This window comes from Homo sapiens, chromosome 12 (assembly GCF_000001405.40).
Source record: "Homo sapiens chromosome 12, GRCh38.p14 Primary Assembly".
Lineage (NCBI taxonomy): Eukaryota > Metazoa > Chordata > Mammalia > Primates > Hominidae > Homo > Homo sapiens.
In genome coordinates this window covers 75,216,912-75,433,297 of record NC_000012.12, presented here as the reverse complement: position 1 = coordinate 75,433,297, position 216,386 = coordinate 75,216,912, and the positions used below count along the sequence as shown (strand labels likewise).

The 216,386-nt window shown below is 35.0% G+C and overlaps 3 protein-coding genes, 3 long non-coding RNA genes and 2 pseudogenes across 49 annotated transcripts, besides 8 other annotated features; 3 read left to right on the top strand and 5 right to left on the bottom strand.

The window, feature by feature from the left end:
* Positions 1 to 609: 609 nt before the first annotated feature.
* On the bottom strand, positions 610 to 42,209 carry GLIPR1L2 (GLIPR1 like 2). Of its 9 annotated transcripts, none has more exons than NR_072995.2 (7): positions 41,948 to 42,209; positions 30,152 to 30,281; positions 22,619 to 22,864; positions 19,597 to 19,700; positions 10,309 to 10,394; positions 2,557 to 2,583; positions 610 to 2,474 (listed from the first exon to the last, which is right to left on the bottom strand). NR_072995.2 is itself a non-coding variant. In XM_024448850.2 (7 exons), exons 2-7 carry the CDS (start codon positions 30,101 to 30,103, stop codon positions 2,137 to 2,139), a joined length of 804 nt encoding a protein of 267 aa, XP_024304618.1. In that variant the 5' UTR covers positions 30,104 to 30,281; positions 32,824 to 32,990; the 3' UTR covers positions 610 to 2,136. The 9 variants fall into 9 exon arrangements, 8 of the variants coding, with proteins under 8 accessions (XP_024304618.1, NP_001257325.1, XP_011536251.1 ...); XM_024448850.2 differs by lacking the exon at positions 41,948 to 42,209 and adding an exon at positions 32,824 to 32,990 and having other exon boundaries at positions 30,101 to 30,281; NM_001270396.2 differs by lacking the exon at positions 30,152 to 30,281.
* Positions 42,148 to 42,277: an enhancer, noted in NCBI's record as "active region_6668". NCBI's record gives its function as "activates an Ori minimal core promoter by ATAC-STARR-seq in GM12878 lymphoblastoid cells {active_cell/tissue: GM12878}" and the evidence as "EXISTENCE:reporter gene assay evidence [ECO:0000049][PMID:35858748]".
* Positions 42,148 to 42,407: a biological region, named in NCBI's record as "ReSE screen-validated silencer GRCh37_chr12:75784671-75784843".
* Positions 42,235 to 42,407: a silencer, noted in NCBI's record as "fragment chr12:75784671-75784843 (GRCh37/hg19 assembly coordinates)". NCBI's record gives its function as "represses an EF-1alpha promoter that drives an FKBP-Casp9 reporter gene in an ReSE screen in K562 erythroleukemia cells {active_cell/tissue: K562}" and the evidence as "EXISTENCE:reporter gene assay evidence [ECO:0000049][PMID:32094911]".
* CAPS2 (calcyphosine 2) lies at positions 42,397 to 157,319 on the top strand. 33 transcript variants are annotated; one of them, XM_047429724.1, is made up of 24 exons: positions 42,397 to 42,460; positions 42,917 to 42,976; positions 61,816 to 62,219; positions 87,621 to 87,809; positions 92,180 to 92,234; positions 98,117 to 98,258; positions 98,564 to 103,466; positions 106,771 to 106,880; positions 108,010 to 108,059; positions 110,076 to 110,121; positions 110,211 to 110,324; positions 111,722 to 111,898; positions 116,864 to 116,986; positions 120,383 to 120,450; positions 128,422 to 128,541; positions 133,387 to 133,461; positions 134,332 to 134,427; positions 134,518 to 134,611; positions 139,931 to 140,049; positions 141,478 to 141,554; positions 143,523 to 143,677; positions 148,218 to 148,337; positions 150,951 to 151,047; positions 154,233 to 157,319. In XM_047429724.1, the coding sequence occupies exons 7-24, from the start codon at positions 103,439 to 103,441 to the stop codon at positions 154,406 to 154,408; spliced, it is 1,845 nt and encodes a 614-aa protein (XP_047285680.1). In that variant the 5' UTR covers positions 42,397 to 42,460; positions 42,917 to 42,976; positions 61,816 to 62,219; positions 87,621 to 87,809; positions 92,180 to 92,234; positions 98,117 to 98,258; positions 98,564 to 103,438; the 3' UTR covers positions 154,409 to 157,319. The 33 variants fall into 33 exon arrangements, 25 of the variants coding, with proteins under 25 accessions (XP_047285680.1, XP_047285682.1, XP_047285681.1 ...); XM_047429726.1 differs by lacking the exons at positions 42,917 to 42,976; positions 61,816 to 62,219; positions 87,621 to 87,809; XM_047429725.1 differs by lacking the exons at positions 87,621 to 87,809; positions 92,180 to 92,234 and having other exon boundaries at positions 42,397 to 42,976.
* Positions 56,243 to 56,814: an enhancer, noted in NCBI's record as "OCT4-NANOG hESC enhancer chr12:75770264-75770835 (GRCh37/hg19 assembly coordinates)". NCBI's record gives its function as "activates a minimal SCP1, AML or CMV promoter by ChIP-STARR-seq in naive H9 embryonic stem cells {active_cell/tissue: H9 hESC(naive)}" and the evidence as "EXISTENCE:reporter gene assay evidence [ECO:0000049][PMID:30033119]".
* On the bottom strand, positions 62,738 to 98,628 carry GLIPR1L1 (GLIPR1 like 1). Of its 3 annotated transcripts, NM_001304964.2 has the most exons (6): positions 98,396 to 98,628; positions 89,360 to 89,605; positions 85,576 to 85,676; positions 70,108 to 70,196; positions 63,312 to 63,338; positions 62,738 to 63,213 (listed from the first exon to the last, which is right to left on the bottom strand). In NM_001304964.2, the coding sequence occupies exons 1-6, from the start codon at positions 98,567 to 98,569 to the stop codon at positions 63,122 to 63,124; spliced, it is 729 nt and encodes a 242-aa protein (NP_001291893.1). In that variant the 5' UTR covers positions 98,570 to 98,628; the 3' UTR covers positions 62,738 to 63,121. The 3 variants fall into 3 exon arrangements, with proteins under 3 accessions (NP_001291893.1, NP_689992.1, XP_011536436.3); NM_152779.4 differs by lacking the exon at positions 63,312 to 63,338; XM_011538134.4 differs by lacking the exons at positions 62,738 to 63,213; positions 63,312 to 63,338 and adding an exon at positions 63,626 to 63,821.
* Positions 71,829 to 73,415, top strand: LOC124902968 (uncharacterized). The gene is made up of 2 exons (XR_007063372.1): positions 71,829 to 72,173; positions 72,279 to 73,415. It is a non-coding gene; the product is annotated as an uncharacterized LOC124902968 (long non-coding RNA).
* Positions 91,082 to 91,581: an enhancer, noted in NCBI's record as "H3K27ac hESC enhancer chr12:75735497-75735996 (GRCh37/hg19 assembly coordinates)". NCBI's record gives its function as "activates a minimal SCP1, AML or CMV promoter by ChIP-STARR-seq in naive H9 embryonic stem cells {active_cell/tissue: H9 hESC(naive)}" and the evidence as "EXISTENCE:reporter gene assay evidence [ECO:0000049][PMID:30033119]".
* Positions 91,582 to 92,083: an enhancer, noted in NCBI's record as "H3K27ac hESC enhancer chr12:75734995-75735496 (GRCh37/hg19 assembly coordinates)". NCBI's record gives its function as "activates a minimal SCP1, AML or CMV promoter by ChIP-STARR-seq in naive H9 embryonic stem cells {active_cell/tissue: H9 hESC(naive)}" and the evidence as "EXISTENCE:reporter gene assay evidence [ECO:0000049][PMID:30033119]".
* Positions 98,782 to 98,891: a silencer, noted in NCBI's record as "silent region_4661". NCBI's record gives its function as "represses an Ori minimal core promoter by ATAC-STARR-seq in GM12878 lymphoblastoid cells {active_cell/tissue: GM12878}" and the evidence as "EXISTENCE:reporter gene assay evidence [ECO:0000049][PMID:35858748]".
* Positions 103,018 to 103,067: an enhancer, noted in NCBI's record as "active region_6667". NCBI's record gives its function as "activates an Ori minimal core promoter by ATAC-STARR-seq in GM12878 lymphoblastoid cells {active_cell/tissue: GM12878}" and the evidence as "EXISTENCE:reporter gene assay evidence [ECO:0000049][PMID:35858748]".
* Positions 126,739 to 127,933, bottom strand: LOC100419702 (necdin, MAGE family member pseudogene; annotated as a pseudogene).
* On the bottom strand, positions 135,013 to 175,108 carry CAPS2-AS1 (CAPS2 antisense RNA 1). Of its 2 annotated transcripts, XR_001749212.2 has the most exons (5): positions 174,860 to 175,108; positions 174,662 to 174,735; positions 172,624 to 172,723; positions 138,130 to 138,255; positions 135,013 to 135,098 (listed from the first exon to the last, which is right to left on the bottom strand). It is a non-coding gene; the product is annotated as a CAPS2 antisense RNA 1 (long non-coding RNA). The 2 variants fall into 2 exon arrangements; XR_001749213.2 differs by lacking the exon at positions 172,624 to 172,723.
* CCNG2P1 (cyclin G2 pseudogene 1) lies at positions 174,688 to 175,563 on the top strand (annotated as a pseudogene).
* Positions 181,433 to 198,558, bottom strand: LOC100130268 (uncharacterized). The gene is made up of 2 exons (NR_149000.1): positions 198,181 to 198,558; positions 181,433 to 182,805 (listed from the first exon to the last, which is right to left on the bottom strand). It is a non-coding gene; the product is annotated as an uncharacterized LOC100130268 (long non-coding RNA).
* Between the last annotated feature and the right edge of the window lie 17,828 nt (positions 198,559 to 216,386).

The following is a 216,386-nucleotide window of genomic DNA, read 5'->3' as shown; positions in this document are numbered from 1 at the left end:
CAGCCTGTCAACGTGATAGAAAGAAAAACCTATCTTCTGAGGAGAAATTGAAGCTGGCTGCAGAAACTTGCATAAGTAATGAGGAGATGAATGTTAATCTCCAAGACAATGGGGAAAATGTCTCCAGTCTGTGTCAAGAGTTTTCACCAGAGCCCCTCCCATCACAGGCCTGGAGGCCTAGGAGAAAATGGTTTCCTGGGCCAGGCCCAGGTTCTGTTAGGCATACAGATACATAACAAGTTAGTCATGTGTGGGAATTAATAAATGAAGAAATTGTACTTGTAAATGCATCAAATGTTCACAAATCCAAGGTCAGTTTTCTTATTTTAAAAATAGAAGCAATGCCAGCTCCACAGGAATGGTTTTGAATATCAAATACTTACATGAAAGGACTTTGGAAGCTATGAAATACAACACAAATGTACAATAATAATAATAAATAACGTCACTGTAGAGAACTAGCCCTTTTCTCTACCTAAGGCTTTTTCTCAGGGGACTGGTGGAACAGAGGCTGACTTCATAGATAGAAAAATATCTAATTTCTACAAACAGGAGCTCTTTGAAAAAAAAAACAAAGCAAAGGAAACAAACCAAACAGAAACATTCAAATCCAAGAGGATAGCTCAGGGCTTTTTAATATAATTCTCATCTTGCCCTACTTCGAACAGGTTTTTAACAGAATATTGATACAACTAAAGAACAACAGAGTAAATACACATAGCATTTATACCATTTGAGGTATTTGGCTATGCTAGGTTTTTTTTTTTTTCTTTCCCTCAGTGGAACCACACATTGAGAAATATAGCTTTAGAACACAATATTCTATCAAAACCAGAAAACAGAGATTGTTTTATTTGAAAACATCAGATATGCAGTGATTCTTTCAATGTCATTTCTTTCACTTAAACCTTCAGGTTTATTAAGCCTCTGATTCTCAATTAGAATAAGTTCCCTAAGTCCCTGTCATAAATAGAATTATATCAACCTTTCACATCTCAGTCACATTGAGTTCTAATAAGTGTGCAACAATAAGACAGCTGAGTATGGAATGGCAATTGGAAAAATATTATACATTGCTTTTTGCCTATTTTAAAATTGAGTAATAAAAGGTATTTATTATTTTGCCATATAAGGTGCTGAGTTCAGGAATATTTTCATGGGAATCAAGTTTTTCCCTCAGGTGTTTGCTTAGTGTACTTCACAACTACTATTGATTCCTTTACAAAGTTGATCCATGAATATTCATTGATGGAAGAGGTCTTAGTGGTCATCTAGTGCTATCCATTTATTTTATAGATAAAGAAATCTCCTATGCTAGGTATTTTTATTTAGTTCATTTATTAGTATTACTAGTGGTAAGCAGTTATCTTATTAATCTGTTAACTTTTACTATACCTATTGAATAACAAGTTAATAGTTTTTAAAAAATTTATTTATTTTATCATATAAATTTGGAAGCACCCAGATTCCTCTACCACAACTAATTAAAATTATGGCATTTATTAGCCCTTGGTGGCAGAAAATTACAGCAAGTCTTTAATGAAATATTGAACATTAATTATAAATAATAAGTTTGCATCCTAGCAGGATGTACAGGTACCACTTAAACTATTCCAAAAACCACAAAGACAAATAATAATATTAGATACCTTAATATCACATGAAAATACCACTACCACCAATAAAAACTATGACAGTAACAGTAAAAACAAAAAAATACAAATTTTATTCAATGGTTGTTATGAACTTGGAATGATCTTAAGCACCTTACTATTTAAAACACAGAGATGGAAACATGTTTAGAAAATGAAAATTCCCTACTTTATTAGAATAACATGGTGAAATCTTAAGATTAATTAGACTGGTCAAATGTTTTTCAGTGTTTTTCCTGTCATGTCTTTATCTGTTCTTAGTGTCAAAGAGCCCACCTTACATGTTTTTTGTTTCTTTGTTTTACAAATTTAAATTGATTGAATAAGTATAGGAGAGAAGGGAATAAAAAACATTCCAATGGTGGTTTGCATATTTTCTTTCTTGTTAAAACTCAGTGTTTTACTTTTTTTTTTTTTCTGTCTTTTTTTGTATTACACTTTTGGTTTATATTGGTGATACATCTTTTTCCTCCTCTTTCTACTCTTATTTTTCCTCTTCCTCCATCTTTTCTTTTTGTGTTTCCTCCTCCTCCTCCTCTCTCTCTTCTTTTTCCTCCTCCATTTCCATTATTTCCATTTCCATTTCCTCTTTCTCTTTCTTCTCTTCCTCTTTTTCCTCCTCTTCATTCCCTGCTTCAGATTCCTCAGGGGTAAATATCATTTGTTGTTCCAACAAGATATTTGGAAACTGAGACTGTACTATCAAAACAGTTATGACACACAGGATAAAACATAATATTCTCAATAATAAAATGAATGTGCACAGTGGATCACACACAACTGGCCGGGGCATTTCCCATTTTGGATACCAAAATCGGTAATCTGTAAACAAAGAAGCAATTGAAAGCTGGATTTCATATAAAGCAGTTCAATTGTTCAAGAAATAAAGGACAACAATACATACATGTGGCTTGGTCACGATCTGCATTACCTAGAAAGAAAAAGAAAGTCCACAAAAATTACATAAAATTTCTTCTTTGTCTAAAAAATAAGATAATCTCCCAATAATAGTGTCACTTTCTCCTAGTTCTCAGGCATTATCTTTGATGTCCTCCCTCCAACCAGTGGCCAATTTTAAAGTACAATATATTCTCTTTTAGTGAAATCAGCCTGGTCTGCTACAGAAAGTATGGAAATATATGCGTAAAGAGATATGCATTCTAGTGCTAATTCTGGCTTTATGTCATTGACCTTACATACATTTCTCCACTTCTGCCTTTAAAATATTGTTCCAGCTCCAACATTCTAGGATTCTACAATATCTATTTTCATCTCCCTTTGCCCCCACAGATAACTCCTAATTAATCTTAGAAATCTATTCACTTTCCTCATTTAATTCTTATTTTCAGAAGCTTTCAGTTGCTCTTAATTTCCCAGAAGGTAAAGTTAGCTCTATAGCCTGGCATTCAATATTTTTAGTTAACTAGTCCAATGAGATAATACTAGTTTTTAGGAAATAAATTCCCTTTCTTCTGCTCATTTGGGCTGAGAGATGTATCAGTCCATTTTCATACTGCTATAAAGAACTACCTGAGACTGGGTAATTTACAAAGAAAAGAGGTTTTGCCTGTAGTCTCAGCTACTTGGGAGGCTGAGGCAGGATAATCACTTGAACCCTGGAGGCGGAGGTTGCAGTGAGCCAAGATGGTGCCATTACACTCCAGCCTGGCGACAGAGCAAGACTCTGTCTCAAAAAAAAAAAAAAAAGAAAGAAAAGAAAAGAAAAGAAAAGGTTTAATTGACTCATAGTTCTGCATAGCTGGGCAGGCCTCAGGAAATTTAAAATCATGGTGGAAGGTGAAGGGGAAACAAGGCACATCTTACATGGTGGCAGGAGGGAGAGTGAGGGGAGAACTGCCGAACACTTTTAAACCACCAGATCTTATGAGAATTCATTCATTATCATGAGAACAGCATGGGGGAAACTGTCCCCATGATCCAATCACCTCCCACCAGGTCCCTCCCTCAGCACTTGGAGATTACCATTTGAGATGAGATTTGAGTGGGAACACAGAGCCAAACCATATCATTCTGCCACAGCCCCTTCCAAATCTCATGTCCTTCTCACATTTCAAAACACAATCAGGCCTTTCCAAGGGTCCCCAAAGTCTAAACTCATTCCAGCATTCACCCAAAAGTCCAAGTTCAAAGTCTCATCTGAGACAAGACAAGTCCCTTCCATCTATAAGCTTGTAAAATCAAAAGCAAGTTAGTTACTTCTAAGATACAATGAAGGTACAGGCATTGGGTAAATGCTCCCATTCCAAATGGGAGAAATTGGCCAAAACAAAGGGGCTACAGGCCCCATGCAAGTTCAAAACCCAACAGGACAGTCATTACATCTTAAAGCTCCAAAATAATCTCCTTTGGCTCCATGTCTTACATCCAGGGCTGATGCAAGGGGTAGGCTCCCAAGGACTTGGGAAGCTCTGCCCCTGTGGCTCTGAAGGGTTCAGGCCCTGTGGCTGCTTTCACAGGCTGGCATTGAGTACCTGTGGCTTTTCCAGGCACATAGTGCAAGTTGTCATTCTGGGATCTGGAGGATGGTGGCCCTCTTCTCACAGCTCTATTATGCAGTGCCCCAGTAGGGACTCTGTGTGGTGGCCCCCACTCCACATTTCCCCTCTGCATTGCCCTAGTAGAGGTTCTCCATGAGGGCTCCACCCCTGCAGCAAACTTGTGCCTGGACATCCAGGTGTTTCCAAACATCCTCTGAAATCTACGTGAAGGCTCCCAAAGCTCAACTCTTGTCATCTATGCACCTGCAAGCCTAACACCACATGGATGCTGCCAAGGTGCTACCAAGGCTTGGGGCTTGCACCCTTTAAAGCAATGGCCTGAGCTGTACCTTGGCCCCTTTGAGCCACAGCTTAAGCTGGAATGGCTGGGAGGCAGGGAACCATGTCCCAAGGCTACACAGAGCAGCGGGGACTGGGCCTGGCCCATGAAACAATTTTTCCCTCCTAGGCCTCTGGGCCTGTGATGGGAGGGGCTGCCATGAAGATCTCTGAAATATCCTGGAGACGTTTTCCCCATTGTCTTGGTGATTAACATTTGGCTCCTTGTTACTTATGCAAATTTCTGCAGCCAGCTTGAATTTCTCCCCAGAAAAAAAAATATATATATATTTTTTCTACCACATGGTCAGGTTGCAAATTTTCCAAACTTTTATGCTCTGCTTCCCTTTTAAACGTAGGTTTTAATTTCAGATCATCTCTTTGAGAATACATAAGACTGTATGCTTTTACAAACAGCCAGGTCACATCTTGAGTGCTTTTCTGCTTAGAAATTTCTCCTGCCAGATACCCTAAATCATCTGTCTCAAGCTCAAAGTTCCACAGATTTCTAGGGCATGGGTAAAAATGCCACCAGCCTGTTTGCTAAAGCATAGCAAGAATGACCTTTATTCCAGTTCCCAACAAGTTTCCCATCTCCATCTGAGACCACCTCAGCCTGGATTTCATTGTCCATATCACTATCAGCATTTTGGTCAAAACTATTCAACAAGACTCTAGAAAGTTCCAAACTTTCCCACATCTTCCTGTCTTCTTCTGAGCCCTCCAAATGGTTCCAACCTCTGCCTGTTACCCAGTTCCAAAGTTGCTTCCACATTTTCAGGTATCTTTTCAGCAATGCCTCACTATAACTGGTACCAATTTCATGTATTAGTTGATTTTCACACTGCTAAAAAGAACTACCTGAGACTGGATAATTTACAAAGAAAGGAGGTTTAATTGACTCACAGTTCTGCATGGCTGGAGAGGCCTCAGGAAACTTCCAGTCATGACAGAGGGTGAAGGGGAAGCAAGGCACATCTTACATGGTGGCAGGAGAGGCAGGGGGCAACTGCCAAACACTTTAAACCATCAGATCTCATGAGAACTCACTATCATGAGAACAGCATGAGAGAAACTGCCCCCCTGATCTAATTACCTCCCACCAGGTCCCTCCCTCAACATGTGGGGATTACAATTCAAGATGATATTTGGGTGGGGACACAGAGCTAAACAATATGATGGTCAGATAACCAATCCTGAATTCCACTAGGAAGCATAGTAGGAGGATAAATGAGTTCTCACGTAGAGAACCCAATAGCAACAAAGAACTTTGTCTTGCAGTAATATTACTCTTAGGGGAAAATTTAGAACTCATTGTTAAGGCACCTTGGAGATGAACTGACCTTCCTTTGGATCTTTGCCGTTATTTTAGCCTTTTGCGCTTGGTCTTACTTTATATTTTATGTAATGATTTCTATATTAGATTTTCTTTTAAAAAGTCTTTTGTCATATAGTTTGTATTTTCTCATTTGGTATTTGTGTGTCTATTGATACCTTAGTATGAGCAGTTATGTAATAGTATGTTTATTCTTTGCATCTTTCTTCACTTCTCATCATTAATTTTCATTGATTATATGTTTCATTAAATAGTTACATACATTTAAACTTACTTACACCTCTATTGTTTGTCAGCTTTAAATATTCTATTTAGTATCTTTGGCCCTTAGCTATAAATGATGAGGAAACAAGCTATTTTTTCTATCTCTCTCTTCTCCTCCCAAGTTTTATTAATTGTATCATTTGTATGTTTCCAATATTTCTTGTATTTTTTTTTGTGACTATAACTCTCAGATTGTTTGAGTTTTAGTCTATCCATTAAGATTCAGGGCTCACAGAGAGTTCTTTCACTCAAGTTTTTTCATTCATCTCTTCTTTTTGGTGAATGTCATCCTTTAGTTTATTGAAGAAGTGCTCATGAGAACTATACACCAAATGTAACTGCATGCTCCCAAAACATCTGTCTATTTCATTACACTTGAATAATAGGTTTTGCTGTATATAAATTCTTGGTTGACACTTCTTATATTAAGGGTATATAGGCATCATTCCACCATCTCTTAGCATTTACTGTTATGGTAGAGAAGTTTGAAGCCAGACTGAATTTTCCCCCTTTACGTGGGAACATCAATTGCCAAAGCAGCATTACTACCACGTGAGTGTGAAGTCAATTTTGTATTGTAGAGCTGAAACCAGGAAGTACAGTTCTGTGAATTATTTTCTCTGTATAGCTTCAGGTAAGAGTTTGCCAATGACAGGAATGCAAATGAAATAGGAAAGATATAAGAAAAGCAACCACCAGGGTGATAGTAGGCCAGGTAAGATGGATCAATGTGAGTTTCACAGTGGCTTCTTAGTATAATACAATGGAGAACTATCTGCTTTGTAGCCACTTCTCTGCCTTACTGTGGCCACTTCCCTGACCTTCACTCCCTTAGTGTTTACAGTATTCAGATAAACTGTATTTCCTATGTTAAATACTTTATTGCTAAAATACTTAGAGTGACTATTTTTCTAATTCAACCCAGACTGTTAAACTTCTTAATAACTGATCTTACATTTTTGCTTGGATGCTTTAAGATTCTTTCTTTTCCACTGAAGTCCAGTAATTTACTAGTCTATGTCTACTGTGTTGACTATTTTGTGTCACTTTTTCCTGGCACATAGTGTGCACTTTCAATGTTTAAGATTCAAGTAATTTTATTTCTGTAAAATTTGTTTTATTACTTATTTAAGTATCTATATATTTCTCTCTAGTTGTATTTTCTGTTCTATTGTTTTGGTTCTGTTCTTGAGGCCCTACAATTATTCACATGTTGAAACTGAGTCCATAGTTATAGTTTTATCTGTGTATATATACACATTTATATATATGTTTATTAAAATTCTTAATTTCCAACACTTAAAATTCCAATTCACCACCATAAGATTCATGCTTACTTTTTTCCTTTACATATTTGTATTCCATTTCTGACAGTGAGAAAACTAGCCCCCATTATACTTTTAATTTATTTTTTTGATCAATCCCCCAGTATGCTTCCGATCTCCCATCATTGTCTCTAGCCCCTAGCACGCATAGGTGCCCTCCTCACTCTGCTTAGACACTGAGATTTAGCAAATAAAAATAAGTGATGTCAGGTTACATTTGAATCTCAGAAAGCAATAAATATTGTTTTAGTATAAGTTTGTCCAATGTAATATTTGGAATATGTTTATGCTGAAAAATTGTCTTGTATTAATTGGCCAACTTAGGGGCTGGCCCTGTGCTGGGACACCCTCCCACCGTGCTCAGACTTTGAAACCCAGCTCTGGGCTTCTGCATGTGTGGATTCCTTCCTTACCCCACTTGGGCCCTGACTTCACCCATGTCAAGTCATCTTCCCCACATTAAAACTTTCCTCACCTAATTTGCACTCAGACACCTCATGTGTGATTGCCCCTAAGTATGGATGCCCCCTTTACTGGCTTAGGTTCTGAAATCTCTTCTCAGCCCACTCCAACATGGACTCTTCTCCTTATTCTTCTTGGCCTCCAACAACCACTGCAGGACCATCCCCCCAGGGATGCCTTCCTCACTGGCTCAGACTCTCCCTTCCATCCCATGTTGATGCTCTCCTCACCTTGCCTGGGCACAGATGCTACATACTGAGTCATCCCTGCATGGACATCTTTTTATTCTGCTCTGGCTCTGATACCCCAAACCTCATGTATGGACAGTTACTTCATTCCATGAGGTCTCTGACTTCCCACACATGGCCACATCTCTATGTGGACAGCATCCTCACCTTGCTTAGGTTTCCTTTCCGTGCCCACTGCATCTCGTGTGGATCCTTTGTTATGCTGTTTAGGCTCTAACATATCACCTTTGGATGCCCCTCTGTGTAGATGACTACATTCCCCTGACCTGTCCAATGACTTTAGCATTGAATTTCTCAGAAAAAGAAAGACAAGGAAGAGAGGAAGAGCAAGAGTTTGCATCTTGATTCAAGTGAAGCAAGAGCAGAAATGTTAGGGTGGATTCATCCCTGTAATGGTGTTATAGTAAAACTGTCCACTAGTTTTTGTTTCTGTTTTTTCTTCAGCACAAAAACATAATATATTTGGGAGGCTGAGGTAGGAGAATCACTTGAGGCCAGGAGTTTGAGACCAGCCTGGGCAACACAACAAGATCCTGTCTCTGCAAAAAATAAAAAAAAAAATTAGCTGGGCATGGTGGCACCTGTCCGTAGTATTAGCTACTTGGGAGGCTGAGGCAGGAGGATCACCTGAGCCCAGGAATTCGACGTTACAGTGAGCTATGATCATGCCACTGCATTCCAGCCTGTGTGACAGAGCAAGACCCTGTCTCTTTTCCAGAATCTACAAAGAACTTAAACAAATCTACAAGAGAAAAACAAACAACCCCATCGAAAAGTGGGCAAAGGACATGAACAGACACTTCTCAAAAGAAGACATTTATGCATCCAACAAACAAGAAAAAAAGTTCATCATCACTGGTCATTAGAGAAATGCAAATCAAAACCACAATGAGATACCATCTCATGCCAGTTAGAACAGTGATCATTAAAAAGTCAGGAACCAACAGATGCTGGAGAGGATGTGGAGAAATAGGAACACTTTTACACTGTAGGTGGGAGTGTAAACTAGTTCAACCATTGTGGAAGACAGTGTGGGGATTCCTCAAGGATCTTGAACCAAAAATACTATTTGGCCCAGTAATCCCATTACTGGGTACATACCCAAAGAATTATAAATCATTCTACCATAAAGACACCTGCAAACATATGTTTATTGCAGCACTGTTCACAATAGCAAATACTTGGAACCAACCCAAATGCCCATCAATGATAGACTGGATAAAGAAAGTGTGGCACATATACACCATGGAATACTATGCAGCCATAAAAAAGGATGAGTTCATTTCCTTTTCAGGGACATGGATGAAGCTGCAAACCATCATTCTCAGCAAACTATCACAAGAACAGAAAACCAAACACTGCATGTTCTCACTCATAAGTGGGAGTTGAACAATGAGAACACATGGACACAGGGAGAAGAACATCACACACTGGGGCCTGTCAGGGGGTCAGGGCTAGGGGAGGAATAGCTTAGGAGAAATATCTAATGTAGATGATGGGTTCATGGGTGCAGCAAACCACCATGGCATGTATATACCTATGTAACAAACCTGCACGTTCTGCACAGGTACCCCAGAACTTAAAGTATAATAATTAAAAAACAACATAATATGCTATTTACTTATTATCCAAATTTATCTCCTACCATATTCCTCTAAGCATTGTATATTTTAGCTACAGTTATACTTTTGGAGTATATTCTCTCATGTTTGGAAAAACTAAAAGAAAAATGTAATCAAACATATTTTCTACTTTTTACTTTTGAAATATTTGGAGATTTCAGCTTTTTGGAGGAAAAACTAAAAGAAAAGGGTATTAAATATATGCTACTTCATAAATATTTTGGAATATACTATCCTTTAAAGCAGTTATTATCAAACAGGCTGCTGTTTGGGCATAAACTGTGAAGCTTTTTAAGGGTATAACTGTTAGTTCTCATTCTTTCTTTCTGACACTCTGGTATGTCCTCAGGGGAAGGAATAGGGTTAAGATAGAACAGAAAAAGCTCTGCAGTTTAGAAAAATCTAAAGATGATACTGTGTCAACCATCCTTTGATAACATAATAGTAGCATTCTGATCAAAGGAATAATATTAACATGACCATAAAAAACTAGTGTTCAATCGCTTATTTTTCTTGTCCAATCCATTATGCATTTTTTTCATGTTTATTTTCTTTATCTTACTGCATAGAAAATCTGTGCATTTGTCACGTCTGCCACATCGAGTACAAAATATTCCTGGTTCATAAGGTCTTCTCGTCAGTGTTCCTCTACAAACAAAAAAGCAGAAAACATTTAGTTAGAATAAGCTTCCATTTTTACATGTAATTTAAATAATATAGTTACTAATTTTTAATCAGGTTAAAAAGGCGGGTTAAGAAACTGGACTTAAGGAAATACTTTAATTAGAGATTCAATGTTTCCCTTTTGTTCTCCCCTAGGAAACGGTCTTTTCTGAAACGAATTCCCATGCCCTAGAAACAAAGTATTATAATTAAATATAAGAATCGGTTTTAAAGCTTCTTTCATTTTAGTTTATAGCAAAATGTATCCTTTAAAAATGAATGATGTAGACCGGGCGCGGTGGCTCATGCCCGTAATCCCAGCACTTTGGGAGGCTGAGGCAGGCAGATCACAATGTCAGGAGATCGAGACCATCCTGGCTAACACGGTGAAACCCTGTCTCTACCAAAAATACAAAAAATTAGCCAGGTGCGGTGGCAGGTGCCTGTAGTCCCAGCTACTCGGGAGGCTGAGGCAGGAGAATGGCGTGAACCCAGGAGGCGGAGCTTGCAGTAAGCTGAGATGGGCCACTGCACTCCAGCCTGGGCAACAGAGTGAGACTCTGTCTCAAAAAAAAAAAAAAAAGAATGATGTAGGCTGGGTGGGGTAGCTTCCCCACCTGTAATGCTGGTGCTTTGGGAGGCCAAGGTGGGATAATCTCTTGAGACCAGGAGTTCGAGACCAGCCTGGGTAACATAGCAAGACCTCGTCTCTTCAAAAAGATATATTTTTTTAATTAGCCGGGCATGGTGCGTGCCTGTAGTCCCAGCTACTCGGGATACTGAGGAGGGAGGATCAGTTGAGTCCAGGAGTTTGAGGCTGCAGTGAGCTGACTGTGCCACTGCACTCTAGCCTGGGCAACAGAGCAAGGCTCTGTCTCTAAAATAAATAAAGAAATAAAGAAATAAAATTTAAAAATAAATGATATAGAATTTTTTATAATTAATTGCTTCCTGGTTGGCCCAAATACATAAAAAGTTTCATAGAAATGATATATTAAGTATCTGTAGAGTTTACAAAATTCTGAAATGCTTGTGTCCCAAAGACTCATCTGCATCAATTATTTTGGGGGTATATATAAAAACACATAAATTTATAAAGAAGCAAATAAATATAAATGGGAGTTTACAAAGTTGATTTAACCCATTGTACAGAGCTAAAGAGAGAAGAAATAATTACATCAATTGCCTACAGCTAAATGAGAAAAAAGGCCCTAAAGTACTTTTAAATTGGGAAATTTAAATAAATGATCTAGGATAAGAAAGGTAGAAAAAACAAGTAGGGAAAAGATACATTTGAGTGGGGGCAGCATCATTAATCCTGGTAATTTAATCAGTATTGCCTATTTACCTGGTATATAATTGGGAGCTATAAAAACAAACATTCATTATTTAAGTCCTTGGTTAGGCCTTCTAGAAGAATGGCCAAGCCTAAGAAATATATATTCAAAAACCTGAGTATCACATTTCTCAGATATATCTTATTTAATCAGAGAGTTTGGGTGATACCCAATAAGGCATCTGATACCCTTGAATTGTAAGCATTCAAGTCTATCAGGAACATCCAGAGGTTTGTGGTTATTTGTAGATCATATATCACTTCTTCAATTTCACTGTTCTATTATCCAACTATTTCAAGAAAGAAATGCATTTTGTTTAGAACCCAGCCAGAGCAGAAACTCAAGAGTTGATCTAGTCACCTTTAGCTACACCCTGGTCTATTTTTCCTGTCCCAACCCCTTTTCACCAAAACAGATGCCTCCAACACAAAAGCAGATGTATTGTCTCCTAAGGTCCCAAGGATGGGGGACCTCTGTCCTTATACCTAAGTAAAAAGCTACTCACTATAAAAACTGCCTTTGAGAACTAGAGCATAGTCCCATCACCCCAAGATCATAATGTCTGATATCTGTAGTGTGGAAAAACTGTGGGAAGGCAAATAAACAAATATAATAATGCATACATACATACATAAAACTGAAAATAAATAAATCCACACTGTGGTAGACTACAATGAGTCCCCTCTTTCAAAGATTTGAGTTTTATAATCATTATTTCTATTAGACAGCCAGAAATGTCAGGCTAATACCCTCCCCTATGTTAATCTTCCTCTAGTTCTGAGTTTCTAAGAAAGTGAACCTAAATTAACTTGAGTCTGAATCCACAACACAACTCCCAACTTCAATTGGAATTATTGGGCCAGATTAGGAGGAAATAATAGGTAACTATCTATAAGCAGCAAAGTCCACTGAAATTTCACAGCTGCCCTGGCAGTGCCTTAGAAAATTTGCATTTTCTAAGAAGCAGACCAGTGGTTCACCAAGACCAAGTCAAGACTCTTGAACATAGTCTTCTAGAACTTTTCTTAGCCTCTATCTGGCCATAGCCTCAGTACAATGCTACCTATAGAGCATGTGTCCAGATCCTAGATAAGGACATGTTACCTGGGCGGCCTAACAGAGAAGTGTACCCATTTCCAACCCCAAGTTCATTAGAAGGCCATTATTCAAACTTTGATATAGATACACAGTCTTTCAAAATGAGAGCACAATTCTGGTGGTTGTAGAAACTTTCTTTGCCTACACTAGACTCGTATCTGCCACCATCTTGTTCATCAAGGAGGTAATCCAGCCCATAGCTTGACAACCTAGCAATTACAATTTGTAGGCAGATTCTTCAAAGTTCTCCATCCAGACTCACATAGTCTGTACATTATTCACAGAACAAGAGCCAAAGCACATGAAACAGATGTCGATTTTTCCATCTCATACAGCCAGAACAACTAGACTACTTACAACTCGTTTCATTTTTCACTACTTCTTATGTATCACAACACTGACTTCTAGTTTGTTTCTGGAAGATCTATGGGTTTTCCAAGAAGACTTACTTTTTTCCAAGAAGAATCTATTCCAATAAGTTTAAGAGAAATACAGTGTAGGCAGCAGCAAGGAAGATAAACTATAATAGAGATCCCATCTGGCTGTCTTTCTGCAACATCTAATATATTTGTCTTTGCCAAAAATTCCATGACTACTTCCTGGGCCTATTCAAGGTCAACGAAAGTATGAACTCTGTTGTTTTTCTGTCTCAAATTATCCCTGTATGTGCAAAGCTATTTTATTTATATCACTTTCTGTAAAACTTTGTTGGCTGGGTCTCCTCCCTTCACTTAACATATCCTGCACCTAAAGGACTGTGGAACACAGTTAAACAGTTAAAACAGTTAAACAGTTAAAGCTCCTTTAAGGTTGATATTATTTAGCTGTGCCATCCTCTAATCCTCCTTGAGAGAGATATTTACCTTCAGATCATGCCTCCTTATTCACTGAAGACTTTGGCACCTGAAACATCATTTTTAGTCAATCGTTTTTCATTTTCTCAGAAGTTGGTACCTATTTGATCACAACATTCATATGGATAATTCATCCAATAACTTGGGTTTTCCATTACTAGATGTCTTTACTACCAAAATGCTTCCCAATTCTCCATAGTTGTCACTTTTATAGCTACATTCTGGATCCTGTTACCTCTTAAAACAGCTCCACCTCTGAACTCACAAAATCAGACATTTCACTCACTGGCTATAACCTCCTATCCTCCTTCCAGGGTGCTAACTTATTTACTCCTGCCACACTGCTTCATTAATTTCACTGAGGTGTCATGTCTATTTTCTCTCCTATTTTCTCCCTATCCATTCTATTGTCTCTTCTTTTATTCATTTAATTTTTAAAATTATACTTTAAATTCTCGGGTACATGTGCAGAACATGCAGGTTTGTTACATAGGTATACATGTGCCATGGTTGTTTGCTGCACCCATCAACCCACCATCTACATTAGGTATTTCTCCTAATGCTATCCCTCCCCTCGCACCCCACCCCGACAGGCCCCAGTGTGTGATGTTCCCCTCCCTGTGTCCATGTGTTCTCATTGTTCAACTCCCACTTATGAGTGAGAACATGTGGTGTTTGGTTTTCTGTTCTTGTGTTAGTTTGCTGAGAATGATGGTTTCCAGCTTCATCCATGTCCCTGCAAAGGACATGAATAAAAGAGGACACAAACAAATGGGAAAACATTCCAAACTCATGGATAGGGAGAAACAATATCATGAAAATGGCCATACTGCCCAAAGCAATTTATAGATTCAATGCTATCCCCATCAAGCTACTACTGACTTTCTTCACAGAACTGGAAAAAACTACTTTAAATTTCATATGGAACTAAAAAGAGCCCGAATAGCCAAGACAATCCTAAGCAAAAAGAACAAAGCTGGAGGCATCACGTTACCCGACTTCAAACTATTACTACAATGGGACAGAACAGAGGCCTCAGGAATAACGCCACATATCTACAACCATCTGATATTTGAAAAACCTGACATAAACAAGCAATGGGGAAAGGATTCTCTATTTAATAAATAATTTTTTCTATACTCAGATTCATACATGTGTTCCTTTATAGTTTCTGGACTTTAATGTTCTGATAGGTAAGTCCTTATACCTTCCAAATTGTAAGTAAATTCACTAATATAGCTTTCATGACTTCACTTTTTAATGTTTAAGTCTTTTATGTATTAGAAATTTAATCCTCTAAGATGAGTGAAAAACTCAGTTTTACTTTTATCCAGCCAGTAGGCTCTCCTAATTCCATTACTTAAATACTTTAACCAGTGATTTTAAACGCCAACTTTATCACAATCATTACATATGGATTTGGATCTACTTATTGACCCTCATCTATATAACACAATAAGCGGAAATATTTATAAATTACATTACATAAAATGTAATGTGCAATGTCTTTGGCACACTTACAACAAAATTATATTTAACTAAATGAAAGGTCTTGTAGTCAACTGCAGATCCAACATGCCTAAAAATAAAAGTTATTTTCCCTCCACTCTATATATTTTCCTAGGTCAGTTAATAACATTACCTATCAATGAAGCATAAATTCTTATGGTCATCCTTGTGTCCTTTCTAATATTTAAGTTTTAGAGTAATCGAATTAATATTGTTTTATTTTACTTTTTAAAATTGTACTTAAAATGTGTGAGTTTTTATCTTTGAAAATGAAAAATAAGGACTAGTAAATAATTATATGTAATATAGTTTCAGTTTTTTTCTGATACATTATAAAGTATTCTAATCTTTATACAGATATCTTTGTAGATTAGGAACATTTTCTTTTCTTTATTATTTCTCTTTCCTTGGCTCTTCTCTATTCTTTAGAAACACCAATTTGTAGATTTATATGCCATACATATTTCCTTTATTTTTTCATATATATTTTGACCTCTATTCTTCACCTTTGTGTTTCTGAGAAAAATTTTCAAGGTTGCTTTGACTTGTTATTTTCAGTATGCATGGCCAAGTCTGTTTTATTCTTCCATTCTGCATTAATTTTCTGTAACTATATTAACAAATTACCACAAATTCGGTGGCTAAAACAACATTAATTTATTCTCTCACTGTTCTGGAGGCCCAAAGTCCAAAATCAAGGTGTTGGCAGGGCTGTGTTCCCTTCAAAGGCTCTTAAGAATCTGTTCCTTGATTTTTCCAGCTTCTGGTGGCCTTAGCTCCTTGGCTTGTGGATGCATCACTGTAGCTGCTTCTGCTGTGGTCACACTGCCTCCTCTTCTGTGTGTCTTATGCTGAATCCTCCTCTCCATCTCTTACAAGTATACATGTGATTGCATTTAGCCCTCACCCAAATAATCTAGAATAAGCTCCTCTCAAGATCCTTATATTAACCACATCTTTGCCATATTAGGTAATATTCACACTTTTGCCATTTAAGTAATATTGACAGGTTCTGGAAATTAGGACCTAAACATAACGTTGGTAGGGGGGGCACCATTCATCCCACTATACCTTTTAATTTTCAATTTTGTTATTTTACATTCATTTCTACCCAGTATTTTATAATATTGTAATGGATTGATTTTTCTACCAACTATCCTTAAGAGAGATAATGTGATTGCCTATTTTAGGTACATAATCAAATAAGAATTGGACTGAGTTGACTGATAACTGTTCCAATCTAGATCCTTCAAGGTAGACTTGCCAATATTTGTATCAAAGGAAAAATGGTTAACAAATTTCAAGACAAAGAAGCTTGTGCAATAAGAGAGTAGCAAGAAAAAAAGGGTAATTTCAACAACTGGTAGCTTCATCTTATCACTGTAGTCATCTGAGACCCCTGTACTCACTATTCTTATTAAGGTCACCAAATACCTTCATCTCATCTAATGGAACTGTCAGTTCTCCTTCCTCAATTTCTCATTCTCTCAGCAGCGTCTCATAGAGTTAACCAGTTTGGGCTTCTTAGCTCATGTTCTTCACTTGACTTCCAAGTACCTTACCAGCAGGTTTTTGGTTTCCCTCATACCTCATTAACCTCTCTTCATTCTCCTTTACTAGCTCTTTTGCCTTAGTTTAAAATAGCGTAGTGCCCCAGGACTTAGTTCTTAAATTGTCTCCATATTCACTCTCCCACATGCTGATCTAATTCACTGTGACTTCCACTTCAGGGCCTTTATACCAGAAGCTTCGTCTACTTAGAAAACAACCACATACTTTCATATGGCTATCTGCTTCTCATGATTCATTCACATTTCCTACATTTATTTTTCTATCTAATATACCCAAATAGAAAACATATCTTTTGATCTTCTCTAAGTTAATGAAATCACCATCCACCCAGTTTTTTAGACTAAACACATAGGCATAGTGTTGCTTGATTATTTTATTCAATTTATCCCTAAACTCAAGCCAATCGGCTTGTATTATTAGCTCCACCTTCATAATATACCCAGAAACTGACCTTTCCTCACCATTTCCATTCTATGGTAGGCAGAATTCTAAGATGAATCACAAGATCCTCCACTCCTCAGGTACATGCCATGCATAATTCTCAGGAGAGTGAATATGATGAATTTTACTTCCATAATTATATTATAAGGCACCACTGACCTTAAAATATTGACATTATCTAGGTTGGCCTTGACTCATCCTATGGGTGTTTTAAAAGCAGAGAGTTTTCTTTAGCTGGTCACAGAAGAGGAGACAGAGATTTGAAACATGAAAATGCTCTGACATACCTTGGCTGACTTGAAGATGGTGGGGCCATGTGTCAAAGAAACATGGGCAGCTCCAGAAGAAGAGACAACACATGGCTCAGAGCCAGCAAGAAAACAAGGACAAGAGTCCCATCACCATACAGAGCTAAATTCTGCTCACAGCCTGAATGAGCTTGGAAGCAGGTACTTCGCCAATCCTCCAAGTGAATACTTAGTCAACATCTGGATTTTGGCCTTTGAGACCCTGGGAAGACAATCCTGCCACAATATGCCTGGGTTCATGACCTATAGAACTGTTTGATAATAAATGTTGCTGCTTTAAATCACTACATTTGTGGTAATTCATTATCCAACTTGATAAACAATCCACATGCTAAAACCCTAATCCAAAATATCAGTCTGTAGCCTGTACTACAGGCAACAGCCTCCTAATTGTACTTCCTCTTTACACTCGTTTCCTTATATTTCATTCTCTACCAACAGCCACAGTAATCTTTTTGTTAAGGTGTTCTTTTCAAAACAAAAATGAGATCATGTCACTCTGTGCTTAAGACCTTCCAATGGCTTTGTCATTACTTAGGATAAATTCCAAAATCTTTAACATAATGTATGTTATTATATTTGGTCTAGCTGTTATCTAACTCTCCACCTCAACTCCTACATCTAACCACAGTTATTCCTTTCTCTGACATGTTAAACTCATTCCAATCTCTGAGATTTTTATACATGTTCCTATCTGGAACATACTTCTACCTGGAACATCTGGTTTTCAGCTCAAATGACACCCTTCTTCTATGACTACCCTATCTGTCTTCTAGACCAGTCATTCTCTATTTACTAGTGTTGCTTTTTACAGTATATTTTATTGTCTAATTAAAATGTTATTTATCTATGTGTTCACTTACTAAAAAGTGTTTGTCTCCCTGCCAAGACTATAAACTCAATGTGGTGTCTTTTTGCGTCTTGTTAGCAGAAAAAACAGAGCCTGTACATACTTGCTGAGTGAATAAATGAGGATTTGTGCCCCAGAAAAACCTCTACCAACCCCCTCCTCCCCAGTGTACAATTCCATTTGAATCTGCAAGACCAATCAGTAGTAATTTTTAAAGTTTCTGCATGTAATAGGTATCCCAATGCTTCCAGTCTGTAGGAGTGAAAGGACACCTAAAATGTTTTGCAACTCTATATTCCAAACTTATTTTGCATGTCTATATTCAAAGTTAGCAAGACTTCTCATCAGGAAAGAGCTTTCTGAGTTTAATTTGATGCACAGCATAGTTCTTTTGTTTTTCTTAGCCAGGGGAATACAATCAGTAATCACTGCTTTTTAAATTTTTCTGTCTGGTTTAGTCCCAAAGCATTTTATTTGGCAGAAATTCCTTCTCAATCTTGGTAGGCAGTCAATTCTTACTGTTTATTTAAGATGTTAATTCAAACATTTTCTAACTTATTTGGAAGTTATAATAATATTATTTATAGTATTATATTGACCTGTAAGAAACTTGGAACTTTCCAAAAGAGCTCTCAAGAAATGGAAGCTATTTTGAGATGCAGTTATTTTCCACCATTTGAAGGCACCCAGGTATATGGTATAGTCATATATGAATAGCTTGACTAAAAGATGTTTGAAGTGCTTTTCAATCTCTGAGATGTTACAATTCCTTATACATATAAGACAGGTCCCAGTTAATAATGTAATCTCCAAGAGGTGGTCAATTAAAAGTGTTCTTCATGTTACAAAACTGACATATTCATGAAACAATTCTTACTAAATAAATTTCAACACATCTAATTTTCTTTCTACTTTTACTATAAATTTTAGAATAAACTATTTTGGAAAATAATTTGTCTTATGCTAATTAAGTGAAATATTGTGAAATAATACTAAAGTGAAGGTTACTCCAGGAAGTAATATTTGGCTAGTGTATAAGTACAATCAATATGTCCAATTTAAGACTTATTTCATTATAAAATTGATTGAAAATATTTCAATGTAAAGTATATTTATTTTATAGTTCAAAAACACTTATAAAAATATATTAAAAGTTAGAAAAACTCACCTTGAAATATTCTGATTTTTATATTCTTTTATTAATTTTAAGTAACTTACCCTGGCGCATAGTTGCATATGAAAATTGCTGCATGTATAATATGTCCAATTTTTGAACATGGAGTAACAGCACAACCAACTTTGTAAGAGTGGTCCCAAACAAGCTAAAATAAAATTTTCAAGAAAGACACAAAATTTAATTTTAAACATTGACTTTCATATTATAAACAATAATATATTCCATTCACATAGAACTTTTCACCAAGCAATTCAAGAAATATAAACTATTTTCATTTAGAGACATGTAGAGAGTTACCAAGGAGTTCGGGCAGCATTTTCAACACTATATTTAGATAAATACTTCAATAGGTTCTACCAATAACATATTCTTTTTTTTTTAATTTTATTTTATTATTATTATACTTTAAGTTTTAGGGTACATGTGCACAATGTGCAGGTTTGTTACATATGTATACATGTGCCATGTTGGTGTGCTGCACCCATTAACTCATCATTTAGCATTAGGTATATCTCCTAATGCTATCCCTCCCCCTTCCCCCCACCCCACAACAGGCCCCGGAGTGTGATGTTCCCCTTCCTGTGTCCATGTGTTCTTATTGTTCAATTCCCACCTATGAGTGAGAACATGCGGTGTTTGGTTTTTTGTCCTTGCGATAGTTTGCTGAGAATCATGGTTTCCAGTTTCATCCATGTCCCTACAAAGGACATGAACTCATCATTTTTTATGGCTGCATAGTATTCCATGGTGTATATGTGCCACATTTTCTTAATCCAGTCTATCGTTGTTGGACATTTGGGTTGGTTCCAAGTCTTTGCTATTGTGAATAGTGCCACAATAAACATACGTGTGCATGTGTCTTTATAGCTGCATGATTTATAATCCTTTGGGTATATACCCAGTAATGGGATGGCTGGGTCAAATGGTATTTCTAGTTCTAGATCCCTGAGGAATCGCCACACTGACTTCCACAAGGGTTGAACTAGTTTACAGTCCCACCAACAGTGTAAAAGTGTTCCTATTTCTCCACATCCTCTCCAGCACCTGTTGTTTCCTGACTTTTTAATGATCGCCATTCTAACTGGTGTGAGATGGTATCTCATTGTGGTTTTGATTTGCATTTCTCTGACGGCCAGTGATGATGAGCATTTTTTCATGTGTTTTTTGGCTGCATAAATGTCTTCTTTTGAGAAGTGTCTGTTCATATCCTTTGCCCACTTTTGGATGGGGTTGTTTGTTTTTTTCTTGTAAATTTGTTTGAGTTCATTGTAGATTCTGGATATTAGCCCTTTGTCAGATGTGTAGGTTGTGAAAATTTTCCCCCATTTTGTAGGTTGCCTGTTCACTCTGATGGTAGTTTCTTTTGCTGTGCAGAAGCTTTTTAGTTTAATTAGATCCCATTTGTCAATTTTAGCTTGTAAGAACTGTTTGAGAACACGGTTGATCCAGAATAATGCTTCAGAGCCAAAGGACGTCATGCCTGATGAATCAATTTTCAACCTCTGGTTGAATTGGAAAGTTCTAGGTTATTGGAAGAGAGGAAGATGAGAAAGAGGAGAAAAAGTTTTTAAAAGATGGAAGTTGTGGAAAAAAGGGAGAAAAAGAGAGACAATCCAATTATAGAAAAGTAAAAATGATACAAGAGTAGAGAAGTATTGAATGCTATTGGCATTTCTCCTTCTCTTTGTTAAGAAAATTCTATTGTAGGATAAAACAAAATCTGGCCTTTTCATTAAAAAATGAAATAAAAGAGCTGGTTCCTACAAAAGAGAAACAGATCTTGAATTGGAGTGAAAAAGATGGGAATAATCAAAGGCATTCCAGAAATTATCTGTAAAACTTTAATATTTCTAATACTTCCAAGTGAACCAAAAAGTACTGTTTTGTTTTGTTAACCTCTGTGCAAGAAAGAGGAACCATTCTTGTTTCATTCTTTTATCTCAAGCCTTAGTGGTTTTAAAAGTGTGATTCTTAAAGAAATAAAGAGACACATTAAAAAGGTGATACATTAAAAGAATAAAGAATAGAGTATCTGCAAGAGTTAAAGTGAAGTTAAGCATGTCAAATGCAGGAAACGAAAAGGTCTAGGAGACTAGAATTAAGGAGTAAAAACACAGAGTACTATGTTAGGGAGTAGATTTGGTTAGTTTATTGAGTATTAAAGTCATATTAAAGAGGCTAGGTTTGATAGGAGCAAGTCAATGGAGAATCACTGTAACTTTCTAGAAGAAAGAAATGATCAGAAAAAAAAAACTGATGAAAAAATTTTTGAAGTATGATTGGATGAAAGAGAAAGACATGAGTTCAACATGAACAAATTCCAAAGTATTAAGTTCTACATAAAACGTGACATCAGGGTCTATTGATTGAATAACTTTTAAGTAAATGTGGGAGTTCATGCAATAATTTCTTGATTCCTGAAACAAATATTTATTGCAGACCTAAATAACGTCGTGTTGTTATGTTGAGAATATATGGATGAAAAGGTAAGGTCCCTGCCCTCAGTGTAGTATCAGACATATAAATAAATTATTGTTAAACAATGTGATGTATAAAATAACAAAGGTTATGTACTTGAAATGAAAAGTGCTTCAATATTCCTGGAGTATAAAGTGTGAGGGTGGATTATTGAACCAGAGGCAGGGAAATAATACTATTAATTTGCATTTCAAATGTTTTAAACAATCAGCTATACAGTAGTATGTGTACTGATATGTCCAAAAGCATATTCTACATATGTTTATAGTCAATCATTTATAAAGTATTTTTATTTACTGGTTTCTTTCCTCCTTTTCCAGTGTACATTATTTTTAGGAAAGTGCCTTTCATCTTTGAACATGGAGATTAGGTTTACTATATTTAAAATAATGTTTTAATTGTATGGTTCATATAAAAGATGGGATGGTAGACATTTTGAAGACTAGGAAGATTGATTAAAATTGTGATCTTATTAAATGTGATAATTTTATTATTTGAGTTTATGTACAAATTTGAAACATAATAAAACCAGGCATAAATCAATTAAGAAGTGTTTGAATTAATAACAAAATAAAAATTACATACCTGAATATAATTAGAACAGTCTCCAGAGCAACTGCCATTTTCAAAATTGTACATTTTCTTCTCTGCATGCCAACTTCTGATAGCAATACTTGCAGTAAATTCATTTTCAGGGCCGACCCACATATTTTCACCAATACCATAAAATTTAGGATGGACCATTTGTACATCTTGTAAATAAATATTATGCGTAAACAAACATTTTTTTCCCCATGCTCTAGCAGTCCGTGATAAAGCTACATCCCAAGTCTGAAAAATATTCAAAAAGCAAAGAGAACAAAATAAGTTTTTTTTTGTAGTCTAAAATATTTTTTCTTGAGTTATCATTAGATTTAAAGGAAACAATTCTAACTTTGTACTTGTGCATCTTGGTTGAGAAATTTCTGCTGGGAAAAACTTCCATGGGATAATAAAAAATGAAATGACCATTTCCTGAGACAAAGGACTATGTATATATTTGTAATTAAAATATTAGAATGCTAGATGATGGAAATGATAATACTCTTACATGTAGTCTGTTCAGAAGTATGTAATACACTTACCTATAGTCTGCTCAGAGTATATATTTTTAAACTCATGCCTTTTTGTACACAGAAATACAACAATCTAAAATATTAAGAGGTATTTATTAAGTAATGATTATATGCAAAATATCATATTGTCAAGAATAAAATGCTAAGTCAGCATAAATTTTGTCCTCACATTGCTTTATTAGAATTATGTATATTTTTATATATCTGATTAGATATACATCTTATATATATTGGATTAGATATAAATCTTATATATATTGGATTAGATAAACATCATATATATCGGATTAGATATACATCTTATATATATATCGGATTAGATATACATCTTATATATATCAGATTAGATATACATCTTATATATATCAGATTAGATATACATCTTATATATATCGGATTAGATATACATCTTATATATATCGGATTAGATATACATCTTATATATATATCGGATTAGATATATACCTTATATATATATCAGATTACATATATATTATATATATAAGATCCTATATATATATATAAGATTAGAGAATAAGAGAAGACAGAGAATATATATATGTGTGTGTGTATATATATATATACACACACACCCAAAAAAAATCTTTTAACACATGGTAGTAGTTGGTGAGTGTTAACAAATAAGGCACATATAAAGTTTGTTGCAGAAATATGAGAAAATAGCATAAGATGCTGTTCCCTGGCTAGCTATCTGGAAATAACCAGAAATGTGTGCTTTTATCATCATTTAGAGACTCATTAAATTAACTGTTAGTGAAGGACAAGAACAAAAACCACACACTAGAAAAATCAACAAAATAGTGGTGAAACCAAAAATACTAAATACATATGTTACAGTGTATCAGAAAGTAAACATCTGAAAATCAATACTCATACTTCCTTAGAGCAGGAGTGTCCAACATTTTGGCTTCCCTGGTCCACATTGGAAGAAGAATTGTCTTAGGCCACACATAAAATACACTAACACTAAGAATAGCTGATGACCTAGTAAAAAAAAAATCGCAGAAGAATTCATAACCTTTTAAGAAAGTTTACAAATGTGTGTTGGGCTGCATTCAAAGTTGTCCTGGGCCTCATGCAGCCTGAAGGCCACAGATTGAACAAGCTTGCCTTAGAGTTTTCTTAGTGAATCCCATAGATTACACATATATACAACATAGAAAATAAACATATCAGACCTTTAGAATATCTCCCTACTACTTCCCTTCCCCTAAGGTAACCACTATTAAAAAAATTGCCTGTTTATACATCTCTCTATCTCTGTATCTACAAACATATACACACATTTAACTATAAGTTTGGCTGTTTTAAATGGGTATTTTGTGATTTTTTTCCCTTGCACTATTGTGATCATATCATATATAATATTATTGGCCTTTAACTTTCAGTTTGCATGTAGAGAAAGAGTTCCATATTAACATAACTAGATTTGCTTAATTTTTACATGGTCTGCATAGTATTCCGCAGCACGGATACCTATAATAAATGTAACCATTTCACCATTAATAGACCTTTAGATTGTTTCCTATTTGCAAACAATGTCCCATGGACTACACTTCAACCTGATTTATTATGCATATACTTCACATACCTCATTCTTACTACATAGCAGTCACTATTTTAAGTGTATTTTATGTATTATCTCACTGAATGTTCCAATAACCCTAGGAGGTATGCATTATTATTATTATTATTTCTGTTTTCCCAGAGGAAGTAACTAAAACACAAAGAGGTTAAGTAGTTTAAATGTATTAAATGTCTCATAGACAGTAAAATTGTGGAGCCTGGATTTAAACCCATGAAATCTAATTCCCAACTCTAAGTTTATAAGCATTTTACTTCTCATGACTATGTGCAAATAAATTGTAAGAGCTCCAAATTCTTTTATTCAACTATGAATAAAAATCATAATTGAAAAGAGAGGTTAAAGTTTCAAGAAGCAGTTAATGAGATATTTAATGAAATATGTCAAGACAAGGTTGATAAATGTGCTTTGAGAAGGCAAAAAATTTTTGTTAGCCATTACTCTTTGTTTAGCTAGAAAAGCTGAATCCATACTCTAATTTGTACTCTCTTATAGGTAACAGGAAGATTTTAAGATTTTATTTCAATATATTTCCCTGGAATATGTCTAGGTATGGGCCTTTTCTCATTAATTGGGCTTAGCATTTGGTGGACTCCATTAAAAAATAATTTTAAAAGGAAGGTATAATCATAAACTCTCATACATGTGTCAATGATTTTAAGTGATTAATTAATGAGGGAACTACTAAGATATTATAGCTTGTTCAAGAAAAATCCAAAGAATTCTCAAGGTTACATGCTGTCAAGAAGTGCTGAAATCCATTCACAAATAAATGCAAAAACTAGGTCTTATCCACAGGGAAATAGTCAATTACATTTCATCAGACACAATGAATTTGCATTTCTATGAGCAAAATTAGTTACATTACAATTACTTTTCTACAATTTAAAAATTGTAAATTGCCTAGCTCAAAGACAATTATAGAAAAGATAATTTCTATGTGTAAGATAAACAGTGCACAAAATATTGTATTTCACAATTTTCCCTGACATTTATCTTAATCTAAAAACTTATGTCTCTCCTCAGCTCTAGAAAATTTGCTTCTGTTATTTCTTAATTTTCTCCCCTTTATTTTGTTTTATAGTTCCACACCACTTGTAAGATTTAGGAACTTTGCATTTTATTCTCTCTGTCTTTTAATTTTCCCTTTGTGCTTTTACACATTCATTTATTTATTCATCCATTCAATACATGGGAATATCTCAATGAATAAGCTGAAGGATATAAAGTTGCAGATGAAAAATTTCATTATTGAAGAAAAAAATATTCATGACACTTGTTAACACAGTAATGAAGGCTTTAGAAGACTTGCAACAGGGGAGACATTTGAGGCTCAACTCCAAACACAGCAAGGATAAGTGGGGATTTATAGCCATGGAGTAGGATGAGGGGGTCAATGAATAAAAAATTATTATGAGGAGACATCAAGTTTGAGGGGGTTCTTGCTACATTGATCTAACAGGATTCTTGCTGAAGACAGGCCAGTGTAGTCAGGTCAGGCCAGGTAGAGCTCAAGGGGAGGGGATGAAGATTTTGATCAGATGATATTCAGAGTAATCAGATATTGAGTGTGGGAGACTCTCCTTAAACTGGGCTAGGTGGGACTTTTGTGAAAACTGGGTGATGCAGGCCATAGGACAGGGCCTAAATCCCAGGCCTAGCCAGAGAGGGCTCAGGAAAGTCTGACTAAAGTTTGGTTAAGTAGAGAGAGAGTCTTTGTCAGGCCCCTCTCGTATTTGCATCTCTCTCTCTCTTTCTCTCTCTCTCTCTTTTTTTTTTTTTTTTTGAGATAGGGACTTGCTCTGTTGCCCAGGCTAGAATGCAGTAGTGTGATTGTGGCTCAATGTAGCCTCAAACTCCCGGGCTCAACTGATCCTCCTTTGTTAGCCTCCCTAGTAGCTGGGATTACAGGTGTGCACCACCGCACCCAGCTAATTCTTTTATTTTTTGGTAGAGACAGGGTGTCACCATATTGCCAAAGCTGGTCACAAACTCCTGGGCTCAAGTGATCCTCCCACCTCAGCCTCCCAAAGTGTTGGGATTACAGGTATGAGCCACCATGCCCAACACCTCTCTTCTTATTTGACAATGCATTTCATGCAATTTAACCTATTAAATAAGTCTAATTAGTTTTAACTTTTTTAAAAAAACAAAGTAAAGGAAAAAATTCTTTGAGATAGTCTATGGTTCTGGGAAATTTCAAGTTCAGTTCAAAATTAAGGTTTCATTTAGAATTTGATCTTGGAAAAGCAATGTCATAAAAAATTTCGAAAGTTTTGAACAGTTGACTAAATAAGATCTTAGACAGCTATGAAACAATACTTAAGCAATCTATTTAACCAATATGACAAAAGATTTCAAAAGTAACTATGGGGGTAACATAATTTTTTTTTAAAAAAAGACCTTAGCTCTTTTAAAAGTGAGAATACTTGGTTTTCTTAAATAATCAGGAAAATAATAAAGTTGATATAAAGCACAGGAAATTATTTTAAGATACACAATCTTTTTATTCTAAGTCGATTACTTTAAAAGCAAAAAAAAAAAAAACTTTTGACAATTTCTTATTAAGAGCAGACCAGTAACCTAAGTAAATGTTGTCATTTTTACAGAGAAAAAATCAAATTCTAGTTTTGCATCAGTGTACTTTTAATTTTAAATGTCATTTAAGGTTTTCTAAAAAACCATTATAAATAAAACCATTTGGTCTTAGCCAGCTTTGACCATGCAACATAAATTTTTCTTTTCACAAGACTTTTCAAACTTTCTATATCCATATTTCTATATTTGTTGAAGGCCGAAAGAGTGAGGGACATGATCAACTCATATAACCACTAGAGGCTATATGAGTAAACTGCAAACTGTTCTCATGAAAGTGGGTTGCTGGCAAACTGGCAAACTGACAAACTGCGTCTGCTGCCCAGAAAGAATGCTGAGGGCAGTCATGACCCAGGCATAAGTGTTTTTTGTGATTAGGTACATCTGAAGCCTATTAGTAATAATTTGAACCTGTGATCAATTACTCAGCTGACCAATTGTTACCTCTTCCTCCCTGCTCATTCTACCCAATAAATACAAAGGGCTGTGGAAGCTCAGGGTGGCTGCCCTTGCTCACTAGAGGCAGGGAGCCCTCTTCTTCTTCCCCATGTTACCCTTCCTTCAAAACAGTTTCTTTTAAGTTTTCACTTCTGCGTTTGTCCTCTGTTCAGTCTTGTAATGACGGTCTCAAGCAGTAACAGTAGTAACTGTTGTAGTGATGGTCTCAAGCAGTAATCGTGGCAGTCTGCCACATATATTGTCCTAAATTTTCTTCTTTCTCATCTTGACCAGTCATTTTATTTTAAGACAAAATTACTTTCTCCTTCTCTTGACAAAAACATATCCTACATTCCTTGTAAACTTTTCATACAAAGTGTTTGTATACATTAGTGCCGTTGATTTCACAGAGAAAAACTAGGAAGTAAATTACTGTGAATTATTTGTCACATACCAGCATTCTATAGTAGACTAGCAAATTTTATGAATATACCATCTCACTAGCTTTTATAGGTATTTTCTGCTTCATAGTATTAAAAACTAAAAGTGTGTAAACTTAAACTTATGTTTAAAAATGTATGTTTTAGCAGTTTATCTTACTTAGAAATTATCAATGAATATCTATTAATTTAATCTAACATAACTTTAAGACTATAAGTTACTAAAAAGATTTTGGAAATTATTTTTAGTAAGACATAACACTAAACAAAGCTACCTAGCATCTCAAGTTATTTCCTTGTTAACTATTCTTATGGCACATGCATGTTAGGTAAATATAAAAGAATAACAACAGCAAAAAAACTAAAAAGGGTTAAATACACATTTGTTGTTTTATTGTTTCACTTGATACATATAAAGTAATAGATATCAAGAAATTCATTTTTACTACATCTTTATTTGTACATGTGTTCTTAGGCTGAATTTATAATTTTTATAATCTTAAATATCTAGTAGCTATCACAAGTTTATTTGACTTAGTAAACCCAAGTAGAATAAAAATATATGCTTGTATGATAATTAATTCTGATAATTCAGAAGACACAGCTGTGTTTTATTAAACCAACATTACTAAACCAGTCTTATTTGGCAAAGATTCACCCAAGTCAAGTGAATCTGAAAAGAATGTGGATTAGTTTGTATTTTTCTGAGAGTTTGAGGAATGTTTAATTTATATAAGACTTGTTGAGCTCTAAGGCAATTTTAGTAGACCTCCTTTAAGAGATTTTATAAATTAAATTTGTAATACGATCTCAAGGTAAGAAAATATCACATATACATAACACACATATGTATACACACACAGAGAGAGACATATATAGAGATCTTATAGTCCATTCTAAAATTTTAGCCACAAGTCAAGTGAAACACAATAATAGAAAACTCACTGATTTATATAAAATACTTGGAATTATGTTTTTAACAGAAGTAACAAGTTAAGGTGATCTACTCAATATGAGGGCTAATGCTTTTTACCATTATTTATGGAAAAGCCTTTAAGGCTTTCTTTGTCTTGATATGTAATCTCACAGACACTGTGAACTACTTTTTAGGTGAAAGACTGTGGGAAAATCAAATAGTTGTTTAGATATTTCCAAAGCCTATCTGGGTAGATCAAATATCTAGTCTCTTTCCAATTTGTTATTTTTCCTTTTTAGTCTCAGGTAGTTGCTTCTGAGGGTTCCTGAGTTTCTTGAAAGCCTCTAATGGGGGCAGGGGATCTAAAGTTCTAGTAACTGTAGAGGCTGGTGTGAACAGAAGGATGAAGGAGGTAGGGGGTTGAAGGTGGACATATCAAGGGAACTGAAGGGAAGATCAAAGGTGGTATAAGGAGGAAGGAGGAGCAAAGATGATGGGAAGGGAGGGGTCTTAGAGGAGCCAGTGTGCAGAGATTTGAAGTTTCCCAAAGAGGCCACTGATGTTCCAAATTATCCTTAGTTAAATTCACACCAACAAAAAAGGAAGCCGACATAGTTAGTGGAGTATAGAGTTACCAGGGGCTCAAAAACGGGACGGGGGTTAGTAAACTGAAAAGCTCCCAGGAGAGAAGCAGAATCAAATGGAGACCACAAGGAGACCTTATAAGAAGCCAAGACAAATGTCCAGCCTAGGACTCAGGAAGTGAATCTCCCCACAAAACAAAGAGCCAGGAAGAAAGACTTTCAGTCCAGGATTGATAAGTGAATCCCCATTTGAAAGAAAGAACAGGAAATAAATTTCAAGCCTAGAAGGGACCTTTCAGACAAAGAAATCTAAAACTGTAATCCAGCTTCAGAGAGTTTACAGAAGCTTAAAAATCAAAAAATCTATCCTCACCATCCTTCAACAGACTGTCATCTGGAGCACTGGCTCAGGAGTCAGACTCACCAATGGATCCCCAATCAATCATTCAGGAGTGAAGACAAAGTCTTCAAAGGGGTGCACTTGGAGTCCTGGGTGAGAGGTTTGGAAATCCAATGATGAATCTGCTACCATCGGAGTCACAGCAGTACCATAACTGTTAAAGGAAAAATTGTTCATGACACTTGTTAACAAAGTGGAGGACTTTATTTAGGGCTATTGTGGTAGGTGGCAAGACTATCATGTTAGAGGAGAGAGAATGGGCTCAATTCCAAATACAGCAAGGATAAGTGGGGATTTATACCCATGGAACAGAGTGAGGAAGTCAGTGCATGGAGAATTACTAAAAGGAGACATCAAGGGTAGGGGGATTCTTGCTAAACTGACTACAAAGATTCTTGCTGAAGGCAGGCCAGAGTGATTAGACATCAAGGGCAACAGATGCTGTCTAAACTGGGCTAGGTGTGATTTGCAATAACACTGGGCAATGTAGGCTTTAGGACAGGGCCCAAGGTCAAGGTCTATTCAAGAAGGCTCAGAGTCTTCGTCAAAATATACATAACACTGATTTTGGAAACTGAACAAATTTAAGTAATGAGTTGTACACAATGTGACTGAGGAAGAGTAAAGGAAAACATTATTAAGAGACTAGAGAATATTATTATTCTATTTACTGTCCAATGTATATTGATAAATAAAACAGGCCTACATTTTTTTCCCTTTTTCTCCTTGTTATGTTTATCACATTTGGAGATTTGTTATTCTAGATTTCTAAAATGAATTGAATCTTCCATTTTTTAAACACACAGAAACACTTTAATATCATTGGAAATTATCTGTTCTTTGAAGATTATTCAGAATTATCTTTATTGTTACCTAAGATGGAGGCCTATTTAAAGAACAGATCTTCAACATCTTGCTGCTGTCTTCTAAAGCATTGCTGTTACGGTTTTCTCTTTCTGTATTTACTTTGCAACTTACATTTTGCTAGAAAAACACTTGATTTCATCTAGATACCTAATATTATTAACATGGTTGGACATAATAAATATTGTCTTACACTTCTTGCAATCTCATCTCCATCTGTGGTTATAAATCTTTTTCTCACTTCTAAAATAATTTGTTTTCTCTTTTTATTCCCTGAGGCTTATCACGAATGTGTCTATTTTTTTTCCAGTTCTTGCAAATAAGAATGCTGTTTTATTAGAAAAAATTATTTTTCATTAATTTTACTTATACAGCTATTCTCTCATTCTTTGTTTCTTTTCTTTGAATTTTTTAGTTCATTTATTGTCAGTCAGTTTCTGTAAAATGACATTTACAGCTAATTGCCTTTTCCTTTATTTATGTCATGTGTTTTGATATTGTGCCCATATTTTGGGGAAATTTTGTTTTTTGTTCTTGATCTGAAGATAATTTGAAGAATGTTGCTTAATTCCTTAGTTAAGATTCTATCAACCAACATTTTTTGTTCTTTCTAGTTTTATTACATTCTAGTCAGAAATTTAGCGTGTAAAATTTCTACTTAAGTTTTTCTTTATGAGCATAAAACAGATGTTTTTCATGGATATTAGAATCCCTTATTGACAGGATTATTTGTTCGTTGCTATATATAATTTACTTGTCAAATCTATTTTATAAGACTTTAAAAGAAGTATAGAAAACATCCCACAATTATCTTGTTTTAAAAAATATTTCTTCGTATTTTTAGGAAATTTCACTTGATATATTTTCTATTTTGGCCAGTGCGAAGGCCTTTATTTTATCTTCATGGATTATACCTTTTTTTTTCCAATACATAGTATTTCTTTTTATCTTTAGTCTTCATTTCTATATTATTTTATAATATTGTTTCTCTTTTTTAACTTGGAAGTTTCATAAATATTTTTATTCATATTTTTATTTTCAATCATTTCAGGTATATATTTTTGCAAATTATTGATAAAGAAATTAAATTCACTCATATTTATGATAACATATTTAGTTTATTTTAAAATATTATTTTATGTTTACAGTTTTTTAAAAGTCATTTCCTATTTTTCCCTCCTTATATTACAGGCTTGATGAAGTTTCTTTGTATTGCTCACTTCTCTTTTGTAAATCTGGAAGTTCAAGTAACTTTTCCCATCTGCTAGCCACCAACATCAAATCATTATGATAATCTTTATGATTATCTTAACTATCTTTAACTTCAATTACCATGTTTAAAATTACATATGATTAAATAACAAAAATACACACACATATATATATATAAAATTATGCTCACTTCCATTTTGATGTTTTGTTTGCCCATTTCATGCCATCGTACACAAAGATCAGACTTCAGGAATGCTAGCCCTAATACACTAAATACTGTATTTTACTGAGGATATTGTTTTAAATTGTTGCCGTTACATTTTTTTGCTGTATATATTTTTTGTTTCATGAATGCTTTATCACTTATAATCTCCAGTGAAATTATCAACACGCATTAAAGAATATTTTGTTTTAAAAATAATTTTTTTGAACAGATATCTAATACTTTATAAAAACAAAATCACATAAAATCATTGAGAAGTCATGTTGTCTTGCTCTCCACCATCCTATTTCCCCAGGACTTCTATAAGTAACTAATTAATTCCGTGGATCTGTCCACTATTTTCTATTCAAATATACATTATTTTAAATTTTCGTATACAAAACGTATCATAATGTACCTTGCTTTTCCAAGATCCATGAGATATTGTGTTGTTAGTATAAAGAACGTTCAGGCCGGGCACGGTGGCTCACGCCTGTAATCCCAGCACTTTGGGAGGCCAAGGCGGGAGGATCACGAGGTCAGGAGATTGAGACCATCCTATAACGTGGTGAAAACCTATATCTACTAAAAAAAATACAAAAAAAAATTAGCCGGGCGTGGTGGCAGGTGCCTGTAGTCCCAGCTACTCGGGAGGCTGAGGCAGGAGAATGGCATGAACCCAGGAGGCAGAGGTTGCAGTGAGCCGAGATGGCGCCACTGCACTCCGGTCTGGGCAACAGAGCGAGACTCTGTCTCAAAAAATAAAAATAAAAAAATAAAAAACGTTCTCATTCTTTTTTTTCCCCACAGGTGTATGGTATTCTTTTATGTGGGTGAACCACACTTACTTTAGTTAACCCTCAGTGCTGGAGATTAGAGTATCTTTCCAATAATTTGTTAATATTAAATGATGGTACAGTGAATAACCGTTTAGGGATACCATTTCCTTCTTGTATAGTATGTCCTTAGGATAGATACCAGAAATGGGACCAGAGAGCCAAAGAGTAAATACATCTGTAATGTAGTAGGTATTGCCAGATTCTTCTCTACAAGGACTATATCATTTTGCTTTCACACCAGTAGTACATGGAGTAGGCATGGTCTTTGACTTTGACACAAAATCCAGAAGCAATTTTAAAAAACTGATTAGTCAGCTACACAAAAATGTTAAAAAGTCTGAATAGCAAAAAATACATATGTAGATTTAAAAAACTGACAAACTGGGAACATAATTACAACTCATACCAAAGACGAAGGGCTCATTTCCCAAATAAATAATGGGAGAAAAAAAGGCAAAAAAACTAATAGAAAAATAATCATTAAAGGATACTAACAGATCCTTATTCACATGAAAGGATACACAGCTTTGCTTATAATAAGAGAAATAAAAATCACAGATCATATTTTACCTATCAGGCTAGTAAAACTCCAAAGTTCAACAATAGTTTTGTTGTCTTGTCTGTGGGGAATTGTTGACTAGTTGGAATTTATATTGATGTATGGATGAAGCAATATTACCTTTTTCAAATGACTACCCAGATTGATCAACACCAATTTATTAAAAAGTCTATCTATAGCTCACAGATTTGAGATGCTACTTTTATCATATGCTAAACACTCATATATTTGGGTTATTTCTGAACTCTATATCTTTCAATGGTATATCTTTTAACATACTAATACTGTATTATTTTACTTAGTGAGGCTTTATTATATGCTATAAAATCTAATATGTTCAATAACCCTCATTTTTCAAAATATCCTGGCTATGCTTATTTATTTTTAAAACAACCTGAATGTCCATCAATAAAGGAATAGGTAAAAAAGGTAGTACATTTAAGGGATAAATAGCATAGCAAATAAAACTGAATTAACTAGATTTATATCAACAAATAAATCTCAAATGTATAGTTTTGAATGAAAAACCAAGTAACATGATAAATTCCACATAATGCCACTTATAGAAATATAAGACGGAAACCTCCAAACATTGTGTTTTTGGTCTAGATAATCACATATATATTCAAAACCTTAAAAAATGTATTAGAATGATTCATATCAAACTCATAAAGGTTATTTTCTCTGGGGATGGAGAAAGGGAACATAACTGAAGTGGCTGTTAGAAAATGTTAACATTGACTGCACTGTTCTTTCTTTTTTTAAAAAAGGAGGAAGATTTATTTGTAATATTAAATTAAAAATTGATATTACATATAAAACTACAGCCCATTATCTGGTACATGAGAGGAGTCTAAGTCTTGAGCCTTCTCCTAGTACTACCATGTCAGGTTAGAATTAGGAATCACTCAGCCCCAGAACAGCTCAGAAAAAGAAGGGAGGGATTCTGTGCTCCTAGCATCCAAGAATGTAAGAAAGTTGAAGCAACAAAGAGGACGAAGCTAAGACACAATCTTCTAATATTACAAACCCATAAAAATGGGAATAAAATGTTTAGTTTAAATCCTATGAAATTGCTTGCGTTTTCTAGGTCAAAAATGGTTGAAGAGCAATTCATATAATTCAATCTTTATATGATAAAAGTTTTTTTTTTTTTTTTTTTTTTTGAGATGGAGTCTCATTCTATCGCCCAGGCTGGAGTACAGTGGTGCGATCTCAGCTCACTGCAACCTCTGCTTCCCGGGTTCAAGCGATTCTCCTGCCTCAGCCTTCGGAGTAGCTAGGATTACAGGCGCCTGCCACAACGCTCGGCAATTTTTGTATTGTTAGTAGGGACAGGGTTTCACCATGTTGGCCAGGCTGGTCAGAACTCCTAACCTCAAGTGATCTGCCCGCCTTGGCCTCCCGAAGTGTTGGGATTACAGGCGTGAGCCACCGCTCCCGGCATTTTTTTTTTTTTTTTTTTAAATCCACAGCTGAGCTCAAAGGAAGGAAAGGTAATACTCAGGTGCCAGAAATGAAGAGAAAAGTTAAAAGTCCGAGTGGTGAACTCATGTGCCTAATCGGAGGAGAGGAAATATCAGATTAGATATAAATGCCAACAATATAGGAAGAAGATGTAGCCATAGAACCATCTAAGACAAGTTCTGGGACTGAAATATTTGCGGAAAAATCAGGATGCCGACTTCTTCCTAAATGAAGCAGACCACCAAACCCTTCCTAGAAGTCTGAGGAAGTGACAGAAAGTCAGATGGAAAAAAGTCATGTCATGTGAGAAATCAGTTCTAGATCTATCCTATGCCTACAAGTGGACACTATACTTACATTGCCTATATATGCTGAGAATACCCAAACAAATTTTAAATATCAAAACTTAACACATTATAAATATAAAAAATATAAATGTAAAACTGACTGTAACAGGGGAGTAAGGCAAAAGCTAATAAAAATTAGTCTGTAGCAATATTTATTTTTCCACTATTTGGACAATATGGGACTCTTTCACACACACACAATCTCTGCTGAAAATAAGCATAGGATAGAAAATTATAAACATGACAGAGGCTCAGTAGCTAAAACAAGAGAACTGGCACCCAAAGAAACTAAAATAATAAAGCACTAAAAATATTTTATGAAAATATAAAATAATTATGTTTAAAATGATTAAATGAGTGTAAAAATAGAAATCATAAGAGAAAACAGGACACTGGGGGAATATGAGCAAATTAAAAAAAAAGTCTAGAAATTTTAAAAAATCAATTGGCCAGTTAAATATATCATAAAAATCTGAAGAGAAAACTAGTGAATGAACAGCAGTTCTAAAGCAATGACTCTGAAGGAAAACAGAAAAAGAGATGGACTGTAGGGAGAAAATGGAGAGCTGTGGAGAAAAGGAATGAAAAAGTCAAACATACATCTAATAGGAGTTCAAGACAGGGAGACTAGAGAGCATGGGGAAGAGGCAACATTCTATGAAATAATACTGAAGAATTTTAGTCTTAACAATGGACATGGATACAGAGATTAAAAAGAAAAGTCCTGAACAAAATAAATAAAAATAAATGCATGCTTAGTACTAGTATGGGGTAAAACTACAGAACAGCAAATATAAAATATTTAAAGTAGCTGGAGAGAAAATATAAATCATCTTTAAAATAACAACCAAAAGACTAGTGGATCTCAAACTTTAGCACACTTCAGAATCATCTGGAGGACTTTAATTAAAATACAGAGTACTGGGTTTCAAAACCAGGATTTCTGATTCAGTAAGTCTGGGATAGGTCCTGAGAACTTTAATTTCTAACAAGTTCACAGGTGATTCTGTTGTTGCTGGTATAGGAACCATACTGTGGGAACCTCTGAGTTCAGCTAACAAAAGAAACCTCAAAAGCAACAGTGGGAGACAGAAGATAGTGCTGAGAGAGAACAATATCATTCAAGAGTGTGAAGTAAAGATTATTTTACATATAGAAATATTAAGTTTACTATTCACACTCCCTTGCTGAATGAGCTATTAAAAGACGTATTTTAGGCACAAGGAAACTGATTCCAGAAAGTGGTAGTGCAATACAAGAAGTAATAGTTGCTAGCATAAATAATTATAATGGGCCAGGTGCGAGCCTGGGCAACATGGCAAAACTCTGCCTCTACAAAAAATACAAAAATCAGCTGGGCGTGGTGGTGAGTACCTGTAGTCCCAGTACTTAGGAGGTTGAGATGGGAGGATCACTTGAGCCCCAGGGTTAAAGGCTGCAGTGAGCTGAGATCACATCACTGCACTCCAGCCTGGGCAAGAGAGTGAGATCCTGTCTCAAAAAATAATTTAAAAAATGAAATAATAATGCTAAGCAACACACTCTTAAGCAATGAATCAAAAAAGAAATCACAAAAGAAAATACCTTGGGAAAAAATGAAAATGAAAACACAACTATTTAAACTTATGGAATTTAGCAAAAAACAGAGCTAAGAGGAAAATGTATGAGTGTAAGAGCTTACATTTTTTTTAAAAAGATGAAAGACTCCAAATCAACAACCTAACTGTACACCATAGGTAAAAAGAAAAGGAAAATTGAACAAAACCCAAAGTTACCAGAGGAAGGAAATAATAAAGATTGAAGCAGAGATAAATAAAATAGAGAACAGAAAAACAACAGAGAAAATCAACAGAACTATGAGCTGGTTCTTCAAAAAGATCAGCAAAAATGATAAACATTTAGCAAGACTGAGTAAGAAATAAAGACAGAAGACTTATTCCTGGGAACATACAACCTACCAAAAGGTAGTAACGAAGAAACAGAAAATCTAAACAGACCTATAACTAATAAGAAGATTTAATAAAAATAATAAAATAATAATTTCATAAAATAATAATAATAAAAATCAGTAATACAAATCTCCCAACAAAGAAAAGCCCAGAACCAGATGGAGTCATTGGTGAATTCTAATAGGAGTTCAAGACATATATTTAAAGAAGAATTAACATCAATTCTCAAACTCTTCCCCAAAAATGAAGACAGGAGAATATTTATTAACTCATTCTATGAAGCCAGCATCACCCTGATACCAAAGCCAGAAAAAGATACTATAAGAAAACTATAGGTCAGTATCTTTTAGGAATATTAATATAAAAATCTTCAACAAAAACCTGAATTTAACAGCACATTAAAAACAGCTGAATTTAACAACACATTAAAAGAATTATACATGATAACCCAGTGGAATTTACTCCTTGGTGCAGGAATGGTTCGATATATAAAAATTAATCAATGTGATAGAATACATTAACAAAATGAAGAAATGTAGCCACATAGTCATCTTATATGTAGACAACCCTAAAGATTCCACACACAAAAAAACTGTTAGAACCAATAAATAAATTCAGAAAATTAGAGAAAAGTAGCAGGTTACAAAATCAACACACAAAAATTAGTTGCTTTTCAATATGTTAATAATAAACAATCTGAAAGGGAATTAGGTAAACCATTCCACCACAATAGCATCAAAAAGAATAAAATATTTAGGAATAAACTTAGCCAAAGAGGGAAAAACATATATACTGAAAATAAAATATTACTGAAAGAAATTAAGGTGGATATTAGAAAGTGAAAAGACATACTGTGTTAAAGTATTGGAATACTTTATATTGTTAAGATGCCTGTTCTACCCAAAATGTTACAAATCAAGGAAACCCATATCAAAATCCCAATAATGTTTTTTTTTTTTTTTTTTTTTGCAGAAATACAAAAATACATCTCAAAATTCGTAAAAAATCTGAAAGGACCCTGTATGGCCAAAATAATCTTGAAGAAGATGAAAAAAGTTGAAGAATGCACACTTCCTAATTTCTACTTACCAGTATTCTACAGTAATCATTGTGGAACTATTAATAGCATACAGACATATTAGACTAACAGAATGGAATAGAGGGCCCCAAAATAAATGCCAGCATATATGGTCAAACGATTTTTAACAAGGGTGGAAAGACCATTTTATGGGGAAAATAACAATCTTTCCAGCAAATGAAGTTAGGAAAACTGGATATCCACATGCAAAAGAATAAGCTGGACCCTTACCTTACACAATATACAAAACTTAACTCAAAGACCTAAAACTATAAAACCTTTAAAAAGCACAGGGGAAAAGCTTCATGATATTGAATTTGGCAATGACTTCTTGGATACGACAAAAAATACATACAATAACAACAAAAAATGATAAATTATACTTCATTGACGTTAAAAACTTTTGTTTATCAAAGGATATTATCAATAGAGTGCAAAGGCAACTTACAAAACGGGAGAAAATACTTTCAAATCATATATCTGAAAAAGATTAATATCCAGAATCTATAAAAATTCCTATAATTCAACAACAAAAAATCTAACAAGTTGGCCAAAAAATGTGCAAACGACTTGAATAGATAGTTCTTCAAAGAAGAGAAAATCTTGGTCAAGAAGCAAATAAAAAGATGCTCAATATCAGTAATCATTAGGGAAATGCAGATAAAAAATACAGTGAGGTATCACTTCATAACTGCTAGATGGTTATCATTAAGAAAAAAAGAGGAATAAGGAAAATAAAACAGAAAATAACAAGTGTTATCAAGGATGTGGAGAAATTGAACCCTTGAACATTCTTGGTGGGAATGTAAAATGGTGCAGCCACTATGGAAAACAGAATGGGGGTTCTTTGAAAAATTAAACAGAATTATCATATGATACAGCAATTCCAGTTCTGGGTATATACCCAAAAACAGCAAAATCAGGAACTGGAGCAGATAAATGTACACCCATGTCTATAGCAGTATTATTCACAACAGCCAAATAATGGAAGCAATCTAAATATCCACTGACCAATGAATGGATAAACAAAATGTGGTATATGCATACAGTAGAATATTATTCAGCTGTAAAAAGACAGGTAATTCTGACACATGCTACAACATGGGTGAACTTTATAGACATTATACCAAATGAAATAAGCTAGTAACAAAGACAAATATTATATGATTCCACTTATATTTGGTACCTTAAGAAGTCAAATTAATAGGAATAGAAAGTAGAATGGTGATAGAGGCCTGGGAGGAGGGGAGATGGAGAGTAAAGTAATTATTTGATGGGTATGGAGTCTCAGTTCAGGAAGACGAAAAAATTTTGGAGATAGGTGGTGGTAATGGGTGCACAACAATGCAAATGTACTTAATGCCACTGAACTATACACTTAAAAATGGTTAAAATGGTAAATGTTATGTCCTGTATATTGTAATACAATTTTTTAAAAACAACAATTTTTTTGGTATTTAAAAGCAAGGTAGAACAAAAGTACTACACGGCAATAGCATGAATAAGGATGGAAAGTATTCAGAATTTGTGTTCTAAGATCTTATTAATATTTGGGTGGAGTTTACAGGTATTAACTTTTGGAATTTATAAAAAGTACATACATTAAAATACTAAAAATAACCAATAAAAGAGTTTAAATAAGCTGAGTGATGTCCAAATCTGCTAAAGAAACATTTTAAATAGGCCATACTATTATGATAGACTATACTATTTACAGTTAATATTTATGTCCTAATAAAATACATGGGAAAAATATACATTAACTTCAAGAAAGAAGAAAAAGGTAAAAATTTAGGGTGGGACTTTAACCTATATATCAAATACTATTCCTTTAAAAATGTCTATATTTAAAAATATCGATTGTGGGTATACAGGTATATTATTTTATATACCTTATGTTTGAAATACTATATAATTTTTAGAGATGAGATAGAAAACCTATGAAAAGTTGTATTAGAAAGTATTATGTGTTTATTAATTTTCAGGAGTAAGGATAATCTTCAAATTGGGAAGAAACAGAATTAGTCACAAAAAATGGGAAATTAGTTGAAACTCCCAAATATCCCCAAACTCTATAATTGAATTCAAAAGAAAAAGAATTGGCTTAGAAAAAAGTATCTTCAGCAGATAGAACCAAATGCTAGCATAGTTCTATAAGACAGCATATAATCTGACATGGAAATGCTGACAATATAAAAGGTAAAGGAAATGACGAAGAAAGAACTCAAGTATGTCCTATCAAAATAGTATTTTAAAATCAACATTAAAACAAATGACCATTTTTGTAATTTATTCATTTAGCAAGTAATTGAACATGTCCAAATCAGTGAGGATGTGGTGAAAACAGAACAGCTGGTATTTGCTAAATTTGGCACTACCCTTTAGCATAGCAATTGCTATGTGTTAAATTAATAAAAAATATCATACCCTTAATTTATTTATCCCATTTCTGAAATTTGTGCTAAGAACTAATGCTGAAGGAAGAAAAGACATGTCTAGGAAAGTAGTCCTTGCAATATAATTTATAAGTTTGAAGCTTCTAATTCCCTAAGAGGACAGTTATTTATTTGCCGGATTTTCAGTCATTTTAATGACAGTCAGGAAAACTCAATAGCAACCAGGGAATAGTTGAGTTGTTAAATGACTATAGGGTGTAAAAGAGGGGGAAAGCAAGAACCGCATTGTAAGGTAAGGCAAAATCAGGGTCAAGACTAGGGTGAGGAAACTGAGACACTTCCTTAGGAGCCAAATTTGGAATGGGCACAAAAAAAAAAAATCAAGATAACAAACATTTTTAAAAGGCAAAGCTAATGTGACATCGATGATGGAAAAAGCTAAAAATAAAAATTTCAAATACAAACAGAATCTCATCTTGATTTGCACCACCCTGAGAGTGTCGCACTTGTTTTTCCCTAATCCAGACCCAAGGAACCTGTCTTTGTTAAATTTTTTAACATTTTCTTTACCCTTGATATTGATATTTTTGCACTGATTTTTAATTTTTAAAAACCCGTTGCATTAAAATATCATTTTCTTGAATTGGCGCCCCCTTAAAATCTGCACTTCAGGCCAGTGCCTCCATCACCTTAGTCCTGGCCCTGTGTAATATCATGGTAATAAGCATGTGTTAGAGTGTCCGCAGTTTTTCTCTGTGTAAACTTCACGTGTACTTTAAAAACCAAGCTAAAAGTGCGGTTCTCCGCGATCCTTCAGCCTCAGAGCAGTGGCCCCAACTACCCGAGATCCAGGGAGGCGTTGTGGCAACGGTAGTGGAAGGGTCGGCAAACCGCCTTCCGGCCTCACCATGAAGCGCAAGTTAGACCCTCGGGGAATGACGTCGCCCCGCAGCTCATTGTGGAGGTTCACGTACTCGTTGATAAAGTCTACGTCCTCCTCGTCTGGCAAAAATCTGGCGTTCAAACTAGAACCCAGTAGCAGTAGCCACAGCTCACAGAGCCGCAGCTTCAAAACGCCCCCTACTGCCAGGGGTAGGGACTGGGCCCTCCACTCCCGGGCGAAGGGCCTTGCGGCCTCCATGGTCCACCGGCCGCTGACAGGCCAGTGCGCACGCGCTGGCCGTCCCAGTGACCTGCCAATCTACGGAGGACGCAAGCAAGCCTTGTCCCGCCTCCCGGAAGGAGAAAGGGAGGAGGGAGGAGGGAAAAACAAAGGAGGGAGGAGGGGGTAAGGAGGAGGGAGGAGAGAAGAGGGAGGGGAGAGTGGGTAGGGGAGGGGGAGAGGAGGGGAAAGCTAGACCTGCAGAGTGAAGAAAGCTGGTAATAGATGTCTGACAAACTAAAGAAAGACTTGTGTTACGTGAGTAAGCCCTTTTCACTAAACTAATGTAGTGAAATGTTATCCCGAATTGATTTCTGACACTGAATGATATGTCGTTATTAATGAGTCATCAGTTTGTATGGTAAATGCCAATTGCTGAGTAACAGGTCTGAGGAACCTTCTAATTGTGCCAGGTGAAATGATTTTTCTGCGATACAGATACAAATTCAATTAAATTTTTTTTCCCCATTACCTGTTGAGTTGGAAATTTGGTGCAGGGCCTGCCTTTTATTTTCCTCAGGGACAGAATGGAATACAGAAATATTGCTAGTTCTTAAGGCCAAAGAAGTTCTTAAGGCCAACTTAATTGATGAGATTTTTTTCAGTTTTTAAATGAACCTTTGTGGGAAACCACAAAATAAATGGGAGTGAAGGGAGAGTAGGGATCACCAAACTCTTCAAAGGTTAAAACATTTCTACTTCTTCTCTCATCAGCACAATTCAGACAGCCCGGAATATCAAGATTCATCTTTTTCACTAATTGTGGCATTCACAGTAAGAACGAACTCTTTTGTTTTCTTTTTTTGTTCCAGACAAAATTGGCTAATATCTAGCTGATTTTGGTCTGATCTGTTTACCTCCAAACATTTTCCTCAAAAACAAAACAAAACAAAACCAACTTGCTTTGAAGACTTTAAATTCTAAGCATGGAAAAAAAGCAAGTATTAGTTTTGGAATACACGTTTGCATATTACATATTGTGCTTAATAGCATTAAGCAGATATGGAAAATTGACATTGGGAGAGAATTTTACTACAAAACATTGTAACAGGTTAGCCAAACATTTATAAAAAGAAAAGTGCTTTTAAAAATTGTCTGTGATGCACACAATTGAAAAACAATAGACCTATGTAAGATGGTTTCATTTATGCCCTTGAATACTTACTACTATGACTGCATAGTAGTAAGTTTTAAGTGATTGAGAAAGATCAGTAGACAAGACACAGATCCAGCTTTCAAGCAGCTTACAATTTAGTGAATTAGCAATCAGGCAGTATTTAAAACGTGATAAATACAAAGCCAAAATTCTATTGCTTGGTACTCTTGTGGAGGAGCAGGGAAGCCTTTCTGGAAATTGTATACAGAAAGTGAAACAGACAAGTCTAAGATAGCATTCTAAACAAAGGGAAAAGCATGTAATGTGCCTAAGGAGAGGAAGATCCTAAACGCTAGAAGTATTTTAGTATGGCTAGAACCTATTTAAGGGTGAAGGTGGCAAGTGCTGAAAGATGCAATTCTTTTATTATGGTGGTACTGTTGTTAGACTGCAAAAAATGCTAAAGAAAAAGTATAAATAGAATAATGCAATCTTAGATTTGGAAGAAATTTTAGCCACTATTGCTAGCCTCCTGTGTTAGGTATACTCTCCGGAACATCACTGACAGGTGATCATCACATCCTTTTCTTAAATAATTAGACCAACAGGGAAGCCCATTCCACTGCTAGACATCTCATTCAATAAATATTTCCTTGGTACTTCCTGTGTGTCACAGCCCAGCTAAAGGCTCAAATGCTGAACAAGCTAGACATGGAGTCTATCCACAGGGAGCTTTTAATTAAAGGTGACACAGATGAATCATCAAACAGTTACAATACAGAGTGGTGAATACTATTTTTAATCTATTTCACAAATATTTAATGTGTCAGGCACTATTTAAAATGCTTGGACAATATCAACTCACTCAAGTCACACAAATCTTAAGAAATAGTTATTATCCCTTTAACAGATGGAAAAACAACTGAGAAAAAGAGAAATCAAATTGCCTGAGGCCACCCAGCCAGGGAGTGGTAGAGCTACTTCTGTGTTTTTTTTGTTTTGTTTTGTTTTTTTTACCAATTCCTTTTCTAAAAATAGACTCTTTTTTAATAGCAGTTTTAGGTTCACAACAAAACTGAGAGGAAGGTACAGAGATTTCTCATGTAACTCCTGTCCCCACACATACATAAACTCCCTCATTATCAACATCCCACAACAGAGTAGTACATTTACAACTGATGAACCTACATTTATCCATTATTCCCACCCAGAGTTCATAGTGTATATTAGGGCTCATTCTTGGTGTTGCACATTTCATGGGTTGGTATAAATGTATAATGACATGTTTCCAGCATTTAGTACCATATAGAGTCGTTTTGCTGCCTAAAAATCCCTGGTGCTCAGACTATTCATCTCTCCCTGCCTCCTAACCCCGGCAACTACTAATTTTTTTTTACTGTCTTCATAGTTTTGCTTTTTCCAGAATGTCATATAGTTGGAGTCATACAGTATGTAGTCTTTTCAGATTGGCTTCTTTCACTTAGTAATATGTGTGTAAATTTCTTCCATGTCTTTTCGTGGCTTGATACCTAATTTCTTTTTAGCACTGAATAATTTTTCATTTTCTGGATGTACCAACATTTCTTTATTCCAGTAGCTACTGAAGGACATGTTGGCTGATTCTAGGTATTGGTGTATTATTCTATTCTCATGCCACTAATAAAGACAGACCCAAGACTGGGTAATTTATAAAGGAAAGAGGTTTGATGAACTCACAGTTCCACATGGCTGGGAGCCCTCGCAATCATAGTGGAAGACGAAGGAGGAGCAAAGGGACATCTTACATGGTGGCAGCCAAGAGACCATGTGCAGGGGAACTACTCTTTATAAAACCATCAGATCTCATGAGACATAATCATTACCATGAGAACAGCACGGGAAAAACCTGCCCCCATGATTCAGTTACCTCTCACCTAGTCTCTCCCATGACACGTGGGGATTATTACAATTCAGGGTAAGATTTGGGTGGGGACACAGAGCCAAACCATATCAATTTGCAAATGTGAATACAGTTGTTATAAACATCTTTGTGCAGGTTTCTGTGTAGACATAAGTTTTCAACTCCTTTGGATAAATACCATGAGCATGATTGCTGGATCATAACTATATGTTATAGTAAATGCTATTGTTTGGATATTTGTCCCTTTCAAAATTCATGTTGAAACTTAATCCCCAATGTAACAGTATTGAAAGGTGGAGCCTTTAAGAAGTGATTGGGTCTGTCCTCATGAATGTATTGATCCATTCGTAGATTAATGGGTTAATGGATTAGTTTAGCCCCTTTACCATGTGATACTCTGTGCTGCCTTGGGATTCTGCAGAGTCCCCAGTAGCAAGAAGGGCCACACCAGATATGGCCCCTTGACTTTGAAATTCTCAGCCTCCATAATTCTAAGAAGTCAATTCCTTTTCTTTATAACTTACTCAGTTTCAGGTATTTTCTTATGAGCAACATTAAACAGACTATGGCAGTAAGCATAATGTTCAGTTTTTTAAGAAACTGCTAAACTATGTTCCAAAGTGGCTGTGCCATTTTGCATTCCCACCAGCAGTGAATGAGAGCTCATGTTCCTCCACATCCTTGTCAGCATTTGGTGTTGCCAGTGTTCTGGATTTTGGCCATTCTAAAAGGTGTGTAGTGGTATTTCATTGGTATTTTAATGTGCGTTTTCCTGGTGACATATGATGCACCTTTTCATATGCTTATTTGAGTACTGTATGTCTTCTTTGGTGAGGTGTCCATTAAGGTTTTTGACCCATTTTTAAATTAAACTGTTTGTTTTTCGATTGTTGAGTTTAAAGAGTCTTTGCATATTGTGCGTAATAGTTTTTATTGCATATATCTTCTGTAAGTATTTTTCTCCCAGGCCATGGCTTGTTTTTTCATTCTCTTGAGAATGTCTTTTGCTGAGTAGAAATTTTTAGTTTTAATGGCACCCAGCTTATCGATTTGTTCTTTCATAAATCATACCTTTTGTGTTGTATCTAAAAGGTTATTGCCAAATTAAAGATCATCTAGATTTTCTCTTATATAACCTTCTGGGAGTTTATACTTTTGTATTTACATTTAGGTCTGTGATCCATTTTGATTAATTTTTGTGAAGGGTATAAAGTTTGTGCTTAGACTGGTTTTTTTTTCTTGTATATGGACGTTCAGTTGTTCCAGAACCATTTGTTGAAAAGACTACATTTCTCCATTATATTGCCTTTGCTCCTTTGTCAAAGATCAGTTGACTTTATTTATGCTGTTCTATTTCTCAGCTCTCTATTCTGTTCCATGGATTTATTTCTACTTTCACCAATACTATACCTTTTAAATTATTGTATTTTTGCTATTGTTTGAATATGTCCCCCTAAATTCATATGCTGGAAAATTAATCCCCAATACAACAGCATTGAGGGGTGGGATCTTTAAGAGGTGATTGGGTCATGAGAGCCCTGTCCTCATGAATTGTATTAATGCCATTATCACAGGATTGGTAAAATATTGAGGGAGTGAGTTCCTGATAAAAGAGTGAGTTCAGCTCCCTTCTTTTGCACATGTGCATGCACTCTCTTCCTCTGTGAACTCCTGCCATCAGATGACACAGCCAGCAGGCCCTCACCAGATGCAAGCTCCTCAACCTTGGACTTTCTAGCCTCCAGAACTGTAAGAAATTGATCTTTTTTTAAAATAAATTACCAAATATCAGATATTCTGTGATAGCAGCACAAAACAGACTGAGACACGTACCCTTATAGTAAGTCTTAATGTCACGTAGTGTTAGTCCTGCAACCTTGTTCTTCTCATCCAATGTATTGGCTGTTCAGGGTTTTTTTGCCTCTTCATATAAACTTTAGAATAATTTTGTCAGTCTCCACAAATTAACTTGCTGAAATTTTGATTGGGGTTACATTAAATCAATAGATCAAATTGGGAATTACTGATATCCTAACAAATTCCTTGTTCATTCTATTATGAACAAGGAATATTTATGAACAAGGAAATAGAATGAACAAATTCCTTCTTCATTCTATTTATGAACAAGGAATATTTCTTCATTTATTCAGTTCTTTGATTTATTTTATCATACTTTTGTAGTGTTCCTCATACAGATCTTGTAAATATTTTGTTAGATTTATGACTAAGTATTTGTTTGTGTGTGCTAAACGCTATTATGTTTCCAATTTTAAATTCTACTTGTTCATGGCTAGTATATAGGAAAGCAATTTAAAGTAACTGACTTTTCTATATTAACCTCGTATCCTGCAACCTTGCTAAAATCATTGATTAGTTTCAGGAGTTTGTTGATTCTTTGGATTTTGTACATAAATAATTATGTCATCGGCAAACAAAGACATTTTTATTTCTTCTCAATCTATAAACCTTTTATTTTCTTGTCTTATTGTATTAGCAAGGATTTCCAGTATGAAGTTGAAGAGCAGTGATGAGAGGGGCATCTGTGCCTTGTTCCTGATCTTAGTGAGAAAGCTTCCTGTTTCTCATCATTAAGTATGCAGTTAGCTATAGCTTTTTTTTGTAAATATTGATATCTTTATCAATATCTCAGGGAAGTTTCCTACTATTCCTAGTTTATTGAGAATTTTTATTATGAGTTCATACTGGATTTTGTCCAGTGCTCTTCCTGCATCTATGGATATAATCATATGATTTTTCTTCTTTAGCCTATTGATGTGATTTATTACATTAGTTGATTTGCAAATTGAACCAGGCTTGTATACCTATGTCTTAGTTCATTTTCTGATGCTTATAACAGAATACTTGAAACTGGGTAATTTATAAAGAAAAATAATTTATTTCTTACAGTTATGGAGGCTGAGAACATAAGGTTGAGGGGCTGCGTTTGGTGAAATACCTTCTTGCTGTTGAGAACTCTCTGCAAAGTCCTGAAGCAGTGCAGGGCATCATATGGCAAGAAGGTTGGGCATGCTAGCTCTGGTCCCTCTTCCCCTTTTTACTAAGCCCTTTAGTCTCACTCCTGTGATAACCCATTAATCCATTAACTTATTATCCTATTAATCCATTAATCTATGAATGTATTGGTTCATTCATGAGGGCAGAGCCCTCATAACCCAATAATCTTTTTAAAGCCCCACCTTTCAATACTGCCTCAATGGAAATTAAATTTTAACATGAATTTGGAGGGGAAAATATTTAGACCAGAGCAATCTGGAATAAATTCCACTCCATCATGTAATATAATTATTTTTATACGTTGTTGAATTCAATTTGCTTAGTATCTTGTTGGGGAATTTTGCATCTATGTTCATGAGAGACGTTGGTCTGTAGTATTTTTTTTCTTGTAATGTTTTTGCAGGATTTTGGTATTAGGGTAATGCTGGCCTCATAGAATGAGTTAAGAAGTATTCTGTTTGCTTTTATCTTCTGAAAGACATTATACAGAATCGATCACTTTTTTCTTTAAATTTTTGGTAGAATTCACCAGTGAATTTATCTGGGCCTGGTGCTTTCTGTTTTGGAAGGTTATTAGTTATCAATTAAATTTCTTAAATAGGAATAGGCCTCTTCAGATTGTCTATTTCTTCTTGCATGAGTTGTGAGAGATGTGTCTTTCAAGGAAGTGGCCCGTTCATCTAGATTATTAAGTTTGTGGGTGTGGAGTTGTTCACAGTGTTGCTCAGTTATCCTTTTAATGTTTATCAGATCTGTAGTGATGTTCCTTCCTTCATCTCTGATATTGATAATTTATGTCTTTTCCCTTTTCCTGTTAGCTTGGCTAGAAGCTTATCAATCTTATTTATGCCTTAAAAAACCAGCTTTTGATTTTATTAATTTTCTCTATTAATTTTGTTTTCAATTTTATTGATTTCTGTTCAAATTTTTATTATTTCTTCTGCTTACTTTGGGTTTAATTTGCTCTTTTTTTTCTAGTTTCTAACAGTGAAAGCATATGCGATTTTAGATCTTTCTTCTTTTCTAATATATTTATTCAATGCTACAAATTTACCTCTAAGCAATGCTTTGCTGCATCCCACAAATTTTGCCAAGTTGTTTTCATCTTCATTTATTTAAAAATATTTTCAAATTTCTTTTGAGATTTTTTCTTTGGACCATGTGTTATTTAGAAGTGTGCCATTTAATCTCTTATTTTGGAATTTTATGGTTATCATTCTGTTACTGATTTCTAGTTCAATTACTAGTGGTCTGAGAGCAGGCATTACATGATTTCTATTCTAAATTTGTTAAGGTGTGTTTTATGGTCCAGAATATAGTTTATTTTGGTAAATGTTTCATATGAGCTCGAGAATATATATTCTGCTATTGTCGAATAATGTATAGACGTCTTATTACATCCAGGTGATTGATGTTGTTGTTGAGTTTAACTATGTCCTTACTGATTTTCTGCCTGCTGAATCTATACATTTCAGATAGAGGTGTTTTGAAGTCTCCAACTATAATAGTAGATTCGTCTATTTCTTCTTGTCATTCTATCAGTTTTGTCTCATATATTTCTACACTCTCTTGTTAGGTGCATATACATTAAGGATTGTAATGTCTTCTTGGAGAATTAACCCCTTTATTATTATGTAATGCCTCTGTTTAATCCTGATAACTTTCCTTGTTTTGAAGTTGGCTGCAGCCAAAATTAATATAGCTATCTTGGTTTCTTTTGATTAGTGTTGTAAAGCTAGATTTTAAGCCCAGGTGACTAAGATAGGAGTATGGAAGGACACACAAAAGCATCTCATTTGGTTTCTGTAGAAAGAAGTGGGGTTTGCTGACAATGTTCTGCAAATATTCAATCTTTCGTATCTGTCAGTGAATCAGCTCCCATTATATACTTCATATAAAAAAATTTTAATGCATTATATTCTATGATATATATTTTCAAAAAATTTAAAGAGGCATGTAATACATGAGAATTATTTAATCATAGTTTCATGAAATACGTATTAAATCACAGGTTGTGTACATTTTCTAATAAGGTTTGAATGGTTGTAGATTTTTGAACTTTGAAATTTGGGGCAAAACAGTTTTAAGTTATTTTATATTGAAAGTGATGGAAATAATTTATCACATTCGGTTTCCTGAGGGCATTGGAATTGTTAGAGGGTATTGACAGAGTCATTTATTTCTTTACAAGGAATGTGGAAAATAAGGTTTCATTAAATTATTTAAATTCTGCTACTTATATACTTTTTGCATACCCATTTAATATTTCTGTTGTCATGTATAACAGATATAGCTTTAATTTTAAAAACAAGAGCAATTTTGGGATAAACTTTAAGCCTCTTGCTTATCTCAGATGATTTGTGAGTTTCCTTAAGTTCTCAGTTTCTGTACACTTGTACACTGCACTTGAAATTATTTTTTAAAATTCTTCTTCTTTTTTTTTTTGAGATGGAGTCTCACTCTGTCGCCCAGGCTGGAGTGCAGTGGCATGATCTTGGCTTACAGCAACCTCCGCTTCTTGGGTTCAAGTGATTCTCATGACTCAGCCTCCTGAGTAGCTGGGACTACAGGCATGCACCACCACACCCAGCTAATTTTTGTATTTTTAGTAGAGATGGGGTTTCACCATGTTGGCCAGGCTGGTCTTGAACTCCTGACCTCGGGTGATCTACCCACCTTGGCCTCCCAAAGTGCTGGAATTATAGGCGTGAGCCACCATGCCTGGTCTACACTTGAAATTTTAAGGAAATAATACTCTAATTCCATATGCTTTTTGATTTGGATAAAAGCTAGCAAATTTAAAAATGTATTTTTAATCTACATTTACTGAAAATGATCATGGGATAAGACTGAAGATACTAAAATGTATTATTTTGTTCTCTGTATAGATGTTATTAGAAACATTGTTTTTATTTTATTGACTCTTTCTCATTGTTTCTTTACATACTCGATTGATCTTTTCTATAATTCAAATTTAAGATTCAGATAATTGTGCATGAGAAGCATTAAAGGAGAAAAGCAAAATGATCCACACATAAAAGCCAACTTTGAAAGGTAGAAAGATAGACTTTACTTCGTTAAAATGTAAAATAGGGCAACTGAGAAATTTGCTAGATAAATGTCCAAGGATTAAAATCCCAGATGCACAGGGAGCCATTCAAATTTCATAAGAGGCTGGGTGTGGTGGCTCATGCCTGTAATCCCAGCACTTTGGGCAGCCGAGGTGGGCAGATCACGAGGTCAGGAGATCGAGACCATCCTGACCAACATGGTGAAACCCTGTCTCTACTAAAAATACAAAAATTAGCTGGGCATGGTGACACATGCCTGTAGTCCCAGCTACTCGGGAGGCTGAGGCAGGAGAATCGCTTGAACCTGGGAGGCGGAGGTTGCAGCGGGCCGAGATTGTGCCACTGCACTCCAGCCTGGTGACAGAGCGAGACTCTGTCTCAAAAAAAAAAAAAAAAAAACACTTAAGAAAATGAATAACAGCAGCACCATTAGAAAAATAGAGGAAGAAAATGAACAGGTAATATACCAAAAAAAAAAAAAAAAGTCTAAATAACAGTGTAGTTGAAATATTCATCCTGCATCTACTCTTTTCACATATAGGTATGATGGAGTGTATATAACTAGATTCCAGGAGGAATTTGGACCTCTGGAACTAAAGTATCGTTTGTCGCTGTATTAGTTTGTTTTCATGCTGCTGATAAAGACATACCTGAGATTTGGCAATTTACAAAAGAAAGAGGTTTAATTGGACTTAGTACGGTTCCGCATGGCTAGGGAAGTTCTCACAATCATGGCAGAGGGCTAAAGCCACTTCTTACATGGCGGCGACAAGAGAGAATGAGGAAGAAGCAAAAGCAGAAACCCTTGATAAACCCATCAGATCTCATGAGACTTATTCACTGTCATGAGAATAGCACAGGAAAGACTGGCCCCTGTGATTCAGTTACCTCCCCCTGGGTCCCTCCTACAACATGTGGGAATTCTGGGAGATACAATTCAAGTTGAGATTTGGGTGGTGACACAGCCAGACCATATCAGTCTCTAAAAGACTGAGCCATAAAATTGAGTATAAATCCGAGACTATTTATATTAAAATTTGACTCCTGAATGTACATTACTTCTGTATTCATTAGGTCAATATGAAGTATGGTCATATGTTTGAAACAACTTCCTGTAATCTTTTCATCAAAGGTGAAAATAAGATTCCTAGCCTTTCTTAATAACTCTCAAACAATATATTGGTAAATTTGAATGTAGTTTATGAAAATATGTTTAGCTTTACTGGTAGTTCAAGGAATAAAAATTAATAGCATCTACCTCATTATTGAGGGAATTATATAAGTTATTAGATGTAAGGCACTTAGTGCTTGGCATAGTAATACCTACTGTTAGGTATTACTATTATTAAATTTAAATACTCTTATTTTCACTCATTGAATTCACAAGAACTAAAAATAATTATTAACACTTAGCATGGTGCCAGATATTATGCATGCTTAATAAATGTTTTTTTATATTAGTTTTCATGAGAGCATGCTTAATAAATATTTATTGAGTTATTCTTATAATAATCAATGTAGTTTCCCTAGCTGCAAGAAGCAAACCCAGTGAATATAACTACAGGTGAGTTGCTGGTAGTTTTAGTCTGGAGGACATTGGCAAGTGATATGTTGCTTTCCTGAGAGAAAATGGGAGTTCCACTCGAAGTGATGATAATGGAATTTATTTATTTCCCCTGGTACAGTTAGTGATCACAGGTAAATTTAATTACAGTTCAAATTACCTAGTTTTAACTAAGCAAACCATCTCAAAATGATCACATATCCTGCAAAAATTGCTAAGAGGAAATTGCCGATTCAATATAGTTGTCAAGATACAAATGCAAGCAAATAATATAAAACCGTCAGAAGTGTTTCTTTTTATATTCCTGGCATAAACATCTCTTTAACACTTATTTTTAAATTTATTTTACCTCATCCTTTTTAGGTTCAATTGTTATGTATTTTGTAATATATTACTTTATTATAAAAATATACATAATACATTTAGTTAAATGTACATATAGTACCTTTTGATTTAATCGAAGGGTTACCACTTCCACATTTGTTAGAGAATGTCCTAGTCTGGGCATGTTTTCTTATGTTCTAGGAAACCTCTCAGTCTCAGGCAAACTAGGATTTTTGGTCACTCTACAATTTTTTTTTTTTTTTTTTTTTTTTACTGATAGGGATGCATCATAATAATAATAAACTACAGAGAATACTGTTTAAACTATCTCTTCACCATTTCTCCCAAGAGGTAGAAAACTGGCCCAACTATTATTGGCAAATCTGATTTCTTTGTTTCATATTTTGAAGTGATTCAGCAATTTCTGGGAACACACACTTACTTGAGTTTGACAACCCAAACTTGTCCTAGCAGGACGAGAGAATCTCCTGAAAAATGCACTACTTAAATCTTGAGTTAACTATTCTCAGTAGTTTGAAAAAGCTAAGCCTAGAGCAGTTTGTCTAGCAATTCCAAACTAAGTGAAATAGGAGGGTTACTTAAAGTCACTATCAACAGTCTATTCAGAGTAAAGGAACCTCAAGCAATGACAGGCTTCCCAAGATGTCCTGTCAAGAGGCTGTTGTTAAGATCACAAGAAATAAAAAAGACATGTCCTTGGCCCAGAATTTTCTCTTCTTGACAATAAGAGGAAAGCCCACTAATAAGATGGAGATGCTCTGCCTTTCTAGCCTCTGCTCATAGCTTTAGCATGGACCCAAAGTCCTGTGAATAAACTCCATTTTCTGAGAACTGTCACAACTTGAAAGTTCCTATAGCAGTGCTAATTTAACACTCTGACAAGTACCTCTTCATCAGGGAATATAATTCTGTAAAAAAATTTTAAATTTTAAATTTGAATCTGACTTAAAGAAAATCATATGCTCTTGAATGAATAAGTATAAAGGGGTAAAGGAGTAATTATATTAAAAATCAGAGGATGTTTTAATTATTAATGAAAATGTTTAATTAAAATACATGAAGATAACAAAATGATAAACAAAGCAATAGGTAGAAAAATATACTCTACATACATGTGAATTTACCTTTAGGTTATTTCATACCACAAGTTAAAAAGCAAGTAATTATGAATGAGAATTTTAACAATGCAATAGTTAAACAAATAGTGAAAGCTTACGTTACTAAAAATATAAGACTCTATATACATGATGTCAAATAGTAATGTGATGGTTAGTTTTGTGTGTCAATGTGGCTGGTCTACAGTGACCAGTTGTTTGGTTGTACTAGTCTAGATGTTGCTGTAAAGATATTTTTTTAGATGTGATTAAAATTTATAATCAGTTGACTTCAAGTAAATCAGATTATCCTTTTTGATGTGAGTGGACCTCATTCAACCAGTTGAAGGCCTTAAGTACAAAGACTGAGTTTTTCTTAAAAAGAAATCCTGCCTCCAGACTGCAACATAAACATTTTGCCTGAGTTTTCAACATTTGGACTAGAGATTGCAACAGCAACTCTCACTTAAATCTCCATCCTGACAGCTTGCCCTAAAAATTTCCACTTGTTAGCCCACAGGATCCTGTGAGCCAATTACTAAAAATCTCTTTCTGCCTCTCCCTCTCCCACTCCACCTCTTCCTCTTTCTCTCCTTCTCCCTCTCCCCCTTTCTCTCCGCTATTGGTTGTGTTTCTCTGGAGAACACTGACAGATGTAAGCAGACTTAAATATAAAACTACTTGGCTTCTTTATAAAAGATAGCACCAATCGGCCAGGCGCAGTGGCTCATGCCTATAATCACAGCACTTGGGGAGGCTGAGGCAGGTGGATTGCTTTGAGCTTAGGAGTTCAAGACCAGCCTGGGCAACGTGGCAAAACCCCATCTCTACAAAAAAATGCAAAAATTAGCCAGGCGTGGTGGCACGTGCCAGTGGTCCCAGCTACTCGGGAGGCTGAGGTGGGAGAATTGCTTGAGCCTGGTAGGTGGAGGTTGCAGTGAGCCAAAATTGCACCACTGCACTCCAGCCTGGGTGACAGAGTGAGACCCTGTCTCAAAAAGAAAAAAAAGTATCAATCACCCAGCTTTGTGGAAATTCCTAGATATCTGACAATATATACAAAACAATGTTCAGTTCTATTAAAAATACATTTAAAATGATTATATATATTACAGATATTTTATATATATATAGACACACACACACACGCATATATATATATATATATATCTGTGATGGTTAATATTAAGTATCAACTTGATTGGATTGGAGGATGCAAAGTATTGTTCCTGGGTGTGTTTGTGAGAGTGTTGCTAAAGGAGATTAACATTTGAGTCAGTGGACTGGGAGAGGCAGACCCACCCTCAATGTGGGTAGGTACCATCCAGTCAGCTGCCACTGTGGCTGGAATAAAGCAGGCAGGAGAAGGTGGAATGAGCCGACTTGTGAGTCTTTCAGCCTTCATCTTTCTCCTGTGCTGGGTGCTTCCTGCCCTCAAACATCAGACTCCCGCCTCTTCAGCTTTTGGAGTCTTGGATTTACACCAGTGGTTTACCAGGGGCTCTCGGGCCTCTGTTCACAGACTGATGGCTGCATTGTGGGCTTCCTGACTTTTGGGGTTTTGGGACTTGGGCTGAGCCACTGCTGGCTTCCTTGCTTCTTAACTTACAGATGGCCTATCGTGGGATTTCACCTTGTGATTGTGTGAGTAAATTATCCTTAATAAACCCCTTCCATATATGCACATATCCTAGTAGTTCTGTCCCTTTAGGGAACCCTGCCAAATACAGATTTTGGTACCAGGAGTGGTTTTAGAGGAACAGAATTTAAAGGATGGATTTCTTTAGTTGGTTTTGGGGTTTCTGGAGTTGGCTGCTTAATCTGATTAGACTCAAAAATGCTAAGGACTCTACTTCTAATAGGATGGAGAGCACTGATAGTTCTTGGCATGAACTGTTTAAAGAGTTATGCAAAATAAATGCATTGATACTCCTGATTCAATGCTCTTGAGAAACAAGGAGTTTAGTGACTGTATACGTAATACCTTCAACTATATGTGGAGAATCAAGGAATATAATAAAGTTGGTTGGTTGCTTCTAAATTCCCTGGACAAAATGATGAAAGAAAATGATGAGCTCAGGGATTCTAATTCCCAGCTCCAGAAGCCCATACTGAGCCTCAGATCGTCTAAGATTGCCCTGAGTGAGAGTCTTAACTCCTGAAGACAAAGGGCTAAATTGTGGAAAATCAGACAAAAGCTCTTATCATGCGAGTGGCTGACCTGCAATGAAAGGTGCACGCTCAGCCTCACCAGGTATCTATTGTTAAAATGAGGACATTGATTGGAAAAGAATGGGACCCTACAACTTGGAATGGGGATGTGTGGGAGGACCCTGATGAGGGATGAGGCTGGGGGCACTGAGCTCCTAAATTCTGATGAGCCTTTTTTGCCAGAGGTGGTAGCAATATCCCTTCTCGCATCCATACTGCCATCAGCCTTTCCACCTTTCAGGAGATTAACCCTGTACTGCCTGAGGCAGTTGCCAGGCAAGACAAAGCTGATTCTCCTCAGGACACATCCTCAACACTGCTGTTTGCTTCTAGACCTATAATTAGACTCAAGTCCCAGCAGGCCCCTAGAGGTAAGGTTCAGGGTGTGACCCATGAAGAAGTGCACTACACTCCAAAAGAATGGCTTGAGTTTTCTAATTTATGTAAGCAGAAATCTGGAGAACAGGTATGGGAATGGATATTAAGGGTGTGGGATAATGGTGGAAGAAACATAAAGTTGGATCGGGCTGAATTTATTGATATGGGCCCACTAAACAGGGATTCTTCATTTAATGTTGCAGCTTGGGGAGTTAAAAAAAGTTCTAATAGTTTATTTGCTTGGTTAGCTGAAACATGGATCAAACGATGGCCCACTGTGAGTGAGCTGGAAATGCCAGATGTCCCTTGGTTTAATGTAGACGAAGGGATCCAAAGGCTTAGAGAGATTGAAATGCTAGAGTGAATTCATCACTTTAGACTTACTCATTCCAACTGGGCGGATCCAGAAGACATACCCTTCACCAATACCTTGCAAAACAGATTTGTGAGGGGAGTACCTGCATCCTTGAAGTCTGCAATTGCTCCTCTCCGTATGCCAGATCTTACAGTGGGAACCACAGTCACTCAATTGGAAAACTTACATTCAATGGGAATAATTGGATCCCGAGGTGGCAGGGGCCAAGTAGTGGCACTCAACCGTCAAAGACAAGGTGGGCATAATTACCATAATGGACAGCACAGCCAAAGCAGCAATCAGAATAGTATGACTCATGTAGACCTCTAGCACTGGCTAATTAATTACGGTGTTTCTAGAAGTAAAATTGATAGGAAGCCTACAGCATTGTTACTTAATTTATATAGGCAGAAAACTTTCAGGTCGAGTGGACAAAAGACTAATTTGTATTATAAAAATAGCAAATCACAGACCCTCAATCAGTTTCCAGACTTGAACCACTTTCAGACGCAGAACTCCTTGAATAAAGAGGAGGCTGGATCCCCTTGAAGAAGGACCCCACTATACTACCAAAAATTTGTACTGTTCATCTTCTTCCCATCCTTCTCCAAGGAGAACTCTGGCTTTTTACCAGGGTAACTATGCACTGGGGAAAGGGGACTGATGAGACCTTGCAGGAACTACTGGATATTGGCTCTGAGCTGACATTGATTCCCGGGGATCCAAAACATCATTGTGGTCCTCCAGTTGAAGTAGGGGCTTATGGAGGTCAGGTAATTAATGGAATTTTAGCTCAGTTCTGACTCACAGTGGGGCCAGTGGGTCCCTGGATGAATCTTGTGGTCATTTTCCCAGTGCCAGAATGCGTAATAGGCATAGACATACTTAGCAGCTGGCAGAATCCCCACATTGGCTCCCTGACCAATAGGGTGAGGGCTATTGTGGTAGGAAAGGCCAAAAAGAAGCCATTAGAGATGCCTCTACCTAGAAAAATAGTAAATCAAAAACAATATTGCAGCCCTGGGGGGATTGCAGAGATTAGTGCCACCATGAAGGACTTAAAAGAAACAGGGATGGTGATTCCCACCACATCCCCATTCAGCTCTCTCATTTGGCCTGTGCAGAAGATAAATGGATCTTGGACAATGACAGTGAATTATCCTAGGCTTAACCAAGTGTTGACTCTAATTGCAGCTGCTGTACCATGTGTGGTTTCATAGCTCAAGCAAATTAACACATATCCTGGTACCTGGTATGCAGACATTAATTTGGCAAATGCCTTTTTCTTGATTCCTGTCCATAAGGCCCACCAGAAACAATTTGCCTTCAGTTGGCAAAGCAAGCAGTATACCTTCACTGTCCTACCTCAGGGATATATCAGCTCTCCAGCTTTATGTCATAATCTTGTTTGCAGAAATATCACTTTTCCCTTTCACAAGGTATCACACTGGCCCCTTACATTGATAACATAATGCTTATTGGACCCAATGAGTGAGAAAAAGCAAAGACACTGGACTCATTGGTGAGATATTTGCATGCGAGGGGATGGGAAATAAACCCCATTAAAATTCAGGGACCTTCTACTTCAGTGAAATTCCTAGAGGTCCAGTGCTATGGGGCCTGTGGAGATATTCCTTCTAAGGTGAAAGATAAGTTGTTGCATTTGGCCACTCCTACAACCAAGAAAAAGGCACAATGCTTAGAGGGCCTATTTGGATTTTGGAGACAACGCATTCCTCATTTGGGTGTGTTACTCTGGCCCATCTGTCGAGTAACTCGAAAGGCTGCCAGTTTTGAGTGTGGGTCTAGAATAGGAGAAGGCTCTGCAACAGGTCCAGGCTGCTGTGCAAGCTTCTCTGCCATTTGGGCCATATGACCCAGCAGATCCAATTATGCTTAAGGCGTCAGTGGCAGATAAGATGTTGTTAGGAGCCTTTGGCGGGCTCCCATAGGTGAATCACAGTAGAGACCCCTAGGATTTTGGAGCAAAGCCCTGCTATCTTCCGCAGATAACTACTTTCATTTTGAGAGAAAGCTCTTGGCCTGTAAGTGGGCTTTAGTAGAAACTGAACGTTTGACTGTGGGTCATCAAGTTAGCATGCAACCTGAAATGCCTATCATGAACTGGGTGCTTTCTGACCCATCTAGCCATAAAGTTGGGCATGCACAGAAGCATTTCATCATCAAATGGAAGTGGTATATACATGATGGGGCGCAAGCAGATCCTGAAGGCACAAGTTACATGAGGAAGTGGCTCAAATGACCATGGCCCCCACTCCTGCCATCCTGCCTTCTCTCCCCCAGCCTGCATCGATGGCCTCATGAGAAGTTCCCTATGATCAGTTGGCAGAGGAAAAGAAGACTAGGGCCTGGTTTACAGATGGTTTTGCATGATATACAGACACCACCCCAAAATGGACAGCTGTAGCACCATAGCCCCTTTCTTGGTATCCCTGAAGGATGCTGGTGAAGGGAAATCTCCCCAGTATGCAGAACTTTGAGCAATGCACCTGGCTGTACACTTTGCTTGGAAGGAGAAATGGCCAGATGTATGATAATATAGTGATTCATGGGCTGTAGCGAGTGGTTTGGGTAGATGGTCAGGGACTTGGAAGAAGCATGATTGGAAAATTGATGACAAAGAAATTTGGAGAAGAGGTATGTGGATGGACCTCTATGATTGGTCAAAAACTGAAGATATATGTATCTCATGTGAATGCTCACCAAAGGTTGACCTCAGGAGAGGAGGATTTTAATAATAAGTGAATAGGATGACTCATTCTGTGAACACCACTCAACCTTCTTCCCCAGACACCCCTGTCATCACCCAATGGGCTCATGAACAAAGTTGCCATCATGGCAGGGATGAAGGTTACACATGGGCTCAGCATCATGGACTTCCACTCACCAAGGCTGACCTGGCTACAGCCACTGCTGAGTGCCCAATGTGTCAGCAGCAGAGACCAACACTGAACCCTCGATATGGCACCATTCCTTGGAGTGGTTAGACAACTATTTGGTGGCAGGTTGATTACATTGGACTGCCTCCGTCATGGAAAGGGCAGTGATTTATCCTCATTGGAATAGACATGTACTCTGGATCTGGGTTTGCCTATCTGCAAACAAAATGCCTCTGCCAAGACTACCATCTGTGGACTTGCAGAATGTCTTATCCACCATAATTGTATTTTACACAACATTGCCTCTAACCAAGGCACTCACTTTGTGGCTAAAGAAGTGCAACAGTGGGCTCATGCTCATGGAATTCACTGGTCTTACCGTGTTCCCCATCATCCTGAAGCAGCTGGATTGATAGAGTGGTGGGATTGCCTTTTGAAGTCATAATTACGCCAATTAGGTGACAATACTTTACAGAGCTGGGGCAAAGTTCTTCAGAAGCTATGTATGCTCTGAATCAGCATCCAATATATGGCACAGTTTCTCTCATAGCCAGGATTCACGAGTCCAGGCATCAAAGGGTGGAAGTGGAAGTGGCACCACTCACCATCACCCCTAGTGATCCACTAGCAAAATTTTTGCTTCCTGTTCCCATGACATTACGTTCTGCTGGTCTACAGATCTTAGTTCCAGAGGGAGAAATGCTGCCACCAGGAGATACAAGAAGTATTCTATTAAACTGGAGGTTAGGATTGCCACCTGGTTACTCTGGGCTCCTCCTACCTCTAAGTCAACAGGCTAACAAGAGTTATAGTGTTGGCTGGGGTGATTGACTTAAACTATCAAGATGAAATCAGGTTGGGCGTGGTGGCTCACACCTGTAATTCCAGCACTTTGGGAAGCTGAGGCAGGTGGATCACCTGAGGTCAGGACTTTAAGACCAGCCTGGCCAACATGGTGAAACCCCATCTACTAAAAATACAAAAATTAGCTGGGTGCAGTGATGGGCACCTGTAATCCCAGCTACTCGGAAGGCTGAGGCAGGAGAATTACTTGAACCCAGCAGGCGGAGGTTGCAGTGAGCCAAGATCGTGCCACTGCACTCCAGCCTGGGCGACAGAGACTCCGTCTCAAAAAAGAAACAACAAACAAACAAACAAAAAAGATGAAATCAACCTACTACTCCTTAATGGAGGTAAGGAAGAGTATGTATGGAATACAGGAGACTCCATAGAGCGTTTCTTAGTTTTGCCATGCCTGTGATTAAGGTCAATGGGAAACTAACAACAGGTAGTCATAAATACAACCACGTGACCAGTTGCAGAAACGAGGACTGTAATTGTCATAAGTATTTTCTCCTTATTTTGTTAAGAATATGTTTGTGCATGTATACACTTGTACTAAGAAAGTATCTTCATTTTATTCCCTCTATTTTTCCTTTATCATGTGACATAAGATTTACTGACTTCATTTAGACATTTAAGTGTTCTTAACTTTATGTAATAACATTTAGGTTAATGATTAGAGCACTTCCGGTTGTACAAAGGATAGCTGTATTATATTAGACATAATTATAACCTTATTATTGTCTTTATTTGGAGATTATATATGATTTCAGGAGATGTGTATTTTTCAAGTAGACAAGGGGTGGACTTGTGATGGTTAATATTGTCAACTTTATTGAAGGATGCAAAGTATTGTTCCTGGGTGTGTCTGTGAGAGTATTGCCAAAGGAGAGCAGTGAACTGGGAAAAGCAGACCCACCTCAATGTGGGTGGGCAACATCCAATCGGCTGCCAGCTAGAATAAACCAGGCAGGAGAAGATGGAAGAGCCGACTTGCTGAATCTTCCAGCCTTCATCTTTCTCGTGTGCTGGATGCTTCCTGCCCTCAAACATCAGACTCCAGGTTCTTCGTCTTTTGGACTCTCGGATTTACATCAGTGGTTTACCAGGTGCTCTCAGGCCTTCAGCCACACACTGAAGGCTGAATTGTCGGCTTCCCGACTTTTGAGATTTTGAAACTTGGACTGAGCTACTGCTGGCTTCCTTGCTTCTCAACTTACAGATGGGACTTCACCTATAGATCATGTGAGTCAATTCTCCTTAATAAATTCTCATTTATACATGCATATAACCTAGTAGTTCTGTCCCTTTAGAGAGCCCTAATGCAATAGCTGAGGGAAGCTGGAGCTTGCCTTAGTTGAGAAGAAAAACATCCAGATAATTTACTCCACAGGAGTCAACAATTCAGCATTGATGATTTTGAAAACTGAATTTATTAAATATTATGTTTTTTTCCTTCAGAAAAAAGAAATGCCAGTACTGAATAATTATCTGGTTTGTAGAAATGTTGTTACCTATACTAATTTTATATGGCTTTTAAAAGATATGCTGTTAGCATCCTGTTATTTTCTGTGGGGCATATTTAAAAATAAATCTCCTAGAAGAGTGCAACTTTAATTTGCAGAACATATATTTACTTTTTAAAGGTTGAAAATTTAGTTAATTTAACTTTTTGAGTTTAATTCATTGATTTATTCCCCAACCATTGATTATGGCCATAATGTATAACATTACATGCTATCTGAAAAAACTTTCCTCAGTAACATTTTGTTTCTGAATGATGTTGATGGTATTCATAAAGGAAACTATTGGTATCTAAGGAAACTATTTGATATGTGAAAAGTCTTTAGTTCTCTAAATGTACTATAACTAAAATGATAATCCATTCTCATTAGAAAATTAAAGAGTGGAACACTTTTGATACACATATGGATTTGTAATTAAAAAATAATCTTAAGACTTTATTCTACTGCTATCCATTTTCCATACTACAGTACATTTTTTGAGTTAAAAACAAACATTAAATTTAGGTATCAGGCAAGAGTGTAGAAGATTCAGTAAAGAAGCAAAGTGATGATAAGTTATATTAAGCAATAAACTATTCCTTTATTTTAACATTTGAGAATTTCTTTTGTATATAAATGACATTAAAAGATTCTCAGAAGAAGAAAACCTAAGCTGAATGGATTAAAGGCTGTCTGCTGAGGTGCTCTCCCCGTTGGCTTCAGAAATGGATTTTCTGTCAAAAACAAAAACAAAACCAGAATAGTTAAGAGTTCAATTGATTTTCAACGGGAGGAAATAATTTAATTAATACTAAAATATTTTGATACATACGGTTAGGTATAATAAGTTGTGGAGTCCCTAAAGTAAAAATTAAAGTTAATATTATAAAATGTTATAAAACAAGAAAACATATTTCTTTGCTTTTATGGCTTTTAGAATAAGACAATCAACTAACAAAAATTAGTTTGACTTTTTAACAAGAAAATGAAACTTTCCTACTCAATCCTACAGTACTTAAAACTCTTTACGATGCTTCCTACCAACAGTGTTATGTCAACAAATATTTCTAAAACACCTCTGAGTGTTGAAGGCACAAAAGTCAAAACCAGAAAAAGCTATAAAGTAGTTAACTTTATTTTTCCCACTCTTTCATTCCCAATTCACGTCCCTGAAGAAACGTAATTTCTTCATGTTGAATTTTTTGTATGCAGAACTCATTAACAATCTCATTCATTTCTGTAATGGTCCTTACTCCAAATATTTCTCGATGTCTTTTCCACATCAAACTTTCCTCCCCAGTTTACCATTCTAATAGCATCCAGCACTTCATTAGGAAATAATCTACTTAAAAAAATAATTAATTAATTTTTTTGACCTTCTACTACGTATTCAGCATGATTCTAGCTTTGGATATAATGGTTACCAGCAAAAAATAAAATCCCTTTTATTGTGGAAAAATGAGGAGAGAAAAATCTATACTCAATTTTAAAATTAAATAAATAAATAAGATGAGTAAAAATGATAATGTCAGCGATGAATGCTACAAAATATAAACTGGGTTAAATGATAGAAAATTTGGAACTGAATTATAGTAATAGCTAAAATGTATTGAAAAATTACTTTTTGAGAGGCTCAAATAATTTTGTGTATTTAATCATATTTAATACGCTTAATCACCTCTTGAGTTAAACCATCTGACTCCAAGGTCTACATATATAACTGTTATGCTATATTGCGTATCTCTCAAATAAGAAGCCAACCAAGCTAAAATATATTTTCTGATAAAGATTGATCAACAAAAAAGAGAAAAAGTACAAGTCAAAAGTCATAGAACATAAATGAAACATAACTACACATGAAGTACATGCAAAAATATAAGAGAATTTCATTGAAATGTGGATAAAACAGAAAATTTGCTAAAGTCTTCCACAAACCCAAATATCCCATAATGATGAAAAAAATTAGTAATTAAAATTTACACATAACACACTCACACTAGAACAAAATAGCTTTATAGAGAATGTCTACTAAACATTAAAAAATTAATCAGAATCTTATACACACTGTAACCAAAATACTAAAGGCAAAATTATGTCCAAATGCCAACTTTTTAAAATGAGTCTAATACAAACTTGAAGTCAAAAATCAAGGAAAAATGCAGGAGGAAAATTATATGGCCAAGCACAATTCTAAAAATAAATGCAAAAATTTGTAAATAAAAAAAGTTAACAAGGATCTAGCCATCTCTTAAGGAAACCTCATGACCAAATTGGATTTATCACAAGAATGAAAGAATAACGTAATATTGTATTCCTGGGGCATCACTTAACTCCTGGTACCTTTCGAAATTTTACAGTGTAGCTGTGTTATATTAGAAACCCTTTGATACAGTTTGCAACATTAAGACACTAAAAGAAAAGAAGTAGCATTAGTTCAAGAGATGCAGGAAAAAATTGTTAAAGTTAACATGTATTCAAATTAAAAACTCAGCAAAATAATGAAAAATGCAGGAGGAAAATTATATGGCCAAGCACAATTCTAAAAATAAATGCAAAAAATTGTAAATAAAAAGTTAAAAAGAATCTAGCCATCTCTTAAGGAAACCTCATGACCAAATTGGATTTATCACGAGAATGAAAGAATAATGTAATATTGTATTACTGGGGCATCACTTAACTCCTGCTACCTTTTGAAATTTTACAGTGTAGCTGTGTTATATTAGAAACCGTTTGATACAGTTTACAATATTAAGACATTAAAAGGAAAGAAATAGCATTATTTCAAGAGATGCAGGAAAAAATTGTTAAAGTTAACATTTATTCAAATTAAAAACTCAGCAAAATAAGGAAAAGAGAAAACTTTTATAACCTGGCTATGAGGACCAATGAAAATAATCTAAAACAAACATACACAATGGTGAAACATTGTCTTTAAATTTAAGAATAATAGAAGGGTGTGTCTATTGTTACAGCTTATGCTCAACATTGCACTGGAGAAATGAATGAACTATCTGTTAATATTTGTGAAATAAATAATATAAAGATTAGAAGAAAGAACAAAACGCATTATTTTTAACGGAAGACATGATTTGTCATCATATAAAATCCAAGAAAATCAATAAACTGTCAGAAATAATAAGAGAGTTTGGTAAAAGTGTTAATAGACTAATATACAAAAGCATTTAAATTTTTTAAGGCAATAAAATCAATTATCAAATAAAATTCTAAAATATTTATAATAACTACAAATATATTACAAAAAAGAATATAATTTGATGTGCAAGACCTTCCTGTGGTACACGACGTGGAGATGGAAGGTGGTTATATTGATGACTCTGACCCTGTGTAGGCCTAGGCTAATGTGTGTATTCGTATTTCAATTTTTAACAAAAAGTTTAAACAGTAAAATAAAAATTGTAAGTGGAAACAAGCTTATAGACGGACATAAAGAAATAAAATACTTTGGTATAGTTATACAATATGTTTGTGTTTTAAGCTAAGTGTTACTACGAAAGAGTCAAAAAGTTCTTTTTTTTTTTTTTTTTTTTTTCCTCCTAGGAAGTTGTTGTTTAGGATCCTAATTCTAGTTTAGAGGTACATTCTAAAGGATCTTCTCCACTGCCATTTTCTAAAGCCAAGGAGAACCCCCCGCCTTTTGGGTACCCTATTTGGTTTCCACTTTGGAGGTGTATTCTAAAGTGTCTTCTCCATTACGTTTTCTCCCCAAATTAATCTCAGTTGGCTTGTCTGTGCATTTTTGTGAGAAACTTAAACTGTCATTTTTAGAGATAAATGAGAGACTTACCTCCTCAGCTCTGAAGAGAAAGGACATTTTGTTACTGCAAGCTGCAAGCTGCCCCTTGGGTGACTGGGGACTGAGTGGGAATGTCTGGGTGGTTAACCCCTTTTGACATGCAGTGGCCCTACAGGGAACCCTCAACAAAATTAGTTTTAAAAGACTCATTCAAGAAATGCATATAGAGCTGTTCACTTGGCATTTTTAGCCCTCTCAGAGGTGATAGACCTCTGAAGAGAGAAACTGAGACACATAAGAGCGTGGAAATGACTCATTGGTAAAACACTGCAGTCTCACCCAAAATCAGCACACATTGATCTGCAACACAAAAAAACCCTAGGCCACAGCTCCATTCCTCCTTTTAAGAAAAAAAAAAAAGTAGGCAACAATCTGAAGAAGAGGAAAGACAAGAATGATCCACTTTGAGGTGCCGTGTTAGTTTTAGGGTGCCTCTCTTTGCAAGTGTTTGTGCAAAATGAAAAAGTTTGAGGGCATGCCAGGTTTACTAGTACCCAAACTAGTTACATATTATGGTCTGTTTTGCACATTTTAAGCTAATAGGCAAATTACATCAAAGAAAAATTCATAGCCCAAAGGTCAATCTGCAACTCAAGAGTTCCTAAGTTCTCTACTTCTCTATTTTCTTTTCTGCCTGCTTTAAATCTGCTGTTACTTTTCTACTGAGACAAAACCCACTGTTTAGATCCAATCTTCTTCCTTTCTGTAAACCAGTGAGTTTGTATTAATATCTTATGGCTTAAGTTCTGAAATAAAAAATGGGATCTTTCTATGAGTGTGTATGTATGTGTTTATGTATTTTGTTATGGATTGTGGCCACAAGGTACCAAACTGGCTTAAAGTTAAGAGTAGTCATAAATTAAGTAAAATAATAAGCCCACATGCTTTTCAAGTTCACATGACTTAAATAAAATCTTTAATAAATAAACTGGCTTTAAAATTCTTTGTAAAGTAACATTAGAATTAGAATTGTAGCATTTTTCTTTGTTTATTGATCAAGTGGATTCATATTTATCCCTGGCAAATATTATAAGGTGTCAAAATTTTGCATAAGGGTTATAAAACTATAAAGCCAGCCCAAAACAGAATGATCTTTGCTTGTGTAATTTTTGCTAAATAAGACATTTGGTATTGTTGGTTTAATGAAAACAGCTACATACTGAATTATTGGTAAAATACTCATATAGTTAGCCTTAAGTTTATTTCTTGAGTAAACACCCACAATTCATAGGGTATAAAAATGGTTAACAGGGAAATAATTTTAAATGATGACTATCACAGTTTTTATAAATACTGTAGGTGAACTATTAAATAATGAGGTAAATGTAATAGAATAAATGTTTGTAAAAAACTTGTCTAAAGTTTGTTTGAATCTAAAGTTATATTTAACAATGTATATTCATTAACTCTCTGGGCAACATCCAACTTAAAAAATGATAGGAAAACATTTTTTTAAAAATGTATTCTTATTGAAAGGTAAATAATGTTTGTTTCATTCAAAGGTTATTTAAAAGTTATATGCAAAAGAAGGTAAAAGGAATTATGAATTATCTCTTGGCTACAGTAATCCTCTAAAGAGTATCAGGTTATAATTTTTTATGTTTTTAGTTAGTGCCCTAGTGGAATAGTTTCCTTTTTCTGTTCTAATGAATACTTTCCTTTTTCTGTTCTAACACACACATTCTTTTTTAATTGTCAAATTATTAATGTGATTTATTGCTCATGGTTTTACTTCTTCCAGGAAAACCAGAATCATGGCATTCTGAAGACAACAGATGATTTGACAAAACCTACAGATGTTCCTCATTTGGAATCCCATTGAGCCTGATCTGCTTTTCATTGCATATGCTCTGTTGCTAAAACTATACAAGCACCTTCCCTCTAGGCCCAGGGACTATTGTGCAAGAGGTGGTTGCATGAGATTACAAGGGCTGGTTTTGAGGGATATAATTAGTTCAGATCCTCTCAATGAAGGATGGGTACACAGATGCCTAAACAGCTGGTAAAACAGGGACTTTGCCTTCTGAGCTGTTATGTGGCACCTTTTAATCCATTCTAACCATAAATAATTTGCTGATTCCTGTAGAATTAAAAACAAATTATTACTGAAAGAATATAAAGATACCCATGACAAAGCCTCCTGGGTACTCCCAGTTATGAGATTTATGAAGATAATTATATATTAAAAATTTTTATCAGACACCTTGGGACACATTACTAAAGACAACAAAAAGAAATGTGGCACAACAAAAAGCTCTAAATTCCTTAGCTTAAAAGGTTTTAATAATGCTTATGTTCTGTGTAGCTAATTGCTATAAGTCTGTAACTAAAACCAAGATTACAGCAGCTCAATGTATAGAAGTTAAAGATAAGTTAATTTTGTATCTTCACCTTTGTGTTTTTGTTTGTTGGCTTTTATATTACTTAAAAAAATTTAACAGTTAATGAATGCCTGTCTATGTCCATTCCCATCTGGGCTGGAACATTTAAATTGGCTATAAGTTTTTGGATCTAGGTCCCTTGGCAATAGGGGTTCCACTGAGGGACAGGATGAACCTGGGGCAGGCAGCCATGCCACCCTGACAACACTATGCGATAAAGTAAATGTTTACTGGCCATTGATCTTGCCTATGGCAAATGTTGGCCAGAAGGGGGAGAATGTAAACCAAAACTAAAATTCTAAGCCCCCCAACCATCTGAATGGACCTCTACTTTTGGCAAGGTGCATTCCAAAGTTAACCTGAAAACTAGTTCAGGCCATGATGGGAAAGGGGAGGTCAGACATGTCTCATTATACCTTCCTCCCTTTTGTAATTCAGAAAAAGCTGACCAGCATTAACACCAATACAGATCTTAAGTCTAATAGAAGAGACTCTTTCAATCTGATAAGAAACATTTACAATCTAGTCTCTCAGAAGCCTGATATCTTGAGGTTTCATCTACTTAATAAACCCTTGGTCTCCACAACCCCTTATCTTAACCGAGGTATTCCTTTCTATTGATCGTAAGCCTTTAGACAATTACTTAACTCAACCAATTGCCAATCAGAACATCTTTGAATCTGCCTTTGACTTTTGACTTGCAAGCCCTACTTCCAGTTGTCTTGCCTTTCTGGACAGAACTAATGTACATCTTGCATGTATTGATTGATGTCTTAGTCTCCTTAAAATGTAAAAAACAAGTTGTAGGCTGACCACCTTGGACACATGTTCTCAGGGTCTCCTGAGGGCTGTCTCACAGGCCATTGGTCACTCATGTTTGCTCAGAATAAATCTCTTCAAATGTTTTACAGAGTTTGATATTTTGTTGACACATGGCTCCATTTTTTTTTCCTCTGGCCTCACTGCCCAAAATTTATACTTTTAGTCTTAAAAAGCATATTTATTTTGAGAACCAAAAAGCTGATCATGAAAGAGAAACATGTTAGTTTTAAATCATAATTACTTTGGACATTGACTGACAAATTACTTCTGAATGGGTCACTATTCTAATAACTAATAACAAGAGGTCAATGAAAGCGAGTAAAAATAAGAAGCATTTCAACCCATAGTTATTTTCAGTGCAGCAGCAAATTGAATCATGGTTGTACCTCATTCCTTTCTGCTCTTTAGCTTCAGAGGGGGAGTAATCAGTGAAGAAAGCAGGAATCATCTGAGTTTAAGTATTACAATTTATGACATGATTTATATCGTAAGATAACAACAGTCAAATCTTGTCCATAGTTTGTAAACTTGAGAAGCCAAATTTTAAAATTTAATAAATATATGGAAACTTTACTCTCTAAATGTAATTATATATATATATTTTTGCTTACTGCAGAGGTTCTTTACACATTTCTCTTCTTTTGAGCAGAGAGAGCAAGATTCTCCTCTTACGTAAGGAGGCATATTTGCAAAATTTCCTCTGTAAAAAAGAGAAACATTGATTAGCCAAATGGCTGTTAATTTCTCCAATTTTGTTCATGCATGTATGCAAGTTGTTTTAGTCATTTATTAAGTCATAAATGTTGAAAATGAAAAATAATAATGTCTCAATTTTATTTTCATTTCTTTTGTTAAAATAAGCTATTAAAACAATTCCTTACAGGATGAATCACGTGGAAGTTCTATTCTTGAATATTCTATAGAAGAATAATGAGATGTGAACCCAGTGTAATTATGCATGTGATAGTTGCAAAGTTTTTGTCATAGATAGTATGATTATTTCTTCATTTTGTACATGAAATAAGTAATATTTAAGTATGAACATAAACATGTGTTTTATGTTTTAATTTTAAAGTATAATATCATAGTCCTTATCTAGTTCTATTTGATGATGTACGACTTGACAGCTATTATGCCTGATTTTTAATAGTATAAGTCATAAATTTTTCAAAGCCTCTTTATCTTCTATCTGTGAAAGATTTAAAAATGTGTTACTTTAACTTAGAGTACACAAATAAAAACATAACAACATGAGTAGTATTCCATTAAAGAATATGCCACAATTTAGTTACATATTCTTCCATTGATGGGCATTTGGGTTGGTCAAGTTTTTGGTCACTACCAATAGGGTTGCTATGAATGTTGAAAGCATTCATACATACATCATTATAGGGACACAGATCTAACAGTGCATGAGAATACCATGGCCCTCACATTGTCCCCAGCATTTGGCATGGTCACTCTCTAGCCATTCTAATAATGGTGTAGTGGTATTTATTGTGACCTTAATTTGTATTTTTTAAATGATGAATGATGATGAGCATTTTAATGTGTGTATTTGTTACCTACATATCTTCTTTGTATTTAAAAAAAATTAAAATTGAGTTTTAAGTTTTCTTTATATTGAGTTGTGAGAGTTCTTCCTATATTCCAGGGTACATCCTTTATTTGATAATTGTTGCTGTTATTATTGTTGTTTACAGACTTTCTTCCAGGTGGCTTGTCTTTTCATTCTCTTAACAGTGTCTTTGAATAGTAGTTATTTTTAATTTTAATGACATTAAATTTATATATCATTGTTTTAATGTGGTAGTTTAAAAATCTTTGGCTATCTAAAGGTCGTAGAGGTTTTTGTTCATCTTTTCTTCTAAAGTTTTTATAGTTGTAGGTTTTACATTTAGGTCTATTGATATGGTTTGGCTCTGTGTCCCCACCCAAATCTCATCTTGAATTGTAATTCCCATGTGTTGAGGGAGGAACCTGTAAGCCCCAAGTTTAGGGAGGGAGGTGATTGGATTATGGGGGTGGTTTCCCTCATGCTGTTCTTATGATAGTGAGTGAGTTCTACTGAGATCTGATGGTTTCAAAAGTGTTTAGAAGTTCCTCCTTCTCTCTTATCTCTCCTGCTGCACTGTAAGGAAGGTTCTGGCTTCCCCTTCACCTTCTGTCATGATTGTAAGTTTCCTGAGGCCTCCCCAGTCACGTGGAACCATGAGTCAATTACATCTCTTTCCTCAGCTAAAACAGGCTGAGGTACAGCTTGGGCTGTTGCTTCAGAGGGTGCAAGCCCCAAGCCTTGGTGACTTCCATATGGTGTTGAGAGTGGCAGGAGGCAGCCAGATGCCTAGGCAGATAGGGTTGGGTTCCTGGTGAAACCCCACCTTCAAGCCAAAGACAGTTTAAAACCTGAAAGCCAAGCTACAAGTTAAATCTTTGTACTGGATTGAGAACTTGTTTTCTTGTTTGGTGCACTCTCCTCTGATTGATACCCACCCTTCACCTATTTTACATATACCTACCCTTTCCTAATTAGTTTTCTACACTGTTGTGGCCAGCTTTGAGTGGTGTCTTCACTTTAACTTTTTATTTATTTATTTTTTTTGGCATACCAACAGACCAATCAGCACACACTCTTCATTCTGAGTCCATAAAGAGCCCCAGTCCCAGCCACAAAGAGGTACTTTCCAGTCTTTGGGTAGGGGAACCATCCCCTTCCTGCCACATTTCTCTTTGTTGAGAGTTTCTCTTTTGCTTAATTAATTCTACTCCACTCACTTTCCAGTGTCTGCACACTGGAAATTCTTCCTGGTTGTGAGACAAGACCTCAGACTTATCTGAGCTAAGGGGAAGAAAGACTGCAACAGTGTTGGGCCTGTGGGTACACAGAAGTCAAGAATTGAAGATTGGAAACCTCCACCTAGATTTCAGAGGACATATGGAAATGCCTGGATATCTAGGCAGAAGTCTGCTACAGGGGCAGAGCCCTCATGGAGAACCTCTACTAGGGCAGTGTGGAAAGAAAAGGTGGGGTTGGAGACTCCACACAGAGTCCCCACTGGCACACTGCCTAGTGGAGCTGTGAGAACAGGGCCACCATTCTCCAGACCTCAGAATGGTAGATCAAATGACAACTTGCACCATGCACCAGGAAAAGCCACAAGCTCTCAATATCAGCCTGTGAAGGAGCTGCCTAAGGCCATGGGAACCCACCTCTCCCATCAGCATGCCCCCGATATGAGACATGGCGCCAAAGGAGATTATTTCAGAGATTTAAGATTTAATGACTGCCCCACTGGATTTTGGACTTGTGCAGGGCCTATAGCCCCTTTGTTTTGGCCAATTTCTCTCATTTGGAATGGGAGCATTTACCCAATGCCTGTATCCCCATTGTATCTAGGAAGGAACTAACTTGTTTTTGATTTTACAGGCTTATAGGCAGAAGGGACTTGCCTTTTCTCAGATGAGACTTTGGATTATGGACTTTGAGTTAATGCTGAAATCATTTAAAATTTTGGGGGACTGTTGCGTAGGCATGATTGGTTGGGAAATGTAAAAAGACAAGAGATTTGGATGGGCTGGGGCAGAATGATAGGGTTTGGCTCTGTGTCCCCACCCAAACCTTATCTCGAATTGTAATTCTTATGTGTTGAGGGAGGGAACTATAATCTCCACATGTTGAGAGAGGGAGGTGATTGGATCATGGGGGCAGTTTCCCCCATGCTGTTCTCATGATAGTGAGTGAGTTCTCATGAGATCTGATGGTTTTAAAGATGTTTTGAAGTTCCTCCTTTTCTTTCTCTTGCTGCACTGTGAAGAAGGTGCTTGTTTCCCCTTTGCCTTATGCCATCATTGTAAGTTTCTGAGGCCTCCCTAGCTATGTGGAACTGTAGTCAATTAAACCTATTTCCTTTATAAATGACCCAGTCTTGGGTATTTCTTTATAGCAGTGTGAAAATGAACAAATACATCAACGATCCATTTTGAGTTAATTTTTGTAGTTGTATAGATCCAGGTTACTTTATGGATAACTAATTGTTCCAGTATGATTTATTAATTTTTTTTCCACTGAAATACCTTTGTGCATTTCTGAAAAATTAGTTGAAAATAATGTGGTCAACAATGTGTGAGTCTATTTCTGATCTCTGTATTCTATTTCACTAATCTATTTGTCTAACTTTATGCAAATACCACAATGTTGGGAATATTTTACAGTTTTAATAACTTTTGAAAACCATATTATTAGCACTTGAAAACAATAGTATTAGTCCTTTAAATTTATTCTATTTCAAGTTGTTTTGGTTATTCAAAATTTTTGCACTTCCACATGAATTTTCTGATCAACTTGTCAATTTATACAATAAAATCCTGGTGGAATTTTTACTGGGATTGTCTTGAATTCATAGATCAATTCAGCAAAAAAAAAAAAAAAAAAAAAAAAAAAAAAGACAACAATGCTGAGTCTTCTAACTCATGAACAACTGAACAACATATATGTCGCTATTGTGTCTTTGTTAGTTTCTCTCATGATATTATGTAGTTTTCAGTACATGTCTCTTTCTTTTGCCAGATCTATTCCTAGATAATTTATATTTTTTGATGCTATTATAAATGATGTTATTTTCATTCAATTTCTGGTTAAGTGTTAGTATACAGACATGTAATTAATTTTTGTATACTAATTTTGTATCCTAAAAGATTGCTAAACTTATTTGTTTTAGATGAGTTTTGGTAGATTCCAGTGGATTTTCTATACAGTAGCAATCAGCACAGTGTGGCCCAGAGGCCAAATCTGTCCTATGGTCTGTTTTTCTATATTTTTATGTTCTATCTTTTTTATGCAGTCTTTAATAATATATTATATATTTATCTGTTTTATGCAGTCTGTACTAATATAATATATAATTATATGTAATATATATAATTATATATTATATATGTTTAAACCATATATAATATATTATATATTGTTATATATTATATATATTTAAACATATATAATATATTATATATTGTTATATATTATATATATTTAAACATATATAATATATTATATATATTTAAACCATATATATAATATATTATATATATGGTTTAAAAAAGCAAAACAAAAAGAAACACAAATATGTAACAAAATGTGTATGTGGCATGCAAAGTCTAACATATTTACTGTCTGGTATGTTACATACAATTTTTTTTTACTATTAGGCATAATGTTAGTGGTCAGTTTTTCATAGGTGTTCTTTGTTGGATTTGTGACATTCCCTTCTATTTTTAGCTTGTTAGGAGCCTTCATCAGGAATGAATGTTTGGCTTTTTCTGAATCTATTGAGATAATCATATAATTCTTATTTTCAGGTTGATTAACTGATTCATTTTAGAATGTAAAATGAGACCTGCATTCCTGGAATATACCCCTCTTAGATAAAGTGTATTATGCTTTTAAAATATTGTTGGATTCAATAGCTAAATTTTGTTTAGATTTTTTTGTACCTATGTTTGTGAGGGATATTGCTCTATACTTTTCTCTTTATTTCTCCTGTGTAATTTTTGTCTTTTGAACAATTCTCTCATTTCATCCAAGTGGTAAAATTTATTGGCATAAATGTTATTATTATTTTCTTATTTTACTTTTAATATTTGTAAAATCTGTAGTGTTATCACCTATGTTCTCATATTATTTTTATCTTTTTTTGATCAGTATGGTTTGCAGATGATAAATTTTATTAATAAAATGTTAATCTTTAGTTTTCATCGATGTTTTTAACTGTTTTTCTGTTTGTTATTTTATTTATGTATGCTTTTATTTTTGTTATTACTTTTTTTTTTTTACTTTAGATTTACTTTTGTCTTTTTTGTCCCCTAGTTTCTTAGGTGGAAGGCAAGGTCATTGACTGGAGACTGTTCTTTTTTTTCTATTGTGGGCCTTTGGTGCCATAAATTTTCTCATAATTACTGTTTTAATAGCATCCCGTATGTTCTTATTTTAATTTCATTCAGTTCAGCATACTTTCTAACTTCTTTTTTGAGTTATTCTTTGATTCATGAGTTATTTAGAAGTATGTTAGTATTCAAATATTGGACATTGGACATTGGACAATGGTTTTTCTGTTAATTTGTAATTTAATTTTGCTGTCATCAAACAACATACTTTGTATTATTTTAATACATTTAAATGTATCAAGATCTGTTTTATGACATAGCATGTGGTCTTTATTATTAAATATTTCATGTACACTTGAAGAAATATATATTCCTCTGTTTTGGGGTGGTATAGTCTACCATGTCCATCAGGTAAAGTTGCTTGAGAGTGTTCAACTCTATATCCCTACTTATTTTCTATCTACTTGTTTTTCCTTTTATCAAATGGGATAATTGAAATACCTAATGTTAATTATGGATTTATCTAATTCTCTTTACAGTAATATTGGATCTTATTTTACATAATTTTAATCTATGTTTTTAGCTGCTTAACATGTAGGACTCTTATGTTCTCTTGATTAATTAACCCAATTATCATTGTGAAGTGAAATTTATCTCTGATAATATTCTTTGCTCTGAAATCTACATTTTCTGATACTAATGTAAACAGTGCAGCATTTATTTATTTATTTAGCGATGGAGTCTCACACTGTTTCCCAGGCTGGAGTACAGTGGTGAAATTATAGTTCACTGCAGCTGCAAAATTCTAGGCTTTACTTATACTACCACCTCAGCCTCCTGAGTAACTGAACTACAGGCATGTGCCACCATGCCAAAGTAATTTTTTTTTTTAATTTTTCTATAGATGCAGTCTCACTCTGTTGCTAGGGCTGGTCTTGAATTTCTTGCCTCAAATGATTCTCCCACATCAGCCTCTTGAGTTGTTGGGATTACGTGTCTGCTGTTGTGCCTAGCACTGTAGCCTTCTTTGACTGATGTTAGCATGGTAAACTTTTTTCCATTCTTTTGCTTCTAGTCTATTTGTGTTTTTATATTCAAAGTGAAAAAAAGAATCCTAAAGTTTTTCATAGGCAGCATAAAGCTGGTTTTCAATTTCTTAGCCAATTGTGCAATTTCTGTTTTTTAGTTTGGGGCATTTATACCATTTAAATTTAACATTATTATTTATAGTTAGGTTTGATGCTATCATCTTATTCATTTTATTTGCTTCATCTGTTTTCTGTTTCCCTTTTCCTTTCTTTTTGCCTTTCTTTGGGTTAATTAAATATCTTTTAAAAATTCCATTTTACCTGCTTTGTTGGCTTATTTGCGATTACTCTTTGTTTTGCTTAATTTTAGCAGTTACTTTAGAATTTATAGTGTGCATCTTTTACTTATCACGATCAAGTTAGATTATCGCACTTCACATGGATTAGAAGAACTTCAAGGTGGTTCAATTTTACATATACAATATCACAATACATTTATTTTGATTAAATAATTATCTTTGAAAGAGAATTAAATAAGAAAACATCTTATATATTTATCCACAAACTTATCATCTCCAGTCATCTATAAACATATTTAATGTTTATTTTTAAAAGATTTTCTGTGTATAGAATTTTCAGTTGACAGTTTTATTTTGCTTTTGTTTTTAAAGATATTGCTTCTTTTGCATTATGTCCACTGAAAAATCTGCTGGCATCTCTTTTCTTTTTCTTTTTTTAAATTATATTTTTGTTTTTATTTTAAGTTCCAGGGTAAAAATGCAGCATGGGCAGGTTTGTGACATAGGTAAATGTGTGCCATTGTGGTTTGCTGCACAGATCAACTCATCACCCAGGTATTAAGCCCAGCATGCGTTAGCTATTTTTGCTGATGCTCTCCCTCTCCCCACCCTACCCCCAACAGGCCCCAGTGTGTGTTGTTACCCTTTGTGTGGCCAAGCGTTCCCATTGTTCAGCTCCCATTTGTAAATGAGAACATGTGGTGTTTGGTTTTTCTGTTCCTGCATTAGTTTGCTAAGAATAATAGCTTCTAGCTCCATCCATGTCCCTGCAAATGACATGATCTCATTCCTTTTTATGGCTGCATAGTATTCCATGTTGTATATGTACCACATTTTCTTTATCCAGTCTGTCATTGATGGGCATTTAGGTTGATTCCATGTCTTTGCTATTATAAATAGTGCTGCGCTGAACCTACTTGTGCATTTATCTTTGTAATAGAATAATTTATATTTTTTGGGTATATACCTAGCGATGGGATTGCTGGGTCAAATGGTATTTCTGGTTCTAGATCTTTGAGGAATTACCATAGTGTCTTCTACAATGGTTTGACTATTGTGGAGTGTACATTCCCACCAACAGTGTAAAAACGTTCCTATTTCTCCACAACCTCACCAGCATCTGTTGTTTCTGGACTTTTTAATAATTGCCATTCTGACTGGCATGAGATGGTATCTAACTGCGATTTTGATTTGCATTTCTCTAATGACCAATGATGTTGAGCTGTGTTTTATAGTTCGTTGGCTGCATAAATGTCTTATTTTGAGAAGTGTCTGTTCATGTCTTTTGCCCATTTTTGAATGATTTTTTGTTTTGTAAGTTTACTTAAGTTCCTTGTAGATTCTGGATATTAGACCTTTGTCAGATGGATAGATTGCTAAAATTTTCTCCCACTCTGTAGGTTGCTTGTTTACTCTGATGATAGTTTCTTTTGCTGTGTAGAAGTTCTTTAGTTTAATTGATCCCATTTATCCATTTTTGCTTTTGTTGCAATTGCTTTTGATGTTTTTGTCTTGAAACGTTTGCCCATGCCTATGTCCTGAATAGTATTGCCTAGATTTTCTTCTAGGGTTTTTATAGTTTTGGGTTTTATATTTAAGCCTTTAATCCATCTTGAGCTAATTTTTGTATAAGGTGTAAGGAAGTTGTGCAGTTTCAATTCTCTGCATATGGCTAGCCTGTTCTCCCAGCACCATCTATTAAATAGGGAGTCCTTTCCTCATTGCTTCTTTTTGTCAGGTTTGTTGAAGACTAGTTGATTATAGATGTGCGGTCTTATTTCTGAGTTCTCCATTCTGTTCCATTGGTCTGTGTGTCTGTTTTTGTACCAGTACCATGCTGTTTTGGTTACTGTAGCCTTGTAGTGTAGTTTGAAGTCAGGTAGTGTGATTCCTCCAGCTTTGTTCTTTTCTGCTTAGGATGTCTTGGCTACACAAACCCTTTTTTGGTTCCATATGAATTTTAAAATAGTTTTTTCTAATTCTGTGAAGAATGTCAATGAGTTTAATGGGAATAGCATTGAATCTGTAAATTACTTTGGGCAGTATGGCCATTTTCACGATATTGATTCTTACTATCCATGAACATGCAATGTTTTTTCATTTGTTTGTGCCTTCTCTGATTTCCTTGAGCAGTGGTTTGTAGTTCTCCTTGAAGAAGTCCTTCACTTTTTTTTTAGCTGTATTCCTAGGTATCTTATTCTCTTTCTAGCAATTGTGAATGGGAATTTATTCATGATTTGACTTTCTGCTTGTCTGTTGTTGGTGTACAGGAATGCTTGTGACTTTTTTTGTCTGCCAAAGTTGCTTATAAGCTTAAAAAGCTTTTGGGTTGAGATAATGGGGTTTTCTAGATATAGGATCATATCATCTGCAAACAAAGACAAAGACAATTTGACTTCCTCTTTTCCTATTTGAATACCCCCCCCCCTTTTTTTTCTCTTCCCTGATTGCTCTGGCCAGAACTTCCAATACTATGTTGAATAGAAGTGGTGAGAGAGGACATTTTTGTCTTATACTGGTTTTCAAGGGGAATGCATCCAGCTTTTGCCCATTCAGTATGACATTGGCCATGGGTTTCTCATAAATGGCTCTTATTTTTTGATGTATGCTCCTTCAATTCCTAGTTTATTGAGAGGAGTTTTTAACATAAAGGAATGATGAATTTTATTGAAGGCCTTTTGGCATCTATTGAGATAATCATATGGTTTTTGTCTTTAGTTCTGATGATATAATGAATTACATTCATTGATTTGCGTATGTTGAACCAGACTTGCATCCTGGGGATGAAGCCAACTTGATTGTGATGGATAAGCTTTTTGATGTGTTGCTGGATTTGGTTTGCCAGTATTTTATTGAGAATTTTTGCATTGATGTTCATCAGGGATATTGGCCTGAAGTTTTTTGTTGTTGTTTCTTTGCCAGGTTTTGGTATCAGGATGATGCTGGCCTCATAAAATGGTTAGGGAGGAGTCCCTCCTTTTCAGTTGTTTGGAATATTTTCAGAAGAAAGGGTATCAGCTCCTCTTTGTTCTTCTGGTAGAATTCAGCTGTAAATCTGTCTGGTCCTGTGCTGTTTTTGGTTGATAGGCTGTTCATTACTGCCTCAATTTCAGAACTTGTTATTGGTCTATTCAGGGATTCAACTTCTTCCTGGTTCAGTCTTGGGAGGGCATATGTTTACAGGAATTTATCAATTTCTTCTAGATTTTCCAAGTGATTTGCACAGAGGTGTTTATAGTATTCTCTGATGGTTGTTTGTATTTCTGTGGGGTCAGTGGTGATACCCCTTTATCATTTTTTATTGTGTCTATTTGATTCTTCTCTCTTCTTTATTATTCTATTTAGTTAGTAGTCTATCTGTTTTATTAATCTTTTCAAAAAGCCAGCTCCTGGATTCATTGATTTTTTTGAAGGGTTTTTCTTGTTTGTATCACCTTTAGTTTCACTCTGATCTTGGCTTTTTCTTGTCTTCTGCTAGCTTTGGGGTTTGTTTGCTCTTGGTTCTCTAGTTCCTTTAGTTATGATGTTAGGATGTCAATTTGGGATCTTTCTAGCTTTTTGATGTGAGCATTTAGCACTATAAATTTCCCTCTTAATACTGCTTTAGCTGCGTCCCAGAGATTCTAGTGTGTTATATCGTTGTTCTTATTAGTTTCTAAGGACTTCTTGATTTCTGCCTTAATTTAATTATTTACCCAGGAGTCATTCAAGAGCAGGTTGCTCAATTTCCATGTAGTTGTGTGGTTTTGAGTGTTTCTTAATATTGAGTTCTAATTTGATTGTATTTTGTTCTGAGAGACTGTTATGATTTCAGTTCTTTTGCATTTGCTGAGGAGTGATTTACTTCCAATTATGTGCAGTTTTAGAGTAAGTGCCTTGTGGCACTGAGAAGAATGTATATTCTGTTGTTTTGGGGTGGAGAGTTCTGCAGATAACTGTCAGGTCCACTTGATCCAGAGCTGAGTTCAACTTCAGGATATTTTTGTTAATATTCTGTCTCTGTCATCTGGCTAATATTGACAGTGGGGTGTTAAAATCTTCCACTATTATTGTGTGGGAGTCTAAGTCACTTTGTAGGTCTCTAAGAACTTGTTTTATGAATCTGGGTGCTCCTGTATTGGGTGCATATATATTTAGGACAGTTAGCTCTTCTTGTTGAATTGATTACTTTACCATTATGTAATGCCCTTCTTTGTCTTTTTTGATCTTTGTTGGTTTAAAGTTTGTTTTATCAGAAACTAGGATTTCAACCTCTGCTTTTTTCTGTTTTCCATTTGCTTGGTAAATTTTCCTCCATCCCTTTGAGTCTATGTATGTCTTTGCATGTGAGATGGGTCTCTTGAATGCAGCTCACTGATGGATGTTGGCTCTTTATCCAGCTTACCATTCTGTGCCTTTTATATGGGGCCTTTAGGCCATTTACATTTAACGTTAGTATAGTTATATGTGAATTTGATCCTGTCATCATGATGCTAGCTGGTTATTTTGCAGACTGATTTATATAGTTGCTTCATAGTGTTGTTGGTTTGTGTACTTCAGCATGTTTTTTGTAGTGACTGGTAACCATTTTTCCTTTCCATATTTAGTGCTTCCTTCAGGAGCTCTTGCAAGGCAGGCCTGGTGGTGATGAATTCCCTCAGCATTTGCTTGTCTGAAAAAAAATCTCATTTCTCCTTCGCTTATGATGTTGTTTGGCTGGATATGAAATTCTAGACTGAAAATTTTTTTCTTTAAGAATGTTAAATATTGGGCCAGCACGATGGCTCATGCCTGTAATCCCAGCACTTTGGGAGGCCAAGGAGGGTGGATCACCTGAGGTCAGGAGTTCGAGACCAGGCTGGCCAACATGGCAAAACCCCGTCTGTACTAAAAATACAAAAATTAGCTGGGTGTGGTGGGGAGCGCCTCTAATCCCAGCTACTCAGGAGGCTGAGGCAGGAGAATCACTTGAACCTGGGAGGTGGAGGTGGTAGTAAGTCAAGATCACACCAGTACACTCCACCTTGGGTGACAGAGTGGGACTCCATCTCAAAAAAAAAAAAAACAAAACAAAACAGAGTGTTAAATATTGTTCCCAATCTCTTCTGGTTTTTAGGATTTCTGCTGAGAGGTCTGCTGTTAGTCTGATGGGCTTCCCTTTGTAGGTGGCCTGGCCTTTCTCTCTGGCTGCCCTTAACATTGTCTCCTTCACTTTGACCTTGGAGAATCTGATGATTATGTGTCTTGGGGTTGATCTTCTCATGGAGTATCTTACGGGGGTTCTCTGGATTTCCTGAATTTGAATGTTGACCTTTCTTGCTAGGTTGAGGAAGTTCTCCTGGATGATATCCTGAAGTGTGTTTTCCAACTCAGTTCTTTCTCCCCATTTATTTCAGGTACCCCAATCAGTCATAGGTTCAATCTTACATAATCTCATAGTTCTCACAGGTTTTGTTTGTTCCTTTTTTCTCTAATCTTGTCTGCCTGCCTTATTTCAGCAAGATAGTCTTCAAGCTCTGATATCCTTTCTTCCACTTGGTCTGTTTGGATATTGATACTTGTGATTGCATTGTGAAGTTCTTGTGTTGTGTTTTACAGCTCCATCAGTTCATTTATGTTCCTCTCTAAACTGGTTATTCTGGTTAACAGCTCCTGTAATATTTTATCATGGTTCTTAGCTTCTTCGCAATGTGTTAGAATATACTCCTTTAGCTCAGTGAAGTTCATTATTATGCATCTTCTGAACCCTATTTTTGTCAATTCGTCCATCTCAGCCTCATCCCAGTTCTGTGCCCTTGCTGGAGATGTGTTGTGATCATTTGCAGCTGAAGAGACACTCTGGCTTTTTGAGTTTTCAGCATTTTTGCGTTGATTCTTTCTCATCTTCAAGGGTTTATCTACCTTTGATCTTTGAATCTGCTGACCTTTGGATGGGGTTTTTGTGGTCTTTTTTTATTGATGCTGTTGTTGCTTTCTGTTTGTTCTTTTAGCAGTAAGGCCCCTTTTCTGTAGGGCTGCTGTGGTTTCCTGGGGGCCTACTCCAGACCCTGTTCACCTGGGTCCCTCTGACACCTGGAAGTATCACCAGTGGAGGTGGCAGAACAGCAAAGATGGCAGCCTGATCTTTCCACTGGGCATTCTGTCCCAGAGGGGCATTGACCTGATGCCCGCCAGAATGCTCCTGTATGCAGTGCCTGGAGACCCCTGTTGGGAGATCTCACCCAGTCAGGGGAAATAGGATAAAGGACCCACTTAAATAAGCAGGAATTTCCCTTGTCCAGACTACCCAGACTCCTCAGAGCTTGCCATCAGAAAAGGATAAGATTGCAGTCCATGATACTGTGGCTGCCCCTCCTCCTAGGGGCTCCTCTCAGGGAAATCAGAGATCTGTCCATAAACCCCTGGCTGGGGGTGCTGAAAATCCCTCAGGTAGGCCCTGCCTGGCAAGAAGGAATGTGTCAGGGTCTCGCTTAAAGAAGCAGTCTGGCCACAAACTGTCACAGTGGCTGTGCTGTGCTGTGGGGAATTTCTCCTGGTCCAAACCAGTCAGTCTTGCTGGCACCAGCAGCAGGGGAAAATGGCCAACTGGAGCCACAGTGGTGGTGGGCACCCCTCCCTCCCGGGACCCGGTCTTCTTAGGCAGTCTCCAGCCTGCCCCGCTGGCCAGCAGGGAGTCCAATGTAAGGAAATCAATTTCCACTAAAAGTTGTATTGCAGCTGATACACTTTTTATCTTTTTGGATATTTTTTCCTCTATGGATTCTATCTTGGATAATTTTTTTCTTTTCTTTTTTTAAAGAGATAGGGTCTTGCTCTGTTTCTCAAGGCAATCATGGCTCACTGCAGTCTTGAACTCCTGAATCACTGTCTTGGATAATTTCTAATGTTATGATTTTGAATTCATTAATCTTTTTTTCTGGAATGTCTAATATTTCATTAATTTTAACTTCTAAAAAATCTCAGACATTGTAGTCCTCTGTTTTTAATATTTTTCATATCTTTGCTTAACATTTAAAAATATAGAGTACAGTTATAATAACCATTTTAATGTCTTTCTCTTTTAATTATAACATCTGTGTAAGTTCTGCATTCATTTCAACTTATTGATTCAGCTTCTTCTTATGTCTTATTTTTTTCCTTCTTTATATGGCTGGTAATATTTCATTAGATGCCAGACATTGTAAGTGTTAGGTGCTGGGTATTGTGTATTTCTGTAAACCTCCTTGAGTTTTTTTGCTGTTGTTGTTGTTAAAGTTATGTTGTTCTTTTCTTAAAATTCTGTGCTTTTATAATCATTTTCAATCATTTCTTATGTGGGATACAGTCAAATTACATGGGAACATTTTGATCCTTTCAGGTTTTACATTATGAATTGTTAGGTGGGTCTGGAGCAGTTTAGTTCTGCTCCCTGTGTGAGTGCCAAGAACTGTGTCCTCTTATTCTTTCAGATGCTTCTTAACCTGGCCTGAAGTTGTTTCCTCACGTGCATGTGTTAATCAATACTCTAGGAATATTATTTGCAGATTTCTAGGGTTCTCTCTGTGTGTAGTTCTCTTTTCTCTGGTACTCTTTTCCGTGAACTCTAGCTGTATTGGTATTCCTATACTTTTAGCTCCATTTCTTCAACCCAGGGAGCCAGCCAACCTCTGTCTTAGTAATTTCATATTCCATGACCTGAACACTCTCACTGAGACAGGAAGCTGGGGGAATTATAGGGCTAACTTTTTTTTGTTGTTATTTTTCAGAGATCACGGCCCTTTGTTGTATTATAGCCAGTGTCTTTAAAACCATTGCTTCATGTGCTTCATCTGTTTTGCTTTTTATGGCTTTTGTTTCAAGTGACAGGGTATATTGGTCCCTACCACTTGGCCAGGGGTGACATAACACTATTCTCGTATGCTTTCACAAGACCCATAAGAAATCTGTTACGTACATAATTTGTTTGGACCCCAAAACCTGACTTATTCAAAGCAGTATGATGCTTAACTGCTTTTTCATCAAATCTTGAGCCTTCATCCCCTATTATTATTCTCTTTCCATTTCAAATCTTGTGATTAGTCTCCTTAAGAGAAAAGATGATAATAAATGTGTCAGTAGTTTTATAATTTCTCTGAATCTATAAAAACTCTACTTTTCCCAAGCTATAAAAATTTGTATTTTTCATTCTTGTTTTTGCTTCCAAGTGAAAGGTCATGGAAGAAAATACAGAGAGATATATACACATTTCTGCCTCTCTCTAGTACTTTTGGCATATCTCAGCTCCTTTTCATCAGTTTTGCATATTTATTCTTTGTCTTTGTTTTTATCTTTTCTACTGCTTATTTTTAAATTGATGTTTGTTGAAGAGCTGGGTTATTAACTGTTTTTATAGTCTTCCTAGTATAGATTCACCAGGATTAGAGGACTAGAATTTCATTTTTGGAGTTTCCCTTTAAGCTTATGCTATATTTTCATTTAGATATGCAATTATCAGCAAGACAATTAAAGTTATGTTGTTCTTTTCTTAAAAGTATGTTCTTTTACAATCATTCTCAATCATTTTCTTATTCCACTTATTTTATATTATATTAGAGAAGCATCTGCCAGCCTTTTTGTGTTTCAGTATTTATATATTACTGTGGCAACATATTTTATATTATCTCTTTTTTTAAACCTATCAGTCTCCATCATTTTCTCTCTCAAGTTTAAATATCTTATAATAGGTATAATTTTTCTTTAAGTAAGGCAATATTCTGTCACCATCTTCTATTTTCACCTATCTCATTTGATTAGCATTGTAGAGGGAGTCATTACTTATCAAAAATACACTTGTGTCTAGTATAAGGTCCTCTTATTTGGCAACCATCATCAACATTAATTTCAATTAAAATATTTTTAAGAGAAAATAACTCACGCAGGTCCGTAGTTGCATACAAATATTGCAGTTGAAGCTCCCCCAAGGTTAGGACACATTGCAACTGCACAACCGACATAAAATGAATTGGCCCAAACTAACTATAAAGAAAAGGAATGTCAAGATAAAATATGGAAAACAATTCTATGCAAACAATGCATTTAGAGAATTGGTATAATCTTTGTCATGCTACAAAAAATAATGTACATAAATATTTATTAGTTACATATTTTTTCTAATGTTTATATTTATATTAAAATTCTTATATTGTCATGGCTGATTTTATGAGAGCTACCAAGCTAGTTTTTCCTTACTGGTAATTCTTATAAATCAAAAGGATAATATAATATATAACCAAATTCATAATATACAGCCAAAATAATTTCTTCTAGATTATTTATGAAATACATTTTAATTCTATCCCTGGGAATATCATACAAACAATATGAAAATCAGACTATAAATGAAAACAATAACTTACATTTATTTGTTTTTCTCAGAAAAATTTTACAAATTACATCTTAAATTTTGCAATCTTAACCATATTCTTACCTTTGTCAAGTCACAAGACATAGGTAGGAATGAAAAACATATTGAGTTGATTTTCAAAGATGCCTGCTGTAAGGATGGTGAATTTTTATTTTTATCTAGTTGCAAAGAATAGCAAAGTTATTCAAAAGGAAGAAGACTTCTATGGAAAACTAGTTATAGGAGATAGGTAAAGAGGTGAGGAACATTACTAGTTTTTGTGACAATGATAGAATAAAATTTTTTCATTTTCCAAATAAACAAAAAAGGGAAAAAAATACTGGTTTACTCCATTTGAAAAATAATTCAAGGAATTTAGACACAGAATAAATTTTAACAACACAAATTTCTGATCTCATTTATTTTACAACTTTATTAGCAAAATGTACTAAGCTATTTCGTAAATTGATGTATCAATTGTTTTCTATAGCCTTGTCCTAGCCAGAGTCAATAGTTTTGCAAAATATATTTTACCAGCAAAAAAAATATTTACCAGCAAAAGTGCAAGAAAAATCAAAGTGAACTGAGAACTTAAAAACGAGATTTGGGAGGCTGAGGCGGGCAGATTGCGAGGTCAGGAGTTCGAGGTCAGCCTGGCCAACATGGCAAAACCCCGTTTCTACTAAAAATACAAAAACTAGCTGAGCGTGGTGGCATGTGCCTGTAATCCTAGCTACTCAGGAGGCTGAGGCAGGAGAATTGCTTGAACTCAGGAAGTGGAGGTTGCAGTGAGTTGAGATCACGCCACTGTACTCCAGTCTGGGTTACAGGGCGAGACTCCGTCTCAAAAAAAAAAAAAGAGTTTTGCTTTCAGCCATCTTTGTGGTTTTGGTGAGTAAGTGACAGATCAATTCTGAGGTAGTTTCCCACTTAATGAAATGAGATAAGGTGAGATGATTAAAAGAGCATTTTTCCTTTTGAATGTTTTAAACAATTAACCAAAAATACAACTAAAATATATATATTTCCAAAAAATCATGTTTAACAATTTGGCTTATGAATAACTAACTACATCATTAAATTTTATCTAAATTGTGACTTTTTGGGGCTTTTGGAATCGTGAGAATAAATATTCACTATGTAGGTTTACGATGTATTGCTTTCATTAAAGAAACTAGATGTAATATTAATATGAACATTGGATGTAACTCTAATATGAATATCAGTAGGTGATAAGTGCAAGAAAATTTTCCCTTATTTTGTTTAGAACATTAAGCAAGATATAGTTGTTGATTTTATAAGAATATAACCATTCCTAATTACTTAACCTTGTGTGTAAACTAGCCAATAAAGAGTAAGCTCCCCTTTCTGATTTAGTAATACGAAGGGAGAAGGGGCATTTGAGAACCAGCTTTTTTTGTTTTGTTTGTTTTGTTTGTTTTTTTACTTTACAGCAAAAGAGAAGACAAAGGATATATAAAAGCTATGACTCAGCCTTGATATCATCTTAGGGATATTGCATCTTTTTGTTAGTCAGGACATCTGACACCTGATTCATTCTCTCAATTTTCCCTTAGTATCCAAACCATATACTTTACCAACATTTTTCCTGATGTCCTGGAGAGTGTCTAGACTTAGAACAACCTGTTGTTGAACGAAGAGTGAACATAAAGGGAACATGGAAGTTGCTATTATTTGTTCACTGCACCTCTGATAAGAACAAGTTGCTTTAAGACCCTATATATTAATTCAACTTATACAAATGGGTAAGTCTAGAGAAGAAGGTTAGCTCTTTATATTGCTTAAACAGGCTTTCCTAGGGGCTCAGTACCATGTCTAGGATTAAAGTATGGCCCAAAAGGTGAATTTTAGACACACTTACACTTCTATCTGAAATAATTTTAAAAATTGAGAAAATTATAGGAAGTAATGGTTTTCAAGACATTAGGCAACACAACATAATACCCCTGAGATTTGCAGAAAAAAAAAGATAGAAACTGTATAATTGTCCTGGTTTATTGCCTGGAGACAGTTTCTAGATTATGGCTCAGGAGAAGTTTGATACACTCTCATAGTTATGAGAGTCTGATTGAGAGTCTTGGGGAGACCATGGACACAGAAGTTTAGATGGCATAGTACTGAAGAGGTGAGAATTGTACAGTGACACACTAGGACAATGTGCAGAGGGTCCTCATCATCTATTCAGCAAAGTACTAATCAAAACATGTATGTGAAGAAACTAGTCTGACCCATTTACAAGAACTAGAGGAGATAATACCACGGTTTACACAAAGCCAGAAATTGGACCTATTCTCACTTTCCAAACTGGACAACTTCATAATTCTCAGGGTATTAGTTAGAGTGTGCAGAAGAATCTTGCCTCTGTAGTGAGAGATCATTATCAGCTCTGGACTAAACGCTACTTTTATTCTACCTAACATATTTTAAAAGCAGGAACAAAGAGGATCAAATAAATTGCAGGTAACTTAGCTGTACCCAAAAAGACAGCTCAAGAATATTTATAGTATACAGATGAACCCAGCACTCAACAAGGCAAAATGTACAAATTGCGAATATAATAAAATTTACCCAACATGATATGATGGAAGAAAATTCGATTCATAATGAAGAGAAAAATCAATCTATTGAAACTAACACAGAGCTAACATAGATACTAGAGCTAGCAGGGAAAATATTAATTATTGCAACTCTATCTCATATGCTTAAAAAGCTAGATGAAAGAGAAAACATATTAGGTATATTCATTGAAGATGTAAAAATATTAAATTTGTAGAGATACAAACTTTAAGGTGCAAGATTGAAAACAAACTGAATGGGATTAACAGGAGACTAAACATTACAGAAGGCTAGATTAGCAAACTTAAAGATGTAGCAATAAAATTACTTGAAATTAATCACAGAGAGAAGAAAACCAAGAAAAAAGACAAGAGCATCAGTTTATGTGGGAAGAACTTCAAGTGGCTTTCTACATGAGTAACTTGAAGAGAACTTCCCACTTCCAGGGAAGGGAAGAGAGAGAGTGAGAGAAAGAAGTATTTCCAGAAACAATGGCCAACATTCTTCTAAATTTGATTTAAGTTATAGACTTACAACTTCAAAAAGGCCAGTGAACTGCAGCACAAGAAACATACAGAAAACTTTGGTATATTATTATTAAATTGCTCAAGACCTATGATAAAGGAAAAAATGTAAAGGCAGCCAGAAAAATAAAGGCACTTTACATACAGAGAAATAAATTCTGGCAATTAAAATATGCACAAATAAGAACTAATCAATAAAGATGTCAAATATTTACCTGTGTATAATGGCCACAGACTCTGGAGCATGATAGACTATCAAAATCATAAAATTGGGTTTCATTATACCAAGCCGTAATGGCATGTCTTGGTGTGAATGACTTTATTCCACCTAACCAGATATTTTCTCCAACATATTCAAAAGCTGCATAGCATTTATATGATTTATCCAAACAGTCATTATGTTCAAATTTGCACTGGTTTGCCCATGCTTTAGCCATCTTTGCTAAACCTTTATCCCAAATCTGAAAGATAAAAATAATTTAAATTGAATTGTGCATAAGTATTTGCATTAAATTATTCTAATTATTGTAATCAACTAAGTTTTGCTTAAATTTATTATTTTAATAAGATGTAGTTTTTCTTTGGTATTTATTATGTGCATAGTTAGTGATTTCTTTTTAGTTCTACTTCAGAAATACTTATTTATACTCACTCTATGACAGTTCATTGTTATATTACCTGTACTTAGCAGATGGCCTGGTACATTAGAGTCACTAAACAAATAAATCGGAATGTGATTAAAATAAGCCAGAATTCAAAGTCTAGTAATTCAGAAGGTCATGTTAATTTATTACAATTAAAGGATGAATACTCATTGATAATTAAAAAGGGCAAAAAACTAGGAATAGAAAGAAAAAATCCCCTTAATTTGATAAAGATAATCTACAAACAAACAGACAAAAATCTTATCAAATGGTGAAATACTAAAACTTTCCCTCAAGATTAGGAATGAAACAAGATATCTGCCCTTGTTATTTCTATTCATTATTGTACAAGAAGTTAGGTAGTATAATAAAATACATGAGTTGTAAATACATAAGACAAAATATATAAAATGTATAAGGATTGGGATCTATCATTATTCACAGATTACATGACTGGATACATAAAAATTTAAATTAATACATAAACAATACTATAAAAATAAATGAAGTTATCAAAGTTGAAAGATACAAGGAAAATATGCAAAATCTATTATATATCTATATATTCTACAAATGAATAGCTGCAAAACATTCAATATGTATAAATAAATTTAATAAGTGATATACAAGATCTCTATGCTGAAAACTGCAAAAACGTAACTGAAAGAAGTTGTAAAAGACTTAAATAAATGGAGAGATATAAAATGTTCATGGACCAGAATATTCTGTATTGCAAAAGAATATTGATTATGACATATAATTTTATTTCTAATCAAACTCCAAGTAGCTTTTTTGGGGTGGAAATTGATTACAAAATTTATGTGGAAATGCAATGTTCCAAGTAAAGCTCAGACAATCTTTTAAATGTAGAATAAAACTGGAGACTTTCTCTACCAGATATCAATATTTATCATAAAGCTACATTAAGATATTGTCATATTGACACAAGGGTAGACAAATAGCTCAATGGAACAGAACAGAGTCCAGAAACAACTCATCACAAAAGCAACAGTCTTAATGTAGGTATAATTGCCAAGGTTATTTTTAAACATCTTTTTATTTTTAACTAATTATAAATTCACAAGAAGTTACAAAAATAATACACAGGGGTCCTGTGTAGACTTCACCTACTTTTCCCAATGGTAATGTTTTTTGTAACAATAGTATGATATCAAAATAAGAAATTGACATTGGTATTATCTACAGACCTTTTAAAGATTTCAACAGTTTTACATGCATTTATTTTTGTATATGTGTAGGTTTATGTGATTTTATCACATGTATAAATTGAAGTAATCACTCCCACAATATCTAGATACAGCACTGTTTCAACACCACAAGGATCCTTCATGCTAACCCATTAAGTCACAACCACTCACTACCCACACTATCTTTAACCCCTGGCGATCACCAATCTGTTCTTCAGTTCTGTAATTTTGTTATTTCAAGAATGTTGTATAAATAGGTGGCCAGGCGTGGTGACTCATGCCTGTAATCCCAGCACTTTGGGAGGCCAAGGCGGGTGGATCACCTGAGGTCAGGAGATCCAGCCTGGCCAACAGGGTGAAACCCCATCGCTACTAAAAATACAAAAATCAGCCAGGTGTGGGGGCGGTGCTTGTAATCCCAACTACTCAGGAGGATGAGGAGGAGAATTGCTTGAACCTAGGAGGCGGAGGTTGCAGTGAGCCAAGACCGTGCCATTGCCCTCCAGTCTGGGTGACAGAGACTCCATCTCAAAAAAAAAAAAAAAAAAAAAAAAGAGGCCGGGCGCGGTGGCTCACGCCTTTAATCCCAACACTTTGGGCGGCCGATGCGGGCGGATCACGAGATCAGGAGATCGTGACCGTCCTGGCTAACACGGTGAAACCGCGTCTCCACTAAAAATACAAAAAATTCTGCGGGCGTGGTGGCGGGCGCCTGTAGTCTCAGTTACTCCGGAGGCTGAGGCAGGAGAATGGCGTGAACCCGGGAGGCGGAGCTTGCAGTGAGCCGAGACAGCGCCACTGCATTCCAGCCTGGGCGACACAGCGAGACTCCGTTTCAAAGAAAAAAAGAAAAAGAAAAAAAGAATGTTATATAAATAGAATCCTACTCTATGTATCCATTTTGAGATTGGCTTCTCTTCACTCAGCATAATGCCTTTGAGAGCCATGGGGATGTTACATGTGTTGATAGTTTGTTCCATTTAGTGACCAAGTCATATTCCATGGTATAGATGTACCACAGTTTAACTTTCATCTATTGATGGAAATTTGGATGTTTACAAGTTTGAGCTATTACAAACATGTATAGAGTCACTAAACTCCTGTTTCTCAAGAGCATTGAATCGGGAGTATCCATAAATATTTGTGAGCAGGTTTTTATGTAGCAATGTTTTCCTTTTTCTAGGAAAAAAGAAAAAGGAAAAAGTGCCCAGAAGTGCAATTGCAAGTCTAAGTCATATGTAAGTGTATGTTTAGGTGTTCTTTTTTTTTTTGTAAGAAATTGCCAAACTATTTCCTAGAGTGGCTATACCATTTTGCATTCCCACCAGAAAAGTAAGACTGATCAATTTTCTCCATATCTTCACCAGTATTTGGTATTGTCATTATTTTTTATTTTTGCTTTCCTAATTGGTGTGTCGTGATATGTCCTTGTGGTTTTAATTTGCATTTCACTAATGGCTAATGATGTTTAGCATGTTTTCATGTGCTTATTTTCCATCTGTATATCTCTGTGGCTAAATGTCAGTCTTCTGTTCATTTTCTAATTGAATTTTTTTCTTTTTTTTTTTTACTGTTGAGTTTTGAGACTTCTTTCTCTAGATAGGAGTTCTTTCTTAAATATATGGTTTGAATATATTTTCTCCTAGTTTGTAGTTTGTCCTCTCATCTTCCTAACAGGGTACTTTAGAAAGTAGAAGTTTCTTATTTTGATGAGGTCAAATTTGTTGACTTTTTAAAAATAGTTTTCGGTCTTGATAAAAATCAAAATAATTCATTATATGAGGAAGTTTCATCTAGCCCTGTCCTGAGGATTTTCTCCTGTTTTTCTTCTAATAGTTTTATTTAAATTTATGATTCATTTTGGGTTAATTTTTGCTCTTTAGGTCAAAGTTTTTTCTTTTCTTATAGGCATTAAATGGTGTTTCAACACCATTTCTTGAATAGACTATCCTTGCTCCCCTGAATTACTTTTGCATCTTTGTCAAAAATCTACGCAGAGGAAAATACGTCGTTTTTTGAAAAAGACACTAGCACACACATGTTTATAGCAGCACAATTTGCAGTTCTAAAAATATGGAAACGGTCTAAATGCCCATCAACCAATAAGTTAATAAAGAAAATGTGGTATGTATATATATATTTATACATATATATTTTATATATATGTGTGTATAAAATATATACATATAATGGAATACGACTCAGCCATAAAAAGGAACAAAATAATGGCATTTGCAGCAACCTGGATGGAGTTGGAGACCATTATTCTAATTGAAGTAACTCAGGAATGGAAAATGAAACATTGTATGTTCTCACTTCTAAGTGGGAGCTAAGCTATGAGGACATAAGAATGATGGACTTTGGGGACTCATGGGGAAGAGTGGGAGTGGGGTGAGGGATAAAAGACTACACATTGGGCACTGCTTGGGCGATGGGTGCACCAAAATCTCAGAAATCACCAGTAAATAACTTTTCCGCTGGGAGAACTGGCTAGCCATATGCAGAAAATTGAAACTGGACCCCTTCCTTACACCTTATCCAAAAATTAGCTCAAGATGGATTAAAGACTTAAATGTAAAACCCAAAATCATAAAAACCCTAGAAGAAAAATCTAGGCAATACCATTCAGGACATAGGCACGGGCAAATATTTCATGATGAAAACATCAAAAGCAATTGCAACAAAAACAAAAATGGACAAATGGTATCTAATTAAAGAGCTTCTGTACGGCAAAAGAAAGTATCATCAGAGTGAACAGACAACCTACAGAATGGTAGAAAATTTTAGCAATCTATCCATCTGACCAAGGTCTAATATCCAGAGTCTATAAGGAGATTAAATAAATTTAAAGAACAACCCCATTAAAAAGTGGCCAAAGGACATGAACAGACACTTCTCAAAAGAAGACATACATATGGCCAAAAAAACAAATGAAAAAAAGCTCAACATCAGTTAGCATTAGAAAAATGCAATCAAAACCACAATTGGATACCATCTTAGGCCACTCAGAATGGCAATTATTAAAAAGTCCAGAAACAGGTGCTGGCAGTGTTGCGGGAAAAAAAGGAACATTTTTACATTGTTGGTGGGAGTGTAAATTAGTTTACCCATTGTGGAGGACAGTGTGGCAATTCCTCAAAGATCTAGAGTCAGAAATACCATTTGACCCAGCAATCCCATTACTGGGTATGTACCCAAAGGAATATAGATCATTCTATTATAAGCATACATGCACATGTATATTCACTGCACACTATTCACAATAGCAAAGACATAGAATCAACCCAAATGCCCATCAGTGATAGAATGGATAAAGAAAATATGTGCTACAGACACACCATGGAATACTATGCAGCCATAAAAAGGAATGAGATCAAGTCCTTTGCAGGGACATGGATGGAGCTGGAAGCTATTATCCTCAGCAAACTAATGCAGGAACAGAAAACCAAACACCACATGTTCTCACTTATAAGTGGGAGCTGAACAATGAGAACACATGGACACATGGGGGGATCAACACACATTGGGGCCTGTAGGCAGAAGGCGGTGGGAGGAGAGAGAGCTTCAGGAAGAATAGCTAATAGATGCTGGGCTTAATACGTGGGTGATTGGTTGATCTGTGCAGCAAACCACCATGGCATATGTTCACCTGTGTAACAAACCTGCACATCCTGCACATGTACCCCAGAACTTAAAAACTGAAAAAAAAAATAACTTTTCCATGCAACCAAACATCACCTGTTTCCCCAAAACTATTATTAAAAAAACCTACAGGAAAAAATGGAAAAAAAATGAAATAAAAGGAATTGATGCAGAGTTTTACCAAATGGTTTTCATGACTCTATTGAGATGATCATATAATTTTTCTCATTGAATCTATGAAGAGTGGCAGACTGTAAACAGCAATTAAATTCCCCCAATCCAAGTCAGATTTCTCACAGATTTTTCATTTTCTGGGGAGTTTTCTGTTAATGGTGTTTCCAGTTTTGTTCCTGATTATGTTGATTAATTTTCAAGTCCTAATTCAACTTTTTATTCCTGAGATAAATCCCATGATATAATATTCTTTATATGTGTTGCTGGATTCAATTGATTATAATTTTGTTGAAGATTTTTTGCATCTATATTGAGCTATAATTTTCTAACCTGTAATGTTTTTTCTGGTTTGGTGTCAGGGTAAAAGTTGACTCATAAAGTTCCAAAAGGTTTTCTCTTTCAGTTTCACAAAGAGATTTGTATAAGATTGGTGTTGCTTTTCTCTTAGAATTCACCTGAATTTTCTGTTAAGAATATTTTAAATTACGTATTTAATTTATGTAATGGCATAAGACTATTTAGATTGATGAAGATGCAGATGAATGATCTCATTCATACATTGGTTAAATATCCCTGTTAAAAGATTTATATTGGGTTCAAAGTCAATCTCTAACCCCGGATTCTTTCATTTGTACAAGACAAAGAAGACAATAGTCGAAAAATAATAATAGAAATCAAAGAAATAAAAAAATAAGCAATACTTTTATTAGGCAAAGTTCAAGGATTTAATGTTACTTTATAAGACACATAGTACGGAATGTAATATTTATGAGACTTTATGTGATAAATAACATGGCACGCATATATGAAATAAAAATTCCAATCTTGAGGTAGGTAGTTTCACTGACGTATACATATGTAAAAAAAATTGTACATTAAAACTAGTGCATTTTATGCACTTATTCACTAGTAATCATTCAATAAACAACATATCAAAATATTGTGTCAATTTTATAAAATGCTGATTTTCAAGACATTTGTCCATTTATTTTCTTTATGTTGTAAAATTTATTAGTATAAATTTGTTCAAAATATTCTCTATCTATCCATTTAATGTGTGGAGTTTTTTAAAAGTGATTTTCCATTCCTAAAATTGATTTTTGAGTTGTGTCTTTCTTCATTAATCTTTTTTTTACTACTGGTTTATCAATTTTATTAATATATAGTTTTAAACCAACTTTTGATATTATTGATTTTAGTCCTCATACTTTTACTTTCAATTTCATCAAATTATGATCATCTTTAGTTTTTTAAAAATTTTCTTGTGCTTAATTTAAACTTGTTTCCTACCTTCTTGAGTTGAAAGAATAGGTCTTGATTTTTAACCATTCTTCTTTCCTAAAATATTCATTTAAATCTATACGTATGCTTCCAAACACTTCTTTTGCTATATCCCACAAATTTTGATATGCTGTGTTTCCATTAACATTCAAATCTAAATTATAGTAATCTCTATTATTATTTATTCTTTAACTTATGGACCATTTAGATATGTGCTGCTTGATTTCACATTTTGGGAGATTTTGCACACTTTATTTCTGGTTTAAGACTTTTTTTTCAGAAGATATAGGACAAAATTTCAAATACTGTTAATTTATTGAGACTTGTTTTATGGTTCAGCATATTGTTTATATTGATGAATGTAATGAATACTTGATAAAAATTTGTATTTTGCAGTGTGGTATAAATTGTTTAATGTCAATTAGGTAAAATTGTTTGATGTTCAAATCTTTTTTATTTTTACTGATTTTTACCTACTTGTTCTCTTACTCACTAAGATTAAAATCTCTATGACTGTTTTGTCTCTTTCTCCCTTTACTTTTGCCAATTTTTGTGTATTAAAATATATTATTACATTTATTTGTATTGAAGATTGCTGTGTCTTTTGTTGAATTAGCCCTTTTATTTTCCTAAATGTCCCCTTTTATTTCTGGTAGTTCTCCTTGTCTTAAAATCTACTTCAGTAGCCATAAATATAGCTATTCTATCTTAATTTTAGAGTTTGCATAATGTATTTTTTCCATCTTTTTACTTTAATCTATTTGTGATATGTTTCTGTTACAAAAGCATTAATCCAATCTGATAATCTTTATTTTTAATTAAAGTATGTAGTAGTCATTTGCATTTAATGTAATTTTAACATGGTTAAGTTTTAGTCTACCATTTGCTATTTTTAAATGATTCCCTCTTTGTTCTTTTGTTCCTTGTTCCTGTTTTCCAAAAATTAATCAAGGACTTTAGTATTCTACTTACTGGATTTTTAGCTCTACTTCTTTGTATATTTTTAATGGTTATCCTAGATATTAAAATATGCATTCTTAACTTCTCACGGTCCATCCAGAAATATTATTGTGATTCTTAACAATATAAGGAACTTTCAGCAGAATAATTCTATTGACACTTCACTTCATTTTTTATGCATTGGTTATAATGTGTTTAGTTTCTACATTATTATAAACTCCACAATTCATTGTTATCATATTTTGCTTTAAATAGTCAATGAGTACAAAAGAAATATAAAGAACATTTATTATATTTAACCCCACATTTACTCTTTTTTATCATACATTTACAATAAAACTCTAAAGGCATCAACCATATTAATACTAATATTAGTATTTCTGAATTCCGTTGAAGATTTATTTCTAGTTAATTTATGCCTTGGACAACCCCAAGCTGGTAAACATTATATATTAAAATATCTTAACAATTCTGCATTAAAGAGATTAGTTTATTCTTGTTTCATTTCTGATACATATTTGAATCTTTCTCCATCAAAATATAATTTTCTTATACAGTAGACTAGTACAGTTTTGAACTTATTTTAATGCCTGAGTTGTGATTTTATAATTACTTTTGTTTTCCACTGGATAGAAAAGAAGAAAGCTGGAATAGATATGAGTTATACTGTATCTACATCTGCATAGCACATAAAATAGACTAATACTATCAACGTTTATGCTCATAGTGATGCATTTATAAACAAGAAAAAGTTACAATGCAAGGGAAATTTCCAATCATACAATTCATAGTCAAGTATTTAAAATTTTGTAAATTCTATGGATTATTTAATAATCCAATGCTTTTTATGCTTATTCTTCAATAGAGTACTGTATTTTTTTCAAATAATACTACACATGAAGTGTTGTTTTGATCTTGGATTCATATGATATAAAAATAAGTAAGAGAACAAGAGAATCTCCATTCCTGGGCTATTTCTTTGGTATCTTGTATCTTGGTTGTGGGGGGTGGAAATTGCTAGCTAAAAAATGGAAGAAAGAAAACAAAATAATCCTGTGTTCAGTACTTATAACTTTAGTGGTGCAACAAAGCAACTTCCAAACACTGCTCCAGCATCCCCACCTTCCCCGCAAGAGGCAAGGAACAGCTTCAAGTCTTCCTTTCTTGTTCACTCCTATGACTCTGGAGGAGACAGCCCAACCAAGGTGTGAATTTTTTTCTTTTTAACTGCATATATGTAAAGTCCGGATTGAATTAGTACAAGTTAAGTCCGTGAAATTTATCACCCAGATACCTCAGGATGAGTCAGGGATTTAAGAGCCCAGCCCTGGTTCTTTCTCACCATGTATTTCATGTCGGCCGCGGGAGGGTTGACTTTGCCACGCCATTCGTTGTGGGCTTCTATGCAGTTGTCTATAAAGTGTGGGTCAGTGATGGATGGGATTTTGGAAGATGTAGTGGCTACCAAACACAGACCCAAGATCCATAAACAACTGAATTTATTCTTCAGAGCCATGGAAGGATGTGGAGGATGCGGAGGATGCCCTGACTGCGCGGACCAGTAACGGCTGGGGCAACCCGATTTCCCCACGCCCCCGCACCACGCTCTCCCTTGGCTCCATCCTGCCGCACAGGCTCGAGCCCAGCGCGGCTGGATCAACTTGTCAGTGTCGCTGTGGGGAAGAACAGGCAGCAGGGTTCCCCTTCCACAAAGCTCTGAGCTACAGGGGAAAGCTCTGAGTCGCCCTCTGGTGGAGGGAATTTCAACCATCCAAACTGCTTTCTGTGGATCCAATCTGTAATCTGCAGAGCGCGTCTGGATTGTAATACAGATTGCAATATGCAAGCCACACAAGTTAGGTAAAGAACAAGTGCGGGATGCTGACAATGGGCCAGTCGAGTGCAAAGCACTATATATTCGTTTCTTAGACGCAGCTTCCGTGTATAGATTTTTATTGTTCTAAATAATCTAGAATCATATTGCCACTTCCCTCAGAGATTGGGAATAGAGTAAGAATAGGCAATTCTTATACAGTGACATACAGTGATCCTAAATTATCAACTTGTCAAACATTTAATAATTTCCTTCTGTTTTTTCGTCTGAAGAGACCGAATGCTTAGATAGATAACAATAGATGCTTGGAAAATGTAGCCAAGTAGTTCCTCTTGACAAAATCTTCCCTTTTTGATAGTTTGGAACAGAGCCACTGTATGGTGACTGGTAGACTCCAAGAGTTGCTTTAATTGATACACTGAGACTGGGATGGACAGAGTACATTTGATTGTCTATTTTACCTGCAATGCAATATAAATCAACGTCATTTGGCTTAATGTTTTAAATTCATTACATCAGTTATATTGATATTCTGTAATAAACCAGCATTTTTCCCCATGACATTAATTTTTTTTAGTATTTCTATGTTTCAAATAAATACCTTTACTTAGTAATTTGAAGTTGTTTACAATGCTGTTTAATTCAAGTGAACACGTACTTACATCTGCTGAATGATCCGCCATAGTCAACCTTGACACAAAAAACAAAAACCAAAACAAACTACTTTGATGCAGCTACTATCTTTTTAAAAATAAAAAGCAGAAAATTAGATTATAAGAAAACGAAAAATGCAAGGATCCTAATGGAAATTCTACTGGGCAATAGATAATATATTTCTAGTCTACTACCAGCTAATGGAGAATTGCTGTATATACTACTTTCATATCACATACATAGTCCAAACTGAGCTTCTGATATCCCACACCCAAAGACATGAACATATATACGTGTGTGTGTGTGTGTATATGTGTGTGTGTAGGTATACAGATAGATAAATCAATACAGTTATATACATCTACATGTGTCTATATATATATGTCTCTTCCTGGATATAAAGATATCTATAGGCATATACACACATACATATACACACATACATTTATATATGTAAAGTTCTCTCTATGTATAAATCTGTTTGTATACACATATATGTGTGTGTGTCTGCCTATAGACATATATACATCTACACAGAGAGAGATACAGATGTCTATAGGCATATATACATATACATATGTTTGTATACAAAGAGAAAGAGAACTTTTAAGGAATTGGCTCACATTACAGTGGGGGGCTACAATAAAAAATCTGAAGTCCTAGGTATGGCCCAAAAGACACTACATAATCTGACCATGGCTAGTTCTCTGGCATTCTCTCCTGGCTTATTCTGCATCAGCCACATCCATCAGCTTGATAAGGATGCTCTCTCCTCAGCATCTTTGCACTTGCTGTTACTTTTGCCTGCAGTGCTCTTTATAGAGTTCCCTTCAGTGAAGTCTTCCCTGATCATTCTATATCCCCTGTCTGTCAGTGCCTATCCATTTAACCTGTTTTATTTTTCTTCATTGCATTAATTACCTCCTGAATTTATGTTATTTATTTTTTTAACATCTGCCTTCTCTATCAGATTGTAGCCTTCACCACAACAGTAGCTTTGTTTTCTTCATTGCTACATCTCTAGCACCTTGAACAGGAACTGAATCTTTAGGCTCTCAATAAAAATTGGTCGAATAAATAAATGAGTTCTCTTTAACTTTCTAATAATGTTGTATACAACTGTAAGCTTCTTGAGAGCAGAAACTATATTTTAATTGTTATATATATGTATATATACATATGAGGGGCTCAATAAATATTTTTGACTTAATCACATAAAAGGAAATGCTGGGTAAGCTTATATATTTCACTTTTTCTAACACTGGGTATATTTGAAGATAGAAGGTGTTCAGTGGATGTTTGTCAAATACATAAGTGGCTGAATGAACAAATAAATACAAAGATAAAGTAAAATATTTTCAAGTAGTAGGTACTCAGTGAATGTTGGCTGCATTAATGAATGATCAAGTAAATGAAAATTTAAAGTTGAGCTTCAAATGCAAACTCTTTTGGAACTGCAAAACAGTAAAGGTTGATAGGGATAAGGTTAATAGGGATAAAGGTTAACAGATAGCTAATTTAGTTTCATTTAGTGTATAGAGAAATTAACTGCCTGTAACAACAACAGAAATTTCATAGAGTAATGAATTTAAAGATTGGCAAAAGTAGAGTATATATAGTCAAACATAATCCAAGATTATTGCTCTTCTAAGAGACGTTTTTAATAAAATGTCTGAATTGTATACATTATGTTTTTTAGATCATGTTCCCAATGGCTTAGACAGCTATATTCAGAAATACTAAAACAATTTAGGTGTAAAAAGTCTAATTGCCAGGAATCAACAAGTGCATGTCCTAATGTTATTTTCTTGAACATCTATTTCTGGAATGGCCAAGGTTAGTTGGTGCACCAGAATTTTTAAGTTCTTTTATAACTTTTTAAAAGTTAAATTTAGGCCGGGCGCGGTGGCTCACGCCTGTAATCCCAGCACTTTGGGAGGCCGAGGGGGGCGGATCACGAGGTCAGGAGATCGAGACCATCCCGGCTAAAACGGTGAAACCCTGTCTCTACTAAAAATACAAAAAATTAGCCGGGCGTAGTGGCGGGCGCCTGTAGTCCCAGCTACTTGGGAGGCTGAGGCAGGAGAATGGCGTGAACCCGGGAGGCGGAGCTTGCAGTGAGCCGAGATCCCGCCACTGCACTCCAGCCTGGGCGACAGAGCGAGACTCCGTCTCAAAAAAAAAAAAAAGTTAAATTTAGCTTTCTGTTTTATTTTTATGTGTGTTTTCTGCTATTTATTTTTGCTTTTCTTTCTATGTGGGGGTAATGGATAGATGAATTTTATGGAGTGCAGCAGAAAAATACAGAGTGATTACATTATACCTCATTTCCTTCACTATTTTTATACTTTAAAAATTTATTTGTATTTTTACTCCCAAATTTGCACCAGGAAATACTGGAAATATTCACGTTTTGATACATACATTCTGAGGGGAGCTAATTTTGAAAAGTTACTGCAGATTAGAAAAACATGATTATGAAAGAACTGGATTAACTTTCATAAACTCTTACTTCTAATTTGAATATCTGACTCTTGGCTGTGTAATTTAGGAAAGTTAGTGCATATTAGAGTGGAGTGGATCCTTGGAATTATCTCAAACCAGCTTTTTCCCTTTATAGATGAGGAGTTGATGCCAAGATATTGTGTACAGAGCATACATAAAAATATTTAGGCCGGGCATGGTGGCTCATGCCTGTAAATCACAGCACTCTGGGAGTCTGAGGCAGGGTATCACCTGAGGTCAGGAGTTCGAGACCAGCCTGCCCAACATGGTGAAACCCCCTCTATATAAAGATACAAAATATTAACCGGGCGTGGTGGTGGGCGCATGTAATCCCAACTACTTGGGAGGCTGGGGCAGGAGAATCGCTTGAACCTGGGAGGCAGAGGTTGCAGTGAGTCGAGATTGTGCCATTGCACTCCAGCCTGGGCAACAAGAAGGAAACTCCGTCTCAAAAAAAAAAAAAGGCAAAGAATAAAATGCAGGTTTCTTGATTTCTAGGCCTTTGCCCTTTCCACACATCATTTTAAATTTTAATTATATATACACACACAAATACACATACATATATATGCAATTATTCATGTAATCATCTATATGTACATAGTCACACAAATTTAAAGTAATATCCATGTCTAATATCTATGTATCTCTATATAATATATTACAGTCTTTAAAAAAAATAAGTGCAAGCTCCTTGAGAGCAGATATTGTAGCATATGCTTAAATTTCTTCTCCTCAAAACGTCATTCTGGGCTCTGTGCACAGACAGGTGCCTTATGAAATATGTTAAACAGAATTCAATTAGACAAAGAATTACACAACAACCGCCGTGGATCCGGGCCGGGCTTTGGCCCTTTCCCTGCTCAGGAGAAGCGCGGGTGAGTGAGTCCGCTCCGGCTCCTCGCCGGGGTTTAGGGGCGCCGCGGAGCCGGTTCCCTGGGAGGCTGCGGCGGCTGTAGCTGAGGTTTCACCCCTTTGGGTTTTCCAGCCAGCAAGTACTTCTGAGAGCGTGGCGGGGTCTCCGGCCACAAGCTCAGTTCCGGTCAGCCAGGCAGCGGAACTGAGGAGGCAGATTGGCGGGGGCGGGAGGTGGCGTAGAACGAACAAGGGACTTGGGCCGACGACCTTTTCGTCCCTGGAGGTCAGAGTGTAATCAGAAGCCCTGCGCTGCGGCGCCTGTTGCCGGGCAACCTGCAGACGCGGGCCTGGACTGTCTAGACTGTCCTGTCTAAAGCTTTCTGAATGCGGTTTTTGGAGGAATCGCGCTAGTTTATACCTTTTCCAACTCTTCTAACTCTGGACCTCTTCTTACCGAGCTTGTTAGGTGAAATCAGGCTGACTGTCTCTTGTGCCCCTCGCCTGTCCTGTCCAGGAATCCCAGTTAGGTAGGGGATGGGGAATTCCTTCTGCTACACTGCAGGTGCTCTGAATTATAATATAATTTGGGAGCAGGGGGAGTGATGGGGTGAAAGGAGATATTACCCTGTTTTGCTTGAAATTAGGAATGACCTAAGTTTCAATTCAGATATCTGGGTCTGTAGTCGTCTGGGATCAACATAGACTTGGTCCCTACCTTCATGTAGCTTAAATACTAAATTGTATTTACATCTCTTTCTTTTTTTCTTATTTATGGGCTGAATTAAATCAGTTTATTTTTTGCTTTTCATTTTTTTCTGATTTGATATAAGTAACATAATAGCCAGTAATATTACTACCGAGAGAAGTGATAATAATTGGAAGTGGAAATAGTCATCCTTAAAAAAAAATGAGGGAAATGGGAAGTGTGTTCAGTTATTTTTGGTAGCACTAAAGACATTAGCCAACAGTATTTATTATATGCTAGCAATATCATCTCATGACATGCAGCCATTTAAGTGGGGACAGAAGCCATTTAGAAGTGCTTTCCCTTCCTTTTGCTACTCCCTATCTCCAACATAGCCCAGCTGGATATTCAGTGCTTAATGACAAAGACAACCCTTGGCATAGGTTTCAAAGATTCACTCACAGCCAGTTGTTTGCTGATTCTTGTGCCACCAAGTTTAGGTTTCTAATTTTTTAGTCCCTACAGCTCATTCCCCTCGAATTCTTCTATTACCTTTACCAGTGAGGATGTAGTACTGAAAAGAGATCTGAAACCCACGTGTGAATTCGGGTCTGCAATAACTGGCAAACATTTAGCGAAGTACAGTTCACTTTTCTGGATCTCAGCTGGCTCGGTTTGAAGATCAGAAGGTTGAGCTGTTTTTGTCTTTGAAGCCCTGTCAAAATCTTAAAATTATCTACATAGGGTGTCAGTTGCCTGACTGCTCTAATTCCATAGATCCGAAAGTGTTCCATGTATGACGGCATTGCCCTTTGAATACTCTTACTATATCTAAGTTAACCACTTTTGTGTTTTGTCATTCCGAATTGACTGACTTCACTTATTTAACAAACATTTGTTAAGTTCCTACTACATTGTGGGCTTTCTAAATCCTGAGACATAGGGTGAGCAAATATGAGGCTTACAGTCTAGCATTAAAGACTAATAGCTATAATGCAATGCTTTAAACATCTTATCTAATTGAAGACAGAATTTGTATGTTGGCATTGTGATTATGTTACAGTTAGATGCAGAGAAAGGAATCTAAGAATATGTGTAAAATGTATACATGTATTTTGCTATACATTAATTTACTTATTAACAAAATATTTACTACCCATGCTTTGTTAAGGGTGGGAGACGCCAACCTTCTTGGTCTTGACTGTTTATTAGGGGAAAGAAAATCTAATGACAGTGAAGAGTGAAGACTGTCCTGACTGGGGAAGTACAGGAACTGGGAGGACCTGGACATTTGAGGATTTACATGTTGCCGCTTTTTAAATTTGCAAATAAATTATACTGATTTGAAATGACCTATAGTGATTTGAAATAGCTATAAATGTTACTAGGATATAAATAATTGAGAGACTGATGTGTGGAGAAAATCACTTTGCTGATTGTTCAGCGTCCTTATCTCAACTTGGGTTTGTTAGCCAGAAATCATCATCGCGAATACAATAATTTGTGTGATTAAACAACCAACCCAACCCTGGCCTCCAAAACAAAACAACAGCAACTTTTAAAAGTTGCTTCTTTGTGAAAAATAGCTCTGGAAAGAAAGCCATCTGTAGTGCTATAGGAGAATTTTTGAATCTAATGATTTGTATTTTTTTTTCAGAATATGTTTACTATTGGTTGATAAGTCTCCTTGACTTTAGAGTGGAGTTCCAAGCTTATGGCAAGGAATTTTTAGAGGAAGAAGCTCTAGGGATGGGGTGAAGAGAACCATGTAGATAAATTAGTAAGGAATTGGGATATCTTTCACTGGGCATGAAATAAAAGTATATTTTAATAATATATTTTATTAATTTTATAAATAAAGTATATTTTAATAATTTTAATAAATATACTTAATTTTAATAAATAAAGTATATTGTAATAATAATGATGGCTACCGTTTATTGAATGTTACATTATTCCACCAGGAAAATTACTAACATTAAATTCATTTTACATATTACATAGAAACATTGGTTCATAGAGATTAAGTTTTTACTCAAACTTAAATTATAAGAAAATGGCAAAAATCAGGATTACAATGTATGTCTGTCTAATTCCAAGCTGGCAGGATGCCATGCTATCTTTCCTTTAAAAAACAAAACAGAAATAATTTACTATTAAAATAAATCTAAGACTATAGAAAAAGTATGGATAAATATTTAAATGTAAAATTATCCTTGGTAATATAAAGGTGAAGTATAAAATATAAAAAATTTCAATGAAATATATTCATTTGATTTTTATTTTGTACATATTTGCAAGTTGATTACTTTCAATATCCTTTTGTTAGCATTTTTACCAATCACCACATTATTACTAATTGGACCATTTACTCCATTTTATTCTTTGTTCTAGATGAAGAATACTGCTTGTTAAAAATATTTTCATCAGCCTACTCTGGCAAAACCAAAACTCATAAAGGTTTGGGAAATGAGTAAAGGAAATAAATGTATATGTCATGGTGGTATTAGAGAAGAGGGAGATGCATTAGTTTTCTATTGTTGCTCTAAAAATTTATTTAAACTTAGTGGTTTAAAACAACATAAATTTATTATTTTATAGTTCTGGAGGTCAGAAGTACAACATTAGTCTTAAGGGGCTAAAATCGAGCTGTCAACAGGGCAGGTTCTTTCTGGAAGCGCCATAGGAAAATCCATTCCTTGCCTCTTCTGCCTTCAGGAGGCTGCTCATGACCTCTTCCTCCATCTTCAGAACCAGAATGCCTAGCATCTTCACCTCTCTCTGACCTATGCTTCCATCCTTACATCTTCTCTGTCTCACTCTGTTCTTCTTGCTTCCCTCTTACAAGGATTCTGGTGGTTACACTGAGCCCACCAAAGAATCCAGGATAATCTCCCCATCTTAAAATTCTTAATTCAAACACATCTGAAGTCCTTTTTGCCATGTAAGGTGGTATATTTACAGGGTCTGAGGATTAAGAGATGGCCTTCTTTGGGGGCCCATTATTCATACTAACACAGGTCATAATGTAATTGCCCTATAAAAAGTTGATATTGGTAAAAGCACTAGAAGTGATTAACCTTATGATTTCTTTCCAGGTAGACTTGTTAGGTAATTTGTATGACTTATTTAAAATTAGAGTAAGAATTACCATTTAACATTTACTCTACCTTTTTCAAAGTATACTGCATGATAAACACAGGAACTCAAATGGATTTAGAGGTTAAAGGAGTTGCTGCCACTTCTAGGAGCCAAATTCAGCCATTCTTTGGAAGAAAGAAGCCTCTACAAGTATGTGAGCTCTATATAATTTTCTTCTTTCAGGATGACTTATAAATAATTTTTTTACCTTTTCTTCATGTTTTATGACTACTTATATTCACAGATATTTAGGATCAACATTTCCTAGATTTGAAGAATGGAACCACCAAAATTGAAGATAATGATTACTTGAAAAATTGCCACTGCTTGAATTAGTTTTATTTTTTAAAATTAAACTTATTGTATTATTATTGTTATTTAAGAATATTTGTTTAAGGAAAATATAAAAAAAGAAAAATAGTAGAATGGAATTTTTACGGTTGCTACTAATATCACAAAAAAAGCACAAGTCAGATAACATTTCAGAAATAGGGTATAAGTGCTGATGGGTGAATTATTTTCTATTTTCATTAACTTGAAGTTTTCCTAAGACTCATATATATCTTCTATTTCATGGTGGCTAAGCTTGCTGTAATTTTTATGACTTGCAGTTTTTTTGGCAATAAGATTGAATGTTTACAAACACATACATGTTTGTTACTTTCTTTGTCAAACCCTTCACTGTCTTCCCATTACCTTAAAAACAAGGTCTAAGTTCCCTAACTTGTACTATAATGTAACAGCTTGGCCCTACCCCCCCTCACACTCTGGATTTTACCCCTTTCCAAATGCTAACTCTTATCTGGAGGCCTGTGCAGTACAAGTTGTTTCCTAGCTGAACCAATTTTCTTTCTTCTCTTTTCATCTAGCTAACTCCTCCTCATCTTTCAGAACTCCTGTTAAAGGTTGCCTTAAGAAAAAAACAAAACAAACAAACAAAAAAACAAACAAAAAAAAACAAGCTTCCTAAATTCCCTAGAGTAGGTTGGGCATACTGCTATGTAGTTGCTCTGTTATAGACTTTTTTTTCCCATTATTGTTTATTTGAGAGAAAGTCTTCTCCAGCAGAGTGCTATGTGGTTAGGGATTATCTGTCTTACTTGCCTTTTTATCTGTGTCTCAAGCACAGTAGGAAGGGGCTTAATAAGTATTTATTATATAGAATTTACTGAGAAAAATTATAATTAGCTTTATTGCATTGACTTATTGTGTATCTCTTAAAGTATAAAGGGTATATTCATATTTATACTGATTCAAAAAGTTTTTTTTTTAATTAAAGCAAAGGTGGACTTCTGAGTCATGGACAAACCAGAATTCTTGCCCACCAGTGTAAGTTACGTTTCTTCACATTTGGACTGTTTAATGGGCACATATATAACATACATTGACTAGTTAAAAAACAAAGCAAAATTATAAATGTAGCTATGATTGTGAACCACAGAAAAATCTATATGCATATGGATAGCCTGAAAATTACTATACCAAAATTAAAATAGCTGTTGTGATAAGATGGTAGAATTATAGGTAATACTTCTTTGGTTTTTTATTTTCCTTAATATGTTTTACATTTTCCTGAAAAAGTGAAAATATTTGTTTATTTGGAAAATTCAGCTATATGCATTCATTAAAGAGATGTGTAAATTTTTATCCTTGTATAATTCATTTAGTTGGCATCAATTTAAGGATAATTATGTCTGTGCTTTAATTTTGAGGAGTATGACAATTTTATGAATCTTAAAATTATTTTATTTTTGGTTTAGAGTATATTAATTTATGTTTTATGTTGCATGTTATTTTGACTTTTAAAATTTGGAATAATATAATTTTTATATTCTTTCAAGTATTTTAGATTACAGAGCTTTTTTAAAAATAGAAATTAAAAACTTAGTAATTTACTAAGCTGAACCACACAATATTGACATTTCTGAAGATCAAAATGAATAAACATCAACATTTATGTGGTTCTGTGTGATAGATTACCTGTATGCTCATCTTGACATAAAGAATAGAGTTAGGTGCAAGCACTAGATCCAAGATATCGAGTAAGTAACAATGGCTGTGTCAGTTGTGTGCAGAGAAAAGTTTAAGGACTGATTTTCTGAAGGTGTATTATAAGTTTATTGTAAATTTTACTTGTTTATTATAAAGAAATTTGAGCATATATTAAGTTGATTATAGCTTTTACTGATATAAAGGATGTGTAGCAATCAATTTACAAATATTAATCAAATACATAGTCTCTCTCTCGTAGATTCCATGTAGCCAATAGATTTTCACAGAATTGTCTCTTTGTTTTGTTGCTGAACTCTGTATCTCTAGCTAACCTATGGTTGCAACTGATGAACTAGTGTAGTTCCAACATGAATATTGGTTAATATTTTTATTTACTTTAAAAAGTGACATGAGTGATTTCTTGGCTGAGTCAAATAATAGTTTTCAATATAAAACCATGTTTCTTCAGTGTATTTTGGGGCTATTCACTGTGTGACAGGTATAGACATGATATAATTTTAGGTTGAATCTGCATTATTAACATTTTCTCCACCACTTGTTAAAGTTTCAGAAATGAACCAAATATTAAACCAAGTCCTATTTGTAGCATTTGCCAATTTCAGTGTAAATAATCCCATCAAGGCTGTTTCAGTGTGCCTATATGACATCACTAAGCACAGCATTGGAAAGAGATGCACACTATTACACTACCATAGAGACGGGATAAACATAGATACATAGATAATCTCTAGAGCACAGATAATAGTGAAGTACAGTGAAATCATCAGGAAGTGATGAATTTTGAGTATTTATTTATTTATTTGTTTATTTTGAGACAGAGTTTCACTCTTGTTGCCCAGACTGGAGTGCAATGGCGCAATCTCGGCTCACCACAACCTCTGCCTCCTAGGTTCAAGTGATTCTCCTGCCTTAGCCTCCCCAGTAGCTGGGATTACAGGCATGTGTCACCACGCCTGGCTTGTTTTGTATTTTTAGTAGAGACAGAGTTTCTCCATGTTGGTCAGGCTGGTCTCGATCTCCCGACCTCAGGTGATCTGCCTGCCTCGGCCTCCCAAAGTGCTGGGATTACAGGCATAAGCCACTGCGCCCGGCCAAGTATTTATTTAATATAATTTAATTTAATTATAAATTTATATGTATTTTTAATGATGGATGTGTTTAACAACCAGTTAAAAATTACTGAACATTTAACAAAAGCCTATCACAAGCCAGTAGAAGCCATGGCACTATTGGTTTCAGTGTACCTATTTATAAAACATGTAACATATAAGATTTGCATTTATTAAAGTTTCATGTTAAAAAGTTACGGGATACATAGATTATGTCTTTCAGGGTCCCACGACTTGATTTGGGAAGCCTTGTTGACTCTGATGATGAGGTAATTTTTATTTAGTATTTAATATAATAAACATTAAAACACAATATTACACATAGCATATAAGAAATATCATTAACTTTATTTTTTAGGACAATTTTTCATATATTCCACTTAGTACAGCAAACCTGCCAAATTCATCTTCTACTCTTGGCTGGGTCACACCATGTCAAACTCCATATACTCAGTATCATCTAAATAAATTGGTTAGTATTTATTTGCTTATCAATTTTCAGAATTTTATTCTAAAATATTTATTATGTTCAGTCTATGTTTTGCCAAGTTTAAATATTTTATGTATTTAAATACCAAACCATAAGGTTGGTGAAATAATTTTTACTTGTTTTACATTTTGTCGCACATGGAAATTGGTATTTTAAAATTTTTAAATGAAATTGGTAAAGTACACATATATCCTAATATGGAATTGAGGAATTTTAAAAATATGGCAAGCTCTTAGATCAGATCTTGCTGCTTAAGCAATGTAAGACTGGTCTCTTGGAAACTGATTCATGCTTTAGGCTGCTGGGATACTATGGAGTAAGTAGCTATGCTCATTCCAGATTGTCTCCTTGAGACATGTTTATGCTTCAAACATATCTAGTGTTTTGCTCACAATTTGAATATAGATTCTGACTAGTATAGGTGTAGGGCTTTTCTGTTTTTGTTAGTCTTTTCATACAGCTGACTCTATTCATGTTCTTAGTTTCATTTTGGAAAATTGCATAAATAATACCCTGAAGCTTTGCTTCATCCTTCTCCTGTGGGTTAGACATGACTATCCTCAACACTTTTCAAGGGTTGGACTGGCTTTATAAAAAGCTCGTTTTGGAGTGCCTGTCCCTCCCTAGGTCAATACAATATGCCCTTGTATTTGTATAGCACTTCTTTTAGGTTTCTCTTATCCACTGACTCTTATTATCTCTCACTCGCATGGAAATGTGGTAGGGAACCAAATAATATTTCGGTCACTGTAAAGATAGTGGGAAAACAGAATGAAGGTTTCTGTAAGCACGTACTTTACTGAGTGGCAGCAAAATGGTTCAAAATATTTTTTAAGTAAAACTTTTATTTCCTTAATGCAAATTCAAATGAGGACATTTGTTTATTTTTGGTTTAAGAGAAAAACAAATTTTATTTGCAAATATTTCCATGTTTGCAAATAGATAGAATATATTGATATTCTAGAAATGACAACCAATCCTTCTCAGTATTAATGATCTTCAATTGCTCTATCTATTATGAAAAAAATGATTTACAGTGAAGTTCTTCTGGGGCAGAAGAAAAGCTTTATCTAAAACTCCTAAGAAGAAAGATAAGTCATTTTTTCTCCTCTTAAATGGATCTTCAGCTAGGAAACAAGGTATAAGCTTACTGGTATTTAAGGTAAGTGCCCATTCCGAGCAGTTCTGTCTGCTCTGATTGGTCAGTGATGCTGTCTGTACCAGTTGAATGTCTTAAATACCATCTCTGCTTAGAACATTGACTATAATGGTCATTTTTAAGGAATGGATGCTAAGGTAAGAGGTAAACCTGTTAATGCCAATAAGGAAAATTAATACTTTTTTTTTCTGATAGCATGCTTTTTTCTTTTTACCTATAGGATCAGAACATAATACCTGAAAATTTGCCAGCACCAACAGACAAATGTAAACTAAAATATCAGCAATGTAAAACTGAAATTAAAGAGGGCTATAAGCAGTATAGTCAGAGAAATGCAGAAAATACAAAATCAAATGTTACACATAAACAGTCTCCAAGAAACAAGATAGATGAAAAGGTAATGTATGAGGCTTTAAAAAATTCTAATGACATTTAAAGAAAACTGCACATATTACAGAAATCTCTTTTTGTGTGACATATCTTGCTATTAGTCATAATAAGTATAATAGCTAACATTTATTTCTGCATATCAAGGACTGTTGTAAATATTTTACTTACATTGACTAGTTTGTTTTTCACAACAAATTTAAAGGGTTATTGTCATCATTTTCTGACAAAAAAGTTATAGCCATATAGTTTTGTCACCTTTTCTCTGTTAGAAGTTTTTCACGTACCTTGGGATTAGAAATAAGACAGTATTATGTATTTTGTTGACGTAGCTGTCTTGAACTCAGTTGGTCTGACAGTCTAAATTTTAAAATTGATAAGTGATTTGAGACTTTATGGTGATCCTGGTTTGTGCAAAAACTACCATCACTTCATTACTGTCTTTTGTCTCATTATGGGAAATGATTTTTTAACATCATGTGTTGCTGAAATTGTTATGTTTTTATGTAATATTAGGTATAAATTCACTATTAATGAATATAATAATAAATTAAACATAGTAATTGTAATGCTTTCATAATCATACAGAAAAAGTCAATCTTGATTTTTAGAAGGAATAATTTGAAAAACATGATACTAGTGGCCATAAAGAAGATAATTTTTAATTTTAATTTTAATAGAATTTTTAATTCAGTTAACTTTCTATAAGAGTAATGTGTTTCCAGGGACGTTTTAATGTTGTATTTGCTTAGCATTTTCCTGTAGGTAAATAATAATAAATTTATAAGTGGGTATGACATTTCAGCTATTTTTTAATCCATGTAGGAACTATCTAGAATTAAATAAATCACACAGTGATTAGCTGAAAGAGTAACAAAATTAATGGGATTATTTGATCTTTCTTATTTTGAAAACATTTTTCCAGACCCAAATATAAACACAGAAATATGATAATCTGGTGTCTATAATAGTAGGCAAAATAATTTCATAACCTTTTAGCATCTCACCATGTATTGTTTGCAGGATATACCAAATGATATTTAGATCACTGTACAGATGTTGGGAAAACGGAATGAAGGTTTCTGTAAGCACATGCCTTACTGAGTGGCAGCAAAATTGTTCAAAATATTTTTTAAGTAAAACTTTTATTTCCTTGAATGCAAATTCAAATGAGGACTTTTTTTACTTTTGGTTTAAGAGAAAAACAAATTTTATTTGCAGATATTTCCATAAAATTGGTAAGTATATAATAAGAATAAAGAGCTTTATAGAAGCCAATATACACATAAATTCTTCTGGAAAATATGCTATTTTGCCACTGATTTTTTAGAATCTATATTAAAGGTGTGAAATTATTAAGTTTAATATGTTTTTAGTGGTCTTATAGAAGAACTTCTAGTTAAAAAGCATTTCTGTAGATTCTCTGTATAATAATTTTGTACTTAAGGGGTTTGAGGAACTTACTTGATATCTTTTCAAATGTATACCATTATGAGAATCAAAACTGCTATATAAATGGCCTAGTAGTAAATTCTGTTACAATTACATGAATTAACACTAGTAATCTCTGGAAACAGAAGACATCCCTGATATCAGAAATATAAGCCCCTCTTTAAAGCAGAGATCAACATGTAAATTGATTCTCTTTACTGGTAAAGCAAAGCTAAAATTAGAAATATTTAGGATCCAGGGCAAGAACTAAAGGCTATCATTGCTAACTAATCAGTATGATACATGAGTCAACTGATAATCAGTTGAACTGCAAAATAGAAGTTTGACTCTACTTGATTCTTGTCTTCGTTCATTTTGTGTTGCTATAAAGAAATACCCGAGGCTGGGTAATGTATAAAGAAAGAAGGGTTTATTTGGCTTCATGAGTCTGTTGGCTAGAAAGTTGAAGATTAGGCACTTGCTAAGGGCTTCAGGTTGCTTTTACTTATGACGGAAGATCAAGGGAAGCCAGCATGTGCAGAGATCACATAGCAACATAGGAGGCAAGAGAGCATGCGAAGGTGCCAGGCTCTTTTGAACAACCAGCACTCTTGGGAAATAATAGAATGAAAACTCACTCGCCTCCAAGGGGACAACACTGATCTATTCACGAGAGATCGACCTCCATGACCCAAACACCACTCCAACATTGGGGATTAAATTTCAACATGAGGCTTAGAGGGGACAAACATCCAAACCATGGCAATTCTAATGGTAAATTTCCTTTGCTGTGTTTTCCTTCCACTTACTATAAAAGGTGATAAATCTCTTGTTGTCAGATTGTTTTGTTACCTAAAATGCAAACTTATGTGTACATATATATTTTTAAAATAATGAGACATCTTGAAATTAAACATGAAAATCATTAAACTGCAATTTTGTAGAAAATAATCTTTATTTCCTAATTGTACCTATCATTATTCATTTCAAATACCTCTTTTTTCACTCTAAAAAACTTTTAGTTTTAGAAATGATCAATATAATTTATTCATTTATTATTTATTCTTTCAACACATAGTTACTGAATGCTTAACTTTATGCAATACCCCTGTCCAGGCACTGGGGGTAAGTCAGTGAATAAAACAGACAAAAATTTCTGCCTCTAAAGAGCTTATATCCTAATGGAAGGAAATGGCAAGGAGAAAAAAAAAATCAATCAATGGAATGATTAATCAGTCAACCCAGCTTGTATGACACATGGTGAAAAGTGTGGTGTATAGAAGGGATCTAGGAAAGTCAGGGCTTTGGGTATGGGATAGCAGCTTGTATAGGATCACAGGGGAGACCTTTAGATAAGATAGCATTTTAGCATACACCTGAGGAGCAGGCTAGTCAAGAGAAACTCTGTGTCATGAAGTAGGAGTGTTTAAGAAATATTGAGGAGGACAGTGTGGTCAAAGGAGGGAGAGCAAGGGAGAGAAGGAAGGAGGTTGGTAAGAGAGTTAAAGGGAGTTTGGGAGGCAGATCAGGGACGCCACGCAAGCCAAGGGAGGACTTTGCCTTTTTCTGTGAGGCAGAAAGCTACTTCGTTCTTTTGAGGATGGGCTTTATTGAGAATAGGACAAAGATAAAAGCAGGAAGACCTTTGAGGAGACTGTCACAATAATCCAGGCAAAATTTGACGATGATAGCTTGGACCTAGGTGATGGTAGCTTCAGACTTGGAACTTCGTAGTGCCTCACAAAGTCATATTGTTGACAGATTCTGAAGGTAGGGCTAAGAAGATTTTTGAATGGATTGGTTATAGACTTGAGAGAAAGGGAAGACCGAGAATGACTCTACAAGGATGAATGTGCAGGACATTAAACCAGGCACAGAAAGACAAATACTCTATGTTTTCACTTATATGTGGACTCTAAAATAGTTGAACCCACAGAAGCAGAGAGTAAAATATTGGTTGCCAGGGACTCGGGGGGAGGGGTTGGGAAAATGGGGACTTGGTGAACAGATGTGAACTTTCAGTTATAAGATAAATAAGTTCTGAGGAACTACTGTATTTGTGGTGATTATAGTTAATCATACTGTACTGTATTTTTTTTCCTAGAAATTTGATAAGAAGGCAGATTTTAAATGTCTTAATGACACACACACACATATACGCAGACAAATACAAATGGTAACTATGTGTGGTGATGGATGTATTAATTAATTTGATTGTGATAATGATTACATAATCTATATGTATATCAAATCATCATACTGTACACATTGCATATTTACAATTTTTAATGTCAGTTAAATATTTTAACATAAAAAAACAATGGATCTAAGGCTTTTGGCCTAAGAGGGTTACCATTAACTGGAGGTAGGGGAAGACTGTAAGGAAGTCTGATTTTGGAAGGTTGAATTTGAAATATTAAGTGGAAATATCAGTTTTCCTTTTGTAAAAGGTTGAAAACAAGCTGACACAAAATAAAATTATTTCGAAAGTGTTTTCAACCTGAACAAAATACAATGCTTTGCTTATATTTAAATATATGCATTAAATTAATCTGCTTAATTTACCTATAAATGCTAAGCATCTTTTTGGTGCCTGTTTAAATAAATCGCTATTTAGAAAGAAGTATATTAGTGGGTAAATAAATAAAATGATAAAGTATCTTCATAAATTGATTTTTAAATACCTAAGCGAGATTCATTATTCATTTATTGAATAAATATTTATCGAGTGCTCACTTTGTGTTATCCTGTTCTGCCACCAGCGATACAGCAATAAAAATGACAGACAAGGTTCCTGCTTTCATGGAACTTACATTAGGAGAGGCAAGCAATAAATCCTAAATATATATAACAAAATTTTATATAGCAATCAAAGGTCATAAAGACAGAGAGGAGTATTAAGATAGAGTGTGACCTTTCAAGGAAGATCTAAAGTAAGAATAAGCCCTGGGGGGAAGAAATCTTATAATCTATTAAGTTTTTGAAAAGTTGCTATTTTATTGGAAACTTTTTTTTGTTTTGCTGGGGTAGCGTAAACGCATAGTCAAAGAACAATTTGGTATTTATCTCTTTAGCATCCCAAAGAATCTTTTACCTCAAAGGTTACACTCATCTTTTAGTATTTTATTTCTGAATTTAATTTTATAATGGAGTAGACATGCCCACATTTATTAATTTTTCAAAGATTCAAATTGGACAATAATAATTATAATAGCTGCTAACTTTTATTTAATGCTTACTATGTCAAGTAGTTTTTATAAAGTGTTGGACATGTATATCTCTTAATCCTTTTTGTTTCTGGGGAAGTAGTTCCTATTATTAATTCGCATTTTATCTATAAGTCACCTGAGGCACAGAGAGGTCACCTAGCGGGCAAGTGGAAGAGCTGGATTCAAATATAAGCAATCTGATTTTCAGAGCCTGTACTTTTAACTGTTGTACAAATAGTCACTGAGATATTCCGTAGTTATCTATTCCCATATTTTGTTAAAAACAAACATTCTAAATATGTGTATGATGCTTCATTTATTTCTTTCATGCATAGTGTGTGCAAGATGAAGAAGCCAACACAGATGACCTTACGACTCTGGATAGGAAAGCCATCTTACAGCAAGGTTATGCAGACAACTCTTGCGATAAACAACAGAGGGCAAGAAAATTGGATGCAGTAAGTTGTCAGCATTTTTACTTATTTGGTGAGCCATTAATCTTATTTGCTTTCTAAGATTTTAAAGACTGAATGGAATAAATAATTGCAACAGTTGAATTTGAACTCGGGTGAATATTCATTAATGGAAAATTGAGTCCTCATTTTTATAAATGATTGAATTGTATTTGGTATATATTCTGTAAAAAAATTGTCTGGAATCTTTAGGTGTTTGAAAAATTTAGTTTATACTGTTCAAAATGTGAGTTGGCTGCTATTTATGTTAGTGAGTTTATTTGGTGTCACCCCCTCCCCCAAAAAAGCAGCCTGGTTATTTTTTTGAAGTAATGAGCTCCTAACATTAGATAAATTCAGGCCAGTTAAGGAAATTCCAGAAATAAGTTATTTTTCTTTTTTAGGAAAAGAAACTCCAGATGCTCAATATTAACTTTAAATTATGTCTTTTACAGAATCAATTAGGTTGGCAAGTATGGTTTAGACCAGTTCTGGCACAAACAGATAATTAAAACATTTCTGTAATGTTCTGGGGTAAGGGACCAAGCTGCTTGGAGTTGGAGGTCACTGACCACCCCAGAAACCCAAGTGATTAATGTCTTAGGCATACTTATAACAGATTGTTGGAATGCCAGTGTGGTGGATCACAAGTTGGGAAAACTCTGGTTTCAATAGCATAAATAGTAACAAAGCAATATGGATTTAGTTAGTTACATTACTATTATCATTGAGTGGCAATTCAATATATATTTTATTTGGGTCACAATCATCCAGAATCAATTATGTTCTGAATTAACAGTAATATATAATCAATCTCTGGACTACGTGAACTGATTTTCTGTGGATGTCCCAAGTTGCAAATTTGTGAGTTCTTTTACTTAAACCACATGCACATTATTTTTTTGGTGCCTATTATTACTTGGATATTTATGTTTAATAGAATGAATATTATCAGGATTATCCTAAAAATTAAAAAAGCTACTTTATAAGGAAAATAGTGTTTCAATTCAGGCTTATTTTGATATATCCCTGAAGTTATATTTGAAATGGGTATTGCAATAATTAAGGCTCATTGGGTATTGTTCTTGATGTAATTCAAAGCAATCTGGATGTTAATGGATTTCTTTTCCTTACAACTACATTATTAGGAGCAATGTATCTAAATTCATTATCAAGTTTTATTTTATTTTGATAGTACTCATTTAACTGTCTCCTCCTTCCCCTAAGGAAACGTTTACATGAGTAAGCTTTCAGGGCATCTGAAATTAGCACCTATTTGTTTTAAAATGTAGGTGAAAACTTCTTTATTTAATTTTAAACTACTTAAGTGACAATAGAAGCAGTGAAACTACGGATTTTGTGTCCATCTCATCTAGCTCCTTTGTCATTTTGTAGTGTTGACAGATCCTTCCATCAGTGTCACTTCTGCTTGTAATCTGCTTTATGTTTACACAGATCTCTAAATCAGTGTGCCTACGGGTTCTAACCTTTCCTACAAAGTATAAACCACCACAAGCTTCAACACTGAAGATGGGCTTTCTGCATGGGCTCTATGGTGTTAATTAATCTCCCCTCTTTGGTTTCTGTCTGGGTTTTACATCTGTGTTCAGCCGATGTGGATCTTTTCTGTGTATAATTTTAATGTTTTAGTCAGTGTCCACTTTATGAATCACTCTTAGATATTAAAAAAATACCTTGCTTTACTTTGAGGTTGTGCTAATTTTTAAACATTTTAATTGCTGTTTTAAATTTATTACTAAATAAAAATCTTATAAAGCATCATGAGCTTAGAGAGTGACACAAGATGTATTAAATAACATAAGCTTTATATAGGACATATTAAATGTGTAAACTACACATTTTGAATTTCTACCAAACCAAAAAACTAGATTCAGTGTAGGCTAAATAATATTTAAATAATGTTAAATAACAGTGTTTAATAATAATTTAAACATTATCAATAAATGAAAGTGTTAAATAACCTACATTATGTAGCCTATAATATAGGCTAAATAAGAGTGTTATTTAACCTACGTTAAATTTAGTTTTAACATTCTTATTAAATTTTGGTTTAACATTATTATTAAAACTAAATTTAGGCTGGCCATGGTGGCTCATACCTATAGTCCCAGCACTTTGGGAGGCAGAGGCTGGTGGAGCACTTGAGACCAGGAGTTCGAGACCAGCCTGGCCAACATGGTAAAACCCCGTCTCTACTAAAAATACAAAAGTTAACCAGCCGTGGTGGCATACACCTGTAGTCCCAGTTACTCGGGAAGTTGAGGCATGAGAATCACTTGAATCTGGGAGGCGGAGGTTGCAGTGAGCTGTGGTAGTGCCACTGCACTCCAGCCTGGGCAACATAGCAAGAGCCTGTCTCAAAAAAAGCCAAAAAAACTAAATTTAGTGTAGGCTAAATAGCATTTAAATAATTGTGCCCAACTTTTCCGATTTTCTTACAAGTTTTTACTTTTTGTTTTTATGATATGTCTTTAGACATTCTTATTTGATATTTTGTCTCAATTTTAAATAAAGCACTTTTTCTAAGGTTACAAAGCCTCTATCTTAATTTCATTTATTGGAGTGATCAATGGGGATGACAGTAATTTACATTCTAAAAATAGAACAAGCTTTATTTTGACCTCTTAATTTTTTAACCTCTTTTATTTACCTTTCTAAAGATACATTTTAGTCATTATAGTTGCAGGATAATATAATTTGAATTAAATGATTACCAGTATTTCAGTTAGATATGACCTAAAAAATAGTAAAAATAGTTTAAGAGGAATTGGAAAAGTGAAAAATAGTATTAAGAAAGCTTAATCAAGCTAGTAATTGAGAAAAGTTTATTAAATATTATTGATGCATTATATGCAGAGAAAATATTATACTTTTGATGAGGAGAGTTTTTGTTTGTTTTTCCTTGTTTTGGATATTTTATGAAAGGTCAAACAATTCAAACTCAGTTTTGCCTTCTTTTGCTATGAATAGTGTTAGACGAAGCTTATTTTGTGTCAGTGTTGGTAGCCTTCTTGGAGCAGGTTAAGATGCCTTTTGCAGGACATCTCTTGAGGGGAGGAATAGAGTGGAAGGATGCCATAGTCTCTTTCTCCTTTAGTCTGCTCCATAAAATGCAAAGGCAGCTCATGAAAATTCTGATGATTTTTACTGAAATTTAAGTGTATTATTTCTTAGAAAATAAATGATATTTGTAGATTAAATGATTGAAATTTAAATTTAGTAATGATGGAAAGTAATCTATAATCTATAATAGTAATCTATTTCCATCTATATCTAAGACGGAAATCAGAGATATTTAATTTATGTTTTAGAACTTTTGTGTTAAGTATTGTATGGTTCTGCTTTATGGATGGTGAAGTTGTCTTTATTTAATCTTCCCAGGAAATTGTGGCTGCAGAGAAGAAGAAACAGATTGTTGCAGAGCAAGTGATGATAGACCACTTATCTAGGTGAGAATTAGCAACTGGTAATAGAAATCAATTCAGAAAGTTTTCATTAAATTTATTTTCATGCATGACATTCATATCCTTGGTCAATTAAAGGGTGGCTAACTCAGAGGTTCCCAAACTTTCTCTGTTTACTGCACCGTTAGTGTTTTAGTCATTTTTTTTCACAGCACTCTTAGACGAATAGAAATACCTAACAGTTCTATTTGTTAAATATTTTTCTCTAAACAACTTAATAAATATTTATTTCCTAACAACTAATGACCATTTAAAAAAATAATACACATAAATTGAAAGAAGATATCCTTACTTTATTCTTACTAAGGATCTGTATGCATCTTATGGGCACTGCACAGTGTCTCAAATCCTAGAATCATTTACAATGCTGCCACTTTCACTTTATATTCCATATTGATTTTCACCTGATATTTGCTTTTTATCATAGCAACTATAGAAAACTCAGCTCTGCAAAGATGTAACATCATTGAAGGAGTATAGTGTGCTGTCTTGTTGAAACTGTGAACTACCCTGAGGCTGAACTAGTAGTTTACTTGATGTGCAAGTGATGTCAAGTATCACTGAGTTTCCCTCAAAAATTAAAAATATCCCATAGTACCCCTGTGAGTTCACTGTGGTACCTCAGGGTTCCTTGGTGCAGTTCAAGAACTGTGAGACTGTTAAGAATTTTAAAACCCCTTAGAAAACTAAAGTTTTAACATATGCAGTGCTGAATTGCTTGATAATATGGAACTATGCTAGAATTTCTGAAGAGGTTGGAATAATCTACTTCAAGGAAAAAGTAAGACTTAGCTTTGAAAAAACTGTTTAGTTGTGTGGCAGAAAGAATGCATGACAGAAATAATGGTGGCTGTTTCTACATGCATGTTTTTCAGTAAATTCTTTGAAATAATTATACCTAGAGTCTCCCATGTCCCTCCTTCCATTGTCTCATGAACTTAGTGTTTTCACCTCCACCATCCATGCCTCCAACAACTTTTTTCCATGAGTAGTGACATCCATATTGCTAGACTAATGATTTCTCAGTTCTCGTTTACTTGACCCATCTGCAGCAGTTGTCTCATTTGAAACCTTATTTTCTTTGAGGCAGGTTTTTTTTTTTTTTTTTGTTTTTTTTTTTGTTTTTTTTTTTCCTGCATGGCTTCCTGCACGTGACACGTGACTGTTCTCCTACCTTTCTCCCCTTCTCAGAATCTCTCCTGGTTCTTCTTCATCTTCCCTACGTGGGTGTGCCCAACAGCTCAGTTATTGGACCTCTTTTGTGTTTGCTTTTTAAGTGATCTCATCCAGTATCATGCCTTTAAAAACCAGCTATATTCTGATGCTTCTCTAAGATTTCAATTTAACTTTCTCCAATCTGGGTGTCTGAAATTTTATTGCCCTCTCTTCCTCCATGACCAAATCTTTAATTTTCCTCCATAGTAACTCAATTCTTCATGTTACTAAGACCTAAAATCCTGGTGATATTTTGATCCCTTTCTTTCTCTCAAATACTATATCCAGCTTGTCAACAAACATGCTCAGTCCTGCTATCAACATAGATTTACTCCCTCTGCTGCCACCATCCTGTTCAAACTTATTTTGTGTGTCTCCTGGATTATTTCAGGGACTGCTTAACTGGCCTCATTGTTTCTGCATTTGCCTCTTACTGGTTTATTTTCAACCCGGCACCCCGTAGTTAATCCATTAAAAGGCAAGCCAGATAAAACCTTCCAGGAATTTCTCATTTTAATCATAGTGAAGCCTACGAGGCTCACGTATTAATTATGTGTCACCACAAAACTCAGTAGCTTAAAAGAACAGTAATTTTTGCTCATGTGTCTTTAGGTTAGCTATCAAGGCTTGCCATGGCTGGAAGGGCCTTACTTTTTATTTTGACCAGTTGTATATGAGCAAAAGCAATGGTCTTAGGTTTGATCTTAGGCTTTAAATGATCTCATGTGTTTCCATTTGCCCTTTAGTGCTTCTGCTACCTTTGAGAGAAGAACACTGCTTGGCTAGCCTGGTAGTCTCAAGAAAAAGGTCCTTCTACAAATGCCACTGAGCTACTTAGCTGAAACCATCCTAGATAAACAGATTTCCAACCAATCCGCATTTGCATGACTTAGTTCAGTTGAGATTAGCAGAGTCGTATAACTGTGTGTAACTGACCAAAGCAAGTCAAAAGCTCAAGGTCAAGGGGTGAGAAAGTGCATACCACCTTTAATGAGGCCATAGCAAGGAAATGGATCAGGATTACTAAAAAATTCAGGCCAATAACACAGTCTATCCAAGCCCACCATTGGACCTTGGACCTTGGACTTCTCTCCCTCTTACCTATTCTCCTCTAGCCATTTGACTTATCCCTGTTCTGGAACATACCAGGTTCCATTCCTGTCTTAGGTACTTTGCATTTATTTTCCCCTCTTCTTGGAATGCCTTTTCCCCAGAAATTTATATGTCTGCTTACTCATTTTAGCTCATATCTTTACTTAGAAGTCACCTTGGTGAGGCCTACTTTGGCCTTACCATAAATAAACCATAAATACATTTAAATAAATAAATTGACCATAAATAAATTTATGATGCCTTTCTCAAAACTTTGTATCTTCTTACCATTTCTTTTTTTCTTCCATAGGGGCATGTAATTCATGTTGTATTTTCTCTGTTTATCATGTTAATTATCTTTCAGCCTCTTCAGAATGTGAGCTTCATGAGGGCAGAGCACTTTGGAAGTTTTGCTCACTATTACACTCCCATTGCCTAGTCTAGTAGCTGTATAGTAAAACTTGTTGAATAGGTAAATGAATGAATGAACTGGAAAAGAGGACTTAAATGCAGTCAGCAGAATTTGGTTTTAGGTTTAGCTATGTGACTAATTTGCTGTTTGAGGTTTCATATTTTCCTTCTCTATGTCTTGATTTTTGCTTCTGCCAAATTAACATTAAGATTTCTTATAACTCTAACATTCTGTGTATGTATATTTAACACAGAACTGATAAATAAAGTGTGAGAATAGAATAGGTGCCACTTTTTTATAAATGCCAGCCTTTTTCATTTGGGGGTTTAAAAAATATCTTAATGCTCAATTTAAAAAGAAGATTTAGTTCCTAACTTGGCACACAAATGAACAGAATCTACAGTATATGGTAGAGATGACTAAAGCTTTTCCTGAATGTTCCAGCAATTGAAATAACTCAATAAATTCATAAGTTCTTCTATCTTTGAATTGTTGTTTCATTTTCATAGTTTTGAAGGTTCATGATACCCTTTAAAAAATGTCTACTCATTTATTCTTTTATCCAGTTAATCATCAAATTTATTCAGACTTAGGGTATTGTCAGGCAAGTAGGAAAAGCCAGAGAGGGCAAGATTGTTAAAAGGTGTGTACAGGATTATATTTTGATGAATCATGGAACCCAACCTGGTTAAGGAGGAAAGTAAGTGTTACTGGATGGTGCCGTGTAGTTCCAGGTTCTTGGTGTCCTGAACAAAGAACTGGACGAGACACACGCAGATAGCGAAGCAAAGCAGCAGAAGTGTATTAAGTGAAATATTACACTCTTGGAGTGGGGGAGCGGACTGAGCTCTGTGAGATGAAATCTACCTTAGTTTGGTACTTTGGGTCCTTTTATGTGTTTTTTTTGTTTTCTTCTCTTCCCAAGGATGCCTAATCTCTAGCCCGTGTCTGCCTTTTGATTGATAGATGCTGCTTAGTTAATTTGGCCCTTGTGTGCTTGTGTGTCATCTCCATCCCATAATTCTAAGTACATGCGTGATATGCAGTCCATATGCATGAACCTTAAGTAGCTAATTACCATATTGGGTCATTTTAAGCATACTTCTTTTTAATGAGCATGCCCATCTCTGAGGAGCTGCCCCTGACAGGTTTGGTCCAAACGTAGCTGGCCATGGGGGCTCCTTACCCCCTTTTTTTTTTTTTTTTTTTTTGAGACCGAGTCTCGCTCTGTCGCCCAGGCTGGAGTGTAGTGGTGTGATCTCGGCTCACTGCAAGCGCCTTACTCATTTTTTTTAATCTCACTTTTGTTTTGGCTGCTGAACCTCTGCTTCTTATCTCGCTTCTTGCTCAGTCACCCCTTCACCTTGTTTCTGCTCTCATGCTTTTACTCATTCTGTTCTTTATCCAACTTTTAATTCCTTTTGCTATTTTCCTGCCTCATTTCCCCTATTTTCCTGCCTCATAAGGATATGAGGATAACCTGTCATTCTTACCCTTAAAATAATATTAATAACAACAATAACAAATCAAAACTATTACCAGTGGAGGGTGTCCAGGTTCTTTGCACTTTGAACAAAGAATTGGACAAAACACAAAAGCAAAGCAAGGAAAGGATGACGCAACAAAAGCAGAGATTTATTAAAAATGAAAGTATACTCCACAGGGTGGGAGCAGCCCACGCAAGTGGCTCAAGGGCCTGATTGCAGAATTTTCTGGGGCTTAAATACCCTCTAGAGGTTTCCCATTGGTTACTTGGTGTACATGTAAATGTATGTAATGACAAATACATACATACATTTCTTTCTACTTTATCTATTTACATACTTTGTCTACTTTGTCTATGTAAATGAAGAAGTGGCCTGCAATCAGTCTAATTGGTTGTGGAAAGTGACCAATCAGAAGCTGAAGTGAAGTTACAAAGTTGCACCCTATGCAAACATCTGATTGGTCATGGAAAGTGACCAATCAGAGGCTGAAGGGAGTTACAAAGTTAGCCTTCTATGCAAATTTAGACTTGGCCCACAACCATCCTGATTGGTCTTGGGAGGGGACCAATCAGGTATTTTCAATTTTTCATCTGCCACACAGGAAAAGGGGGTGGTTGCAAAGGGAGTAGCCTCTGGTCCTGTTGTTACTTGGGTGTGGAAAGTTGGGATTTTCCTTTTGATTTAGTTCTAGGAAGTCAGTGTGAATGGACCTTAGGTTTCCTGCCTCCAGACCCTATTCTTCTGCCTTAAAAACACAATGACACCTATGTTCCTTATATTATTAATTGAATCTCATTTCACATTGTTCAGTTACTATAGATCTTTCTACTTGGTGACCTCAAATCCAGTTAGTTTTCTAGTTCTGTTGGTGTTTCTTGAATTTGTTCTTTCTACTTTGTCTATTTATTTACTTATTATTATATTTTGTTTGTGTTCTCTTGTATTTATGTATTTTATAGCTTTGGGGTACATGAGATAATTTAACAATATAATTTGTAAAGATCAAGTCAGTGTACTTGGAATATCCATAACCTTAAATATTTGTCTTTTCTGTATGTTAGAAACATTTGAATTATTATCTCCTAGCTACTTTAAAATGTACTATATATTATTGTAACTATAGTCACCCTACTGATCTATGGAACACTGGATCTTTTTTCCTTGATCAAACTGTGTGTTTACTGCCACCTTAGTGCAGACCCTTACTATCACTTTTCTAGCCCATTGCAATGCCACCTGATGGGTTATCATGCCTCTATATTTATTCCTATTCAGTAAAATATGCAGTAAAAGGGGAATTCGGAGGCAAAGCCTCAACTATTGAGTGCTTCTATAATACTTAGTAGATTATAGGTACTCTCCTAAACAATATGTATATGTTAACTAATTTATTTAATCTTCACAGCCTTTCTGTGTGGGAGACACCAATATTCTTTCTTTTATTAATGAGAAAACTTTGGCCCAGAGCCAAATGACCAGATAGGGCTACACAGCTAATTATCGCGGCAGGCAAGGATTGAATCCAGGCAGTCTAGTTGCAGAGTCTGTACTCTCCTCCATTACAATGTGTTCAGTCCTCAGGTGTGTCCTCACTGTGCTGTCTACTCCTGTGGCCGTACACATATTGTTCCTCTGCTTGTGGTACCCTTACTCCTTCTCCTCTGAGTGCTAACTTGTAGTCAATTTTTTTTTTGGATTATATCACAAGAATCTTTAATGTTTACTTTAACATTGACTCCTGGTGGGGTTGAAAATGTGTTTAGTAAAGTGTGCCAAGTGCCCACATTGAGGCCAGTTCCGTTCAAATCAGTTCACTCTGCGAGGATGTTTTCTGTGCCCAGCAAGGTCATGAAGAGAGGGGCCTTGACTTTTCTCTTGGTTAGGCCAGCTTTGCTGGTGAGTTCTTCCAAACTTTCCAGGAGCAGCCTACCCCAATACACATCATCAGTCCCATACGAAAGAATAAGATGGAAACTTTCTCAATATATTTCATCAGTTTAGCACGTCTCTGGGACAAAAATCCAAGAAAGGTAGCACGAAAGCGAAAGCGCCAACCAAACTTACTTATAAACAAACATGCGTATGTCCTAAACACTACACAGTAGTACCCAAATGACAACATTGCATTAAAAGTTATAAAAGCACTGTACTGTAAAGTTACACGTGAATACTGCACTGTAAATCCTGAATACTCTAGTGACCCACCCCCACCCTTCCACAGGCCTGGTGAGGGTCAGAAACCATTCACCGGCCTCCAGACCTTGCTAGTCCTCAGAGACACTGTTACAGGAGCAGTAGGCAGTGGGATTAGCCTCCCGCAGAGCTCTGGCCTCCTCCATAGCTTCCCAGTATCCGGAAGGCCTGCCTGGCCAGGAACTCCATGATTTGCATGTTCGTAATTTCGCGGCTGGCCCGGGAACACCAGCTGCTCCACGTAGGGGCCGGGCCGGTACTTCAGGTAATTCTGCTGGACGAACTCCTCGGTGATGAGCTTCCGCACGTTCCCGAATGTGGAAGGTGGAGTGCTTCTTCCAGGGCCGCAGCCCCAGGACGCGCAGCACGTTCTAGACGGCGCTGTCTCTGGCGCCGCGGCCCTTCAAGTAGAATGAGGCTCAGGATCATGAGCAGGAGGCCTGTCAGGACCCTGCTGTTGCTCAGAGCCACCCTGTCCATGCTCCTCGGGCTCCAGCGCTTTCACCAGCGCAGACTTCATGGTGTGGAGGTTGGACAGCCTCAGGTGCAGCCTGGTCAGCCTCTGCGGTGCATCCCGAACACCTGGGCGAGGATGAGGCTGGTGAGCCTGAATATGCCCCTCCATCACTAATTGTAGCTGCCGACGACATCCTTCACCATGTCTGGAAACCAGATGATCATCTTCTTCTGGTCCTTGACCCGCATGTACCACACGAGCTCGTCGTGCGCCTTCTGCAGCAGCTGTGCCGGGCCAGACTGGGCAGTGCTAGGGGCCTGGTGGGCGCCGCCCTTCTCCGCGGCCTGCTGCTGAGCCTTCCGGTCGCTCGGGGCCTGGGGCAGTGGTCGGGTCTGGAGGAGGGCTCTGCGGCTCTGCCAGGGTCGCGGACGGAGGAACGCCTACCGGAACCCTAGGGTTGCTATGCACCTCGGAGCTGGAGGCCTCGGCTGCAAAGTTGGGGTCGCTCAGATCCTTACTTTGTTCCAACCGGTCTGTGCCCTCTGACAAGAGCCTCTGCGTCCAGGAGCACTTTGAGTCTGCCCTCCCTCCGCCGACTCCTGGAGAGGAAGTCTTGTACTCTCACCTTTTAAGAATCAGTGCAAATATCTCCTCTTCTAGGATGCCTTTCATAAACTCTTCTCTCTGTCTTCTAGGAATTAAGGTATTCTCTTCTATGTTTGTTCATTGAATTTCTGTTGTGGCATTTATGGCTTTATATTTTTATTTTACTTTACCTGTGTTCTCTCCTACACACCTCCCACATGATCAGAAACCAGCACTGTGTCTGCTTGTTTAAAGAATAGTAAAATAAAAACATGGAGCTCTTAGCTCCCTCCGAAATTTCAGTTCCGTTTTGGATAATACTTCTGGAAAAAGAGATAGGAATATTTACTTTCTTATGGAAAATATTTTTTAATAAATTTATTTAATAAAAATATTCTGACAGTGTTGTAAATTTGCATTTGGTATATGAGCTTTTAGAACTGCTTATAAATATGTGAATTTTAAAGTAATGCATGATCATATTTAATTGTTGGACTTTTTATTTTCCTGTATAGGGCTGTCATCAGTGATCCAGAGCAAAATTTAGCCATTGAGCAAAAAGAAAGTGATCATATCCTTCCAGATTCAAAGATGACACCTCTTCGATTTAGAAAAAGAACACTACATGAAACAAAGTAAGAAGATTTTAATTACATAAAATGAGGATGCACTATGTTCTAAAAGTATTTTTAAAATGTACTTCTGTGTCTAGCTGGAGCTTTTGTGTTTGTTTCACTTTTTTCTATATAAAGAAAAGTGGAATTTTTTGAGTTCAGCTCCCAGTTCTGCTACTTCATGATATTAGGGGCAATACCTTATTTTACTCTCTTTGCCCTCCAGATTTTTTATTTGTAATTTAGGGGAAAAAAAGCCACAACCTTTGGAGATAATGGATGTGAAAATGTATCATATAGTTACCGAGAAATTTTACGTGTGCTATATATACTGGCTAAATCTCATTGGCATATTAAAACTTGGTGTTGACTATAAGATTTGTTTTGCATTTTACGTTGTAGCTTTTTCAACCTTAGAATTGGTATGATCTTTTACAATCCTCTGATGCTGTCCACTTAAATTCTTCAACAGTTTCACTGACATCTAACCTCGGCTTTAGTAGACATAAAAAAATCTACCAGTACCCACAGTAGCTTTTTTATATTTTCAGACTACTGTAATTCTTAGTACTTTCTTATCTTTTTTTAATCGTTTTGTCCCATTCTTATTTTCTGAAAGCCATTGCTTTTATCCATTTAAATATTTGGAAGCATTATGTGTTAGTTTCCTATTGCTGCTGTAACAATTACCATGAGCTTAGTATTCTAAAACACAGATTTATTGTTTAATTGTTCTGGAGTTCAGATGCCTAAAATCAAGGGATTGATAGGGCTACATTCCTTCTAGAGGTTTTAGTGGGGGTGAAGCTATTTTCTTGCCTTTTGCAGCTTCTAGAAGCTGCCTTCATTCCTTGGCTCATGGCCCCTTCCTCCATCTTCAAAGTCTTCAATAGCTGGTCTTATGCTGCATCACTCTGGCACTCTTTTTCTATAGATACATTTCTCTCTATGTTCCTCCAATAAGGACATGTGTGAGTGCGTTGAATCTACCCAGATAATCCCAATAATCTCTCCATTTTAATGTTCTTAATTTATCACATATGCCATGTCCCTTCTACCATATAATGTATTCCCATGTTCCAAGGATTAGGATGTAGACATGTTGGGCCAGAGGAGGTCGTCATTTATGTACCACACATCTAAACTGTCCTTTTTAAAAGTCAACTTTCATTGAAATAAAACGTACATTCACAGTGAATAAATTTTAGGTGCACAACATAGGAATTATCAAAAACAGAACAACACTCATGTACCAAATGCTCAGATCAAGAAACAGACAATTGCCAGTACCCCGAACCTCCCCTTATGCTGCCTCCCAGTTACTATTCATTTCCCCTGCTATACCAGGTTAACCTCTCTATCTTAATATCATAGATTAGAACTGCCTGGTTATGAAATTTATGTAAATGAAATTACAAGAAATCTAGACTCTGTGTCCAGCTTGTTTTTTCTCTCTAATGGCACTTATTTGTTAATTTAATTGTATATAAGATGTACAACATGATATTTTGATATACATAGTGAAATGTGTTTGTCTTCTTTTACCCAACATTAGGTTTGTGAGTTTTATCCATGGTGTTATTTGTAGTTGTCTTTTTTTATTCTCATTGTTGTATAGTATTTCATTATACCACATGCCACAACCTATCTATTCAGAGGTTGATAGATATTTGGCTCTTTGTGAATAGTGCTGCTATGAACTTCCTTGTTCATGCCTTTTGGTAAACATATGTACTCATTTCTGCTGAGTATATACTTAGAAGTAGAATTGTTGGACCACTTAGTATCCATATGTTCAGCTTTGAAAGATGCAGCCAAATAGCTTTCCCAACTGGTTGCTGAAATTTACACTCCCACCAGTAGCAGTATGAGTGTTCTTGTTGCACCATATCTTTGCCAGAGCTTGGTATTGTCTGCCTTTTTTTATTTGAGTTCTTCTTATGGATGTGTATTAGTGATTTTAATTTGCATTTCACTGGAGACTAATGTAGTTGAGTACTTTTCCATATGTATATAGGCCATTTTGATATCTTCATACAAAATTTCCATTCAAGCCTGTTGAGTTGTCTGTCTTCTTAATATTTATTTGTGGATCTTATTTACATGTTTTAGAAATGAATCCTTTTTCAACTATATTTGTCGCACATATCTTTTCCTACTCTGTAGTTACCTTTTCATTCTCTTGATTATATCTGTCTCAAAAACTAAAATTAGAAGTAGGAGTTTTAACATAGGCCAGTTTTCCTCTTTCCCTGTATTGTTAATGTCCTTTGTATATTCCTTAAAAATAATCTCTGCCTACCACTAAATCATTTTCCCTCTGACTTGTAATGCCACATATGTCATATGTCAAGTTGTTATATGCATGGTTATGACATGACATATTTATATGCATGCCAAATGCATGGTTGGTTTCTAGGCTTTTTCTTCAGTATCATCTGTTCCCTGTGTCAGTATTATCCTATCTTAATTAGTATTGCGTTGTATTAGAGTAAATACCTACAGCTTGTTTAAAGCTAATCTAGGTCCATGAAAAATCCTGTGGGGGTATCGATTAGAATTATTGAATTTTTAGCTTTCACTCCTCTTATGCCCCATTTATTTTTCCCAGAGGAGGAGAGAGTTCTGCTACATAAATTTAGAGGCAGGAATTGGCGTGAGTAGTACAGCCCTTCCTCTCCCCTTTGTTTGGGAGGCAGCAGCACATTCTGCCCTGTGCATTGTTTTAGAGGGTCCCTCCCCAGTGGAAATGAGTGGCTTAGTCTGTTTAATTATAGTGGTAAGGAGTAGCTTGTGGTTGCTGCATACCTAAGCCATGGTTTCTAGTAGCTTTATCAATACTAAATTCATACTTTAATCTTCAGTCTTTCTGATTCTTCTTTATGTATTGGTAGAGAACTTGGGTTCCTAAAAGCAATTGGGCATCTAAAACCCAACATGGCACTTTGCATTTTATAATGTAAATACATATTTACTTTTATCTTTTCAAGAAGACTATAGGGCCCTTGAAGCTATTACTTCCATTTGTCACTGTTAAAGTGAGTTCTGTTTACTATTGAAAAGCAATATAATGTAATGGTTAAGAGCAAAGTTTTTTCTAGCTCTGCCATTTACTAATCATATGGCCCTGGACAATTTACTCATCTGTCTATGTTTCTGTAAAATTTATTTGAAAAATGGGAATAATAACACCTCAGAGTTATTATAAGTATTAAATAAACCAATACACATTAAAGTGATTTTAACAATGACTAGTATCTGGGAAATTCTCAATAAGTGGTAGCTGTACTGTTGCTGTTATTGTCTCAGCATTTAGAATTGTTTCAGGCACATAGTGGGCATTCAATAAACACATTAATCCCAGCAGATTAAACTGAATTGAGATGGTTACACTCCCATGGCTCTACTCTGTGCTTACAAACTCTCATTTGGTTTGCAGGCTCACGTTTCCTGTTCCCTGCTTCCTTTTTGTAGATACCTAGATTTTATAGAGGTGTAGCTTTCAAGATCCCAGTGACCCACACACTTACTTACTAATTACATTACTGCCATTTCATTATACCTGCAGTTTTATGGAAGGAATATTATTAAATTATTTGTGAAGCAAAGGAGAAATATATCATTTAGTCTTCAGATCTCTTAATATAAAGGAGATTATTGGCAGTAGGGTGTTTTGGTTTTGCTTTATATTGTTAAATAGAATTTTAGGGCTGGCAGCCTTTATGAGATCATTCAGTACTGTCTGAAGGCCATAAAGATTAAATAACCTATTGATCTGTGACAAAGTTCGAACTTCATTCAGCACTCTTCCCCACTCTTTAGTTATTCTGGTAAGGAATGTTTTCAGCTACACATCACTGAAAACCGATTGATAGTGGCTTAAACAAGTCAGGATTTATTTTTCTTATATAGTTAGCTGCTTGGAGGTAGGCATTTACTGGTTTTGGTTCAGTAGCTTAGTGATGTTACCGCTCTAGGCTGGCTTTCCTATATCTTTTTGGTCGTTCTGATGTGGTGGATTGATCTCATGGTGGCTATAGTGGCTCCTAGCATCACATCCCTGCCACGTTCACAGGCAGGAACTCTTCTCATGCCACTCTCTTACCAGGACAAAAGAAAGTCTTTCCTGGAAGCTTACTGGCAGAACTAGGTCCCTTACTCATCCTTAATTGCAAGATGCTAAGAGCAAATTCTTTTTTTTTTTTTTTTTTTTTTTTTTTTTGAGACGGAGTCTGGCTCTGTCGCCCAGGCTGGAGTGCAGTGGCGCGATCTCGGCTCACTGCAAGCTCCGCCTCCCGGGTTCACGCCATTCTCCTGCCTCAGCCTCCTGAGTAGCTGAGACTACGGGCGCCCACCACCACGCCCGGCTAATTTTTTGTAATTTTTAGTAGAGATGGGGTTTCACCGTGTTAGCCAGATGGTCTCGATCTCCTGACCTCGTGATCCACCCGCCTCGGCCTCCCTAAGTGCTGGGATTACAGGTGTGAGCCACCGCGCCCGGCCGCTAAGAGCAAATTCTATGGTGTGAGGGAAGCAAAGAAGAAGAGGGTTAGAAATGGCATTCAGATAGCCCTGCAACAGTGCCAGTCGCAAATGTTGTATCTCTATTCAGTATTTACTTTTATAGCACTTTGATGCTATAGATTCTAATATAAAAGTCATTCACGTATTATATACTATATCTCAGAGTTATTTCTTTTGTGTCTGCTACAATTAGCAATCTGAAAAAAAGAGTTTTTTTTTACCTTTATTGTTATCCAATCTGTGTGGTTTCAAAATATTAACATAACTTTTTTTGTACATTTACAATTTCCATCAAGTTATAGGTATCTTGAAAAATTACTGACAAAATGTATTTCTTAACAGGATAAGAACTCATTCTACATTAACTGAAAATGTGCTTTCTCATAAATTACAGTTTGATGGTAGGATCGTATCACGGTAATTGTGATTTTATTAAAATTTTTAATCCTATGATTATAAAAACGTATTCTCTTTTTGAATAGAAATGACAGTAATGAGATTATATAGGTTTGTGTCATTTAAATAAAAATACGTGAATTTAGAACAAACATTTTAAAATAATAGCTATTAATCTGTTATAAAAATATAGGAAATATGAATCTGTAGGAAAAACATTCTAATTAAAAGTTATCTTTAAAGCGAATTTAAATATTTTTTAAAAAGTAACAGCAGTGAATTTTTTAGAGTTATATTACTACTAGAGTTTTGTAAACTGAAAACTAATGTTTTATAAGCTGCTTTATTTAATTTTATCTTAATGATTTAACAGATTATTGATAGGTGCAGTAAGTGACAAGGAAAATAATTTTTAAATCTATTATTTCAGTCTTATAGATTTCCAGTAATAAATAATTCTACTTGATGTTCTTTGTATATTACTGATAAAATGTGTATTTTAAATTATTTTATTTGTTTAGTGAATTTAAAGCTTTCTATGACAATAAAAGATAATAAATTTGTATCTATGGGTGCCTTCTTGCAACCTCAACACTTTTAAAGATAATTCACATTGTCTTAAAAGTCTATGTTGAATTAATAATGTACATCGTAAATATATCCACTTTTAATGTCAGTGTAAGATTATTTTTTTCTGCATTCAAATCTAACTTTTAGTGGACATTTCAGCAAGCTATGTTTTTGTGTTTTCCCTACAGTTTCCCATAACCTTCACTCATTGCCACATACATAAGAGAGTTAGCTATCCTTCTTGAGATGAACATGTTTTTTAGTTAATTCATCTAAAAATTATTCTATTTGAAGATGTTTGATTTCATTCTATTTTTCCAGTAATGGACGTGATGCTTGCAGAGAGCTCATTGGGTTCTTTTTCACTCATGACCAATCCCTTACAATTTATGAATATCGACAATTTGGGAAAAATAGGTATGCCATTAAACATTGTTAGAACTCTGGAGATGTTCACTTCCGAGAGAAGCTAAATAACTTTCCATTTTTTTTTCATTTACTTTCTAGAACAAATGTGCTTCCTTTTATTCAAAAAAGCATTTATAGTCATCAGTGTGGACGAAGAAAAGGAAAACAATACCGACTTGGTGATTTTTATGTTGTAAGTGGTGTGTGTGTGTGCACACATTTAATACCAGATGGTGGATTTTGTGGAGTCCCATGGAGGTGGAGGAGTAGGGCTTCTAGTCTTCAATTTATTTCCTCTCCTGCATCCTGAACAGGGTCATTTGTGTGGGCTAATGGTTGATGTTTTGCCAGGAGCTTCTGCTTCCCAGCCCCAAATCTCAAGTCTGAATCCAAGCATATCATTTATTTTCTGTAACACCCCCCTTCCCATTCCACAACATGGGTTGTCTCCAGATGAAGTTGTATCTTCGTACTTTGAAAAGTTCTTCAAAGCTGTGTCATTGGGTGAGTGGCTATCTCAATATTACCCAAAGTAGGTTTATCCTCCGAGGATGGACAGTTTCCTCCATGTGAAGGGGTATGGGCCTCTGGAGCTGTCATTTTTTTGATGGATAGCCTATCTTCCTTGTGATTTTCCCACTTTGGGAAATTCCCGGCATGTGGTGTGTCACAAGGATTCCCTAGAATGGGTGGAGCATAGATAATGTTACAGTTTGTGTAGTGCTCTTAAATTTTAAATCATATTTACACTTTATATCGTGAGTAAAATACAGCACTATCCACAGTGATCATTCAGGTAATATATGTTTCTATCCTAAGATCTGTAGATGGAACAGTAAGTTAGACTCATTCCCTGCTTTTTTGGAGCTGGCAGTCTAATAGGAGACACAGATAGATAAGAGGGCCAGATAGGAGGGGCAATGTGGGCCAGATAGGAGGGGTGATGGCCTAGTTTTGTGGAATCAAAGGAGGCTTCCTAGAGAAAATGCCATCTACCCTTGACTAGGAGTTAGCAAGGCTGGGATAAGGGAATAGGTTAGGGTGGGGAAAAGCTTCCAGGTGGAGAAGACAGCTTGTTCTAAGAACAAAAAGGAAGAGAGCACATGACTTATTTGGAGAACTGGAAGTAGTTCAGTCTGGTTGGAGGAGAGTTCAAGGTGGAGGTTGGCAAGAGATGAGTCAGAGCTTATTAAAAGCAGCCCATGTTAAAGAGTTATCTAACATGTATTGGGGAGTCACTGGAAGAGAAGATGTGGATGGAATGGGGGAAGGTGGCATGATCAGATTTGTGATTTTGAAAGATCTGTCTGGTTACAATGTGGGGAAGGAATTGAAGACTAGATACACAAGGGCAGGATAGGATTGAATTATATTAATCTAGGAGAGAGATTATGGCAACCTGAATAAGCAAATGACTCTGGCTATGAAGCTAATTAGAAGAATAAAAATTCTTTGATAGGTAGAGTCAGTACAATTTGGTGGCCAGTTAAGGGAGAAGTATGGGTTGAGGAAAAATTTTACATCTTATACTTAAATACACTATACACTATACATATGACACTCAAGCCTGCCTCTTGAGATCTAGAGAAAATCAGCTCGACTCCCATTTCACAACCTGCAGAAGAATGTTTAATGCATATTCCAAGTTTAAAGTTTGAGCTGATATCTCCAAAAATTTAGTGTAGTTTATGATTTATTCTCACTATCCTCATTCCATATTTCTTTGAAGTGGATGTGGAACTCTGTTCTTTTTTATGATTTCCAAGAAAGAAAGGAAAGAAAGAAAGAAAGAAGGAAAGAAGAAAGAAAGAAAAAAAGAAAGAAAGAAAGAGAGAAAGGAAAGAAATTCAGCCAGCTACATATAAACCACATATGTGATGCTCTGTGTGTGGAGCAGACATTTTGAAGGGGATATCAAAAGAGGTTCACATTGTAGCATTGTAAGCATTTTACAATTTATTAGATATCCCTACTTTTAAAAATACATCCCTTGAATATTTCCCATAGTAAAAGCACTCTTCTCCATTTTTCTAACTCTTCCACCTCTTGTTCCTGCCCCCAATCTTCTATTGTTTTATGCAGAAATATTCAACCCTATCCCTCTTTTTTTTTGGTGGTGGTGTTCTGTTTTGTTTTCCAGATGTGGCTGTGGAACTTGCCTTTTCATATCTATATGCCCCATTAAGTCTTTCTAAACACTCCTTAAAAGAAATTTTGGTGCCAGTTTTTAAGATAATACATGAATGTGCACATGTGCCCATAGATGCACCTGCATAAAAGTGAGACCACGCTGGGTGCGGTGGCTCACGCCTGTAATCCCAGCACTTTGGGAGGCCGAGGGGGGCAGATCACGAGGTCAGGAGATTGAGACCATCCTGGCTAACACAGTGAAACCCCGTCTCTACTAAAAATACAAAAAAATTAGTTGGGCATGGTGGCGGGCACCTGTAGTCCCAGCTACTCGGGAGACTGAGGCAGGAGAATGGCGTGAACCCAGGAGGCGGAGCTTGCAGTGAGCTGAGATTGCGCCTCTGCACTCCAACCTGGGTGACAGAGCGAGACTCTGTCTAAAAAAAAAAAAAGTGTACCCACATATGTATTTACTCATATGCACGCATATATGCACTGACACAGACTGTACCCTTAGGCACACATGTAAGTATACACACAACACTGTTACACAGATCACATATTCTTAATTGCTTAACATAATAATTATTTACAGGAGACTCTGAATCTTGTCATCCTCAATCTTACCCTCCCTCAACTAAAAAGTCAATCTAAACTGCTGTGTTCTACTAAGTGTTCTGCCCAGATTATTATAATCTAAATCCAGGATAATATTTCACTTTATCACTCATAGTTCTCCATCTTCCAATCTGAATTGCAGATTCTTTGGCTCTTCCTTTTTATATCTTCTTTTCTATCTCTGGTAGTTTTTTCTTTATATCTTTTAGGTTTTTGTTTTGTTTTTCATACTATCAGAAGATCACTAATTTCTCCAAAGACTTCCTAATTTCTGGGTGTTATTCTATTATGAAGATCTAAAAGATTAAAGACTGAAAGAGTCCAAATCTGAACATACCTTCTCTGTTCTTTTAGTGGGCTTAGTTTTTCTTCATAGTCCTGACCTTATATGTGTATATTTTTATCTATTCATTATTTTCTCTGACATGATGGTATAACTACCCTTGAAGGTAAGGACTTACCTGTCATGACCACTACCATGTTCCTAGCAACCTGAAGAATGACAAGTACTTAGAAGACACTGAGTACATATGTATTTAATGAATGGATTTAAATGTGATAAGCTGCAACTTGTACAAGGGCCTAAACCACTCTTATTCCTGAAGCCATATTTTTAATATCTCTATTTTTGTATTGAAAACATGAAGACAAAGCGAACATCGTATGTGTCCAGATTTTTAGTCAGTGAAGACTGGATGAAAGACTAAATAAGTGCAAAAGGGCCATGTTGGATATACACTGATTTCCATCATACTGACAGTTATGGTGGTGCAGCATCTTGCTAGCTGGTTTCCCAAAAGGCTTTATTTGCCAAATGCTGGGGAGGTGAAATATTTGCCCACCAGGAAAAAACACAAAGCTTTAAATTTGAAGTATAGGTAAATATTGCCAAGTTTTGTAGTCAAATATGTTTAAATCTTTAACTAAAAAAATTGAGAAATCTTTTTTCAGTTTTCATCTTACCTCTGTTTGTTGTTGTTGTTGTTTTTCTTTTTCAATTGAGACATGGTCTCGCTGTTACACAGGCGGGTCTTCACCTCTCATAACTTGTCCACAGGCTATTGTTTGTCCTTTGGTCCCATTCAGCAACTAAAGGGAATCATTTACAAAACACTGTCTGGTCTTCCAGGCCCATTCATTTACAACCTCCCCCATTTCCCTCTCCCCAGTGAGGAGGTTATTTAAGTATCAGCCATCTGGCTCTTTGAGTTTTCTTTCTTTTTTTCTTTTTCTTTTTTTGGTATGACTCCTATGCTTATGCACGTTAATAAATTTGTTTTGCTATTCTCTTGTAAACTTGCCTTTTGTTACAGGGATGTAGGCAATGAGCATTATGATGGGGAGGAAAGGGCTCACCTCCTTCCTATCCCGACACATACATGTTTTTGGTGTAAACAATAACTAGTCCTCAAGTAAGAAGACTCCGGGGTACCATTTGTCACACATAGTTTATCCTAGATTGACCTGGTAATTAGAGTGACTATCTGTATTAGCTAATTGGCTTTATCCGAGGTGGGGGAGGGGGAAAAAACAAACTTTTCATATCTTTGTGACAGGAGATGGTTCTGCACTTAGAGCAAGGTGCCTAAGAAAGTTAGGCTCCCACCCTCTCACAGAAACTGGGAGATAACAGTGCTCTCTCCCTTGCTGTTTACACTCAAAGAGTGGCTCACCGGTCCTTGAGAAAGCCTTATCTAGGTCATAAAGCTGACAACAGGCTTATCTAATTTTCAGAAGTATTTGTATACATTTCAAAGAGAGGAGAAAGTACTTACATTACAATTACAAATTCTGTAAAGTAAATGTGCTGAGAAAATGGAGGGGAGGGACATCCTTCCTTTATATTCAACAGGCAGAATTAAGCCCCTATTTATAATTTGTATTTGTTGGCCAGGCGTGGTGGCTCACACCTGTAATCCCAGCGCTTTGGGAGGCCCAGGCAAGTGGATCACGAGGTCAGGAGTTTGAAACCAGCCTGACCAACATGGTGAAACCCCGTCTCTATTAAAAATACAAAAAAATAAAGATAAGAACCAGCCGGGCGTGGTGGTGGGCACCTGTAACTCAGCTACTTCGGAGACTGAGGCAGGAGAATTTCTGGGACCCCTGAGTCAGAGGCTGCAGTGAGCAGAGATCGTGACACTGCACTGCGGCCTGGGCGACAGTGCGAGACTCCATCTCAAAAAAAAATAAAAATTATATTTGGTATTTGTCCTTACACTGGCTTTGTTTATTTGAGCAGCTCAGAAATTAAAATAATCATTTTATAAGTTTAGAATAAGATTTTTTGATAGGAATTTTGTGGCTGAAGTTTTGAAGTTCTAATTAGGTTGAAATTAGGTTTTATAATTAGGCAACATCTGTCATCAAAAGTTCAGCTGTGAAAGAGTATGAGAAATCTTCACAGTTCTTCAGTTTGTGGTATGTCATTCTGTAGGCCATTAGCTCTATTCAGGGAGGTCATAATTTAAATTAAATTATTTGTTCTTTTTTCCTCTCATTCTCATTAAACAAACTGAGTTTATTATATTGCTGACTTTTTTGTTCACATGGATTGTTAAATAGAAGACTTCTGAGATTGACAGAGATATTGGTTTATCTATATAGTTTCTCCAAATACATATAAGCATTCTCCAAATATACTTCTTACCCTTGTTAAAGTATATCGTGTCACATTAATCAAAATCCATTATTTAAAATTGATGTTAGTTATATTTTATTTCTTACATGCTTTCTAGCTTCATTCATCTGTTCTTTTGTTTAGGGTGCAACCTTGACATTTTTGAGTTCTGATCATCTCAGCCTTCCAGAAAGCATCAAAGAAAACACATTACTTAAACTCCGAATCACAAATATTGATCAAATAGCTTTGGATTCTCTCAAGTAAGTTAAATATGCATTTGGCAATTTGAAAGTAGGTGAAAACACTATTTTTAAATTATCTTAAAATGACATTCTACTATAAGGTATTTATAACTTCATTAAGGTTTATATTTTGAAAAAACAAGCATAGCTACGTATGTCTTTTTTATGTACTATCTTGTACTCAAATACACTTCATGTGTGGGAACAGTTATAATCAATGAAATATTTGAAAATATTCAATTTTATGTTAAAGATACCTTATTAATTTGCCTTTGCTATAACACTTTTATTTTACCAAGTATTACCAAAAGAAATAAATTTAAAAAAGGATATCAATACAATACTATAACAATTTTTTCACATTGTTATTATGATTTTTTTTTAGTATCTAAAAAAGTCTGAGGGTCCCATATGCTTACAGTATTCATTGATTGATAAAGTGCACAGTGAAAAATTAGTTCTAGACATCAAACATTGCTTTTAAAATGAATTTTTTTAATAACAGGAATATATATTTTGATTAAAAAATATATATTCCTGTGATATTATATATAATATATAATATATACATATTATATATGTATTATAGATTATATTACATTATATATAGATCTATTATGTATAGATCTATACATACATAATATGTATAGATACATATATAATATGTATATATAATATATATTTTATATATATATACACATTAGAGGCTATATCCTACAAAATGGCTGTAAGGAAGTCTGTGTTTCTTCATCATTTACTATATTGCTAAAAATGAATGCATTTGAGGGGGCTTTTAAAAATAATAGTTTTTCATTTTATGCTTTGCAAGGTAAAATTGCTTTTAAATTTAATAGTTTTAATTAAATGTTTAAAACATTAAAATTGTTACAAAATGAATGTTGGCCAGGCGCAGCGGCTCACTCCTGTAATCCCAGCACTTTGGGAGGCTGAGGTGGGCGGATCACAAGGTCAAGAGTTCGAGACCAGCCTGGCCAACATGGTGAAATCCCGTCTCTACTAAAAAATACAAAAATTAGCTGGGCGTGGTGGCAGGTGCCTGTAGTCCCAGCTACTCACAAGGCTAAGGTGAGAGAATCGCTTGAACCTGGGAGGCGGAGGTTGCAGTGAGCCGAGATCTCGCCACTGCACTCCAGCCTGGGTGACAGAGCGAGACTCTGTCTCAAAAACAAACAAACAAACAAAAAACAAACAAAACAAGTAGTTTTACAAGTAGTCCTTGTAAGATTTTAAGGATTTTAGCTCTCAGTTTAATCTTCTTAGGCATCAAAGCAGCAGGCAGAGTTGGGACTTGATTAAATTCTAAGCACTCTTCCAAGTTTGAGAGCTTCTTTGAGTCTGGAGCAGGGAAGAGCTTAGAGGTTTTATACTCAAGATTGTAAAATAGAATATATATATATTTCATCCCTGTGAACATGTCAATTGCAGAACTGCTTCTATGGAACAGGAGGATGATATAATCATTCAAGAAACCAATGATAGGCTGGTCTTCAAAGCAATTCAAGGTATGTGTTATTACTGTACTCTCAAGTACTTTGAATTTTCAGTCCTTTTTTATAATCAGTAAAACAGCATTTTCCCAGATATTTCTCAGTGGCACTTGATTTATATTTACCCTTTGCTTATTTAAAAAAGAATATATATATATATATATATATATATATATATATATATATATATACTTTTAAAAATAAGCTATATATATATATACTTTTTAAAATAAGCTATATATATATATATATATATATATATATATATATATATATATGCTTTTATTGTTTAGGATTTCTAAACGTTTTAAGATTTTCCTTACTTTAATGGTCCTAACTAGTATTATATGAATTATAAAATTAAGTGTTTTAGAAATTACTAGATAATATGGGTTTTACTCATAAACTGAATAAAATGTGAAAGTAATTTTTGTAATATAATACTTGTCTTATGTACTAGATAACATCCTGAAGAGGTTTGTGGTGTCCTAGTGTAAAAGAAAAAAAAGCTAGACTGGGAGCCAGATTGATGTTTGGACTCTGTTGTGCAAGACACACATGACTTTAGAGAAATCTCTTGCATCTCTTTCTTCATCTCTAAAATAGGGATGATAGTACTTCTCATATGAAATTTCCAGGGTTGTTGTAGGTAATAAATTAGATATATGTCAGTTTTGGATACTTAAACATTTTCCAAATTTGGGAAAATGCAGTATGGTAGACTCGATTAGACAGTTACTCTGTTGGATCTCATAGTATAAAATGGAGAAAGATATTGAATAAGCAATCACAGAAATTAACATGTAATTTATGTTTTTTTTTTGTTTTTTTTTTTGAGAGAGAGCCTTGCTCCATTGCCTGGGCTGGAGTGCAATAGTACAATCACAGCTCACTGCAGCCTCAGATTCCTGGTTTCAAGTGAGCCTCCTTGCCTCAAGCCTCCTGAGTAGCCAGGACTACAAGTGCATGCCACCACACCCGGCTAAATCTTTTTTTTTATGTTTTTGTAGAGACAGGGTCTTGCTATGTTCTCCAGGCTGGTCTGGAACTTCTGGGCTCAAGTGATCCTCCCACCTTGGCCTCACAAAGTGCTGGGATTATAGTCATGAACCATCACACTTGGCCTAATTTGTGAATTTTCATGAATCCTGATTTATCTTTTAAAGATAAGGGGCTCACAGTAAGAAGGCAAGAAACAGATTTGAAAAGTTTCGTTTGGACTCTCATATGTTCTTGATGCCAAAGTGTGTAAACAGTTTATTATATCATTGTCAATACAGTATTTGTCACAATTGAACTTGGTGACATTTGTTTTTTTCTCTCATGTATTATATCTAATAACTGCTTTAGTAAAGTTACCAATCTATTCTTAAGTAAATATGGTACAAAGTGCATTAAGTGAAATAACAGCTACAAAGAGAATGCTAGGGATCTAAGCAAATAACCTCTTATGAAATATATAAGTATAGGATAGAATTCAAAAGCTTTGATGCTATTTTGTATAGAAGTTACAATTTGAAGATTTCAAACTATTTTTAAAATGTTGAACTGATAATTTTTGGGTGACTTGCCTGTCATCAATTTTGTAATTCAGTTGATAAAAACTAAGAAAAGGAAAACAGATTAAAGATATGGGGTGGTTAAAGAGGTTGTCTACACAACAAAATCTAAGATTTTATTTGTAATATTTAGGTTATTCTCTTGGTGATAAAGTGAAACTGTATTTTTCTGTTTTAAAAACATACCACTTCCACCACACAGTGGTGCTATAGTTCTGGCATATTTACATGTGATTTTATGTTTAATCCTCTTGATTAAAAACATCCTATTTTCCAAAGTCTTTTGTCTTACATTTGATTTGTTTGAATATTCACATTCCTTATTTCAGTTACATCAACTTTAATTTTCTTATGAAAGATAACTGCGGCTTTATACATTTATGCATAGGAACAATTTGTTTTCATCTCTCTTCTTGTTGAACAGATGTGCTAAAAGAAAAACTACATAAAAGAGGTGTTCGTATTTTGACTGGATTGGGAAAATATTTTCAACAGTTGGACAAGGAAGGAAATGGACTTTTAGATAAGGCAGATTTTAAGCAAGCTCTAAAAGTGTTTCACTTAGAAGTGTCTGAAAAGGTATGTGCTACAGAAAATTCTCTGCAGCAGATAATATGTTATTCTTAGGTGGCATTATTCACTGTTCTACTGAAATTTTAGTTTTCATTTATTTTCTCCTTCTCTATGCCCTTTATCAGTGTTAAGCTATCAGGTTACAAGCCCTGTTGGTTTTTAAAGTTTAAACATTGCTCCATCCTATATTTATAAAGAGCTTAATAACCAGGCATTGTGCTAAGCTCTGAGATAATACTCTGTACTGTCAAGATCACCATAATTGAAGGACAATGAACATAAAACAAAATATGTATTCAGTGGAGAATGTTGTTGGAACACCATGGGGTAGGTACCTGATTCCAAGACAGGTTGTGGGGAAGGAGAACAAAGATCATGGAAGGATGCCTGGAGGAGGATACATCTAAGCTGAGTTTTGAAGGTTGAGGAGGAATTAACCAGACGAGGGAGAAAAAGGAGTGTGAATCAGACAATGTGTATTTTATGAGAAGGAGACACATGTGAAAGCTTGGAGGGGAAGGGAGTGTGGCCTGTTTCTGACACTGCAAATGATTAATAATCTTCACATATACTGTTCCCTCCACTGTGAATAATCTTCTACTAGATCTTCACATACTGGGTTTTCTTAGTATTCAGGCCACAGCTTTCTCTGTCAAGAGCATTACCCTGACACTTCTGTCTAAAGGAGCACTCCCATCTGATCCTTGGTCCTTTCTATACCAATTTCTCATTTTATTTTTTTTCATGCCACTTTGTAAATATTTTCTGACTCTGCCTGCCAGTAGATCATTAAGTCTCATCAGGGTGGGGACCAGAGTGTTTTTGTGTTCCTGCTCTTTATTAACATCTGAAATAGAACCCAGCATATGGAAAGTTAAGTAGATAATGCATTAGTTTGAATGGATAAATTTATGGAAGGAAGGAAAAGAGAAGAATGGAGAGAAATGTCTGGTACATTAAAGTCTTGCATGTCATGCTAAGAGGGTTGGATTTTATTCTAAAAGCATATGAACCACATTTGTCTCAAGGATTTCAGATAAAGGATCTCTTGCATTGTTCTCTTTTGCTTCAAATGATCTTGTCACAAGATGTGTATTTTGTAGAAAGAACACTGTAAATTGAACTTAGGACATTTAGGTTCAAGTTCCAGCTTTGCTATTTGAACTGTATGATCTTGGACCAGTCTTTTAACTTTTTTGATTGGGGGGCTCTGCCTGAGCAATCCAGAGGTAATTGCTATAGTTAGAGTTGCTTGGAAGCTCAAATAAGAAAATTACATGGGAATCTGCCATATCAGCTGTACAATTCTGTGCCAATATCATGTTGCCTAACATTGTTCTGACATACCCATCTTTTTGGTTTTTATGATGTTTAATCTTTTGCCTACCTAGTGATACATACTAGGGATCATCTAACTTCCTCTCTTCGTTTTGTAGATTAAAACAACAACAACAATAACAAAACAGCAATAGGAAATTAGAAAGCCTTGATGTCTTTGCTTACAATCACATGAGTGTGAATAGAAAAATAACACAAACTATGTTTCCTCTGCTTTCACACAGTAATAATCAACACAGAATACTTCTGCAACCAAATGCTTGTGGGGGTTCCACCCATACCAAGCTGTAGAAACCCAGTGGATAGCCTCTAATTCAATTCAATTCTGACATTATCTACCTGGAGGTAGCCTCAGATCCCACAGGGTGAGATCTCAGTTCTACAAGACAACCCCTTCCCCCAACACACTCTGCATAGAGCACCGGTCACAAGTTTGGGTCCCTGGAACTTGTGATCAACTAATTTCGAGTTGGGGGTTCCCACCACCCCCTCCTTGGGTTCAATTAATTTGCTGGAGCAGCTCACAAAACTCAGGAAAACTTATATTTACTGGTTTACTCTAATGGATATTACAAAGGATACAGATGAAGAGATGAATACGCAAAGTATCGGGAAAAGAGTGCAGAGCTTTCATGCCCTCCCTGGGTGCCACCCTCCAGGAACCTCCACAAGCTTAGCTACCCAGAAGCTCCCTGAACCCTGTCCTCTTGGCTTTTCTATGGAGACTACATTGGATAGACATGACTGATACATGCATAACTGTGTAGAAATGTGATTGGACAAAAGTGTATGACCTAATACTGATAGACTGAAGGAGGAAACCCAGGAAGGAATGCCTGTTCTGACTCTTCTTGGCCTCTGAGCAGCATTCCTTCCTCCATGGTGGGGGCAGGACCCCTTCTGAAATGGGGGTCTTATGGCCTACAATTAGACAAGGGAGGTCAGAGAATATTTTATGGCCAGCTCCAACACAGAAAGGCAGGAGACGATTCCTGCCTTGAAGAGGGAAAGGAGCTTAAGGTGAAAGAAGGGCAGGAGAAGGTCAGAGAGAGAGAGAGAGAGATTCCATTTTCTAAGGCCTGAAGTGCCCAACTGTCATAATAAAAGATTGTAACAAGAACAAGGAAGGGCAATGGGAATTATGAACTGGTCCTATGGATGAAAACATATATATATAATATATATATATGTATATATATGTGTGTGTTTGTGTGTGTGTGCTTGCGTGTGTATGTGTTTATAAAATCACACACAAGTAATAGCTGATATAGGACTAGAACGCAGAAAACATATTCCCGTCTAGTAATTTTTCTGTATCATAACAATACTTCCCTTTTTGATTAATTTGCTAAATTGTTATGATTAGATCTAGGAACAAAAACTACAGTAATTATATAAGACTTCTAACATAGAGGGAACATATTATGAAAATATGAGCATGCTTCCTCCTTTTCTCATATATTTTAATATTTTATATTTTTTCTGTAATATCACTGTAAACTGCTCATGCAATGATAAGCATATACAAACAGCTCGAGAAGAAGAACTTAAGAATCACTAACCTAGGTCTAATTTTGAAACAAGAATGTTTGTGGGAAGGCATAGTCAGCCATTCTCCCTGATTTGAGATTAAAAAAATTGATATGTACCCTAAAAAGCCTAATTTATATAGAGTTACTATTAGTGATTTCCTTCAGCTTTTTTAAATGTAATTATTTTCCATTGTGTACTGTATCTTTGAAAGAAAGAGTATATATATTTATATCTCTTAAGTATATATAAATATAAATATGTATTTCTTGTTGTTGACAATTATGTTAAATTACTCAATTCTTGAAAATTATTTCTTTTAAGCTTTAAGAAGTATCTTTCAATTCTAGTAATCCATGAATTGGATGAGCAAATTGGTCTTCTCCTGTACATATTACTCATGATTTTAAAGGTCAAGCTCATCTTCAGTTTAACTACACAGACACTTAAAGTCTGCATAATGTGCAGTACATTATGATAGACAAAGATGTATGGGGTTGTTGAGAATTGAGGGAAGGCAGGCATCTTTAGATTTTGTTTTTCTAGTTAAAGTTTTATTTGAAAAAAATAGGAGGGAGTGGAAGATGATGTTTTTTGAGTACCTATTATTTGCTAAGCACCTTGTTAGGTATTTTATCTACATTCACATTTAAAGCTAACAACTTGATTAAAACATTGAAAAAATATATTTACTTGAGTTTGAGAAAATGATGCTGTAATTTCTTTGTTGTCAAGGAAAACTGTGTTAGAACTTTCTATTAAATAGTGCATTTGATGAAGAAGTAAATGGTAATGGTAAAGTGAATAAACTGGCATAAGGGATTTATTCCAAATTATACCTTTCAGTGTAAATTGTAGAATAATATTAGAGTCATTCAAATCTATATTTTCAAGCATGAAGACTAGCAGAAATATAATTAGTGGTTATAATGCCATTGGAAGCACTCCAGGACCGGATGTGACTTTTGAATTAACACAGATATAATACATTAAAAGTATTTAAATGTTCAAAACTGAGTAAATGGTAACCACACATACACAGACACACACACATATCTATATATCTATAGGTAGATAGATGTATAGATATAGAAATAAATTAAAGTTGAAAAGATAAGTTTGTTACCAGAGCATGGGGAGAGGGGTGGTATACAAGGAAAATGGAAAATTGGTCAGAAGGTACAAGTTTTCATTACACAGTGGATTAAGTTCTGGGTGATCTATTGCACAGCATGGAAACTATAGTTTATAATAATGTATATTTCAAAATACCTAAAAGGGAGGATTTTAAGTGCTCTTGTCACAAATAAATGATAAATATTTAAGATGATAGATATGATTGTATTATTCTACAATGTACACATGTATTGAAATATCATATTGTGCCCTATAACTATATACAATTATTATTTGTCCATCAAAAATAAAACTTAAAAAAGTAAATTTGTGAGCTATTGCCATTCCTAAATGGCTCCTAACTTTACAGAACCATTCACCACAGATTCCTCTAAATCACTTTTTTAGTGGTTTTGATTGGATTTTTATGTAGCTTCTTCAATTTTCTTATTAAATGAGTTATATCTAGGACTACAGAAGATGTAACAAAATACAACTAAGATGATTTTGTTGTGACGATATGTAACTTAAAAATGCAACAGTTATCTCTGATTGTTTCTAGGATTTTGAGTCTGCATGGCTAATTCTGAATGACAATGGCAATGGCAAGGTTGATTATGGAGAATTCAAACGTGGTATTATTGGTGAAATGAATGAATACAGGAAATCATATGTTCGAAAGGTAACTTTGTTAAGTAATCTTTCAAATTGTTATTTTTAATAGATTGTTAGGTTCAGTATTTTAAAACTTTAATGAATTACCATTTAAAAGTTTTAAATCTATTTACTTATATGTTGGGTTTAGTAAAACAGAAAACAGGTCCATATGCATACAAATCAACCCAGAATGAAGCAAAATAACTTGTGTATATATTTTAGAAAAATACTATGAAAGGAAAATAAAATTTGAAATCAAATTTTGGTTAACAAATTACTAGCTCCATAAGTTGTTGCCTCCATAAATGACTAGCTACGTGAATATATGTATTATAAAATATTCCTAAGCCTCAGTTTCCTATCTCACAGAGTTGGTGTAAAGATTGAATAAGATAATGCATATACCATTCTTAGCATTGTGGCTGTTCCAGTGTCAATACTCCAGTCATTTTGTTTTAGGATGATGACTAAAAAATGTTTCTCTGGTCTTTAGAATATGCATGATAAATATTAACTTGTAAATTAAGATAATCATGTTAAATTGGAATTAAAAACAGGAGTACTGACTTTAATAGGAAGCTATGTATTACTTGGATTTTGGTAGCCATTTTTTATAGCATACTTTTGAGAACTATAGTTATCTTTTTTCTTTTGCATATGTACTTAATATTGAAACAAAGCTATTCTATATAATGTAAATAACTATAGAAATCCCAAATAGAGAAATTAGTCTCTACTTTTACTGGGCAAGAGACATAGTAAAAACCTTAAATTAGACAAATTCACCACATAATATTTATAAATGTGTACTTATTCGTACTTTCCATGTCCTTCCTGGTGATAGGTTTGAGAAACTGGTGTAGAAATTGGAGGCTTGTCTCTTTCATAAATCTTAGTAATGGGAATAGAGGGCAAGAGAAGTGTTATACAGTTCTGTATTAGTTTGCTTGGGCTGCCATAACAAAATACCACAGACTAGATGACTGAAATAATAGAAATTTATTGTCTCATAGCTCTGGAGGTTAGAAGTTCACAAACAAGGTGTCAGCAGGTTTGGTTTCTTCTGAGGCCTCTCTCCTTGGCTTGCAGATGGCTGCCTGTTCTCTGTGTCCTCACATGGTCTTCCCTTTGTCTGTGTTGTGTCCTACTATCTTTTATTTATTTATTTTTTTGAGGTGGAGTCTTGCTCTGTTGCCCAGGCTGGAGGGCAGTGGTGTGATCTTGGTTCACTGCAACCTCCACCTTCTGGGTTCAAGCGATTCTCCTGTCTCAGCCTCCCAAGTACCTGGGATTATAGGCACGCACCACGATGCCTGGCTAATTTTTGTATTTTTAGTAGAGACAGGGTTTCTCCATGTTGGCCAAGCTGGTCTTGAACTCCTGAAGCCTCAGGTGATCCACCCACCTCAGCTTCCCAAAGTGCTGGGATTACAGGCATGAGCCACCGTGCCTGGCCCTACTGCCTTCTTATAAGGAGACACCAGTCATATTGGATAAGGGGCCACCCTAATGATTTCATTTTAACTTAACTATCCCTTTAAAGGTCCTACCTTCAAATACAGTCATATTCTGAGCTACTGGGGATTAGGTTCAACATATGAATTTTGGAGGAACACAAGTCAATCTACAACAGCTTCCATATTTCTGTGAATGCAATATTATGAATAACCAGACTTGATTCTAGTTTTGACCCCACTACGAATGCAGAATGTTGCTTTGGGTAGCTTGTGTCTTTCTAAGTAGTGAATACTCTTCCCAGTGAAATATTTCATGATATCTTATGATAGAGCTACACTGAATTAGAGGAACAATAGCACAACTACATTTTAAAAAGTGTATTAAATTTCAAGAAATAGAGTAACATAACTCATTTAAAAGGTATTTCACTTTTTCATTGATTTTAGGGAGGAAATATTTGCAAATTCACTTCTTGAGTTAAAATATTCGTCTTGGCAATCTCTTTTGGCCATTTATGCGTTTCATATGAATCCTAGAGATGGAAGTTACCTGAGAGGTCTTTTACCCATCTCTTCAGTTTTCAGGGGAGAGAGGCCATGGAAATAGAGGTCAGGTTACTTTCTCAAGGTCAGGATGCTAGAAAGTGGTAGAACTTTCTAATTGAGTACAGATTTCCTAATATCTTGCTTCACTATCTTTCCTCCTGTATTTATAATTGTTCTTTTGTGTATCAGTATAGTACTTTTAAAATGTCTTGTTTATAGCTCAGAAATAACCTACTGTAAAATAGAATATTAGATTCCTATGTCTAATAATTTTACTTAAAAAATAACATTTGCCAGGCCGGACGTGGTGGCTCATGCCTATAATCCCAGTACTTTGGGAGGCCGAGGCGGGTGGGTCACCTGAGGTTAGGAATTTGAGATCAGCCTGACCAACATGGCGAAACCCCGCCTCTACTAAAAATACAAAAAATAGCTAGGTGTGGTGGCGGGCGCCTGTAGTCCCAGCTACTCGGTAGGCTGAGGCAGGAGAAACACTTGAACCTGGGAGGCGGAGATTGCAGTGAGCTGAGATCACGCCATTGCACTCCAGTCTGGGTGACAGAGCGAGACTCTGTCTCAAAGCAAAGCAAAACAACCAACCAACAAACTAATAATAATAATATTTGTCTGTTTAGGCCTTTATGAAACTGGATTTCAACAAAAGTGGCAGTGTGCCTATTATAAACATAAGAAAATGTTACTGTGCAAAGAAGCATTCTCAAGTAATTTCAGGTAATTATTCGGAGTTAAAATGCATTGGACTTTGAAAATGTTACTTAATAAAGATAATATCTTTATATTAATTTAAACCTTAGACTGAGGCCATTAGGGAGGAAATAAACTATTTTTTTGAACTGGAAACTTATGAACTATTTGCCTTTCTTCATTTAAAAATTCTTAGGTCTATTGCCCATACTCATTTGATTATTTGATATTTATTATCAATATAGAACTCATTTCCTACTTAGGAGATAGTAAGGGATTTAAGTTAAAAAGAATGAAATAGGTTTAGAAAATAGATAAATACATATGCAGGTTCTCAGAGTTATTTTTACTGTATCTGCTTATATAGTTATCCATACTTAAGGATTTAAGCAGAATGAAGGAGTGTCTTTCTCTAGGGATGGAGCTATACATAGAATGAACATACATATATCTATCAAAATTTGAGGATATTGTAAATTCCCTAAAGTAACTCTGGAGATTTATATCCTACTATATTTTTTCTAACTTTTTTACATAATTGTTTTATAAGTGCATGCTTTTTATAAAGAAAGCATTTGACTACCACAACTCTCCTCTTTACATTTCCTTCCATAGAAGTCAAAATTATCATTTAGCATATATATATTTCAGTTAATACATTATGAATTTTACTTACTCTATGAATTTTCATGGCTATGTGCATGCTATAAATATTTAATACTTTTTGAAGTTTTTTTGACATGAAAGGCGCACTGAAGATAATGTTATATAATTTGCTTTTTACACTCACAAGTATGTTTTGGAGTTCTTTATATGTTAATCCACATTGAGCCACCTTATTTTTTATCTTGCAGTATATTATTCTTTTTATGAATCAATATACTATCATTTACCTAGCCATTCTTTTATTGTTAGATTTTAAGTTCTAATTATTGATCAACAACTAATGAAGCAATAAATGTGCTTATTTGTGACTCTTTAGGCCTGTTTTCTACTGCTTCCCTGGAGTGATATTAATACCTAGAATTACTGGGATGTCTGCATTTAAAATTTTAAGTGATACTTCCAAATTACATTGTAAAATGACTATATTAAATTATATAGCCATTTGTTGAAGAGTTCTTTTCCTCCACAACTTTGCCAAAAAATTTCACTTTGCCAGTCTGATGGGTTAAAAAAACCCATTTTACATGGAGTTCCTTCATTACTAGGGAGGTTAAACCTACATTTGTATATTTATTGATTGTCCATCTTTAAGGAATATTTATTGACAATATTTTATGAGCAATTTCTTTTCAACTTATAAGTTTAATTCTGTACTGCTAAATACTATAGAATACTATTATTTTTAGAATTTTATTCCTTACTATTAAAAGAGATACACTGTAATTACTTTGGTTTCTCGTCATCATTAACCCTCATATATGGTTAATTTATTACTTTTAAGTATGAAATGAAATCATGAGATTTGGTTATGAAGATTAAAACTAATCATCACTGGATTCCAAATTTCTAATTATCTATTTCTTGTCGAAATAGTTTGATTTACTTATTCATAACATTAAATAAACTACAGCTACTCTATGAGAATTTTTAGTGTATGTTTAATTGTTGCTAGTGTATTTTTTTCCTTTAAACACGTCATTATCTGTTTCTCTTAATTAGTCATACTAAATATAAGAACGAAATAGTTTAACATCATGTATTTTTTTCTTTCTCTTTTCTCATCTAATAATATTATTTAGGTTGCTAAAATAGCTTCAGTTTTATTATGTGTCATGGAATTTTTGATGAGGGTTTTATTTTTGTTGTTGTTGGGAAAGCCTTTTTTGGTTTCAAAAATTCCATAATTTGTCTTTGCGTTCATATTAAAAATGACAACAGGCAAGCTAAATATTCCTAAATAGAAGAAAACTTGTCACTGTATTTCAAAGAAGAAAAAAAGTACCCCATTATTATTTATTATTGCAAATTATAATCTATTCACATGCGCACCTCTGGGATATAGTTTGTTCACAATTTACAATTGATTTTAAGGTAAAGCTCTTATACCACATACAATTTAATTTTAACTATAGAAAATATTCCTTCTTAAATTTGCTTAAGTAATATATTAGATAAAAGTATTTTAAGGTTTAATAGAAATGGTATATCCCAAATGTATTTCTGTATAATAGTTTTAGAAATATAACATTTTTTGCTGTAAATATTTTCTGGTCTCCGAGAGGACTGAAAAAAATTTAGTTATAGGTGATAGGAGGTAGATATTTCCTGGGTGAGGGGTATAAAGGAGGTATGAAATTCTTCGCTATTTGAAATATAAATTTGAGTGAAAAATGTTTCCTCAGAAAAAAAACTGTGTTAAAACTCCTCTGTTCAAAAGTATGGCTGGTAAACAAAGATGGAAATTTCTACCAAAATCTATGTTTTCATATAGTTTGGATCTTGATTAATTTTTAGCCTTGACTAACATTCAATTAAAACTTCATTTTATTATTTTATATTACCATCTCTACGTAGCACCATTATTCAGTCTTTTTACATTCAACTTGTATTTTATAAAGTAATGACTTTTTCTCTATTTCTTGTGTATGTTTTTAAAAGAAAGCAAACTTCTTAATATTCAAAGTAGATTTCATTCCTTTAGTTTGAAAGACCCTTTGCAATGCATTATTGTCTAAGTCCATTAGAGAACCTCTGGTTTGAGGGAAAAAAAATTAACTCTCACCTTAATTTTGTCCACCCCATTAGACAAATGGTTTGAGTAGTATTCCCATCTAAGCCTGTTATTTAAAGCATAACCTGACTTTAAAACGTTTTAGAGGGTCACATAGAAATTTTTGACCCTTTTTCTACTATTATATATGGGCCTCTGTTTATTCTCTTTTCAGTGTTATCTGACCAGTCACTATAGCTTCCTTTCATCTTTCAATTCCTCTGTTCTTTTTAAAAATTTATGATCAAAAAAACTGTGTTCTGTGCTGGGATCCTGGAGATAGATCAGTGCAGGAGAGCAGGGGGCAGGGAAGGAGTGGCAAATCGAATGAGATGAAATAATTCCAGTTCATGTGTAAATAAATTGGCTGGTAGTTTGACAAAAGATTTCAAATTGTTGAAAGTATTTCATAAGATGATTAAGTATTCCTTTATCATCATCAGTCATTTCACTGAACTTTTCAGGAAACTGTTTCATACTCAGTACTATTTTATAGGCCATTCAACAGAGGAAGAAATCAAATCATCCTTTCTAGAAACATTAAAAGTTGCCTGCAGCAAGTCTGATGAAGTGTCATATGGTGAATTTGAAGATTACTATGAAGGTTTAAGTATAGGAATAGTAGATGATGAAGACTTTGTTAACATCTTACGTACTCCATGGGGGATTTAGTCTTTAATAATACATATGTCATCAACACTAAGCATTTTATTGGAGAGATGATATCAATGTAAAGGATGATCAAACACTGGAATATATTTTCCTAGGACTTCCTTTATTCTGGTTTCTTGTTTGTTTGTTTTGTTTTGTTTTGTTTTCTCAAAAATGTTGAATTTGGAAAGAGAACTATCCAGAAAGATAGATGTAGGGGTGTGTTAGTGTTTGTGCATGTGTATGCCTGTTCACATGTCCTTACATTTGTAAAGATATCTTTTTGGTTTATTACTTATCTTGCGTATATTTTAGAGGTCATTTTTTATTAACTTCAGTAGGAAAGTTACATCTGCATCAAACAATATGGCAACATCTATTTATTAACCAAGTTTCCTGTCCTTTCACATTGTTTTTTGCTACCTCTTCCTCAGAATATATTTGCCACCATGGTCAATTTGATAAATTAGAATTGGGCCCAAAGCCAGTGAGATAATTCAATGTGTTTTTAACACATGAAAATATTAAAGGATATGCAAGAGAAATTTTTCAAGCAGTGTGATTATAGATGTTTTCTGTATATAGAATATTTCAAATGATGGAGGTTTACCCCATGATGCTCATTTAAATACTGACTTGTCTTTTAAATCTGTCTTCTAAATTATGTACTGTTGTTGGTTAAATAGAGCACAATGTAGTTATTCTAATGCCCAGTTGTATTTGTTCTTTTATTCTGCTTTTTAACTGTAATCCTTTTTACCAGCATACGATTGTTATTGAGCAATATGAAAGGGAAATGTTCTTTATTAAAATCAATACATTATCTTATTAAACAAAGATCCTAAAAGTATATTGTTGCATATATGAATCCAAGGAATAGTTCAGTAATTATTGCCTAAAATGTGAAAGCATATTTTGTATCCTAAAATGAATGTATGATATTCTAAACATCTGTTTTAGTATAACAAACAATTGAAACATTTCCTTCTAAATATATGTTATTTAATAGTTACATGTATTATAATCATTCTTTCTAAATTCTTTGCTAGTCATTTCTTCCTGGGAATACAGAGAAAAGAGACAACTTTATGAGTTGTTTTCAACTTCATAATTTTAAATTTTCTATGTTAATATAACATAAATTAGAAAAAATAAGTGATTCAAAATGAAAATATTTACTTTGTAGAATATGACTTTAGACATATCACTGTATCCATCTATACTTGGCAGCAACATGAGAAGTGTGATACATGTGAACCCAACAAATTCAAAGTTGCACTTTTCAAGATGTGAGAAGGTACTAAAACTTAATACTAAAACATGAGAGGGAAAATATGTGTAAACCTCTAGTGCTATTTTCACTGGCTAAATTCTTTATTTCTTGATTTTTTTAAAAATTAGGTTATTAAAATTAAAACAATATGCTAGAAGACATTTTGGCAGAAATAAGTCTATAACACTATTTTTGTCACATATCTTTTTCTTGGAAAAATTTATCCAACTATAGACATCTTAAACCCTACAAATTGTTCTTGTTAAAAATGACTAATACTGGGGGTGCTCAATATGCATATAGTGTTTTTCATTGATAATTTTTATTTAGTTCTTAAGAAACCTGTTCTTAATGTTGGCATGTCACATTTTTCTGTTACTATAATCAGAAAATGTATAGTCTGTTATACTGTAAAAAAAAAAAAAAAGGGAAGCTACTTTTGGAATGTAACGTGTTAACATGACAGCATACTCTTAGTATTAATCTTAATCTTCCTAACATAAGCATTCACATGTGGTTATTTGTAGGAAATAGCTCTATTTATGAGATTTTTTTTGGTGTATTTTGTTAGAATTGGTGACACAGTAAATCATTCTGCTTTTGGATTTGCCTGACTGCCTGCATTCTTCTTTGATTTTGGTATAGTAAAATCTGTTATTTAGTGTTAAACTTAATAAAAGAGCATTTAAGAGAAGTGACATTTCAAACATCCACAACACAACTGACTTTTGAAATCCTATGCTTAATAGTCTTTGTAATTCTAAAAGACCTTTTGAAAATGTTAAAATATTAAATTATATGTTGTAATGCTGTTACATGAATTTTATAGTTATGTATATTTTATAGATCTCTATGTCTTTGTAAGTTACTTGCTTGTATGCTATATAATTGCTTTCTCAGTTAACCATACTGTTTATGGAATTGTATATACTGATTTTTCTGTTTTTATATTTTAAAAATAAAAGTTGAGAATTTTAAGGAAAAACATTTTATTAAAAAGACAAGGTATATTATATAGGAATTTTAAGCTAACTTTTAATGGAAAGGACATACATATTTGCATGATGGAGCAATCACATTATAGTTAAACATGTATGTCCCTGTTTTAAATTTTATAGTATATAAATATATGTGCTAATGAACCAGCGACTCTGCATAGAGGCAGTCACTTAGAGTAATTAATAATCTTGATACAGCTGTAGATCATATCTTATTTTACATATTACTTTTGACTTCCAGTTTAAGTTGTTTGTTATCAAGTATTTCAGGAGAGAATTGTGTACATTAGGCTATGTTTACTGCAGATTATGTAACATGCTTTTATGAGATTATAGTTTGTAGTGCTTGCAAATATAAAACATGTACCCTGATAAACTATAATCACTACTAGGTTGACCAGCAAGGACAAACATGAAAATGCTTAAAAAAAAGAAAGCGCTTAAAACAAAGAAATAGAAGGTAATGGGCATATATAAAATAAGCCAAGCAAGAGAAGAGCAAAGACAATCTGCAGGGTGGACATGGATGTATTCGTTTCTGATCATGAGAAGAGGCTCTTGTCATACATATCGTTCCATTTTTATTTTAAAGTTCTATAAACTTCTGAGGTAAACTGATTTCTTGGATGTACTTAATAAAGAATAAATGTTTCATATTGGAGCCACTGTGCACTTAATCATTATTTATTCTGCTAGTCAGTTGTTTGTACAGGGTGAGTGGCACTACCCTTGCAGTAGGCCAAGGCTCTGAGATATTCTAGATTTTTCTCACACTCTCTATTATCCACTCAGTCTCAGGTGCTATTGGTTCTTGAATTTATCCATTGGTTGTTTAAATCTCTCTCGTTCACTGTTTTCAATGCTTATGCCTTAGTTCAAATTCTTACCACTTCTCATGTGTACTCCCCCTCATCAACTCTGCCTCCTTCTCAATCTTGTTTGAACCCATTGATGTTGGAATGCCCTTTTACAATATACATTACTTCCTGAATAAAATTCTTCCCTGATACCTCATATCTCTCAGAAAAGTTCAATCTCTGACCTTAACACATAAAACCTAAAAGATCTGGTTTTCTTAAGCTCATCTCCCTATACTCAGCTCACTCCCCACATTCTTCCAGTCATTCTGAACTATGTAACAGCCTTTAAAATGGATTGTGAGATTTCCAGCCTCTGCGCTTTCATATCTGTTCTGCTACTTTTATCCAAAATTATTTTCTGCACTTAGTGCATTAAATTAATTCATACTGATCTTCAAATACTACCTTAAGAATAATGTCTTCTGAAAAGTTAAATCAGACAAACTCTTGAATCTGATATATTGGGATCCCATTGGCACCCTGGCTGTACCTTTACTCTAGCATTCATCACTTTCTGCTGTACTCATAACTCTGCTTGTGTTTCTCTCACTAGACTGTAAACTTCTTGAAGGTAAGAACAATATCTTATTCAGCTTTGTGATCCTGGTGGGTGTCTAGCAGTGTCTGACATGGGGTAGGCGTTAAATCAATTATTAGTCAGCTGGGTAAATGTGTGATTTATTGAGCAGAAATTGTCAGAGTTCTTGTTTTGGAGCACTTTTGCATCAAAACACTTTAGTAGACTCCAGGTAAATAGTATGAACATGCAATTTTGTGCAAAATTCACCTATGGAAGCTGTAAGTTACCCTAATAATGCACAGAATGCATGTTCTAGCTGGCCACTTTTCCACAAAGCCTCACTACGTAGGGGCTACTATATTCACTTCCATTTTTTGGAACTCGGTCAACATCTGATACCTAGCTAATTAGGCTTCTAAGCATAATTAATTCCATCCATGAAAATAGTGTGCTCTTAGAGCCTTAAAGGAATCTTGGTCCACCCATGGATTAGAAAGACTTCTGGTTGTTCGACTCATAATAAAGTAAGCAGATCCTGTCCTGGAATGTTGCTGCTACTTCCTTGGTGAACCTTTCAAGCAGAGTTATGGTTGAAGTCTCTAAAGGACAAACTGCTGGGATAGCACTGATTTTACAGAACAGGTTGTGTAAACTTTTTTGGCCTCTTTGCTAAGAAATGTTTGTTTAACAAATGTTTATGTGGCAGAACTTATTCTCAAATGTATGTTACTACAACCTAGAAGTAAGGGATGGGGTAGCTAATTTCCACCTACCTCAAAGACTTTTTTGCAGAGAGGGCCATGGTTACCTACCAAAAGGAACCTATTACTTGTGAATGGTTTAATTGGCTTAAGTCAGTTCATAGCTGCAGTTCTCTGTTAAGACACTGTAGTATGCATCACAGACGCAAAAATGGCATGGCATTTAGGCATATACAGTGCCTAAAGTAGTAAAGTTAAAGATACAAATACCAGAAGTCCATAATTGATACAACTTGGGCCTAAACTAGGTGCAGCAGAGCATTTAAGACCTGCATATGTCATCCTAGGGGAGTAATAATAATTCACTATTCTGAAAACATATGATTTATTAAGGTATTGAAATGGAATGACAGTATTTTAATATAAAATACTGAAATGGAATGACAGTATTTTAATATAAAATACTGAAATGGTAAAGATTTTGGAGATTTGATTGTATAAATTGTGAAAATGTACTAATGGATATACATTTTCAGATTTCTCTCTTTAATCTTATATAAGCTGATTTGTATAATTTTTGGATATCCAAGCAAAGTAAAGTCATTTGGAAGGATTTGAAGAAGCAATTACCTATCCAGTGGACAAATTTTATTCAAGGAAAGAAAAAAATCAAGTTCCTTGTTGCTTTTAACTTTCCCTTTTATCAGATTAGGATGGGACTTCCAAGCCATGTCTAAATGAATTTAATTATAAAGTGTAAAGATTCTCACCTTCACAAATACATGTTGAATTTCCTGGGAATTTTTAATGATGATAAAGCCGATATGAAACAAATGACTGTGTTTCAAGGAAATCGTGTTTCACTTATGAAAGTTGCATATTTATCTAGGAGCTGAAGAGTTTTATCGAGGAACTTTTTAGAAAGCATGTTATAAATGAAAAGTTATTTTGAGGAAGCATTCAGATGACCATTTTATTAAGAAAAAGTATGTACTTATATTAGTATTTTAATATAAATGATGTGGAATGAGCACAGGCTTTGAAATCACTGAATACTGACTTCAGACTTGAGCTCTTCTACAAATTAGCTGCATGACTTTGGGAAGCTATTGAGTCTCTACTTCAACTGCAGGTTGATGCGAGTATGGAATATAGATAGATATGGATATAACAGAGATGTAGATATAGATATAGTACTTACCGCAGTCTAACATGTGTGCACACACACACACATATGTATATTCTGAATACTCTATTTCCTCTGTTTTCTTCAATTAATTAAAAGCTTTTCTTTTTTTTTTCCCTGATTATCCTGAATGGCAATTATAAGAGCTATTCTTTTAAAAACATATTTTTACTAGGTAGGAATAATTTGTATGCCACCACTTCCTCCTGAATTTAATAAGCCTCTCATTATTATTAATTATCTTTCTTCAGCAGCATCCATGAAAGAAAATCAAAACCTTGCATTAGGGCTATTAACTCTTTTCCTTCAAAGCATGTAACAAGGTGGCAGCTTAAAAAAGGAGTTAGTAACAAAATTGGTGTTATTCAAATTAACTGGAAAATGATACATATGTGAGGCTAATTTTGTCTTTAAAGAACTTAGGCAGCATTGCTATTTTCTCTGGTGTACACACTAAGACCACTGATGATCCTGAATTCTGTAACATGTGTTTTCCAAACAGAGCTGCAGTAGTATCTCTCATCCCATATACTCTTACATAGTGAACTTGGCTTAGCATCAAGAGATGGGCTCTGTGTCCCCTCTGCTTGAATCTGGGTGACTTGTTAGTAGTCTCTGGCAGTCACTAGATTGTATCTAAAGTGATGCTGTGTTACTTTCCAGACTAGGCAAAAAAAAAAAATGCAATGTAGTTTCTGCCTTGTTTGCTGGGACACTTGAGCCACCAGGTAAGAAGTCGGACTACCTGAGACCGCCAAACTAGAGGGGCCACATATAGGTGCTCTGGTTAACAGCTAGAGCTGACCTCTCAGCTGAGAGCTAACCTCAATTGTCTACATGTAAGTGAAATGTCTTGGGTTGATTGCACCTCTAATCAACACCTTACTACATTCACCTAAAAGATCCCAAGTGAGAACTATGCAGCCAAGCTCTTCAATATTCTTGTGAACAAAGTAAAATGGTTGGTTTCAATTGCTAAATTGTGTGTGTGTGTGTGTGTGTGTGTGTTTTCAATAGTAAGTAGAGCAAATCCTTAAATAGAATTTGTGTGTATGTGTGTTTATAATAGTAAGTAGAGCAAATCCTTACATAGAATTTGAATAAGAGCAAGAATATTAAAAACATTTTGTCAAATATACTGAGGAGTTAATATGACCCACAGTTGACAAAATTCTTCTGAGATATTAAAAGAAAAATAATACAGTAAGTCTATATGATCTAAGTTGTGTGGAATAAAGTGATCTGATAGAATAAAAGAGAACCCTCCAGCTCAATTCCAATAAGTCAGGCAAGATTTTATCTTTGTTGTCTCATAGTCTGAGGCAGAAATTGTGAAGAACTAAATTCAGAATCTGAACCTTACTGTGATGGTTAATATTGAGTGTCAACTTGATTGGATTGAAGGATGCAAAGTATTGTCCCTGGGTGTGTCTGTGAGGGTGTTGCCAAAGGAGATTAACATTTGAACCAGTGGACTAGGAGAGGCAGACCCACCCTCAGTGTGGGTGGGCATCATCTAATCAGCCGCCAGCGCAGCTAGGATCAAAGCAGACAGAGGAATGTGGAAGAACTAGACTGGCGTCTTCCGGCCTCCATCTTTCTCCCATGCTGGGTGCTTCCTGCTTTCAAAGATCAGACTCCAAGTTCTTCAGCTTTTGGACTCTTGGACTTACATCAGTGATTTGCCAGGGCCTCTCAGGCCTTTGTCCACAGACCAAAGGCTGCACTATAGGCTTCCCTACGTTTGGGGTTTTGGGACTTGGACTGGCTTCCTGGCTCCTTAGCTTGCAGACAGCCTTCACCTTGTGATCACATGAGTCAACTCTCCTAATGAAGTCCCCTTCATGTATACTCTATTCTATTAGTTCTGTCCCTCTAGAGAACCTTGACTAATACACTTACCTATCTGTGTGTGTGTGTGTGTGTGTGTGCATGTGTATGTGAGTTTTCTTGAGTAGGTTCTAATAGATATAGGCCCACCTAGAGTGGAAAAGGAAACTTTTGAGAGTTTCTTCCAAGACAGAAAAGGGAAGAGTGTTTCTGGTTCTGAGGGCATAGAGCCATGTTCCCTGTTTTCTGGCAGCAATTGCCTGGGGAGATTCTGGGCCCTCAGAGGAGAGTGTCTGTGTGGCAAACACCGGGCACCCAGGCTGTTAATCCCAGATATGACTCCCAGGTTTCAGAGATATCACCTTCAAGGGACCATAAGGGCTTGAATAATTAATTTATTAATTCATACAGTTATCAATTTAACCATTCGTTCATTCAACACATATTTATTGAGTAGTTTTATGAGACATTGTTCCAGGTTCAAGAGATACGTCCAAGAACAGTATGCACAAATTGCCTGCCCCAAACAGTTCAATTTATAGTGGTAGGAGATAGTAATCAAGTAAACAAATAAGATAATTTAGTTAAATCATTTTAAAAAGAAGAAAAAATAAATAGTACGAGCAGAGAGTGAATAGGAAAGTTCTTACAGGTGGTGACATTCTATCTGAGACCTAAATGAGGCAAAGCAGAGGAGAAAGAGCATTCCAGATACAAGAAACAGTTAGTAAATAAGGCCCTGAAGTGCCGATGAGTTTGGTGTGTTCAAGGGAAAAAAAAGTTTCCCTAGGATGAAGAGAATGTTAGGAGATGAGATTGGGGAGGTAGTAAAGTATTGGATCATATAAAGCCTAATACTCCATAAGAAGGAGTTTGGATTTATAGTCAAAGCCCAAGGAAAAGCAGAGAAGTGCTGTGATCTGAGTTTGTACTTTGGAAAGATCACTCTGAAAGCTAGCAGAGATACGGATTTGGGCTGGAGGCTAGGAGACCTACTAAGGGGCTACTTCCATAGTCCTAGTCTGAGATTATGGTAATTTGGACTAGCTAGGGCTTTAGCTTTGGAGACGGTGAGATGTAGTTAGATTTGTGATTTTAGAGGTAGTGTCAACAGTACATGTAGGTGGACCGTGTACTGTAAGAGAAAAAGAGGAAGCAAGCATGACGGCTAGAATGAGCAACTGGGTGGCGGTGGTGATGCCATTTACTAAGAATGGGGAAAATTAGTGGTGAAACAGGTTTGAGAGGAAAAAGCAAACACTTGCTTTGTCCATAGGTTAAGAGTCTTTATCCATAGGTTAAGACATTTCTAAATAGAAATGTCAAATGAGTAATTGGATTTATAAGTAAAGAGCTCAGGAAAGAGGCCAGGGTTGGTGATACAGAATCATCAGTACATAAGTGGCATCTGAAGTCTTGAGACTTCTTGAGGCTCTTTGGGGAATGATATAGACAGAAAAGATGGCAAAGGATTGAGCCCTAGAATACATTTAGAACTATAATAAGAGTAAAGTGGCCAACAAAAAAGGCTGAAACAGGTTGGCCAAGGATGTGGGTGGGAAGTCAGAAGAACATAGTGACATGGAAGCCAAGAAATTAAACTGTAATCAAGTATGGGAAATAATAAACTATGTTGAATAAAATGAGGGCAAACATGCAGTCACTGGATTTGACAACATGAAATGGTGGAGAAAAACCAAATTGGACTGGTTTGAAGAGAAAATGAAAAATGAGGACCAGGCATGGTGGCTCACACCTGTAATCCCAGTGCTTTGGGAGGCTAAGTCGGGCAGATTGCTTGAGTCCAGGAGTCTGAGAGCAGCCTGGGCAACAGAGTGAGACCCTGACTTTACAAAAAATAAAAAGATAAAAAAAAATTAGTCAGGCATGGTGGCACAGGCCTGTAGTCCCAGCTTCTCAGGAAGCTGAGGTGGGATGATCACTTGAACCCAGGAGATCCAGGGTACAGTTAGCCGTGACCATGCCACTGCACTCCAGCCTGGACAACAGAAAGACCTTGTCTCAAAAAAAAAAAAAAAAAAAAGAAAAGAAAAGAAAACGAAATTGAGAATGTGGTTTTAATAATTGTGAGATGGCCCTTTTGAGGATTTTTACCTCAAAGTGAAACAGAGTTATGGGGCAGTAACTAGTGGTGAGTGTAGGGTTGAGAAAGATTTTTGTCCCCCCTTTTTTTTAACATAGCAAATAATAGAGAATGTTTTCATAATAATGATACTTCATTACAGTAACCATTGTGAATTGAAGACCAGAGGCCATACTCCAAATATTCTGACTTGTGTGAGATCTCCAGGCCCCTGTGGGATCAATCATTGGCAGAGGAAAGCCCAGTCCCTGAACAATTAATATTGAATGTCCTGCCAGCTGGGTTACAGTCACAATGAGGCAAGTAAGGCACACACCCATGCATAATATTTAAAGCAGCACCAAAAAAACCCCACCTTTAGCAATCAAATGAATAATATTTTAATATATAAATGTTAACATTAATTTTAAAAGATCCAAAATGAACAAAATATTGTAGATGAAGACAGAATCAGGAAGAGTGATGGACAGAGCTATATTGGAGACTGAAGCAAAAGAAAAATCTGTCATACTGATCTTGTCTATATTTAAATGTTTTATATTTTGTTCAACATAAAGTTTTTGGATCAATTTTTATTTTTTAAAATATAACATTAAAATAAAATTTATCTTGACTATTGAATTTTTTGGTGTCTCTTGAATTTTTCATGAAAGGGCAGGTGCCTCTATTGACTCACACCAGCCCCAGCCCTACCTGCCAGCCTACGGGATGGGGACTCAAAACAGACTGCACTTTATTCAGAGAAAAAACAAAATGTGAATATTTTACAAATATTAGAAGAATATACCATGGGCTTCAGGATTTGATTTCTAAAAAAATCCTTGAATTTAGTGCCTCAAGTTACAATATCAATTTTTATTTTCCATTGAAAGTTTTGTGGTGAGAAAATTTTAAATATATGGTTCTCATACTTCATTAAGAATGTCTTCTATTTCTACTTTAGTGACTTGCCTACTACAGACACTCAAGGGAGGTCAAGTGTATTATTGTGCAGAATAAAACGCTTGGCCAGGCACAATAATAAGCCTCAGATCTCTGTTATCAAAAAGTGATTCTCCTTAAAAACTGAGGGGATGAAATGAGACAAAATATAAAGTTCTTGGAACATAGGTGTGCAAAATGGCTTTAGTTACTGTTATTGGTTGAATTATAACACCTCCTGCCCCAAATTTTGTATTTTGACATCCTAAGTCTCAGTGCCTCAGAATGCAACTTTATTTGGAGATACAGTCTTCACTGAGTTAAGCAAATTAAACTGAAGTCGTGAGGGTGGTTCCTAATTCAATATGATTGGGGTCTTAAGAGGGGAAATTTGGACACAAATATATATACAGGGAGAAGACTGTGTAAAGGTACAGGGAAAACATCGCAGGAACGTGAAGATGGCCATCTGTAAGCCAGGGTGAGAGTCCTGGGTCAGATCTTTCACTCACAGCTCTCAGAAAGAACCAACCCTGCCCACGTATTGATTTTAGGCTTCTAGCCTCCAGAAATGTAAGACAATAAACATACCTATGTTTAAGGTGAATAGTTTGTGGTAGTTTGTTAAGGAAGCCCTAGCAAACTAATACAGTCACCTCTGCCTTTCTGCTGTTTCTGTCCTGCCTCCTCATTTCACACAATGCCATAGCACCTATTACTAATTGCAGAGAACTTAGTGCCTGGAAAAAGTAGTCTTTTTGTTTTTAGTGTAAACCTGACTATCCAAAGGTTGATGAGTCCTTAACCCCCATCCTACTTACTTATTTATTCCCCAAATCCATTTCCAACTCCCTGTCATTCACCTTCTGCTTGAGACTTACCTGACCTAGGAATAAATTCTAATCATGAAAGTAACAGACATAGTTTGTTAGTAAATACATCTTCCTTTGTAGCTATTTTCTTGAGAAATTTTAGCAGAGTGCGTTACCATATACTATACTATACTATACTATACTATACTATACTATACTATACTATACTATACTATAGTATACTATACTTGTAGTCAGTGTTTTAAGAAGAGGAGAAATGGGGTTCCCAGGTCATTACAAAATTGATGTAGGTGGGAAGGGAAACTTAAACTTGAAAAGTCCTGGAAGAATTGAAATCCAGGCTTAACTTTTTTTGAAAAATTTGTACCTTTACAATTTTAAGTTTCTAAATTCTGCATGGAGTTTATATTTTTAGATAAATAATGTTGAAACGTTGGCATTCCGTTATAATTTTAAATTGTTTTAAGTTGACAGATAAAATTGTGTGTATTTGCCATGTATTAATACAACGTGACGTTTTGAAGTATATACACATTGTGAAATGACTATCTGTAGCTAATTAACATATGCATTATATCACATAGGTATTATTTTTGTGGTAAGAACATTTTACATCTACTCACAGGATTTTTCAAAAATTCAATATATTATTAACTATAGTCAACATATTGTACAACGGATCTCTTGAATTTCTTTCACCCTTTTAACTAAAATTTTGTAACCTTTGATCAACATCTCCCCAACATCCCACCCACCCTCCAACCACCCTAGGCCCTGGTAGCCACCATTCTATGCTATATTAGTAGGAGATCAACTTTTTTAGATTTTATGTATGAATGAGACCACAAAGTATTTGTATTTCTGTGCCTGGTTTATTTCACTTAACATAAGGTCCTCCAGGTTCATCCAAGCTGTTGCAAAGTACAGGATTTTCTTCTTTTTTATGCCTGAATAGTATTCCACTATGTATATGTACCACATTTGTTTATTCATTTATCTGTTGATGGACACTTAGGTTGATTTCGTATCTTGGCTATTGTTACTAGTGTTGCAACAAACATGAAAGTACAAATGTCTCTTCAAGTTACTGATTTTATTTCCTTTGCAAATATGCCCAGTAGTGGGATTGCTGGATCATATGGTAATTATATTTTTAATTTTTAAAGAAATTTTCATTCTGTTTTTCATGATGGCTGTACTAATTTTCATTCCCACCAACAGTGTGCAAAGGTTTCCTTTTCTGCACAATCTTGCCAACACTTATCTTTTGTCTTTCTGATAATAGTCATTTTAACAGGTGAGAGGTTTTAATATGCATTTTATCTGATGATTAATCATGTTAAGCATTTTTTTCATATACATGTTGGTCATTTGCATGTTTATTTTTTAGAAAGTCTATCGAGGTCTTTTGCCCATTTTTTAATCAGGTAATTTGTTTTCTTGCTATTAAGTTTTTTTAATTCCTTATATAATTTGCGTATTAACCCCGATAAGATAAATAGTTTGCAACTATTTTCTTCCATTCTGTAGATTCTCTATTCACTCTGTTGATATTTTCCTTTACTAGGCAGAAGCTTTAGCATGATATAATTTGATTTGTATTTTATGATTTGTTGCCTGTGCTTTAGGGGTTATATTAAAAAAGTCATCACCCAGACCCATGTCATGGAGCTTTTCCTGTATGTTTTCTTCTAGTAGTTTCATAATTTCGGGTGTTACATTTAAGTGTGCAATTCATTTTGAGTTAATTTTTTATATGGTGTGAGATAAGGGCATAATGTCATTCTTCTGCATATGTATATCCATTTGTCACAACACCAGTTATTGAGGAGACTGTCCTTTCCCCATTGTGTGTTCTGGAAATCTTTGTCAAAAATTAATTGGCTGTAAGTGGATGGATTTATTTCTTTGTTCTCTATTTTGTTCCATTGGTCTATGTGTCTGTTTTTAATGCCAGTGCCATGCTGTTTTCGTTACTTTAGCTTTGTAGTATATTTTGAATTCAGATAGTGTGATGTTTACAGCTTTGTTCTTTTTGCTCGAGATCGCTTTGTCTATTCAGGGTCTTCTATGGCTCCATATGAATTTTAGGAATGTTTTTTCTATTTCTGTGAAGAATGTCATTGGTATGTTGCTGGAGATTGTATTGAATCTATAGAGCACTTTGAGTCATAAGGACATTTTAACAATATTAATTCTTCCAATCCATGAACATAGGATGTCTTTCCATTCATTTGTGTCTTCTTCAGTTGATCTCATCAATGTTTATAGTTTTCAGTGTAGAGATCTTTCACCTGCTTGGTTAATTTATTTAATTTTATTAAATAAAATAAGTACTTTATTTTCAATGTTATAATTTTAATGCTACATCTATGGCTTGTAAACACATCTTGTTTTAATTGTGTTATACTTTCTTTTTGGATTCACTCATGAAAAAAATATTTATTGAGAATCTATAATGTGCCAGTCATTGTTATAAGCATGCCTGTGAAAAAATATAAGTCTCTTGGAGCTTACATTCTAATGGGGGTGTGTGAAGATATGTGTAAATAATAAACATAACACATAAATAAATAACATAGTATGCTAGAAGGTGACTGAATATAAAAGTTTAAAAAATAGAGCAGGATATGAGAAATCTGTAGGAGGATGGGCATATCTGAAGTAGAATGTTCAAGCTGGGCGTTGAGAAAGTGACTTGAAAATGAGAAAATGCACTCTACAAAAACCTGGAAGATAATGGACAGCTAGTGCAGATGACCTAGGGGAGGAGTGTGCCATGTGTGTTTGAAAAGCAGTGAGGTGGCCAGTGTGGCTAGAGCTAAGAAAGTTGGCAGAGTAAAAAAATGCAGTCAGGGGGTTCAGACGAGGTATATCAGGTTGAGCTATACTGGCCATTACACTTTGGATACTACTCTAAATCTCTTCTTTAAGAGCTACTCATTCATTCAAACATCCATTTATTTAACAAGCATTTATGATTGTCTGGAATATGCTAGAGGCTGTGCAGACACTGGTGGTGTGAAGTAGAATAACACATACTTTTTTTCTTCAAGAAGCCTTGTGGATCCTGGAGACTACAGATTAAGATTAGTAACTATAAATGTGATAAGTGGTTGGCAGCATGGCTATGTAGAAATTACCCTAGGGCATGTGTATTTGTAGATGTGTTGTGAAATTGAGAGAAAAGAGAGGTAAGATGATGCTTGAGGTAAGTTTTAAAGGAGTTTCCTAAGGCAATGAAGGTTGCAGGACAGAGGATAAGATTTTGATGCTTTTCCTAATTATGTTTTCCTTTCACATTTTAGTATCACTCAGGAGGTAACTATTCTATTTCTGAAATTTCATATAAACAAAATAAAAATGTCTTCAGGTCTAACCTGTAATGCTAGAAATATTGAGTCTCTTTCTTTCATGCTCCATTGCATTCTGGGTATCTTTTGCTTTACTTTGCTGCTTGTGTTTGTTTCTATCAATTTTTATCTTTCTTGAGAGGGCAGTTGGGATTTTCTTCCTTGTTCATCACTGTATTACTATTGGCTAGTGCTGTTCCTCGCCTTAGGTCTGGCATGTAAATACACAAAAGATATTTGTCGAATGACATTAATACAAAAAAATTGCATCTGCCTAAACAATCCTAATACTTTTGGACCGTTTTTACATCAAATGTTTTATGCTTTTTATCTTTTCTGTCTCTCTTCTTTCTCATTTTTTATGACTTATATGTGAAGAGCTGACATTTTTGAAAGCATGCTTTGATCCAAAAATTATTGTAATTATTTAAAATCCACAGCAACCACTGCTTCTTCTTGGTGTTTGTATTTTACCCTTTTTTAATGACAATTCTTTTATCTTCTCCTTCTTGCTATTATTTGCATATCACTAAAGTGAGTTTACAGGACATCCAAAGATTTTATTCAGAGTTTTCCTGTAATCCTTCAGTCATTGGTATTCTAGATACCATTCCCTATTGTTCTCTGAAGAAAGATATTTGAATGGAAAAGATGTTGGATGTTGGTATATAGTAGAAAGGCCCCTGCAGCCACCATGCAGTAGGGACAACTTGAGAGTATACTCTAGCAGTCCTGGGTCACATGCTTTTTTTTTTTTTTTAACTTTTAAGTTCAGAAGGCCAACAAACATATGCAAAAAAAGCTCAACATCACTGATCATCAGAGAAATGCAAATCAAAATCACAATGAGATCCCATCTCACACCAGTCAGAATAGCTATTATTAAAAAGTCAAAAAATAACAGGTGCTGGTGAGGTTGCAAAGAAAAAGGAAAGCTTACACACTATTGGTGGGAGTGTAAATTAGTTCTACCATTGTGAAAGACAGTGTGGCAATTCCTCAAGGACTTAAAAACAGAACTACCATTGGACCCAGTAATTTCATTACTGAGTAAATGTCCAAAGAAATGGAAATTGTTCTTTCATAAAGACACATGCATGCGTATGTTTGTTGTGGCACTATTCACAATAGCACACGCTTTCATTTTAAGAGTTCTGAATATGTCACTCCACTATCATTGGCAGTTTGAAGCTTTCTAAAATTTGATTTGCTGATAGTTGACTGTTTGCTTTTGAAGTTTGGGAATTTTTTTTTCCAAAAAAAATCTTTTACTTTATTGGAGCAAGATTCCTGATCAGTATACAGTGATGTATTTACTAAACAGAGACCTGTGCTGAAATTACATACTATCCATCTAGATAGGTTGCTACATTTTTGCTTATCGATAGAATAGTCCCATTTATCAAGTTTATATATCAAAAAGCTTTTCAATTTCACCAGGCTGTTCACTAATTCACCTCTGAAAAAGTGGCATTTAATTTCAGCTACTATATTTTACAGCATTAAAAAGCTTATGCATTAGGGTGCTTCTCCACACAATGGCATTGAGCAGACAGAGTATTACTGAAATTTAAGGCTTTTAGTAGAACGTATCACAATATTGGCTTCAGCTTCTTTGACACCAAATGTAATTTTTCTCATTTTCATTTTTGTTACTTTTAGTTTTACATAATTTAAAGATATCTTAATGTTATAATGTTGACTATCAATTTTCTCCAATATTCAGATGTTTTCTGCAGCTATTTTAAGGTTAGATTTCAATGGTCATGGCCTAATATTCATATCCATGTTCTCTTTCTTTAAATTTTTGCTGTTTTTCATATTTTTCTTGACTCTATCTTTTGTTTTACAAATGTTTATGTGTCATTATATCTTTTTAAAAATGAAAGATATTTCTCAGTGAAGTCCCATTAATGTTTTCTTATTTACCTGTGTTACTTTGCGAGCTCCCCTCTTCCATCCTTGATTTAGGCCCTATCAATTGTATCTCTAGAACCAGCTTTGCCTCACAACCTGGTGAGAAGTTATATTTTTAAAAAATTGAACAAAATAAAATGCATATGTCTACGTGTGTCTGTACACACACACACCCACACAAACATTCTATTTTGTACTTTCTCTGTTTCAGTATTATTTTCCGATTAAAGTCTTAAATCCTAGTTTATTTATTAAAGTCTCACTTGGGTTCCTCATGGTTGGCTAATTCTGAAGCTGTAGATAACCACTAATCTTAATTGAAAGTATTTGGGTCTAATTACTTTTTACCCTTAAGCAAGCCCATAGTTCTTTTCATTTATTCTTTCTTTCAACAAGCGCATATTGAGAAATTACTATATGTCAGCACTGTGCCAGGCCCTGAGAGTATATAACACAAATTATGCATTCACTACCTGCATGTGACTATTTGTCCAGTGTATGAAATCACTATTTGATTATGTAATTATTTAATATAAAGAACTGTGGAAGCCCCAGCAATGTGCTAGTGGCATCTGATCAGAGAAAACTGCTTATAAAAGTTGAAGCTAGAAATGCTTCTTAAGGGATGATGAGGAGTTCATTAGTGAATAACAAGAATGGAGGTAGGAGAAGTGGGGAAGAGAAAGAAAAGCATTCTAGATGGGCCCAGCATGGACAAATCCACAGAAGTGAAGAACAGCATAGTATGTGGTATGTATATTTGTTTGTATAATGTGCATGTACAGTAAATGTACAGTTTGTATAGTGTGCACTTGTACAGTACAGTTTTTGCTGGAATTTGACTAGCAAATTGAAAAAATTAAAGTCCATAAAGTGTGTTTAAAATTTGTTTAAAATAAAAGATAAAATGAAACTCTAAACAATACTATGGTGCAGAAAAGGATTGTGAAAGGTGGTGTGATGGGTTGGGAAGGGAGGTGGAAATGCTATTAAATTTTGTTAAAAATTATAGTGACGTATTCATGTGAAAATTTTAGTGGAAACCACCAAAAAAATTATAAAAATATAGTTTGTCATCATGGATGAAAAAAGGATGCATAAAACTGTTTATCAAGTGGATAACAAAGATGGAATCTAAGGAAAACTTCAATTAAATGGAAACCACAAAATAAGATTGTTGTAAGGTTCTAAAATGTCAGTACCATGATAAATACAATTGGACTAATTTCACCTGGCAGATTTTACCAGATTAGATAAAATATAAAATTTTATCAAAATGGATAAAAAGAATAAAATTTTAGCCACATGCTGCTTACATGCAATACCCAAGTTAAATTACCTACTTGCCTAAATTAAAGCCACACAGAAATGGATGAGGATATGTATACCACTTTTTGAAATGACCAAAAGAAAGCTGATATAACTAAGTTAATATCAGACAAGGCAAAAAGCATTTATAAGGATAAAGTGGGGGTACTATTTAATATTAAGAATAAGAATGTAAAAGGGAAAGGGATAAAAAAACAGGATGTGCTGATGGAATAGTAGGTAGCTTGGGACAAGATGGCATGGAGCTTACACATGAATGAACTTTTAGACTATGTAGAAAAAAGAGTGGGATGGGAGAATGGGTATAACCTAATTGTTGGGAGGCTTCTCCTGTTTGTGGTTAGAGAAATAGGGTTAGAAATAAGGGAAGGCGACATGTTCATCTATACACAGGGGCTATTAACCACTCACCTATGAAAAAAGCATTAGTCTCACTTCTGAGAGTCTTCAAAGTGGTATTTCACATGTTCCCGGAACATATTCTACCAGTTGCATTAACTGTGCTTGTGGTCTGTGAAGGGATTAGGTCTTAATCTTGGTATTTGCATCAGTTATCTGTTCTCAGGATCTTGTGGTTCACATTTTAGAACTATAGATACACAATAAGCTACAGGAGGCTGATTACTCAACAAAAGGTTACTGCACTAATGTTTAGACAAGCCAAGATGGTTCTATACATCAGCCAAGATAGTTCCTGCCAGCAGAGGTTGAGGAAGCTTTCTTCTCCTACATTCTGTACCCCCTTTTTCTTATTATATATGCAATGTTGTCAATGGTATAGACTCCAATCATAGAAGGCAGCCCTGGATGGGAATTGAAAGGCTGGTGAGCACATATTAAGGTGGCAAATGAATTGTTAGGTCAGATTTAAATTTGGGGGGAAACCGAAAGTCTATTACTTAATATGACTCCTAGGCATTTACTCATTGACTAGAACAGCATTAGACAGGATCTCTCTTCCAAATGCCCACAAGTATAGTATGGAACTGAAGTCAGCTATTGGCTAGACTTCAGGTATCAAGGTAAATTCAGATTGGCTTCTGTCATTTGCAACATTGTTTCAATCTACATAATAGATGGTGGTGCTTTGTCTCAAATGATGTCACTGGATTAGGATGCTGGCTGCTAGCTGGTTCAAATTCTGATTATATTTTGAATGTAAAACCAAAAGTATATTCTAATACTATATATGATATATGGCATTATACATTGTCTCAAACCATATATCCCAACTTATAACGTTGTCCAATGTTTTAAAAATATCGACAGTTAACTATTGAGCCCATACACTTAAATTTGGCAGATTGATTGTTCTTGTCCATCAGCTCTTCTCTCTACAAGCTTCATAAAAGTATCAATAAGAATAAAAGACAACACATAAGGACAAAGAGAACATAGACAATAGTGCATGAAGGATTTCAAAAAAAAGTTGAAAAAGAGCAAACTAATGAAGAAGATACTATGGATTTAGCAGCCTAGAAGTAATAGGAATCCAAACAAATGCCTGCTGGAGATGGGATACCTATAAGAATTGATCTAATTTGCCTTGCTGAATGCTTGGAACATGGGGTGAGGTCTGTGATTACAATATGATTGGTTGAAAATCTATATACAAAGTGGTTGAACTTTCCTAGTCCCCACCACTTCCCTGAGCAGTCAGAAAGCTACCCCACCCACATCTATCAGAGGAAATAGGAGGCTTAGCCTAGTGAAACTAAGACAAAGAGCCTCTGGATTCAGAGACTACAGGCATCGCATAAAGTAGGGCAGAGTTCAAGGACTAAGAATAGTAGGATTATGCAAAAATCTACATATTTAAATGCAAGACTAATAGGCTGTTTCTCCTGCTTCCTCCTAGAATCCTGGATAGCAAAGTTTATACCCTCCCCTTACCAACACACATCAATGCTCATCTTCCAATCAACTTCTCATTTTCACATATGAACAAATCTCTGACTATTAGTAGACATTTGAGGAAAGACACTTAGGTGACAGACAAAAATAATCATAAAAAAAAACCTGGACAAAAACAAAGGCAGTCAATGGAGCAAAAGAAGCAAACTAAAAAGCCATAGTTAATATCCTCAAGGAGATAAGAGAAGAGAATCTTTCTTTAAAACAGAAATGGGGTCTTATGTAAAAAGGACAATAAGAGAACTAGAGCTTTTGGAAACTAAAAATACAGTGAACAAGAAGAAGTTTGCTTCAGCCCCTGTTGGCAATGGCATGGCCTACAGCTGCCAGGAGACCAGTAGTATGGAAGAGAAGGTACTGCAAGTGGGAGTGTGGGTATAGGCAATTGCATGAAGTTGGGACTATGAACCCGAGGAGGACATGGCAATGGCAGTGGAGGGTTGGATGCCTGAGCTGGCAGGTCCCTGACACAGGAAAGAGTCTATCATATTCCTCTGCACCCAGTCCTCTCTTGGTCAGACATTACATCTCCCACCTGGTGAAGAATTTGGGGTTGTAGGTCTTAGCAGTCTGGAATGGGTCCAGTTATCTGAACTGTTGAGACTCTACCTAAAACAGGAATAGAAAATCCAACTATGAGAACTAAGAGATGAGCTTGATAGAGCGACTCTTGAGAATGATAACATTTTGTATCAAATATAAAAAATATTAAGATCTAAGAGGTTTAACTAACTTTTTTTGAATCTTCTCCAGAAACTTTTATTGTGGCTGCCAATATTTTGGACAGATCCTTGGCTTTTCTGAAGTTGAAACCTAAAATTCATCTTTCACTGGGGTCTGTTGTTTATGCTGATTGCCAGAATAGTTGAAAAAGAATGCCATGTTTTATCTACTCATGAAGTAATCTTGATTCGTCAATGTAAACGCACTGCTTCTTCTGACAGAAAACTGATGGAAAAATAATTTCAGAAAAAAATTTGGAACTATGAATTGGAACGTACTGTACCTTAAACTTCTTTTGCTTCTATAAGACTCATATTTCTTTATATTTGAGAAAGGAAAGAAATATTGGGCCTTATAAACCGGAAGCTCAGCTGAAAACTTGCAATTTTTTGCTAATGTTTTCAAAAGCAAAACCATCTGTATTAGTTTTGTGTCTTCTTAATCTGGAAGTAGAACTGTTGTAATTTACTGAATTATTGAAAAATGTCCTGCTTCTTATAAGGCATTCAAAGATTAATGACACCGAATTCTTTTAGTGGAGGGAACTAGTTTCTAAATGCCTAGCTGAATATTTTCTCTATGTGTTGGAAGAAATTGCTTTGCATTGTTTCTAGATGCAGAGCCCAGACCCTCCAAGACAGCTACTGTGGTGTTCCTAAATTGTCAACAATATTGGAGGATAACTGTCCTGATGAAAGTGAAAGTGAGGACTCTGAAGATGTGAGTTGTGGGGAATGAAGTCTCAGCAGCTTTCATCGCAGAGATCAAAGACGTACATCTTTTTGAACTTGAAAGTGACACAGTCTCTGTGCTTTCCATTTTAGAAATCTAATTGTATTATGTCAAAATTTAAAGGATGTGTATGGTTTATAAGCAGTGAATGGGGAAGTAGTTAGTTTTCTTATGCAGTTCTCATGAAGGCAGAAAGATCATAGATTAGAACACCAACCGTCTATTATTATTCAGACCAAATCTGGTCTATTTTTATATTCTAAGCCATCAAATAGGATAGGGACTCTGAAACAACTGAAAATAATTTAAATATTAGCACTTTGTTTTTCTCTTTGAATAAAAATGATCTTTAGCTACTTGTGGGAATAGGAAAGGGGCTGATACATTTAATTTATTACTTATCAAGAGAATTTATCAAATGAATACTGTAGCTTATCTTAAACGTTTTGTATAACATCTTCAGGCATCTTTATTTAAACAGACTGAGAGTGTGCAAATGCCTTGGTACTAGAGAAAGCAGTAATCCTTTTAATGATTTATCTTTGATCCCCTTAGCTGACCTCCTACATCTCATTTCTCAGAACAGAGAATATACTATTGAATGCCAAGAATTCCCCCTCCTTTAATTTAATGCTCAGTGTTCTTTCTGGTTCAGGGCCTATAAACTTAGGAGTTATAGTATTGACATTTCTGTGAGTTTTATTCTGTAATGTTTTAATGGAGGTTTCAGCTAGGGCACAATCAAATGACAGGCTAATGCTGTTAGATTGTTGTGCTCCCAATGGCTGTGTCTTGCCTGACAATCCACTAGTTTTCCATGCACATGTATACAACTATGTGAGAAGTTGAACAGAAATAGATAACTCTGTAAATGATAAATATTGTTTAAGTGATTAATTTTATTTAATTTTCTCACATTAAATACCAAGTTTGCATTATGGCATTTTCTTTGCTTTGAAATTAATATTTCAAAATTAATTATATTAGTATATGGATGCTAAGATGAAACACAATTTTTAAAAATGTTTGCTATAATATAGTTTAAGCATATTTCTTAAATATGATAGTAGAGTCATAAGAATGGTGACATTCAAACTGTATGCATGAACTTTTATGTAGAGAAATGTGTGCTTTTTACAAAACTTTAGAAAATGTTTATAAAATATGAATCTTACCAATGAACTTAAAATACAAGTTTTTAACATCATGCATGCAATAGTCTAGTCATTAAACATAGACATTAAGCATTATATTTCTGTATCACAAATTATACACTGATGGCTTTTTTACTGGTAAGTCAACATTCATTGGTTATTTTCCATTTTTAAGTCAATATAGTTTGAGAGTTTCTATGCTTTTAAAAAATCAAGATATAATTAATAAAATAAAATTTACCATTGTAATGTGTACAATTCAGTGGTTTTTAGTATTTTTTTATGTTGTGCAAACCTTACCACTAATTCCAGAACATTTCCAATATCATTCCAAGAAGAAACCCTATATCCACTAGCAGTCAGCCCCAATCCCTCACCCCAATTTTGGGGCAACCATGAATCTACTTTTTGTCTTAATGGATTTGCCTATTCTGGACATTTTATATAAATGGAATATAATACTTGTCTAGCTTTAAAAATATATCCTTCTGTGTCTGGCTTCTTTCACGGAGCATAACATTTCCAAGGTTCACATTGGATATTTCTCTTTTTTAAGTGGCAACAGACTGTAACTTAAAAATATGAACAAAGCATAAAATAGATGATTAAATAAAATAATGTAATGTAATGGAATTTTTGGAAGATTATAAATAAAAACAAAAAAGATAAAGTTTAATATAGGAAATCCAACCTGGGATTAATTCCAATCCTGTTATAGGAAAAGGAAATAGAAGAAATGGGGTGGGAGAGATGCAGAATTATAAAAGAAATAATAAAATAAAATTTCTCATAATTGATGGATATGACCCCAGTTTGAAGAGCCACTGCCTACACACAACGGAATGAATAAAAAGCATGCAATAGATCTATTCTAGTTTCTTGAAAAAATTACCAATGAAAATATAGAATGATAACAGAAGGAAGACACAGATTATTATATTAAGAAAATGCTAAGAGTGATATGCTAAAAGAAATACAGCTCTAATAGACTAGTTGGCTTAGTGTAAACAAATTTTACATGGAATTATAGTGTAAACACTTTTAATTTAACTAAAGATTCTTTTATAACTATATTAGGAGGATGTGCAGCTGAGGAAAAATTGGGGAAGGTGGTGATTTAGATAAGCCCTCAACAACCAGAAGTATTCAGTAGGTGATGGGTTGATTGTTGAGACATTGGAGTATAAACATGTTATCTAGAAACACTGAGCTAAATGCTAGAAAAACAGTGAAAGTCGTTGAAAGCAGCTGCCTCTGAGGATTGAGACTAGTGTTAGAAACAGGTGGTACAGAAAATCGTGGCTTTTTGATATAGCTTTTTGGTTCTATATGATTTTCACCTATAATAAAAATTAATAGGATGGGCTTGGTGGTTCATGTGTGTAATCCCAACACTTTGGAAGCCCAAAGTGGGAGCATGGCTTGAGCTCAGGAGTTTGAGACCAGCCTGGGCAATATAGTGAGACCCTATCTCTACAAAAAATAAATACAATTAGCCAAGCATGGTGGTGTACACCTGTAGTCCCAGTTACTTAGGAAGCTGAGTTAGGAGGACTGCTTGAGCCCCAGAGGTCGAAGCTGCAGTGAGCTGTAATTCACTCTAGCCAGGTTATAGGCAAAATCCTGTCTCAAAAAAAAGTTAATAAAAATGTAAATGTCAAATATTTTAAGGTTTCTTAAACCACCTGTATGTAACTTTTGTATTTTACTTATTTTATTAGTATAATATCACTTTGTTAGTCTCATATTTTTATCTAATAAATCCAAGATTTATTAGTATTAACTTTACTTCCTTTTGTTTTTCTTTGATAGAAATTTACCTTCTCCATATGTTCTTTAAAGGACTACTTATTATGTATCCATGTCTATAAGAGAAAAATTACATATTTAAATAAATATATGGAATCATTTAGCACCAAATATATTTTAACCAAATGACATTCTCACATGGTACTGGGTAATTATAACAAGATGTTGAAATTGGAGGAGCCAGCAGTCAATAGAATGTAGTAAAGTTTTGCTACTAGCACTTTGGACATGCTCCATGCTTTAGTTTAAGACCACTTGTGGGTACTATAATTGGGGTACTGAAGCATAATTCAGTAAGTAGACCAAACACGTTCCATGCCAAGGTTCTTAATAAAATATCAAATTTTAAAAATTAAAAAAATTTCAAAATATCAAAAATTTTAAAATTTATGTATTTATTAAAGTGACTCTTTAAGAAAAATTAAAATCTCATTGAAATTTTATTAAATTTATTTCACCATTTAATTATATACCTATTTTGAAATCCATATTGGGTAAGAGAAGTAGCACCATAACAATTTCAGTGTTTATCAACTCCAAATATGGGCAGTTTTCCTGGTTTATGTCTCTTCTAATTAATGGCAGAGAGTAGTTGTGCCATTCCTCTATTATGACCTGCTGATCATGGTCCAAACCACTAAATGGTGGTTTGTAAGTAACAGTGGTTTGTAAGTAGTGGTGGCTTTTAGTCAGTAATATGGTTTGGATGATTGTCCCCTCCAAATCTCACACTGAGATGTGATTCCCAATGTTATAGGTAGGGCCTGGTGGGAGGTGATTCAATCATGGAAATGGATCCTTCATGAATGATTTAGTACCATGCCCTTAGTGATAAGCGAGTTCTTGCTCAGTTAGTTCACAGATCTGGTTGTTTAAAAGCCTGGGACCTTTTGCCTTGCTCTCTTTCTCTCTCACCATGTGACATGCTGACTCCCCCTCACCTTCCACCATGATTGTAAGCTTCCTGAGGTCTCACCTCATGCAGATGCCAACATCATGCTTCCTGTACAGCCTGCACAATCATATGCCCAAATAAACCTCTTTTCTTTACAAATTACCCAGTCTCAGGTATTTCTTTATATTAACAGTAATGCAAATGGATTAATATAGTCAGTCTCTATATTAATGGAGCAAAGTTTAGTAATGTTAGAAATGGTGGTACAGAAAAAACTTTAGAATGAAGCCTATTGTATTTCAGGACTTCTATGGAGCATGGAAACTGCAGTTGTGATCTCTTTATTGCACAAAGAACAATCCAAAGAAAGCAAGAGGATTCAATTTTGGTGCCCAGTTCAATTCTGGTTTTGCAGATTCCAAACTAGTCTGGATCAGATCAATCAAGGCCACAGAAAATATTTTAGAGTGTTGTATGTTTAAAAATTCTCAACTGTGAGTTTTTATGGGACCACCTTCTGGTCCTCTGGACTTTCAGAGTAGAGATAATAAGGCAAAGAGATGAAGTCCTGAGGGAAAGGTTAGTACTTAAGACAATTTATAATGAACAGAAAAGGGTCCTGCGTGGCAGTGGACACGGCAGGGGGTTTGTGTTGTTCATAGAGAGAAGGGCCACCATGAGAAGTCTAAAGCAGTAGTGGTACATGTGCCCAGAAAAAGAAAAGAGAGTGTGGGGTGTTGAAAATTTTCAGTGACTAAGGAAAGTAGAAATGTGAGTTGTTCACAGGTGACTGCCCTCAGATATATTCTATTTTAAATTTTGCACAAGTCATTTTTGTGCAGGAAGTGCTTTACCTTGTCTGTAACAGGGAGGTGATGAGGACTATATGTGAAGAATTGTCAGTGGGTATCAAGATTTCTGATATATACAGGGCTTTTGTAATAGGGTTAGATGTCATGATGAGTCATTTTTTTTATTTTTATTTTTTTGAGACAGAGTCTCACACTGTCGTCCTGGCTGGAGTGCAGTGGCGTGATCTCAGATCACTGCAACCTCCGCCTCCCAGGTTCAAACAATTCTCCTTGCCTCTGCCTCCCAAGTAGCTGGGATTACAGGGGCGTGTCTCCATGCCTGGCTAATTTTTTTGTATTTTTAGTAGACATGGGGTTTCACTATGTTGGCCAGACTGGTCTCGAACTCCTGACCTCGTGATCTGCCTGCCTCGGCCTCCCACTCCTGACCTCGTGATCCGCCTGCCTCGGCCTCCCAAAGTGCTGGGATTACAGGCATGAGCCACTGTGCCCAGCCGAATCATTAGTTTAAGTCCCTTCCTTATAACCCTCCATGTCTTATAATTAATTTAAATGGTGATAAGATGACTTCTTTCAGCTCAGTAACTCTATCTTGCCAGATCAGGTATGGAGACCCCCAAACAGGATATTTGGTTTGTATGATGTCTACCTCTTCAACCTCATTAGGACAGTTAAATGCATGTAAACTGCTGAATAACACCAAGTGAATTGGCAAACTTAACTTTAGGTCTCCAAATATCGCATCTTTTGGTCTTCTCACCATGTCTTAAATCCTGGTTCTTTCGTTGGAATTATTTACTTTTATCAACAATTACAGCAACACTCTGTTCCCTCCCTCCCCATATAAGTGCTGTTTCTTTCTCAAGAGAGAGCTCTAAAAATCTTGCGTCAGAGTAGACAGCTCAGAACCCTTAAAGCTCTTTTTCTCTGTTGCCAAAGTAATTCTGTAATTTTTAAATTATGTCTCATTTTTCATCTGGAAAGCTTTGAGAAGAAATGCTTCTTTCTCCAAGGAAGTTATTAGATATTGAATTATAGTCCCTGTTCTTCCTGTTGATGAAAAAGTGTTCACATTATCTTTAGATAAACTTATTTCATGATTTATTAATGAACATATAGCAGTAATTTGACTCAGCAAGGCAATAAGGATGAAATAAAGGAAAACTTTTGGGAGAAATTCTGAAAATTAAAGAACTGTATTTTTGATGTAGCTTGAAGGAGTTGCAGTCACATGTAGGAGGATGAAGGCAACCATTGAAAAAGAGATTGGAAGTGTGATGCCATCGACAAAGGGAAATTTTTCTAAAAAGGCAGGCAGTATAATTGAATTGCCAAATTGGGTTTTTGACGATATCAGGATGAGACTTAATCTGGAATTACTGAGTTTAAGTCTAACAAGAAAGGACAAAGTAACACCTGGGTTTGTTATCAGTGGTTTGCTAACCTAAGGGGATAATAAAAATTGTAACGCTAACCTTAGGGTGAATTGTTTGATTTTTACCTTTAAGCCATATTGTGTTTTACCTACGTACCATAAAGCACAGCTGACATTTATTAAACACAGCCTGACCTTATTCAATTATTTAAGCATCAAATGATTTACCAAATTTTCAAAAATACAACTTAAAATTTCACAACTGTTCTGAGAGAAGGTAGAGATTGTGGTGGATACTTAGAAATAATGTGACCATTTGAAAAGGAAGAATATTCGTGATATAGGGCTGAGATGAAGAAAGGTAAGAGCTAAAATTAAAGAACAATGGAAACCGTATTACAGTAAATATTAGGAAGATATTTGAGTGGTAGATTGATTGAGGGTCTTTATCTGAAGAGTCAAAGAAAAATACTATACATTCTTAAGTAAAAAATAGCATTGATTTAGGAATTTTAATCGATGATGTCATGTTGGGTAGGGAGGGGCTGGATCATAGAGTACTGGTGGTGGCAATTGCACTTAGCAAATTATCAAGTGAACTCCCCCACTCTGGGCTAATTTTGTGGTTGTACAAAAGTAAAAATGGAATAGGTATGAGAGGCTGTGAGTACACTTGATTTCATTTAAACCAAACTTGATTAGATTTAGATAGATCAGGCACATATAATACTGGTTAGGTCTACCAAAACTGTATTTGAATAAGGAACTAAGAAGCTCTCTGGTTGAAAATTCAATAGAAGAGAAGATGGAGTCAACTGGGAGATATTACAGCAAAAAACATACATTTGTCATCCTTGGGGAATAGTGACGCTGAATACACATTATTTTTGCCACTTAGATTTGTCTTCTCTGTGGACCTATGTTTAAAAGTAATACCTAAATTTTATTTAAAAGTTTCTAAGATGGGAGCAAACAACTCTGCTTTGCTATCCTTTAGTAGGACATATTACAAAATATGGAAAGAAGTACTTTCCTCCAATTCAAGATTTGATGCTTCAGGGATTCCAGTGTCACTGCTGCAGTAGCAGCAGAAATGGCAGAGCAAGGCTGAGAAGAGAGCTCTGTAGAGGCTTCATCAGTACCTGAAGGACACACATGTACAGCACTCAAGTGAAAAGCCTGAAAAAGAAAAGAGGGATATTAGCACAGGTTAAAAAACATGACTTGTTCTGAGTACATGCAAGATATCTGGTGGGGACCCTAGATGTGCCTGGGGGGCAAAGGCTTTTGCAGAGAATTCGTTTTAAATTGTGAAGAAAGAAAAACAGTAAATAAGACATGGGGGATATATGAATTGAAACGAACTGGATATTGTGATAGGTAGAATAGTGGCTCCTCAAAGATATTCAAACCCTAAACTAATATCATATGAATATGTTATGTTACATAGCAAGGGAGAATTAAGGCTGAAGATAGAATTAATGTTGCTCATCAATTAGTCCGGGAACTTTTTTTGGATTAGCCAGGTGAGATCAATATAACCACAAGGGTTCTTAAATAGAAAAAGAATAGTCAGAGAGATGGCAGCATAAGAAGACTCAACCAGTCATTGCAGGTTTTGAAGCTGGGAGGGGGCCAGGGGCCAACAAATGTGGGCAGCATCTAGAATCTGGAAAAGGCAAGAAAATGAATTTTTCCCTAGAACCTTCAGAAGGGGATGTAGCCCTGTTGACATCTTGCTTTTAGTCTGGTAAGACCTATTTCATACTTCTGTTCTCCAGAACTGCAGGATAATAAACTTGTGTTAGTTTAAGCCACTAAATTTGTGTTAATTTGTTAATAACAGCAATAGGAAACTAATACAGTTGTGAATTAATGGGAATTGATGTGATTGATAAAGGAAAGAAAAAAGTAAAACAAATATGCAATTAAAAAAAGATCTTAAGAGGTCAGTTGGGATGACAATGTATCCACAGAAGCAAATGGGAATTAGCAATGGGAGCTATTTGGAGGGAGAAGGTAATGAGATTCAACTGATTTATGTTGAGTTTGAGGTAGTAGAATAATATGAAAGCATAACTATCCAGATTAAAGAAACATAAATTTGGATATGGAATTTGAAAATATAGAATATCTACGAGAATGGAGAATTAATCTGAAGAGTATTTTACCACAAAAAAAGATTGAGTTTGGAGATTTTCAAATTTAGGGGTAAAATTCTGAAAAATAAAATGGAGCAATCAGAGATATTGAAAGGAAATAAGTAAAGGATAGGGATACATTCTCAGAGAGTTTGTGATATGCAACTGAAGTTCAGTAGACATCTGTTGAATGAAGAGCTTAGAAACTTGATAAAGAGTAAGGCCAACATTTTTTAAAGTCTCCTCTAAGTCCAAGTGATGAGGTCTGCTCCTATACATTATTATAGGCTTGGGAATTGACTAGTTTGTCTTACATTTCAAAAAACGGAAGTAAAATGTTAAAGTTTGGAGTTTATGTCCTGGTAAAGTGTTACCTAACACCAGTATATATAAGTGCTTATTTTACTCATGCCCTTGCCCACACCGAAAGTGATCATTTGAAAAGGAGGATTTCAGGGGAACCCAACTAAATTGAGGTATATTCCTTAGTATATTATCAAACAATGTATGACACACATTTTATTTGCTTTCATGCCTTTCAGCTCCCAGCATGATTCCATTCCCTTATACTTTCCTTCTCTTTTGTGCTTACATTCTGCCAATCCACTTAAGTTTCTTTATTTATGTGTGTGTTCATGTATTAATATATGGCATTGTTTCTTATAATGTATATATATTCTTATAAATGTAGATATAAATAGCATAAATTTCATATATAATTACCTAAGATGTATTATATTTCTTACTTTTCTTACTTTTTCCATATAAAACTAGAATTTTTTTTTGATAAATATATTGGACTTATCCTTTTAGTGCCCACTTTCTAGTCTTCTATTGGCTTCCATCTACATTGTTTCCAACTTTTTACTCCTACTGGACTTCAGTGAATATTTTTATAGATGTCTGTTTGTGTACCTGAGCAAAGCCTTCTCCAGAATTTTTTGGATTGTGGATATATACATATCCTTATTTCATTAAATAATAGATTTTATTTCCAAAACAAATGCCACTGATTTCATCCAATGGTAGTGCCTGAGGATTTCCATTTCTTGGCATCTGCACCAACACTTGATACTATTAGAGTTTTTGCAAACATGAAGTACATGCAATGTATCTCATTGTGATTTTTATTTGCACTTCTTTGATTACTACCGTGGCTGACCTTTTTATTTATAATTTATAGTGTTTGCTTCTACAGATGGCCCATTCATATCCTTTCCCTATTTCTCTTTCTGGTTTTCATATTTCTTCATAATTTGTAAGAATTCCTCATATATTATATCTTGTGATCCAAAGTCTGATGCCTCATCCATTAGGCCATGTGGTCTCCTTCTTCCTGCTATATTCTAGATCTTAATCCTATGTCAGTTTTGGATATTGCAACTACCTTTTCTACTACTAACTTCATTTTATTTTGAAACAGGGTCTCGCTCTCTTGAGCAGGTTGGAGTGCGGCGGTGTGATCTCAGCTCTCTGTAACCTCCGGCTCCCGGGCTCAAGCAATCCTTGTGCCTCAGCCTCCCAAGTAGCTGAGAATACAGATGCATGCCACCACAACCAACCAGTTTTTGTAATTTTTTGTAGAGTTGAGGTTTTGCCATGTTTCCCGGGCTGGTCTTAAACTCCTGGCCTCAAGTGATCCACCAACTTTGGCCTCCAAAAGTGCTGGGATTACAGGCATGAACCACTGCTCCCGGCCTGTATTATTAACTTTAAATAAGGGACCATATTTGAAGAAAACTTTACTTTCCATATAGTACTGTTATACATGGTTTTCTCTTACATCATAAATGCATTTTGTTCTTATTTAAAAATATTCTCTATGGAATAAGAGATAGAATATATTTTCTACTAATTTGGTTGTTTTGGTTTTCACAAGATATGTTCAATTCTTGAAGCTTATTTTTGTGAAATTTGATTATAATTTTATTGTGTATTCCATATAGCAAACCAATTATTGATATTATTTACAAAAGAATTCACCCTTTATCTACTAGATGCTATATTAGTCTTTTTTTTTTTTACATCTAATGTTGAGGTTTGGAAACCTCAGGCCAATGATTTAAATTTAAGGCTTTACTTTTTCATTCTAGAAACTTTGAGAACTTGGGGAAAGGATTCCCTATTTAATAAATGGTGCTGGGAAAACTGGCTAGCATATGTAGAAAGCTGAAACTGGATCCCTTCCTTACACCTTATACAAAAATTAATTCAAGATGGATTAAAGACTTAAACGTTAGACCTAAAACCATAAAAACCCTAGAAGAAAACCTAGGCATTACCATTCAGGACATAGGCATGGGCAAGGACTTCATGTCTAAAACACCAAAAGCAATGGCAACAAAAGCCAAAATCGACAAATGGGATCTAATTAAACTTAAGAGCTTCTGCACAGCAAAACAGAGTGAACAGGCAACCTACAAAATGGGAGAAAATTCTCGCAATCTACGCATCTGACAAAGGGCTAATTTCCAGAATCTACAATGAACTCAAACAAATTTACAAGAAAAAAACAAACAACTCCATCAAAAAGTGGGCGAAGGACATGAACAGACACTTCTCAAAAGAAGACATTTATGCAGCCAAAATACACATGAAAAAATGCTCACTGTCACTGGCCATCAGAGAAATGCAAATCAAAACCACAATGAGATACCATCTCACACCAGTTAGAATGGCAATCATTAAAAAGTCAGGAAACAACAGGTGCTGGAGAGGATGTGGAGAAATAAGAACATTTTTACACTGTTGGTGGGACTGTAAACTAGTTCAACCATTGTGGAAATCAGTGTGGCGATTCCTCAGGGATCTAGAACTAGAAATACCATTTGACCCAGCCATCCCATTACTGGGTATATACCCAAAGGACTATAAATCATGCTGCTATAAAGACACATGCACACGTATGTTTATTGCGGCACTATTCACAATAGCAAAGACTTGGAACCAACCCAAATGTCCAACAATGACAGACTGGATTAAGAAAATGTGGCACATATACACCATGGAATACTATGCAGCCATAAAAAATGATGAGTTCATGTCCCTTGTAGGGACATGGATGAAATTGGAAATCTTCATTCTCAGTAAACTATTGCAAGGACAAAAAACCAAACACCGCATGTTCTCACTCATAGGTGGGAATTGAACAATGAGAACACATGGACACAGGAAGGGGAACATCACACTTTGGGGACTGTTGTGGGGTGGGGGGAGGGGGGAGGGATAGCATGAGGAGATATACCTAATGCTAAATGACGAGTTAATGGGTGCAGCACACCAGCATGGCACATGTATACATATATAACTAACCTGCACATTGTGCACATGTACCCTAAAACTTAAAGTATAATAATAATAAAATAAAATAAAAAAAACCTTCAAAAAAAAAAGAAACTTTGAGAACTTCCGATGGCGTTCTGTGTTTTAGATTTACAAATATAAATATCCATTATTTTGTCTTTTCTGCTCTGCTGTGTACTTCATGAGGCTTCTCAACTGAGAGCATGTATCTTTCTTTAGTTACAAAAAATTATGACTGTTATGTCTTCAGTTATTTCCTCCCCTCATTTTCTTATTTATTTTTCACTTTCTAGGATTTCTATCAGCTAGAAATGGATACTTCTACCTTTAGTCTCTGCATCTCTTTTTTGTTTTGTTTTGTTTTAACTAATCTTCTTATTTAAAGAACATGAAATTTTGCCAAATGCAGCTGAGATTTTTGCAAAAACAAAATTCCAGATACATGCCGAGGCTGAAGTGAATGTTTGTTGCTGCCCTTTTCTTAAAGGAACAATTTAAATTTATCCAAAAAGTCAGCCTTTCATCCCTTAATAAATTCAAAACACTATTTTTTTTTATGACCAAAGAATGGATACAACAATCTCTGGTCTTCATGCCATCCTCTATCCCATTCGTTGGTGTGGATTATCATGCTTATTAGTGTAAGGACATCGCATGTGCATATCAGCTATAAAATCTTTTTAAAAAGTCTCTGTATCTCTTAATTTCCATTTATAGAGTTAGGGTTAAGATTTGTACAAGCACATAAAAGCTTATCTCATTTTAAAAAATAGTTGTGTAACACAATATAAAAATAATTTATTGATAGGCATTTAGGTTTCCAATTTTTACCTCCACAAAAAAGAAATCATTTTACAATGTACAATTTGGTGCTCAGCTGGGAATATTTCTTTATAATTGTTTCTTAGAAGTATAACTGCTGAGTCATCAGAGATGCACAGTTTTATTTTGATAGACTGTCAACTTGTATTTCAGAATGGTTTCTCCAATTTATACTCACAGTAGGAGCATATGAAATTAGTATTCTTTGTAAACTTGCCAAGGCTTGATATTATTACTGTTTATAATTCTTGCCAATATTATAAAAAGTAATTCCTTTTAATTTGTATTTTTATTATTAAGTCAGGTTGAGCACCCTTATAAATATTTATTAGGCATTTGTGATTTTTCTTTGTGAATTGCCTGTTTATATCTTGTTCCTTATTTCTATTGAGTTGTTTTTTATATTGACTTTTAAGAACTCTGTAAACGTATACTGGATAGTAATCTTTGTCTGTTATATATGTTGCAAATTGTTCCCCAGAACTTTGCTGAATATTTTAACTTTAATTATGCTGTATTTTGTTTTAGGAAGGCTATTAGTCTGTATGAAATAAAATTTGTCAGTTTTTTCTTTTGGCTTTTGTGTTTTAATTAGAAAATCCCACCATTAATATTAACTTACGTTTTACTACTTTTGTAATACTAATTAGCATGGAATTTACATACTAATATTCTATTTTTCTTCAATGTGTAAATCCAGTTGCTCAAATATTATTTATTTCATTTCACTTTGCAATGCTGTCTTCATCACAAACCAAGTTAAAATATATACATGGATCTGTTTATGAATTTTTTATGAATTCTCTTTGTAATATATTTTAACTTCTGTTAATGAATCTTTTCTCATTACTTTTATTTTTAAAAATTTCATAGCTCTATTTTCCTTAGCATCCTTAGTTTATACTTTTAATTAACTTCAGAAATAGTTTTTGTTATCTTGTCATTGATTAAGATAGTATTTAAACATAGATTTATTTAATTGTTTTGCGATTGCTCATGATATATCTTTCCATTTTCTAGCTCTTTTTTAGGTCTCTTTGTAAACCTTAATAGTGTATTTTTGCTTCTCACTTTTTTTCTTAGTTTTTCCTTATATCTTTATTATTTTTGCATTTTAAAGTTTCCTAATTCTTCTTCGGAAAAGAAAATCCTTTTTCTTTTCAAATTTGTTAGCATGAAATTCTGTATGCTATACCCCTTATAATTTATAATTTTCTTGATGTATTATTTATTATTATGCTTGTTTCACTTATTCTTGATAATATTGATAATTGCTTTTAATTTTATTGTTATTGCTTCCAAGAATTAGCTCTTTACAGTAAACAATTCTATTTTTTCCTTAAATTAATCAACTTATTCCTAAATTTTGTGTTTAATTTTATTTTTCTTTGTTAAAATTTATTTTATCATAATTTTAGAACAGAATATAAATGTTAACTTATTTTAATTCTGTAGTTACGTAATTTTAAGTAATGGAAGCTATAAAATTTACTATTACATCTTTAATTTCCTCCCATATAATTAGATACCTGTTTTATTGTTATTATCCTTAAGATCCACTCATTTTCTTTAAATTATAAATATATAATTTACAATTTTAATAATATTTACGTTAAAACATACTAATTCATTCTTGCACTGCTATGCATAAATACCTGAGATTGGGTAATTTGTAAAGAGAAAAGGTTTAATTGGCTCACAGTTCCATAGACTGTACAGGAAGCATGATTCTGGCATCGGCTCGGCTTCCAGGGGGTACTCAGGAAACTTACCATCATGGTGGAAAGCGAAGGGGAAGCAAAGCACAGCTTCCATGACCAGAGCAGGAGCAAGAGGGAGAAGGGGAACGGAGAACTTGCTACATACTTTTAAACAACCAGATCTGGTGAGAATTCTTTCATGAGAACAGCACCAAAGCGGGAAATCTGCCCCCATGATCCAATCACCTCCTACCAGGCCCCAACTTCAGCATTGGGGATTACAACTCAGCATGAGATTAGGAGCTGGCCTCATGGCTCATGCCTGTAATCTCAGCATTTTGGGAGTCCGAGGAGGGTGGATCACTTGAGGTCAGGAGTTCGAGACCAGCCTGGCCAATATGGTGAAACCCTGACTCTACTAAAAATACAAAAATTAGCCAGGTGTGTTAGCGCACGCCTGTAATCCCAGTTACTCAGGAGGCTGAGGCAGGAGAATTGTTTGAACCCGGGAGGCAGTGGTTGTGGTGAGCTGAGATGAAGCAACTGCACTCCAGCCTGGGCCACAGAGTGAGACTCCATCTCAAAAACAAAAACAAGCAAACAAACCCCCCAACAAGCTCCATGAGATTAGGGTGGGGTCACAGATCCAAGCCATATCAAACATTGACTATTTAAATTAGCAAGCATTAGTTTATTCACCCATCGACTATTTGAAGGTCTACTATATAAAAATGTTAAAATATATAGTTATATGGCATTTATAATAAGTGAACATGTGGAAGGCAAAAAATTATATATAAATCATTATGATTTAAAGTTACATTTCTCTAATTACTAAAGGAGTTTAAAATTTTTCATGTATTTTAATGCCATTTTAATTAATTTTTGTAAAATATTTGTATTTATGGTTTTCTAATTTTCTACTAGGATGGAGTATTGATTACTAAAATTTTGCTAGATATTTAAGATTTTAATTTCCCAGGTTTATACATTGCAATTTTTTAAACAAACAATTTTTCCTTTTAGTGCAGCTATTTTATCATAGCATTTTAAATTAAACTATAATTTATATACAGTGAAATGCACAGATCTTAAGAATACTATATGATAAATTTTGACAAATGTATAAACCCATGGGCCCACATCCCAATCAGTGCATAGTTCAATTGCAGCACAGAAGAAAATCCTTTTCTATTACCTCCCAGGTGATCACCTTCTCCTGCTTCCTGCCAGTCTCCATTGCTCTGATTTCTATCACCACAGATTAGTTTTCCATGTTCTAAAAATGTATGTAAATAGAATCATACCAACCCTACTCTTTGGCATGTGACTCCATTCACGCAACATGTTATCTGTGAAATTTACCCATGTTGTTGAGTATATCAGTAGTTTGTTCCCTTTTATTACTGTATAGTATTGTATTTAATACATTTACCAAAATTGTTGAAAACCAGTGGTAAAAAAAAAAAATCTCATAAGCCCTCCTGGGAAATAAGATGCTCTGTAGAATTTAGATGAATGTAATATTTGTGATTAGTAAGATTTCACTGACTGTATACTTTAAATATAATTATAATAAAAGTATAAAATGTTAATCTTTCTCACTTTCATTCCTCTATCATTCATCTCTCACAAAACATCATTAAATTACCAAGAGAATATAATAACAGTGAAAAATATGTATCAATAATAAAAATTAGAAAAGAGTGTGTATTGTGTTTAAAAGACTTGAGTCTAAAGGCTGTAACAGAGGGAGAAACTGTATTGGGAAACCATATCATACCACAACTCACTGTATATAAAATATAGCCAAACTCAGAGAACATTGAAAGAACTACTACAATTACCTAATTTTGAAAGGCAAGAGCTAGATAAAAGTATGTTTTATAGAGAAGCAACCTTTTATCCTAATTAAGCCATCAAAATTTTCTAGATACTAGGATTTATGTAGGGCAGGGAACCTGCTGTAGATATTATTCTCATATTACATTTTTAAACTAAATTACAGAGATAGCTGAAGGTAGTTCCCAGAGCTGTCAAGCCAGTGAGAATAGTTATATGGAAATAATTGGGACTACTCCACAATTACAGAAGAGAAAATTTTCAGCAACAAAGAGAAAAATCCATGCTGTGATTGCATCCATGTATAATGTCCTTTTTCACTAATACTGTAAAGTAAAATTATAATAAATGTAAGTTTTTATGTTCTTGCCTTTATGATTTGAACTGGGACTCAATCACCCAATTTCTCAAAATTTATCTCAGCCCAATATTATTCAAATATTTGACCTCTCTCTCAAAGGTTAAGTAAACCAAAAAGTTTACCAATATATTGAAAACTGCACAATTTTAAATGAGATTAGTCTGAGGCAGTAAAATTCCCCCCTATAAAACAGACTTATGCTATAAGAAGTTAGAGAAGCCTTTTAAAAATCCATAATCTGCAAATGTATTATGATTTGAGAAAAACTAGAGTAGAAGTAATGAAATATCCAAGAAAAATATCTGGAGATTAAAAACATGATAGCTGGATTTTGAAAATGCAAAAAGCTGTATATTGGGTTATAAAAAATACTAGATAAATGAATTGGTATTTTTATTCTGTCAAATAAAACAGAAAAGAGTGAAATGATAAATAGAACAAAAAGATTTCATGAGAACAGAGTTGACTAAGTTTACACTGTTGATTCTCTGCTAAGCATGTGCTGCACTAAAGATAATGTTAAGATAATGTCTCAGTTTTTCATGATGTTAGTGATGAGAGGTACATAGAAACTTTCCAAAATGAAATGCACAAGAAAAAGAATGAATAAAAGGAGACTAGAACATTCAGGACTGTGAGACAACTTAAAAAGATATAACATGCCTGTAATTGGAATACCAGAAGAAGAAGAAAGAGAGAACATAGCAGAAGAAATATTTAAAGTAGCAATGTTTGGGACACTTCCAAAATTAATGACAGATACCAAAGCACAAATTCAAGAAGCTCATAGAATGTAAATATAATAACCCAAGCATACACCTATCTATATTATAGCTAAACTGCAGAAAACCAAGACTAAGAGATAATCTTGAAAATAGCCTGAGGAGATAAGGTGAGGAAATCCTACTACAGAGTGTAATAAGTATAAGAATTACAGCTGATTTCTTGTCAGAAACCATGCAGGCAAGAAGAGAGTGGAATAAAATATTTAAGATGTTGAAAGACATAACCCATCATCTAAAATTTTATATCCAGCAAATGTATCCTTCAATGTGAAGGGAAAAATTAAGATTTTTTTTTAAATAAACAATAAATCAGAGATTCATTGTCAGGATACCTGCTCTGCAAGAAAAATAAAATCTTTACCTTTTTAAAGTTCTTAATGGATCTAAAATTTATCTATTTAAAGTAATGACAGTAACATTGTATTGAATAATAACAGCATATGGTTAAGTTAAATAAATGACACCAATGTCACAGAAACAGAAAAGGGGAACTGAGAATACTCTTGTTAAGGTACCTGCATTACATATGAAGTGGTATAGTATTACATAAAGGTGGACTTAGATTAGTTAAAAATACCTACATTAGTTCAAAACACATGTTGTAAACTCTAAGGTAACCACTGAGAACTTTAAAAATAACTATAATTCTAAGGAAAGAAAATGACATTCTATAAAAAGCTCAGTTAAACCAGAGAAAGCTGAAAAATGAGGAGGAAACAAAGAATAAATTTCCCAAATAGAAAATAGTTACAAATATGAATCCAATTACATATGTAATCACTTTAAATATGAGTAGTCTAAATAAACCACTTGAAAGATATGGATTTTCAGAGTGAATTACAAAACAAGACCCAAACATATAGTGTGAAAGAAAGCTACTTTAAAAATAGAGTGAGACAGGTTAAATGCAGAGATGAAGATAGGCATACCACACTAATACTAATCACAAGAAAATAGATGTAACCTATATTAATTTGAGACTAAGCAGACTTCAGAGTAATGAAGATTATGAGGTTTGAAAAGGGTGTTCCCTAATAATAATAGGGATAATTCTCCCAGGATATATAGCGATCCTAAGTGTGTTTACACCTAATAACATGTGCTGGAACAATAGAAAGTCCAAAAATTGAACACAGACACAGACGTTAACCTTTTCACAAAAATTAACTCAAGCTGGATCATAAATCTAAATGTAAAATGCAAAACTATAAAGCTCTGAGAAGAAAACACAGGAGAAAATCTACATGACCTTGGGTTTGGTGATTTGATTTTTGATACAACACTCAAAGCACAATCCAAGAAAGGAAAAACTAATAAACTTTAGTAGATTAAAACTTTCTTCTCTTTGAAGGACACTGTTAAGTGAATGAAAAGGTAAGCCAAAGACTAAAAGAAAATATTTGCACAATACAAGTCTAATAAAAGACTTGTAACCGGGCATGGTGGCCCATGACTGTAATCCCAGTTACTCAGGAGACTGAGGCAGGAGAATTGCTTGAACCCTGGAGGTGGAAGCTGCAATTGTGCCACCGCACTCCAGCCTGGGCAACAGAGCAATACTTCATCTCAAAAAAAGGAATAAATAAATAAAATAAAACAAATAACTTGTTAGAATTCAATAATAACAAAATAAACAACCAATTAAAAATGGGCAAAAAATATGAACAGACATATCATCAAAGGAAATGGCAACAAGCATATGAAAAATTTGCTCAACATCATTTGTCATTAAGGAAACACAAATTAAAATAACAATGAGATAGTACTTAAAACCTATTAGGAAGATAAAAAAAATCCAGGAAACTGACAACACCTAATTCTGGCAAAGATGCTGAGCAACTTATTTATTGCTAGTGAATATACAAAATGGTACAGCTATTTTGTAAGACTGGCAGCTCTTTAGAAAGCTAAACATGGCCATATTATATGATCTAGCAATTGTGCTCCTAGATATTGACCCATCTTAGTTGAAAAAATTATGGACACAAAAAAACTTGCGCATGAATGGTTACAGCAGCCTTATTCATAAACCACCAAAATTGGAAGTAATCAAGATATCCTTCAATAAATGAATAAACAAACCTTGGTACATTCATACAATGGAATACTATTTGTTGATTAAAAAGAATGAGATATATAGCCATGTGAAGACATAGATGAATCTTGAGGGCATATGGCTAAGTGAAAGAAGCCAGTCTGAAAATGCTCCATATTTTATGATTCAAATTATATGACATTCTGAAAAAGACACAGCTAGAAGGATGGCGAACAGATCAATGGTTTCCAAAGTTTTTTGGGGAAGGGGAAAGGTTAAATAAAAAGAAGAGATTCTTTTAGGACAATGAAATTATTATGTGTGATGCTGCAATGGTAAATACATAACACTATGTATCTGTCAAACCCAAAACCTGAGACAAAGATTAAATATTATTTTATGCAAAAATCTTAGGAGAATAAAGGATCCCAGAATGGAATGCAGAATGTGACACCCCTCCAAAATCTGTCTGTGTTACCAATGTATGAGGCAATCTCACTGAAGAGCATGGGAGAAAAACCTGTTGACCTCAGTAACTTTGGAAGAGTGGAGTCTATACGACAAAAGACAACGTGGACTTTACATAAACATTATGCTGTGATGTAGGGATAATATTGCTTCCCAGGTGTATTGATGAACAATTCTGAAACCATCATACATATATACTGGAATTGAACAAGGCACTTAAGTAAATTGAATGGTGAATAGTGGGAGCCAGGTTTCTCTCAGAGGGATTTTGAGGTAATCAAGGAAAGGGGGCTAGAATGATCCATACAAATTAGAGTTGGAGACCTCAGTATGAACTCATGTTTGGCTTAATATAGATACAGATGGTTACATACAGGAATGATTATACTATGTGTGTATATATGGTTTAGTGTACATACATCTATGTCCTCGTTCTGTCAGTCGAGGGAACCCAAAAACAATGACACTAAAGTGGCAATGAGCATACCCAGATCTTGGTTTTGAATACCATTCTTGAATGAAAGAAGCCAGGCTTCCCTGGGAAGGAATGACTGATTCCAGCACAAGGCAGGAAATATTCAAGATGAGCCTGGAGCATCATGTAGTACCAGAAAGTAAAGAAGTACTTAAAAAAATCCAAAAAACGAACAAATAAAAAACCCATAATGATGCATGTTGCTCAAAATTGCCAAAGCTGGAGTAATTTGAGCAACAAAATAAAAGGACAGTATTAGATTATAACCCAAATTATGAAATAAATACCCATGAGTAAATAGGGACTTAAATAAATATTTGAATAAATAAATAAATGGAGATCATAGACAAATCTTCCAAGCAGAAAAATTTCAAGTAATTTATGTAGGTATTCTGCCTTCAAGAAATTGGAGAATAATTCCCCACTTTTTGAGTGTGAGCTGTGCATAGTGACTTCCAAAGAGCATAGTGTGAGGCAGTGGGGAATAAGTTTACACTGATAAAACTCCGACAAACTCCACCTCAGCTGTGTGACCAAAGTTAACAGAGACAAGACATGTTGATTTTATGTACCGTTATTATCATGGAATGGAAATAGCAAATTATCTCTGTGTTCTTCTTTCTCAAATTATATAATTCAAACCCAATCATGAGGAAAAAATTAGAAAAATTTCAATTGAGGGACATTTTACAAAAAATACCTAACCAATACTCCTCAAAACCATGAAAGTCATCAAAAATAAGGAAAGCCTGCAGAAAGTCGCAGTCAAGAGGAACCTAAGTGGACATGACAACTAAATATTATTAATATATTGTTTCCTGGATGAGATCCTGGAATAGAAGAAGGACATTAGGTAAAAACTAAGGACTATACATAAAATATGGACTTCAATGAACGATAATAATCAATATCAGTTCATTAATAGTGACAAATGCACCATAACAATGCATGATGCTACTAATAGTGGAAACTGGGTACGGGTGTATGGAAACTATTTGTACTACCTTCTCAATTTTTCTGTATATTTAAAGCTATTCTAAACTTAAAAAAGCTTATTTAGAACACATTTGTGGAAGTAAATTTTTTCCCCCAAGCAAAATGTTTTATTTGATCTGTAAATCTATCTTGTATGTCATTTATATAGTAGCCTAAAATAGGAAGACTACCAAGATGGACTCTTATTAATTTAGATGGTAACTGAATATGCCTAAGGGGAAAAGATCAATGGGAGAGAGAATGTCCTTGTGATATTACAGTGAGAAATCCTGCAGAAAACCACAAAATTCTTGGAAAGTTTCCCTGTGGAGAGAGTACAGAGAGCCACCTGAACCCAAACAACTGAGAATGAGGCCTCGATGTTTACCTTTTTTGTCAAGTATAAAAGTCATACTTGCCTGGAGCATCTTTAGTACCAGAAAGTCAGGAAGTGCTTAAAACTACTCATGTGATTACTCTCTTATTTATTTTGTTGTTCAAATTGTACCAGCTTTGGCCAAAGAAAATAAATCACTGCTTTATCATATGAAGTGACAGTTAGCATATAACATACACTGTCTCCAGACTCTATTTGATCTCTATCTCTTGGATATAGTCATTTAATCCAAAGTTGCTATTCAACTTAACTGAACCACAACCAAATTATATTTCTCTAGCTTTTCTTCAAGTATCTATAAAAGAGATTGCCTACACTCAAAAACTGCCCTACAAAGAGTTTATGACCAAAATTTCTCTGACCTGGAGTCAGAGAAATTTTGGTTTAAGAGAGTGTCAATCAAGAGAATGAGAGCATTACAGGCAGAGGGAAGAGTATGTGCAGAGGCCTTGTGTGGAAAATGCCACTGAAGGATGTCATATTAGAGAAAATTGAATAATCTGTTCAACAAAATTTACTGCATTTCTATTACAGGTTGAGAATTCCTAATCTGAAAATTTTAAATTTGAAATGCTCCAAAATCTGAAACTTTTTGAACGCCAACATGATGCGACAAATAGAAAATACCACACCTGATCTCATGTGATGGATCACAGTCAAAATGCAGTCAAAAATTTGTTTCATGCACAAAATTATTAAAAAATATTGGATTAAATTACCTTCAAGCTACGTGGACAAGGTGTATATGAAATATAAATGAATTCTTGTGTTTAGACTTGGGTCTGATCCCATGATATCTCATTATATATATGCAAATATTCCAAAATCTGAAAATTTTCTGGCCCCACATATCTTGGAGAAGGGATACCCAAACTGTATGCCAGGTTTTTGGATGCAAGGGAGATCTCTGTGGTTGGAGCATAGAAAGCAAAGGAGAGATGGAAAAATGCATTAGAATATATAACTTGCCATTAGTAAACTTACTATTTCCTAATAAAAACAGCTTCATTTTGTAAAGTTCATAAACTATACCGTTATAATCCGTTCTGAAAGTGTTATTTAGATAAGAACAGTCTTCAGGATTTTTCACTTTGTTCTCTGCTCTTTTGAATATTAGAAAGATATTAGATTCTCTCTAGGCTTTCACCAGCTCATCTCTACTCACTAAGATTTCTGAAAGATGAATGCCCATCACATATTCTTCAGCAAATTCATTTGCAAATTATTTTAACACTCCAGGGGTAACTCACCTGATCTAAGAAAATTGGCCTCATTTTGAGAGGTTACTGTGTCTCTTCAAATATCTTATGATCTGGCTTTCAACTCCTGGTTAGTCAGTCTATTGTACTCTATAATCATTCATCTTGTAGGATAACGCAAAATAGTTCAGTTTCATTTTCTTCTCATAATCCATTAATATTCCCTCAAGCTGCTCCTTCTTTGGTAGTTTTTTTGCTCCAAAAATGAGCAAAATTTTTTTAGTTGTCTTTAATATTTTTTTAAGTTTGAATGCATTATGAACCAGACTTCTTGAAAACATTCTTAGGTGTCATTATTTTATAATTGCCGCTGGCTTGTCTTTCTAAGTCAAGTGTATTACTTGATTTAAAAGCATTCTTTATGGCTATATTAGCCTTTTTTTCTTTTCCCTCTATGACCTGTCTCATCAAAATTCCTTCCATAATGATGTAAGCAGAACTATTTTTTGTGGAACATTCTGAAACACTTGCGGTCTTCCTTCTTAGGTTCCAACATCCTGAGTCCATTTTCACTTTGTTTTTAAACTAATAAAAACATTTTCTTCAAAGATTTAATGACTGTCTGAATGTGCTCAGGATTTTCTTTTGGTGCGATTTTAAATTCTAAAGAAGTATTATTTCCTGTCCCCATGGTTCTTATCACTTTTACTTTTCCAACCAATTTTTCCCTTTTGTTTGTTATTAAGTTCAGAGTAGCAATTTCCCCAGTTGCTTCCACTACCCTCCAAGAGGTAAAACTGTCAGTAGAAACAATGTAGTTATGAAGTGTTTTGACAGTATAGGGCACTCCTACCAGTTTAGTGGGCTGACAGCATTTTTTGGTAAGAAAATGGGAAGAAATATTATGGCAGCTAACTCAGCTATAATACAGCACCATAACTTATATGATCTTCAATTTTAAAAAGTTATGGAACAAAGCTGAGCTGTTCTTATACAAGGTTCTACATGATCCAGACTCTGTGCTCCTTTTGAATTTCAAATTATACTAATTGCTTGCTAACAACATCATAGTTTAGCCATGATCTGCTAATATAGCAAGCTTTTTTTTCTTTCTCAGGGTATTTTTTTATTTAGTTACCTATGCCTGGACACCATTTTCCCACCACTGTGCACAAGGGATTCTTTTTAATGTTTAAGTTTTATCTTGCAATTTACTTTTCTATAACAATTCACGGTTTATTCTCTTCATACCATTTATGATAATCTGAAGTTATATAGTTTCTTATCCATTTGCTTTTTATATTACACCAGTGACAAAGTAAGTGCTGAGAGGTAAGAAACTTGGGTGTCTTTTCATTACTGTATGCTCATGATTTGAAGCAGTACTTTGTGCATAGTAAGCCCTCAATAAATAATTGTTAAGTAGATAACACAAAGTATTCTAAAATAAGTTCTTTGCAAAAATGAGTTAAATAAAATTGTTCAGACACTGTTTCTGTTTGTCTTATGTCATTACTAAATTAAAACAGGCAAACCATACTTTTTTTGAGTAACCTTTAGCAAATGGTAACAGAGAAATGCTTTTAGAAATGGCAGCCAAAAAATGCAGATCATCTAGAATGTCTAGAAAAATGGACAAAATATAAACACAAAATTGCTTGAAAGCACATAGAGTCAACAGGTAGTGAGGAATTATGAAGTCAGATTCAGGGATAGATAAAAACTCAGAGAAGTAAGCCTGACACTTGGGGTAGTATTTCAAGAAGAGATACCTGTCAATTCTAGAAAAAAAGGCTTAGAAGGAAATAACAGAGCAAAACCTAGATAGACTTGTAGGACTATGGGAAAATATTGGTATCCAGAATTTATCAAGAAGGGATAGCACTAGTCAATTTCCCACCTTTGGATTGGAATTTGAAAGGTTACACCATAGAAATAAGATTGAAAAATAAGTAGAAAAACCCTTCAAAAAACGTTAGCCCAGATCAAGTCACCCTTATCTCTGTAAAAGGATCCAAGTGATCTATCATTACTAGCTCTCCTAGCTGCATAGATTTAAAAATATTTAACAATATATAGTTATTAAATAGATCAATAAAGAGTATCGTTAAAGGTCAAATTTTAATTTGCAAGATTAACTAAATTAGTCAAGCACTTACTTGTCCTGGATAATTGCTAAGTTAGAATAGCCAATTCCTATTTTTTTTTGAGCAACCCTTAATAAAAGATTATACAGCAGTAAAAGAAATGCTTGTGGAAGGTGCATCCTTTCTAGAGGGAATTAATGTCATCACATTTTCATAACATTTCATTTATAATTTCAATAAAAAATGAAGTAATTCGTGGAGGCAGTCAACATGATTAAAAACCAAGAGAAGAGAATATAGAAATAACCAGTAAGAAAAAGAGAAAATGAAGTAAACAGACACAGACTTTAAAATAACCATGGTGTGCCTGTTTAAGGAATTAAAAGAAAAAAATTGAAAAATTTTACAGAAAAAGTGAAACTATAAATAATAACAAAATGAAAGAGTGATACCAGGAAAACAGTGAAATAGGAGGTGCCTCACTCATATCCCACAACAGCAACAATATTTATCCATGGACAAAATTGCCTTTGTGGGAGCTTTGGCATCCAGGTAGGAGGTTGTGAAACCCAGATGGAGCCCAAGACTGAGTAGTGCCATTTTGAAAAGACACGTATGCTCCCATCTGGCAGGCTTACTGACCATGGTTCTGGCTATAAACCTAAAATCAGCTATGTACCTCTTTGGATTCAGCTACAACTTCATTTGGCCTTAGTTCTAACACCAGAACCATCTGCCAAGAAACACAGGAAAAGCCAAAAGCACCTGGGACTTCAGTTCAGGTTATGGACCCTGAAGTAGTGCATGATCCAACTCTAGCCCCTTCAAGCATGGTCCAGGAGCAGTCTTGCCTGTGGAATTATTTGGGAGACATGACTATCTGTGACCTCAGAGGTAGAACTGCTGGCACTGGTTTGACCATGGATTATGAAGCAGCTTTGTGTCTTGCCTCTGATCCCTCCCAGCTGCTATCTGGGAGCAGTCCTGTTCACCCAGGGACCCAGCAAGAGACATCTGGTAACAGTCCCACTGTCTAGAGATCCAATGGCAGACCATGAAATAGACTCTTGTCCCAACATCAGCCCTACTGACTAAGGTCCTGGAGGAAATTTTATCCACCCAGGTATCAGACAGGATTCATGTATGTCTACCTGAACTACTAATAACAGGCCTGGTAATCATGGATTCCCCTGTGGATCCAGCAGCAGCCATATGACCTGGCTCCAACACCACTCAACTGTGATCCTGGAGGCAGTCTCATAAATCTGAGGGACCTAACAATAGAAGATCTTTACCTGCCAAAACCAGTGTGTAAAGACTGAAGAGCTGTTTGTTTTTTCCTTCAAATACACAGACATCTATGCAAAGCTATGCAGATCATGAAGAATCAGGCAACATAACATCACCAAAAGAAACCAATACAGCCCTAGTAACCATCCCCCAAAGAAATGGAGATCTATGAATTACGTGCCAAAGAATTCAAAATAATCATCTTAAAGATGCTCAATGAGATGCAAGAGAACACAGAAAACTAAACATTATTAGAAAAAAATGAAGGAACAAAATAAGAAGTTTAATAAAGAAATAGAAACCATAAAAGCTAGAATCCTAGAGATAAAAAATACAATAATAGAACTGAAAACATTCAGTTAAGAACTTCAACAGCACACTCAATCATGCAGAAGGAAGATTCGGTTAACTAAAAGAGAGGTCACCTGAAGTTAACCAGTTAGGGAAAAAAAAATAAATGAAAAAGAGTGAAGAAAGCATACAGGAAACATGAAAAGCCTATAACAAACAAACATATACATTAAGTCCTAGAAGGAGGAGAGAGAGAAAATGCCAGAAAACTTATTTAAAGAAACAACAACTGAAAACTTTCTACATTTTAAAAGGAATATGGACATCTGGATTTATGAATCTGAAACATACCTAATGAAGATCAGTCCAAAAGAGAGTACTTTGCTGTGTATTGTAATAAAATTGTCAGGAGTCAAATACCAAAATAATTTCGAAAGCAGGAAGAGAAAAATGGCTTATCACATAAAAAGGTACCTGAAAAAGTTATGAGTAGATGTTTTTCAGCATAAACCTTGCAGACCAAGAAGAAGTAGGATAATATACTCAAAGCATTGAAAGAAAAAAAACCCTTACAGCCAGTAATACACCTGGCAAAACAATCCTTCAGAAATGGATACATAAAGACATTCCCAGACAAACAAAAGCCAAGGGAGTTCATCACGACTAGACATGCCTTATAAAAAATGCTAGAGGGTACTATACAAGTTAAAACAAAAGAATATTAAGTAACAACATGAAAACCTGTTGTTTAACAACATGTACAGGTATAAAGCTTATAAATAAAGCTAAATATATATTCAAGTTCAGAATACTGTAATAGTGTAATGGTGATGCAGAAATCACCTTTAACTCCAGTGTAAGAGTAAAAATACAAAAGGATTAAAAATAACTATAGCTACATTAATTTATTAATAGATACACAATATAAAAAGGTATAAAGTGTGACACCAATAGCGTAAAATGTGTGTGAGAAGAGAAACAAAAGTATGAAGTTTTGTATGTGATTGAACTTAAGTTGTTATCAGCTAAAATAGACTGCTATTACAGTAAATATTTTATATAGTCCTCCTGGTAATCAGAAAGAAAAAACCTCTGGTAGATACTCAAAACAGAGAAATGAATCAAAGTGTACCACTAAAACCATAAAGAAGTCACCAAATAAGATCACACAAGAGAAATATCGGAACAAAGAAACCGCAAAATGGTCAGAAAACAAAATGTCAGCAGTAAGTGTTTTAAATAATGACTTTAAATGTAAATAGATTAAAGTATCTGATCAAAAGGCACAGGATAGCTGAACATATTTTTAAAAAGTTGAACAATGTGCCTCCTACAAGATATTCAATTTAGCTTTCAGGACATTTATAGGCTGAAAGTTAAAAGACAGAAAAAACACTTCCTGCAAGAGGTAACTAAAAAAGAGCAAGGTGGCTATACTTATACTAGAAAAAATAGGAATTCAGTCAAAATCTGTCACAAAAAACAAAAATGTCATTATATAATGATAAAGTGGTGATTCAGGAAGAGGATAAACTTTCATATATATATTTACATATTCAGATGCTACAATGTTGGGTGCATATATATACATATATAAATATATGTAAATATATATATATACATATATAAATATATGTATATATATATATACATATATAAATATATGTATATATATATATATATGCACCCAACATTGTAGCATCTGAATATGTAACTATATATTTATTTTGTACATCTGAATATGTAAATATATATATATATATGCACCCAACATTGTAGCATCTGAATATGTAAATAGGTATATATGCACCCAACATTGTAGCACCTAAATATGTAAAGAAAATATTAACAGGCTTAAAGGGAAAAACAGGTAGCAATGTAAAAATAGTGGAGGACTTCAATACCCCACTTTCAACATCCAATGTAAAAAATAGTGGAAGACTTCAACACCCCACTTTCAACATCCAAACAGAAAATCAATAAAGAAACAGTAGACTTGAATAGCAATATTGATCAAAATGTCCTGGCAGACATATACAGAACATTCCATCCAAAAGTAGCAGAATACAGGTTCTTCTCAGGCACACACAGAATATTGTCAAGGATAGATCATATGTTATGCTATAAAAAAAGTCTTAAGTTTAAGAAGACTGAAATCATGTTAAACTTCTATTCTGACCACAAGGGTGTGAAACTAGAAATTGATAATAGGAGAAAAATTGGAGCATCCATAAATATGTGGAAATTAAACAACACACTCTTGAACACCAAATGGATAAAAGAAAAAAATCAAATGGGAAAAAAAATCTTGATATAAAGGAAAGCAAAAGCATAACATACCAGAACTTATGAGATGCAGCAAAAGCAATTCTAAGAGGGAAGTTTATAGCAATAAAAGCCTACATTAAGAAAAAAGAAAGACTTCAAACAACGCAAATTTACACCTCAAGGAACTTTAAAAAGAAGAAAAAATTGAGCCCAAAGTTAGCAGAATTAAGGAAATAATAATGAGTAGAACCAAAAGAGAAGAAATAGAGACTAGAAAGACAATTGAAAAGATTAATAAAACTAAGTCTCGAATTTTTTAAAAGAAGTAAAATGGATAAAACTTTAGCTAGACACACCACATTAAGAGCATGAAGAATAAAAACATATGTTTATTAAAATGGATGCAGAAAAAGGATTTGACAAAATTCAACCTTCTTTCATGATAAAAATTGCCAACAAATTAGGTATAGGAGGTATGTACCTCAACTTATAAATGTCGTATATGATAAGCCCACAGCTAACATCTCACTCAGTGGTGAAAAGCTTTTTCAAAGATCAGGAACAAGACAAAGGTGACCAGTTTGCAGATGAAATAATCTTATATAGAAAACACTAAAGCTGAGCCAAAAAGCTATTAGAACTTACGAATGAGTTTTTTAAGGTTATAGGATACACAGTCAATATACAAAAATCAGTTGCATTTCTGTAAATGAACAACTATCTGAAAAACAATTCAGCCACCTGATTTTTGACAAAGGCACCAAGTACACACAATGGAGGAAACAATAGTCTTTTAGAAAAGGCTTTTCAACCCAAAGAAGAATGAATAATAAATAAAAAAGACTCACCTAGGCCCAACAAGGTAAAACTGCTAAAGTACATCAATAGAAAGTTTTTAAGCAGAAGGAAAATAGATCTAGAATGACCCCAAGTTTCTCATTAGAAATTAGAAGTGAGATGATATTTTCAAAGTAAGGAAAGGATATGTATCAACTAGAATTCTATGTTCAATAAAATAGTCTTCTAAAATGATAATTAAACAAAAACATTTGGCCGGTTTTGGTGGCTTACGCCTGTAATCCCAGCACTTTAGGAGGCCGAGACGGGTGGATCACGAGGTCAGGAGATCGAGACAATCCTGGCTAACACGGTGAAACCCCGTGTCTACTAAAAATACACACACACACACACAAAAAATTAGCCGGGCGTGGTGGTGGACACCTGTAGTCCCAGCTACTCAGGAGGCTGAGGCAGAAGAATGGCATGAACCCAGGAGGCGGAGCTTGCAGTGAGCAGAGATCACGCCACTGCACTCCAGCCTGGGGGACAGGGAGACTCCATCTCAGAAAAAAAAAAAAATGTACAGAAAAATCAAAATTATGAAATTTGTCTTCAGCAGCTTGTTCTGAAGAAAACAGTAAAGATCATTCCTTAAGAAGACGGAAAATGTCCTAAAACGGCAGCTTTAAGGTTCAGGAATGAATTAAAAGTAATGGACGGGAGAAATATGTAGACAAATATAAATGAGTGGTGACTGGATAGGATAATAATAATATTTTGTAGAGCTTATATATTTATTATACATATATGCTATATATCTATATCTATATATGTAATACTTGACAACATTATTTACATTTAGATGAAGAAATTTAAAATATTCCAAAATGCTTGCATGTTCTAAGAAGAGGTTAAATGTGTTAAATTTTTGCCAGCATAGTAAATAAAAAGGTGAATGAAATGTATAAAAATTGGATGTCACAAACCTAAAAAATTTTTTTCTTAAGAAAAAGACGAAAGGTATTTTTAATCCCTAACAATTAAAAGAAAATACTCTTAACAAATAAAATTGGTGTATGTAGTTTTTGAACCATGAATTACTTTTGACACTTCAAAGTTATACACATTACTGGAAAACCAAATGTATGTATAACAATTAATTTTCTTTATTTCCTTCTTTCTTCCCTCCCTCCCTTCCCCCTCCCTCCCTCTGTCCCTCCCTCCCTCCATCCTTCCTTCCTTCCTTCCCTTCTTTCTTTTGAGAATAGATTTATATAAAATTATTTTGTAAATACTCTTACAGTTCTGATAAAGCTAGTTTGTTTATTGATGTTTTCTAAATAATACCTTACCAAATGTGTGTGAATCAAGAAACAGCTATTCAAGAACAGACTGAATAACTTGTGTATTTGTTGAAGTTATTCCTTTCCATTAAGTTTATTAAACATGAAGGGCTTTACTTTAGCAGTTAATTTATCTAAAGGCTTCAATTTATCCTCTCTGAAGAACAATACTTGTAGGATGACAAAGTCCTTTTTTTTTTTTTTTTTTCCTATTTGTTTCCTCCTTTAGGGAACCAATAATGACAAGTGATTTCAACACTTACGAAGGAGGTCAAACACATTTTACATTTGAACATGACACACTTCTCAGCATTCTCTTATGTATGTAATTTCATTTCATTTATTTTAAAAGAAATTCTGAAAAGTAGGCAAAGTTAGTCTTCTTAAAATTATTTTTAAAAATTCAACATACTAACGACCACCAAAGCTAAATGACATGTCCAGTGAATAAAGACTTTTTTTTTTTTTTTTTTGGCCACGATTAAACACTAGTAAGACCAAGGCTAGAATTCACTTGTTTAAACTTCTCGTTCAGTATTCCTTCAAGGCAATAAAGCCATCTAATTTTTTAGGCAATTGTTGTACACAGCTGGAAAAAACAGACTTATTAGGGTGTTATATAATCTTACTACTCACTAAGAAGTGAAAAAGATGGGATTAAAACAAGTATAAATTGGTCAATAACACGTTTTAATCACTAGGCTAAATTTTCTCTAATACTTTAAAAATTGTTTTTCTTTTCCACCTGCTGTTTGCTTCTTTTTACCACTAGCTTCTTTTGGATTAATCAAGTATTTCTGTTTTATTTTCCCATTTTCTTTCTATTAAATTTTAGTTAAAAATCGATTTACTGTACTATTTTTTATTGTTCATCTTGGATATTACAATATTATATGCATGTTTAACTTATTTAAGCAGTATAATATAATTAGCACTTTTTGCCATATGTCAGACAACCAAAAGACATTAGAACACATAAAATTCTATATATCCCCAGGTTGTGTGGTATTTTCATTATATTTTAAATTCTGAATGCATTTTAGGCAGTACCTATTATTATAAAATCAGTGTTCATTTGGATTTAGCACTTACTGATCATTCCCATTGCTCTTCATTCATTTCCCTTTTTTCCTTGCTTTCATCTGTGATTTATTTATGACTGAACAACTTCCTTTATTATTATTTATTAGGCAAATCTGTTGTTGAAAAATTTTCTCAAGCATGTATGTGAAAATATTTTGTTTCTTCTTCATTTTTGAAGAATATTTCTTTTGTGCATAGAATTCTAGCTTGATAGTTATCTTCTTTCAATAAGTGGAAGGCAATATTTTATTCTTCTGCTTTATAATTCAGCTGTTTGTCTTAGCATGACTCATTCGAAGGGAATATGTCTTTTTGGCTAAGTTTAAATATTTTCTTTGCCTCTGCTCTTTAGAAGTTTTACTCTGGTGTGCCTATTATTTTACTAAACTGGCTTGGAAAATGGGAGTATTTCTTGAACCTGTGACTTAGTGACTTTTTAGTTTTGGAATACTGTCAACCATTATCTATTCAATTATTATTTATGCCCAACTATTTGTCTCCTTTTCCTCAGAGTTTTTACACTCATATTAGACCTCTTACAGTGTCCTAAGTATCTCCTGAATTGTTTTCTTCATATTTCCTTCCTTTTCCTTATATGTGTTTCAGTCCTGATATTTCTACTTATTGATTGATCTTCTACTTCACTAATCATTTCATCATTTGTGTCTAATGTCCTGTTAAACTCATGTAATAATTTCTTAATTTCAGCAACTTTTTTTATTTCTAGAATATTCCATGTTGCAATAACTAATAAAATAATTAAGTAGGACAAAGATTATCAATGAATGCTAAAACAAATGAAATGCTGCAAAAATCATGTTCATGTGGTTTTTTAAAGAATCATATCATAGATTACTTACTAATTACAATGGTCAAAATGTACCCATACATGAAAAGATTTGGCAGTCACTTGATTACCAAGTGACCAACTTAAAAGCATCAATAGTAATATATCTGGATATCGTTAAGTCCTCAAGTGTGATGCAATAAAAAAGCACATTATCATTTATGTAGTATTCTTTCCAAAAATGTTTAATTGAATCTAAAAATGAAGGAACAATCAGGCAAATTCAGAATGTGGGACACCCTGCAAGACAAAGGGCCTCACTTCTTCAAAAGCATCATAAGAAACAAATGGTAAAAAGTTCCGAATGAGAACGTATTAAAGAGACGTAACGAACACATGCAAATGTGTGAGCATTGATTAGTTCTTGGATTGGGGAAAATAACAGCTCTAAAAGACATGTTGGGGAAAATTTCAAAATTCAATATGAAATATTTATTAGATATTATTGAGTTATTGTCAATTTTCTTAGGTGTTATGGATATTTGGGAGAATGTCTTAATTCATATGAAATATGCACTGAAATATTCAGAGGTGAAGTGTCAAGTTATTTATAACTTATTTTCAATTGACTAGGCAAAATATAAACACGTTTGTGTGTGTATATATATATAACATATGTACATATAAGTGTAATTATGCATATTTAAATATACTTTATATATTAAGCTCACCAATAATAAACTAAATACAATGTGACAAAACAATAATATAGCATTTTTCTTCTATCTATATAGAGTATAAATTATACTTCTCACACATTTCTTACACATTTTACACTAAGTTAGAAATATGAAATATATTCTAGATAACTTTTCTTAAAATACTGAAAAATAAATATTTGAAATACAAAGGGATAATGCCACATATCTTAAAATCCAGGACATTTCTCAGCTATTCCATATATTAGAAATGAAATCCCAATTATATTACATGTTAATAGGTAGCTGCTACCTTTTTTCTTGAAGTAAAATGTCCAATCTTGTAGAGTCTCATATCTCTTTCAGAGCAGGGTAGCATATGTGTAGTAGATATGTTATGATATCATTCAGCAAATTATATTTCCAGTTGCCTTTTATGGCCAGAGTTCCTTCATTCAGTTTTCGCTGAAAATATTTTTGTTCCAATAAAGTAATTTTATCTCCACTGGAAGAGATTCAAGTTTTTTATTTTGCTAGTCTGAGAATAGGGCTTCCAGGTACACTTTCTTAATGGGTTTTGCAAGTTTCCTTCCTCACCTATGCTTTTATAGTTAAGTAATGGTACAAATATATTCCTGTATTGCTTTTTTCACTGTGTAATCGATTCTAGTATGATTCCCATGAGTTAGAGTCTATGAAAACATCTTCCATACTAAAAAAAAAAAAATGCATGTTAAATTAACTAGCTGCTTCTAACTCTTGGTGGAAGTGGTGAAACTTGATGTTTGATGATATTCCCTTGTGATTTAGAGTGCACATTTTTAAGACTGAGACAAGGCTACAAGCAAATTTGTAGTCTCTTCTATTGCCCAGAGGAAGAGTTCATCCCAGACAATCTAAGAATTGCTATCTAATAATATTCTTAGCATCTGCTATGACAAAACAACACATTTCACCCTCTTGTAACAATTGAGCTCAGAACTTTCTAAGTCTAACATAAATTCCTAAACTGGCATTTCATTTGGCGTTCTAATGCTCAGTGAGAAATAGAGTTTACAAGATATTTTTGAATGAATACAAAGCATACGTATTTGTTTTATGGTGGACATTTTCTCCACCTGCTATATACTACCGCTGTTGCTCTGGGTATGGGAGTAAAACATAACGAGAAGGCTGGGGGCGGTGGCTTGCGCCTGTAATCCCAGCACTTAGGGAGGCCAAGGCAGGTGGATCACCTGAGGTCAGGAGTTTGAGACCAGCCTGGCCAACATGGTGAAACCCCGTTTCTACTAAAAATATAAAAATTAGCCGGGGGTGATGGTTCATGCCTGTAGTCTCAGCTACTCAAGAGGCTGAGGCAGGAAAATCGCTTGAACCTGGGAGGCAGAAGTTGCAGTGAGCAGAGATTGCAGCACTGCAGTTCAGCCTGGGCGGCAGAGTGAGATTCTGTCTCAAAAAAAACAAAACAAAACAAAACAAAAAAAACAAAACAAAAACAAAACAAAAAACAAAATCATAATGAGAAGACAATTTATGTGTGATTGATACATCTGATGGGAAGAGGGTTGAGGAGTTTTTGGGTTGGTGACGCTACCTTCTAGTCCCAACTGTTTTTAGCCTGGATCCTAATTTGTTTGTTTCTTCACTTTGTAACTACACATTCTCCCAACCTCTAGGTAATGGAGAAGAAGAAAAGAGGCATATGATTAAATTGTGAATAACTTTGCATATCATAAGACCACAAAGATTCAAGGAGGAAAATAATATATCAGGAAAATAACAAAGTCATAAATATTTGTAGTTTCATGCCATCTGTAAAAGAGGTTCTCATTTTCCTATTGACCTCTCACTAAACACATTTTATTACCAGAAGTGACATTTCTCTCAGTTTGCAGGTGGCTGATTCAGAAGGTGGCTCTGTCAGGACAGCCACTACATGACATTAAGTCTCAGTTGAGACTTGCATCATGTAAAGGGCAATCCAGGAAACGATCCATCAGAAAAGAAATCCAGGCAGAGGAAACAACTAATGAAATGGTCCCAAAGCAAGAACCTTAAGGAATAGAACCTTAAGAAATATAAATTAAACTACTAGTACTAAAAGTTAAGCTTATGTTTGCAATATCATAGGAATCCTTATAGTTTCCACCATGCTTTATTGGATCTATTGCTTTTGAAGTCCTGGGATTCCATGTAAAGCATCTGATTGCCTGGGCTGCCATACTGGAGAAAGAATGTGGACACATTCCACGGAAAAACCCTAAGATCATGTATCAGACAGATTCGCAGTTAGGCCCAGCTGATTCAGCCCACAGCCATTTTGTCATCCTATCTATATTAATCCCTTCTAGTGCTGCTATAAAGATGGGTAATTTATAAAGGAAAAAGGTTTAATTGACTCAAAGTTCTGCATAGCTGGGGAGGCCTCAGGAAATCTACAATCATGGCAGAAGGGGAAGCAGACATGTCCTTCTGCACATGGCAGCAGGAGAGAGAAGTGCTGAGCAAAGGGGGAAAAAGCCCCTTAGAAAACCATCAGATTTCATGAGAACTCACTCATTATCAAAAGAACAGCTTGGGGAAACAGACCCCATGATCTAATTACCTCCCACGAGATCCCTCCCCCAACATATGGGGATTACAATTCAGATTACAATTAAAGATGAGATTTGGGGTGGGGACACAGCCATACCATATCACCATCTGAGGTCACAGATATCATGGGTCATCTTCACCATACTCTGCTTAAGTTCCTGACTATAGAACCATTAGAGACTATAACAATATGGTTCTTGTTTCAAGCTTCAGAACTTTATAGTAGCTTGTTATGCAGCTATAATCAGAAGAGAATTTGGATATAGGAAAGTGTGATGTTGCTGTAATAAAAACTGAAAGCATTTGCCATTGACTTTGGGACTTCATGCTAGACCAAAGCTGAAAGGACATCAAGGAGCCTGTTAGTTGAAGCTGGAAAGACCTTAGGCTTGAAGAAGAATGAGAAAAATGCTATTAGGGATTGAAAAAAAAGGAACCCTTGCTATGCAGTGGCAGAAAGTTTGACAATATTGCTGCCTACAGTAATGTGAAAAATAGAAAGAGAATCTAATAAACTCATGGATCTGCCAGGGGAACTTTTCAGGCAGAACGTAGAAAGTGACACTGGTGTCTCTTTGCTGCTTGTGATAAAATATAAGAAGAGATGCACCAAAGAAGAAATTGCTAGGCTTTTGAGCAGAATTTAGAGAAATTGTATGAGCCAGAACCTGCTGAATTTAGAAATAAAACTAATTCTTTTTTCAATCTTTCCTAGTAAGAATATCAAAGTAAAGAATATCAAATAGGGCTGTAAGATTATTTGCTAAAATCCCAGAAAAGTAGAAGTTAGTGTCTTACAGACATTTTCAGTTAGACAAAAGCCATCTAAAAAATTAATGAAGGGTCCTTCCCTTGGCGCTGGGCTACCATGGGGCCCTGCTTCTCAGGCTACTCCCACATCCCTGGTCCTGGAGAGGAGGCTGCCTGGTAATGGCTATTTGCCTGTCATTCCTGACTCAACACTTTCCCCAGTTGTATCATTCCTGCCCTCTCCTCAGCTGCAGTTGAAGGCTTTAACTTTGCACATCTTGGGATCACAGTTGCATCATTGTGTATTAAATAATTGGAGTCAATTAAACAAAAGAATTAAAGGATGCACCTCAAGACCTCAAGTTAAAACAATAAAACTCCTAAGACTTATTAAGATTTTTTTTTTTTTTTTTTTTTTTTTTAATCACAGCATCCTCATGAATGGACACAAGGTTTAGACAGACTTTATAAAAATATTTATGAATGTGTCTTTTGTTTAATGAAGTGGATTACAATTTGATACACAAAGATTTAAGGGAATTATTCAGCTTAGATTAAAAGGAGCAGGGAAAGGACAAACTGAGGAGGCTTTTGGACTCCAGCTTCAGGTAAGAAGGAGGCTGAGAAGATTTCTTATATTTCTTATATTTAGAAAGTTTTTTTCTCTTTTTAAAAAATAGTGATGGCTAATATTAGAGCAGACTATTAACTGAAAAATAATGTCATCAAATTAATAAAAAAATTAGGGCTTTTTTCTCATAAACTTAAATATTTATTATTTCTTTTGTTGATCCATAAATCTCTAAATATTTGTTAAAAACATTTTAACTTTGTAAGTTTATTATATATCGTGGGCTTTTTAATTATCTAAAGAAATAATTTGGAATACTGAAGAGAATGAAGCAGAGCTGACAGTAGAAACATTACATTGTGAATGAATAAAATTGAAGGAAGAATCAATATCGTGAAAATGGCCATACTGCCCAAGGTAATTTATAGATTCAATGCCATCCCCATCAAGCTACCAATGACTCTCTTCACAGAATTGGAAAAAACTACTTTAAAGTTCACATGGAACCAAAAAAGAGTCTGCATTGCCAAGACAATCCTAAGCCTAAAGAACAAAGCTGGAGGCATCAAGCTACCTGACTTCAAACTATACTACAAGGCTACAGTAACCAAAACAGCATGGTACTGGTACCAAAACGGAGATATAGACCAATGAAACAGAGCAGAGGCCTCAGAAATAACACCACACATCTACAACCATCTGATCTTTGACAAACCTGACAAAAACAAGAAATGGGGAAAGGATTCTCTATTTGATAAATGGTGCTGGGAAAACTGGCTAGCCATATGTAGAAACCTGAAACTGGATCCCTTCCTTACATCTTAAACAAAAATTGATTCAAGATGGATTAAAGACTTAAATGTTAGACCTAAAACCATAAAAACCCTAGAAGAAAACCTAGGCAATACCATTCAGGACATAGGCATGGGCAAAGAATTCATAACTAAAACACCAAAAGCAATGGCAACAGAAGCCAAAACAGACAAATGGGATCTAATTAAACTATAGAGCTTCTCCACAGCAAAAAAAACTACCATTAGAGTGAACAGGCAACCTACAGAATGGAAAAAATTTTTGCAATCTACCCATCTGGCAAAGGGCTAATATCCAGAATCTACCAAGAACTTAAACAAATTTACAAAAACAAACAAACAAACAAACAACAAACAACAACAACAAAAACCCATCAGCAAAGGATATGAACAGACACTTCTCAAAGGGACATTTATGCAGCCAACACACACATGAAAAAATGCTCATCATCTCTGGTCATCAGAGAAATGCAAATGAAAACCACAATGCGATACCATCTCATACCAGTTAGAATGGCAATCATTAACAAGTCAGGAAACAACAGATGCTGGAGAGGATGTGGAGAAATAGGAATGCTTTTACACTGTTGGTGGGAGTGTAAACTAGTTCAACCATTGTGGACAGTGTGGCAATTCCTCAAGGATTTAGAACTAGAAATACCATTTGACCCAGTGATCCTATTACTGGGTATATACCCAAAGGATTATAAATCATGCTGCTATAAAGACACATGCACATGTATGTTTATTGTGGCACTATTCACAAAAGCAAAGACTTGGAACCAACCCAAATGTCCACCAATGATAGACTGGATAAGAAAATGTGGCACATGTACACCATGGAATACTATGCAGCCATAAAGAAGGATGAGTTCATGTCCTTTGAAGGGACATGGATGCAGCTGGAAACCATCATTCTCAGCAGACTATCACAAGGACAGAAAACCAAACACTGCATGTTGTCACTCATAGGTGGGAAATGAATAATGAGAACACTTGGACACAGGGCGGGGAACATCACACCCTGTCATGGGGTGGGGGGCAGGGGAAGGGATAGCATTAGGAGAAATACCTAATGTAAATGACAAGTTAATGGATGCAGCAAACCAACATGGCACATGTATACCTATGTAACAAACCTGCACATTATGCACATGTACCCTAGAACTTAAAGTATAATGAAAAAAAGAAACATCAGAAATCTAGTAGAATAAGAATCCAATATCTAAAATTCTTAGTTGTAGGGACTCAAACTTATACAGAACAATTTCCTCCACATCACCTACAACAGTCAACAAAACAACACAAATATTCAAGAAGACAAACTTTGTAGGCAAAACATCTGGATTCCAGTCTTATTTCCTCCGATTACTGGACAATTCAAGTAATCTTTCTATGTCTACTTTTCAGTAACCTTTTTATACCTACATGTTCTTATCTATATAATGGAAATAATCATAGTTCATATATATAGCATTATGAGAGTTAATGGAAGAATAGATGTAAATCATTTAGCACAGGACCTGGAAGATGGCAGGTATACATTAATGATAACTATGATCTTCACTTGCAAAATAATCAACATTGCAGTTATTTCATCATCATCATTATCATCTTCATTATCAAAATCACTGATCATTGCAAATCAGGCACTAAACTGGACATTGGGTATATAATTGTGGCAAAGACACACTTGATTCCAGCAGTTACAATCTAGCATGTGAGACAAACAGTTACATAAGTAATTGCAATTCCGGCTTCTGGTTGTCTCGATAGGAGCAATAAAGGGTGCTAGAGCATATGCACAATATCCAGTCCACGGAGTACAACTTATTTTAGAACATCAAGGAAGCCTTGGAGGTAAAGATATTTAAACTGAGATTTGAAAGATGCGTAGAAGGGAAACTCACTTCCTCAAGCCTTTTTATAAGAGCCCTAATCCCATCCATGAGGGCTCCACACTTATGACTTAATCACCTCTTTAATGTACCACCTCTTAACACTATCATACTGATGATTACCTTATATGAAATTTTGGGACACATTCATACCATAGCACCAACTAAAAATGCTCTTAAATTTATTTAACTCAATGTCCAAATGTAATTACGGCAATAATAAGATTTAGATCATTTAGAGAATATTGGACTTTTTAAAGTTATATATCTAAATATAGTGTTGAAATGGATTTTTTTTCCAGCAGAAATTTGAAGTGTATTTTATATCTCTTGGAAACAATTCACTGTGTATTTTGGTGCATGGCTTAACATTTTCTTTGAGGGGTTCTTTTGTCATGCTAATCCATATTGGAGTTTTATACTATTTTTCATGTCTGTTCCTCAAGTTGCATGATATTTTATACTATCTTATTGTTTGATTTATTTACAAAGTAAATACAAATAAAATTTAAAATAAGTTTCCATGGCATGGCTAAAGGAAAAGAATTTCCATGTTTGCCTCAGTCTGGTCCTCTTTAGAACTGCTCCTTTGCCCTCATGTTATTTTTACCTCCCTTGATTCTGTTTGAAAACTGCATGTAGTAGCTTTTCAGAAGCCTGCTTTTCTACTTGTCTAGGTATCTTTCTAAATAATGAAACTAAACTGGTGTGCTTAGACAAGCTTCAGTCTTATTGCAAGTCCCTTTCAGCATCCTCATTCCTTGAGCTTTTACTTTTATTTCCTGAGGAAATCAACCGATCATTCTCAACATTTTTTTCAGAAAAATATTTGTGACATATGTTTTCCATTCTTCTCCTTTTGTACTAAACAAATTCAAACTCATTTTTTTCTTAAAAAATTCATTTTACTTGCCTATTTTGATTACTGGTTTTATCCTATGCTATTTATTAAGCAGAGGAAAGAGCTCTAAGATATTTTGGTGGTGGGTTTTCAATTTCCTAAA

Excerpts from the sequence above, each read along its gene's own strand:
- CAPS2 (XM_047429727.1), top strand. The coding sequence starts at position 103,439 with ATGGGGAATTCCTTCTGCTACACTGCAG. Across the intron at positions 134,428-134,517 it reads CGACAATTTGGGAAAAATAG|AACAAATGTGCTTCCTTTTA; the intron begins GTATGCCATTAA and ends TTTACTTTCTAG. Across the intron at positions 140,050-141,477 it reads ATAGCTTTGGATTCTCTCAA|AACTGCTTCTATGGAACAGG; the intron begins GTAAGTTAAATA and ends TGTCAATTGCAG.
- GLIPR1L1 (NM_001304964.2), bottom strand. The coding sequence starts at position 98,569 with ATGGCTCTGAAGAATAAATTCAGTTGTTTATGGATCTTGGGTCTGTGT. Across the intron at positions 63,339-70,107 it reads ATGTGTAAAGAACCTCTGCA|GGACTCCACAACTTATTATA; the intron begins GTAAGCAAAAAT and ends TTTTTACTTTAG. Across the intron at positions 63,214-63,311 it reads ACAACTTATTATACCTAACC|AAAATCCATTTCTGAAGCCA; the intron begins GTATGTATCAAA and ends TGTTTTTGACAG.
- GLIPR1L2 (XM_047428339.1), bottom strand. The coding sequence starts at position 22,785 with ATGTACAAATGGTCCATCCTAAATTTTATGGTATTGGTGAAAATATGT. Across the intron at positions 21,077-22,618 it reads ACTGTTCTAATTATATTCAG|AACTTTCCAATTCAACCAGA; the intron begins GTATGTAATTTT and ends CCAATAACCTAG.